General features: G+C 39.8%; 8 protein-coding genes across 15 annotated transcripts; 6 read left to right on the top strand and 2 right to left on the bottom strand.

Annotated features, from left to right (window-relative positions):
- Positions 1-10,619: 10,619 nt before the first annotated feature.
- Positions 10,620-89,324, top strand: PRTG (protogenin; the record flags this gene model as incomplete). Its single annotated transcript, XM_082769481.1, has 20 exons — positions 10,620-10,686; positions 11,473-11,775; positions 43,539-43,683; positions 44,719-44,852; positions 45,159-45,296; positions 46,419-46,577; positions 47,137-47,296; positions 47,973-48,220; positions 52,125-52,289; positions 53,333-53,638; positions 54,363-54,551; positions 77,554-77,649; positions 78,074-78,260; positions 79,730-79,857; positions 80,612-80,782; positions 84,312-84,494; positions 85,675-85,795; positions 86,733-86,898; positions 87,799-87,903; positions 88,935-89,324. The coding sequence occupies 20 exons, from the start codon at positions 10,620-10,622 to the stop codon at positions 89,322-89,324; spliced, it is 3,561 nt and encodes a 1,186-aa protein (XP_082625607.1).
- Positions 89,325-105,545: 16,221 nt separating this feature from the next.
- On the top strand, positions 105,546-115,266 carry PYGO1 (pygopus family PHD finger 1). The gene is made up of 3 exons (XM_082769404.1): positions 105,546-105,644; positions 110,128-110,213; positions 112,020-115,266. The coding sequence occupies exons 1-3, from the start codon at positions 105,596-105,598 to the stop codon at positions 113,139-113,141; spliced, it is 1,257 nt and encodes a 418-aa protein (XP_082625530.1). The 5' UTR covers positions 105,546-105,595; the 3' UTR covers positions 113,142-115,266.
- A 5,572-nt stretch (positions 115,267-120,838) lies between these two features.
- Positions 120,839-128,888, top strand: DNAAF4 (dynein axonemal assembly factor 4). 2 transcript variants are annotated; one of them, XM_082769403.1, is made up of 10 exons: positions 120,839-120,968; positions 121,227-121,374; positions 122,042-122,175; positions 123,714-123,954; positions 124,677-124,822; positions 125,385-125,494; positions 125,839-125,992; positions 126,857-126,962; positions 127,933-127,974; positions 128,433-128,553. In XM_082769403.1, exons 1-9 carry the CDS (start codon positions 120,846-120,848, stop codon positions 127,941-127,943), a joined length of 1,173 nt encoding a protein of 390 aa, XP_082625529.1. In that variant the 5' UTR covers positions 120,839-120,845; the 3' UTR covers positions 127,944-127,974; positions 128,433-128,553. The 2 variants fall into 2 exon arrangements, with proteins under 2 accessions (XP_082625529.1, XP_082625528.1); XM_082769402.1 differs by lacking the exon at positions 127,933-127,974 and having other exon boundaries at positions 128,433-128,888.
- Positions 128,889-131,197: 2,309 nt separating this feature from the next.
- On the bottom strand, positions 131,198-131,554 carry PIERCE2 (piercer of microtubule wall 2; the record flags this gene model as incomplete). The annotated part of the gene is made up of 1 exon (XM_082769144.1): positions 131,198-131,554. The coding sequence occupies one exon, from the start codon at positions 131,552-131,554 to the stop codon at positions 131,198-131,200; it is 357 nt and encodes a 118-aa protein (XP_082625270.1).
- Positions 131,555-132,265: 711 nt separating this feature from the next.
- CCPG1 (cell cycle progression 1) lies at positions 132,266-152,752 on the top strand. 3 transcript variants are annotated; one of them, XM_082768902.1, is made up of 10 exons: positions 132,266-132,350; positions 134,747-134,818; positions 138,385-138,499; positions 139,087-139,166; positions 139,356-139,563; positions 140,587-140,682; positions 143,633-143,887; positions 147,399-147,508; positions 148,571-149,976; positions 151,945-152,752. In XM_082768902.1, exons 2-10 carry the CDS (start codon positions 134,759-134,761, stop codon positions 152,123-152,125), a joined length of 2,511 nt encoding a protein of 836 aa, XP_082625028.1. In that variant the 5' UTR covers positions 132,266-132,350; positions 134,747-134,758; the 3' UTR covers positions 152,126-152,752. The 3 variants fall into 3 exon arrangements, with proteins under 3 accessions (XP_082625028.1, XP_082625030.1, XP_082625029.1); XM_082768903.1 differs by lacking the exon at positions 132,266-132,350 and adding an exon at positions 133,143-133,163; XM_082768904.1 differs by lacking the exon at positions 140,587-140,682 and having other exon boundaries at positions 132,267-132,350.
- Positions 152,753-152,886: 134 nt separating this feature from the next.
- Positions 152,887-161,802, bottom strand: PIGB (phosphatidylinositol glycan anchor biosynthesis class B). Its single transcript, XM_082768905.1, has 12 exons — positions 161,085-161,802; positions 160,854-160,988; positions 160,613-160,731; positions 160,280-160,384; positions 159,979-160,109; positions 159,261-159,401; positions 158,799-158,850; positions 158,166-158,377; positions 156,931-156,995; positions 154,659-154,869; positions 153,741-153,921; positions 152,887-153,182 (listed from the first exon to the last, which is right to left on the bottom strand). Exons 1-12 carry the CDS (start codon positions 161,407-161,409, stop codon positions 153,063-153,065), a joined length of 1,797 nt encoding a protein of 598 aa, XP_082625031.1. The 5' UTR covers positions 161,410-161,802; the 3' UTR covers positions 152,887-153,062.
- Positions 161,803-163,250: 1,448 nt separating this feature from the next.
- RAB27A (RAB27A, member RAS oncogene family) lies at positions 163,251-198,182 on the top strand. 5 transcript variants are annotated; one of them, XM_082768907.1, is made up of 9 exons: positions 164,993-165,009; positions 165,588-165,673; positions 166,119-166,247; positions 174,440-174,557; positions 187,860-188,032; positions 190,203-190,288; positions 191,065-191,168; positions 191,909-192,032; positions 195,806-198,182. In XM_082768907.1, exons 5-9 carry the CDS (start codon positions 187,880-187,882, stop codon positions 196,002-196,004), a joined length of 666 nt encoding a protein of 221 aa, XP_082625033.1. In that variant the 5' UTR covers positions 164,993-165,009; positions 165,588-165,673; positions 166,119-166,247; positions 174,440-174,557; positions 187,860-187,879; the 3' UTR covers positions 196,005-198,182. The 5 variants fall into 5 exon arrangements, with proteins under 5 accessions (XP_082625032.1, XP_082625035.1, XP_082625034.1 ...); XM_082768910.1 differs by lacking the exon at positions 174,440-174,557 and having other exon boundaries at positions 164,989-165,009; XM_082768906.1 differs by lacking the exons at positions 164,993-165,009; positions 165,588-165,673; positions 166,119-166,247 and adding an exon at positions 163,251-163,375.
- Positions 198,183-200,521: 2,339 nt separating this feature from the next.
- Positions 200,522-209,501, top strand: RSL24D1 (ribosomal L24 domain containing 1). The gene is made up of 6 exons (XM_082768812.1): positions 200,522-200,659; positions 203,788-203,901; positions 205,312-205,384; positions 206,123-206,186; positions 206,676-206,761; positions 208,141-209,501. Exons 1-6 carry the CDS (start codon positions 200,579-200,581, stop codon positions 208,212-208,214), a joined length of 492 nt encoding a protein of 163 aa, XP_082624938.1. The 5' UTR covers positions 200,522-200,578; the 3' UTR covers positions 208,215-209,501.
- The last annotated feature ends 36,631 nt before the right edge of the window (positions 209,502-246,132 follow it).

Raw genomic sequence — 246,132 nt, 5'->3', positions numbered from 1 at the left:
GTGGAAGTTTAACGGAAAATGTTTTTGTAATTGTCTGATAGCTTTTCTGATATTTTCTACAAGTTGAAATATTTCTTACTCAGATATTTTTTTTTTCAAGGGCTGCAAAGTATGACCTTTTAGAGGCTGCAAATACGCATGTCTTACTATGCACTGCTGCTTGGGAGTAAGTAAAATGCTAAAGGTTTAAATCAAATTGCCCTGAGGACTGGTTACTGACCTTTTGAATGCAAAGCTGTCAAAACCTTCAACTAGACATCAGCTAGAGAAGAACACTTAAGGCAGATCAATGCAAATAGAAAACAATGTGGTTCTGACTTTTGGTAATTCCTAGTTAGTAAGAAACAGCTACTGTGCTATAAGAGCTGTTGGAAACAAACCTGCGTTGCCTAGGAGTTGCTGGGAGTAACAAGTAACAGGGTTGTTTGTTTGTTTGTTTTCAGGGAAAGCCTTCTATAAGCTGCTTAAGAAATTAAAAGTTTTCATTAATTGCCAAATCCTGATATAGTTATCTGAGCAGGATGCTGCACTGACTTCAAAGGGATTTTTGTCTACTTAAGGAATGCAGGGTCAGGCCCTTAACTAGTGATAACTTTCTTCAGTGGGTTGTCAGATATGACAAACTATGCCACTTTAATAGAGGTTACCCTCTCCATGCCATGCCATCCCTTTGTCCTGAAAGCCTGCTTTTTTCCCTTGCTCAGGTAATTGAGTTTCTGGGTGGTTGCTATATAGAAAAGCTTGGAAGTGCCTGAAGCTGCAGTTTCTGTGAATGTATTTTCTTCATGCTGAATAGCTATCGCACATTATTTTCTGGTTATGACATACAATAAATGAAGTTGCGGAAAGTGTTTGACGGATTTATGACTCTTCCCCCCATTCTATGAATTGCTGCCCAACAATTAGTCATCCATCCTTAATAATTTCATTCCTAATTATTTTTCATTTACTATTGCTTGCTAAAATGCAAATTTTTAAATAAATGCCTTACTTTCTCTGTCAGCTTATAGAAATGGACCAAAAAAGAGGGGATGAAGAAACTGTTCATTTGTATGTAGACTCTCAGTCCAATAATTGTGGGCATCCTCCTGTGTTAACAGTATTAAGCAATCATATATATCCTATGCTGAAGATTCACAAACTAATTATTTTACAGGTTAGTAAAAAAAAAAAATTCACTATGCTTAATCAGAATCTTACAACTGCTTTTCTGTTAGTGTAATTCAAAATTAACTATTAAAAAATAAGAGGTGCTGCTTCATCCAAGACAAAAATAATATAGTTGAGCTCAGTTAACATGGAGCTAAAAATTGTGCCTTTTTTTCCCAAAGTAATTAATTTTTACTGTTCTCCAGGGTGAGAATTCAAAGTTTGTCAAGACTGTGAACGCTTCTAAAACCTAATTTTCACTTGAAAAAAATGTAGACATTTATATAAGTGAAATAAAATGAAATTACTTAAGTACATGAAAAATTTCAGAATTAGGAAAGCAAATATGTCAGTTACATTTTGTTTAATATTGAAAAAAGTCTAGTTATGTAATTGATTCGTAAGGTGCAAACAGGCTGGCTCAGCTGGTCTCTCACTGTATGAAGAAACTAATCCTAGTCGTGTTCTATCTAACATGATGACTGAATAGCTGAATCTGTTCACTGGGGGCTGCAGACTGGGCTGCAGCTCAGCAGGGGCGGGAAGAGATGGGGACGGGGAGCTGAGCCACAGGGTGTGACTCAGGGCATCCCACACTGGTGGTGCTAACAGGGATGGGGCTGTAGCTCGCTCAGGGCACCTCAGAAAGAGCATTTGTCCCTTTCCGTCTCTCCTGAAATCGGCAGGAATTTCAATACTCAGGAAGACTTGTATTGCTCTCTGCTTGGTGAGGGTTTTCTCATCTGGTTAGTCTACAGCATGATGGTTTAGCAGCTGCAACACAATGCTGACATTGAGTGGGATGCTAAGTTTTCCAGGCCATAACTTGCACTGGCCTGCTGCTCAGCTGAGCACATCAGGCCAATTTCGCTCACTTGCCTGGCAGAAAACCATTCCACACACAGTTTTCCTACTTACCTAGGGAGGATGAACATTTGGATGTGCGTAAGGTGTGTATTTTGTACATGCGTTATTTGCCTGATGCAACAAGTTCTGCCATGTGCTAACATTTGGCCACTGTGATCTTCCAGAGATACCAGAACATGAGTAACAGCAAAACGTTATTTACTATTTAGGAAACATAATCCCAGGGTAATTATTAGATCCTGGATAGCAGCACGGCTGAAACTACCAGCAGCCTTAACTGCTGGCTGTTCTCCTGGTCTCCGTGCTCTGCAGGCACATGTGTGTGTGCCACATGCTAAACTGAACCAGGGACTTAATGCCAGCAAAAAATGCTTGTAGTTTCCCCCCAGTGTTATTTCCATCAGGTTCAGTTGACTGATCCGATTCCTTGCTTGGCCACACAAGCCCTTGTGCCACCCCAGTGCAGGCACAGCATGTTGCAAGGCGCTGAACTGCATCAGATGAACCAAGGTTGCCTGTGGCTGTGCTTGCAGGAGAGCTGCACGGCAGTGCTCCTGCCTCTGATCTCCTCCTGCTGCCCCACAGGGCACTGCGATCCAGCCGTGCCTTCTGCCTTTGGCTCTTCCAGAGCCTCCAGAAAATGAGAAGTCCCCATGGGATCCCAAGTGATTCCAGCAGCCTCGCTGAGATAAAATCCCAGTGACTGTGGGTGATGGGGGTGGTAATTTCAGCATCAAAAGAACCACCCCCTGTGCTGCCCAGCTTTTGGCTCCCCTCAGCTCACCCCCCTCCCCTTGGCTCACTCCTTGCACCTGGGTGTTGCCTTTAGCGGTTCGGCCCGAATTCTTGGTGAAGGCGTGCTGCTGTAAGTCACAGCTTCATGCGGCCCTTCAAACATCTTCGTATCCATCCCCAGAGCCACGTCATGCATGGGGGCACTTGCAGGATGAGCCTGTGTGCGTGTGAGGGGGAGGAGGTGCTGGGAACATGCCTTGAAGGCTTCAAATCTGTTTATCTTCACACTCCTGAGAGGCGATCGCTCTCCCGTGACAGGGCAGCGCGCTGGAGGGAGCTGTGCTGGCAGCGAGGAGATAAACCTACGGGGCACAGGCTGCTTTGGCCAAGTGGCCTCTCCCTGACCAGCAATTCCTTATGTCTCTGTGAGATGAAATGGGACAGGAGCAGCAGGAAGCCTCCTCCAATCCTTCTTTTTAATAGTTCCTCAGGATAAATAGTAGATAAGAGGAAAGGCAGCATTGTTAGTAAGCTGAGAACGCTAAGACAAAGAAAAGAGCTGTGGTCTTTCACAGCAAAAATAAATAGGTATCTGTAGTGGGGTATATTCAGCAATATGTCCAACTGCTAGTTGGCCTCTGACTTGCTTTGTTTTTCATTTATTTTATTTCCAGTAATTGTTTCCTGATTGCAAACATATAGAGGAAAAAAGACAGAAATGATTTGTGTGTTTCCTGTTCTAACAGCAGAATGAAGGTAACTTACACAGGGATGAAAAGAGACCATATTTCATGCCTGTTGCTAAACAAATAGCTGCAGAACAGTGGGTTGTCACGATAAACAAGAAAGACACTGACAAAAAGCTGCCTCTCTCTAGAAGGTTTGAGAGATTCCTTTGTAGATTCAAACAGAAAGCGGTAACCTAGGAGATAATTTCTTTCTGTTCATTTCTTCTCAATCTGAGACTTATTTTATCAACCTGGTGTATTAATGTTTTGATTTATAGATTTTATCAGAGTACAGTTCTGCATTTTCAGGATTTTTACTTTTGTTTTGAGAGAAAAGCCTGTATTGTGCTATTTATTTATTTATTTATTTAAAATATTATGAATGCAGCATATGGGGCAGTTTTCTTCCACCTGCTGGCTGTTCCTCTTCCTCCTTGCAATTCCCACATACGCATAAAACCTTAATGAAGTTATTCCGTGTGTTTTGGTGCACAGACACCATAGCTGCTGTTCTGTGCTATTGCTGTACCTTCACCTGTATGGTGCAACCTTTGGTGGTTTTCCATTCATTTTATGCTATGATAAGCCAGGTCAGGGAGATAAACCAGGAGGAAAGAAGTCCTATCAGGGGGTGAAAAAAAAAAAAAAAAAAGATTTTTCTGGAAGGTTTGGTGTTTGGAGGAGCTGGAGGACCTTACTGCAGGCAGTGGAGCATTGGCTCTGGCACAAGTGCTGGGAAGAGAGAGCTTGGGGTTGCAGCGCACCCAAACCCTACGCTGTTAGAGCTCTGTGCTGAGCGTAAGAGAGGAGTACATCTGGGATCAGGTATGCTCTCAGGTGTGCACCTTTTCTTTATGCAGCTGTGGCTGTGTGGTTTGTTAAAAGCGCCAAGAGGAGGTCCTCTTTCTCCTGGCAAAGCTCACAGCAGAGCCCATCTTCACCCTGGTGTGGCCAGGACAGGGGTGAATTTCTGGAGGCTGCCTCCAGGGCACAGCGAAACAACGTGGCAGAGGCACACCCACTGATTCAGGCCAGCAGATTGGGATCATGGAGGGTGTCTGGAAGGAGAAAAAAAAAAAAAAGAAAACACGCTAGTGTGGCAAATAATTGTATTTCTTCCACTTTGGTGTTTGTTGGTTTATAACCGTATGAGATCTGTGTTAAAATCCCTTTGTCGAGGAGGTGTGCTTTTCCTGTACAGGAAGGCTCCCTGGAGAGAAAGTTCATTAGCATCCCAAGGACTCAGCCCAAGGTGTGTTTGCCCATCTGCTCAGGGAAGGAGTGAATCTCCTTTGAGAAGGCAACCAAGATGGTAACTGTACACGGGTTCAAAATGAAGCAAGAAACCACTAAGTGACCAAATGTGCTGAAGGTAAACATTTGTATAGTGGATCTTAATGGAGTTAGCTTAACATATTGTAAATCTGTGAATACAGTGGTAATTGGATCAGGAGTTTGGCATGAGCAGCAAGGAAGTGGCTACACATGCCTCTAGTGACACCAGATCAAAAACACTCGGAACAAGAACTAAAGAAGAAAGGGGCTTCCCTGAGCAGAAGGGTTAATGATGCTGCACCAGGAGTGCAGACGCAGCCCGTTAGCTGGATTTTCAGGGCTCTGCTGGCTAAAGGCAGAGCTGAACCAGTGCAAATCAGCGTAATTCCCCTGCAGTTAATAAGGCTCTGCCAATTACCACTGCTCTCAGCCTGCCCTGAAAAACGATTGCAGCTCCAATACAGCAGCAGCTGTGCTAAAGTGCTCGTGCTGGCTGTCCCCTGCCCTGGGTGCTTGTAGCTACACTTTCCCTTGTACCAGACAGACCCCAGCAGCTCCTGTGGGGACCTGCTGGCAGAGCCAGAGGCTGAGCTAGGAGCTGGCGCTGGGGAAGGGTTGGCTGAGCGGGGCTGGGAGCAATGGGAGCACCAGGAGTGCAGTTTGGATGATTATATACTGGCTCAGAAATAGGTTTGGGCCACGGGGCCGCACTACTGACTCTTACAGATACTATTCTCCACCCAGAGGAGCTCTTCCCTGTCTTTTTCTTTCCTGTAAACAGGGGACTGTCTCCCATGGAGCAAATCTACTTCCCCAGGTGTCTCAGAGCTTCTTGGGTCAGGCAGATGTGGTACTGCAGGTACCCAGCTCAGGCAGTTTGTGTCCAGGCCAATCATATTCTGTCACGGCCTTTCCCAGACAGCCAGGATGAGACAGCTACCACGATGCTATTCCTTCGTCTCTGGTTTCTGAGAAGGAAAAGGTAAACTGAGCTGAAATGCCGAGTACAAAACTGTCCACAGAACAACTGAACTATTTCTGGTTCAAAATGAGAGAAATGTAAGTGGTTTAAAAAAAAAAATAATAATAATAATAAAAAATATATATATATTAAACTGGAAGAAAACCACATTCTCCATCTGTGGCCTGGACCTGGGGCCCGTCGTGGCTACAGAGATCTTATAAATATGGAGTTCACCAAGGGGAAATGCAGTTGCAGGTGAATTTTCAATTTTTCCTTTTCCTGAGGCTGTCATTTGCCATCCCACTGAAGAGTCCTGCCTGTTAGTTTCTGTTCCAGAACTGTTGCCAGCACTTCAGGCAAAGTGCATAAACATCATGGTCATGAGACTTCATTCACCTTTGGAAAGTCCCTCTTTCATCTTGCTGGATCATGATGTGGCCAAAATTTTGGATTTTAGCAACCACACACACAGAAGAGAAGTAGAATCAAGACCTGAGCTAGACTGGTTAAATCAATCTGATTTTTTAAATTGTTGTTTTCAGGAAACATAAGCTGTGCTTGTTAGGGCTCGAGCTGAGAGCGAAATGCATCATGAGGTCAATCAGGTAATTCACAGACAGCAACCTGGACAGTGTGCTGGCTTTCCAGCTGCTGGTAGCACTTTAAAAGCGGTCTTGCTCAGGTCTTAAGGCATTGAAGTGGTGACTGCTGAAGTCACCACTTCACAAGTCACAAGTTATGCACACATTTCAAAGAAATAATCTCCTTTGCAGACCCCAAAATCTAAGAGAAAGCACAGAAAAAGGTTTACGTGGTCTGAAAAGAACCACAAAACTGGGAAGTTTACATAGCTTCCCACATATGCCAAAAGTACAGATTGAGGCAAGTGTAAAAATCTGTGTTGGTGGGAGAAAAATTGCTGCCCTGGAGCAAAGTAGGCATAGATTTGTTTATATTGGCTGGCAATATCTTGGACCCATCCTGAACTGTCGTGGTTTTCTCATGATAATGCTTCTGTGAGACTGTTAGCCAAGTAGATAATTGTGTTTATTGGCTCCGTGCTCACTAACACGGTGCATTTGACAGAGCTCTAGCTGGCAGTGCCGTTAAGCTGTGGCTCAATGGCTTTATCAGCTAGTGGCGAAGTATGAATTTACATATGTTATCACAAGTCTGCCCTATCTCTGATCCCATTAATTACTGGAACACGTGTTAAAATAATGACATCCAACAAATTAAGGAGGGAGAGTTTGTGCTGATCTAGTCACAGCACTGCTTTATTCTAAGGAATTTATTTGTTTTGCTCTACAGAAATATGAAAAAGGAACTACTGGTGTTGTAGATGCCTGGACGCAGGCACAAGGAGTTCTCCAAAGGGACGTGCTTTTCTTTGCTAAGCCATTTAACACTAACATCGTATTTGATCTCAGGAGTCCAGACCGCCTGCTGGCACAGCATAGTGCAGGGAGATGGTAAAGCAGCTTCACTGCCACAGCTGAGCACAGCAGCCAGCACAGACACAGTTAATGGAAACCAGCCCACATGTGGGACTATGGCTTGGTCTAAGCTCCCCTTCTGAAGGCATATTTGCCGTGTTGCCCACTAGGACCCATGCCTGCCTCAAAAAGGGCTGGTGAATGGGGAGTGGGACGGTGTCCTGTGCTGGGCAACACTGCAGCACAGCCGCCCACCCGCAGGAAGCAGTGCCCTGCCTGAGGCTGTGCGGAACAAGGGGCTGGGGGGAAGTAACCACATCTAACAAGGGACAGTTTCATCCTACCCAGCGACTAACCAGAGCACATGATGCAGAAATGTTACCGGATAACTCAGAGTTGTGTTAATTTTGCTGTGTTAGTGATACATGTTAGGTAGGTTAAAGGGGAAAATGTCGGTGCAAAGTGAGCAAAAACATCCCTTTGTAGTGTCAGAAAAAATATTATTTTGCCTCAAACTATGATGCTAAACACCCATGGCACTCCCTTTCTGTGTATTTCCTTCAAATCAGCATCCACTGGGGAGTTCCTGTATCCTGTCTGGAAAAGAAGCCTGTGGTAACATCTCTGCAACGTGCACAGTGCTGGAGCAGCGCATTTGCCACAGAGTTCTAGGTGGTTTCAGGAGTCACTTGTGAAGTGCTGCTCTGGGCAAGCGGAAACTCTGAGTTTTTTAAATAGGATTGCACTGGAGGACTTCAGTGGGTCCTTACCCTACCAAGGTAATCACAGTGTGGGCCTACAAAAAGCACCTCCAGGGTTCTGAAACAAAAGTACTGCCAGGAGCGGTGTCCCTTCTCTACCTTGCTGCTGTTGGCCATCTGGGAGGTCGCACCCAGCCCGTGTGTGAGCAGTGTCACAGGGACGCCCCAGACACAGGCAAGAAGTCTTCCAAGGGGCCCTGACTCCCACTGCATGAGGGGGCTTTGCTCTGTCACTAGTGAAGGATGTGGAGGGGAAACCCCTGGAAGCAATACGTCAAATCAGAACAGATCAGAAACGTATCTCAGATTACATCTGCAGTAATGGGAAATCCATATGGAAAATCAAGCTAACTGATAAATATTTGTTAGATACTCATTGAAAATGCCTGCACTGTTTTTGTCACAACATAAAAGTGTGGGTTTCCTGGTCTTATTTAATGGGTCGGAATTGCAGTGCTGACTGAAGGTACATATTTGATCAGATTTGCCTTGGTAAGATGCTGTGGTGAAATGTTTGGCATCTCTCCAAAGAGCTTTAACAAGTGGAAATGTTTTGTCCAAGCCTTGGAATGCATTTTGAATTGTTGTTTGTTTTGGAAATGTCAATGTATGAAGGTCTCAAAACCATTGATTTTTATCTATTTGTTTACCTTTATGCAACTTTAAATGCCTTAAATATAACCTTAATATCGACTTTTCAAATTAAGTAAGGAGAATTGCAGAAATATTAAATACAACTTTCTCATTTTATTAGCATTATTTGGAAGCATTCTGTTTAACACCCAAGTAGTTTTCCACAATTCCTTGGTACGCCTGTTCTGTGAGGTCCAATGCATTCCTGGAGCATCATGCTGTGTGTAACGGTCATTAACCACTGAGGAAAAAAACCAAATCTTTAGATGTGTCCCACACTGTTCAAAGATAATACCTAATTTAGGACATAGCTAGAAGGGGAAATCGCAGATAGAAGTGTATTGATATTTTGTTGTTGGCACTGTCTCCATGCAGCCAGTGAGAGGGTGACCATGGGACTTTACACCAGACACTTCAGGTGTATTCCCCGTTGGTGTGTTTGTCTTCTAGATGTGCTGAGATCATCTAGCAAATCTTGAATTCTGGTCACTCTGAGCAGTCAGAATTTAGTAGGAGAGAGTACAGTACTGGGATGAGCTGCAGATGGAGAGTGTGAGTTTGCCACAGGCAAGAATGAACTTTATGAATAAATTCATAACCAATTTTATTTGGATTATTTTTGAGTTCTAATAAATGATACTTTTTTCATAATTCACACTCTTATCTTTAGTGACTGGATAAAGTAAAACACTGAGTAAAGTAAACACTATTCAAAAATACCGTGCTAAGGGGAGCCTGTTGCTGTACGTACCCCTATTCAGACACCAAAATGGTGGATGTTCGGTTCTGCTCTGCAAAGTGACAGTGAAACTGTGTGGATATCTCTTGGGTAACTGTGATTTGCATGCAAAGCTAATCTTTCCTAATTACCTTCCCCGAAAACTTACGCTAAGATCATAGCAATCTGGAATCTTTTGCTCATGTATTTCTGACAAGTGAGAAAGGTGATGTAGGTCAAACTATGGCTTACGTTGCATTTTTATGGCTTTGATTTTCTCCTGAAGGCTTTTAGAGGAGTCAGTAACTGAGGCTGTAGCCAGTCCTGGTGATGATGCAGCAGAAGGGACTGAGGTTAGCTGCTGGCTCCTGGTTCTGTGAACTTTGCAGCGCTGGCAGGAACAAAAAGCAGTAAAAACTTGCCTGTCACTGAAGTCAGCAGCTATCACAATGAATGCAAACAGGGGGCAAATCTGCTGAGTAAGAAGATGCCTTCCCTAGGTCGTAACTTTAGCGCTCTGAACAGACAAAAAAAGAGCTTAGAAACCACGTTTCCACACTGGCTGCCAGGGTGGTGTAAAATCAGGGGTGAAGCTGAAAGCTTAAATTCTAACAGCAGCTTTTGCTTTGATGCCATCTCCCAAACACATCGCGTGCAGGATGCTGGTACCCTGATTCTCCAGCCCCGTGGTTGCAGTTTCGGCTCCCTTTTGGCGATCTCCCCCGCTCGTGCCCCTGCTGGCACCCAGCGCTGGGGCTGTGGGCGCCGGGCGGGCATCGCCGGGGGCTCCCGGGGCTGCCCCGCGGCACCTGCGGCGGGCACCGCACGCCTGGCGCAGAGCTGCGGGCGGACCCCCGGCCCCGTTTCCAGGTGCTCCGCTGCCCACCGCCCCTCTCTGGGCGCCGACAGGAGCGAGCTCGGGACCCTCGCCCCGCTCCCCCGACGGCGGGCCCGGCCCCAGCGGCCGAGGCTGCGCCCTCGGGGCGCGGACCCGGCCGGGGGGCGGCCGCCCTCGGGTCCCGGCGGGGCAGCTCCGGGGGTCGGCCCGGATGGCGCCGGGCGCCCCTCGCGTGCGGGGCCGGCTCCGGCTCCGGCTCCGGCTCCTGCCCCCGCCCGGCCCGGGGGCATTGTCCGCCGCGGCCCGCCCCGTCCAGCCGCGGCCCTCCCCCGGCCGGCCCCGGCCCTGCCCCTCGCCCCTCGCCTCCCCGAAGGCCAATGGAGACGGGATGCGGAGGGTAGGGCCGGGACGGGCGCGCCGGGGCCGCTCCTTGTCCGCCCCCTGTCTCCTCCCCTCGCCCGCTGACCGGGCTCTCTGGCGGCGGCCGGCGGGGCACGCGAGCCGCGTCCCGCTAAATGGCGCCGCTCCGCCGCCCGCCGCTGCTGCGGGCGCTGCTCCGGGCGCTGCTGCTGCCGCTGCCAGGTGAGTGCGGGCCGGGCCGGGCCGGGTCCGTGCCGCCGCCGCCGCACGTGGCTGCACCGAGCCGGCACCGGCGGCCGCGCGGCTCCGCGCTTTGTTCGCCCCGCGACGGGGCGGGCGGGCAGCGGGGGGGTGCGGGCAGCCCCGCCGGCAGGGGGCGGGAGCGGGCCGCTGGGCACCGGCCCCTGGGTGCCGTTAACCGGCCCGGCGCCCCCGAGGGCTGGGCGCTGTGAGGGGCGCCCGGGCAGCGGGGACAGGACGGGAGGAGCGGGGGGGTAAAGGGTAGGCTCCGCTCGCCGGAGTGAGGGGTTTCCTTAACGCTTTCTTGTAAAATTAGCCCTTTACGACGCCCCAGCTCCTGTGACAGGCTTGTAAAATTAGCGAGCGGCTCGGGCGCCCGGCGGGTGCTGGCGAAGCTCCGGCGGCGGACAGGAGTTGGCACCTGCGTGGGGGCACGGCGGGGACCCCAGCACCCCGCTGCCTGCAGCACCCCGCTGCCGAGCCGGGGCTGTGCTGGAGGCACCCGTTCCCACACTCATCCCACACCGGGATGCGTCTGGAAGCCGGGAGGCAAGAGGCTGAGCAGCCTGGACCCCGACGACTTTACTCGGCTGGAAGGCAGTGGTGCAGCTTTCCCGGAGGGGGCCGGGGTGCAGCTGGAAGGGCTGGGAGGTCTCGGAGCCTTTAATAGCAGTAACGGGTCTGCCTCGTGTGTGTGGGATTGCTCACAAGTGCTCTGGGTAACAAGCACGGCCGTACTTACAGTCAAAATCTTTTTCTCTCCCTTAGGAGTGTGGTGCTTTAGTGAACTGTTTTTTGTGAAGGAGCCTCAAGATGTTACGGTCTCAAGGAAGGATCCGGTGGTTTTAGACTGCCAGGCCCGTGGTGAAGCTCCTATAAGTATTACGTGGCTGAAAAATGGAGTCAAAGTATCTGAAAATGAAAGGATCTACACTTTATCCAATGGCTCTTTATACATCAGTGAGGTGGAAGGAAAGAAAGGAGAGCTGTCAGATGAAGGATTTTACCAGTGCTTAGCTCTGAACAAGCATGGAGCCATTCTCAGTCAAAAAAGTCACCTTACTCTAGCAAGTAAGTTCCAGCTCTTGTTTGTTAACCTGCTCCCAAGTCTGTGGCAACAGCTCCTGACCAGCACAAAACAACCTATTGTTCTGATGTTTGTGCGCATGAAAAGACAAATCACAAAAGCAAATAGCGAGGCAATTCTGCAAAACACTTGTTTCTTTTTGTATGTGTAAACATTATGAACAAATCTTGTCATGCCTCCGTTCAAGTCTGTGATGTGGCCGGAGTGGCAGAGCCACCTGTGAGCCCTCGTGATCGGTGGTGCCGTATGTGGTTCGCTCACCAGAGCAAGCTGTGCTGGTAGAGTGGTTGCAGATGATGCAGAGCCATGCTGCTACCAACCTTCTGGGTCTCATTTCACAAGTCCTGTTCTTGAAACTTTGCAAGGGTTATCTACAAATCTTTTTTTTTTTTTTTTTTTCTTGTTCAATAGTCTGATGTTGTGATGAGTAGTGTTGGGGATATCTTGGGGCAGAGTACAATAATAATAGAGATGGCTCTCTTTGGGAGAGGAGAGGGGAAAGGTTTTCAGGGCCATCATGAAGATTAAATCAGAGAATCATTTAGGTTAGAAAAGACCTCTAAGATCATCTGGTCCAACCTTTAGCCTAGTACCGCCAAGCCCACCATTAAACCATGTCCCTAAATTACCAAGTCCTTGCTGTTCTGCTGTCTACCTTCAGCCAGGCGGATGGGTACTGTCCCTTTTGGAACTGCTTCAGGGTTCTGGAACCTGCCATAAGGACCTGTTACCTGGTGCCACTGCTTTAGGGTTCTGGAACCTGCCATAAGGACCTGTTACACAGTGCCACTGGGGGAGTCACACTTGTGGGCACTCCAGGCCCTGCTGCTGCCTGAGCGGTGAGGGAAATTGTTGCGTGTAAGTGCCTTTATAGCTTTAATGGTCTGACCCCAAGCGTGTGTTGCCCTTGGTTTTCCTAGCATCTTTAAATGTATTGAGCAAGAGATGTGCGTTGGGAACTGAATGCCATGCCTTCTTCCAGGACAGTGCAGAGTTTTGCCAGTAGGCTGGGGTCATTTCAAAGAGAGTATAACACAGAGTACACAGTTTGTGTAGTCCTCTCATGTTCCCTCTCTAATAGGACTTAACTGATGAACTTAATCTAATAGGAAAAGGCTCCCTTTGACCTCTTCAACCCTGTTCTTCGTGGCAAGTTGCAGTAAACTGTGGCACTGATACCTCTGTGGAAACTAGGCTTTGGCTGTGAATTGCAAGTTTTATCAAATTCAATCTGAAATTAATTAGTTAATACAGTTAGTACATTAACAGGCATTAAAACAGTCTGAATGTTAAACTTTTTTTTTTCTTTTCTTTTTTTTTTTTCCCCCGTGTGCTTCTGAACTGAATATAAAAGCTGTCCATAAGGTATCTCAGGAAGGTGTGAAATACCTTGTTCAGTGATCTGGAGCTTCAGCAGTTGAAGACCAGCCTGGTGGAAGCAGGTGGCTCCAGGAAAGTTACGAGTTTTCACATGCTGCAAGAGGCTGTGAACTCTCAATTTCTGAAAACTGGCTATTTATTACTTTGTATCATGGCATCTTACTCACTTTAAGGATTAGAGCCTTGGTAGTTCTTGGATACTTTTGACTAAATGATGAAAAATGAAGTATTAATATTGTTGACATTTACATTCACAACGTTAGGTTTCAGAGTGTCAGCACCATTAATAAACAAACTGAAGAAAGCCTTTCTTAAGAGGATAGGAATCTCATTTGTTATAAACATAAAGCAAAGCAGTAGATGATGGATTCTGGGTATAGGACTGAGGGAAAAATTAGGGCAATATTAAATATGAGACATTGCAGGAAGAGCTCTGTGTTCCTCATGTGAGAGAACTTCTGGAATGGTATGGAGCACTGTAGTAGTAGAGCATAGTAATACATTGGTATGATCTTGTTGTTTTTTTTTTCTTCAGACAGGATTGAACTGCCGTAAATGTTTGTTTCTCACATACACGTCATTTCACCAGAAAGATGGTTTCACTTTGGTTTGTTTTTAAATAATGAAATCTTACCACCAGGGAAGACACACAAGCAAATAGATTGTGTGTTGTGAATGATACTCTTGTTTTGCAGCCTTTTTGCCTTTTTTTTTTTTTTTTTCTCCTTCCCGTAAGACTATGACAAAAGGTTTCTTTTTCTTCTTTGAATGCTTAAAAAGGTTTCTTATGGCTGTTGGAGAAAACTAGAAGAGATAGCGGATCTGTAATGGTCACAGTAGGTGATGTTGACTTAGAGATTAAGTGGTTAACTAGTGACCAGACGTGAAATTATTCCATGCAGCAGTTTATTCCTTTTTGTTGTATTCCAATCTGCTGAGTTTCAGAATGTCATATCTTTACTGTAAAGCTACAAAAAAGGCAATATTTGGTGTCATTACCACTTGTATCACTGACGTCCAGAAAACACATGCAAAATTGCTTTTCTATCTCATTTTCCAGTGGCTCTACTGGCTGTCATGACTTGCAGAGGTTTAAAGGAAATGAAATTTGAAGTTATGTTTTTTTTTTAGGCTTGTAAGTTTTGTTTAGAATCAGTTGTGGTTGCTGCAAAAGCAAATTACCTTGTGGTCAGGCTACAGAAAGAACTATACATATTAAACAGGTGGAGAATAGGCATTAAATGGGCATTCTTTCTTGGGAGGAAAAAAGCAAATGCTCTCTTAGGTCTCTGGTAGCAGCAGGGTGCAAGGATGTTCTTTTACTCTGCCTGATCAGAGATTTTGCTGGTAAGCTTATCTTTTGCTTCAGAATTGTAATGTTTAGTGTTGCATTTGGAAACCAAAAACTTTAATCTGTCCAAGAGTTTAAGATTTGAACACACAAGGAGATCAGGTCTTGGTTTCTAAAGTTAGGAACTGGAAGCTGAAGGTTGCACTCTTGGCAAGAATTCCATTATTCATGTGCAAATTAAGAATTCACAGGGTTAAAAGGTTAGAAACTGGCCAGGATGAGGTTTACCCTTGTGATAAAGAGCAGATGACCCTCATTCATTGGCCAAAGCTTTCATGTAGCTCCTCTGCAAAGTTAGTGATTGCCATGAATTGTTCTTGAGGAATGCAGAAATTCAAATGTGAGCAGGCCTTTCCTTAAGTGTCACTATGGAGCCTTATCTCCCGAGCACATCAGAGTAGGTCTGCAGGGACAGGGTTCCTCCCCAGAGGCCCCAAGGCTTTGCTTTCCTGTTGTTCATCCATGCACAAAAGAATTTGACTAATTTAGGGCTTTTTTTTTTTTTTTTTTTTGTAAGATCCCCCCACTTTTTTAAAGGAAGCTGTGGAGCTGAGGTATTGCTTAGGTAAAACTAAATATTCGTATCGGTACATGCTTATAGTTGCATCCAAAGCTGGCTAGTTGATGTAGGGGGGAGAGAGGGAGGTTCCTGTGCGGGTCTTTGTGAGGCACCATGTAGGGGTAAAATGCTAATAGAGAAGAGTAAACGACTTACACAAAATTCCCCTTGTTGCTGCCACTGCTACTAGGAGAGATCTCTCTAAACAGAATATAAAAGTCATGTACAACGTGGAGGAAGTCCAAGCACTTCTGGTACAATTTGAATAATCAGCTAAAAATAAATAAAGTGAGATTTTTGTATTTCTGCAATTTAAATGGTGAATAAAAGTTTAACCACAGTTGACTAAGACTCTGTCCATAGATACAGCTAGACTTGCAGTAAGGTAATGCTAAGAAAAAACGGAGAAAGGGCAATCCTGTTCTGAAGTTAGTAACACAGGCTTTGAGTAGTGATTGGATAGGATGCTCACTGTTTATTTCCTTTTCACAAAAAGTGGAAATTGAAGTCTTAAATGGATGGAAGGGATATATACAGCTGGTAGAAGTATCCCTAGAGAACCCTTTCTCCTCTTGTAACTTGGCTGAATGTCTTACGTGCGAATTACAAGAAACATTAAGCCCATTCTTCGTGAACAGGTTTCTGCATTACACCAGAATGAAAGGTTATTCGAGCAGAGGATTTCTTGGAACATGCTCCTTAAGGAAGCTGTTCGCTTTCGTTACAGTTTGAGAACTGCTGGGCCTAGTCCATGTGGCAGGGAACTGGTAATGTTTTTGTTTTTATATCCTACATCTTTTGCTCTACTTTCAAATATTTGATTACTTAAGAGTGCATCCAGCTGTGCATTATCCTCTGCTATGGCAATCACGCTTTCTTAGTACTAAACCATGCTTGTTCCAGCTGCTTGTTCCCACTTTTGCATTGTGCCCTACTTCCTGTGGGCATAGCTACACGTGTGGCTAACTGAACAGGGAACTGATCAGGGTTAAAATAATAGAATTAAAACAAAAGATGTTTTTTAACCCAAATGAGTTCCCTGATGAGTTCTGTTATGGAGCCCCTTGCACTGATTGTACTGGTGTAACTGAGAGGAGTGTTGTGAAGGTGAAAATCTTGGTGGAGAAATGCTACCAAAGCTTAGATTGCCACAAAAATAAATGTTCTTCAAGTGTGGCCTTTTTGGAATGTGTACAGATGCAGAAACGTTGCCCTTCTGCTATTACTTTTTTAAAAATTAATTTTAGTGCCTTGCCTTAAATGAGGAGGTCAATAGCTGTGGTCTAATGCTTTTCTTTCAGTGTGGAATCTGTCATCTCAGGTATCCTCCAAATGTTTATAGATCTCAAAGGTATGTTTAATTATGTTAAATAGTGATGAAGGGAGAAACAAGTTCTGAGATGGGGGTGGGGAGCAGAAGGGCAGAAGTGTTTTCTGACTGAGATGGAATGAAGTGGCAAATGGTTGCTGTAGACAATAGTCTTGTATTAAAAGAGATAGCAAGGTCTTAATGCTGTGGGACTAGTGTGGTTACAGACAATTTGAGGAAGCGCTTGTTTTAGGTTTTTACAAGTGCTGCCTTATTGCTATTGCTTTGATTTGAGTGCCCTGGGAAGAAAACTGCTTCCTAAGCTGAGTGAATGTGGCTGATCTGCAGTGTATTTCCATTCCAGTATTTAAGGCAGGAGGAAGATGTTTAATGTTTAGTTTTTCTTTGTTTAATGTTTTAGTTTTTCTTTTTTTTTTTTTTTTTTTTTTTTTTTTGTCCCATCAATAGGCCCAGCTGTTCAATTGGGAATGCTAGCTGATAACAGTGAAGAAGAGCTGTAGTATTTTTGTACTTTAATTCAGATACACTGAAGAAATAAAAAAAAATAAAAAAAAATAAAAGAGAGAGAAATTTAAATTTATCCTTCTTAACTCTTTCTTTTTTAGAAATTTCTTCAAGAACTCCCCCAGACATTTTTTGACCTGGGCTTCTGCAACATATTTACAGAAGAAATTGTCAAGACATAACAAATTGTTACCTTTTTTTTTTATTATTATTATTCTTTTGCACTAGGGCATTCCTTCTTCTTTCAGCAGAAACTGGTCTGCACGTGTAACAGGTCTTCCACAGGCTAAGGAAGGGGCTTTTACATACTTTCCAGGACAACAAGTATAAGAAACTCTACTTAGCACCTATGAACAGTCTTTGTTTGCGTTACCATGTCAGTAGAGAAGAGAGCTTTTCACAGGTTTCCTCAACGTCTCAGTTTCATATTTGTCAAGCATAATGTCAACCTGAGGCATTTTATGTGCTTGCTGTTCTTCCAAAATAGTGAGGCCAAAGTTATGATGGTTTTTACTGTTTTTTATCACCTTATCTTTATAACATATAAAGTTTTTACCAGCTTCTTTTTTTTAAAGGGAAGCTCAGTCTGACTGGCAGTGGGTTCTGTAGCTAATAAAACCCTCACCTGTGTGAGAAATGTCAAAGTGAAACGTGGTGCCGTGCTGCAAGTTGTTCAGAGCCACGACTAGAGGTGTTCTTACCTGATGCAAATTCTCCATGTGAAGCACGTACTAAACTGTTGAGATTTCTCTTCTTGCAGGGCAGCAAAGGATGCTGTTCTGTTCTTGCAGTGTGGTGCTTCCCCCCACCCCTGCCTTTCTTCTCCCTCCCTCTCTGCATTTCTTGGTGTAGACATTGTTGAAAGGGCATTCAGTAAGGCCCCCTTTTGTCAGCCAGCTCTGATTATCCTAAAGAAAAGGATCTCACTCTGAGCAGTTGTTTGCCTGGAGACTTGTTGTCACGTCTTCACAATTTAACAGCTGTGGCTATTGATGGTGTGCAGGACAACTTAAGACATGACAAAAGAGAGTCTTGGAGGAAGAATTTCTAAGTTACTAAGAACTTTCCTACAGATTTGTCCATCGATTGACATATTTGTGTTTCATTTTTGGGTGTTTTGCTCAACGTTTTGTATTTTTCTACATCTCATATCCAAAACTGTGTACATAATCTTTTGTTTAGTTTTTCTTTTTTTTTTTCTTTTTTTTTTTTTTTTTTTTTTTGTCCCATCAATAGGCCCAGCTGTTAAATTGGGATTGATTACTTCCAGTCTTTATAACTAGTAATCACCACCTAAGTGAAAAAGTAATCAACAACGTCAAACCTTCCCATTTTGTTGAGCAAGTGTGCGTTGTATGGTCAACATTAGTTACCAGGGTCAACCTCTACATTGCTTTTAAGCAGCAGAATTTTAAGCAACATCTACATTTTTAAGTTGATTGTCTTGGCAATTGAGTTAGAGGAGAAAAAATCAAACTAGAAGGTCTGTGCTGGGCACTAAGAAATCCATTGTGGGTAGTGTTCAAAGACCTGCATCTGTATTGAAAACATTTTTTTGTTTGTATGGATAAAATTGCTACTGGATGGAGATAAGCATCAGACATGGGAAGGAGATGGGTATGAAACCAATAGAGTGCGGAGGATTTAACTGTGACTTAAGTGATGAAATCATAACCTTCTCTTCTGTGTTGCTTTTTCTGTATGTAAAGATTTGGAGGGAGATGGCCTTCTTTATATTTTAGAGGAAAATGTAAATAAGTAGTACTAGACAGATTTTCTTTGCTGCCTTTTTTTTTTTTTTTATCTTGATGCTTCCTACATTTCAGCAGTTATTTATTTATTTACTTATTTTAATGAAATAGGATTTTATCTTCTCGAGGGAGGAAAAGTTTTGTTCTGTTGTTAACAATGTGAACATTCATGAAGGCAAAAAAAACCAACAAACCAAAGTGGCATCTGGATAATACAATTATCATCTCAAGGCCTTGCTTCTCAATTGCCTGTCTCTGTTGGGCTTCTGGAAGGAGGTTTCTGACACATCAGTGCATCTGTAACGCAGGGGAATAGCATCTAGGTATCAGTCCCCCCTACTCCCAGGTGCACGTAGGTCTGCCATATGCTTGTGAAGTTCACTTAGTTTCTTCTCCTTATCAACCCCCCCAGAATGACAATGTACAGTCTTTGTGTTGTAGAGGGTAGAAATTTCAGGGTGTCTGAGTCTTTCTGTGCCACTGTTATACTACCAGCTCTTAACATCCTGCTAGAGTCAGGGGATGCCCGAGTTTGGCTGATGGGAAAAATCAGTACGTTTTTCAGTAGTTGTTGAGGAAGTGATGTTCTCTTCTAGCTTGGATGTTTCACTGTAGCAACTGCGATAGCAACTTGTGAGGATCTTCTTGTTCACTACGTGTCAGAGCAGTAGAATGCAACATGAGAAATGAAATACTGAAAACCAACATATTATAAAAGATGCTGACAAGTTTTATAGCTAAAGCTGTTACTAGAATTTAATCATTACTTTGAGGCAAAAGTTGCAAAGTACCAGGATACTACTTCACCATCTCTGGAAGGGCTGCTAGGAATGAGTGTCTTAAGTACTGGGGGGGGAGAAAGTTGGCCAGGAGTGGAGTTTAGTCTTTTGTAGACTTGGTTCTTGGGTTTACATGTGTATAAACTAATTTATTCTGACTAATGTAACAATATACATATATTCCCATAAGTTATTTGAAAATGATCTTAAAAAGTTGTTTCTGCACATAGAAAATGCTTTGAGGAAAGACAAGACTTCTGGAATATGAAACAAGTGGAATGAGTGATGCACTGATAGAGATGTCCTAGCAAAATTGAAAACGGACAAGAATGTTCATTACAGAAATAGAAAATGAGTAGGAACCTCATTAAGTGGAGTTTCTGGCAGTCATGGGCATGGAGGCTGGTGAGGCTCGCAGAATGCGTGATGCACTCGGTCCCAGCCCCACTCCTTTTGGAAACCTGTCCTTGACTATCTAAAAACTCATGAGCGTGTACAGGAAACAACCAGGTCATGTAATTTGACCTTGTATAGCATAAATGAAGGAATTGCTTCTATACACAATGAAAAAGAAAACAAACAAACAAAAACCCCCCACACAAAGCCAAACCAATCAAACAGAACGCTGGAAAATTGAAAATCCAAAGACCAGGTGGTAGAGACGAAGGTACTCTTTTTTGAAAAAAAAAGTGCAAAAAATGATTAGTAATCTGCAAGTGTGGAAACCCTGTGTTTAGATACCTCAGGAGACACTGAGGTATGGCCATTTTTAAGGGATGTTGCTGCAGAAGAAAATACAGGTGAGCCATCTGCTCAGTCAGGTCAGTAGTAAAAAAGCAAAACCAAAAGAACTCAGCAGTCATTTCCATAGAAAGCATAGAAAGTAATGATCATCACTTTTCCTCTCAAGACCTTAAAGTTCTACTTTGACTTCTATTTTATCATTTTTTTTCAGTAGTAGAATACTACTGAGCAAATTATGTCTCCAGCCTTTGCCAAGTGACTACCATTAGAGCCCCTGTGAAGTTCTCTTGGACAGCAAGAAATAAGATTTCCATTGTTTGTGAATTATGAATGAATTCTGTTGTGAAAAGCACAAATCTAACTGGAGGAGAGGGTCTTGATATACCTTCTCATCTGTAAAATCTTCAGAAGAAAACTTTCTACCTGGAATCAATATAATGGGCCTGGTGGTAGGATGGGTTTTGTCTCAAAACCCTGCAGTTCATCAAATCAGTATTTAGACGGGGAATGTCTTTGCCAAGCCTGTGCTTAAGTAGATGTTACCTAGTCCACTAGTCTCAGAACATGATAAAATTGTGATTTTGAATTTGAAAATAGCAATGTTTTCCTTTATCCTAGAAGTATGTGTAATGGAAATTAGCTGTTGTTCCATTCTGAAGTTATTTGAATGTGAGAGTCAGTTTTGAAAGAAATTATCACCAAGTCGACCAGTGGGAAGGGACTCACAAAAGTTACTACAGGCATTAAACATGTCTTCTGGTGTTCTTTTAATACATAGCTAAGGGGCAGTTAAACTAAGTCTTTGCATCTTGTGATTTGTATCTTGGATCCACTGATGCCTGCATGTTAGAAGCTGGAGGAGATTTTGTGAACAGCAGCAACTCTTTAACTTCAGACTGATTTTTTTTTTTTTGTTGTTTAAGCATCTTTAGATATGATTCCTGTTCATATTGATTGATTACATTGTCTGTTCTCATTTCATTAGGTCAGAATTTCTTGTGCAAAACCCACCTGTCCTTATGGTATCATAAATTAATAGAATTATAGAAGAAAAAATGCTGGATTCTTAATTGATCTGTAATTTTACGACATGTGTAACAGTTAATCTGGAGATACCCTGGTAGATATCTACGGCTTACTTCTCAAGTCTTACATTACACTAAATATCTTTCTGAATTTTCTAGGTGAGGGTTTTGAGTTATTTATGTAGATATATGTATAACTCCCATTTGAGCCATGTCAGGTTAAAGAGAAAAAAACACAAGAGAATAGGACTGGAAAAAGAATCTGTTCTTTTGTATCCCCTCAACCTCTGCAGTATTAATTTCTCACGTGAAGTAGCGATGATCAGTCGCCTTTTCTTACACCAACATCACCAAGGCCATCTATCTGCCTGTCACAGACTGGCTTGTTGTTTTTTTAAGCTGTATTGTGATGCACTCACTTCTGCACACCTTAACATAAGGAGAAGCATTGAATACAAAAGCTTTTCATTTGTTTGTTGATTGTTCTAATATTCACATTTTTCTCTGCATTTGTGTCCAGTGTTCCCACCCTTTTCTAATTCTCATGTGTCATAGGCAGTTTTTGCTGCATGTATTTTTTTTTTCTTTTTTTTTTTTCTTTTTTTTTTTTTTTTTAATATGCTATGTTTTTGCTTTGGACTTGCAAAACTGCTTCTGCTAATCCCCTCCTCCTCCTTATTCCTGTCTGGTGGCTGGAAGGAGGTACTGTTTTCCAGTGGAGCTTATTTTCACAGCTGTGGCAAAGGAGGGAAGTGTCATAAGATACTTAAAGGTCAATTTTGACCCCAAATTTAGATGAGGTAAAAATGATTGGACAGAACCGTAATATCTTGTCTCAAGTGGTCTGGCTGTCATTTCAAAATCAGATAATAAGTATGATTAAGAAAAAGCTGTTTTGATAGCCTTTACAATAGACAATAACAAGGGGACAGTGTTACCTGGTATTGGTTTTTGTTCCACGTTTTGTTACAACTGGAAGTTATCAAATAAGCCATCATGTTTTCAAGGAAACTTTAAAATGAGACTCAACGTCTTTGAACACGCAGAAGAGTTCTAAATAATTTCTTGCTTTCTCTTGCTAGTACAATCTTGAACATATTAATAATTGTTTGGGTAATTTATCAGCAGATTAACTAGTGTAAATTGTTAAATTACCATGTCACTGTCTACACTGAGATTCTAGTAAACCTCTAATAACTCTAACATGTGCCTCAGGCAGAGCTGTGCATTATGTATGCTCTTTGTAACGAGAATTCATTGACTTTATGAAGCCATTGACAGACATTTATCATTTTGTTCATTAAACTTGTCTGTGACATCCGGCAAATTGATGTTAACTGGAAATATTCTCCAGGAGTTCTGGCACGACTCTGTCATTTTGCCTGAGGAAAGAGAAACTTTGCATGTGGTGTGTCCCAAATTACAAGGGTGAAACTTCCTTCCCCTTCACCGTCCCCCAAAAGTGTAAATGAGCACATGACAATCTTTTTTTTTTCCCATCTTCCTTTTAGTGCTCCTTTATGCAAACAGCCCTGTGACCCACAGTTTACAAGCAGATTTATCATTGATCTTCTGTAGAGGTTGAAACTGGATACTGCTTTTATTAGTTCAGCCAGTCCGTGCCATGAGGGCAGCTCAATTTTATCACGACTGAGCTGTATACAGCATATGTGGCATAATACAAATCTGCAGTGCTCTGTGCACTGTGGCTCATGCAACCGGTACATCTAAGTCTGTAGTCTGGTGAATCACTCTATGTGTTCTCAAAATTAATGTTTTGTTTATTTAAGAAGTGGATATGGTGCAAGGATTTTTGTTTGTTTTTCATTTTTGAAACATGATTTTTGTTGTTCCTTCCAGCTGGTAAACTTTTTTTTCTCCTTGTTTTAAGGCTGTGAACCTTATTTCTAGCAATAATTATTTTCTAGTATTTGGGATTCTTGGCTATGATAAACACTAGAAGAGGTAAGCATTGATACGGTGTGCAGTGCATGGAATTTTTGGTAATACTGATTGGAGTTTGTGACATTCCCAGCACATGGCATTTAGTACTTGTTTTTAATGGTCATCACCTTCACATGATATTGCTTATTGCTGATTCACATAAAACATATGGTAGATGACCAAATGCTTTGTTGAAAAGCTTCACAATATATGTTGTAGGGTAGTGATTCATTTGGTCTTTTGAAATTACAGTGTTTGGAATGATATCTTATTCGTTCTGCTCTTGAGCACCTGGTGTGAAAAATATGTGCTTTTAACACCTGCCTGTGTTTGATTCCTGTGGATAGCTATCTCCAGCAATGGTAGAGGTTGTTAATAGGATATCTGCCCACCTGCTAGTGTTCCTGTTGTGCTACCTGGATCCAGTTGTATCTGGGATCTTTCAGAGCAGGAATGAATGTGCTAACAATTTGTGGCATATCAGACTAAAATGCTTATTAATGGGTTAAAGACAAGGTTCAGATTGTAAAACCATCCAAAAATTGAACATCCCAAAATCTGTTAGGTAAGATGTTCATCTTTTGAGAGAAAGAGTAGAGCAGTTGGCTCTTTAAAATATATTGTGTCCCACTACATAATAGTTCACTGGATTAAATGAATTTATTGATTTCTGCTTCTTTACTGACACACATTTATGAGCAGTTTCTTTGGCACCATAGCCACATGTCAAAGGTCATAACTTTCCTTCACTGTGGAAGAATAAAAGCTTTCAGATGGTGAATCCCTGAAATCCACACAGTGCTTTATATGTTCATCCATAGCACCTGCATAGAATGATTGTGATTTCATGACTTTATGTAAAATAAATAATAAAAATATGCACGCTAAAAAAATCTGTCCTTATGTATCATAAATGAACTGCAGGAAACTATTTCTCTGCACACAAGGCAAGATACCTAATTTGCTAATAGGTATCATTATAAGATACATGGTATTATACTAGGCTTTGTTTAAGGTCATAGGTTATATTGAGAATATTTCGTTTTAAGAATATGATAAGCATTTCTCATGAAGAATTTCATTGGACTTCGGTTTAGAAACAGTGCTTCTTTACTTTTAGAGCTGAGTCAAAGACATATTATACTTTCTGCACCGGAGGTGATACTGGAGGTAGATCCTACCGAGAGAATAAAATGCATTCAAAACCTATGTTCTGTGTTAAGAAAAGCATTTGTAATGTTGATGTTTACTTTAATGTCCTTCATTAGTGGTAGCCTATGGGATTTTAGGTGGATACTGGATATGAAATTCCACTGATGACGTGATCATGAAGCTATTAAAAAAGAAACTGCAATGGAATATAAAGAAGTTCAATCTATCCAAAAGAGAAGAATCAATCATGCTTTAAACAAAAGGTGGCTGATACTAGTTTTGAAATTTTGGAAGTGTAGGGATTAGGATGCAGTAAATGCCATGTCTCTTGTTCAGTCTGTGGTGCTCATCTGATTGGTAACATGGCAGAAAAAACACCTTTTTTGGGGATATGTAAATTATTGAACTAATGTAGTTAGCTGTGATGATTTGAACTGGTGTCCTCTGGGATCCTACAAGTACTAGACCTGGCTTGGATATAAGCAAGAAGGAGTAGCTGGGATATGGGACTATCTGGGAAGGGTTGTCTCAACTTTTTGGAGCTATCAACTGGTAGAATAGCTCAGACCATCTCAAGAAACAACTGAGTAAGTCTGAGCTGCAGACTGTTTCTTGTAACTTCGTTCTGATTTGGAGTCATTGAAACGTCTGTGCTAGGTAAGGTGGAAGTTTTGGAATGTTAGCAGGGGTTGGCCCTGTATCTTTTTTTTTTTTTTTTTTCTTTCCCCTTTGGCTTTAATCCCAATAACAGGACTATTTCTGAAGGAATAGCAGAGCCTAGAGTTATGTCAATGGGAAAAACATCATTTTCTGAGAAGACAAATATCCTTCCTATCAAGTATCCCAAAACAGAGAATTGGCTGCTGAGCTTTATTTTTACATAGTACAGATGAAACCTGTGTTTTTTTTGTTTGTTTGTTTGTTTTTCAGTCAGGAATCTTGCTAAAAATACCAGCAGTCACCTTTCCTGGTCTGTTGATCTGTGCAAATGATGGTCTTATTCTGAGCAGACTGGTGGCACTGTCTGCCAGTAAACTTACCAAACAGTAATATCCCAGTAATATTGCAGTAATAATAGTAATAATAATATATAGCGCTATTGCAGGACTGCGGTTACTAAGTTTCTGACATGTTAACCTTTTGAATAGAAATTTGTCATGTCAATATCCATCTCTTTGTTATTAAATATCTGTGTCTTTTTAATAATTATTACTACTATTTCTTTTTATACAGTAGACTTCTGCAGGACTGCTTATCCCATTCACTCACAAATCTCAAGTAAAACTGCTTTTTCTGTATTTTTTTTTCCACTAGGAAAGCATGGGAATGTCTACTTAGGGAGCAGAGACATAGGATTTGTTGGGAAGTGGTCTGGGAGTAGCTTTTTCAGTTGCTATTAAGATGTTTCCAAAGTTGGTTGTCCTGCAAATTGTGAGGAAAAATCCTGAGTTTGCACGCATTCAGCACGGCCTTACTCGCCTAGAGACACCGAGGGTGTTGTTGGTGCTGAGCATGTTGTTTGGGAAGGCCAAGCTGGGCCTGCCTTCCAAGCAGCTGCAGGCAGCTGTGGACTTGCCTTTTTCTCCTGCTCTGAATTGCTGAGGAGCTGAAGTGTGATCTAACACTGCCTGGAGAAACCAGCTGGCATCGAAAGCTGAAGTCAGCGAAAACAATGGCCTAATTACCTGGGGAGGAAGTTTGGGAGAGCAAGTGGGCGAGGTGGAGGTGTGAGTGGCCTCATGTGTCTAGAGGTCAGGAAGGGGAAGAGAAACGCATTGGTGGGAAGTGACCAGAACTGGGGAAAGGTCTGCGGAGGGAGGCCTGGGGTTGGCTCCGTGTGGAGATCACCATGGGTACAGGGTGGGACTGGGAGAGCACTGGGGGGCTACCAAAGCCTGGCTCCAGAGAAATGGCAGAGAGGAGTGTGCCTGTCGGAGCAACTTGCAGTGAGGACCTGGGAGTCCCGGACTTTTCGCAGGCACTTCAGGAAGGCAAAGAATAACCTCGCAGTGAGGGGACCTGCGAAGGATGGAAATTGCATCACTGCTTCAACCAGGAGCTTCTGTGTTCTGTGCCACAACCAGGTTGGCCCTACCGGTCACAGAAAGCCTGTCATGATGTGCTGCTTTTTTCCTCTGTGCTTGATGTGAGGCTCTGTGTTTCGGTCTCTTGGAGCCGCAACAAGTTGGAGCTGTGCTTGCAGCACATGGGGTGCTGTGAAGGATCACTGTCATATCTTGGACTCCTAAAGTTAGTGATGTTTTGGGCCACCATCCGACTGTTTGTACCCAGCGGTAAAATTAAAATAATAATAGAACCTCGCCTTGAGGTGTTGTGTGAGTAAACGCGTTTCCATTTGTGAAGAACTGTAGTTCAGAGCCCTGCAGAAAAGGCCATAGGGAATTTAATAACTCTGTCTTCGCGGCAGGGCTTAGTAGAGTGCAATAAATAAGGAATGAGGCCACACACTGCACAGAGAGGGGAAAACAAAATATTGAATAGTTGCTCATTACATGAACACTATTCATTTGGTGCCATGAATAGTAGGGGAAGTGTGATTGTGCAAAGTTGGATTGTTTGCTAAGGCACGTATATAAACAAAAAATGGACTTCCATGAGCAACTTCTTCATCAGTTTCCTGACTTCTGAGCACTTGAGTTTGCAAATTTTCGTCGTGTGTGTATACACACATGTGAGAGGCAGATAAACTGAATGCTACATTAGTTGGAAAGCTTGGTGGTTAGCTTCATTTGTCTAACGTGTATGTAATGCAGCAACAAAAGAAATAAATATACCTGAAAATACAAGTTTTATGTAGGCAGGGTGTCAGGAAAAGCCTTGTGATGGCAGAGTACCTGCCTCCTGCTACAGTTCTGAGACAAGTTAAATATCAGAACTGTCTGATCCAACCAAGGCATGGACTGGTGTGTCAGCATGTACGTGTATTTAACAATAGCTTTAATTTTAGTTTAAAATATTTTGGTGAACAGTGGGTTGTTATTGCCCTGCTTTACTGACCAGTGAAGATCTGGTAGAAGTCTGTAGCAGGACTTGTAAACCTGCTGGTAGTATTGTTTATCACAAAGTAAGCTGACTTAGGAAGCCTTATAACACAGAACTAACAAACCCCACATTTGATTTATACTTTTGACTACAGTTTAAGCTTGTGTGTAGACAGGACTTGTATGAGCACTGAGCTGTATAATTCTCTAGTGTTTGTCAGGGCAACTTTTATTCTCTCTGTGATCTGGTTCGGAGGGGAAATAGTGTTTTTTTTTTTGTGTGTTTGCTTTGCTTGGTTGGTTGGTTTTCCTCCCCTGGTGTATGGGAGACAAGCTTTTTTTGTGGTGAGTGGTTTTAGGTCGGTGCCAGAGAGAACTGTGAACTGCAGTGCTGCGAAGAAATTAGCACCTGTGGGTCGCACCTCCTCCTCTATCTGGTCTGTCCATTACTTTTTAAATTTTTTCTCCCTCAAATATTTATGCGATGCTCCGGCTTATAGCCTAGAGCACCATGTACTTGCTAGGCTGTAGATCTTATCTGGAGGCACAGGGTGCCTTTCTGAAAATGTAGCTCACAGTGTTCATGACTTTCATGACTAGAGAGCAGCCCATCCTTTTATTTCCCCCCCCTCTCTTCCCAACACATTTATGCAAAGTATCTCAAAAGCAGTGAAGTAATCAGCACTTTGCACTTTTGGTGCACCTGGATCCTGTTGGGGATCTGGCTCTTTGTGTGCCTTACCTTCTTTCTCTAAGGATGTTTTTCACAGGCATGTTCAGTAGCTGGAATTATGAGGAAATGTTAAGCATTGTTTTTGCTTACTTTAATTGTTCCTTACCCTATTATTTAGTTGTTGCCGTGTTTGCCATTTTCTTGCTTTTACCTAGATAATAGTTGCCCGGCCTTTCACAAACTTGTGAAGAGGAAAGATGGTGACCACCTGAAACAATAATATCTGCAGCAGAATAGCCTGAGAACTTTAAATAACCGAAGGGGACCGTTTCCAAGGCAGCTAAGTGACCTTTGGATCCCAGAAGCGGGCTATTCATAGAGGCAAAGCCTTTGTCCTGCTTTGACCAGTGGTCAGTGAACTCTGGCAGGCCCCTCGGCTCACCATCTTGGCCCTAGACTAGCAGCTGGTGATTGATTCATTTAACTGTCCAGATTCACATTCTTCTGTCAAGGACTTGTCAAGGAAGAAAAAGGTTCTGTGGAGGGCTATTCATTTTGCTAAAAGGAAAGGGATGCATTATATGATTGAGTGGATTACTTTTGGGTCAGAAGAGTTCCTGATTCGCTCTGTTTTAATTCGGCCTTCAATCAAAGAGAGATTTAGTTTATCAGCACAGTGTGATGCTCATGAAGAAGGACAGATCATTTCAATTCCATCAGTGTGATAGGGCTTTTTTTTTTCCTCTTCCTTCCTGTGATTTCTTCCTTTCCTCTCAGGTTTTTTGCCAACAAGTAAATAGATTTTTGTGATCAGTTGATGTAACAGGGTCGAGAATAGTAATTTTTATCAACCTTTTACCTAGTTTTAATGTGTAAAATATATGAATATTGTATTTCTAACCCTTCCAATACCTCTCATATAGGTGGTGTTAAGCAATCCAGAAAAGACTAAAGCACGTAAAAGAAGATTAGTGAGTTACCTCCGTTTTAGATACAGAGAAAACTGAGAAGAGGACAAGTTGTACGGGATCTAATTAATAGATTGCTTACCTACAGACACCTCAGGCAGCTGTAAAGATAGTAGAAGATAGTATCTTCTATCTAGTACACATTTTCACCTGAAAAACAAAAGTTTGTTGTACAAACTCAGCATTCTCCAAATGGACAAGAGGGCCACCTCTCCATTTGTCTGATTCTGTTTTTAGAATCCCCGTTGTTAAACAGAGGGAGGTGTTTCGTGCTTTACAAAATTTGAGTCATGTTTTCAGTTTTGTAGTTAATGCACCCAGAAACTAACTTTTGATTTGCACTATGAAAGTATTTTGCCAGGCCCTTCTGTCCATCTTCCCTTCATCTGGGCCAGGTTTCCTTAGCGTTAAGATTTTTCTTTTCTTTTCTTTTCCTGCTGATCCTCTACATAACGTACTGAGGAAAGAGTGTTGTTGCTTAGCTCCTTCCACTGGAAATAGCAGGCATTTAAGAGCAGATCTCGCTAGTTAACCTTCTGCATCTGTTTGAATGAGCACGATGAGCTGCAGCAGATGAAATATGACCTTCAAGTTTCTTTCCCCACTCGTATAAACTATGTATTGTTTTGATTTGGCTTATTGAACGCATTATGAGGGATTTCTGATTGGCTTCAGGCCAAGGTGTTAAACTTCTGCTGATGGAAGAACAAATGCATAATGCACAAGAAAATACAGTGGGACTTCCCCTGTTTACTCTTTTCTCTTCCTCTTTTTGAGGGAAATGGGAGAATTTTGTATTTGTTGAGATAAATGAGTGGCTTACGCTATCTTAAGAGCACAAGAGATGAAGGAACTCTGAGCTAATCTAACCGTGCTTAGCTATTCTCTGTTACACTGCTCTATAGATGTGGCAGAAATCTGGGCTAAGTACAACATCTGTTGAGTAGGCCTCCTTTGCCACTTGCAGATATTATTTCATGGGGGCTTGGCGATACTCTTTTCATGTCTACACTTGCATTTCCCGAGGATCAGTCCCGTTTCTTGGAGCTTGGTTGTTTCAGGCTGGAGTATGATGTTTGGGATGGGGGTACCAGCTTCTCCGTGCTCCAGGTAACATAACCTTGGTGCCTGGGGTAGCTGTGACTCATGGCCCTGAGCTGAAGGTAAATAATGAGCCTTTGAAAATCATGGGGATAGAAAATGGCTTGTCAGTGTGTATTAGAGCACATAAGAAATCTAATAAGCAGAGGTATTACCTACTTAGTAGGACATCACTCTTGGCTTGTGCTGGGACCGAGCAAACTGGAAATCCAGCTCTTGCCTCCCACCCCAGAAGTCGACAGCCGTAGCAAGCAGCATAAAATAAGGGGTCACCTTATGAGGTGACTTCCTCTAAAGACATTTTTTTGTTTATTCTGCTTGCTTTTGATATGAGGGCTTTTATGGTAAATCCAGAATAAATTTGCAGATTATTTTCCAGACAGATAAGGGAGTGAAATAAATATACTTAGGGGGAAATACAGGCATTTCCATGGCATTGAAGGCAGTGTGATTTTCATCTGGAAGCTGTACCTCTGATTTGTTACAAGGTCCTGCCCTTCCCCACCTCCAGAAATACTGCAGATAAGCATTTAACTAGAGGAATTAAATAGTTTTCAGCAAACACACAGTACTGAAAATGCTTTTTGTTACTTTTTTGTTGATGTGTGAAGTTTTTTTTCTGTTTTTCCCTCTGCTGCTCTCAGAGCCGTTCTGAATTTTGCTGTTAGTTACTGTGCTGCACAGAAAGGCTGTTCCTGGGGAGGTCTCTGGGCTGTGTAATGCGGTAGGGGGGCATTTGGTGACAGGAATGAGCTGAAGGCGTTTGGTCCTTGAGAGCGGAGGCATCTCTCCTTCCCTTTCCCCGCGGGAATGCAGCAATGTTGACATTTGGAGAGGGGGCTGAAGGGCTTGAATTCTCAGCATCTCTCCCCAGCGTTTTGCAGTGAAATTTTATGTTTTATTCTAGAACGCTGCTTCTGAACCACTATAAGCGAGACATGCAGAGCGCTCATAACTCTCAGGGGTTGCGTTTCTGACAGCCTGAAGACTTGCAGCACCGCCATATCAGCTTACACTCATTCATATGTGGACGGTGTCAGTTTGCCACTGTAAGAAATGGAACCTCTTCCTCCGCCTCTCCCCAGATGTGAGGGAAGGCGCAGTGGTGGGCGGCAGCAGAGGAATGTGTGGGGCCCCGCTCCTGTCCTGGGATGCGCTCTGCAGTGCTGCCCGTGATTGATGAGCGGGGCAGGGTGAGGGGAAGAGTGGGTATTGCTTTCTACTTAGAGTCTTGTTTTATTTTAGCCAGGAATAGCATTTATTTATTTTTAAAGGTGTGTGACTGATAAATAGAGGTCTTACCCTCCTGCTGGCATCTGCGGTGGCATTCATTGATCAGAACAGGGCAGCTTTAGAACTTGCAGTGTCAGAGGCTTTTGTTGCATAGTGCTGAAATTGGCTTCTCTGTGTTTCACTGAGTAATTATCACATTTTCATTGATCTTTTTGGGGTCTGTTCTTTGAGGAACTTTTGAATCCTAGCAGTCAATCTTTAATTTTCTACTTCTATTCTTCTACCTGTTTTCTTTTTTTGCTGCCAAATGAGGATGGCTGTGAAGGGACATGTCTTTTGTTGCACAATCCTGCTTGTGTTCTGATCCTTCATGTTGTAAAGTGCAAAACTGTGCTGGATGTTCTCCGTGCAACAGTTGGGTTATTAAGCAGAACTAATTCTTCACAGAATGGCAACAACTCCAAAGAAAGGCATCTGTAGGATTAAGCACAGATACTGGAAGGCAATCACTTGGCAAACTGCTGAAGGAAAGCAGTCCTTGCAAGGGAGAAAGTGGTATGTTCTTTCTCCTGAATGCATGCAGCCACACAAGTTGAACGGCTTTGAAGCTGGTTAATGTGGCTTACTGTGTGCCTTTTCTGTACTATTTCCTGCGTTTCTTGTCTGAAGAAAAGCAGAGGGGAATTCCTTGATAAGTGCGTTAGCATTTATTGTGCACTTCTGTGGCCACACACTATTGCCTGGATGATAGATAAATCTGAGAAGGGAAAACCCCAGCTGGGAAGCCTTCGGAAGTGAAAAGATCAAGTCTCATGCTTGTTTACATGATTCAGTAGGGTGTATTAGTTGTACTATCAATAAACTATTGACTATACAGAACCACCTATTTCTAAACCTCAATCTTTTGTTTCTTTGAAAACGCTAGTGCTATAACTCCTGTGGTGATTTGCACGTCTGGCTTCATTCGGAAGGGCAGTAGTGCATATGTATCCTCTGCCATGTATTAAGCGATAGAGGTGGGGTAATGCACTATGTGTAGCCATGTGAATGGCTTATATATAGTTATATATATATAGCTTATATATAGTTGTGAGAGCTGGAAAGTGCTGTTGTTGCAACATCATTAACTGCTTTGACAAGGTAAAATAGAAAGACTTGTGCGAATCGTTCCTAGACCACCTTCCTTCAGGTTGGGAGTCTTGATGTTTATTGGTGTGTTGCAGTTCTCCTGGAGCACCATCTCAGCCTGGCTCTAAGAGCACCCGATGGGCAGGATAACCAACTGGAATCTGAGGTGCTCATGAGTTAGTAGGGTGTCAGGTAGGATCCACCTGTTATTTTCTGTAGCATGTTGGTGCTGCCTAGGATCCTGTTTATTGTCACAGTTATGTTAATATGTCATGAATAAAAAGCTCTCTCTGTTCGAATGGTCTGTAGAAGGAGGAAATAGTCTAATAGTCATCCTGTCAGGTTGTACTTTTCTGTTTCTGCCTTTAAAAGAGAGCTTTTAGAAGGATAATTGTCCATTTCTGAGGGGCCAAATTTCTTCACCTGGTTTGATGTTCTTCTTAATATACAACAGACATTAATTATGAGCTCCTAAGCTGAGGCTTTCCAAAATTTATGGTGAGTGTATGCCACCTATGCAGCAAAAGGAAATAGTATATTTCAAAAAGTCGCATATATCCTGAATTCAGATGGTTGCTTCCATTCTTGGAAAAATGAATTGTTATCTTAGAGATTCCTGGTCCATTGTGATGCTTGTTATAGTAATTGTGAATCCACAGGTTTTCTGTTTGTTTGTAAAAGGAGAACTTAAACAGCCAGCCACATGTTTAAATGTTGAAAGCCTGGTGTTCCATTTGATGATCTGTTCTGTGCCCAGGAAACAAATATTTACAAGACTGAATGCTTCTGAGAATAAATGGCAGCAGCAGGGCTTGCTTCTGCCTTCAGACATCCATGTAAGAGTGGGTTGCAATTTCAAAACTTCCTCACCAAAGGGTTCCAGAACCAAATGCATCTTTTTTTTTTTTTTTTTTTTTTTTTTCCTCTTGCTTTTTTTCTCTGGAGCAGCCAAAGATGATGCTGTTTTTGAGGCCGTCTCCAGACCTTCACTTCTATAGAGCTCTTACAGAAGGTTTGTTTTTAATGAGGGAAAACAAACAAATTTGAAACATCAGGAAATTGAAGGAAAAGACTGTTCTCACTTCTTTGTAGGAGGTTAAAAAAAATTTCTTTTCCTTATCTGGTCAAGTTTTTTTCTCCTTTCCTGTCAACTATCTTCTGCATGCATCCATTTGGGTCCTCCTCTTCTCTTGACTTTCTGCAGTGGGATATATCTGCAAACCAGCCCTTAACACAGTTTCCATTCTGTATGTGGAGAAGTCAGCATACTTTGCTATTTTCTGAGGGTACTGTAGGAAAGAAAGAATAAATCATGAATGCATTTCCCTAAAAACCTGTTCCAGAATAGTCCACTTGACTTCAACGCTGTCAGGAAGAGATGATATTACATGTGAAAATTGACGTAATTTGCTTCATTTTGAGAAGCTGATGGTTAAAACTGTGTTGCTGTGTGTGTGGCCAGAAACAGCTTTACAGAATCAGCCCCAGTCCGAGCGGTTGGGGAGCTTAGTTACATTCAGTGGGCATATTCAGACTTGGTTATTCCTGTACAGAGATTTTTAAAGTGATCATTTGTCAGCCACTGAGTTAGGAGCTTTAAAGAAAGGAGCAGGGAGACATGAAAGTGTTAGGGGAAACAAATGAGATCGCAGCTGACATCTCCAAGGGAACTTTTGTTCAAGAGTGCTTAGGCTGTTGACCTCTTTGCTTCTCCATTTCATTGCTTTTAGATTATAGTATTCCTCAGTACCAGAGAAATAGCGGCTAGTTTGTGACTCTGCAAATGCTACCTTTTTTTTTGGGGGGGGTGGAGGGTGACAGGGTTTCCATGGACATTGCTGTGCAAAGGTTTTAATGCACAGAGAAACCAGTTTGCTTCGTGTTTTAAAAAATGTGTTCTTTATATATGAAGTCCATCATTTATTTATTTATTTATTTATTCCCCTCTTACCAGAGGTTGGGGAATAATTCCTAGTGATCTACATCTTAGTTTGGAAATCAGTGTGTAAAATTACACTACTTAGGTACCTGCTAGCAAGTTAGCAAGAGTAAGAGGGAGGAAAGGAAAAACTAAAGCATAACATTGTTTCTATCCTTTTCTGTTCCTTTCTTTATTGCACCTCCCTCTCTTTGTTTAGTTTTGGTGGTAGAGCTAAGTGTATGGTGGCCTAGAAATAAATATTTTTACAATAAGGTGATCATAAGTTTTAGAGGAGCAGACAGTTTCCTAGATGTAATTGACTGGTGGTTTGTTGGCGGTGAAACTGCAGTAAGCTGTGCAGTGGAGCTCACCCATTAGCTTAGGAATTAGGACTTGAAGGAGATTTGACCAGAGCATGAATTGATGATAGCAGAAAGGCAGATGGCCCAAATCCTCACTCATTACCTCATCAGGGGTCTCCTTGGTATTTATCAGTGAAAGCTGTCTCTAATTATCCCTACATGTAGGACAGATTTTGGTCTCTTCAAAACTCAAAATGTGATTTTGAAAGGATCTCACAGACTAATTCATCTGAAAGATTTGCTTCTTGCCTACAACCTGCCAGTATTACTCTAGGAGTTGAAACGTGAGGAGTAAGTGGTGTGAAGGATCAGTTTTGTCTATAGAAAATGTCAGATTTCGTGACCAAACATGGCTCGTTCATTCTCTGTGCTTGGGTCTTTCACACTTTTTCTAATCTTGTTTTTCCAGTATCTGGCTTTTTTTTTTAGTTGTCTATGCTTGTGTTTTCTGATGAAGATGTGGCATACTTAATGTTCATTAAAAAAAAAAAAAAGTTAAAAAGATGACTAAAACCAGAACAACCCCCTTTGCTCTCCCTCTGATCCTAATGGAGTAATATGTTCCATAGGTCTGGATTAATACATACATCACTTAGAGAATTGATTAGAGGTACAGTATGTTCACAATAAAAGGTCTCTTACTTCTAAGACAAGGCCCTGACTCAAAGCCCATTGAAATGGTGTTGCTGTGGGGAGGAATATTTGTCAGCAGTCTTAAACATCCCCTCTTTCTGGATTTGTTAACATATCTTGCATGGATGCTAATACACTATGCCAGTAGCTCCAAAATTTGTCATCCCATTTTGATGAGATCTATTCTTTGACTTACAAAAAAAAAAAAAAAAAAAAAAGGTAGGAAGGGAAGAGGAACTCAAGTTGTAGTAAGCTAGTGGCTCCAAAGAAACCAAATGCAACTCTGGATACTTTTGCAAAGCCCCAGAATAATAGTGATCACTGTAGAATATGACTGTATTTTGTACAAGCTGTAATTCCAATCCTCCTCCTTTAAAATGCCTGCTAGGAGATTCAAAATGTCGAATTTCAAAGAAAAAACTTAGGGATAAGCAGATTAATAGGTGTTCCATACAATTACTCATAGTGTCAAATCAATGCAGCAGTTTGTATTATTTAACCTCCCTATTAATTGTACTGCTCTAAGGTAATTGCTTGAGACTGGATTCTTTTTCCAATACATTTCTGAACTGTCTCCTTCAAAACTGCTGTTATGGTGTTCATACTATTGTAATCGTAAGAATTTTTTAATATCAGTAAAGTCAAAAGGGACCATTTTCTTTTCTTCTGTTTTAATTTTAGGAAGAGAAAATTGGTGTATTAGCTTTACCCTGGAAATATGTTTAACTTGAGAAATATCTGAGAAAATACACAGTGTAATCTGTTTAACAAATAGTGTAGTGATAGGCTAAATGTTATCCTGCTTGCTGATATTTCCAGTATACACAGCAGCCTGTAGAGTTTTTGTTCTGCATGTTCCTCAACAATGAAGACAGAACTTATTAAAAAAGGGAACATTATTTGCACTTCTGTGACCACTTTTCATTTCAGTTTGGACTAGAGGAAACATGACTTGTTATCCATGATTCTAGTTTTGTCTCGAGTTCTTATTTTTCATGCTAAAGTGTTTACCTTAGGAAGAAGACAAGTTACAGAACTAAGAGTGAGTTCTTAGTGACTGGATTGATAGAATAAAGGAGAGAGAGAAATTAAAGGTGAAGTATGAAAGTGAAAAACAGAACAGAAGGGTAAAGGGAACTCTTTACAGGGATGAGCACATTTCCAGGCAATTCAAGGGAATACTGCTTTAAAGTCATGTCTGTTTGCTGTTAGTATGTCATTAAAATCCAGGGATTAATAGAAGCAGTCTCTTTGTTTCACATTAAAAAGGAATTGGTTTAATTTGGGATTAAAGGGTGCAAAGAGCCGTTCTAGCAAAACTATTCCCAAGGTATCAGTAAGGTAAAGTGGGATGGTTTGAAGACTGTGGCTTCTCTGACTGTCCCAGTCATACTATATATCTTTATAGATATTAAAGTTGTTTTAAACCCATTCAATAATCTCTTATAATATATGTTATCTTTGGAAGTGAAATGATGTGGAAAAGCTTGTTTGAAATGCTTGGAAAGGCAATCAGATTTATAAGACAATTGGATTTCTAAGGCCATACTGCCTTTCTCGTACTGGATCTGTGTATGACTTACATTAAGCCAAGTGTATTCAAATTTGTGGATGCTGTTCTGAGGGACTGAACCTGTAAACAAGGCTTTCTTGGGTATCAGATCAGGATAATGTACAAAGCCTCTGCTCTTCTACAAGTCTGCAGGGGTGTGCAGTGTGTGCAAACAGATGGAACAGGGTTGGTCATTATTCCTCCTCCCTTTTGTACTCCAGGTGTTGCTAAATATGTAAGCGAGAAAAACATCTCTAGAGCTCTATAGTATGAGTACAGTGTGGTGATTGATTAATGTATTTGAGGAGAGGCACATGATGAGTTTATGGACACTACGTGTGTTTTCGACTGAACAACTTCAAATCTTGAATTCTTACTTAAAATGTAAATAAGCAGGTTGGTGTTGGCTTCTAAAAGCCAGTAAGGCTATTCTCCTCTTTCCCATGTAATTGAGCAGCTGTTGAGACATCAAAGAGGCTACCTTCTGTAGCTATTGATTATCTTGTCACATTTTTCTCTGAAATACTTTGACTTGCTTGGCTTGAAAAGAACGTAGATGTGGAAGGATGCTAACAGAGCTGTTCCAATACATTAGCTGTTGAATAGCAAGAGTGTACAAGTTTTTGTCCAACTGCAGGCAGTCCAAGTTATGCTGAACCTGTGGCACACCTCAGCTGTCTCTTACACCTTAGGGAACCTCTGGCTGACACTTGGGTTCTACAGAAGGGTTCTTCAGACACTGACTCTTTCTTACATACCCTTTTGTTTATGTACTAGCTTCATTATCTTATCTCCACAGGTTTTATGGCCTATTGATGTAAAATGTGCTACACTGATAATGCTCTGAAGAGCAAAGAAGAGTGAAAGAGAAGGTGGGAGGAGGTAGAGGGATGGAAAATTTCAAGAGCCTCTTCATACTAGTCTGTTCCGAGTAGTCTTTTTGCCTGGGGAAAACAGCAACATGCTATTAGATTCCAGAGTTTTCTGAGAGAAAAAAAAAAAAAAAAGTGCTTTGGGAAAGGGTGTTTACTGTGAGACCCTTTGGGAAAGGGCATTTAGTGCGAGGGTACAGTAAGAGCAGTGTCACTGTCCCCTGGGTGGGTGGGTAGCAGCCCAGCCACCCCTTTTGGTAATTGTTGTATTGCCTCCCTTGCCTGCCTGCACCTCATGAATATCTTTTCCTTTATCAAACTCATCTGAACTTCCTCCACTACAGCTAAAGCCTATTTCTTCTTTTTCTGTTTTTAGTGATTAATGAGAGTCATCGTTCCCTGTCCTCTCTAATACCTCCTTTATATACTTGTAAGGCAGCTGTTTCTCTCTTTGGTTTCCTTTCCCAGGACTAATGAGGTCCTAGCTCTTTTAATCATTCCTTGTGGGTCAGGTTCCATTTTGTCATGAAATCTAACATTTTTATGCATTATAATTGTAGATCAAACAAGACTTGATCAAAATTTTAAGGGTGGATGTAAGAAATCACCGTGCTTGTGGTAGCCCATACAGAATGCTTTTCACATACAGTTACTTATAACTGTACCCACAGTGCTCCATTTGTGTGAAATTCACCTCTGAACTGTACCCACTTACAGTTTATATGCACACACACACTTAACTGTATATACCTAACTACTTCATTTAATTTCCACTGACATCTCCTGGATAATTTGGCAAAGACCCACCCATCAGATCACTTGGTGATAGCCCCAGCTTTGTGTACTCAAACTGCTGCATCAGAAATGGGGAGGACATCTGCATGTGTGTAGGTTTGCCACAGCTGGATCTGTCAGTGTTCATGTGTTATTCCTGATCCAGACTAGAGTGGCCACCTGAGTGACATATCATTTGGAAATATGTGTCCATATAGCCAGCTAACAGGAATGGCAAAACTTTCGTAATCAGTTGTAAGCCTCACTCCTGCAAGGATGGAGGAATCACACTACACTCAAGGCGAATACGTGCAAGTTGTCTACAGTACTAAAATCTAATACACTATGTATTTGTTGCATTTTTTTATCAACTGTTTCAGGGAGAGAGTACAACAAAAATTAGATCAAGAGGAGAAAAACACATTAAATTTATCACATGCTATCCTGAAACACATTGCTCAGGAAATAGACGTAGCTTTTTCTTAACATACAAGCTTATTTTTCCCAAGTGAAACCTCTTCACCTCTTCACCTGAGAATTAAAAAAGAAAAAAAAAAAAAGGTTTCATTTGCAGGTTAGGGCTATTGTTTAATTCTCAATACTATTAACACGTAAGTTCTAGAAATGGCATGATGCCATTAGGCACTTTTGTTTCCACCTGAGTAGCTCATCTATCTGAGTGGCCATTATCTCTTGAGAAACACACAAGTGTTTGATTTGAAGAGTTTCACAATATTTGCTGCAGTCTGGTTAGGTGAAACCCAATTCTCTGCTGCTGTTTCAGTTCAGGGGTTTTGTCTTCCATTCTTTCAATTTCTTTATTATACAATTACACTTCAGTCTTGGGCTAGTATCAACTGGTATGTGTGAGAAAATCAGCAAGATTTAGAAGTAATAAATACGTAGGTTGTTGGAATTTCTTTTGCCTTTCAAGAAGGCTCATTCAGAAAAAAACTTAGGGACATAAAGATCACGAGGCAGCCTTGACCTGCCCACAGCATCTGGTTTTAGTACACAGGTAGAAAGTGCAGGATGTAAGGGACCATCCAAAGTCATCTGGATTTGAGTTTGCATGAGCAATCTGCCTTCACTTAATTCCATGATTTCCTTCACTTAGGAGTGAAGGAAATGATTATTATTGTTAAAAATAATAAAGGACTGCTGTATTTTAGCACAACAAAAAAAAAAAAAAAAAAAAAGAGGGGTGAGCATTTCATTAAGTCTTTGACTTTATTGGAACATAACTGTTAAATCTATCTAAACCTGAATTTAAGTACAGTTTTCTTCTGTGTGTGCAGGATAGTTTTCAATACATGTATGTCATGGAAGACAGAAGCAGTGTTTCTGTAATATTTAATCACCGTGTATTGAAAAGTCAACATTTGTCATTTGAGCCTGAGGATATTTGCCTCAGTGGTGAATGCGGGAACTCATACCTGAATTGAACTCTGATTCCCTTCTGTGTGGATAACTATATTGGCCAGAACTGGGTGTTTTATGCCATCACAAATATTTGTACTCAAAAGTAACTATACAAACATCTGCTCCCTTTACATAAATTGCAATAATTTTAAAAATTAAATATAGTTTATAGTAATTGAGTTTATAATAATTGTTTTCTTCCTCTGTGTGCAGCATTTGGTACGCTGCAAGTTAAAAAAAAAAAAAAGGTGGGAGCACCAGCTTCTTGGAGTAACATTAATTGTTTTGTGTTTTTTTTCGGCTATAAACCTGGGAACAAAATGATTAAATAGACTGGAGAAGAGGGGGAAACCTCAAATAAAAAGGCACTTACATTTATTATGTTTTGCAGGGTTGTTTTCAGGAACAACGCAAGTCTCTTGAGACTTTGTTTCTTATCCATTTTATAGAGCTCTGGCCTCTTAACAGCACTGCTTTAATGACTTGTTCTTGGGGTTCTGAGTTGGTATCAGCGTTTGCCATGAAAACAAGTCTGTTACAAAGAGGTCAGGTTTCATGAGACAGCAATAGACTTGTAAAAACAGATTTTACTGGCACAAATAAAGTCAGAGTTAAGAAGAAACCACAGCTTTGCGTAAGGAAACAAGATACAGAAGGAGCAAGTATTGAGCTAAACTGATAAACAATTTATAAATTCTTGAGAAGCTCTCTTCTGTCTTTAATCTTTAGCTGTAATGTACAGGGTGCATTGGAATAAATAATTATATATGTTTATGTGTATATAATATATATTGTAGTATTTATTATATAGGGCACACACACACACACACACATATATAAATAAAAGCCATATATTAGATTTGTATTCTCACACTGTCTTTTTAAATAATCTCAGTGCTATAAGGAAATCTTTGGTGTGATTTTATAGTTCCTCTAGAGACAAAACTTTTAGAAGCCTGTACGAGCTTTGCTTTGCTGAGACCTCTCTGCCTTGTCAGAACGGTCCTTTCTTACCTCACGGGCTGTGTGGTACGTCTGTACTGCACTGCACAGTGGCTCCAAGACTGCTGTTATGTTGATTTGTGCTGTTCTTATTATACCTTTATTACATTCCGAGGGATTTTATTTTGAAAGTTAAGCAGACTTGCTCAGCTTGCTTCATCATGCTTTCAATAAATAGGTAATGGATGCAAAGAACTATGCTACAGGGATTAGAATGGATGAGGAAGGGAGGAAGTAAGATGAGTTTGGATGCTTTTGTTTTGCTCTTCTGTAGTGGAAAGCTACAGTAGCGTTGGACAGCATCAAATTCAGCAGAAAGCAAATCCCCCAAGTTTAGAGTCACAGAAGCAATCTGGTATACATGCAGTTTGCCTTGCACTGAATCTCAGCTCTGTGAAATTGAACTTTGGTCTGTAGAAAAGAACTCTTATGTTTTGTTTTCATTCTGATGATTTCTTAGCAACCAAAAGAAAATATCTACTTAGGGAGAAAACTGCTCCAATGTTTCCTCTCCCTGTCCCATCTCCACCCCCATCCACCTGTAAGGCTTCTCTTGCAGCTTTTAATGTATGTTGTGGTATGTTGTGGCTTTTTTGATTGTTTGTTTGTTTTTTAATTAAGTGGTTAATTAGGACTTAACTGTGAGGTTTATGAATCTCTTACTGCTCAAAAGTGAAAGGAATAACTGAATGCACAACATAGGGAACTGGGTTAAATTCTGCTGGTGAGTGAGTCTGGTTCTCTCTGTGGTGAAGGTGGGTAAGTAGCCAGCTGTGCTGGGGCTGTGGGGACCTGCTGCCAAAAGCCACAGCCAAGCATGGAGCTGATCTTAAGCACAGATACCAGAGCATCTCTGCATGTGTCCTGGTTCTCAATCACGTTTAAGGTGCCAGGCCTGGATTCCAATGGCCGTGGTGGCAAGTGCTTTCAGGTGATTTTGCTGGAAAGGGTGGTTTGGTAGTCTTGTTAGCCAGCTTTTTTGGGAGGGCTGCTCACAACACTGCAACACTTGGATTCGGCGGGTATCATTAGGACTGTTCATTCCCATAGTGCTGATGGAACTACCAAAATGCAGTGGGAAAAAAGAAAAGATTTATTCTGACCAGGGGTATGAAATAGCTATCCTAGTAATAGGAATCTTTGACTTACATGGTTAAGTCAGTGTTAGGAGTTAGTTTGTGCATGGAGGGGAAAGCAATCAAGTGATGGCATGTTTCCTTCACACTCCAAAATGTAATTTATTGATGCTGTGCAGGAGTATTAAATTGTGGGGTAGTGCTGGTGGGAGGAAGCATTCATTAAGATGCTTGGTGTGCATCAGTGCTGGACATGCACCATATACAGCAGGGCATTATTGAGAACACCTTACAGCTAATATGATATAAACCAAATTCAATTAATAAACAACGTAGAGGAATTCTTTCAACACAAAACTTGAAAGTTAAGAGATGGGTAACTTACTAATATTGTCTGCTACATTGTGTTGTTTTAGAATTTACACAAGAGTAGAAGTTTACTCTAAATCTGATTTTAGAAACAAATTAGTATCATGGAGTTTTTACAGAGATTGTGCCCTGTGCAATTACAGGGAATGTGAATGCATGTGGAATTATTCATGTTGTGAGTTATCCAAAATGAGTTGCCGCTGAATAGATGCTCTTTGTGTTAATTATGTAGTGAGCAGCAGTAAATAGAGCAATTAATTAGAGGCTTTTATATTCCTTTCCCTTCAGCTTTTATTTCCTGATCAATTTCTTAGGTGCCTGTTAGATGGCAGGTATTTATTGATCTGACATTTCAGCTGGCTCAATTTTGCTCCTTTTTGGAGCAAAAAGGAGTTGGCTCAATTTTAATAACATTTAATAAATTTTAATAACATTTTAATATATAAATAATTTATTATTATTTTTTTTTTTTGTAAAATTGAGTTGGTTCAGTTTTACTCCTGAAGTCGTAAGTGCTTGAAATTTTATAGGGAATGTGTGTTCACTTGGACCTTTGGGATGAAAGTGTTGGTTAAAATTTTGAGATTGTTGTAGGGTTTTTCTGTTTTTTTTTTCTTTTTTTTTTTTTCTTCAATCAAGCCAACTTGTCCAACTCTGCAAATGCTTTTACTGAAGTGAGTGTTATTAAATGACTGAAGTATGACTGGGATTCAAGTGTTGATCCAGAAATTTTCTATTGCAGTCAGATTTTTTTTTTTGATGAAGTGTAGCGGGACCCAAGGTTCTTGTATCAATGTGAATTTCAATAGTTTAATAACAGGTATGCTTTCTAGTTGCACACCAGTCAACTTGTTCACCTCATTCTATTTGAGAGATTCATGGTAATTTTGGTTGATATATATTTTTTTAAACCAAATTAAGTTAAAATAAAATTATTTTTAATATACCTGCAACCAATGAAAACAGGTGTTGAGAAAAGTTTATAAGGTAATTAGACCAGTCTTTCTTTCCATGTAGAAAAGAGGACTATTTGAAGTATTTTGGAGTATTCTTTCAAGTTGACCTATGATCTGGAGTTTGGTTTAGCCAATGTTTTTTCCCCACTTGACTCCTTCAACTCATATCTCCTTTTATTTTTAGCCATTTCTGCATTTGAAGTCCAGCCACTTTCAGCTGAGGTTCAGGAAGGTGGAGTAGCTCGATTTGTCTGTAAAATAACAGCAAACCCTCCTGCCGTTGTGACATGGGAAGTGAATCGAACAACTTTACCTGTAGCCATGGACAGGTAAGTAAACTTACACGTTTTAGAATGTCATTTATTCTCTGTGATAATTTTGGGCCTACTACAAGAATAAAATCTGAATACTTGCAATGACAGTACATTAAAAAGGTTCCATCTGTGTAGTATGTTCACTACTAATGAGACAGTAATAGTTGTGTGGTTAGAGTCAAGAGCACAGGCCAGTCACTTGCTGTTGTGTGTGCAATAAACACAGAATGAGAGAATGTCCATTGACCTGTGAATTGTTACTCACAAATTTTACATGCAAGTCATTCTTAGGAATGGGAATTGCTGTGGGATACAGAAAAAGAGGACTTTTTCTGTGGGGATAGTTTGAATTAGTGGGATTGTTTTCACAGGTGCAATGTAGAAGAATTGATGCTGAACCTGTGGATGTTTTTTTCTTTCCCTTTTTGTTTTTTTAAGACCCTATGAAGAACGATGTATGTAGAAAACTGAGTTAAAACACTTCATACTAGGGAAATTCTGCTCAGGGAGACTTGTATTTTGAGTTCATTAACTTGAAGCTTATAGCCCGTTCTGTGCTGGGTATTCTCCCTGGCCAGACCACGATCATTGAACCTACTCCCATCCTTCTTGGCATGTAACTTTTGTTGAACATGTTTAAGACACCTAGCATGCAAAGGAAGGTGAAAAGAGAAACATAAAAGTTGAAAGCATAGGTGGGTTTATTGGAAATTTTATGTTTATTAGGCTACAGTAGCAGAAATTGATGCCAAATAAACCCACCAACTTGAATAATATGGACATGGTAGCTGGCTAAAGAAGGCTGGGATGATTACTTTTGAGGATGAGAAAGATCTTCTGGCTAAAACAGATTCTTCTGCTCTCATGCTGGTGTTAGTCAGGGAATCGCGCCTGTAGTTGAGGAATGGAGAGAGGCGAGTCATGTATAGAGAATGTTTTTTAGTCTCCAGCCTGCTGTTCCAGGTCAGTGTAGCAATGGCTATTTATAAACCAAATACTCCTTTCACTGGTGGAACATTTATCTACATTTCTTTTTTGTTTCTTTGACAGAATAACCACTCTACCTACAGGGGTTCTTCAAATCTATGGTGTTGAACAGAAGGATGCTGGGAACTACCGATGTGTTGCCACAACAATAGGCAGTAGACGTAAGAGCACTGAGGCAACACTGAGTGTTATTCCAGGTACTCAGCATGTGAGATTTTTCCACAATATTTTAGTTGTCCTAGTACTGTAGCAAAAACACTTAATTGCATTGAAGGGCTGTAACTGCCCTCTGAACCACTCTGCAAAATCATAATTTTACTTATATCTTGTGGCCAAAATATTGTTCAATATATATATATATATATATTTTACAGTTACTGAAATTTGTATTTGATGTATATTTAACTTTAAGCATCCTTTAAAAATATATATAACTCAGCTTTTGTTTAATTGCCCTCATTTTCTTTGTTCTTTTTATTTATTATTTTTATTTTTCTCCAAAGCTTCAGATTTGAAGCCTTTTCACAAGCCAGCTATTATAGCTGGTCCTCAAAACATTACGGCATCTCTTCATCAAACTGTCATACTGGAGTGCGTAGCCACAGGGAATCCAAAGCCAATCATCTCATGGAGCCGGTTAGGTAGGTCTTAAAATTACAGCATACAACATTCAGCCTGTGGAGAGGAAGTGAAACTGGAAAGAAAGGATTTCAGCAATTATGTTACTGTTCTGAGGCTTCATGTAGTAAGCAATGATTTGTAGGTTAGGGTAGGATAAGTGAAACGCTTTGTCACGTACTTCCATACTGCTGTAGAGAACCCCTGAGGTTTCCTGAGGCTTGCCTGCTTCTGTTATCAGTCCTGAGTTGCCCCCAGTACGTTATGGACAAGGTGCCGGGTGGGGCAGTGACCTCCAGGAACCTGTGAATCGGAATAGAATCACTGGTAAATTAGGGCAGATTGGAGAGACTGCATCCTAGAAAACAATCCTGTAAATGTTTCTCCCCCTATTCTCCTTAGAAGCGGCATGTGAATGGGATTTGGACTTTGTATTAATGGGCTGTTCAGACCCTGGATTGCCTTAGAGCCCAAGTAATCTGACTGGAAGAGGAAAAGAAGAGAGGGAATGCAATAGGAGTAAGAATGTTCATCACTGGCACCTCTTTTTGCTATGCAAATTGCGTGTTTTCACGTCTCCTTTATACATACCTAAATGGGAAAGTCAAGACTATAAGTTTTCCTACCTTCTGTTTCTAGAAGTGGGAGAAATAACTGTGTTTCCTGGTTGATTCAGCAGCTCTTGTGGACAAACAAGTTTTATTAAAAAAAAAAAAAGTGTGACAGTTAGCTTAAGGACTTTTTCCTTAGAAAAATAAAATATATGGTTATCAAATATGTTTATTTTATCCCCAGCATAATTCAGATGGAGGTGGATGATCCCCATAAGTAGTGATGAACTGAATCTTAGTGCAAGACAGATGAGGAGTGTAACTGGGAAAATGGCATTAGCTTTTAGCTGTGATGGAGAATATTAGATATATCAACTTACTAAGTGGAGTAACCTAACTGTCTGAATGGTCAGATAACTAAGAGTTAAGTGCAAAGCCAATACAAAATGGCAATCTCTGAAAACTCATCTGTGATTTTCCTTTGCATTTTTTGACCTTTAAACTCAAATCCATGCCATTACTATTTAGGCAACGTTATTCAGATGGGTTATTTGAGCAACTTCCTAACCATACTTCTCCCACTGTCTCAAATAGACCATAAGTCCATTGATGTCTTCAATACTCGTGTCCTTGGAAATGGGAACCTCATGATCTCTGACGTGAAGGTGCAGCATGCAGGCGTGTATGTCTGTCGAGCCACTATTCCTGGCACACGAAACTTCACAGTAGCAATGGCAACTCTCACTGTGCTGGGTGAGCCTGCTTTGACTTCTGCTTTGTTTCAACATCATGCTTCTGGCTCGAGCTGTGCTTTGTAGGGGGTTGGATTTAGGGAGGTTGCCAAGGTGAAACGGATCACAGATCTGTGGCTGCATTCTTTTGTCTCTTGACTCACGTGAGATGCGCCAGGCACTCAACATTTGAGTTATAAACTAATAGTTCATTTGCACTTAGAGAGAGGCAGGTGCAGTGTTTCGTCTGGGAAGGCTGACTTCCAAAACAAAATCTAGTGACAAAGTAAAAATTTGTAATACACTTATGTGAGTCATTAGCAGTTTGTTGTAGACTGGAGTTTGATTTATTGTTTGTATTTATAAATGCAAAATCAAAAATGTGTAGCAGTGTTGCTTTTTTGTGGAGGGAGTATGTGTTTTTAAACATGCTTTTTTCACACAAAATGAGCTTTCTGCATGGGTATATTTATGCTTGAGTGGTCCGAGGAGAGGGGCTTGTGTGTGGGAAAGTTCTTTCTTAGTCTGACTGTCCTGGCATTTATGTGGGCTTGATTGTTTTGCTTGTTACTTACCTGTAGCTCCACCTTCATTTGTGGAATGGCCAGAAAGTTTAACAAGGCCTAGAGCTGGTACTGCTCGTTTTGCCTGTCAGGCAGAAGGAATTCCTGCCCCCAAAATTTCATGGCTGAAAAATGGAAGGAGGATACACTCCAATGGCAGAATAAAAATGTACAACAGGTAAGATATCCATTGCTGCATGAGAAGTGTGTATGAGAGATGTGCCTGTGAAGAATACAGTTCTTATGGAAGGATGAGATTCCAGTAACAAAATATAGCCAAACAAGATATAACTCATGTAAACAAAATTAAGTGTAACATTATGGACACTGCACAGACAGAAGGAATGCATGTTAGCCAATACCTAAAATCCTCAATGAAGATTTTGTGTTCGCTACATTACCAGGGAGGAAACTGAAGTGATTTCACAATGGAGTTACTCTAGATTTACAGTAGTGTAGTACAGACCAGAATCTTGGAAGTTGTTTGAGGCCTGTTTTACTCCTGTATAGTGAATAGCTCATATTAAAGAGTTGGTTAAGAAATAACAACCCTAAGGTTATGCTATTTGCAGGGAGCAAGAGATTTACAGGCTTATTTTCACTGTGCCTGGCTTTGCAGGCCTAAACATGAATACTGATATGGCAGGTTTTGAGTAACACTACAGGTTGCTAAATTTCACAACAGCACATTAATTTCTAATTGAAAAGTTTGTGAAGTACAAATCATCTAAACTCATGAAATAGAGGAAATGTAACTGTTGTTGCATTCTATAGGGCTACATTTATTCAAGATGTAAGCTTTTTTCTTTTTTTCTTTTTTCCTTTTTTTATTTTTTTCTTCCTTTTGGATTCAGTAAATTGGTGATTAACCAGATCATTCCTGAAGATGATGCCATTTATCAGTGCATGGCTGAGAACAGTCAGGGATCGGTGCTCTCCAGGGCCAGGCTTACTGTAGTTATGTCAGAAGACAGACCCAGCGCACCTTACAATGTCCATGCTGAAACGATGTCAAGCTCAGCAATCCTGCTAGCGTGGGAGAGGCCACTGTATAATTCAGACAAAGTGATTGCATACTCTGTGCATTACATGAAAGCGGAAGGTAAGCACTTTAATTTAATGTGTATCCGTATACTGTTATATACTTACATATAGTAAGAACTTGAATGTCTGTCCAAGAGGTGCCGAATTTGAATGGCTCATGACCAGGGCTTCATCAGAGCATAACAGCATAAAAATCCATATTGTAACCAACAGAAGTGCATGGGCAAAAATGCTTTAGCCAAATCATCTCGTTTGTGGGACTGATTGGCCTTCCAACTCACCTTTGTTTCATCATTCCAGTGAACAGATTTTGAAGTCAGCAATGGGCTTTAAAAGTTGGGACCTCCCTACTAATGTCTAGGTTTCCCTCAATTTGTCCTCAGGGGGAAATTCTGCCTAGCTCTCTTCCATGTGTTTGCTTGGCTAGGAAGGACAGAACATATACCAGAGTCCTGGAGGCTTACATAGTTGAAATTTTCACTAGATTCAGCTCTTCTGTCTATATCCCCCAGTTCTTGTGACTTTACAGATTTCCAAGTGTTTTGGAGGAGAATAATTGACATGTTATTGGCTTTAGCTATTATCTTTTAGAATATTGACTTAGTGAGAAAATTTGCTCTCCTTTCACCCCTTGCTCTCCTACAGTGAGAAATATACAAACTTTCAAAATATGTGGAAATAGCTGTGAACTGTTTACTGTAGCCTCTTAAATATTATATAAATTCCTATGTAACAGGGAATGGATAATTACAAGAAAAATGAATAACTAGACATTTTTAATCACTTATTGTTATGCAATTCCTTTAAGTTAAGGAAATCTTTAGGGTGATAGAAAACAGGCATTGTTCTTAAGTAAGAGAAGTGACTGCCGAAGGACCTGAAATTTTGTTTGGTGTGTGGCTTAAACTAAGCTGTAATGCAGCTCTGTTTTCTAGGAGGACTGATTTCTTTTTTCATTTCTATTCAGTAACTAGTTTATTCAAGGACAGGACTGCAGATGCTCAGCTCTGTGTGGAATACCAGTCTGCCATCTGCTAAGCAGAGGACAGGAAGGACAGCTTAATTACTCTAATACTGATGCAGGAATAGCTGCCTTTGCTTTTGCAAGTGGGATTTTTCAGGACACAAGAGAATTTTGTCTGAAGGAAGGAAGGAAAGAGTTTTAAAAGATAATGAGGACAAGGGGTGCGGGAAATTACCCCCTACACTTTCAGTCACTGAGGTATTGTGCTCACAACCCCCACTCAAAGCTAATATGAATAAAGTCACACTAGATAAGCTATCTGGGTAATTGTATGTCCGGTGCCAGTGTAGAGAGCAGAGACTGGGTAACTTCAAAGAAAACTGGGAAATTGTCCTTAGGGAAGCTTGTATTTGTGCAGGAAATACTCCTTCACAGTAGTGAAAAATCTAAAACTTGTATTCTGCAGAATTGTTCTGCAGTCGCTGCGTCCTGCGTATACAAAGGTTGTGTCTTGTGAAATAAAAACAAAACCAAACCCACCAAATGCTGTATTATTTAAACTTGCTTTCTCAAATACTCATTTTGTTAATCTTTCCAGACAGCCTTGTGAAGTTTATTTCACGTAAGGCTGTTGTGTATCCTTTCACATTAAAAACTCCCCAGTGGGGAGTGGGAGGGGCTACGTTATGCAGAATAATTTCAGTGCTGGGAGTCAAAATGTGGGTGATTTGTGTGCCTTTTTAATTGGTACCAGAAGTTCTGCATCAGGGCATTAAAACATTTTTGGCTTGTTTTGTATTGTAGAAAATATATTTGTGTTCAAAGGCTAGTGGACAGCACTCCTGTAAAAATAGTTACTTTCTAAGAGGTAAACCTTTCAGAGGATGTTGCCCACGTCAGAGGCATTATTAAAAATCTAGGAAGCATGCCTTTGCGAGGAAGTATCGCATCAGTTAGTTCTGTAATCTATTTTAGGGCAACTATATTTGAAGAAATGTAAATTAAAGGATAATCTTTTGATTCAGTGAGATGACATTCACACAATACCTGGGCTCAGAGTTGCTAAAATTCACTGACATTGCCGTGTCTGGCTTACTTTGTAAGAATTCTGGGTACTTTGTGTAAGTGGTTTGGATCAAGGTATTGCTGTCGTCATTTTCTTCAGCCTGTCTTCCCTCGGTCCACCCTCACAATTTCAGACCCTAATTAATATTAAAAAGAACCTCAGATGTCTCCAACTTAACTGGAGCATATCTGACTTGCTTAAAGCTTCTTATGTGTGTAACTTTTTTCTTTATGTATTGCTCTGTGGTTTATTTAGGAACCGTATTTGTCAGTGTGAGTGGGTAAGGTTTTATTACAAAAAATAACAAAATGCTGGCTAAGTCTCCTACTGATGCTTATGATTCCATAAGTCTGAAACATAAAGGAAACCTGGACAATACACTAATCATATGCAGTTCCTGAGAATTTTCTGTAGAGTTCACAATGTGGTAGGTGCTTTGAATACAAAAGATAGCATCACTCATCGTTTAATTTCACAACTTGAGCATTCTGCTGCTTCCCTATAAAAAGACGTTCAAGTCCTCTTCCTTATTTAAATTAAAAAAAAAAAAAAAAGGTGTTAATGAAGTTAGTTGAATAAACTAACAGGTGGTGTGGCGTTTTTTGGTTTGTCGTGTTTTTTGCTTTTTTGTTTTTTCTTTTTTTGTTTCTTTTAAGCAGAATATTTTGCATTCAAATCGGGGTCATAGTAGCGAGAAGAATAAGGGTCTGATGAGCGTGCATGTTGGAGTGTGTTAATTCCTTGTTAGGGATTCAGAAAAGGCACAAAGGGAACACTGATTGTGGTGGAAGGCAAGCCTTGTTCTCTATTATGGCTGTTTCATTAGGGCCTCTGCATGAGGCCTAGCAATCCATTCAATGAGAGAACAAGTCCTTTTAATTTGAGCTCAAGGATCTTGTTTGGCAGGTCAGAAATCGTGCCTTGCAATTCGTAATTAACAAGCCATTAACTAGTCTGTTGTGAGATGCTCGTAATCTTGTCTAATTAAAATGCTATCAAGTTAATTCATAAATGTGGGAAAACTTAATGGTGGAATTTGCCTTTCGTTTTGTTTATAAATTCAGTTGTGAAGAGGAGGAGCTGGCTCTTACAGCGTTTTGATTAAGTTGACGTGCATTTGGTGAATTGTTCGTTAGCACAGCAGCCTTCACCACACGTATTCCACTTTATAGCCTTCGTCTATAGGAATAAAGCCCCACAAAGACAAGACTGCTGCTTGCATTGCTATGCATATTTTAATGGGAATTGCTGAGATTTTTTTTTCCTGTCTCTTTTTTTCTCTCCTTTTTTTAACGACTCATTAAAGAGCAAAACACTTTTGAAGTTCATTCTAGGCTATTCCTATTGGCCTTTTTCCAAATAAAAGAAAAAAAAAATGTCAATCAAATGTACTAGAATTTGCAGGGCTAAAATAAGATCCTTTCACTGAATAATTTCTTTCTGTTTGTTTGGTTTTGTTTGGGGGGGGTGGGGCGGGGTTTTTTGTTATTTTTTTTGTTTGTTTTGTTTTGATGGAGTGAAGGCTTTGCATTCCTCCCAGTCTGCTATAGTCAAAGCTCTGTAAATAGGTTTTGAAAAAACCTCCCTGACTCTAAACAAATAGATTTGGAAGTTTGCTATGAACGATAAGGCTATTAGAGCTCGTGTGTTGTGTTACTGTACATTGGGCACAGTTTGTTGTGACTGATTCTAAAAAGGGGTTTAGAGTTGCATTCAGTGTCCCTTATTCATGAAAATCCTGAAACACCATAATCTACACCACAGCAAGGCACAGTTACTCCTGTGCATAAAAGAACTCTACTTAGTAGGTTGAAAAAATAGAGGTAGGCTGGGGAAGATCATGAAATAACTTGGTAAAATCTCAAATCCAAGTACCGTGATGTTTAGAGATTGTCAGAAATTTTTGTTTCTTTAACCCTTGTTTTATGGCAGGTTTAAACAATGAAGAGTACCAAGTGGTCATTGGAAATGATACAACCCATTACATTATTGATGATTTGGATCCAGCAAGCAACTATACCTTCTATATTGTGGCATATATGCCTCTGGGAGCCAGTCAGATGTCAGATCATGTGACTCAGCACACCCTCGAAGATGGTAAGACAAATACCACTCATTTTAAGCGAGCATTTTTATTTGCACTGAATAGAAATGTGCAATCAAGTGCTAACATCCCCTGAGGATCCAGTGACATCAGTGAGACTTCTGGATACATGCAGTCTTAGACTGAGCTAGCTAATGAAAGGAATGAGAATAAGGTAACATTCTGACAGAAGAGCATTATATATTACGTAGTGTCTTTTTTTACACTGAAAGATGTTTCATTAAATCAAGTAAGTAATTGTTCTAGATCTTTGAGAACTTCCTCAGTGCTGAGAATGTGTTGGAAGCCTAGGATTTTGAACTGCACACCCAGTGTGTCTTCTGGAAATTTTGAAGGAAAATTTGGAATAACAATTTGACATACCAAAAAAAATGATAAGGTGGTAGTTTTTGATGTGTGTGTGGGGGTGGTGTCTGTGCTTGTTAGTGGAATCTGAGTTTCATAAAAAACATACTGAGTTATTTCTGCGCAGTGGTCTAACTATCCAGAACATCATGTCAACAACAAATTGTTTAGTACATCCCATTGGAACTGATTAACAAATTCTGCCGGTGTTAAGCTTTGGCAGCGCCCACATTGCCCATTCCAGTTATCTGCCTGTCGCTGTGCCAGGAGTTACTATGCTACCCTTACACCACGGTTGGTGGAAGGGAATATGCACAGAGTCTTCAGCACTGCAGGGGATTTTCTAGATTCCTAGTTTAAGCTTCTCCATCTAACCTTGACAGTCAGTTGGGCAAAGCAGTAAGGTGCCAATTGCCATCAATTCCTGTTGGCAGCATAAGAGATGAAAATGTTGAGGGCTTTACAGAAAGGACTATACTGTATGAAGTCGACACTGTATACTAAGTCTATGCTGTATGCAGGTGAGAAGTACGAGCAGTGTCAAGCTATTCTTAAAATAAACAAGACTCTACAAAACTTTTTAGATTATTTACTCTTTTTATTACAAGTACCTCATCATAGGTTAAGGTGTTGGATGAGAATTTTACATCTTTTTCCTGCGCTCAATAGCTTTTGTCCTTTACTTTTATAGTTCCCTTGAGAGCTCCTGAAATTAGTTTGACGAGCCGGAGTCCTACAGATATTCTCATCTCTTGGTTGCCCATTCCTGCAAAATACAGGAGAGGTCAGGTGGTCCTGTACCGTCTGTCTTTCCGCCTCAGCACAGAGAGCAAAATCCAAGTTTTGGAGCTTCCAGGGTCTACAGATGAATATCTCCTAGAAGGCCTGAGACCTGACAGTGTCTACTTGGTTCGTATCACTGCTGCAACAAGGATTGGCTGGGGAGAGGCATCTTTGTGGACTTCCCACCGGACTCCAAAAGCTACAAGTGTGAAAGGTAATTGTTATGTTACTGGCACCTTGGAGGTGGGGTCAGTTGCAGGCTTCATCTGAGGGCTACACATTTTTCTGACACGTAGCACAAGAATGTGAAATAGGTTTTCCCATTACATGTTCTTATTCTAATGATCTAGAAAATAGTGCTCTATGTATGATTTTGTGCGTAGTCTGCACAAACTTCTGACTCCTAGAATAATAAATTAAACACAGTTAATAGTTTTAGGATCAAATATTGGTGAGGAGCTAATCTGTTTTGTGCTTTACATGCGACAGTAGGAAGAAAAGCTGTTATTTTTGTGTTGATCTTTGATTCTTGTCGCATGATGGTATTAACATATTTGACACAGTGGCAGGAAACTTTAAATCAAATGTTTTAGCTTGTAGCCTTGTTTCCAATGATAACACAGTTTTCTCCTGTTCTACATGAGTTTAATAAAAAATAAAAAATGAAAATCAAAAAGCATAGTTCTTCAGCATCAAACCCTTTTCTTCATTTTGGACATTACACAGTGGAGAGGCTGAATTCAAAAATGTCTTTTTCCTGATTTATCATAAATTATGCTTTTAGATTAGCTATAGGGAATCAAACATCCTAATAAAGAAGAATGAACTAGAATGAAAATCTTGAGTGAACTTAGGAGTGAGGGACGACCACATTTTTGCATAGATTTTTTTTCTCAAATACCATATTAATAATGATAAGTATATTTCTCTAAAACCAGCACCAAAGTCGCCTGAGCTGCGCTTGGAGCCAATGAACTGTACAACCATTACAGTACAGTGGCAGCAGGACTCTGAGGACACTGCAGCTATCCAAGGGTACAAGCTGTATTATAAGGAGGAGGGCCAACAGGAAAACGGACCAATTCTCTTGGATGCCAGTGATCTGGAGTATACTGTCAGTGGTTTAGGTGAGTGTATAAAATACTCCTTAACTGTTCTGGAAGACAACAAAACCAAGGGATGTCCTAGGGATCTTAAACGTTCAGGCATGTAAGGCAACAGTGTTAGGTATGGCCGTGTATTTTCCCAGCAGTAAGGTTTGCAAGCTTGAGTTATGCTGCTGGTGGAATAAGCCTATCCCTAAATATATGCTGCACAGTGCTTGGATATCGAGGTCTTGTAAATCTTGTATAAGTTGGAAGAAAAAATACCAAAGATTTTTGTCTGGTGTTCCTAGCCTATGTCTCTGTTATTTGTAGCCTTTTTCACACCTACACTGCTCTACAGGCACTGTTTGTCATTGCAGAATTGCTGTAGGACGCACTACTGTACATCCTTGAAAATTTTACTGGGATACAGCAGTAAAAATGAACTACAATTATCTTAAAATATTAATGGGATAGTAACATGCATGGTGTGGTAGTTAGTAGTCCCTCTGAATGTTATTTCTTTTATATATATTTTTTAAGTGGTACTAGTAAATATTTGCAGGACTGAACACAAAGATTAGAGTACAGAGCTTTCTGAGTCCCATTGGAGTCTTTCCATCGATCATCAGGCTCTGTTTCCTTCTGTAGCTCTTGCCAAGTGTATCAGTACAGATGTCTTGATATCACCCTTAGTTAGAAGGTGCTTCTGTTTGTATATAAAAAAAAAAAGAGACTTTTTTAATAAAATATATGATCTATAATATAATCAGGAAATGTATTATAGGACTTGACACTTAGTATTTGAAATGTGTTGAGATAGTTTATTAGGGGTAGTGTGGAGAATTAATCTTTACTAAATTATCAGAATTGACCTGCAGTCTTAACTAGGTCAAATGGCCTCTTGACCATGCTTAGATAATTCTCATCTGCTGCATACAGTCGAGATACTATTTTAGGGGAGAGCATTCTGGTCTGTTAACTGGACAACTGACCATCTGTGACCATTCCTAGCCAGAGCATCTGTCAGCAGCTGACTGTTTAACCGAGCTGTGAGACAAAAGAGCAGTGGGTTGGAAGGATGTGGTGTCTGTGTCCTAGGACATAAATACATTTTTTGGTCTTCTTGTTATGCAGTTACTAAACAATAATTTCACACAGGCAAACTCATTAACTGTGTGGCATCCTTCCCCCCCCCAAAAAAAAAAAAAAAAAAGTGAATTTTATCAGTATACTAATTTTCCTCAGATTACAATATAGTTTTAAAGAATTCTGTATGTTTTTATTGGGTTTCCCTTCTAAGCACATAGAGGAGAAAACGAAAGCAAAGTGAGTTTGGGAAACAATGACATTCGCATTGGTGATTGGTAGCATTGATGATGTAACTACTGTAAATGACTTTCAAATGGTTACAGGACTCCTGATGGAAAGATAAGGATGATAAATCAGAATCAGCAATGTCACTGAAACCTATTTTACACTGCCTGAACATAAAATACGTCAATAAGAATATTATGCCACATTTTAATCTCTTGTTGGTTCCTACCGTATGTTTTTGAAAAGTGATCACTTACTCCAATGTTATGTCTCCCCAGTTATTTCTGTGTATTTTTTAACTGGGTTATTTAGCATGATAGTCACCATGTAAATAGAATTAAATGATCTGATCAGTGTCAGGGCTGCCTTTCTCAAAATAAGTATTCACAGTTTCACGTATACATTTGTTTGTGTTAAAGGTCTTGGCATTTATTTTTCAATAGCAGGCCATTTCCCAGACAAGTGTAAAATTCCATTATCACTTGAATTTGCCACAGGAGCAGACTCCTGAGTGCATACCATGCATTTTTGCCTCTATTTTTAATTCTTCCTTTGCTTCTTCCTGCTCTAGAAAGTTCTGACTCTTTACTTAGCAGCAAGTCTTTCGTTACGAGACTTGATGAATCTGCTGTTACAGGTTCTGTTTTGATAATGTTTCAGAATGTGTGTTCAGAAGTTGAAGTGAATTTGGTTGGTGGAAGGGTTTGTTTGGGAAACTTCTTTCCGTGGCTTCAAAAGTCAAAGGGAGTGTCCAGAGAAGGTCATTTCCCACTTTTCAATGTCTTCAGATCAATTTTTCTTAAAGAATTTTAAGCATGTGCTTATATATCCCTGCCTCAGGATCACCAGTAATCACTGTTGCACTAGGTATTTATTTGCCTGCCACAGCTCACTGCACAGCCAAATATATGTCCATTAGGAGGGTAGAGCCTATACAAGACGAGCAGTGGCTCTGAAGAACCCATTTTAGGCTTATTTGGTTTATTGGAGCCAGGAACTCTTTATAACTATGTGGCACGACTGATGGGAACCTCCTTCTGCAACCTGCATCCAGAGAGATGAAAATCATGCAGCTTCTTGCTTATCAGAGTCAAGAAAATGTGATCCATGATGATGCTGCAACACAAGAACACAGTCCTTAAAGCTGCCTGGAATTAATTATAATTAAAGAAAAATAATAGTTCTTATGCTAGTAGCAGCAATAGTTTTACTAATTAAATGGATGCCTCTGGTGATGGGGGAATGCAACGTGTTCTGGTGCCATTAGTGCCTTTTACACTTGGAGTGAGGGAGGGAAGGAAGAATTCACTCTGCAAATTCATTCTTCTTTAGTTGCTCACTGAGAGCTCTACCACCTTGTGTGATGTAGTTACAGTGAGGGTTTCAGAAAGTTGCTCTTAGGTGACAAAGCCAACGCAGGGTCTCACTGAATGCATGCAGACCAGGAGGCAAGCAGGTTGTGGCAGAAATGTGTACACCCGAGGTGCTCTCTTGTTTCTGTTGCATACAAGATATCACGCAAAATAACCGTTTTCAGACAGAAACACCTTAGGGGATGGAAAAACTGGTCTGTTAGCTTTGAAAACGCCTTGAGCATGGGAGCACACATACCTGGGCCTTGCCCTGGCGCAGGGCCGTCCCCGGGAGAGCCTGTGGAGCGGAGCATCCATGCTGGGCACTGCAGCCCCCCAGGAGCTCCCCGGGCGGGGGCACTTGCAGGCTGCAGGGGCTGGCCAGGGCTTGCCAGGTGACTGGAGGACCATGAAATGGAGCCCAGCTGTTTCTTTTATATATATGTGTGGGTATGTTTTATATATACACATATACACACACACACACACACATACATACATATGTGTATGTATAAATATAATAATAATAATAATTGTTTGGTGGTTTCTGTGAGGCTTGGAGAGCCTGCAAGTCTTCTGTCCGCGAAAGCTGCTTCTATGCTGACCGGGGTTACCTGAAGGTGTGTGGCATGAGGGATGTCGCAATCCCTTGCTGCCTCTCCTGGTACTCCAGTTTTACATAATCTACTGGCGTCCTCCTACTCAGTCCAGTTCCTCTGGAAAAATACTTATGTAGTGACAGACTCATTTATGCAATATACTCTGTGTTATCAAAAAGTTGAGTAGTGATCAGCAGAACTTCCTTGCTTCCCTGAAACTCCTCTTTGTCCTACCCTTTTCTAGTTACAGAGAGGAGAGATGAGGAAAAGTGTATTTCACCCCTCACTTGGACAAAATATCTAAGTGCTTTTGTGAAGAATTTGTCAAAGTCTGTACGATGCAAAGACATGTTTTGTGACCCTGCATAACACTCTGCTCTAAACACAGGGGGCTTGTGCAGAAGAATTAACAAGTTCCCTACTACATTTACCATTCCCCCAGAGATTTGGCCTTCAGTTGTTTAATTTCCCCTGGATCTATTTATATTGCTTTATAACCATGATTGTAGCTAAGTTTTAATCAAGAGCAGCAAAAACAAGGTCAATCTACAATCTATAGAAATGGAATAAAGATATAAAAGAAGAGTCAGCACAAAGAATTACTCCAACTGAACTGTCAGATGCATGTCACCCAAGTGCCTTTTGAAGTAATTTCACAGAAGTGCTTATGAAGTTTCATAAAGCAGTTGATATAATGGTCTGATATGACATAGTGCTTTGATTTTTTTTTCTCTCCCAAACATATTGCGGGTGTATGCATGAGGAAGTGTACATCTTAAAATCTTTAGCTTTAATGCCATCTTTCTCATTAAGAGCTGCAAATGTTGTAATATGGAGAAGGAATATTCTAAGAGCATTGTCTATTTTTTCATTTCAGATCATGACTATTGGTGTGTCAAGATAGCTATTTCTGGTAGCTAGGGCTGTGTAATTTCAGTTTGATCCCAGGTTTTGTTTGTGTCAAAACGTAGCCTTGCATATTTGTATCTGAAAATTTTGGGATATCCAAAATTGCATATGTGGGAATTGATATTACTGTATGGTTATAAGTTACTGTGAAAATTTAGCTTGGGATTCACATACAAATTTCAAGCAACCAAGCATTTGAATGGTTTACTGAAATGATGTGAAAAAACCTACAACTTCAGCATTTTTTTTTTAATTCAGTTAATTATGCTCAAATTCAAATTGATAAAGTATTTTCTAGTATTGCAGGTCTTTATTTTTGCTTGAGATACTCTATGTCAAGTCAGACATTCACATTGCACAAGTTGCAGCAGTCTTTTTAAAATAAATAAAGAAAAATCAGAAATGATGTCAGTTCTTAATAAAGAACAAGTAAAAGCTCGTTTTTTGTTTTGCTTACAATAGCAGATGAGAGTCCTGTGTGCTGTGTATGCTGTAGCCATTATACCTACATGGTTGCACAGTGAAAAGTGTCTAATAGCTCAGTAGGTGACCAGGACAAATATTATCATTTATTACCACTGTTTACAGCTGGGTCAGTCCAGTGTTTACTCACACTGATTACATCCTTAAACTAAACCTCTTATCTGTCAATTCTCCTGATTGTGTGTAACAGGCTTGCTACTACAACTTATCAGCTAAAACATGAGGGATTTGCTGAGCAAGGGGAGGAGGAATTGGTTGAATTGCATAGTAATAAACCCCAAAGAAGTAGGTTGGGTGTGCTTAAAGCAGCCTTTTCCTCAGCTGTGGCCTCTTACTCTTTTGCAGACGTGGCAGTTTGTGTATTTGTATTTAACAGTCCCAAACTCTTGGGCTAGTCCTGGTATGATATGTTTCTACTACATGTCAATAAACAAGAGGCACATTCCTTGCTTCATAGTCATGAAAGGCAGACCTGTCACCACTTTAAATGAGCCTGCCTTCCAAAGGCAGACATGGCGTATCTGCATATCATTTTTTCCTTGTTTCTTTTTTCTGGATTTAGAAGGGGCAGGGGAGAAACCCTTACGATTAAAAGACGCAAAGGTGGGTGGGGGGCTTTGCTACACTGGAAGTCGTTTTCACCTGTAAAGTATCAGAGCCAGTGCTGCTTTGATTAGCTTTTGTACCTTTTATGTACAGAGCTATATTGCATTTACGGGCTGTAAGTGTAAATAGTGATTATTTATTTATTTATTTATTTATTTATTTATTTATTTATTTTTCCTGTTCTGTGGTTGGTATTTACAAACTGGTGCATTATATTTTGTTTCAAATGTCAGTCAGTGCTAGCAGTTTCTCTAGCTAGATTTGTAGCAGGGAGTTCCTTTTGATTCAGGTTTATTCTTGGATGTGTGAAAACTAGGCTGGGTGCCAGGGGCAGGCAAGGAGTGAAACCTTTGTCTTGTGCAGCATTTTTGACTAAGTAATTGTTGGTCTGTGCGCAGCGTGGTGTGTGCCAGGACAAGGCGGTTTGGGAGCAGCAGGAGGCTGTTTTAGAGCAAATTCACTGAGATGAGGTGCCCAGACAAACAGATTCACAGACTGACCCGCTTCCTTAAATTCCTGCCTCTCTTATGGAAGAAAAATAAACTGCTCTGTTCAGATGAAAAATCGATTCACTCGGGTTATAAATTGAATTTTTACCAAGCAAAACTGAAGCTCGCTTTTACTGTATGTCCCTTTGTTGGAGCTTATTGGCATGGCATCCATTACAACAACTGTGTGTCTGGCTCCACTTTATTTAAGCACTCCTAGAGATGACGGAGTGGGAATCCTGGATAAATATCAGCTTGTTTTTGAGCAGATTTGCTCAAGAGAGGCCAGTTAACTATCAGCTGCTAATGCTGCATACTTATTGTGCAGTTCAAGTGCCACATCTATAAAAATGTAGTGCCTGCCTTCCTGTGCAGTTCTGTGGTTATATTCCTCTTGCACTGCGCTCTGTCACGTTTGCCTCATAATTACATACTTTCAGCTTAATTTTTGTTCTCAGAAAAAGAGATTACTTCTGACACTACAACCTTTATTAATAAATTTGATTTATTGGCTCTTTTTTTTTTTTTTTTTTTTTTTAGATTACTTCATAAGAACATCTGCCTGCGTTGTTTTTGAAAATAAATGTTATTTCCACACAGTTGATTTGTAATGGAAAGCTTTCATTAATGTATAGTGTATTTGACAATATGAAATTACACCACCAAGTCTCTCAATAGTTTACTGATTTAGACAGCAGTCAAACTTAATGGGTGCTGAAATACTGAAATCTGTAAAATCTACATTAGCAGCATAACTGTTTAGGTGTCAATTAAAGTGTTACATACGACAAAACAGGGCAAACACTCATTAAGAGAAATCTCTGGGCTTCTATGAGTTAAATGCAGTCATGAAATAGTTTTAAAACTGATGGAGAATTATTTGTCTACGTGGTAAGATTGATTTGTGGTCAGAAAGACGTACTCTTGCTCTCTTAGATGGTTAAGATCTTTCAGAAACTGGTAGATTCTGCGTTGGAAGGATTGCCTAGCATTTTGTTTAATGTAACCTTCTCAAATGTGCTCCCTGAACTACTCTGTTTGAATCCATTTATCTGGGAAAATAGTCCTGACATCCTCATTTGAACATGCCTTGACTTTTGCAGTGATTCATTTTTAACTTCCTAAGTTAGTTGCACTTTAAAGGGGAGGGACAGGGTGAGGGAAGAAATAGCCAAGTGAAGATTGAAGAGTGAATGTACTGTACTTCAAAAAACAAAAGAGAGTGTTAAGACCAGTTAAGCCTGGCTCTCTAAAGAGATAGTGGGAGCTGTCAGGGTGAAGGAAGTTTCATTATTGCATGGGACGATGCCTTGCAACAATTTTATAGATTAAAAACATCAAGGCTTTACTAAGACAACATCAGAGATTATCTTCCATGGGCCCGCTCCAGTAGCTTGGAGGGTTATTGGCTGTATTTTGGGAAAACTCTCCCTTTATCAGCTGTCCCTGACGCTGAGTTGGGTGCAGTTGTTTTCACTCGGGACATCAGACTAATTATTTTGCACATCACACTAATTGTGTTGCAACTCTAAGAACTGGAATCAAGGGGGCTGGGCAAAGCACTGAAAATTGGAGGGGATGTGATTTGCAATCAGGCAAGAGAATGTGCCAGCTTCTAGTACAACAACTGTATGTCTTCTTCAAAGTATTTCAAAGGAAAGTTTTCTGTGGTGGTAAAGGAAAATGCTTGCAGGAAATGCTCTCTGCTGCTCTGTGCTCTTGGGCTAGAAATTCCACCATTTAAAGCTAACCCTGTGTGGGAATTCAGTTGGGAAATTGTGTCACGTTGATTGAGTAACAGTTAGGATGTATGCAAATAGTGTTTCATTGTTCATTTGCTGGAGCTGAAGGTTAAAATTTGCTTGATGAAAAGGACACGCTGATCACTATTTGAAGTAATTTACAATTTTCTTGATGTAAAGAAAAACTCCCAAATTTGCTTTTGAAATGTTTTAACTATTACAACCAATATGTAATAACATATTTTTAATAGATATATTTTTAAATGTTACCAATAAATAAAGAGTAATTTATTGGAATTGGAAAATACAGTTTTAAAGGAAAAGAGCAAGCAGGTAAAATGGCAGGCGTGATCCGATAATTGCTTATGTTTCTTAAAAAAACAAACAAACAAACAAACCACCACCAACAAAAAACCCACCCAACTATGTCCGTTATGTTATACAACCTATCTTTTTAGATCTCAACGGAACTTTAAATACGGTAGTTTTTCTTTTTCTTAAGTGGGAGGATTTGTCTCTGGGAGACAGCATTATTTAATTTGCTATTTATTGGACTTCATTAGTAAAATACTTAAGTCCTGGATTGCAAAGAAACTGCTCCTTGGAGAAGGCTTAGAGAAAACTCCTGTTATAGGAAATTAAATCAACATTGTCCATTAATCATACTGCATGTCAACCCCCAGACCTTGCTTGATTGTTCTTGGTGAATGTGAGGAACCATTAGATGTGTGAGGTCCTTAAAGGTCTGAGTAAGTCAAAGGGGAAGAGTTTAAAAAAATGCCACCATTAGCACATGAAAGAGACTTCAGAGTGGACAGAAGAAAACATTTGCTGTACAGGGCTAGTTACATTTCTTAATTTTTTTTCTCTGCGTTTTTTTTTTTTATTATTATTATTATTGTTATTTTATTCCTTTGTTTAGCAAAAATTCAGATGTTGTGCTTGAAATGTTAACTTTATTTTCTCCTGATTTTTTTTCTTTAACTTCTTTTTGGGATTATATCACTGCTTTTGATAAAGTTGTATGGGAAAGTTAACAGTGGGGTTTCTTTATGAAATCTGTGTTAGTGATAAATAAGTGCACTTCTAAAGCTGAGCTAATGTGCTTTCTGGTAACTTTCCTGCCCAGAGTAACACCTTGGTTAGAGTGTATTTGCCATGGCATTACTGCTAATAGAAGCGTTTTTCTATTTTGGGAAATGATGCAGTTGTGGAAAAGCCAATGTTTTTTCAGGCTGTCTGGAGTCACGCTTTTGTGGCAAATGAAGAGCGGGTATGTGGGAAGTGGGGGGAAAAAAGCAATCTTGTGTTGGAAGATGAAGCTTTTGCTCTGAAGCTTTTCTTCCAGACCTCTTCTCCTACATAAAAAAAAAAAAAAAAAAAGTTTAGTAGAAATAAGTTTTGCATTAGAAAGCATATTTCAGCATTTATACCCGCTTCCACAGTATTATTGCCATTCTTGTAGCTGAATGTTGTACCTTGACTCAAGCTGGTTATAATTACAAAATCAAGACATTTGCTACTGCACGTTTTTGTAGAAGCTATGACGGGAATATTTTTTTCATCCAGTTTGGTAGATCAATTGAAGACTTGGATTTTCTGTCTGTTCCGTGCAACCACTTATGCATGTAGTGGGTCTTTGTGCAACTGCCATATTATATATTCAGACAAGGGAGCAGACGTAAAATATTGTTTAGAAATACATCTCAAAAATATGGTCTGCACACAAGATACCAGAGCTTTCTAGAAAGGCGGTGGAACTGGAAATGCTGAGGAGCAGCAGGGCCGATGGTAGGAGGATGTGTAAGGGGGAAGAGAGGCAGATAGGTGAGTGTTGTGCTTCTTTGCCTCGTGCCTGTTTGCCCATCAGTTCCCACCTTATCCTTCCCATGTTTAAGACATGGGAAGAAGTGTGCTCGCACCCTGTTGCCTGGCTCTGTATCTGTGTGTCTATATTTGCAAGTTTGTGTACAAGATGCTAGGGGGAAAATGGGATATCTACTGGCTGCCTGACCTGGCTCCGTGTCTTAGTCTAGCCCAGCACTTGTTCATCAAAAATACACATCCTACTGTATCGGTCTTTTCGTATTACTTTTCATTTTCATGGTACTTGCTAATGTTGGCCTAACCTAGGCTTTGGCTTCCTTAGTGTCTTCTAGTCTTCACCTTGCTGCTCATGCCCTGCCTTTATCTAACTTTTCTCCCATCAGCCCTAGCACCTTAGTAGCAACAACCACATGCTTTGGAAAACCCATAGCTGTAGTGCTCCCTGTCAGTTATTTGTGCTGAAACACAAGGAAGAGAAAGGCTGTTTTGGTGGAGTTGGAGCAGGTACTGATGCTTTAAACTGAATGTGGCACGATATTCCTCAAAGCAGTGCCAGAACTGACCCGTACGTTTCCAGATTGCTGGCTTTGCATTCAGTCTATTGTATAACAGCTCCCCCTTGAGGGAAATGTCTTTTACTAATAAATCCATGACATAGCTGTTCCATCCATCAGGGTTTTGTGTGGATGGGTTTGGGGTTCACGCTTTCTCCGAACTGTATAAAATGAAGGAGATTCCCAGGGACCACGCTGCATCCCACCTAGCTGGCCACAGCTGGCAGTACCAAGGGGGTTCTGCCTGCTATGCCGCCTGGGCAGTCACTTCGTTCTCTGAGCTCATCAGAACGCAGTTTGGAGCCCGACAAAGTAGCAAAAACTCTTTTGGAAGAAAATACCCCGTGTTCCTCATGTACCTGTCTGTGCTGCCACCCTCTGCTTGCGCTAACATTTGCGTGGTTGCACAAGGACAGGAAGGGAAGTTGTCCCGCGTGAAAACTCAGCAAGGGGAGGTTGTGGCAGGAGTGAGTGCCCGAAGGGTGAGGGGAAGCAGGCTGGCTCCTTTCAGCAGCATGGTTGGCTAATGTTGCTTTAAAATGCTCATCAAACTGCAGGCTCAATTTAGCTTTTATAAAACTGAATTAATGATGGGAAAACCTTTTAATTGTGCAAAGGAGGATAGCTAGCTAAGAGTTAAGTAGCTTTGTGTTTATTTTACTGAAGTAATCAATCAGCCAGACTGCTTTCTATTTTCCAAGTATTGTATAAACCTCATATGCAGAGGAATTACATCAAGTTCTCCCCTTTTCAATCAAGAAAGCAATATAGCTTGGATTTAAATTTTGAACGGGTTAAGAAAGATAACAAAAGTAACCTTGTTTATGAGCAGTCTCCCAGTCTTTCATTTACAACCTTTCAGTTTGTTAATGCAGTGTTTGACATGTATTCAATACTTGTTCCTCACAAAACTAACTAATTAAAAAATATAGCAGGTATGGTGAAAGATTTAAATTACAGCTGGTTTGTGGTCAAACATTTTGACAATTACTTTGCTTCCAATGAGAAGTGATTTTGTTTGGAAAAAAAATCAAGAAAGAAAAACATTTTTAAGGCCAAATTCCTGTATATATAATTACAGAAAATACCTAAAATGTATAAAAGCATCCTTGGAAAAAGGGACACAATCTGTGGAAATTCTGTTCCAGGTCCTGTGAGGATGCAATTTACTTTTCCATGTTGTTATTGCTATTCTGAGCATCCTTTAAAGTACAGTAACACTTACCTATAGTAAGTAGTATTTACATTCAAACATTTTATAATCCATTTCCAAGTGGGAAAAATACATGTACTTTTTTTTTCCTTCACAAAACATCACAAAGTATAAAGAAATAGTAGGGCTATGTTTTCAGCCAGAAGAGCAAAAAAAAATTTCAGAAGTTGTAGGAAGCCTGAAAATTTTCAGGCTACTCTTCTTGTTCAAACATTTCTTTGCACAGACAGCAAACAACATTTTGTAGGAGGGTAGTAGTACTCAGAACACAGTTCAAAAAATTACTCTTTACTAAAGCATTTGAGCTTTTGAGAATATTAGGGTGAAATTCACAATGTGCATGAGCAGGTAGACCCTTTCTTTCTACACCACCTGCAAGGGCAGTCTGTGGTGCTCTCAGGAAGACTGATCCAGAGGTTTGGTCTTAATTAAGTAGTCTTCAAATAAACCGTTAACATCTGTTTAACTAAAAGCAGCATTAACCGGCACAACTGCTGCCACTAATATAGATTTAGTAATCCTGCTGGTGAATTATCTTACAAGTACGGAGTCCTGGCCTGGGAAGACATGAAAACAAGATGAGGATTTGTACCAAATTTATGCTCACTGAAATCATACAGGAAGCAATAGAAATGTGTAGTGTATTGGGCTTCATTGCCTGGAGATGAGCTGTCACTTACTGTATTCTTTTAATAAACTTTTCTGCAAATTCCCACTGCAAAACTGCTGATGAATAGCTCATGCCGTTGTGCCAATGAATATAACAGCAGTGCATGTTAGAGCCAAGGACATCGTAGGGTCTTGGATACTTCTCTGATCATTACAAATGGAAATTTTCTTTAGGGCATGTTTTACAAGTCCAGGATGTCGCTGTATGAAAATGTGAAAGCTAAAAATAACCCCGCTGTGCCAAACCACTAGGGAGGTTGTTCAGCATAATCTAAATGTAATTAAAATGAATACCCTTGTTAAATGTCAAAGGCATGCAACCAGTGAGACTAGAAAATGAGGCAGCTAAGAAGATAGCGAGGGGAAAGTAACAGACACGTTCATATGTGGAGAGAGATACCACAATGCATCTCGTGGCTGAGGAAGCAGAGACATGTGTCCTCGTTACTTAAGGTGAAATTACCTGCTGAGCTAAGGCACGTGAGGAGGACTCTTTACAAGTGCTATTAGCTGTCTTCCTGAAGGCAGCCTGATGCCAGCCTTTTTTTTCTTTAGCCATTCTTAATACATCTGGATATAACTTCAGCAAAGTAAATAAGAGAGCTGCTATATTAGAACCAATAAATGCATATCAGACTGTTAGTCTAGGACAAATGCATCCGTTTAGCAAATTTGCTCTAAAACTTGTTAGTCTTCAAGGTTAACTTGCCCTTCCACTTTGTATATAGCAAATGTTCAGTTCTCAAATAACTGTGCATGCCACATATCCTGTGCACAAGAAGTGGAGATGAGCTCTTCTCTGTCTTCATACTGCATCACCGTATTGGTGTGTGACAAATGCAGGGGATTGCTCTGAGAGCGGGAGCATGTGTGGCCCTCAACGCCTGCAAAAGCACAACTTCCCACTGAAGGTTGGACTCCAATTACGTATATGTGTAGCTGGTAGTGGCTGTGTAGCTAATATTTGCCGTAATAAAATGGTTTCACTTTTACATACTTTATGCTTAATCATTGCTTGTTTTCCTTTTAGGACTGACTTGCTTTCCATATAGCAATTTGCAACTGTTTTAGTGTAGTTCCTCCTTGCCCTGGTAAGGAAGAGCTCCAGGCTGATGGTTATTTGCCCTACCTGAAAATTCTGCATGCTGTAGTCATGCTTCCACAGCACAACTCCTAAAGCTTGAGATCCAAGATGAGTCACCAGAACACAGATGTTTTTGCAATGAAACTGTGCACCTCCTAGAAAGTCGCTGTGGTGCAAGTAATGATAGATAGTGTTTTCATTTTGCTGCTCAGAAGGGTCAAAATGGCATGGGGAGTCCATGACAGATCAGTAGAAAATGTTGGTTCTGTAAGAAAATTTATTTCATAGCTTCAGGGGAAAGTGTGGGTGCTGTGAATAGATTTCCTTTGTCATTGTGTAAAAATGTGTCGTTTGTAAGGTGATGCTGGATGTCAGGCAGTCAGTGCGTACATATTATAGTGCTTGGTATCTAAACAGTTGTTAAGCCAAACTTGCCAGACTGCTCACTGCACTGTGCTTAGATGCATTTTCAGGAAGCATTCCTCTTGGTGTGAAGGTCAGACACGCTGTCCACGCTTCCTTTCCTGCTGCAACACAGAAGGGCCAGTCTTCGCGGGGGGAGACCATCTTTTCAGTCTCTGTCTTATGGAAAAAAACTATTTGTAGCCCACCCCTTTCTTCAGGGTGCTTGTATCAGGATTATAATTATTATTAAATCAGCCTCTCTTGCGTCTGTCTCCAATTAACTGTTCTCTCTCGTGTACAGGTCTTACATACAGCTATACGTAAGGGTCCTGTTGTATGGGGTAGCACGTCCTATTTGCAGCAGTGTACGAATTCTCGGTGAACATATCTGGGTTAGTAACTGGGCATATTGGAGGCTCTGCTGGCTCTTTCGGACGCTCCTTCCCTCCCCCTCTCCTTCCCTTTCTTCTTCCAGCGATGGCCTCTCTACATAATTCCATTAAAGTGATTGTGCTCCGAGGGGTGGACTGAGGGGCAGTGCTCTCATCTTTCAAAGCAGGACCAATGAGCTATGTGCTTTCCACTGGGCAGTAACAAAAGAAAAGGTCTCTTAGAAGAAAAGACGAGCACAAAAGATCAAAATTAGGTGTTTGTCCAGGCCTCTGGTATTGCTTTCAAGTTAGCTTTTGAGGGCGCACTTTGAAAATGGTGAGCCAGGCTAGTTAACATAAGGATGTCTGCTAGTTTTAGAGTGTGTTGTTAGAATAATATTGGAAGAGAGCTTTTTGCTGGTGTAATTTAACAGTTCCCTAAAGCATGAGAGAAGCCCAGAGACTGATCAAAACCTGTGCAGGCACAGCAGTAATGTGACACGGCCCGTACAAAAATGGAGCCAATTTGAAGTCCTTAAGATTTGCTTAATTTCTTTTAAAAAGATTAGGGACATTTAAATCTTTCTGTCACTTCTGTGGTCTCTAAAAGGCCCAAATGCTGGATGTTGGGAATTTATCCTCTGGCCCTCCCCTCACTTCTTTGTATAACGCTGCCATTGCTGACTGTGGGCAGTAGGAGAGGTGATGTTTTTACTGCAAGGGGGTGTGAGGTGTTATTTGTCCTGGGGCCCTCGAAGGGGATAGCGCGGAGCTACAAAAGGGATACAGACCCTTTTCACATTTAGACAAATAAGCGAGAGCCATCCAAAGCCGTGGAAAGCCAGACCGTTTAGCTGAATCAATTCATATATGTCATACGTTCTGGTTTCTACCAAAATAAACCTTCACAATGTTGTAAAAAGAACAAATTGCTTAGTTTCCTCTTCAGTTATTTGGTTTGCAAAGGAAAACATCAGTATCACAGACAGGCTTTGTTTTAACTGCTTAAAGTTACCTTTAAGTTGAAGAACAAGCCATATAGATGTAAAATGTTGGCGATTTGTAACTTTTCAGAAACTACTTCAATCTGCTATTAAAAAGTTATTATTTAAAATGTGTGATCAAATTAAATTCCAACTCCTTTAAAGAAAAAAGGCATTAAATATCATTATCTGAAACTTGTAAGAATGCTTGGAAATCACATATCCAGAGCCTGGACGAGATTTTAAAAGCCATAATATAACAAGATCGCTAAATTTGTTTATTTGCTTAATCATATGTACCTGAGCAATGTAAAAAGGCATTTTTTTGAGGGGAAAAAAAAAATTAAATCCAGTCCTGAAAATCTGAGAGGGAATACCTGTTTTTTTTTTTGAGGGGAAAAGACCTGAATTTGTGTCATCCTTCTACTTCCCAGCTTTATGTTACTGTTTGGCTTGATGTGCCTTTCTCTGGCCCTTTTGTCTAGTATATTTGAAATGTATTTGCTTATTTTCTTAATAAGTTTCTGCTGTATTTACATTACTTTGCTTCAAAAGTACATTTTTAAGGATAGTATTTCTCAGTGCTCTTCCTTTCCCACCCTTCCCCCTTAATAATTCCCCTGGACCTCTGTTGCTTGGAGCAGACTTCGGCTAGCCCCAGATTCGATGTCAAAGGCCATGACCCGATGTCAGAGCAGCCCATGCTGCTGGCCTCTTCTTTGAATAATTATCTGGAGTTTATTGTGTTGAAGGGATGGGCTTGGGGGCAGTGCAGTCACCCTGGAAAGCCAGACCAATGAGCTATCCAGCCGGACCACTACCCAACAATGGACCTGTGGGTTACACAAAAAATCCAGTGGCACAAAAGATTAAATTAAAAATGGACATTTGGCCGCAGAAATTTTGTCCTTAGGACAACCGTTTTGTCAGCCTTCTTGGTACAGTACTGTTTTGATCATTTAAATTGAAAGGAAAAAGGTAGTATTTACAATTTGTACCTATGATGGACTGAAAGAGAAATACTTTGTTTATCTCCTTCCCACCTGTCAGAACCACCAGGTTAAATGCGGCTGAAAAAGTTGTTTCTATCCACTGTGCTCAACTCAGGACATGAAGACGCTCAACTCTTTTTTCCTAGAAATTCTGTGCAGTCCTAATTCTTTTAGAAACCAGAACAAAGCCCCAAATACTTTTATTTCTGTCAATATTTTGCTTTTAAAGTGCTGAGAGTGGGGATGTTCAAAACAAGTATGAAAGTATGCTCAGTATCCAGACTTAACGAGTCAACAGTAAAGGGTAGTAAAATGTCCATTTTCTTTGGGCTTCCTTATCTTTTCCTCTCCCCAGAAAGGACTTAAAAAGTCTGAAATCCAGGTTGAGGATTGCTGTCTCTTCTTATCAGGACAAATGAAAGGCTGCTAGAGGTGGACTCACTGTTCTGGAGGGTTGAAAAGGGGGTGGAGGTGGGGGGGGTTCTTTCATGGTCTGACCTCGGATTCTTTCTTAATTTTATCTAGCCCTGACCTGTTGGCTCTGCTCTGCCTCCTTTCAAGGCCTTCAGAGCTTCACAAACATGCAGCAGCTGAAGGAAACAATGACGGGGCTTTTAGGGGTTGCAATATTACACTCTCTTGTAACCTTGACTAAGTAGCCTGTAAACAGATGCTTTCTATGAAGCATTTACCAGAAAGCCAAAATTTTGGCTGTTTGTACACACCAGACACGTTTTGGGTAACTGTTCATTCAGCTGAAGCTTATATGGAATCCAAACTTGTAGTTCTAAATCAAAGGTGTTACAGAGCTGTATTTGCTGATACAATATGGTGATGGAACCTGCTGGTACATGTTTTATGGCTATCTTTAATGCCGTAGATTTACTTGGAATACAAGAATTGTGCGAAGACAAAGGATCAAAATCTCAGTGGGATAAACATTGTTTGGTCTTCTGCAGAAACTGATTTGAAGATAGTGTTAAAATGTAATCAGGACATATGCATTTCTGTTTTGTTTTGTTTTTTTGAGGAGGGAGGATGGAATTATATATTGATTAAGATTTTTGATTGGTGTCCTTCAAGCTGAGAGAGTTTTAATTATGTAACAGAACATCTCAAGAATGGATTTTTTGTTCCATCTTGAATATGGAAGTGACTTTGTTCTTAGTAACTTTTAGTAAAAGTTCAGTCTGTGCAATCTTGATAATTTAAGAATGAGATAGTTGCATTAAAAAGTACTTCACCAGCTGCTAAGCGATTAGAAGCACATTTTTTTTTCTTTTAGATGTTTAATTGCTAATACAGGCATTTCATCTTTGATGCCTCTAGTTTTTCCAGCTGCGTTCATTGGAGGTGCATGAGGACACCATCTGGCAGTAATGAGGTATAACTCTACCAGATGGAACCAAAACACATTGGTGGGAGAGAGATGTTCCTTCCTCTCTGCATGTCACCTTTGTCATTAGGGAAATGTCTTCCAAACAGAGAACCTTTTTTTCCCTTTCCTCCAAATAATGATAGCTGCTATAGCAGTCAACCCAGAAAACCTCGATTTTCAGTGGATATATTTCAGAGGCCATTAAGGGTCATCAGGAGCATCATTTATTTTGTTGTGGAACAATCCCAGCTTGTTTTATGTTTGTGTGTGTGTGTATTTGTCTAAGCTCTTCATTTCTTCTAAAATACTAAGTTTGAGACACTGACTTAATGGAATTCCATGGAATTAATACACCCACCCACACTAAAACTTTGCCTGCCACTGTCTATTTACTAGACCATTTATATTTTTCCAAGCTTTGGAAACTAGTCTCTGTGCATTTAAAACCTGCCTAACTAAGAAATATACATGTATATAACTGGAACTTTTTACAATTTTAAGTTTTGGAGATAAACTGAGAAAAAATGCATATGAGGACTTCTGAATGCTGCTTATCTGCACAATAAAAGAAATGGGAGAATTGCACAGAAGCAAAGCTGATGGCAATAGTAACTGAGCTGATGCAATAAAATATAGCAGTTCCAAAGAACAGCCGTTCTCTACATCTGTTGCTGTTGAGCAATAGAACTGGTAAGAAATTAAGTGTCAGTTCTTCATGATGTTTTTGCAGTTTCTGTCAGTATCTTGCATCCAGATAAATAAGCGGATCTGATTCTCCCTCCATCCTGAGAAATGAAATGATTTGTCATAAAATCAGGATTGGAACATCTGAGTTCACTATAGCTTTTCTTGCTGAATCTGTTTTTACAGCACTAGCCTCAGTAACTGCTCTGAGCTTTCTATCTGCCAAGAAGCTAAACATAATCTCTAAAATTACACCTTAATGATGCAGTAAGACGATAAAATAGGGAAGTGTTCTCATTTGAACTCTTACCAAGCTTCGGCCACTGAAATGTTAAATGTGTTTTCCAAGTTATAATCTATGTTTTAAATGATAGTTCAATGTATTTTTAGCTCATACTTACAGTATTTAGCTTTGCCATAGTCCTACCGTGAAGTTTCTAAACCTATTGACTTGTAAAAGAAGGAGAAGGCTCCCCCAAGTGTCTTTCTGCTGAAAGACATATCAGGGTTGAACCTGCAGGGCTCACTGCAGATTTTTATGGGAGAGTGAATTACAGTATATGGGATGCCAGAGGAGTATCACTAGGGAGCTGTGACCTACCTACAAAAACTGTCATAAGAAAATGAGGCTGATCCTACTTTTTTTTTTTTTTTTTTTTTTTTTTTTTTTTTTTTTAAAGCAAAACAGCGATGTTTGGAACAGTATTTCTGATCATTTAAAATTATTTATATTGATCATTATAAAGCATACTTAGCTTCTTCCAAAGTGTATTTTATAGGAATATTATTACTAGAGGTGATATTTATGACCCTGGTTGAACCTACTATTCATGTGTTTTAAATATTGCCAGGCTTTGGTTATATAAAATGGTTGTAAGAGGCAGATCCACTGTGCTGTGTGAAGCTGTGCCAGCTTATCACATCCAGTCTCTAATGTCTTCTAAAAGACAGTCTATATACTCCAGAGGCACTCCTGTAATAAAATCTATGTATTAGCTCTGTCGTGTCTATATTGACATCAGTGCTGGCCTCTTGCTTTGTATGAACAGTGTAGTTTTGTGTCCTTTCCACTAGCTGATTTAAGTAATGACAATAAAAATGCCCATAAAAAGGCTGTGGGTGCTGTGATGCTTAATTTTATAACAGTCTAACATAGCCAGCAGCATTAAAACAAAACGGAACAAACAAGTGAGCAAAAAAAAACAAACAAGCAAACAACACGTTCAACAGGCACAAAATAACTTTAACAAAATCAATCTGGTTGGTATATACATGTAGGCTAGAAAATTGCTCCTGTTCACCCCTTGTCTGGGAACAAACCTTCAACCACTACACAAATGCTAACAATTGGAATCGCAGGAGAATTAAATGAAATGATTACCAGGCTGTTCATGAAGATTTTGAAAATGCACAGGTGAAATCTTGATGTGAGGTGCTGTTTGTTTGTTTATTTGACTTATTTATTTATTTATTTATTTATTTATTTATTTTTTGTTTAGTGTTTGAGTGAATCACCATGCCCGTTTTGTTTCTGAATAGCAGCGATTGTCTGTGGAAAGATGTGTGTTACTTCTGGGTCTTTTATGGGTGTGAATGATGGCCTCAATGCTCACTCCCCTGATTTCTGAGCCTCTCAGCCTCCTGTTGCTGTATAATGTGCATGGATGGTGTACACTAAATTTGAGACTGGCAGCCCCTAGGTGGCCATGCCATCCACAATCTTTCATCAGTGATATATGTGTAAACTATTCAGGACACCTATGCAGGCTAAAGATGAGAAAGCTCCTGAAGTTCGTTTTCTAAGGATATGTCTGGCTTTGAATGTTTGATCCAGTTGATGAATTGCTAGATAAAAGTGTTTACGCCACATTTGTGTTGGGATTGCCATTGTGGAGTAAATCATACCGTAAGCCTGTGGACAAAACCAATAGTTGTTAATAATGCACAGAAGAGAGGTTTCTATAGACAAAAAATATTTTCCAATATTTTCCAAGCAAATTTTATATAATTTTTTATTTATTTATTTATTTATTTTAGCTGCTTAATACACTGTCCTCTTAAAATTCTTTTGTATTTTCCATTTTGGATTTCTGTAGTATTTAGACTTTTCCAGGCCAGTACATAATGCAGCCCTGCTCAGATACTGTTTCAGTTACAGATACCACCAGCAGATTCTGTTTCAGCCGTAGAAGCTGTACGGTATGACAGCTCAAAAACTGTGACACCCCATTTAGATTAAACCAGTCTTGCTGCCAACTGAACAGTGATGTCCTGTGTATGAAGTGGAAATAACCTTGGTTTTTAGATGGTAGAGGCTAGTTGAAAGGCTTTATTTTTAAACAGGTTCTTCTATATGAAGATAATTTTTTGAAACTTCTTGCAAGAATTTTTGAAACTTCTTACAAGAGTAAGATGAATGGTATTCAATGTTGTGCAGAATTAAGTAAAATACATTGGATCAAAAAAGTGCTTTCCTTAGACGTGAATTATTATTATTTTTTTCCTGTGGGAGTTAGATTTGCCTCTTCCACATCACATTCTTTTTCTCCCCAATCAAGCATTAATGAGGAATTCAAGTTTAAAAAAAAAAAAAAAAAAAAAAAAAAAAGCAATGAGGATAAACAGTCCTCACAGGCTCCTCATTCAGCTCAGCAGGGCACTAGACCTTAGCTATTCTTTATTTCACAGTGAAGATGATCAGTTCTGGGTGACCACTTTCAAAGGGCATGGAGTTTTTGAAGGTGCTCAGCAGGATGATAAATTGTCATGTTTGTCATCATGTGTCTTGTGGAAATGCAGCAGGGGCCTCTTCTGCAGGAACTTGTAAAGAAAAAGATGCAGACTGTGACACTGGGCTGGTTGGGTGCCACCTGTTTGTGTGGAATTAGGTCAAAGGTCTGCTAAATAGTACTTGAATTCAAGTTTACTTTAAGAATGGATGAGAAAATCAAGTATAACAATCTCCAAAACATACTCCTAAAGAGATCTTGAAGATCACACACACAAGATGTTTTGATGGCCTCAGTTTTTAATCTTGCCTTTGTTTTCAAAGACTGCAGTTCTGTACTAAATACACGTATTCCTACCACAGGTTAAGTAGGAAGTCTGGGGAGGTGGATCCTTTTGCTTTTCTGAGACACACATTGTAATTCACATCAGAAAGTCATCGTAACTTGATTTGGATGTGTGAAAGTCGCTTGGTACTTCTGAAGTGTAGTAGTTATCTTTTTGGTTGGGCTCAGTGTTTTGAAATGTCCCTTCCCTTCAGATGAGTTGGTTTTTTTTTTTTTTTTTTTTTTTTTTTTTTTTTGTTTGTTTGTTTGACTTCTAAGAGATTGTAATGATTTATATATATAATATCGTGCTATCCTTCTGAATTTTCCATGTTAAAGTTCCGTATTTCCACTTACGTTGTGCTTAACATTATTCTTGGTGTTTGCATCTATCTCCTTTTGTCTGATTGTGATTTTGCTGACTAGTAACAACTGACTTCATCTGTTGTTAAAGTAACATTGTAAAGTGAAAAAATGTTTAAAAACTCATTTTCCAACATTTTACAATTTATATTGTTTTCTCACGACACTGAGGTCTGCCTGGAAAACGGGAATGGGCTTTTCTTGCCTATTCTAACATTAATGCTAAATATGTCAAAGAAATAACTGAAATCCAATTTTAAGAGCTCATTTTGCTCTACACCTAGATGTAGATTTTGGTAAAATAGTCTTAAAAATAAACCTAGATGTAAACTGTATCTAGTGGTATTGCATTAAGGCTGATGTTAGTAACTAAATCACAAAATTTCAAAATAAGCATGAAAACATTTTTACAAAATGCATTTTTATGAAGCAACTGTGCCTTATCTATGGAAGAACAAAATCCAGCTTTGTTGAGTTTGTATTGCTTATGCAGAGACTGCAGAGGGCGCTAAGGATCTGATATAAGCCAAAGTCCAGTTTGTGGGTAGGAAATGTCAGGGAAATGGGTTCCTGTTTATTTCAGGAGAAAGGCCATGTCAAATCTTGGCTAAAATGAGAAAGAGGAGAGCTTATTTTGAAAAGAGATAACATGGTATTTAGTGCAAGGAAAAAATCAAGTATAACACAGCCATATGACATCGGCCTAGACCTTCTTAAAACATTAATAGAAAGTAGTAGATTTGTTAGCTGTTGCAGTGGAAGAGGAAAATTATGTGTACATCAGTGCTGCTATGTAGTTTAGCTGAGCCCGTAAGAGCTCATATATGCTACCGCTTTGCAAATCATCCATTGTATGGGTGGGATTTGTTACAAATATCAAGAGAGAAGGCTGCAGAGAAGCTTGCTTTAGCACTGCAGCCATCCTGGTGGTTTGTACTCCATGCCATCTTCATTTCTGAAATGCTTAAGGACCCCCCCCCCTTTTTTTTTTTTTTTTTTAACTTATTTCCCAGTAGTAATTTTTTCTCTTGGACCAAGGCCAGTGTATCACTAACAAAACTGAGGGAAGCAGCAAACTGCAATATGAGAACCCACAGGCATGGCCAGAGTAGCAGCAAGACATTTAGATGTAGAGCTTAGGGATATGGTTTAGTGGGGACTGCTAGCGTTAGGTCAGAGGTTGGACTCGATGATCTTGAGGTCTCTTCCAACCTAGAAATTCTGTGATTCTGTGAAACTGTAATATGAGGACCCAAAGACATGGCCAGAGAAAGGGAAGCAGGGAGACCCTTCAAGCTAGGAGCAGTGACCCTCTAAGAATGCCAGAATCAGCTTTCAGGAAAACATATGGAAGCGGTAGTTTTAAGTCAAAGGTGTTATTAACAATGACTGTTGTTTCACGGTATTATATATCCTCTAGGAAGCTTGAACCAAAACATTTCCCATTTCTGTGCTGGATCCTGTCTTTCTGCATTTGCCTTACTTGCCCTGCTTCATTCCAGCCTGTTTATCCAGAAAAAAAATGTTGATTTCTATGGATCTCATGCTGTTTTTTCAACAGATCTCTGTTACAGACTGAAAGCACTTTTACTTATGCTGAATGAAACTATTAAAAAAATCTAGCTCTATAGCTGTGAATGTGTGAGTTTTTTTCAAATAGAAATGTGATATTTATCCCACTCCCCTCCCACTGATATCTGTTCCAAAAAAAATTATTTCAGTCTACTGGAAGCAAGACTGGGAGATGTAACTGATTCCAGTGCAGCCTAGGCAAAGATTCGCAGAAGTTCATAGGACTGGAGGAGAAAAGGCAGTCTTCCAAATATCTAACCCTTTTATTGGTCTGCTGACAATAGCAGACAAGTTTTGAATTGAATTTGCAGAACACTCAAGTTATCTCGCTGCCTGTAGAAGTCTGAAAATCCTTATTTTTTTTGTCTTGATTCTAATTATTCATTTTCTCTTTGTGCAGATCCTAGAAGAAAGTACCACGTAAGGCTGCTGGCATATAACAATATGGAAGAAGGTTATCAGGCAGACCAAACAGTCAGCACTCCAGGATGTGTCTGTAAGTGTTGTAGATGTATTAAGAGTTTAGTTCCAGGATTCCAGCAGCTCTTTTTAATCTATAAATAAACACTTAATTCAATGTAAAATAGAGAACCAGAAAGGTTGTATGTGTGACAAATACTGTTCTAGTCAGAGACAGTCTCTTGTTTTAATAAGTTGCAGCTGAGGAAACAAGATAGCTACCAAACACATTTTCCTTCCCTGTTGGATTGTCTGTGTCATCTAACCAGTGACGTGTCATATATCTTATCAGTTCAATGTCTTGAACCAGATTCCTGGGTCTGAATGCCAGGTAATACTGAGTGGGAGCAGATATGAACCTAAACCTATGGGTTCAGACCTGTCTCTTAACCTTAGCAGTATCTGTGTATGCTTCATTAAATAATGTATGCTGCTGTTTTTTGTTTTTTTTTTTTTTAAAGCTGTCCGTGATCGCATGGTGCCACCACCCCCGCCCCCTCACCATCTCTATGCCAAAGCTAACACTTCATCTTCTATCTACCTTCACTGGGGAAAGCCTGCCTTCACATCTGCACAGGTCATTAATTACACCATCCGTTGCAACCCAGTGGGACTGCAGAATGCATCTCTGGTTCTCTACCTTCAAACGTAAGTGCAGTGCTCTTGCATCTTCATTTCCCATTTCTAGATCCAGTTTCCAATTTTTCTGTCCTCTTTTAATTCACTTTAAGAGGGATAAAAGTTGTTGCAGTCAAAAAGCTGTGTGTTTTATCCAGTGGCTGCTAGTTGGCTGCTTTTTCTTTGGTTGTATAAGATGTGTTTGTAGAACACCTGAGTTCTCTTCCTGACGTCCTGGTGTTTGATCTCTGGACAAGCTCTTGAATTTTTAACAGGTTTATTAGCTAAGCTGAATTTAATGTTAAACTCATTCTTTGGTTCTTCAACCAAGCAAAAACTATAAACTATTTTGTAGTTAGCTTCTCTGGTCAAAAATGGGACTTGGTACAGTGTCTGATTTTAACATTGGAGGCAAAAAATCTTGAGTTTTGAGGGGTTGAGTGTGTCCTTGTGGGAATGCCATGTTCCTATGTGGCATCCTGCCAGGAGAAAGCTAAGTAGACCTATAGCTTGCTATTCAGAGAAGCAACATGTGAGCCACAGAACAGTAGGACAGGGAAGAAATCCTGCCTGAGCTCAACGTTCAACTCTGTGCCCTGGTCATATGAAAGCAGAAGACTTTGCTCTATTGTGACTGTGTACAGTGGGGGCCATGGTGCTGTTGAGGGAATCCATATGTGTGTAGCTCTCTCAATATTTGGGCTTACTCAGGTCTTCTAAAGAGAAGAAACGCTGTGTTAAAAGATAGCTTCCATCCTGACATTGATTGTTTTCTCTTCAAAGAACACATCACCTGCTGTAGGAGTCAACACGTAGACCCAGTACAATCACCATGTACAATCCCTGGCATATATTATGGAGCATAGCAGTGAATACTGCTTTTTGTGATAAGATGAAAGTATTGCACGTATTGGTGACTGACTGCACTATGGAAAATGAAAACACTAAATGAGACTTAAGTAGGGAAGATTTGTATTCCACAGAGATCCCCTAAACGTGGGGGTGATAGAAGGCCATCAATGGAAGGAGGAATTTCATGCATAGCCTGTATATTGTGAACTGAGAACAGAACCAAGAATAACTGATGGAGCCAACAGCAAGTGCCTTTTCAGCAGTGGCTGTAGTTTGTGTTACTCCAGTTTAAAGCATAGTGTCGTATGGATGAACATGGGAAGAGCTGAGTTTGGGATACCCGCTGGCAGTCTGGGCCATGATGTTCTTGGACTTGCTTATGCATCAGCTGTCCAACTAAGCTCTGTAAAAACCTGAGCTCAAATCAACTGATATCAAACATAGTGTGCTCCAGGGAGCTCCAGGGTTAGTAGAATTACCATTTTAGGTAGACAGTGCAGATGGCTCACGTGTCTGGACTTGAACTGGTTTGTTCTGTGTTGAACTGACAGCAGCAATCTACTCACCATGGCTAAGAGATATAATTTGAGTTCTGGATCTTCAAGTCAACATCTGCTGTTATGTTTCCTTTTTCTTCATCTGTACAGGTCAGAGACTCACATGTTAGTTCAAGGTCTTGAACCAAAAACCATGTATGAATTTGCAGTTCGTTTGCATGTGGACCAGCTCTCTAGTCCCTGGAGTCCAGTTGTCTATCATACTACCCTTCCGGAAGGTAAGGGCACTAGGCGAAGACTACAGTGTTCTGAAAAAAAACTTGTAAGCCAAATAACCTGAGAAATTGCTTATTAATTTGGAGCTGTCTGCAGGAGAGATAAAGACTTTCCTCTAATGTACAGATAATGCTCTTCTCAGTGGAAGACAGAAAAACGCTCTAAAGAAGATGCGTTTTTTGGAACTGTGAAATTTTTTTTCAAAATCTACATAAAACCATCAACCATTTTAAAATAAAATGTGATACTAGCAACCACTGAAATAACTTGAATAAAAAAGAATGTTTATAGGAGAGGCACAGTTAATTCACAGGTATTATGAAAATGTATTTTAAAATCCAACAGTTTTAGAAACTGTAAGACAATTACGTATATACCTTCCTTTCTACTACCCTAGCTGCTGGTTTGTTTCTCTGTCAGCTTGGTCAGTGAAAAATCAAAAGCTTCAGTTTCACATTCTTAGCATAGCAATATTTGATGTTTGGGATGTACCTCTTCACAGGGAATCTTTATTTATTTATTTATTAAAATTTTGGCTTTGAAGGAAAAAATACAGAACTTGCTTTTACAAAATCTGAGCTATTAACCAGATCAGAGTTAACACAAGAGTTTCTGTTGAAGAGCAGTGAATATGATTTGTTTATGTTACCTGGGATGTAGCAATAGCCATTGATTCTAGACAGCAGTTTGTTTTTGAGCAGTTTAATTACATGCAAATTACGTTAGCCTAATAGTATTGTGTTACTGTTCTCACAGCACCATCTGGCCCTCCAGTAGGAGTGAAGGTGACTTTGATAGAGGATGATACTGCTTTGGTTTCCTGGAAGCCACCTGATGGTCCTGAAACAGTTGTTACACGATATACTATCCTCTATGCATCCAGGAAGTCTTGGATTGCTGGGGAATGGCAAGTGTTGCACAGAGAAGGTAAACTAAAATCATAAATGTATGAACTGGACAAACAGTGATGCTACTTGTAAGATGCTTCATTATTTTCAGCTCCCTTGAACTACAGCAAGAAAGAAATTCATATAAATGTTCACATGAAAGTCACAATTAGTTTAGAATTACTCCCATCTGATGAAAACATATTAAAAACCAATTAATACCTCAGAAGGTGAGGGGAGAGGGGTTGTCTATGTTGCTTTGGAGCTCAGAGTGTGCATGTGAACCAAAATGTCTCATAAATGCAATTACATCCATCATAGTTCTGGATAACAATGATTGTGATGGTTTTATTTTGTGAATGTGCGCTTTCAAATCTGAAGTCTCCAAGATGCCTTGCTCTTCAGAAATAAATTTACAAATGTGGCTGTGTGTTTCTATGTTTCTTTTGATCACTGCCAGTCCAGTTAGCTCAGTTTGACTTGAAGAACTTTACCCTACTCCCAGTAAATAGCTGTGCAAATTGATTTTAACTCTCTGGCTGTCTTTGACGGCTGAATCCCAGCTAGCTAATCTAACAGTATGTCAGGTATGGTAATGTGAACTGCAGTCATATCTTTGGGGTTACACGTAGACATAGTCTACGTTTTCATAGGTGCTTTCCAGAATAATACTATGATTTAAAGAGCTGCATTACGAATAGATTTATATTATAGCCAGGAAAACAAAGCAAAATACATTTATTCTTATGTTGGTATTCAAAATAGACAGAGGCAGTTCAGAATAGATAATGTTCCAATAATGTATTGTACTAAAGCAAGAACCTCAGTGTTACAGAGTAAAGTCGTGCTGAGCAGCTTAATTAAGAAGATTGCCTAGGAAGACTTATATTTCATCGTTCTGTTGTTGTTTTGTGGCTGAAAGCTTATTTGCCAGCAGAGAGTGATGCCTTAAATCTTCTCTATAGGAAAATACACAATACATAATGGCTTTAGAAGTGCACTCAAAGAGGACGATTCTTTTTTTCCAATTTCAGTGAGACAGAACTGTCTGTTAAAAATTGGTGGTTGACCCTTGTGCTGCTCCTACAGAGAAGATAAAGGACTGATAGCCACTTGGAAAGGTGGCAGTCCCACTTTGTCTTTGCTGAAGCAGAATAGTATTTTTTTTAAGGCTGACCTCTGACAGAAATTGTCAGCAGAAGAACACACAGCAGAAGAACAGCAGTGAAATGACTCTCAATCTTAAGCAAAATTTATGAAAAATTATCTGGTCTTTGAAATATCCAAGAGCTGTAACTATAGGGGATTGAGTCCTTTCCCCCACCAAAAAAAAAAGTTTCAAAGAAACAGTAATATAGAGTTGTTACAAACTGTTCAAGGAAACAGAAAAGTTTTCATATTAAAGGACCAATCCAATATTAATTTTAATTTACTAAAATGCAGCAGATTTAATTTTAAATTCACAGAGAGCTTTTATTTGAAGAATAAATGTAATTTTAGGGATAATATACTGCATATGTTATGTGCAGCAAAGCAGTTGAGTTGCTGTTCCAGGTATATCCTTCAGCTCAGCCATGACTGTGCAACTGAACAGCATCTCAGAATTTTTTTTTACCATAGCTAGTTGAAATTAGGGGATGGCAGTAACAATAAACACAGGCACGTATTCCTGTACTGGAAGTGTTGGATGGGATGAGCAAATGGAAAGCTATAAATCTGTGTTACTGTGTCCATCAATGTTAGTCACGAATTTCGTAGTTGGATAGATATATTTGTGTTTGAGGTGTGGCAGGGAATTCAGGACAATCTGTAATACTCCTACTTAAAGTACAGATGAGAAAATGTGAAAGAAAATGAGTATGTAGAAGAAAGATTGGGCAAATACTGGGCCAGTCCCTTGCCAGTCCTTTCATAGGTAATTTCAGGCAGGAGCAAGGTTAGACTTTTTTTTTTTTTAAATGCATTTATTCTGACAAGATCAGCTAACCCTGTACAATAAAGAGGATTCTTTTGTTTTGACACCAAGCTTCTACAGAAGATTTATGAAATAAACCTATAAAAGTCCTAACATTGGTTTTAGTTTATGCATGAAAACATCTGCCAACCCACCAAGTTAAAAAACAAAAACCCAACACTTTAATTTACCTGAGTTTGCATTAGCCGTGGCAGATTTAGGATGTAACTGCAGTCTGTTGCTGGTTTGTGGTGTGAGCTAGCTTCCAGCCACCTCCCCCCTCTTCTCTAGCTCCCTTCAAGTGGCTCAGAAGCTCCAGCCCTTCCACACTTGCGGTGCAGTAAATCAGTACAAAGTGCTTACTTGCTTTAGCTTTGCAACAGATTTGCAAGGGGCTGGTGGGAAAGAGCCTCTAATATCGAAACCTGACCTTCCGCCCTTGCTGGTGCTAAATATTACAGCTCCTTTGGTTACAGATACCTCACATTTTACTTCAAATGCTTTCAGCTAATGGGTGTTTTTTATGGAAGAGCTGAAATAGCTTTTGAAGTAGCTTCTCTTTTGCCAGATGTATAATCTTTTCTGTCAACAAAACAACCTTATATTTCATACGCTCCCATGATGCTATAAATTCTGACTTCTGAAACTGATTTGAAAGGCTGAAATTTAGACTTACGCCTGAGAAAGTGAATGGAATTTGTGACAGAGAGCAGGGGATAGATTTGGTCCTGTAACTGCCATTATTTTGGGAAAGGAAAGCAATGTATTTCTATGGTAGGAAGAAACGGGCATTTTAGAAAGCAATTCGAATTTTAAGCAGCAGTCTGCAGTTCCCGGACCTGCAAAACTGTCATTGATTTTGATAGGAGTTTTGCCTGTCTAAGGATGATGCAAGTGAATCCTATTTATGTTCTTAATGTATTTCTCCTGCCTTCAGGGATTTTAGGAAAAGAATCCTTAACATGTGAGAGATGCTTTATGTAATATTTTTGTAGCACAGCTTAGATGAACAGTAATCAAGGAAGCCTCCACACCTCTAAATAAGGTTTAATTTTATTTTAAAAGCATCATATAATGTACATTTCAAATCTGTCCTGTTCGTTTTACCAAATAGACCTGAAATGCGATAAGCCAAACCTGAATGATGTTGTTATGACATTTTTAATTCACATTCATGATACGGTGCCATTCCCACAGAGCGTCTAGGAGGCACGCAAATACTAGGGATGTCTCATGTTCTGCTTTCTGCAGCTGAAAGTCTGGGTAACAATTGGAGCATTGCTCACAGATAGAATCACAACGTTAACACGGTCAGGCACCGAAATGAAGCTAGTGCTAGACTGAGGATTAGTGTGCTCTGTATTGTAGCCAATACTTGACTCTTGTTTTTGAACTGTATTGGCACTTCACACTGTGCTGTGTTCAAGCAGTACGGAGAGAAAGACAGGAGTGTTCTACACCCTGTATATGCAGGCTGGAACATGTAAAAGTGATCACAGTCCTCGGACCAGACTGGGAGGTGGCACTGGAAAGAAAGCACACGTGCCAGTGTCTAAATCTCAGTCTGTTTCCAGAGACTTTGTCTAACTGCAACTGTATATTCATCTTTTCCTAGGAGCAATGACTATGGCTTTGCTGGAAAACCTCGTGGCAGGGAATGTCTACTTGGTGAAAATAGCAGCCTCCAATGAAGTGGGAGAAGGACCCTTCTCAAATGTGGTGGAACTTGCTGTACTGCCAAAGGAGACATCAGAGTCTAATCAGAGGCCTAAACGCTTGGATTCAGGAGATTCCACAAGTCAGTAGCAGTATTTTGATTAGTGCTGTCACAAGTACCAGAAAAAAAAAAAAGATCCCTATTTGTTTTAACTGGTAACTGCTTTCTGGATAAACCATATTCCACATGAGGCAGTCCTAACAGTATCGCTTCTTTTTTTTTTTATTTTTTTTTTTAGTGCAACCATTTTGGAATTTCTGTCTCAGTGCAACTCAGAACTATTTTAATTCTTTTGCTCAGAAGTTGGAAGTTTGCTTTTCAACTGGGAATACATGACTATTGTGAATTGTACTATCTTGGCAGCCCCTCTGCTAAGACGTTTCCTATTAGTCCTTTATTTGGCTTAAGATACCAGTAGCACTGGGTCAGTTAGAACCAGACATCCCAGCAGAGATGAGATGGCATCTCAAATAAATCTGTTGAAATTTGGTGGCTCCTAGAATTCCAGCAACCCAAATCAACCTGTTAGTCAGTGATATATCACCGTATGTTTTCACCAAAGAATTCAGCCCCACCTGCAGCTCTTTAGGGAAAAATACGCTTTACCTTGGGGAAACCAAGGTGACTTCAGTGTTTTTTCCATGTAAGAATGGAAGAACAAATTGTCTGTCACAGAAAGGGATTTATCTTGGTGACTTCTCACAGATTTTAAAGTCGTTTGGGGAGACCAGAGATAGTAATTATTCAGGTGTATGAACCTTTTAACCTTTCCCTGCTGCTGCACGCTGAATTGTGATTCATGCAGGGATTTATCTTGTTCAGGTTTTCTCCGCTCCTGGACTCCAGCTGTATTTCAGGCCAAATAACTGAAGTTGTGCCCTCAGAATTAGGTTAACAGGCATTTGATGTAACGAAGAAAAACTCTCCTAGGAGACAGCAGCTGGAATTCTCCAAGCCTTTTCCCTTTGTTATTTAGTAGCACCCTGTAAGGAGTGGGTTAGAGCAGGCTCCTCTGCTCTATGTTGTGTGTCACTGAAAAGGCTGTAGTGTGGGGCTGTCCCTTTTTCCCCTCCCATGCTATGGCTGCATATGGTCCTCCATTTGTGCTAGAAGTTTTATTTTCAAAAGTGTCAAAATGTATGACAGAGAAGGTCCAGAAATCTCATTAAAAGGAAGCATTTGTCTGTGTGATTGTGACTGTAACCCTATTCAGGTAACTCTTCTTATTTTCTGAGCCTTTAATTGTTCTTTTTTGCTATAGCTTATTCTGACTATTACCATCTGGACCAGAAATCAATGACTGGCATTGTTGTTGGAGTTTGCATAGCCTTGACCTGCATCCTTATCTGCATCCTGATCTTAATTTATCGCAGTAAAGCCAGGTATGTTTTTGTTCACCAAGAGTGAGATCTTTCCCAACACTGTTTCTGTATGAGCACAAGTCACCTGGGACATGTGTTCTTCTCTGATAGTGCTAAGTTCTTTGAAGTGCTTTGTCTCTTCACCTGTTTCAGCCAGAAATGGAAGCAAAGTTCCTAGTTTTGTTGGCTCTTCCTACTCTACCTGAACCCCTTCTACAATGAAAAGAGGAAAGAACCTACAGAGGGGGTCAGCAGTGCTTTGACAACTAAGCATGAGGCATGTTTCCAAACAAAAAAGCCCTTTGAGTCAGATGAACATACTGCTTTATATCATCTCTTCCTCCTGCTTAGCCCTGCAGTCTGCCCAGCCCTGGTTTACAAGGCTTTAAACCTTTGATGTTGCTGGACAAGAGGAACTCTGACATGAAGCAGTTCTATGATACAATTTCTTTGCACTAGTGCAAGCCACTGTCTGTCTTCCTTGTCATCAGCTGCTATGAGGCCCAGCCTGGCCCTAGTGACTCTGCCCATAACTTTGGGATCTGAACAAATATAAGTTACTAAAAATAAATACATTTTTAAAGCTGTCTGGAAGTATATTTTAGTAACAGGCTTTTTTAGCACACATGCAGGAGAAAATATGGATTGGGAGACAGTCTCTGTGTAGCATAGTAGAAAGGTCCTAATATCATTAGTGGTTACTTCCTTCAAGTATTATTAGTAATCATGAGGAATTCTTGCCTGCACATATGCTTGTAGCCTACTGCACATGATTAACTGGAAGCGGATGTTATTTTTATGACAAGCAATAATACACGTTTCATGAGAATTATATAATAAAATATAGATGCTAAAAATATACTAATATTACTTGATTAATAATAGCCTTGAAGTTTATACTTGATTCAATGTATTTTCTTCCTGTGGGTCAATTTTATTTCTGCTTAACATTGTGTAGAAAAACATCTGCCCCTAAACCTGTGCAGCAAAGTACTGACCAGCTGTCACATACCAGCATCTCATTAGCCAGCGCTAATGAGGCAGAGAAGAGTATTGAAGGAATCGCAGAGAATGCAGAATCCTTGTTGCCAATGATAGTGGGAAACAGCTTCATCGATGCTAAGGTACTGTGAGCTTTACTCACTCCCAAAACAGAAATCTTTCTTTAGAATTCATTGTTACAACATCTGAATCCCTATCAAAATTAAAATATGTACAATGCAAATTCACAGCAGTTTTGTTTAATGGACAAACACAAGTGTGGCAATCCAGGAACAAATTTTCAAGACTCATTTTTAAAGTTCAGCTAGAGATTTGATTTAATACACACTACTCTGTAGATTGCCAATTTTGGCAATTCTATTCTAAGAGCAGGAGATAGCCAAGAGAGTCCTTGTCAAGCACCTAGTTTAGTCAGTGCAATGCACAGTCTAGTCAAGTGTGGCACTAGAGCAAGTAATAAAGAAAATATCTTTCTTTATCTTTACTGGTAAGACAATGTTACATTTTAAAAACTCATATTTAGTCAAATTATAGACCAATCTAGATGGCAGGATGTGTCAGTAGATGCGTAGAACCTTTTAGTATGACAAAAACACATTGGACATATTTTCACAGATAGACATCCTGATTTATGGCATGTTCTGTACATACTGCAAACTTGCATTGTACTATTCCTTCAGGACATATGGAAGAGCTGGAAAAATATGGAAATGGACCTCAGTACAGGCACTATGTCACATTCCAAAGGGTGGAACAGGAGCAGTGATTGGAACTGTTTGCTCTGGGTTTGTGGTATTGCACCTGTTAGGTCTGGCCTGTGGGCTTGCCAGATTTCGTGGAAATGGTCTTGACTAGTCTCAAGCAGTAGATGAATACCTGACCATAAAAAACTAACTGAGCGCTAAACCTCATTTGTCTTTCTTTTCAGTATGGAGCCAATGGTTGGAATAGAAAAAAATATTTTCAAATATCTTGGAAATGTAGTGTGTTAAAATCTCTCTCTCTCTCTCTTTCTATTGTAGGGGGGGTCTGATCTAATTATTAACAGCTATGGGCCTGTCACAAAAGCCAACTGCAAGAAGAGGTGGCTGTTCTTCCAGGATACTAAGAAGGTGAAGGCTGAGGAGGTAATTGGCATAGTGGGCAGAGGTGCACAATCTCTGCTGTAATACCATGTTTGCAAAGGAAGATATTTAGTTTTCTATGTATGGGAAAATGTAATTAGTAGCTTAAGTTTTAATGGAATAATATCAGTTTTGTTAGGGTTGATAGTATTCTACATTGTAGCATAGTCATATGGAATTTTAATTTTCTGTCCCAAGTTGTCAAATATTTTAACTCTTTACAATTAACTGATAACTTTCTTGCCTGTGCCCTTTATCTGTGAGCAAACAGATTTCTGTGCATACCGTCTACAGTACATTTGCAGAGACATTGTGTACATATAAACACAAATTAAATATAAACATCTAAGAATCCCTTGCTACCCTGATAGCTAACACCTTATGTTTGCTGAAGAGAAACCAAAAGAGGGAAGTGAAATGATTTATCCAAAGTATTGAAGAAATTTAGAATCTGAGCTAAGACTGTCATGCTTTTGAAATTGTTGCTCTGCCTGTAATTTCTGTTTGGATTCAATCCAAAACTGAAACGTTAAACCGAATCCTGAACCCTGTAGTACAAATTCACATCTATGGGGCATCTGACTGGTGTTTATTGAACACTAACTTATATTGTGCTCTTGGTATGTTTAAGGAATAGGAAAGCTTGAGCAGCTGTTTATTTTTGATGCCTTTATGGGAAAAATACTTGCTACCACCCAAGGAGTAATGCTTAAAGAATATGCATGAAGAGATGGGAGACAGCTCTATCAAGTATATTGTTAAAATACCATTAAGGTCTCTTTAGTGAAATCATTATTGATTAGCCATGCTTGGCAAGAGGGGATTGCTTCGTCTAGTATGGAAGAGAAAAGTATGCACAAGGCTTGAGATTGATTCTTCTTAACCTGCTGTAGGAAAGCCCAGGCTGTTACTCTAAGCCAATGCTGTTGTAAGCACTCTGGCGGAATAGGAGATTGGAAGTGCAGTAAAAAATTCAAACTATAGCTCAGCTTTTCAGAGGCTGAACAACCTTTTCCTCTCTGCTTTTTATATAGCCTCAGAGAAGATTTGTCCAGGCAGTGTGTCTGTATCAGCCAAGTACCACTGTGCTGATCAGTGAGGATGACTCCCCCAGCTCTCCTGGCCAGCAGTCTAATTTCCAGGTGCCATTCAGTATTGCTGCCGACACAGAGCATTCAGCCAACAGCGAAGGAAGTCACGAGACTGGTGACTCTGGAAGATTTTCTCATGAGTCCAATGATGAGATACACCTCTCCTCCGTGGCAAGTGCCACCCCTCCTGCTACCAGTCATTTTGTAAGCAGTGACTTGGGTACGAACATGATGAGCCCTGCCATCAGCAACTGCAAAGAATCTCCTCTGCCGTTTACTACTGACCAGACTGCTACCTCACCTCTTCAGATACACTCTGCAGTGCAAAACTGACATCCTTAGGACCACACCAGACATTCTTGCAGTGTATGTCTGTTCGAAGGACAATGAACAGGAAGCCAAAGTTTTATTGTGGAAAGCCTGACAAACCCAGCAGGTGATCCCAAGTTTCTGTTGAATGTTTTATATTTGTTTATTTTAACTCACTCATTTTGAATGTTCAGTGGTCAACAAATGTGAAAGGACAGTGAAGATTTCTGACTAAAGTTAAGAATATGTCACTGGAGCAAAGGGAAGGCTTTAGGCCCTTTTGCTGACTATCTACCTCAGTTTGCCGAGAGGTGAACTCTGAATGACAACTGCTTTACCTCGTTTGTGTTCTAGTTGGTCTCAGCTATGGAACTGACGATACTTCCTAGTAGTGTTGTTTTATTTTGGGTTTCTTTTTTTTTCAGTTGTGTGTAGAATGAGTGTGTGTGTGTGTGCGTGTGCGCTCAGTGATCAGGGAGTTGTATAGGTAGATGAACAAGATTGTTTAGCTGAAGCTCTGTCTTTGAAAAGAAGGAAATCTCAGAGTATAAAGTGTAATGATTTAATGTGGTTGACCTAAAGGATGTTGAAAACTGAGAAAACTGGAGTTGGTGCTTCCACATGAAACAGCCACATGAAATCTTTTGTACCTCTTGATTTCTCATAGCCCCAGTAAGCCTAGGACAGTGCCTTTCCCCTAGAAACTTGTGTCAGCAACCGCTGACCGGATGAATGCTATATCCTTAGGGCTCTGGGGCATGTTGGGTTCCCTACAGAGACAAATACTGACCATTTATTGACAGTTGGTGCTAAAAAGCATGGCAAGATGAGGAAGTATTCAGCATTAACAAACAGTTTGATTCTGCCTGAGAGACGTGGAATAGATAATAATGCTGAGTATTCTGGTGTTGCAGTACTTCTTAGCAATGGTGCCTTGCATTATGTATAATGAAATTACTGATTTGCCTTACGCCTTTTTAGTATTCATAAAATTGCTTTGGAGTACAGAAGGATGCCTTAAATGCTTCTTGGATGTTATAAAGGAAACTGTATCATGAGTTAATTTTTTACCCAGCTTTGAGTGCTGATAAGCACTGCTTGCTTCATGGTATGTCTCAGAGCTGTTGTTGGGATGCAGCCCTGCTCCTTGCCTTTGCCTAGTATGCTGTTAGCCAGGAATTTTAGCTCAGGGAGTGACTTTACCCACAAGCCAATCTAAAACTCTCATTAGGCTACCATGAGAAATAGAAAGCCAGAGCTTTAGTTGAAGAGTCTGTTGAAGGAGGAGAGTACTGCTACTGCCTTGAACCGATACAATTCCTGTTTTATACTACCTCCTTTAAGAGTTATTCTAGTGTGTTTTTTTTGTTTGTTTGTTTGTTTTTCCTGTACTCAGGGAACAGTTTGTTACTTTTGAGCTGCCTCACAAAAATGTGGAGCAAACTGACAGGGTATCATGTTTTATTTCTTAATGGGGTAGGGGGTGTGAGGGAGAGAGAGAGGAGAGGTTGGATTCATCCAATGTTCTAAACTTGCCTATATATCCAGTCCTCTGCTCTGTTTTCCCCATTTTACTTAAAAAAAAAAAAAAAAAAAAAAAAAAAAAAAAAGGCATTTTTTTACTTTAAAAAATGTTTAAAACCTAATGTGAGAAAGCAACCATGGAAACTCCTGGCTCTATTTAAGTCTGTTGGAACTCCCTCTGAATTTAAGGTAGGCCAGGCTGGCTTTTGTATTGTTCTGTAAGTATCAAAAGGTGGTCAGAAGTCATCGACAAGCCCTACCCTTCTGTCTGTTCCATTTTGATGAATCGGCCTGTAGCTATGGTAGTTCTTTAGCTTGTAACCGTTTGCTAGTTCAGAACCAGACAGTACGTGTTCACTTTTTCATCACAGTGTTGATTTAAAGGCTTTTAAAATAATCTTGTACCAAAGACTAATCCGTAGAAGAGAAGGAAGCCGCATATTTTCCAAAAATAATTGAACTAGTTAAAAGGTACAGGTTTGAACAGCTGAATACATTTTACTGTATAAGTAGTCACTAACAAAACCAATAGGGCTTCTATTGATTGTAGTACTTGATTGCATAGACGAGTTGTATGCTTCTACAATTTTAACTACCTTGTTACAAGAGCCTTTAAAGAAAGTTATAATGATACCAGCAGATATCTCCAAAGACTTCCAAGTGTAATTTTTTTTTCTTCAGCATGTAGCTGGATCAACAGTACAGTATTAAAAATATTTTTGAACATTTTTTTCTACTTGCTGAAGAAAAAGAAAACATTTTCACCAAAGATTTATTTTTGATCTCATCAGGCAGAATGTTTAGTGTACAGCAGAGTACTGTTTCTAATTAGGTAAAGCGTGAATTAACTGAACCTAGATTAAGAATGTGTAACTGTAGCATGAAGTTTCACACTTCATCTTTCAGAGTAGCCTCTTTTCTTAGTTTCATTCAGAAAGAGCTGATATGCAGGTGGTAACTATTTGCTTCTCCAAAGACTTGTTTGCTGTGAGTACTGATAATCTGATGTCATTTTATGACCTTCTTTACAAGTAAATACTTTAAATCCTAAACTTTTTCATCCAAAGACCCACTCTGTAGTTTAACCCATGGCGAATTTGAGAGAAAAAGGCTTAATACACAATTTGTCAGTCTAGTATAGGAGTTCTAACTTCAATAGCCAAAGAGATCAAAATATTCAATTTACTAGAGAACAGTGTATCCAGAATTCTATTAATCATTTAATGCTTTTTAAATTAAGGTACTTCTTATCAGCAAATAAAGAAAACCAAAGATATTTAAGGTTACCTCAGCATATAGGCAAGCTTAGTTAGACGTTAATTATTCTGTCTTTTCCTTTATTTTTATGTTAACCAAATATAATATGTTTCTCCAGAACCCAGTCTACATTCATATGCTTCCCTTTATTGTGTCACATAGTTAATTCTAGTTCTATTTACACGTTTACTGCAGAACAAACAATACAATCTCCTCAGAAATACGTGTTTTATTATTAATATATAACCATATTTTTTGTGAGGGAATAGTTGTTTGATGATTAAAAACTCCACCAATGTAGGCAGAGGAATCTCTGGAAAAAAATCTGTAGAAATCGATGCCTTCTTTACTGAACTGAATAGCAGAATTCTTTGTGATTTTAACAGTACAAAATCAGGCTCAACATTTAAATGCTTCATATCCTTGAAGCCAAAGCTTCAAATTATAGATGTGGTATTAGAGACATCAACTTTCTTAAAAGTTCATACTCCTTACAATATAAGGAAATCAGTTTCTCATAAATGAACTTTATTCATTTCATTTGCCTAGAAAGAGCTGGAATACTGAACAGGTTACAGGTTTTCCAGTATTTATTCTTGATCTTGTCTGTAAAACTGGGTCCTGGAGAAAACACTATCAATTTTTTAATTATGAATTAAGTATGTTCTGGAAGATGAACATAAATGTGGAATTTAGTGTTACACTATGTGAATTGATTTTGTTTAAGTGTATTAAAAAGTGAAGAGCCATGGCTGGTGTAATGAATGTATATGCAACCTTTGTACTTTAAAAGCAAAACAAAAATGTTGTAGGTTGATGTGACTTGAAGAGCATCACAGATTTGCAGACAAAATCTTGACACTGGTTTACCAGGCTAACTGTTTCCAAGCAAGGACTGTGATTGCCCTCCTGCTGGAAAAGCAGTTCCTGCTCTGTGGGCCCTGAATCCAAACCCAAGTGCTCAGTCTGCCCACAGTTATGCTTGTGTACTTTCTTCATGTTTTACAAAGAACTCCTGGAAGACGAGAATACTTTCTATCTCAGAAAATTGGGAATGTGTATGCTGTGCAGAACTGTGCCTGTCAGTAGATTTCTTTTATAGCTCTGCTTTTTAAAGAGAGACTTGAAAAATCCATATATCAATATTTTCCTATATTAGCTGCGCATTTTTGGTGTAATTTATTGGATTTTAACAGAAAAGAGTTTTAAGACATTTCTCTACCTGTTTTTAATTATATTTAATACTTCATTCCCTCTTTGGTTTCATTACCTTGTTTTAGTCTACGAGCTGAATCTTGTTTGCTTTATCCACACCAGGGTCCTTATCCTGTTTCTTTTTAAGTCAATGGGAGAATTAATTTTAATTTCAGTTTTCGTGGTCTTGACAGACAAAATGAGCTGCTGCATCTTGTTGTATTTATTTTGTTTTTTTAGATCTTCACAGTATTATTACTTCTAAAGGACAGGATTCTTAGTTGGTTATAACTCCCATTGGCAATTTATTTTTTTTAGTAGGACAAAAAGTTGCCATATACCAGAGGTTCACTGTAACTCTCCATGCATGTACTCTTAGCCTGTAGTGAATACTGAGTATTTTAAGTCAATTTAACTCTTTTTCACTGTGATCTAAGTCAACTTGAACGACTTAATGTTTGCTGCAACCTGTGTATACCAGTTACCATACCATGAGTAGTTACCATAGACCACTGGGTCTTAGTAACATGTTACTCTGACATGTAAGCTGTAAGACCAGGAGTTCTCACCCATTTTATCTGTTATAGAAGGAAGTGCAGGCAGGGAAAAGTCCATCCCCTAACATGGGGAATGATGTTCAGTTCTGTAGGGCACTCCATGTCTAGCCCAAAATTGCATTCACACCTAGTGAAAAGACAGCTGCACAGGTGTAACTGGCGATATTCCAGAGAAATCAATTTACTGGAATCAATCTGTTTAAATTGGAAGCAGAATTACACCTAATAATTGTTAAAGAGGTACTTCTTAGTTTGAACAATTGTTACATGCTTCTTAGTTGCTGGAAATGCAGCTTTGCTAATATCAAGTAATTTCTAAAGCAGATAAGTTTGTCTGCAGGAATATTGAGCACCTTTCTAAGAAGTTAATAATAAATTATTTTTGTAACTGCATCTTTTGGAACCTGTGTTTACAAAAAAAAACAAAAAAAAAACCACACACACACAAAAAAAAAAAAACACAAAACAAATATTTTCTTCAAAATGAGTCTAAAACCAAGTCGTTTGCTGTTACTAGAAGCCAATCTGAAAAGAACACGCATTCAATTTGGCTCAAAGTTTCTCTCAATTCTGCTGATAAAAATGCAGAGTAAGTTTGCTTCCTTGGAATTTCTCTAGATTTACACTGAGGCTGGTCCTAAGTGACTCAAAGGGGATAAAAACACATGGTTAAAGTTCTGCCATGTTGGTCCCTCTGGAGTGCCATTGCAAGCTGAGCTCCTTGCAGAGGTTTTCAGCTGTCCACGGTTACATATACCTACATTGCATCTGCCTGCTGCATTTTCAGTGAAGACTGACTGTATATGAAAAACTTAAACAAAATGTTGCTTTTTGATTGTTTGGCTTTTTTGTTGTTATTATTTTGCTTTTTTTCCAAGTTGTGAATGAATTGCCAGTGTAGGAGCCAGGTATGTATCTCATTGTGGTGTTCTGGATCCTTTCACTCCGTGTGCCATTTTCTTCTAAGGGCGGCAATGGCTAACTGGCTAATGGAGGACGGAGCTGAATTGTATTAATTTTATACTTGTCTCAGGGGATCAGCTCTGTGAACTCCATTGCATGAGGGAAGCTAATGTTTGCCCTGATTTGAATGTAACTTTTTAATGTCTTTTTAAAAATATTTTGTTAAATAATGTGGATTTGTTTTTCTTTTTCTAGCATCCTAGTAAATGTTACCTAGTGTGTTGGTTCTTTTTTCCTCTCCAGGGTTGTTTATATACTACCCCAAGGTCATGCCAAAAATTAATAGAAGTTTAAATGCCAAATGTTTATGAAACTGCTGTCTAAATACTGATTGATTGCACAGTTTAAATAAAAAATTTCCTTAGTAAAATGCTGCTTGAAAAATATTTTGTTTTCATTGTCTCTGACTAGTGGCTCAAAACAAGGATGATATAAATACAGTTTTATTTGAGGCTGAGGATATGTGGCAATTTTGGTACTTAAAATCATGGAATGAGTTAGCAAGTAACCGGCACGTTCCTTATCACTGAAATTCATAGAAATTTCCCAAGCCTGTGCTCATATGCCATTTGTGTACCTGGAATAATTTCCTACCTAAAATCTCCATCTCTACTCCACTACTGTCAAGCAGCTGTGTGAGATCTCTGTTGTAGTTCACTTGCAGTAGATGTAGAAGATGTGGTTCTAAGCACATTCTCATAAAAGTTTGGAAAGCTACTGACAAAGCTGAACTACTGCGTTTTTGTCATCACTTCTACACCCACTGACTGATGAATCCAGTATTTCAACAAATAACAGGAATATTGAACATGCATTTGTGGTTGGTCAAAAGACAAATTACTATTTTTACAAATGATGATATTAAAGATAAGGGTCAAGTTAAGTTGGCAAGGAAATTAATCCCTATCGAACCTAGAAGTTTTCTATTGCTAGCAGGTTGGTTACTGATTGTCACATGAAAGCAACTGAAAAATTGGCCAGGTAGTTCAGTGAATTAGGTACAGCGTGGGAATTAGAGTAGTGCCCATACAAATCTTCCACTACTGGAAATGAAACCACAGTAATTACTACTGTACGCACACACCCCATAAACATAAGCTGTGCTCTGTGTGTCCTCCAGTCACAAGACATGGGCAGCCCTAAGACAGAAGGCATGCTGTGTAGCCTAAGAGACAGCAGCCACAGAATTAAGAGGGCCTCTGAGTTCTGGTCTTTTTAACATTGATTTTTCCTGTATCACGCAAACACTGTACCCACCCCAGTGTCACTGCAAATGGGATTTGTGTCCACCTGAGGATTCCAGCAGAGAGGGCTGTGGGAGGTGGTGTCAGCACCCAAGAGAGTGTCCCTAGGAACCTGATGCCTCTTAGAAGTGCCAGTGAGCAGATGTTTACTACAGAGCAGCAAGTTACCAGTGATGACTGTTTCCCAGAGGGGCAGCTGCTAACAGCTGCCTGCCGCCAGGGGCTGAGCCTTTCTGTGCTGGCAGCATCTTGTGCTGATGAGCTGGGCACCCTGGATTCTACAGTAAAGCCATGGTGTCTGTCTGTCTTTCCTTTTGACTTCTCTGATGAGAAAGGAAATCTGAAAAGCCTCATACTGCTTCTTTATGAATCACAGCTGTTCTTACCTGCAGAGTCTGCTGATAGAACCGTTCTGCCTAGTTGGGTAGCTTTTATGACATTTATCCCTGGGAGTATTAGAGCACCAGCTGTAGTGTCTATTTATAAAACAAACTCTAATCCAAAATTCATTATTCCTTATGTTTGAATGTAGAAAGACTGAAATATTGTTCTTCAATGGTAATTAGGCCCATGCTGAAAAGATAATAAAAGTTCAATAGAATATTTGTTAAAATGAATAGATGTCAATTACTAATGTAAATGTAATGTAAATATGTAACATTTAAAAACACAAGAAAGAATTTTTAACAGCTAGGGAGCAGTCGGTTCTGGACTGTCCAGTGGTATGAAAGCTCTACCAACACAGTCCATCAAAGACATAATTCTTTCTCTAAGTGAAAACAGAAACCATCTGCAGAACCTTATTAAGTTACTGCCGGTTAGTACAGGTACATTTTACAACCCAGAACCTTCATTTTTCATTACCAATAAAAAAAAATAAATAAAGCCCTCTGTTTCAAGGAGTTTGGAAAGGAAATCTTCAAAGTGAACCACTGGTCTGTGACCTGATGCAATGTCACCTGCCTGCTGTCTGCCACCAACCAGAACGTCTTGAGCTTCAGTCAGGTGAGCATGATGGGTCACTTACACTGAATTGAAATTACAACATTGCTGTTTCTTTGTGTAGCTTATCAGAGATGTCAATTCATTGGCTTTGCTTATCTGTTTGTTGGATAAAAGGACTGATACTTTAGAATACAAAACCCAACTTTCTGCCATGCTTTCCAGGTTGCTCAGCCCCCACTAAGTTGGAAAGCAGAGAGTAGGGAGGGAACGGATGTTATTTGCAGCTGTGGCAACACCCAGGATTGAGGTACCTTGCACTGCAACCGTGAACAGTTCTTTATGGATGAACTCTTCTCCCTGTCCTGCTCCTTTCAGTCAGCAGGTAAAGGCGATGTCTCTGTTAAGAAGCAGGCTCTGGCTGTATTTGGCTGCATTATGGCTGTATTTTTCCTTCTGCCTGCATGCCAGAGCCCAGGTAAACAAAGCACAGATCTGACAGAAAGCTACCGTACTGTTGCTTCCTGAAAGTGAAGGGTAATGCTTTATTTAAACCCCATGATTTGAAACCTATTTACATAGGAGTGCACCACTAAGACATCCAGAAAATGCAAATAATTAAGAACCTAGCTGTGCCTCACTAAAAGATACCATGCACAGCTGTCCCTAGTCTGTAGGACTGCTTCTGGCTGGCAATAGAAGTCCAGGGGGCTGGCAAAAGTTTGGGTGCTAATTGCTCTCTGGCAGATGTGTGTGCTCAGTGTCCTGGCAGCAACCAGTTTTGGACACTTGCTCCCGGAACAGCCTGAATCAAGCTGCCAATAGAGCATTTCAGTGGTGTGGGGTGAATTTCTGTCCGGCCAACAGGAACCAGCTGAGATGGTTTTCAGCAGCACTACGAGGTTGTCCAGGATCCTCAGGGTTTCTCTGAACAGATGGCTTGAGCATCGCTGGAAGCTGACACCAGTTCCAGGGGGGTGCAGGGGATGTTACATTTACAATTCTGAAGGATGAAAATGAATTTTTGTGGGTGACCGAGGATGCGTTTCCTATTACACTGCTCTGTGGGAAGTGTGAAATCAGTGCCCAAACACTGGATTCTCCTTTAGTTGGAAAACAAGACATAAAAGAGTGGGAACTTCGCAGAGGTCTTGCTAATAGAAGGGGTTTGAATTTCCTTTTATCTGCATAGCAATATACTTAGAGAAAAGGATTTTCATGAGTAAAGCAGCAGATTTCTGGCTAGGCTGTGAGGTCATTGCACCACATGAAAGCAGAAAAAGTGTTGCTCGCACTGCAGTTCACTACAGTCTTTAACAATTTGGATTTTGGTGTGCTGGTCTAGGAAATTAACCCCTCTGGTTTGCTGAAAGCTATCGTCGAGGGATGAGTAGCAGAGCTTAATATATGCTGGCTCCTTACTTTTGCAGTTTACAGTCATATTAGCTTAAAATAATCCCACTGGACTTCTTCCACACAGACTTCCTTATATTAGGTGATGCAATTTAAGTTGCAAGTAAGACAGGTTACAGAACAGAGTGTAAAATAAAAATAATTTCCATTACAAATTATATCATTTATGTTAGCGACCATCATGCTTTTGAATAGATCCTGGATATCTGAAAGTCAGTAACAGCTTCCTCAGTCTCTACCAAATAAAGCACAAGGCCTACAAAGTCAAGGCAGAATGAATCACTTGAGATCAAGATTTCCAACTTCAAGGGGTAAGTTAACTCTAAGCCTGAGGTTAGAATTATCTCAATTAAAATGTATCTGCACAATGTAAAGCAAGACTACCCTTCATTTGTAAGAGGAAAGAATGCTGATACCAGCTTGTACAATACTTAACAGAAAAATAGCTACATTAAAGAGGAAAGCAACTTGTTTGCTTTGTTGTTGTTGTTTGTTTGTTTTATTTGTTTGTTTGTTTTTAATACTGCATCTCAAGCTTTGTGATCTACATATGATAAAATCGGTGAGGAGGGTGTGCACATTGAAAGCCACTGCAGTACAGCCAACACCCAGGAGCCCACTTCTGGCATTGTAGAGGCTCAGAGGTTCACAAGAGCACAGCCTGCCCCTGCGATTAGCTTCTCAGCGCCGGCTGCAAATGGTACAAACACAGCGGAGTGGGGTGGTTGCATCATGTCCTGTGATTTAGAAGTCTCGGCTCAGGTGATGAGGTTGCCATTTGCAGTTGACTAGAAACAGCCTTCTAATGTGAGCACTCCAGTACTTGGTTTAACATTCAACAAGGTCTTAAGGGTTTGCCATGGTGTTTCTCTGCCATAGTGCAGCTAGGTCAAAATGTGAAGTCCAGCCCTGCAGTTGCAGATAACCAAATGACAGAATTCCTGCAGGAACTGATGTACAGCTCCCTGAAATGGCTGGCTGTAAATTTCAGATTTCAAATCACACTCAGTAGGCATAATACATGTCAAGCAGTTTAATCCAGTCTGGTGTTTGCAGACAGATAGTGCATATATTTTAAATAATTAGTTCCACATTCTTTTCTCAAAATCCTGGATTTCCTGTGAATTTTAGCCTGGGGATTAGGAAAGCTGCTCTCAGATGTAATGGGTGCGTACAGCATCTATGTAACTAGGTCACATCGTTCTTAGGCATATTTAGTTATCTTTTCTTGTGTTCATCCTTACTTTGGTGCACAATAACCAAAAGTGGTAACTAAGTTTTGTTCATGTTCTCCTCCTAAAGGGTAGCATAAATCTGAGATTTCTTGTTTGTTTGTTTTTTAACTACATTTTCGGACAATGGTATGTTTGTCATATGTTCCCTTTCACTTTGATTTTTCTTGCTTTAGCTGCATTTTCCTTTCATAGCCTACAGACCTGCAAATTCAGACACTAGCTGGTTTCTGCTTCTTCACAGCAGATCTGCAACTACTCAGACGTTGTTGCTTGTTCAAAATTGATTTCAGAGTTTTTGCTACTGTATCCCAGTAAATATTTTGCTTAAAATTTAAGACTAAATGGTAGTTGCCAATGTGAATGGCATAGCACATGCTGTCACGCAGGGCTCCTCTCGGCTGTCTTCCAGCTATCCTCCTGCTCTTAATTTCTAAGAACTATAACTGTAATTGAAAAACTCAATAATGATCTGGATGGAGGGAAAGGCAAGTGACACAATTTGTCTGAGGTGGCTGCTGTCGTCTGTAGGGTTTCAATCAGCAAGGTTTAATGAGTTGGAGCCATCTCAGAGACAGCACCAGTGAGGGGTTGTCCTGTGAACTGCACTCTCCAAAGCCATAAAAAGCAGAACAGCAAAACAAATGTGTTTCTGCGTGGAACCTTTTGTAGGAGATGTATCTTATCAAATGAATATGGCTTCATATAACAAAGCTGGTAGCGCTGTATGAGAGAAAAGAGACAGCATAGGCATGAAGATTCCCTCCAGTGCAAGCAGACAGACAAGGGCCAGGAAGCACCATGCCTCCCGGGGCTCTTGCTGCAGCCAGCTCTCAGCTAACACTGAGGCCTGGGGCTGAGCTGAGCGAATACCCACACGGCTAAGCTAAGACTGGAGAGCTTTTTCTGCAAGATGCTCTGCTAGCGCTGGAGTTAGCATTACTCCTCCTTTAGCTTTATGGCAAAAATTTCTCTTGGGCAATTCTACAATGGAAATCCCAGAGGAGTCATTGCCTAAATTTAATTACTGCAGCCAGGGATAAGGCTTTCTCATGTTTATACAGCATACAAGCTTCATAACTCCCAGCAAAGTTATTGACAGTCTGGCTCCAAGAACGGGTTCATATCCAATTAGTGCAAAGATCAGTGTGGCCTTTGCAGAAAACCAGGAGGGCTCTTGAGAGTGCTGTGTAAGTTCAGGAATTAAATGCTTGCCTTTCTTTTCATCAAATCATGATAAACAGGAAAATTCAAAGGGTTCAAGATGATAATCCAGAAAAAAAAAAAAATTGCATTTCTTTCACTTCCCCACAGAGTGTCCCCATTTCACCATTCACTGACCAAGAGGAGAACACTTTGAGTAGAGAAATAATCCATTTTGTAGAGAAACTCACAGAGGTTTGTTAAACATGTATTTATCTTTGTTTAAAATTTATTACCTTGATAACCTTAATATGGTAAACAAAATTCCATTTTACATATCCTAGAGGAAAAGGTGAAAGAAATCCTATATTCCTTGACAGCATGCAGGGCAAATAAGGTTCTATGCATATATGCATTTATATCTCCAATGAATTTATTGACAGACTTTGGTAAATTAATACAATAATGAAACCTAGGTTCCTAAATAATCAGATGTTGTTCTTTGTATTTCAGATATTTCTGTTCTGTATTTATTAACTTACATGTATGAGTTATAAAATCTTACAGTTTATAAAACTACAGAATAAATTGTAGCTTTTAATTTTTTAAGTCACATGTTGTTGGCAAGAGTATCTGAAAGCACTGGAGATTTTGTTCCTGAAATGCTTGAACATGGCTATATTCCAACTGTAAGCTGAAAAGGTAAGTGTGCACTCAAAAACAAACAAAAACTTTTAGTCCTACTGAGTTTATGAACATTCCAAGAGTTTATTTTGATTGTTAAAATTTTTGTTCCAGTATAGATGAGACAGTAGACTACCCTTTGCACATATTCGACATTTTTGTTGATCAGTCCTCTAATAAATTGTCTTGGAAAGTTTAGGAAAATGTACTTTATCAGCCAGTTGCTATGTGATGAGACAAATTCATGATCTTTCTCAGGCTTTTTACTTGACTTCAAGATACATCATGCATTGTATGGAAGAAAGCTAATGCAATGGCTCAGAGAAAAAATCTTATATTCTTTCAGTGAGTAAATCGTAAAGCAATCTTCTTTTTTCCTGACATTTTTCTATTAATTTCAGATTAAAGTTGAAACATGAACAGACAATTAATTAGATTTTGATTTGTACTTTATATTATGTGGATGAATGGTTAATACAGAAGTTTAGACATTCCTAGTTTTTGTTCATTAAAAGCAGAAATTAAAAAGAAATGGGCTTATGCGACCTGGTTTACATCACCTTAATGAATGAAGCATTCACCAGTAGGCCAGCAGTTTACACTTAAATGGCTTCAATGACTTATGATCAAACTGTTTCAGTTGCAGATGCAATCCCTGCGCCTGGCAGAGAGATGCTCTACATCTTACATACCCAGAAGGGACCCAGTTAGCACATCTTTCCAGTGCAATACCAGATGTGTATCCAGCTAGACTAAAAAAGCATGAAAAGCGCATCTTTGTATAAATATGCATGTGTTCAGTTGTACTTCCCTGAACAAGGGAGATGAGGACAAATGATTCTGGAGGATGAGGTGTAACACTAGTATAACAAAAATAGATTTTTGGGCCTGGCAGAAACTCCCTCAGCCTTGATAAATCGTCCTATTTACCACAGCAGTACTGTGAAACAAGTGTAAGAACTCCTTGCAGAACTAACACTTAAATTTGTGTAACATGGAAATGGGCATCTTAGAAAAATGAGTTATTCCCTCCCACACACCCCTGACATCATAGGTGAGGGAATCAAGTCTGCTGAAGCTGGAAGACTGTGACTAGCGCAAGTTATCCGTGTCCAAGTTTCCCTAAATGTGTTCCCCTTCTCCATATCAGCATTTTTGTCCAGGTGGAAGAGAGACTACTGTCAGTTTGCCTGATGCTTCCACATGCCAGAATCCCCACACAGTGTGCTGCTGGGTCTTGCCATGCTCATGCCAACCCCTGATGCCATCCACACAGGCTGGACGACCTGCCTGAGCCTGCCTGACTTCAGGTGCATGAGCTGATGAATTAGGGTAACTGGACAGAAAGCTCTATCTGTTTTGTTTTATAACTTGCATGAGAGGAAAAGTTTTGTATTTGACCCTTGTACTGGAAGTGGTAGAGTTTCACAATTCAGCCAGCTTCCAGCTTTTTGTTTTTCCTTCTGATATCATGCTCTTTTTTTTTTTTTTTCTTTCTAATTTTATTACTCTGGGATGAAGTCTTGGCCCCCATAAAGTCAAACAGAACGTTTCTTTCACTTTTTTTTATTTTTTTTTCATTTCCTTAAGTGTCAGTAAACTTCTCTTTGGTGTTATTTTTTTTTTTTCCATTAGCACACTTGTATACATTCATATGTTGTCAAAATGGGCTTCTACTCAACTCTATTTGTCCGGAGGTACACAGTACATACACGTGAAGGATGTAGTAAAAAGCATTTAGACATTAACCCTGTTGTGGATCCATGTCTCTCCTGATAGTGCAGTGCAGCATTCATACGACATGCCAATGATTAGCAAAAGAACATTCTTTACCTACTGGTAGTTTGTACAGAAGGACTATTTTAGTACCCTTCTTTTTGAAGTGAATTCTGAAGGAAAGGGACTTAGATGTTACCAAAATGAACTCCTCTATTTATATTCAGTAATGCTTTTAGGCTTGATGCCTCGTGATTGAAGCTACTGCTACTTCACCAAAGCTACCCTTCTCAACTGCGGGGGTGAGTTGTAAAGTATTAAATAGTATTTGTTCACACACGAGTACTCTGGCAGTAGACAAGACCTTTTTGTTTGGTTTATTATTGTTAAACAGAATAACATAAATTCAGAATAACAGAATCATTCAGGCTGGAAGGGACCTGGGGAGGTCTTGACCTTGACCCCAACCTCCTGCGCAAAGCAAAGTTAACACTGAACTCAGACCAAGCTGCTCTGGGCTTTGCCCAATTGGGTCTTGAAAACAATTCTACAAGTTATTTTGTTTTTAGTCCCTATGCCTGCTTAGCCTAATAATAGCATTTGCCCCCTTCACATCCTGTTGGAACCTCCCCTGTTTCTGTTTATTTTTTTATAAATTCAGCAGAATTGAATTTCTCATTCTGCTGTTACGCACTTCAACAGAGAACTCATCTCTCTTTTCTTGGAAACCTCTACCTGAGTATTGGAGGTTACCTATTAGGTGCCTCTGAGTTTTATTAATTAATGACAGCCTTTGGGTGGATGAAATGGTGGAGTAATTTTAAAGATAACTAATGAGCAGCAAGGCACTTAGCTGGTCAACAGTGTGTGACCAGAGTTTTCAGACTTTTGGAATGGCTGAGATGCTGGTGTAGGTCCCTGAACCTGTGAATTAATTCCTTTTCAGACACTGTCTCAGCCATTTTGCATGAAGGTTTAGAAGTGTACAGAAGTGTAAGAATCCTATTGGTCCAATAGGATTCTTACAGATTGCTCACTAAAATCCTGAGCACAAGTTAAAGCTGAATTTGGATGAACAGCAAAACAGACAATTTTTTTGCAATTAGAGCACTGGGTTAAAATCTGAATTCCCTGCTCACATTTCTGATGCAGACAATCATCCCCTAGGAACCTTTATAGACTCAGTGACATCAATCTGCGCATCCATAATTACAGTCTACATGCTATTACAAGGCAGCCTTGCACAAAAGCTCATGCAGTCCTGGGAGAATCATCCAGGCCTACAGCAAGCTCCATCACAGAAAATGCAAATCTCTTCACAGATAAGACATTTTCCTCCAAATATAGAGTAGCTCACACCCACCTTGCTAATAACAAGCCATGCTTCTCTTCAGCAAGATTACACAAAATTAACCAGAGGATCCCATGAGGACGGTGGCAATGTGCTGTACCTCAAGGTACGTGCATTCCGGGATCGCTGCAAAGCAAAGACTGTGGACAGATAAAAACGATGTCTAGGGAAGGACAGAAACTGATGTAAAAACTGAATAACTTTATTTAGTTAGAAACACAAAATGTAAGAACAGAGACATCGCAAGAGTAGCAGCACCGACACGTTATCCTTTACACAACCATCGCTCCTTCCTGCGCTCCCCAAACGTGTTCCAAATACCGTGAAGTACAAACTGCGCGTCTGACAAGAAGCTGTGTAAACGAAGAGCACTGCTAGGTGCTGCGAAGTGTCATGAATGTATTCAGGTATGTCAGCAAAACCCCTACTGACCTGCTGGTGTCCTTACCCTAATTAAGGGAAGATAAACCATCACTCAGGATTTATTTAGTGCAGTTACTCGGTAGTTTTGCTCACGGACGAGGGCTCCAGCTCCAGCAGCCCTATCCCCCTGCCATTTTGGCGGCGCGGTGGCAGAGGCAGGGCGCACACACGGTTCCCCCAGCACTCACCTGGCAGCTCGCCCTTCCCAGGGGGTCGGAGGCGCTGCTGGAGGGGCCCCGCACGGAGCGGGACGGGGGTGGCGCTGAGGGGGAGTCAGGGCAGGAGCCCCCCGCTGTGCCCCCCCCACCCCGGCCCTAACGGTCCCAACGGTCCCAACGGCCGCGCGCCGGCTTCGCCGCCCCTCCCGTTGGCGCGGAGCCCGTCCCGGCGGCGGCTGCCCGGGGGGGGGGGGGGGGTGGCCGCAGCCCCGCTGCTCGCCGCGGCGGAGCCCCCCCCGCTGCCAAACTTTGCAAAGTCCGGCGGCTCCGCCGAGCGGGCGGCGGTTACGGCAGCGCCGGGCGGGGGCGGCGGCGGCGGCGGCGGAGGAGGAGGCGGAGGCGGAGGGGGCGGGGTGCGGGCCGGCGGCGGCGGCGGAGGCAGCATCAAAGAGCCCCGATTCCTGCCGCCTGGGAGCCATGCGCCGCTGTCTGTAATGTCAGCGGAACAGGAGAAGGACCCCATCGCGCTGAAGAGATCCCGAGGTACGGCGGGGGGCGCCCAGCGGGGCCTAACTCCCGTCAGGGGGGGGGGGACCGGGATGCGCGCCCCGGCCCCGGCCCCGACCGCCCGGCCCCCAGCCCCGGGCCGCGCCGCGCCGCCCGCGGCTCCCTCACGGCGCCGGGGCCGGGGCCGGGGCTGAGGCCGGGGCCGGGCGGGAGCCGCGCTAAGTTTGCACGGCGGGGCCCGGCCCTGCCCCGCGGGCTCCCGCAGCCTCCGGGCCTGGCGAGGCGCCGGCAGCCCCGAGCAGCGCCGCGCTGCCCCGCGGCGGGAGGCGGGCGGGCTGGCGGCCGTGCGGTGCCGCTGCCCATTAGTATGCAGCCCGCGTCCCCGTGCCGCGAGGGGAGGCGGCGGCGGTGCCACACGTCCGGGCGAGAGCCCGTGAATCGCCCTCGGGTCTGCGCTCCCCTGCCCCGACCTTGCCGGCGCGGTCGGTGTTAGCCGGGGTTTTGTTTTCGGCTCGCTGGGGAGCGGAGCGAGCCCCCTCCGGGCTCTGCCCCCGTTAGCAGTCCCGCTGTGCGGCTCTCGGCGAGGTTTGAGGACGCGTTTCTTTGAAATGCGCCAGGAGAAGGGTGGAAACGCGATATCCCCTCCGAGTTGGGCTGCGCGACTGACTTCAGGGCAGCGGCACATCTCCTGGCGGAGCGGCGCTTGGATCCTGGGAGCCCTGAAAAGCAGGAATGCGGCTCGCAGTGAAATCACGGGAGGTGGTGGAGTCGCGGAGTTGGGGGAAAAGCATGGCAAAATGATTCTGGATGGCATTTCTTGCTTCTCTTTTCTTCCCCTCCTGCGTTGCCCCTGGAATTCTATTGTTCCTGGCGTTTTAGGCTTTATGCGGGTGAGTAAGTGGGGAAAGGTGGGATTCTGCTCTCCACGTTGTCGCCGATTTACAGGTCGCTTCTCTGAAACTGCCGTAGTAACAGCTGGGTTGCAACCTTGAGAATGGGAGATTGAAAATATGCAGCAGTGTTACAAAGGGGACTGGGATTCATTAGGCTCCGCTCTCAAGCCCTGATTCTGCAAATATTTAAGCCTGAACAGTTTCATGTGCCGGAGTTACCCACTGAGCTCCACGCGATTACTGCTTAATATCACAACTGTTCACGGGATCAGGGCCACAGAATAGGCTCACCAAATCTGGTTGAAATTTGACTCTTTTCAGTTTTCTGTCCATAACGGAAACTATATTCAGTCATTTTTAATACTTGGGAAAACCTTCTTACTTCGAGCGCTGTTTAAAGACTGTAGCATCTATCCTGTGAAAAGCTAGGCAGAGGCTTGTCAGTGACCGTGGAACTACTCCATAGTGTATTTGCAGTATGTTAAGTATGGCATAAATTATACATAAAAATCATAATCTCTGAAGGTGCAGACAAAACTGCAAGTTGCGGTTCTCCTGATTAACATTGAAAGCGTCTGTCTTGTGTGTGAAGTCAATGGGAATGTGGGATTTACTACTTCTGCGCTGCTCAAATGCAGATATGTTGCTGAATACATGCTGAAATACATATCATCTATAATGTAAGAGGGAAATAGTTATCAGATGTGTATTTATCTCTCTAAATCCATCCACGTATGTGGTGTCCCAGTCAAAAGGATTGTAATTTTTCCTGCAAAATTAGTCTCAGAAGGTGAAATGATTTTTCTTTCACCCTTAGTGCAAATATCACAATGTCCAAGATGCTCAGTACGCGTTTTAATGAAAAGCCTGTGTGGCAGGTACCAGAAGTGACTTTCAGCAAAGTTTATTTTGGCTGCATGAAAATGACCCTTATTCACTCTTTTTTTGGAGGTATGCTAGGACTAACATTCAGTTTCCTTTCATGGATAAATTAAATCATTATGAAATCCACAGGGAAAATGTAAAGTTGTGGGGCTAAATTAAATCATTGGCCTCACACAGCGAGAACTGAAAATGCAAAAGCTTTGTACGCTTCCAGCCGTAGGACTCAGTCCTGCAAACCTAGGCAAATGACTGGCTTTACCCATGTGAGTAACCCCCGTGGAAATTGGTGGAGCTTACTCACCAATTTCTCTTATTAGAATTCTAAGGCTTATATGCGTAAGTTGTTGAAAAACGAGGTCCCGGAGAGGGAACTTGTATGCAGTTTTATATAGTTGTAGCTTCTCTAAAACAAAGCCTCACTCTTGTATGGTCCACAGTTATCTACTTGATTGTAGACTCTAGTAATTGCTGTGCTGCTACTTGTTGAAGTTAGTTAAAAGATATCTGGATGTTTGTAACATTTTGCTATCAGCAGTTAACACTGTTTATATATTGAGAGTGTGGGACCATGAAGAGGAGTTTATCTTATGCAGTTAGGAGGAAGGGTGGCCACAGTACAGTCTCCCACTGAAATGTATGCTAAGCGTGTAAGAATGCAGGAGAAGAAGAAGCTGATGGGAAATGCAGAGACAGTTTTGAGCAAGTAGTTTATCAAGAAGATGACTTATAGGATTGGAATTTCAAGGACATTTGTCAACTTTATATAAACTTTATGCTGTGATCATTTAGTATCCACAAGTCATGCGGTTGCAGTGCTTCATTGCTTGCCAAGTGTATGCAGGATTTTATATTCTAAACCAAGGCAGTAAGGATTTTTTTTTTTTCCAGAGTAATCCCCAGTTGTTCTGATGATTGGTTGTACCAGCATGTGTTCTGCTTAAGCATGAGTGTATTTTGGGAACATGATCATGACTTCATGCCCTAGTCTCTGAAATTCAGACTTAAAATTTGCCAGTAATGATAGGCGTAGGTTTGGGATGCCCAATTTCATACCATATGAATGATGAAATGTTTTGGAAATTACATATATGAAAAAATGAGATGAAATTTCTGCAGTCACAAAGCCAAAAAGAACTTATTAGAGCCCAAGCAGGATTCAGTTTTTATTTGAGGTAGGACTGGTAGTTTCCTGAAACCTCTTAGGTCAAAAAAAGTGCTGGGGGTAGAGGGAAGGCAGGGTGTAGGAGAAAAAGAAAGGAAGTGCTCCATGTGAAAAGTTATTGCAGAGGATGGTTACAGGCCTCCTTTGACTAGAGGTATTGAAATAACTACTGGATATTTTTGTTTGTGTACAGTAGATCTAATTCTTTCCTATGTGGGAGATTTTGTGTTATGTTACTGCAGTCCTAAAGCTGGTGTAGCTGTCTGCCGGGAATACTTGCCTAATGCGGGGCTGGTGTAATGTCACACATTATGCTGCTTTGCATAATGCTATTCATAATTCGCAGTTATCTTCAGGTTGCCTTTGGTGATGAAGACAAACCCATGTGTTCAGCTATATGCCTGCATCTTGATTAAGTTTGACTTGTGTTCTGAATTTGAGTTTTAAACAAATAACAGCAGTTTTTTCATCCTGGATTGCCCCGGTCTTACTGTTCCATACTGTTGTTATCTTTTTATTTTATTTTTATTTAAGTAAACAATCCTAATGAGTCTGGGAAAAAATGAAGTAGCGTAGAGCTTCTTAATGTAAAAATATTAAAATGTGTTGCTTTTGTGTCACCTGAAAGCAATTACTATACTTTGGCTCGTGGTCACCTTTGCGTTCCCAAATGCTGGCAGATCCATTGAACCCCAGGAAGGCAAACCTACTGGGGTAATAAGGAATCTGCTAGAATCTTTTCTTTTTTGACTACAGTCTTTTTGTCTACAGTAGAGTTCTAGAAATGAAAGCCATAATTTATACAGCTTTGAGAGCTTGTCCCACTCTTGAGGCAGAGATGAGTGCCAGGTGAAGTACAGATATCTCTTTGTATTGCTCGGAGTGGAATCAGGTGATCAATGACATGAACAGTCTTTACTTCTATTTGTGCCAGAGCAGCCGTGCTCAATTATACTACAAGATTTCTGCAGAATAAGGCAGTTTCACCTAGAGCCTCTCTCGTTTTTGGCAGGTGTCTTTTTGATTAAGTCTTGCATTTAGAGAAATTCAGATCTGAAAAACTGGAGATCTGTCTAAACAATATGGCACATTTCCAGTGGCTTTCATTCACACATCTACTGCTGTTTGCTTTTTCTTTCATGGCATATTGTAAGGTACTGTTGTGTGGCGATACAGTGAGTTTGATAAATGCCGTGTCTGTGTAAGTTAAATAGGATGTGAATATTAGCATGGCTTTAAGCAGTTCTTGAAGAAGTTTTATGCTTTATGCAAACAAATACTTCTGACTGGTGAAGCAGAAATATGAAGAACCAAGGGACTGATAAATATAAAATAAATGGAAAGCTTTATTCAGACTGTAAGGAGCATGAATGGGATATTCGAGTAGTAATAGAGTCAGGTAGCTGTGTGCGAGGTATGCTAACTTTTACCTCCAGGTATTTGCTTCCTGAGGATTTACAATGTAGGGCACTGGAATTAATGCAAGTTCATGATTTGTGACAGATATCTCTTGCTATGGCAGGCAGAGGCATATGTCTAAGAAAACTAATGCAGAATTGCCCTGATTGAAATTTTGTAGGTGGTGACAGTGGATTGGATGGGTTAGGAGGACCAGGAGTACAACTCGGAAGCCCTGATAAGAAAAAGCGCAAAGCAAATACACAGGTAAATTCCCTTTGATTCTTTTGATTTGTTAATACTCAGATGTTGTTTGCTGGAACAACTGTCTTGCTCTGTTCAGAATATCAGTCTATTCCCACAAATAGCGTTCACATACAAAATATTCTAGTTGTACTGTGAAGCAGGAATCTTCATTCCTTTGCTACCTTCACGGAACTTCATCATACTGGTTACTCTCACTGAAGTTACTTTAGGTCTCTGCAGGTTTCTGAAGTCCTACAAAGGAAGGAGCGCAGTGAGACTGCAACGACTTGTGTTTTGCCATATGTATTTGATTCTGAGACAGGCTTTCTCTTAATGACTTTGTAGCCATTGGTAGAATCTGCACAGCACGAGTAGTTGTGATGAGACTAATTTTCTTCTTCCTCTTATTCCTATATATGTAGGTTTGTGGGCCAGTGTATCAGTGCAGTTTGTTAATGCTTTGACCAAACTCTTGGCATATTCCCCAAGTGGTTTTCAAGCAAAGGTTATCAGGCAGGTTTGGCTCCTTTTCAGTGAATCCTTGCAAACTGGCATTTCTATATAGTTTCTCTTACCAGAAAAGGAAGCCTGAATACAAAACATCTAAAGCAATTAGGTATCTGTAGTGCAGAATTTTTCTTTGTGTGTTTATTCAGCATGGAGTGAGAGTATCTGTTACATTTTTACTGTCCAATGAGAGTAATTGTATTTATACAGGTCAAAAAATCACTTCTTGTTTGGCCTATCCAGAATCCGTTGAGATGGGGCTTTGCTTTTCTTAATTCCTGTTTTCTTTTCAAGTAGCCATGGCTGAACCTACTCTGAGAAATATCCAGTTAATTTCAGGGTTTCAGATCTCTCTACTGTTGGAGTTTTTTCTTGTGTTCTGGAGTGGCAATAACTGCAGAGGGGGGGGGGCAGATTAGTTTCTTTTTTCTTACCAGGCTCAAAACTTGATGGACAGCAGAAATTTGGAATGGGGGAAGATCTGTTCAGTCTTAGTTTATGAGTATGAGGCTGTGCTTTCTGAAAGCAGCTAGCACAAAGAGTTGAGGTGAGGGTGAACTAGCTAGGTGTTCTCACAGGCTGGTCTAGAATGAAATTCAATATTCGATGACACTTGAGCAGCCCCTGGGCTCTATTAGATGCTTGATTTTTGCTTTGTAACCAGGAATCCTTGTATTTTTTTACTTACTGACAATACTTCAGACAGACCACAATCACTGGATGCTCTTCAGGGACTCCACTGATACACAGGAGTCTGTGTATAGGAATTTTCTATATTCTGTGTTCTCTACAGTTGTTTTGTTTATTATTTTTTTTTAGGATTATAGTAACATTGGTATTTTAGGTTTGTAGACTCTCCTAAAAGTGGGGTGTCTTAAAAGATGTGTATACAGTAAACTGTACCCAAAATGAAACTAAGAAAATACTCTAAATCTGTTCTTCAGCACTTGGAACAAGTTGTGCATGTGTTTAAATGCAACATGTCTTTCTGTATTGTTGCTTTTCTTAAGTAGAAGGTGAAGGGGGGGGGGGGGAAGTCACGCATTAAGTAGTGTTTTCAGAAGCATGGTTGTGCAACTGCACAGTTCCTGAAACAACACTGAGATTACTTTAAACCACTTTGTTATTTGGAGCCCTAAATCTTCTCTCCTCTCCCCCACTGAAATTTCAGCTAGCCTGGCAGGGTACAGTGGGTGAGCTGTACACAACAGCTGAACTGTTCTTTTAGCAGTAGTGCTGCTAATCCGGGACCTTGTGGTTGGTCTCCCTTGCAGGGACATAGTAAAACTAATTTAAATGTTGTATTTAAAATATTTTTAGGGATCATCATTTCCACCTCCATCTGAATATGCTCCACCGCCGAATCCAAGCTCTGACCACCTTGTAGCTGCAAATCCATTTGATGACAACTATAATTCTGTGTCTTATAAACCACTTCCTTCAGGAAATCCGTATTTTAGTAATCCCGGTTATCCTGGCTTTGGAGGCTATAACACTTTCAGAATGCCACCTCACATGCTGCCCAGAGTGTCCTCGCCATATGGTGGTTCTTACTCCCTCAGAAACCAACCACACCCCCTTCCTCAAAACCCTGTTGGAATGGGTTTTAGCCGACCCCACTCTTTCAGCTTTGGCCCACACGATAACCCAGGTTTTGGGAATCAACCACCGTATAGCAGTGGTCAGATAAATCAAAATGTCAGTATGCCTGGTCAGCATTTCAGACCAAATCCTGGTGAGAACTTTGGCCATTCTGGACAGATACCTCACCCTGATGTGCCATCTAACTTTGGTCCTGGAAACAATCCAAATTTCCCAAATTCTCAGCTAGAATCGAACCATTCTTTTGTTCCTCCGCCAAACACTTACAACCAGGCAAAATCGTCAGCACAAAAGCAAGACTTTAATCAAGGTGCAAGCAAAGCATCCAGCCAGAACACTGCTGCTCATCAGCATCATCACAGGACAGAGGACATTGTGAGTCAAGGTAACAGTGACCTAAAGAATGTCACACGAAACAATGTGGTAAATCAGGATAATAGCCATTCCAATAGCGCTGATAACACCAATGCTGGCCATTCAAATGGGACGCAGAGTAAGTCCCGCCAGCCTCGAGGTACCGCTGAAGGATGCAATTCTGAAAAGAGCAGCAAAACTCCCCTTCATCCCAGTCGTCATGGTCACTCGTCCTCTGAGCCCGTCTATCCATGTGGAATCTGTACACATGAAGTTAACGATGACCAGGATGCCATCCTGTGTGAAGCCTCTTGTCAAAAATGGTTTCATCGAATCTGTACAGGCATGACTGAGTCAGCGTATGGCCTTCTTACAGCAGAAGCATCAGCAGTGTGGGGCTGTGATACATGTATGGCTGACAAAGACGTCCAGCTAATGCGCACAAGAGAGACTGCAGGACCACCCGCACTGAATACGGATGGCTAACAACATAAATTGGTTGTGGTTGAAATACTTGCTCCGAAGATTTGGTTGCAAATTGGGTACTTCACTTTCTGCAGACAATCGGTTGTGTTTGATTGCTATCATCTTTTTTTCCCCCCAGTCTGTTTTTGCTCAGTTCCATCTCAGCTTTTGTACTCCTAGTTTTATGTGTGCAAATATTTTACAGGGTGGAATACTTCTTGTTTCTGATTAAACTGTAAAACATAACTGACAACTGATCAGAAGTAGAATGTGCATTGACAACTTTATTGAAGGCAAAAATGTGCCTGTATGAAGAGCCTCTCATTTGCTAGCATTAACATGTTACCGAACACTAGCATGTAATACTTGGTTTTAATGGTACAATGTGTGCAAGTACCCATTGCATTTTGTTTATTTTTTTGGTGAATGTCCATTACTGATATTCTTGCTATCTTTTCTTTGTTTATAGTGGAGATGGCATGGAGGAATGTGCAGTGCTAAAAGTTTTTAATTTTAGAATAAATACAGGGGATTTCATATGTTCTTTTTATTATTTTTGCAGTAGAGCATTAACATGATTCTAAAATCAATGATTTCATGCTTAGTAACACAGTGAAACCCACGAAGTCTTACGTGGTATTTTCTTCAAAAGGCAATGATCTCTTCTCAGCAAATACTTGCTTGCTGTAGGCTCTTACTAGGTCTTGCAGTATTGGAGATGGTTACAAACTATGATTACATTGGAACAAGTTAGATCGAGTTTACAAAGTCCAGTGCTTTAAATCTAGAGAATACCAAAACTAGGGTTGCATATGTAACCTTACTTAGTTTATCTTAAGCACATATATTAGGATATAGTCCCTGTGCAGTTGTGCACCTCTCGTTTATCCTGTCTTATTGGTAGTTCTAGTCTCCAGACTCAGTGCTGCCTGAAGATTGAGAAGGAATTTACACAGGGTAAGTTCTGCCCATCTCCTAGGGCTTTCAGATAGAGCCTGCTCGGTCACCCTGAGCTTACACAGTCCACTTGGCAAGAAGAAGGATGTGAGGCAACGGAATGTGCTTAGCACAGACTCTGAACTACAAGACAATTTCACCAGCAAAGTCATAACACTGAATTCCCACCACTGCCTCAGCCAGTCTTGCAACTTCATGAGGACAGAAAATCTAGGATGAAGACAAATACAACTCTCACGTCAGGTGAGTTTAGCTCACATCAGAAGCTAGCAAGCAGAAATTTAGCATTTTTTCTAAACTTGAGATCCTACTGATAAGTATGAATGGCACTAGAGCTTCACGATTGATTGTAAGAATTCGCTTTTTATATGGATAATTTGATCTTATTCTTGATTTCGGAAATACCCCCACTCCTTTTTTTTATTTTTTTAATGTGGGGAAACATCTAGCCTTGAACACTTGGGCCTTAGCAGGGTGCTAAAGATGCATATGCAATTGAAAATCAGTGTTTCTATAGAGAAAAATCTTATTTTAACTTAATAAAAGGTGGTACTGTAACAACAGTCTGTTTGTAATACTCACCACTGTGCTGGGAACTTAATTGGTGATTGTTTGAAAACTAGATCATAAGCCAAACATTACAGGTACTGATCAGTTTCCTTAATGTAACAGAAGGCGTTCAGATCTGTGGTGATGAATGGTGTAGGATATGTGTGGTGTAGGAGCCTATGTAGAATATAAGCAGCTATATTTAAAGGCTCTTTTTATGGTAAGTTATGCAAATGACTGAAAAATAAGGCCTGTCTGCTACTTCACCATTGTGTTGATTTTTAAATGGGCTCTGCTGCAGTACTGTCCTGGGAAGATACTCCACAGATGTGCACAACTGTCCTTTTATTTTAATACTGAAAATATTTTTATACCTTTTTACTGGAGAAGTGTAGCGTTGCTCTCCTTTTCTGTAATGCCTCTCATCAAATGCCTCTCATGTTCAAAGTGTAAATGACAGTTCATATCTTGAGGATTTCTTGTACTGTGATGTAAAGAAGGTGTAAGGCAGATCCAGAGCTCCTGTTTCCAGCACTATTTGTTTTATGTAGAACAGAGACTAAACTTCGTCTTGTGTTGTTAGAGGTGTGATGGTAAAACCAACCAAACAAGGCAAATAAAAACAACAACAGAAAAACAACCTGTGTTACAAGAGTTGTCATCTTCAGTAGATTTCCTAATGACTGACTGACTGTTCAAATTTACTTGTGGTAGCTAAAGTAGGAATTAAACCAAACTTTGTTCAGATAAATTGTTTCCTAGAGGAACAAATCAAATCTCTGCACCAGTTTATACTGTGAAGTTTGTGGAGCTAGCTCAGACTTAGAGCAATGTAAACGAAATGAAAACTTTGCTCAGTGACTGAAAGTTCAATAGAAGCTCCTGTGATGATATTGTTATCCAAGTAGGCAGTTCACAATGCCCTTCCAACTGTGAGATGTTTGGGGCAGTTATTCTCAGATGTCCAGTTAATATTTTAACATTTTGGAGCAGAGGTACTTAAAATAGCCATGTAATTCTTGAAATCTCTTCCCTCAATCCTGTTTCAAGTTAGGCAAGTGTTTTGTATATAAGTTAGCAAGACATTGTAAGAACACTGTATTTAAATTCTAAACTTCTACTGGAATATAATTTTATGATCCTTTAAATCATATATCTGTGAAACTTACTGTAACAGATTATTTCATTTTCTCTAAACTGGTGCCATGTTGGGCTTGTAACCCACTGAATTTTCGGTGTGGATTAACCTGCAAATTCAAGGCATTAGCAAACGACAGTTCAAAAACAAAGAAAAATAAATAACAAGCAACAAAATCGAACTTGTTATCATACTGATCACAGAGACAGGACTGATTAGGATCTCAGAAAGTCATCTGGCCAATATATTTACCCTATTGATATGCTCTTGGCATACCTGGACTTTTTACCTAGAGAGTTATACTTTGTTTTTCTCTGCATGTATTGACTAGTAGTAGTTTAAGTATGCACAGGGAAAACAAAAATCATGTTTTATTAGTAAAGTACTAGGAAAATGTCAGCTGGTTAGAATTAGAAATTAGTTATAGAAGGGGGGGAGGGCTGGTTAGAATAGGTGAAGTTTTTTGTAATACTCTACATGAAACAATTTGTATTGAACTATCATGTGATTCTTTCATTATTAGTGATTTAGACTACTGGTGCTGCACACCAAAATATCGCAAAGATTTTGTAAGTCTTACAAACCTTAACATTTTGTGGGGAAGGCCTGAGTCCTTTTTAAATACCTTATCACGTTCAGAAATGCAGCCTATACTGCTGGAAATGTTTTTTTTTTTTTTTTTTTCTTTTTTTCCCTAGGCTGAAATAACTAGGTGTAAATTGGCCTAAATTGCCCTTAATACTTAGTTTTTGCCATAGATCAGTTTTAAACAAGGAAAAAAAAAATAATGTTCTCTTTGAAGTACTTCATTGCTGTTAGGGTGTGTATAGGCTAGAGAGCAGGTATCATGAATCTGGTTTCTGGCTGGTTCACTGATTGCTTTGAAAACTTGAGACAAACAGGTTGGCAGTTTGTGCCTCAGTTTCTTCTGTCAGAGGACTGGACTGATGCTTATTTCTGAAGGGTGTTTAGAGGCTAATTATTATTTGAAATCTTCAGAAAAAGGAGACAAAAGTGATAAGGTTTTTCTCTGTTTAAAACAAAAATATAATGCTGGGGGCTCCTCAAAAATGAATATACTTTGTGACTTTTTTTTTTTTTGTCTAAGAACCAATTTTGTAAGTACATTTTTCAGACTTAGCTTCAAGTATGTGATGAAGTCAGTGGAACTGCATGCACGAAGTCAAGAATATTTCAGAGCTTTTGCAGTTCTGGGCCTCTGTTTATAAGCAAAATGCTTTTTATGGTTTGAGATTTTTACAAAATCAACGGTGTTCAAATGTAGCACCTCTTCAACATTTGTCTTTATTCCAACTTAATACAATAACACATCTGCATTAAATATGTCCCTTTCATTTTATATATAAACATTGCCTGCCAGTAAAAGTATTGGTGTAACATTATTAAAAGAGGAAGTCATGCTTCTTATCATGTTGTATGTGACTTAAATGACTGTTTCATATTAAAACTAATCTTTCCTTATGTACTGCTTAAATATACCTGTTTTGGGAATATCAGTTCAGTACTTTTATACAATCTTGAATGTGTTCCACATTGGTGACATGTATTTTTGCAACAACTTTTTTGTTTCAATTTTAAATTAGAGCATGTCTAAAGTAATACATGCATTAGTGCTGTGGTGTGTGGCAAAGTTAATGTATGTAATTCAAATTGGAAAAAAGTTTCCAGACTTTGTCCAACATTAACCCTGTGGCAAGGGATTAAATTACTATGTAATACAAATTATTTCATACCATGATGTGTTTTAAGCTACTCTATGAAGTATGTGATACATTATTGTTTATGGATTGGTAGCTGGCCTGGTATCTTGCATAGAATGAGGTATGATAGATGGTAGCAGTTCATGATAATTAAAACAGGCGACATTTCACAACATGCTGCACTTATGTGCGTTGTCCTCCTGTTGCTGTAACTATTAGCATGAATTCCTTGACGGTATCCACTGACAAATGGGTGAACATGTAGGTGGTAAGCTCATGGGTGTGAAAATCCTATTCTGACGCTCTTTACTTGGATTACAAAACATGATTTATTTTTTTTAATCTATTGGATGTGATTAGATATATGCAGGAAGATGTAGAACTGGATGTACTTCGAAGTTATTCTGCAATGACTTAAGTTTTGTCTGAAGCTTTCTATATTAGAATAGACTCTTCCTTAAAATTGGAAAATTAAGTGTACTTAGCAGAACTTTCAAGGCAATATAACTGTCCTACACTACGTACTGAGTTATGCACATTCACTTCTTTGTATGGAATGCCTCTGATTTCTTGTTGCTTTATATGGAAATAAAGGGTCTCTTTAGTGCCCTAGTGTTGTGTGTCATCACTTCTGAGATAATAAATTCTGAATGGTGTTCAGCCCCTTAGAGGTGCTGCCTATAGCTTAAAGTATTCAATGTTGCCCTTAGCCATTTCTGAACCAGGGAACTTACACCAAGACCATATGGAGCACCTGTTTTTGTATTGTTTACTGTACAGGATGAATTATCCTTTTCACGATCAAACTGTGTATCTCAGAATAATTTTTGATCCAGCCCAACCTTTTTCCTCAGAGGTATGCTCACTGTATTTCAGGAATTGCTGTATTGAAAACAGGTCAGGGTTGGAGGCATGAGAGGTGTTGCCTTTATACCTGGAGACTCATCATCTGCTAAAGGATGGTCTAAATCTGAATTTCCATGTAACTTGAGGAGGGCAAACTCTTAACGTATTTGTTCTTTTCTTATTTTTTTTGTCTGAAATGTGTAGTAATTGAGGGATTTTTACTTGAAAGACAGTGTATCCTCCAAGCCTTTGTATATGGCCTCTAGAGCAGATGCTGTGTTCTTTAGGGCCTTCTGACTTGGACTTTTTTGTTCATATTTTCCTTTCAGAGAGAAATTTTTTTTTCAAAAAACGAGTTTATAAAAAAAAAAACAAGTTACCTCTCTACTGCCATCCAAGCAGTGCAAAATATGAACTAATCAAGGTTGTTGACATTATTTTTTTAATAATGATGTGGTACTTGACCCATTTAGAAGAACAATTATAAAAATCTGAATCAAGTGTTCTTGGAAAATGTGTATGGTAGATTTTTGTCCAGCGCTGCATGTAACTGTGTTGCTTTCTGTTGTCTGGTTTCAGTTTCTTTTAAAATAAAGATTTTTTTTGTGTGTGTGTGTGTCTGGGGAAATTGCCTTCCGATTTACGAAGATGATGTAATGTGTAAGTTAACTCTTGAAATGTTTTGCCTGTGAGAACACATTTGGATTGGGCATAATCCTGCAAGAAACTGTAAGATCAAAAAAGGCAGCTTCTGCCTCTATTAGAGAAGTCTGCTGTTCTCTAGAGGCATTAATCTGAATTAACTTCAAAGCAGATTAGAAAAGGTCTTGCACCATGAATCCTGTTATTTCTTGAAGGAAGGCTTAGTCGTCATTTGCCTGAATAGATTTGATATTTATTTATTTATTTATTGCTTTGGGGAAGACATTATGCAAATAATTATTTATTCCAATTAATAAAATGGGGAAGAATTTTGCGGGGAGGGGGGGATTATTAAACAAATTAGGTAAGGAAATGCAGAGTACTACAAAGATACTTTTTTAAGCCTCCAAAGCCATTAAGAATAAAATAACCTCCTGGAAGATATGAATATATTAGGAACTAGAAGCTCCAGAGCAATATTAGTAAGATTTGATGGGAATAGAAGTCTCCATCCTTCAGAACACAGGAAATAGGAATTTAAAGTTTTTCCAGGGAACGTTTAATCTCTTCCTTTCTCTCACTACAAAGCTTCTTGCACTTTTGACTGATAAAGTAGTAACAGCAGAAGAAAGATCCTGAATGGACCTCTCTTCTAGTTTATTTTGCAAGTGTCACAGCAAGAGCTCAGTCATTTGTCCAAGCAAGCTAGCAATGTGGAACATCTCTGACACAGGTGCTGGTTTTGTAGATGCATATCAATACAACATGGGGAAGGGGGATTGGAGTGTTTTTTTTTTTTTTTTTTTTTTTTTTTTTAAAAAAAAAAAAAAAAAACGTACTGAAGCTATTTTGTGTAATTTAAGAAGATCAAATACTGGTAAATGTACCTGTGGCCTATATTGTAAATTGTGTATGTGTAATGTCTTACTGCTGGCAGGAATAAATAATAAGCTGCTTCATTTCAGTATATTCTCTGTGATTAAACTAAAAACAACACGTGGATGACCAAAGCAGAAGGCCAGCACTCCACAAGTGTAAGACGTATCCGTGAGTGGACTCTACAAAACTGATGAATGTGTTGGGGATCACCACAGCTGCGTTCTGGAGCAGTAGGGGATTTGGAATTGCTGTTACATTATAATTGTTCTATCCAATGTTTCAATACCATAATTTTAAAACAGTGAGTGAAGGTTTTTTTTTTTTTTTTTTTTTTTGGTTACATGTGCCAAAAAATTCCTAAAGTATTTTGACTTCCGATTAAATCTTTTTCCTCAGATACTTTTGAATACTCTGGGAATGTGGAATTTGATTCCGATTCCTGTTGATGATACCAGGTCTGAAGCCAGACCCAGATGATACTGGTCTGGGTGAAGGGAGCTGGAGACTGTCCATATTGGTCAGATCATATCGATCATATTGGTTATTGTGGCTGTCTTCCTCGGAAAGAGTCTTTAAACCTTTGATACCTATCCGTATGTTGTACTGATGAAGAACTACAGTTAGATCTTAATCCTGACTGCTACCATTTGCTCGCTCCTTTGGAATACGGCTAATAAAATATGAGAAATTAATCTTCGCTGTGACACGTCAGCAACCTTACCAGGCGCGCCTGCTTTTAAACTTGGTGCCTCACGGCCCCGCGGCCAGGGGGCATGGAGGGGGTGACGGGAGCCCTGCTGGCCCCGGGGACCACAACTCCCAGCGTGCGCCGCGCCCCGCTCCCCCCGGCGTGCCATTGGCTGAGGCTGCGGGGCGCCTGCCTGCGGCCCCCGCGGGCGGTGAGGGAGAGGCGGAAGCGCTCCCTCAGAGCCCCGGCAGCGCTCCGCCCCCTCCCCCTCCTGCTCCTCCCTAGCAACGGGCGCTGCGGGCGCCATGCCGGTGTGGCTGCGGGGGCACAGCTGGCGGCAGAGCGGCTCCGCCGTCTTCCTCTCGCTGCCCGTGCCCGGCGTGCGGGTCACCGCCGCCAACATCTTCTGCACCGAGCGCTACCTCAAGGTGGGGCTTCCCTAGACGCAGCTGTTTATGCCATCCACATAATCACGAAGTGGAGGTCTACAGGAAAACAAACTGCTTCCATCTCTTATTTGCTCTAATAGGAGCTAAAATCTTGGTATGGCACACTCGGCAAATCAGCCTTGTCGGTAGCATGTGTTTCCTGAGGTTTGCTGTATGCTTGCACCGAGTATTTTGGCTGTATGGTAATTCATTACAAATTTAAGTATTAGTACATGCTCATTAATTATGTTTCTGTAGGTAAGCGTTCCTCCCTTCTTATTTGAAGCCATCTTATACGCTCCTATTGATGACACAAACAGCACAGCGAAGATTGGAAATGGAATTGTTTTCTTCACTTTGTATAAAAAGGAAGTGGGCATGTGGGAATCCCTAACTGTAGAGAATGGTAAGCTTGTGAAAAATAAGGTGCCAGAATACTAGCTTTACTGCTCTTCCAGCTATATTATTTAGTCTAGAAAAATATTACCTTTACCTTCATGGCTTTTTGTGTGTATCAGTAATTTTCAGAAAGCCTATGAACTCTGATCTGGCACTGAAAACTACGGTGTCAGTTGGGGATGTAATTATTCTGAATTACCTCTAGCTCCTTCATAAGAAATTGCAGGTGCTCTTTGTGGTTTTACTAGTTTCACACTGACCTTCAAAACCAACTGTTGGAGTTGAAGTGCTGAAGTACTGAAAAGAGAGAAACTACTAGAAAAGGCAGTTTTGGAGAGAAAAAAAAAAAAAGTGCTCTTACTTTACAGTTCAAGCTAAATTAAATTGTATTGCTCATTGTCTGTGCTCTTCTACTTTATTTTTTTTTTTTTTTAAGGAACGTGAGAACGTTATAGTGAGCACAAAACAAAGTTTCAAATAAAGCTTACATTGAGTGTTTAAATGAATCTTAGATTTTCTTTTTAAGAGATGGACTTGATAAAGTGTGCTTTGTGGATTTTGAGAAGTTACATTTTCTTAGATAAAGTGGAAAGAGGATTTCTGTTTTTATGAATGTGGTATGTAACAGTAAAACTTTGGGCCTATATTTCTGAAATATTTTTGTTTGTTTTAAGCTAGTAAGGAGAAACTGCAATATCTGAGAGAGAATGCTGTTCTAAAAGCCCATGAAAAGGCAAAAGAGGAGACAGAAGCAAAAAAAGTTACAAAACGAGAACATAAAAAATATGCTTTGGAGGCCACAATGAAGGTAAATTTGGAAAAATCTCTATCATACATGTAAACATAATTAATTGCCAATGAATCAGGCAGCTGCTTTAAGCGTACCTTAAAAATGTAAGAAGTACTAATTTTTATTACAGCAGTAGAGAATCTTACTTTTAATTTGCACTTAAAACGTATCTACTACCACATATAAAAATGATATAGAAAAAATATAAGAAGTTCTCATTTTACATTAATATTAATCATGAAAAATATTGGTGAGGAATTCAGATTTTTATCAGTTGAAAGGAGACAATAATAATGTAGCAAAATATTAATCTTCTGTAGCCTCTGCAACAGCACAAGTGTTTGGTCATTTGTTGCTTACAAAAACGTGGATATATAAAAACTTATTTATTCATTGTTGTTCTATATCAGGTGTTCACTGCTGTTATTTTTTGTATGTAGTTGTTCTGCATTTTGTGTGTATTCTAAGACACTTTTTTTCCTTAAATGTATATAAAAACTCTGGTAACTTCATTTGTGTTTAAATGAACTTTTAAAGGTATGCAATGAACTTCTAAGATTGCATATGCAATTTCGACAAAAAATAATTTGCAATTAATAACTTTCTCAGCTGAAAGGCTATATCTATTCCCTGTATGTAATAATTCCAAAGAGAAGTAGACAGAAGAAATAATGCATTAAAATGAAGGTATATGTTCACATTTCTGTATATTCCACAGTTGAAATATAGCTAGGATATTGAAGTAAAAGTTTGGTTAACGAACAGTGAAGTGTCATCTTCTAGAATTGCTGGTAATTAGGGCCTCATCAGAAGGCACTTCCTACCTCTCTTACTAAAGTAATCATTATCATTTGCTCTGTATGGCTCATTTGGATTACCAAATAGGACAACGGGTCAGTGAAACGAAAGTGAAGATTTCACTGGAACAGGCTCCCCAGGGAAGTGGTCACTGCACCGAGCCTGTCTGAATTTAAGAAGAGATTGGACTGTGCACTTAGTCACATGGTCTGAACTTTTGGGTAGACCTGTGCGGTGTCAAGAGTTGGACTTGATGATCCTTAAGGGTCCCTTCCAACTCAGGATATTCTATGATTCTATGATTATTGAAGCAGAGGCAGGAAGAGCTTTATCATCAAGTATAATAAAACAGTCCAAGTAGATTTAAAAAATAAAATGATTTTTTCATAATAAAGAAGGTATGTGAACAGCATGCTTTTCTGTGGTGAACCAAAATGAACTCTGGAGATAACAGGAAAACCTACCAAAGGTTTATTTGTGGATTGTATTCTTCAAAATATAAATAAAACTTTATTTTTGACTGTTTTGGGACCATACACCTACATAGTGGTAGTAAAATAGTTAAAACTTGTGACTTCTTTTAAAAGCTAATTAGAAATCTTTCCTAACTATTTTTAAGTGTCTTTCATAACTCTGCTTTTGAGATCATACTAATGGTGAAGATGCACTTAGGAAGTGAAACTGGGAAAATAACGGTATCTTTTACTCAGTTCTCTTATTATTGGATGCTACATATCTCAGTTTTATATTTCAAACAGCTAGAAGAAGCAGAAAGAAAAAGAATTGAAGAGCTGAAAGAACAGGAGAAGCAGAAAGTCACTAAGGAGTTGGAGTTATGGAAAGATCAGCTGAAAGATGTTGAGAATCAAAGGAAGGTACAAAAAGAAGGGCAACTACATGAAGAAGTAGAGCAACTAAAGGAGAAGAAAAAGGAAAAAATTAACAAAACTAACATTCCTAGTGAAGAAACTTTGAAGACCAGACTCAAACCTACAAAAGGTTGTATTATTGGGATGTGTTTTATCATTCTTCAGTGTGTGGATGTAACGTTATTCCTGGATGTTTCTAGTTCATCATTTATCTTTGTGTCCACTGTACTGAGTTAATTCTTTTATTTTGCAGTTATTTTTGTGTCTTTATTTTCTTGTGATTTGTTGAGCAATACCATGTGATTTTTTAGCTCTCATTTAAGTTTTTGGAAATAAGCGGGCAAGTTTTGCAGTAGGCTTTAGGAAAGTAGAACAGGAAGTCTTTCTAATAGTGTGTTGCACAGTTTCTGAGAGTGGAGTTCATGTTACCACTAAGGTATCCAACTACTAGTTTTCATAGAAGTAGGCAGTCTGCTTTCACTCTGTCCCATGCCTTAGCCCTACAGAGAGACAATAGTGAAGTAGATCAAGAGAAAATTGTTCATTCTTGTTTTGTTTGTATTGCACTTCACTTGCCCCAACAGAGAGTCATGTAAGTGACAGAGATGGTGGTGTAAGCAGAATGTACATTCATTCATGACAGTGTAGTCAGTAACAGATTGCATGATATACAGCAAGAATAAACATTGTTTGAAACTTTTCTTCAAAAGAACAAGTCCAAACTTTTGCTGTGCTATTATTAGAGATTTATTGCTAACATGCAGAATTAATAAATTAGGAATTTGGTAGAAAAACAGGAAAAAATCACTTTTGCTTCATTTTTCACTTCCAGTACCCCAATTCTCTTTGTAGGTCGTGGTTCCTGTAGTATGTTTTCAGAAAACTTAAAGGAAGAGCAACTACCAGCTCCTCGATCTTCTGGTACAATTAAAATCAACTTCACGTCACGAGTTTTTCCTACAGCCCTACGAGAATCTCGTGTAGCAGAAGAGGAGGAGGTAGAGATTGTTCTCTTTTTAGTATGGTGCTTCTGTTATCTTCCAAGACGGTTAATTATTACTGTTTATTCTGGAAGTTGTCAAAAATGTTACCTGTACGGTATTCTCAACGGCCAAAGAATACTGTCTTATTTAAATCTTAATTTAAATAAAATATATATTAAAGATATATATTTTCGCCAAACATGTGATTGTGGTAAATAAAGTTTCATTTCTTTTTTGTTTTTAAATTTGCAATATTAATTGAATTCCATGTAGTACAAGATTTGAAATTTCTTTATACTTAATTTATGTTAAGTTCTGTCTTAAAAAGAAACTCACAGAAGCTTACAGAGTGTCTAAAAGAGCTTTATTGAATATGTATTAGTAATGTAGTAACCTTACTTATCACATAGAAATATTTGGGGAAAATAGGAAAATCCTTCCGTCTTACATTATTAACTATTTCTCTCTGTCCAAAATACATGACAAATAGTACTCTTTTGATAGGACTGAGTGAATAAACAAAAGGAAAACTTAAATTTTACTTCAGAAATAATACTTTTTCATTATATATTAAAAGTGGCTACATAAACAAGCAGAAGCTCGAAGAATAATAAGTGATGATTTGTCTGAGCTGAAAGACTTAAAAGAAGAGGAGAAGAATCCAGACTGGTTAAAGGACAAAGGAAAGTAAGTTAGGTTCCATTTGAAGGTCTATTTAAAATGAAATAAGCAATCACAATCACATACATCACTTCAAAAAGCAGTCATGTGAATGCATAGAGGAGTTCATTCACCTTTTATTGATCTTCATTGCTTTTAGGCAGTGTCTATTTTTGCAAAGTTGTGTGTTGATATGCTATATTCTGAGCATTAAGTTTGACTGAACTTCACCTATGTTGTTCCCAGAAGTTACGACTGACCAAGCTGCTAAAATTTCTATTTAAAAAAAAATTTGTGGTTAACAATAAGTAGGTATTTATTTCATGATGCATCACCTTAATTAAATTACATTTCACTTGTTTTATACTTAGCAAAATGTTTGCAACAGGAAACTATCTTGCAGCTGTGAATGCATATAACCTTGCAGTCCGGCTAAACAATAAGCTTCCACTACTGTATCTGAATCGTGCTGCTTGCCATCTTAAACTGAGGAATTTACACAAAGCCATTGAAGATTCCTCTAAGGTATAAATATATAAGTTCTCAGACTGTTTTCTTACACATGATTGTGATTATTACTGTGATGCTTCTGTTTCAAGCAGGTCTGTAAATAACTATTAGTGCAATTCAAAATTTTTAAATTCAGAATTGATATGATGATGCTGATTGATCAGCACACATTTTTTTACTGGTAAAATGTTAAAGGAATACCTGCACTTGGGGAAAAAAAAAAAAAAGACAATTTTGAGCAGGAAAGGTGCAGAATATACACAAATACCCATTGTATTATGTTGTGGTGTTCTTCGCTTGGTGGGAAGAAAGAAAGGGTGATGATAGTGAGGACGGAGACACTTTAAAAACAATACAGATATTTTTAAAGGAGGGCTGGATCACCCCTATTAGCATCTCTCTCTTTTTTTTTTTTTTTTTTCTCTTGTGCAATGAGAGGGGAGTGACCTCAAATGATAGCTGACAAAATTTGGAGAAAGTTATTCCAGAGCTACTATCTTTTGAACTAATAAGTCTTGAGACTTGAAGCCACCCCCTCCCCTTTTTTCAGAGTAACTGGTGTTGCAACATGTGGTTTGTTTGTTTGTTTGTTTGTAGCATAATAGGCAATATCATTTATGAAAATAAAATACATTGTTTGAATAAACACTTAGCATAGTATGTATGAGTTTTTAGCCATGGCAATGACACTGTATTTACCAAACTATGAGACAGCAGATAGGAATCTTAGCAATGAGATTGACAAGCCATATAATTACATTTGAATAGTTACTTAGTAAGTGAAAAGAGTATGTGTGTAAATGGAAACAAACAAACCAGAATTATGGAAAATTATGGAAAATCTACCTCTAAATATTTTTGCTATTTTCATTTGTAAAGGCACTAGAATTGCTGACACCACCTGTTCCTGATAATGAGAATGCTCGAGTAAAAGCATATGTGAGACGTGGTACAGCTTTTTGTCAGCTGGAATTATATGCTGAAGGTAAGACTTTGATTTTATGAACACACACACACGGATTAATACTGACAAGCAAGTAACTCTGTTCAGCAAAACGAGACTGCACGTCTTTATTTTTTATTTATTTTATTTTTTTTTAGGAAAGACATATTAAAGGAAGCCTATGCAATCTTTCTTTTTGTTAGGAACCTTTATACCTTAATTTTATTTTTTTAAATCTACTGGCTAATTGCAATTCTACTCTTTTTTTTCACATGTTTTAGGAAAATTGGTTTTACTCCTCATGAAAGTGATACAAATTAGCTTCTCTGTTGAGGAAAAGGCTTTAGTGAGTTGTGTATCTTCCCTTTGGTCTGCTGGTAGTCATTCTTTTTGTGCATAATGGCTGACTTGACTGTGGTAACTTGGTGGCCATGGAAGGTATTATTGTAGAGAAAATGAAAGGCATTCAAATGTGGGATGCAAACTCATGTGTAACTAGATTGCACAAGTTCTTTTGCATGTGAAGCAATGTTTTATTGGTTTTGAGTTTATAGTATTAGCAACTATAGAATGTACTGACTTAAAATAACCTGAAATATTTCTGAAACATTTGCTCGTGAACTGTGTAGTGACATATCTGTGTTGACCAGCAAGTCGTTTCATCAGGTATGTGTGATCTTTGTGACAGTACGTGTCCCTCTCAGGTTGGTTTTGTAAGGCAAAGTTACAAGTGAAAGATTATAATAAAAACTAAAGAATATTCAAAATGTCAATGTAGAGCTTTTCCCAGTTCTTATCTTTTTCTGCCCAGGAATCTCTTTGTTGTTTCCTTTCAATTTTATTTGCACTTGGAAACCTTATTAAAAAAAAAGATAACTGAGGATTTATGTAATTTATTTAATTCATTCCTCTGCTTATTTTTTTTTTGAGCTATCTTATTCACAGTTAATGCATTTTTTTTCTTGTTTTCATGCGCATTCGTTCTGTCATTCAGTTTTTCTGTCTTCTGCAGAACACTTTTGAACACTCCCCTCCTCTGTAATTCCTCTATCCGGTATGCTTATTTTTTAATTTAGACTGATTCTGATGTAGATTGGACTAAAGTGCTCATTTGTCTATTTATTAACTGAATGGCATGTTTTCAACAACTGCAAGACTGTCTGCAGGTAGGAGCTCTAAACTACAAAAAGTTTTTACACGAAAGAAAGCAGATAGTTGATGTGTGTATATGCACGTATGAATGAATGTCTCTCTTTCCATATTTTGGTATCTGAAAATATATACTAGTGATGTTTCCACTAAAATGTTTTTAAAAATAATATAAGCAAGATATAAATTTGATTTACTGACAAAAGTAAATCCTATTGTTGTTCTGATCTATCTTGCTCAACAGCAAAATTCAAGAGCAATACTTCACGCAGGTGACTGGGAACAGTTACTTCGAGTTAGTTGCTAAAGAGGAAAACACTCTTGCGTTAATGACTGACATTCTTATAAATGTGTCCATATTAGGTCTCCAGGATTATGAAGCAGCTCTCAAGATTGATCCTAAAAATAAAACTATAGAAAAAGATGCAGAGAAGATTCGACACGTAATTCAAGGAACGATGCAAAATTCATAAAAAAAAGAAAAAAAAAAATCAAAATTAAAAAGGAACTTTTTGAGAGAGGTGCCTTTGAGGGCATCAGAAGGAGTCTTAGTTCACGTTCTCTTTCATGTGTTGTTAACTAGACATTTTTTTTCACTTAGAGCACCGACAGAATTTATAGAAGATCAGATACATGAATTAATATTTTTTGCAGGTATGGTACTATAACAAATACACTTAGATATACTGTATATCCTTTTGATACGGAGTTGTCATGTTTTTGCTTTCTGTGATGTATTGGTTAGGCTGAATAATAAAACATACATTTTGTACTCGATGGCAGGTGTTTCTTCCAGTTGCTTGGCCGAGAGCCTTGAGAGAAGTGTTGAGCTCAGTCGGAAATGTTTGGGGTAGTTGCTGTGCTGTCTTTCCACAGATACCTACTGCATTGCAATGGGAGGAGGTGGATACTCCATTTATGGCAGATGAAAGGAGGGCAGTGCAGGAACTTTAGTGGCTCGGTTGATCGTAATGCTCTACTTGCCAAAATATGGCTACTGTCTCATATAATTACTGAGAGGAAGCAGGGGGGGCTAAGGAAGAGAGTCACAGAATCACAGAACTGTAGGGGTTGGAAGGGACCTCGAAAGATCATCGGGTCCAACCCCCCTGCCAAAGCAGGTTCCTCAGAGCAGGCTGCCCAGGTAGGCATCCAGACAGGCCTTGAATATCTCCGGAGAAGGAGACTCCACAACCTCCCTGGGCAGCCTGTTCCAATGCTCTGTCACCCTCACTGTGAAGTTCTTTCGCATGTCAGTGCGGAACTTCCTGTGCTCTAACTTGCAGCCATTGCCCCTTGTCCCATCCCCACAAACCACTGAGAAGAGGTTGGCTACATCCTTCTATCTCCCACCCCTCAGATGTTTATATACACTGAGGAGATCCCCTCTCAGTCTTCTCCAGGCTGAACAGACCCAGGTCTCTCAGCCTTTCCTCGTGGGGAAGATGCTCCAGGCCCCGTATCATCTTTGTGGCCCTCCGCTGGACCAGCGCTCGTGATCGTGAGACTACTAGCAGCTGCTGGTAGAAGGCCTCATCAACATCCTCCTCCTGGTCTGGAGACCTGTAGTAGACCCCCACCACCGTGTCCCCCATACCAGCCCACCCCTTAATTCTTACCCACAAGCTCTCCACTTATCCTTCACCCTCCCCCAGGTGGAGCTGGGTACACTCTAATTGCTCCCTCACATAAAGGGCAACCCCACGCCCTCGCTTCCCCAGCCTGTCTTTCCTAAAGAGGACAGAGCCCTCAATGACAGCATTCCAGTCATGCGAGCTGTCCCACCACGTCTCAGTGATCGCAATGAGATCGTGGCCCCGTGACCGAACACAGATATTGAGCTCATCCTGTTTATTTCCCATGCTCTGTGCATCCGTGTACAGGCACTTTAGGGAAGTAGCAGGAGCAGTTACCCCTGGGGGATGCAAGAAGAAGATACTGGATGGGGAATCGGGAACGCTACCTTCTCTGAGGAGCCCTCAGACAATCCTATGGGAGAGCTCAGAAGTTTTTCCCTGTCTTCAACAGTGACAGCAGTGACAACTTCCCCCAGCCCATCTCTGTCACCTTTAGCTCCCCTCCCTTCCCCCATTGAACCTAGTTTAAAGCCCTGGTAATCAGCCCTGAGAGCTTGCTCCCCAACACACTTGTGCCCCACTTGCTCAGTTGGTGTCTGTCCATAGCCCACATTCCCGGCCTCTCAAAGGATGGCCCAAGATCAAAATACCCAAATTCCTGGTCCAGACAGCACCCACTCAGCCAATCATTTACCTGTCCTGTTCTGCTCCTTCTACCTGCATCCCAGTCACCCAGCGGGAGGACAGAGGAGAACACTACCCGCACCCCCAATCCCCTCAACATCCTCCCCAGAGATGCAAAGTCCTTTTTAATATTCTTCGTTTTTCTAATAGCGGCTTCCTGGGATCCAACCTGAATGACTACAAATTGCAAGTCCCTAATTCTCTGTTTTGGTTTTGGAGTCTGTTAGAACAATTTGTGTACATCTTCATAAGATATTTGTATTGCAGTGATTTGTTACAATTACTAAAGGCTCTTTCTGAGGTAGACAGGCACGTTTTCTACTGCTGTGAAATAGACACAGTGCCCTCTCTAGAGGAAAGTTAGTGAAGCAGGTGTCTTTGGTGGTATGAGTAACACCACCTTGTCTCATTTAATTACATTGGGAGCAAATGGATGTTAAACTTGATGATTTCAACACCTGATCTGGTGATACATATACCGTATCTAAGTCATATTTGTTATGTTGATATTAGTGTCCTGAGGTGCAGGAATGTGGAGACTGACCTTAAGTTTTAAAAGCAGAAAATACTTTTAATTAAAACATAAGCCTTCAAGTGAAATGACTCTTGCACTTAACTGTTTCTACACGCTTGAGTAACACATTTATGATCCCAGTTTCAAAAGCTTTATTTTTACAGGTTTAGGTCTGATTCAGAGAAGTATATCATCAAATGTGCTACATCCTTTTTGATGCATCTTGTTCAACCCAGCAAAACCAAGTTATATCAAACATTTCAGTCATTCTGGGAATAACTGTCACTAACAGTCAGATTTCTTTTCTTAAAGCTCGGTGTCTAGGCTAAGTCTGAGAAAATTGAGAGCCATTTTTACAGAGTATGCTGCAAATTGGGGTAGTCATATACCCGACTTCTGTCAATTGCAGTATTCAAATAACCATCTTGAGATGACCCACAGGTGAGTAAGTGTTTTGTAAATGTTTGATCTGCTGGATGGTAAGTACAAGGCAACATCTGTGAAGTAGGCGGTATAGCACCGTATTCACTTGAAGTTGTTTTAAACAGTAAAACCTGAGGCTTTCTCGAAGAGCTACTGGTCATCAGCGTTCTGGGGTCCAGCATGCAGGAAAACACGGGATTGCCAGGATTTGCGCAGACAGGCACATGAGAAGATTGCTTTTTCCCAGTGTTGGGACCCAAGGGCAGCTTCTCAGCAGAAGTTGTCATCTTTCCCTGCTGAAGAAATAGATTCAACTCAGCCTTTCAAGTAACAGGGCGCAGCATTTCAGATTTGTTACATGTTTGTGGGCAGAGCAGATGTTGCTCAAGGCATGCCCTGAAGCACACGCACAGCCCAGGTCGAGGAGCGTCAGGCTGCTGGAGCGTGACCTTATTTAGCGATAACGGGGCTGCCGCAGAGCGTGCAGTAACACCGCCTGCATTTGCATCACTTTCTGTGCCGGTGCTAATCTTGAGCAACAGCAGCTATTTTTATTACCCTTGCTAATCAGCTGCCGCGCAGACCCGGCTCTGTTTGGCTTTGGGGTTTCCCGTTGGTACCGTACGGAAGGGTGGGGGCTGCAGCAGCGCCCACCCCCCCTCCCCACGCCGCCTTCCCTGGGGGCACGGCCCCACGCCCACCCCTTCTTTTCCCTCTGCTCGTTGCCAGCCCGCTCCCCGCGCCCCTCGGGGCCCGGCCCCGTCCCCGTCCCCGGCCCTCCCCGCACCGCCCGCCGAGGGCTCCGCGGCCTGGAGCCCGAGCTCGGCGGCGCCGCCGCGTTGCCATAGCAACGGCAGCCCGGGGGGCGCCGGCTGGGGGCGGGGCCGGCGGCCGGCCGCGGGGCGCTTCGGGTGCTGTAGTTCGGGGGGCGGCCGGGCGGCGGGGCCTCGGCGGGGCGGGGACTACGCTCCCCGGCGTGCCCCGGGGCGCCGCCGCCGCGCGCAGGCGCCGGCCCGGGCGGGTCGTTGTTGTTTTGTGGCGGCGTCACCGGCGGTGCGGCCGGCCCGGGCGGGCCGCGCTCAGGTAGGCGGCGGGGCCGCAGCGAGCTCCGAGGGCCCTCGGCTGCCCCCGGCTGCCCCCGGGCCGTCCCTCGGCTCGGCTGGGGCTGGGGCTGGGGCTGGGGCTGGGGCTGGCCCCGGCCCCGCAGGTGCGGGGGTGAACAGGACGCGGTGCCGGAGGGGGGGGGGTTTGTTTTGTCAGCCGGTAGCTGTGCGGGCGCTGTGTGTGTGTGTGCTGCACGGAGCTGCTGCCTCGTTTATTTTTAATACCTGATTCCAGGAGGGTAGAGCTAAGAGTGCTCAGAGTCTGTGGGCTTGGAGGAGAAACGCCTCCTGGCTGTTAGCGGCTCGTTGTCGTTTGGTGACAGATCGCAGGCTGGGGAGCAGGACCAGCCGTGGGGCGCAGGGCAGCTGCCAGGCCCTTCAGCGCACAAACAGCGTTTGAGCTCAGGTTTAGTTGTGACTACAAGGTTTTATTCATCTCTTACAGAACTAAGCTGTTCAGATGTTGATTAAATTTCAGCAGCAGTGTGCCTAATTATTCTTCTGTTCAAGCTTTTTAGCCTGTTTTGATCTTTTGGATGTAAATAATTATAAGCAATAAAATGCTTTACTTCCTGCTTGTAGGAATATAGCGACCCTAGAGCTGCCTTTCAGTCTTGCATCGTGTTGTCTGTCACCATTCTGATAAATACTGTAGCCATACTGATCAACTCCATGATTTTGAAGTTGTTATCTTTTTTATTCCGTTCTTTTCTTGCTTTTAAAACTTCTTGGAGACCGATCACCTGTATGCAGTTAACCGTGCAACATTAGTACAGCATTTTGGTTAAACACAGTAAGTACCTCAAGGGCATTTACTGAGGGCAGCAAGTAGTACAAAGTAATGATTATTTGGCTGCTTGTCCCTGTGTTTGTTTTGAATATTTTTGGATTATACAGAGAGCACGTGGCTATGTCTTGAAGCTGTGGTTTAGGGGGGGAAGACAGGTGCTAAATGGCTACATGGGAACCTGAGGCTGCAGCTGTGTGTTCAGAGGAGCTGGTTTTATGCAGTGCTCCGTTACCTGCCGGTCTGATCTGGATGGAGAGGGAGCTTATGATGGCATTTGGGTGGACTTCGCCAGGGCCCAGGGTGAAGTGCTGAGTTGGCTAGAGGAAGACAGACATGCCTGTGTCCAGCACTGACTCTGCTCTTCCAAGTGTGCCCTTTTCAGATTATAAACGCAGTTGTGTCAACAGATACATACATTTTTTTTGTCTATGAAAGGAGCTGGTATGGTTTTAATAAATAAGTAAGTAAAGCCTGACCGCCTAGCTGATATTCTAAGAGAAGTGCAGATGAGGGAAGGGAAAGGGACAATGACAACTGTATTCAAATTAGGGCTTCAGAATGGAAATTCAGTTTCTCTGGAAGTCTGATAACTCCGTTGGTTGTTAACTGATGTGTTTGCTTTGTGGTCTTACCAGAAGTTTTTATGTGTGAGAAATAAGGCAGATGGATCAAGTTGTCAGAATTCTCTGGAATACAGAAGCCTTATTGAACCGGGATCTGCTTTGTGATTTCATTACTCTGGATGCATTATGTAACACAGAAGCAATAAGCTGCCTGTACTGTTTTTAAGAAGTTTTTTTTTTTTTTTTCCCCCAATGATATAACCATAATCAATTTTATTTAACAGCTTAACTTTGAAAAAGTATTTTAAAGAACAAGAAGTGCATTACATTTCTTTTTGAAATCTTTTAAAGAACTTTGAGAAGTAATCTAAGCGTGTAACAGTAACGGGTACTCTGTATTCCTCATCCAGGAGAATAAACAGGCAGAGAGCTGCTGCCAGAAAGTTGTCCTGAAAATAATTAGTAAAGTCATCCAGTAGTGTCGTAGAAAGTAAAATGTTTAGGAATACTTGAAAAGAGTTAACAGAAGCATTATTTTGCCCAGAAGTTGAAGAAAACTAGTTTCAAAAGATCCTAAATTAGTACCTCATCCAAGAAAAGCTGTTTTTCTTGAGTAAATTATAGATCCTACGCCTGTAACAATTCAAAAATGACTTCACCTACTGAAACGTGTCTTTAAGCAATGATGCTTCAAGCAAATTTTAAACTTAATTATTGATTTACTGGCTAGTTTACCATGTGTTTTAGCTAGTCTAAGAGCTTTTTGGCTGGCTGAAATAGGTACGTAGCAAGAGAAGTTGCATTTGCTTCAAGCATAAATGACAATAGGGATATGTGCAAAATAATATATTTTTGGTCTACATCATATTTTTTCTTCTTTTTCCTCAATTTCAAAATAACGTGTGACTTAATGTGTAATGTTGTGTGATGACATGATTTTGGTTCTTCTTTTTTTTCTTATTTGTCAAGCGAGCACTGAAATTACATACCTTGCATGTTAAAAGAATCTCTGTTTCTTTGCAGTGTGCTTTGAAAATGTCTGAAAGTTCCAGTGACAGTGATTCGTCCTGTGGCTGGACTGTCATCAATCATGAGGTACCCGATCTCAAATTAATTGAGTTCTGTCAATATAAGGCTGCCCATGGAGTAAAAAATTGTTGCTGTTTTTTTGTAGACCTTACTTATCAACAGAGGATATAGGAAAAAGTTTTATAAATAATAAAATAGAAAACTGCTGTATCAAAATGTGTATGCTTTATTTTAGCTGTTATAAATTTTAATTGTTATTTAAAAGCATAATTATTGAAGTCTTACTTTGAACTAGAACTTTAGCGAGCTTTTCCTCTGTTCCATCTTTATTGAAAGCCTGGACTTTGTGTAAATTGTCTGTTGTTGTCAATGTGTCTATTAACTGTCCATCTGTGTGTCCTCCCACCAGATCATGGGCAGGTGAAGTATGTAATGCAGAAGGCAGTGATCCAGTGACTTCTCCAAGTCTTTTCTGCCACTAAGCTCTCTCATCCTGGCTTCGGCAGCTGCTGTTTAGGAACAGCTCTCTGTCCCTAGATTCCATCTTGTGGAAAAAATGGTCACAAGCATGTGCTCAGTGACTAGAGTGTTAGTAGGAGGAGTTTTCAAGGCTTGCAAGCATGCTATAGCCACTGTCCTATTCCTAGTTGCATATAACCAATTACTTTTCTTCCTGATGGAGCTTCTCCATCTTTGAGTTGAGCCTCTGAAAAGGTATGTCAGGAGTTTGGGGAGTGGCATAAAGACATGCTGGGTGTGCTGTCACACATCTGCTGTATTGCCTCACTCTGCTTGCAGAATGCTTAGCTAGTTTGGAGAAAGATGCACTTAGGCCTTTTGGGCCTTAATTGCAGGCTTTTAAGTACTTTCTTGAGAGTGGTATGCAGGTTTGTGTTGAGAAGGAAAGGTGTGGAAAATTGAGAGGATCTGGGGTCCCCAGGAGTCAACAGTGTCCAGAGGACTGGTTGGAAATCCCCTGGAAAGGGCCATGTTACAGGGGTGTGTAATTACGTATTCCATACCCCAGATGCTGAAGCTTTTCTGGATTTTCTTGCCTCACGTGGAATGTGAGGGAAGCTACAATGAGTAAGGGAATACCAGCTCTTAATTAGCTTTGCTGGGAGGTGCAGGTGACGGGAGGGCAGGGCAGCTCTCCTTCCATCTGTGCTGTTGGCCCTGTTGTTGAGGCAGGAGGTAGCAAGGCATAAAATATGCAGAAATAACCTGGATGTTGGCCCCGTGTGGAGGAGGAATTTGTGTGACAGCGCAGGATTGAGCTAGTTTCAGCAACTGAGAGGATGTTTTCTTCAATTAGGCAAACCCCTCACTGAAGAGGGGCCTTCCATGAGGCCATACACAAAAGCAATCGAATTACTGAGTAAGGAAGTTGTGATGGCAGATCGTGAGGCAGCGGATGGAAAGAGCTAACACCGTGTCTGCAAGGCAAAAAGTGGTTCTTGGTGCAAAATACTTGTTGTCTTTTAAAACCTATTCAATTAATGTGTGGAGCTATATGAGATTTTTGTATGGCTAGTTGTGTTAGGTACTGGAAGGCTGCTATAAGGTCTCTCTGGAGCTTTGTGTCTGGGCTGAACAACCCCAAGTTGCTCAGCCCCTCTTTGTAGGAGACGTGCTTCAGCCCTTTGATCGTCTCTGTGGCCCTCCTCTGGACTTGTCCTATTAGTCCTTATAGTCTGACAGGTCTGTGTCCTTCTTGTGCTGGGGCCCCGGAGCTGAACACAGCACTCCAGGTGGGGTCTCACGAGGGCAGGGCAGAGGGGGAAGAGTCACCTCCCTCGCACTGCTTTTGATGCAGTCCAGGACAGGACGGGCTTTCTGGGCTGTAAGTGCACGTTGCCAGTTAATGTCGAGCTTCTCATCAACAAACGCCCCCAGGTCCTTCTCCTCAGGGCTGCTTCCAATCCATTATCCATCCAGCCTGTGGTTGTGCTTGGGATTGCCCTGGCCCCTGTGCAGGACCTTGCACTTGGCCCTGTTGAACCTCGTGAGCCTGCCCAGGTCCCTCTGGATGCATCCCTTCCCTCTTGCGTGTCGACTGCACCACGCAGCTTGGTGTCATCAGCAAATGTGTTGAGGGTGCACCCAATTTCACTGGCTGTGTCACTGACAAAGATGTTACACAGCGTTGCCTGTGCTAGAACAAATTCAAGTACCTGAAATATCACATTCCTTGGAGGAAAATAGGAAATAATGGCAAAAGATAAGAATGATCAACTTCTTTGTTTTGGGTTGGATGACAGGTTAGGAATCCTGTCACTAACAGAAAAACAGAAAACCCACTCACTCCAGTCCTCAGGATCAGGATACAGAAGTGCGTAGACTTCTGGACTTCGAGGATTTCTAATAAAAGTAAAAGGGTTTAGAAGTTGGCTACAACAGCTGGGTTACTCAACAATGAATTAATTACATGCTCTCTTTTCATACTTGGGATGGTTATTTTACAGAGCTACTGAAAATGAAATTTGCAGTCATTTGGGATAAAAGATGTGATACTTCTGTTGTCAAAAGAAAAAGTCCAGGCTATTTGCCAAATTACTCAAGAATTTAATTTGTGAAGCCTTTTTAAAACAAAGTTAGCTTTGTATTATGATGCAACTCTTCTTGAGGTATCAAATCTTCCTGAAGTACAGCCTCTTCTTAAAAACAAAAGCATACCAACATAAACAAAAACATGTTTGCTTAAGCCATGAAATCAAGCATTTAGGGAAACTGACCTGGTAGTATTACTACTACTGTAATTTCATACCTGCTGTTGCAAAAATAACTAGCTCTGTTTACAAAAACAGTACAAGTTATTTATGGATCACAGTGACTTAGTATTTTTCAATTGGATTTTGTGTGCTTATGGTTTTCTAATAGTCTTACTTGAGTTCCACTAATTACTATAAGCAAAAATTGTGATACGAAGATTGAATGCTCAGGGTTGTCAAGTCACATTGCTGCAGTCTCTGAGTGGTGGTGTTTATCTTCAGTTCCTGTTCTGCTCTGGCAGCTGACTGATAACTGAGTCTCCTTTCTGGATTAAAGACAGCAATACAATTTAGAGACGGTATAAACATTTATTTTCGTGGTGTCAGAGATGTGCTAGTAAAGCAGCCATTTGGGTTTGCTGGTAAGAATTGAGATGGAGTAGGGCATACGTGCTTTTCCTTGTCGTAGTGCTTATCAGAGTACATGTTGGTACTCAGGAAGGCCCCTTTCTTTGTGTGTGTGTTCATTTACATACAACTCATGGACGTGTGTGCAAAAATTAGTTCCCCTATTCAAAGCTTAATTAGCAACTTGCTCTGTTTTTATACATTTTATATAATAAATGAGTCTAATAAAGCTAATAGGAAATAGATACCCATTAAAAATACTTGGTTTAGTTATTAATTGATACCTAGTTTACTTTTTTCCCCTCTAGAATTGTATTCCATGGCCCTTTTTCGATCATGGTCGTTACTTAGTGTTTCTTCTGATTTTTTTTTTGCTAAAAATCAGTTTTAATGGTGGTTTTTCTTCTCTTGTTTTTATTATTAATGTTCTGTTTTCCTGGTAACCCTTTCTTGTTAGTCTACAGTTAATGGGGTTTTGGACAGTAACTCTTATTTCAAACTCTTCAACTCCAGGGTTCTGACATAGAGACGGTGACTTCAGAAAATGGAAGCACAAATGATAACCACGAATTCATTTCAGAAGAATATGTTACTTTGCAAGAAGAAGAGCAACCAATCGATTTGCAAGGTAGGATATTAAAAGGGAAACAGTCTCATAAACAAATGCAAGTATTTGTTGTAGCATTGACACAAAATTATTATTTTTAGTAGAGTACTTTGTAGGCCTCTGTCAAAATGCTCGCTTTATCAGTGTTATGTATGTTACCACTGTGTTGTTTAATAATCAATTATCTAAGATATTTTCTTAAAATAAGTGTAAGCAGTAGAGTGTCTTTCATTTTGTTAGTGTTTTAAACGTTATGGAATAATATGCCCTAGTTTATTTTATCAGATAATTTATAGTAGTACTATCACTTAAGATGTGTTAATATATTAAATATAATACTGCTATAGATCAAATAAGAGTAATTTGGAAAGAACCAGCAATGCTTTTATACATAAAAAGTGACATTGTGCCACTCTTAGTATTTCTTGAGTTGAAACTGCAAGTCTTGTGCATATTAATATAATGCAAATCCACTTATTTTAATCACTACATGTAATAATATTGGCATGAGAACACATACAGAACTAACGTACTCTAATAGTATATGGGAATGAGGGGAATTTATAAAGCTGTGTTTTAATCCCATGGTTGTTTTTTTTCTTATGTAGCTCAGCACAGCACTGATGGAGAGGTACCAGTGGTAGATAACACACTCTCTGCTTTTGAGGAAACTCAGACAGTTCCAGAGGTAACTTATATATAATGTTATTCAGAAGCTTCTGTGAGCCTTATTTCAAAATGCGAAGCAATACTTTAAAGGTATTAAAATGAAGATACTGATTTTTCTTTTTCAAAGCATTAGGAACTCTTGCTACTTTTTCAAGTCAATCTATGTTCTATGTATTCGAATAACTTTTTACATTATCTTCTTCCTTAGGGAAGGAAAGAAAAAGTGCATGATGATGGTTCCTGTGTTGGGACTATTAGTGATGATTCTGACATTGTTACGCTTGAAGCTCCGAAAGGGGAAGAAACTCAAAGTCAGGAGGAAGCTCCAGCTGATGGCGAAGAAGCTCGCGGTTCAGAGGATTTTAACATGGGTTCCTCCTCTAGCAGTCAATATGCATTTTCCCAACCAGAAACTGGTAAGAGCAATAAATTACGAAGTAATTGTGTGCAAAAATGACACAGGAAAGAAATCTGCTTAGGAAATCTTGTTTGTCCGGAGCTGGAAAAAGTAAGTCTTGTTGAGTGCACATCCAAATGCTGGCAATACCTTGAACTCTGTTACCCGAACTCTGAAACTTCGTTCAAATATGTGTCTGCATTCTTTTTACTTGGAAGTATTATGTTAAGTGAAGCATTTGCTACTTTAAATAGAAAGTTATTTTCTAGCAATGTAGTAATAATAATATAAAATAATAGTTATTTTCTAGTGCTGATTTGCTCTTAGAATAATGTAGGCTTTCTCTTGGCTGTTCTTTTGGGTATTTGGAGAGTTGGCAATAGTTAGCTACTAGGTTAGAATGATTTTAGGGGCCATGAGGACTAGTAGCAACAGAACTATGAACACTTGCTTGTCTTTCCACTTATGTAAATTATGTACATATTAGGATACTCCTAGTATTTAACAGTACTGCATAATATCCAGAGGAAGGATATGAATATTTGAACAGTTAAAAAATAAAATAAAACAAAACAACAACAACAAAATATATATATAAACAAAACAATCACAAAACGGCAGAACCTTACTGTTGTGTTAATATTCTCATTTCCTAGTCCTTTTTAATTCTGTTTGGCTGCTTATTTGTATTCTTTTCTGTTTTATTCTCTCATAACAGCTTTGCCTTACTGATTTTTTTTTTTACCTTTCAAAGTAATTTTTTTCAAGAGGAGGATTTATCTTAAAATGTTGTTTTATCTTCTGTAGTATTAAGCATCTTCATAGCTTTGTGTATTTGTGTAATATCCATTGAATTTAGAAACTGACAGCATCTAATTGTGACCAGTGACAATGAGCAGCAAAATTATCGCCTTTAAATCTTCTAGATGACTTGATATAACTTTTAATTGAAAGCTTAGTTTGTTTTTCCTCTTTTCTTTTAGGATTGAGTTCTAAAAATGTTTTTTTTTTTTTTTTTTTTCCTGTTTTTTGTACACAAAAGTCAGTTGGCTGGAGAAGCTGAGGAAGATTCCTGATTATGTAAGGGAATGGGGCAATGAGGTGAAAGAGCATGTGTCTCGCAGTCTTCCTTTCCAAGGTGGTGTGATTAAATTTGATCAGCTTGTGTAAAGCTGATTGCTTATAGCTTGCATGGAGTGTTCTAAAAATTATCACTACCAATCTGACTTGATCTTGTAGTAGTGATATTCCAAACAGATGCTGAAAGCCAATCTTCACTGAAGTTTGGCTAGGCTGTCATTCTGTTTTATTTATTCTTTTTTTGAAAAATGACAAACTTACATGTAGACTTGGAATGGAAATCATTTAACTTTGTAATACGTATTAGTATGTATGCTTGACCAGAGAATGTTACTTGTTGAATTCCAAATCTGTGTGACTGACAAAAACAATTTCTTCCTTCTAAAGCTGATTCCAGCATGGTCTCTAGTACTCTGTGTTTAATTGACCAAGCACTATATAGAATGTCTGGAGCACTTTTGCATTCATTTTAAATGCCAAAGGTTTAGCAGTCCAAGTTTTTATGCCATTTTCTACAAATAGCAATACTTGCCGTCTACTTCTTTTTGAGTTTTCTATTGGTTTGGAAAAAGATGAGCTTTACTTTTTCCTTATGTAGATACTAAAACATCCTATGAGGATTTTATTCTACGCTTGCATTTGGAAACCATTCCTTTGTAGTTTATGCTGTCCTAACCATGCAAACAGCTTCATGAATGAAGTAAGTTAACTGAGCAAAAGCACTTATTTCAGTATGCAAGTTATGTCTATGCTTCAGATGTATCTGTACAGAAATGCCAAAGAAAATCACGTTGTTAACTGACATAGTGATTATCATCTGTTTTCAAGTGTACATCTTGTGTTTTAAAATTGTAGCAGAAGCTAGAATTTTGGATTGCTGCTGTGATCACACTTTATTTCCTATATACTCTTTCTCATCCTGTTAGTTTGGCTTTGTACTGAATTCTTTCAGCAGTTGTAAGGCAATGTCATTGACAGCTTGTCAGTATCTGCTTAGCAATGACTCTAAACTTCTTGTAGCTTTTTTCTTTGCTTTTTGATTGGCTTTTTTTTTTTTTTTTCCTGTTCTTTGCTCTCCACTGTACATACATAAATCCTACTTGGTTAAGAGCTTCTTGTTGCTTAACCACTTTTGTATTCCATATGCTTAATTTTCTTTGGTTGTTGGGGGGAAAAATGCTTAACAACACACAAAGAAGCAATAATAACACCTGTCTTACTAAGTATGTCTATATAATCCTTTATAACTTCTGACTTCTGCATTTTTATTTAAAAAACAAACGCCTCTGTCCTGACTGGGATCTGAATGTTTGTCTTTATTGCCCAGAATTGGGGAAGTATGCAACTGGTTAAATGAGTTATTCTAAAATAATGTACTTTCAGACAAGTTATATAAACTAATTTAAGAATTTGCATGTCAGGTAGCTAAGTGATTTGTCTTAATCATAATGTCTCGTTTGACTAATATGTAGTAAGAAGGAAATCATCTTCCATAATCTAACATGGTGCTTGTCCATGGAGTCAGAAATTAGACATGTATTTCAGATACTAATTGGTAATCTTCTGTGAGGTTGATGTAATCACTTCTGCTAAATTGGATTATTTTTTCCATGAAAAATCTTAATTGGTAATGGTTTTTATAGATTACTTGTGGCATTGCTTGACATTCTTGTCTGTTCAGTGATGTGTGCGTGGCTTTGCTCAAAAACTTGGTTTTCAGTAGTGAAATGTTCAAGGACAGTAACTCTGTATTAATATTTCTGAACTTGATGATCTCTGATGAGGGAATGAACAACGGTGTTTCTGGAAGGGGTATTAGCTTTGTGTAGTTGCAGGCATCAAACTGAGAACTGTCCAAGCAGGAGCGCTTTGGTACATGCTGGAGGCTTCATTAATCACATTGAGTCTTTTTCAGGCGTGTGAACTAGATACATGAGTGTAGATATTTGGAAGCTGTTCATCCTGCCGCTGCTTCCCTTCTATATTTGCCTTATGCTTGAAGCTTATGCTTTCAAAGGAGAGAGATTAAATAATCATTTTTAGTATACTGGATTATATTTATTTACAGTACTCGTAGAAAGCATTTGTACCATTAATAGCAATAAGCAGTTCTGGCTCTGTTGTTGTTTTCTCAGTTAGAATCTAAGGCTTTTGGGCTGTAGGAACACAAACATACAAACGGTATCATAAATACCATTCTACAAAAAAAGCTTGGAAGATGATTTGTGTAGTTAAAACTTGTGCTTATCTCAAACCTTGGTTGATCCGTCATTCTAAAACATCAGTCAGGTAATCAGTGTTATGGACCCAGGGTGTTAGGCAGCGACAAACACAGAGGCACCCAAGGGGCTCTTTTCCTGTGCAGGATTTGTTGAAAATGTGTTTTTTTTTTTTTTTTTTTTTTTTCCTGAAAGGTGGTTAAAAAGTTATATATACAGTTAGCATATTTACAACAGCTATGTGCATGGAACTTCAGTGGAATTTTTGTCTGCAGCTGCAGGTTGATCACAGAATGAAGTTTGAGGCACTACAATAAAACAATGGCTACATCTTTTTAGGAGGCTTTCTTGTAGAAACTGTTGTTCTTGTTATGAAATAGGTGAATCTGAGTATCTCTAAGTGAAGGAAATCTGAGTTCTTAACTTTTCTACTTTGCAAGAATTTGCAGAGGCAGTACATGTGGATATTTTAAAGAAGTAGCATTGTGTGAAAGAAATGCATGAATTAGTGGGTGAATTACAAGGTGTGGGCAAGTGTCAGACAGTTTTTCCCGGTAATGTTAATTAATGTTAAAAATGATTTTTAACTTTGGATATCAAACATTCTGTATATGATATCAGGTGCAAGCTGTCACATCAAGATTTTTTTTCTTATAAATATTCTCTGAGATGAATGCCCACTATGTTTTTGTGTGAATAAGATGAATTTTTGTACTTTTTTGTACTTTTGTACTTATTTTTATAACACCAATTAATGCATTTTAAAGACTGTTCTATGTTGTTTTCCAGTTTTTTCATCTCAGGCTAGCAATGATGAATCAAGTAGCGATGAAACTAGCAATCAGACCAGTCCCACAGTGCGAAGACGTCGGGCTAAGAAGCGGCTGATCTCTAGCTCCGAGGCTGAGAGCAGATCCCCTGCTGACCCAGAGTCCGAACCTCCCAGAGAAGAGCAGCACAAGCGCCAGTTCAGTAGCGGCCTGAATAGATGCATCATACTAGCATTGGTGATTGCCATCAGCATGGGCTTTGGACACTTCTATGGTGAGTTTATAGAAAGTAAAATACATAGAATCAAGAGTGTGCATACGTAGCAAATACCATTTTATTTTTGAATCTAATTTTTCTCATTCTATGCTAAAAATCTAAACCTGGAACCTACAACTGAGATGAATTAACAGCTAATGTGTGGAAAATAGAGAGGCCCTTCAGCAGTGCAAGTGTATTTAATGTAATTACATTAAAATTAAAGCAAATAATAATAAATTAAATATTGTTCACTCTTTCAGGTAGATCTTTCTTCATTTTCTCATACTGCAGTGTCTACGCTTAATTTTTCACATCTTTTCTTTTGAAGTAGATTTATGGTAGTGCTTATCATTCCCACTAGTGTTCAGAAAGTCATTTCAGGCTTTTGTCCTATTTGTACTCATCTGGTAAACGTCAAAGCAAAGCATATTTTTTTACAGGAGTTCACAGTATCAATATTTTTCTCTCTCCAGTGGAAGAAAATAAGCTGTATGTGTCCTTGCAATTCTAGAGTGACTTAACGAGTCCACAATAGCAGCAATTTTTCCGTGTTCAGTGCTTTGCCCAAAGTTGAACATTACAGATTGTTGCTACATTTAACAAATTAGCAGAACTCATTACTGATCTAAATCTGTGGAGTGCAATCCTGATCATGTAAGATTTGTGTGATATGATCAAAAAAAAAAAAAAAAAAAGAGGGTGTTTATTTCTTAGTAGTCATTTTTAATGAGTAGTTCTGGTTGTGTATGAAATGTGCCTTAGTAAGACTTGTGATTCAGTTTGGGACTGGGAATATGACTGTAACTGGATTTGATTTTGACTAATTGTTAGGAATCTGAATTTTGACATTTACTTTGAAAGGCTAATTTTCACTTGACGCAGTTTTTTTCCATCTTAGGTAAACCTGAAGGTAAGAGTCATGAGTGATACTGTGGGTGCTGTGCTTGCATTCAGGTTTAATAATTAAATAGTGTGCATGTATGTATGTTTACACACTCATACCTGTGTATGCATAGTGATATAAAACACGATAACTGAATCTTAGGAACTACTAGTGTATGCAGCATTGTATGCGTGACTAATGCAGTCATGTAAAATACTTCTTCTTTAGCAGTTGCAGCAAGTAATAGCAGGTATAAAACCCTACTGATAAACATTGGCATGCTAGAAGCAGAGAAGAACAGAGTGACTAGAAGGATCTCTGATAATGTTTTGCTCTGGTAACTTGAGGTTTCACTTCTGCTCATCATTTCACCAAATTTAAATTGGAGCTAATGATAAATACCATGCTTTTAAAGAATTTGCAGATGTATGAATGAGAAATATATTTTGGAAATGTACAAAGGGTGATAAATATATTAAGGAATTCAATTTAACCTGTTGAATCTTCTAAACAGAAATTGTCATCACTGATAGCTTTTCAGCAGAGAAAGCAGCTCTGTGTGCCTTTAGTTTTTAATTTGAGTGAAAGTTCTTTGGGATTATGTGATGACTCATCTTTCTGCCACTAGAAGGGAAATCAAACCCTGCTTTCTGTTTCAGGTGTGATTTGTTTTTGTTCTTTAAAACATATTTGCAAAGAGAAATCTATCTTCTAAAGGACTATACCATAGCAGTCTCTTAATGCTAGGTTAGTTGATGTGTTAGAGAATTGTAGGGTGTTGCTTTTTAAGGAATTACTTTTTTTTAATCACTACCAGGATAGTGTTTTCCTTTTTAGCTAGAGCTCCAGGGCTGCTTCTTTAAGATTCATCACATTTTACTTCTTTTTTTAAATTTTTTTTTTTAAGATTTAGAAGAAGAGTAGGATTACATTTTAATAATTGTGTTCTTATTGGTATAAAAAACTGAGTTAGCTGGCTTTGTGATGCTCTAGAAAGGAGATCTGAGAGAGGGCAAGCTTTCCAGGAACAACATATAACTGGAAAAGCTGAAGTTAGGGAACTCTAGCCAGAAGACAGTTTCCTTGTGGACATTCAGATAGTTAATTTCTTTTCTTTAAGCAGAAGCCATAAAAGGAAACATTACCCTAATGCTTGAGATTTGGGTAGATTACTTAAAGAATCTGAAGGATGTTGCGACTTAGAGTAAGCAAAATGACAAATCAGCAACATGGAAATGGTAGCAAAGACACTGGAAAAAAGCATGTGATGAGGTAACATTCCTCACTGATGGGTTTGTCTCCAGCTGGTACTGTATCTAAATCTGCCTTGACAAGGGGAGACAGTGAGTTTGATTCTCTGTCTGTAATTCAATTTCCACTTACCATGAACTCCTTACACTAAATGATGATCTTTCAGATTCTTAAAAGCCATGGACTAATTAAAACGTATCTAAAAACTTAAATAAGAAAAACAAATTTACTCTCAGTGTATTTAAATTCACTTATGCAAGGATCTTTGCTTCCTATGAATGTCCATCAGGACACTGTAAACTGAAAATCATTGCTGTAAAGAGGTTGCTTTCCCTTAGCTGTATTGAACTATTGAGGTTCAACTTGGTTTAGAGTACTTTTTTTTTTTTTTTAAAGTTCATACTTGAGAATATCTTAAACGGAAATTGAGAGCACAAAAAAAAAATACCTCAGTGTAATAGTATTTACGGAATTTCTTCTCTTTAATAATACTCATCTTAAATACAGATATAGAGGAAAAACTGCACACTCTGCATTGATTTTGAAAGAAATACCTAAACCTTACTGTTGCCATTTGCTGTAGCGTCAATTCAAGAGACACCTAAAAGTGAAGACCTGAAAACTACATCATGTTTACAGAACCTGTATAGGTAGGGAAGCACTAGTAAAGAAGTTTTAACTAAGAGAAAATATTGGTGGCTAGTGCAATAAAGGTATTTTTTTTTCAGAAATAAATAAAACCTCAGCTTTCTTCTGACAATTGAAAAGACAGGGTATTTGCTGACTCTTCAGACTTTGCTCTTATGGATAAGAATGACAAAGACAAAACCTAGAGATACTTGCTGCTTTGTGAGAAATGTTTACAAATTGTGTTTCTGCATGGAAATTTAAATACTGTGCTGATACTATCTTTTTTATGTAACTTTATTTAACAGTAAATGTTGTAGTTCTGAAACAGATAATCTGTGGACTAATGTACTCCCTTCTGTCTGTGTTGTCTTGCATGTTACTGAAAAAAACAAGAAACCTTACACACATTCATTCCTGCCTTTTTTTTTTTTTTTGCATATAGTGTTCCTAAAGTTGTTTTTTTTTTTTTTTTGTTCTTCTCGAATGGGACTAATGGAGAATTGATGGGTCTGTTTGAGAAATTGTTTATTGTTGGAAGAAACAGAATCAGTATATTACAATCTGGTTTTAGCTGTGAGAAAAGATTTTTAACTGTTTAGCTGTAACAAAATTAAGTCTTACTAGTAAGTACTGGGCAGAAATTGCAAGGTAAGAATGCTTCTGAATTTGCAGGGAATATGAAGATGATACTTAGATTTATCTGTTCATATTTTCCTTGTAACTGCTGTAAGTGAGAATATCAAAAAGTTTTTATCTTTTTAGGTACAATACAGATTCAGAAACGTCAGCAGCTGGTAACAAAGACACGTGAATTAAAAGATATGAAAGATGACCTTTACCAGTGCCAACAAGAGCAAGGAGATAAAGTGGGGGTAGGTATGAGTTTAGCTGGAAGTTGTGTGATTATTTGTCGTTATACGGGTGTAGTTTACAGAAAGTGAAATTATCACACAAATGCATTACATATTTATTTTTAATACATTCCTTTTGAGAATGTCATTTTTAGTTCCACTGCATTATTGACATATTTTGTAATTTGATGAAATTTGTTAATGATATGTGTCTAACCATAAAGTTTTTTTTATGTATGCAGTCCTAGTAGTTGTCTGGCAGTTATCTGGCTCTAGAGACCATCTTCTTCCCTGTGACATAATGCTAGGTTGTCATTTATAAAGACAGGAGAAATAGAACTGTGCTGGTAAAAAAACAAACAAACAAACAAAAAACTGTTTTGGTTGAACTTACAGTTTTACAACTTTGCTTTTTAAATTATTCATGGTTATTCATTTTTCAAATACTCAACAACCCAGATTTTTTGTTCAGCTTCAGATAATTCAGAGAGAAGACTAGGAAGTGCTTTGTGTGTGGAGTGTTTTTTTCTAATGTTGCTGACAGCAGCAGTTAATACAATACAGTTGTTTAATTCTAGTGTTTGTATGCTAAGAGACTGGGAGTATCCTCATGTGTTAGTGTATGGTTACACGAAAACATTCTTGCAGCAACGAAGTTGATTCAAGATCAATTTCTCTTGCTGAATTGCTTAATAAATTGCTTCTGCTCATGTATTTGTTTTTGTATGTAAACCCTGATTGCTAGGCATAAACAGCATGCACACTTTTTCATTTTGTTTTAAGATGTATCACTTCAAGTATACAGTTTACTATCTTTCAGCTATTTAAATCAGTAAAACACAAGGGGTGATGACCTCTGGTTGGAAGTGGGAGCCTCTCACATGGTCTGTGTTGTCAAGGAAGTGTTTGTGTGTTTATCTCAGAGATACACACACACAGAGCTCTATTTTTGTATCCTGCTGCAACATGTGTCACTTCAGCCAAAATGACAAGTGAACTCTTCTGGGTTTACCTTGGTCTTCTATTTTGCTAGCTAAAATTGTAACAATTCTAATCATACTATGTTTTGCTTGTTTGCCTTAGTTGCTTAAGGGAGATCTCTCCACGTGTTTGACTTCTACTGAGACGGAAAAGAAATCCTTTGACTTACACAAAAAAAGTCTTGCTGCAGAAAATCAACACTTAAGAGAATCCCTAGAGAAGGAAGAAAAAGCTTTGGCTTCACTTCAGGAAGAATTAAGAAAACTAAGACAACAAATCAGAAACTTGGAAGATAAAGGTACTAGTACTGAGTCTATTGTCATGGAAAACCAGAAACTAAGGGAACATTTGGAAGAGGAAAAGCAAAGAAATCATAACTTTCTTAGACAAAAGGAAACGCTCTTTGCTGAAGCACAGATGTTAAGGAGAGAATTGGACAAAGAACGTCGTGTTACAGAAGCTCTGAAAAAAGAACTAGAACAGCTAGGTTCTCGTCAAACGCCTGACAATGTTGCTGATGATGATACATTAAGAGAAAATGAAGAAATAGAAACTCTGCGAGGAAGACTAGCAGAACTAGAAAAAAAGCTAAATTTTGAGCAACAACGCTCTGACTTATGGGAGAAGCTGTGTGTTGAAGCAAAAGATCAAACTGAAAAACAAGAAATGAATGAAAAGGGACAAAAGAAAGGTGCTAAAGGGCAAAGTAAGTTGAAAAAGAAATCAAAAGAATCATTTTTTGGCTCAGTTAAAGAAACTTTTGATGCCATGAAAAATTCCACCAAAGAGTTTGTTAGACACCATAAAGAAAAGATTAAGCAGGCTAAAGAAGCAGTGAAAGAAAACCTGAAAAAATTCTCTGATTCTGTCAAGTCTACATTCAGACACTTTAAAGATACCACAAAAAACATCTTTGATGAAAAGGAGAAGAAGTCAAATGATAAAAAGTACGAGGCAAACAAGAAAGCTCGAACTTTTTACCGAGAGCATAACTCTTATGAGAATCTGAAGAACATGCATTACAGGGGACCTCACATGTCAAAAGATTTCAAAGATGGAAGAAAACATCAGTTTACGACGTTTGAAAAAGATACAGGTTCAGACAAATGTCTTAACGATCCTTTGTGTAACAGAAGACATCAGTTTGTCCTAAAAGGCTGTTCTGGTATTTTTGAATGTGCTCATCAAGAATTCACTAGTCTCTTTAACAGAGTATCAGATCCTATTAGGGTAGATGAATTTAATCGGCTAATGAAGAAGTATTTGCAACAAGTTGTACATAACTTTCATCACTGGAGAGAACTAGAAAATTTCATCAATAAGTTTTTTCATAATGGGCTTTTTATACATGACCAGATGCTGTTCACTGATTTTGTTAATGATGTCAAGGATTATCTGGAAGATATGAAGGAATATCAAAGTAAGAATGAAAACGTTTTTGATGATTTGGACAAGTACGTCTACAGATACTACTTTCAGTATGATAATTCACCCCAATATGGACCCAGGTTTGTTTCAATGTTTCCTGAACCATTAATGAAATGTAGTCTTTGTAAAAACAACTGGTGGTGGTGTTCTAATAGATTTTTTTCTAGTCACAGTTGTATATAAAGGACTCAGTGGTGGAAATACTAGAGGGTACCTCCCACACTAACATTTCCGTGCCCTTCTTCTCTCGTACCCTCCTAACCCACTTCAAAAAAAAAAAAAAATAATTTATGTATATATGAGGTACTACAGATCCACTGTACATAGCACAATCAAAATTTCCACAGAGTCTTTTAGAAAACTGTAGCTGCGGGTAGGGTTACTTTAGACTGAACACGTATGAGAGCTTTTCATTTCATCAGACAGGCAATCTCGTGAGAAGCGTTAACTAGGGCTCCCCTGTTGTCCTTCCCTGAATTAGAAGGTTTTTGGATGTGTTTGGGCAATCTTAAAGTCCTGTTCTGTCAGGGATCTTACCTGCTGGCTTGCAGGAGTTTCACTACTTCGTATAGTACTGAGCTGGTCTTAATCCCCAGATCAAGGCTGCTTGAATAGCAGACTCCAGTTGAGATCCTGGCCCAGACTAAAATTTGTTCAGACTTGCTTACAAATGTCCTTGGCAAGTACTGTTGCCTGCATTGCTTTCCTGTATCTAATGGTATTCTCAGGCTTTCTGCAGAGTAGTTGTGGTAGTTTGACTGGCCCAAAGGTGCTAGAAATGATGGACTTTTTCTACTGCATAGACTTTGGTGAAGAAAATTAAGCAAGCAGCCTTAATATATAGTGTGGAACTTGCTCTTTCTGGAATAATTAAACGTCTATATTTTCTGTGGCTTTTACTTTCATGGCTGTTACTAAATTGATTATATGGTCTTTTGTGCTAATGTTTATTCTGAGCAGGTAGGAAAAAATGCTGTATGTGAACTTCTACTGCATTACATGTATAAATTAGTCATTGTCTTTGAAGACATAATGGAACTTTTCCCTCTGGTATTCAGCACAACACATATTGAATAGTTAGATTGAGGTGCATTTCTTCAGTTGTGTTTATCTTTTGGATTTGTATTATTTACTATTTTATGTGTTTATTGCAGCAGGAGGTCTGAAATACTTAACAATTTTGGGGTTACTACATGCTATGTGAGGTTGGACCTCCTCTTAGTGAAGGTTGAACTGTCAGGATGTTTCTATCAGTTACCAAGTAGCCTTTTCAAATGTGGTGTTTTGGTTGCTACCTGACTTCAGTTGTTTTTATTTATAGTTCAAGTGCTTTTTACTAATGTATTATTAATTTTTAATTAAGCAGTTTATTTTTAAGCACTTCAGTTTGCAGAGAAGCAAAGCTTCAAATACATTTACTGATTGTGTCATAAAGTATTTTGTATGATCCTGAGGATGAAAATAGCCTTAGCTCAGTTTAGCAGAAGCCTGGACTCTAGTGACAGAATAACAGCATACGGTGTAGTGGCACTCTGTGCATCACAAATGGCAGTAGGTGAGCAGCTGTTTTTTGTCAGCACCACTCCTTCCCATATAAATGTATTTATTATACTTGCACACTGGAGAACCTCTAAAGTACATGTTTTTAGGCATTGGGGTTTATAAAGTTTTCATTACTTTTATAGAGCAGAATATAATAGAATAGCTTAAAAACAGATTGAGATCTCCACTCAAGCATCACAGTAGGGATACTCAAACAGCTATTCACCTGGCTTTATTCTACAAAGAAATTTAGGAAGCCAGCTTCAAAGCAGTTTTATTTTTAGAAAGAATTTCTTTTAAGTATACCATCTTAATGATGGTTAAAAACAAACAGAAACAGCAACAAGAATCCTGCACGTTTTTCTTGCAAGAGAAAGGACTACTTAATACTATTTTTTTCACCTCAGCATGCTAAAAGCTGTTCTTGATAATGTAATTGTATTTCAAAATGCTTTTAAAAAGTGCTTTCATACGAGTTGTAATAAGTTTTTGTTTACTCCTTGCAGTCGACCTAAAAGGCCTTCTTTTACACAAACTGAAAATACCAGACATGAAAAACAAGCTCAGAAGTACCACCATCGTAATAAAAGAGAAGGTAAATGGCATAAACATGGTCGCACTAATGGAAGACACATGGCAAATCTTGAAATAGAATTGGGGCAATTACCCTTTGATCCAAAATACTAAGTAATTTATGGAAAAAAAAAAATGAGATTCAGTTTAATAATTGACCTCCTCTCTGGAAACTAATTGTTTTTCAAGAAAGCAGCAAGATGCAAGTTTTTCTCTAAATAATTTGTTTCTTACAAATTGTTAAAAGGCACACGTCAAGCTTTCTAATATGCATATTTGGTATTGTTGCTTTAACTGTTCTATGGAAGTGATAAGAGTTTGGGTGCCAGCGGTATTGTTACAGAAACTAGGCATGCAATGACTTGTATATGAAAAATATGCTTAATTGCATTCCATTAGTATAGTTCAAGCTTGAGTCATGCATAATGTATCAATAATTAACTCCAGTGTTTGATATACTAACTTCATCTCATCCTTCAAAAAAAAAAAAAAAAGGCTTCATTATGGTAATGTACTTGTTAGTGTGTTGTAATCTTACACTTGCTTCTTGTCTTTCGGGGGGTGGTTCAAGAGCCTGTTGAATTGTGAAAAATTTGCTGTGCTGCATTCTAATCAGCTTGCTGATTTAAGCACTTGAAATATCTTGCATATCTGCATATTGTGGAAGAAAAATAAAGAGACAGTCTGGGTAAAAGAGTTTATTTATATTAAAAAAATAGCATAGCTGTACAGTTCTATAAATTGGTCCAGTCTTGTCTGATTTCTTGTTTAAAGTAGTCATATGGTAGCTTTGGTCTTCCTGATGTTCTCTAATGTTGTAAGAGGTTAACACCCCCACCCTGACATAGTGCCACTGAAGTTGCCTTCAGGAAGAGGTTTTTGTGTTTCAAAACAGTCAATAGTTGCCTCATCAAACCTTCCATTTTGACTTACTCAGTTTCAGACTCACTACTCTCTCCTTTCTGCAGTAAAAGATCTTCTAAGCATATTATTGCTATGGAAAACTGATCTCATTAGATCATTAGTCTAGAAACTTATCTTCAGGTACGACTCATTTCAGTCCTCTTCTGTAGATGTAGATATGGCTTCCAACTCGTCCTTGAGGTACGTGAGTGTGAAAGATGGTGGCTGTTTTCTCATAGCCCTTTAAAGCTAGAAATGATGATATTTCCTGTAAATGAACATACATTAGTTTCCACACTCAAAAACTGTATTTCAGTGTTTCAAAATCTTCTGGAAACCGTCAATTCATTAATCCCCTGGAAGTTTTGTCACTTATTTAAGAACTGCTACAGAGGGGCAGAGAGCTATTCTGTTTGATCTCGTCTGGAGAGTATCTTCATCAGATGCTGTTGTTTGAGTACATGGCCCTCATAAAAGAATTGAGGGGAAGAGGTATGCTGACTAATGGCATTTTTGCTTGTCATTGTTTCTTACTTAAAAGTGTATGATTCTGGGAACAGGCATTTATTTTAACATGACAGGAGGAAAATTCTTCCAGAAAACTTTACTTTATGGCATGCAGAATTCATATGGAGGGCATGTGCAAATGTTAAGGACGTATCGCCAGGATGGTATCTGTAGTATATTATGGACTAGGCAGTTCACTTTTCATTTAAGTGTTTAAAAAGACTACAGACAATACTTAAAAAATCTCAATTATAATTCTCTCAATTTCTCCTGTAACTTTACGTCAAAACTAGTTTGTTTCATCCTGCAGTTACCATACCTGTTCTAGCACGCTGAAGAAAATCAAGTGACTAGGTAATAATGTATCATTGTAAAACTCCTTATTAAGCCAGCCAAGTGGATTTAAGTAAAACACATCTGCTTCATCAATATAGCTTTCATTTCCAGTTAGGTCTGGGGGACATTGAAGGAATCTCATTTTTAGAGGACAGTGAACATGGCTAGGGAGAAAAACAAAACAAACTTCAGAATAAACTGATGAAGACATGAAATGACTAGAATACATCAGTCAAAAAAAATTGAATAATTAGGTTTCTTCCCCCTCCACAGCCAATGTTTTCTTCCCTTCTATACTTCATATGAAAGCAGAATTAGAGAAAGTAGATTCAGCTCCAAGCTGCTGTGAGTGCTTTTAAGCAGTTCACAGAAAGCAGACTTTTCTGAATACAAACATCCTCTGCAAAGCATCAGTTCCTTAAATGAAAGATAGTTTTACACATCAGCTTCATGGTTTATATCTGCTTCAATGTGTTATTTTCCAGGATATATTACAAACATTTTGGAATAGTGAATTCTATGATTGTATGTTACTAATTTTATTTCTTTACCTTCTAGCAGCAGAAGTAAAGGTAAAATTAAAATGTTTTGACTATAACAGTGAGTCTAGTTTTGTTACAAAAACTACCACAATGAAGCTATAAGAAATACTGTCTTAAGTCTGCTGCATATCCTCATACAAAGCTATTTTACAAAAACTGAATAAAACGTAGATTGTGAATCTTATTCTGTGGTGTAAGCACAGTTAGCTTATTTTCTGTATTCATTTTTTTTTTTTTAGTGGTATGAAAAACAAACTTCCTGCTTACATTTATCCAGCTCAGACAGGTTTAGGAAAAAAATATAATTTCTGCTAAAATGTCTGGATTTTAATATAATAAACTGCTAGTTACTTTATTACCTGTAAAATGGAGTGGAGTGGCATGGCATCATGATGAAGACAAAAGCTTGTGACTGGTTAGAGTCCTTACAAAGTTCCTGCACGTGACTCATAACATCAAGAGTGCCTCTCTGGTGAATCAAGCCTGTATACAGGGCTGGGAGTAAGTTTGATACAAGCAGGAAGCTTGCTGCAGACTTCTTCCATGCTTTTAGATGTTTTAAAGAAAATCCTAGAGAAACATTTAAGTAAGTTTATGATAAGCAAAAATTTAATTCTGCATAGTACTTCTGAAAACTATTAGTTGAAAACCGTACTTTGAAGTGTTTTAATATGCTGCAGTCTTTACTGTTGGAAAATGGGAATTCAAAGGTTAGTCTTTGAATCCATTACTGTTGGATTTAACAGTGTAAATGTTAAATCCATGTCTGTCCTTCGGAGTCCAGAAGTAAAACTTTGAAGCCAGTGTTTTATCTCTCTAGAGCTTAGTTTTATTTTACTTCTTTTTGTGGGGAAATAATAGTTCATCCATTACTTTGGATGAATGGTATACAGCGACTTACTGATGTGTTGTGATTCACACATCCAAGTAGAGCCAGAATAAATGATAACACATGCTCTGGTATGATTGTGGTATTCTTTATCTCCAACATGCTGAAACTATAGCATTCCCTTTATACGTTTGTTACGATCCTTACTGTTAGTTGTTCTTGAGCTACCATCCTTGGAGAAGCTTATTCCCTTCTCACTCCTTTTCTTGAAGGAGGTAATAATAGAAAGAAGACACATTTCTCCTGATGGGAGATAATGTGATTCATTCCTGTCAGTATCATGAGACAAAATGTTTTATGCAGCCTAGCTCTGTGACCACCTTTACAGAACCAAAAGAAACAAGTTAGAGTAGACCTGTTTCAGAAGCCAGTAGCATAGCACAAGTAATTTAAAGAAGACTTCAGTCAGCCCATGTTCTAACAAATTGCAGATATCTCAGATGAAAACAAAGTCTGATACTTAGTCTGCTTTAAACATGTGGAAACATTCTGTTACAGGCATTTTTAACTGCTTTTGTGAAATAGCTTTAATTTATCTTCAGGTGTACTTAGGAATTGAAAATTAACAAACTTTTTTCTGCTTTTATTTGTAATGTTTGGAGCAATTTCAAGACCTTGTTGCAATCACTGAGTTATCAAAAACTATTCTGTCATTTTTTTTCTTTACAAAAGTATCTAGATCATACTTTTCTCTTGATAAATTGAGGAAGTGACCTTATTCTATTATAGGTGTAAAAACTGAGACAGATTAACAAAAAAGTGGTCTGACTGGACATTTTCCTGCATGTAAAGTAGAACTGGTTCTTCTTAAATCTGCTATTAAACTGAGCACCGAACTAACCAAAGACATTATTTATTTGATCTTTTCTGGCAGCAAAACTACTGAACTAAGATTTACTTTTGTTAAGACTAACAAAATAGGTTAAAAAATTACAATTTTCTCTGATCTGTTTTTGAACTTCTATGTTAAAGCTATCTAGCTTCGTAAGTTCTAGAAATTTGAATCTTTCCTTTATAACTTTCCAGTAGATAAAGTTTTACATCATGATTTGACTCTTTGTACAGATATTATAGTAGTCTAGCTAATACCTTTGTTTCTGCAAAATAACTATTAGGCGCTTTGTTTTGTATAAAAAGGTTGCAGTTGTCAGATGCCAGTTCAGCAGTTCATGCAAGCTATCTTTAGTTCATTTAAAAGTTAACTGCATTAGTTTAGGGATGTTGTTTGTGGTTTAACAAACTTGCTGTACTATGCCTTAAGGAAAAAGCTATCACGTTAACTGTTCTCCAAACTGCTGTGGAAGTAGACTCCACCTAGAGTTTAGTCAAGAGCAGACAAAGGAACTATCATCATCTCTTAGTTGATGATGCTACTCCAGATTCAGGTCTAGAAAATAATTTCTGAACACATGAGTTTTTTCATACTCAAATGCAATTGCCTGCGCATACTTTAGAGAAGTGAGTGGAGAAATATTACAAAGGAAACAACAAAATTTGCTGTAAGGGTGGCACTGCATTAAAGTTAGGAGTCGCTGAAGCAATTTTTTTTTCTTGTAGGAAATACTTTTATCCATGCTAAGGTTTCTTCCTGTGTATTTCATTCATTTACTGTTCTTCATCCTTTTTTCTAGGCTACTTCTAGTAATCCTTTGTCAAATACCTACATTCGGTATTAACTGTCTGTCTTTGGGTAAACGTTATATATACAAAAGGTTGCAAGACATTTAAAACCAAATTCTTACCGCAAAAAAACATGCAAAATGGCAGTACTGGATAGATGAACCTGAATTCCTTATGGCTCAACGTGCTGTAATAAAACAGATATGGTACTATAGAGAGAAAGCTGAATACATCAGTTCTGTTAACAAAATATGTTTAGAGCATGGAGGACTATAAGAGCACATAAACATACTTAAAAGCATGTTATCAATTTAGAGTAATCTCTTTTTAAGAATGTAACAAGAGCATTCAAATTAAGATGATTTCATCAGTTTAAATCACACATTAATAAAAGTGCCTGGCTACTGTGATAGAGCAATGAAGTTGTCTGATTCTATGAATACTAAATACTTTACCCATGACTTTTCTGTAATAAAAGGCAAGAAAAAGGGTGGATGGTGAGCTAAGATGCAAGTACACATTCGTATCTCCCAAAGTAACGTTCACCTCTGCTAACACAACTTCACTCCATTCAATTTTTTTTTTTTTGGTGGTGGGATTACTGCAGGACTTGTGATGGGAACCAGACAGGTTCTTACAAGACTAAGGGAATCAAGAAAGGCCTAAAGCCAGTAGATCTACATGAAGTTTGGGGCTGGACTGAAAGACAGGACAATATTTGTGTCCTTGCTACTGTTTTGCTGTACTGTTACTACTGTAGTTTGATACTGTTTACTACTTCGTATTTACTAACTTGCTGTATCTTTTCCTGCCTGAAAGTCTCCTGCTTAATCTACAGTTAACTGAAGCTTTAGAAACAGCTTACCTTCTTTTCTAGTTCTTCAAGTTGTGTATTCATCCCTGTGATAAATGTTCTTAAAAGGTGTGTATAAACTTGTGAATGAACTAAGTTTTAGAAGTCAAAAAAACCCTTACTGGGGATGTATTAAAGAAGCAAATAATGGAGTATTTTCATTAACAGACATCTAGTGAAGGGTTTCCTAACCAGATCTGTTATTCTTTACACGATTCTTAGGTGATTCAGAGGTTTTTTCCATTTCCCACTGAATTTCATGCCAAATTATTTTAATATTTCAGGGTCTAACTAAACACACGTGTATGCTAATAATACAAATGGTAGTATTACCTTCAGTTCTAGAGACTATTGCATAATTGACTGCCTTTTCTCAAGTATTTGAATAGTTTTAAATTTTCTATCATTTAACCTGAATACCATGCTTTGTTGTAGACAGGACATGACCTTTGATGAAAAGAACACAACTAGCGAAAGATTGTAATTGTACTTAAGAGAAATTACCTGTATACTAACACTGTCCAGATCACTGTCATTAGAAAGATGCGATACCTTTTTGGTGCCAGCACACAGCCATGAATAAAGAAAGGCAGATGGGTACCCAAGATAATCGGTAGTCCCTGGGTCAAGTACCAGTGCCAAGGATGAGAACCATAAAATGTTCCTAAATTCTGCAGCACGTTGAATTTCAAGAAGTTCAACTGAACCAGGACCCACTGGGATGTTCAAGGGAGGGAGGGAAAAAAAGTTAAAAATCCAAATTGAAAAATCAACATCTAAATTGAATTATATGGTCATCATTAGCCTCAAGTGACATTTTCATTCATACTTGCATCTTTTCTACTATCTCTTATCACAGACTTCCTGTTTTGGCAGTTACAGAAGGAAGTGTATAAGGTTTACAGTATACCATTAAAAACTACTGATTTACTAAGAGCTCATTTGAAGTAACAGTTTGTCATTTAAAATAACTAAGAAGTCAGTGTTTAAGAATCTATGACTTCAGATATACTTACAGAAGATAGGCCAGACACAGTCTAGCTACAGAAATAACAGGATTTAGACAAGTCCACATCATCTGTGTTAAAATGGTTAGTATTAATCTTTGTCTTGTAAGTTGAGTTTAAAGCTACTTACCTCACCAAAAAACACACGGTCAGTTATTAAAGAGATTCCCAATGTGACCAATCTGAAAAAAAAACAAAAGTTGATTGCATTGCTATTGCTTATGTATCAGATTGTACTGTTCTCCAAATTGCTGTCAAAACTTGAAGTTACTCCTAAACTCTTGTAGGATTATCCATACTCATGGCCACTTTACAGTGGCCGTCTGCTATCACCCAGTATCCTTGGCATAATAGCAGGATAAGTTGGAATGATGTTAGTGTTTTTGTCCTTAGGAAATCTCTCTCTGTGACTCTACACAGCATACACATTCATTTCAAAGAAGCATAACTCTTCTTTAAACTTTTTTTTCCCCCCCCTGTGTTTAAACAGCTTTTTTGTATTGAGTCCTCTGTCTCTGCCGCAGCATGTGGTGTTAAAATCAATCTTAAGATATAGGTGCAAACAGTCAATTTAAATTCAGAAGGAACTTACCCAACTGGAATGCAGTTGTGCAGGATGAGGTCTGCTTTCCTCTGTTCTCGCAAAAAATGACTGAAGACCAAAGGTATCCATGGGATAGCAGCGGTGGGACGGATAACAATTGCAAGTGCTATCAGTGTTAAATATTTGCAGCTAGAATGAGGGAACAAAAATAAAAAGTAAACTTATAAGATCTGATCAATTATTTTGCAGACAGTGATGTTTCCTCGGTATAAATATTGTCATATCCCTGACCCAAAGTTCTGCATGCTCCAGATAACCGATTCTCTGAGTGCAGGTTCTTTGTTTTACTAGAAAGGTTGCCTGCTACATAACTGTCTCATTAGCAATAGAGTCACTAATTAGGAGCGCATACTTGTTTTAAAATAGCTGGTAAAGAAAGTTGTGACTACAAATTTATCTATGGCTGCACCTAAACAATTGTTATCTTTTCTCAAGTTACCACAAACTTCAACCCTCTAAAGCTTAGTTTAAGGTTTGTTGTAGAGTGACACTTCAGGTAAATAACTGGAGAATAGTCATATTGTATACCAGCTATATTACTACTTCAAAAAAAAAATCTAGAGGAAATACCACAGTTGCTGGTGCTACTTGCTATGTGAGGTATTCTGGTTGCTTTAAATCCTAAGACAGAAGTCAGCATTTTAAATGGTATCTGTTGTTATCCCAAGCCAAAGATTATCAGTACTGTTAGTAGAAAGTTTCTCACCTGCTCCCCGTCTTGGAACCTTTTATTGGGTAGTAGTAAAGGGCAAAAATGGTAAGAAGAGTTTCCATGGTGTTTGTAAGAGTTCTGGTACAGGAATACCATGTAAACCAGGAACAGAGCTGGCAGAAGTACTGAAAATAATTGTGAACAAGGGGATGCACAAGGAGATGTGTTAAAACAAGTTCTATAGCTCTAAATAGCGGTGCTAATTCTGAGGCTTGACTTAGCATCATTTTACCACTGGTCACACTGTAGCAGTGTTAATTACCATGCAAAAAAATTTTTAAAGTCTGAGACTCACCACATACTTTGCTGTTTCTGCATTTTCAAGGTGTCTCACTAATAAATAAAGCTTCACATCAGCAAAAGCTGCCAAAACTGCTTGTACCAGTCTAGGAATCCATATCTACGTAAGCAAAGACAAAACTTCACTTGCAGCAATATCTGTTATAGTCCGAGTTCAAAGAATTCCAGTTCCCTACTGTATTAGTCAACGACTTAGACACAAAAATTGTAAGAGAGTTACTGAATTTCTGTAACTCCCCGTGACTAAAATATAACTGTATGATTCTTTAGCTAGCACTTCTGCCTGAACTAAGCAGTGGCTGCGTTTGTTTGGCCGAGCGCCACTCACCAGCAGCTGCACGTCGTCCTTGCCCAGGAGCTGCAGGGCTTTGTAGATGGCGGCGAGGAGCAGCGGGTAGGCAGAGCCCCGCAGGCGCTGCGCCCACTCCCAGGTGAGGTGCCCATAGCTGCGCACGTTAAGGACGCACCGTGACGGGCCGAGGCCGCGAGCCCCCGCCTCAGCCGCGCTCCGGCCGCTCGCCCTCCCGGCCGGGGAGCAGAGCGCCGGCTTCGCCCCGCCAAAGGATATCCGAAGGCCAGGCGGTGCGCCACCTCCAGCGCCTGCCAGTACTCGTCCGGCACGAAGCTGCTCCGCACCAGGGCGCAGTTCAGCACCCGCACGCCCACCGCCAGCGCCGTCAGGGCCGGGGTCCCGCCGGCAGCGCCTGCGGAAGCACCGCCCGCCGGTGAGGGGCCCGCGCCCCGCCGGCGGCCGTCCCGCCCGCCCTCCCTCCCTCCCTCCCTCCCTCCCTCCCGCTTACCGGCGCCGGGCTGCGCGGCGGCCCCGCGGCCGGCCCCGTACAGCACCGAGCGCCGCCGCCGGAGCCGCACCGCCTGCGGCCGGCCCCGCGGCAGCAGCGGCCCCGCGGCGGCCTCCATCGGCGGGGGCGGCGCCGGGGCCGCGGCGCGGCGCTTGCGCGACCTCTGCGGCTGCGGCTGCGGCTGCGCCTCCTCCTTCCGCGCTGCTCGGCGCGGCTCCTCTCGGCCTTCAGGAGCGGGGCGGCGGCGCCGGCCCTTCCCTCCTCGTCGCTGCGTGCCCGTGCCCGTGCCCGTGCCCGCGTCGCTCCGCGTCCCCGCCGGCAACATGGGCGGTCGGCTGCCGCAGGTGGCGCTGGCCGTGGCGCTCGGCGTGGTCAGCGGGCTCTACATCTACCGGCCCCTCTTCCAGCCGCCCGGCGCTCAGCAGCCCCCCGAGCAGCCGCCGACGGACGCCGCGCCGGGGAAGAAGCCCTGAGGGAGCCGGAGGAGATGGCGCCCGGTGAGGAGACGGCGTCCCCGCCGCCAGCGGGATCCGGGACCGCGCCGGCCGCCTGCCCCCGAGCCGCGCGGGGCTCCTCCCGCTGCCCTCCTGCTGCTGCCGGCCCCAGAGGGCGCCTCCTGCTCGGCCCGGCCCCGCGGCGAGCCGCCGGCAGGAGGCGGGACCGCGCTCGGTACCGGCCTGTAGGGGCGCGGAAATACCCATAAAAATCTGAATGCTTTAAGGTACGTGTGTCCACGTGTGAATCACCATCAGGGAACTGGGAAAAGAGTCGTCGTTGTGTTTGGTGCTTTTTGTGGGTTTTCCCGAACTATAAACCCCGTTTTTGTCTGCTTGTCGCGGATGCAGACCCGAATAGCTGAGCTCTGTGGGGCACAGTTGGGCTGTTGGCTGATAAGAGATCCACGCCCAGCTTTGGCTTATGTTCCTGTGTGTTAACACCTGTACGTGCATGCTCACCACACATGCGCATGCACGTTTTTCAGTCCTCTCCCACATTTAACGAGAGGAAGGAGTGGAAAGGAGCCTCGTGGTTGCGGCATCGCCAGCAATCTGAGTGGAGCAGGTGCAGAGCTCTTCCAGATCCGGTGTTGTGCAAGGGCTCTGCCCTTGGGCTTGGTCATCAGCGGGGAGAATACTTACACAACGCTCATGACCAGAAGTGCTTCAGAGACAAAAAAAAAAAAACAAAAACAAAAAACAAGACAAGCAAGCAAACAAACAAACAAAACACACAAAAACCCAAAACATCTCCTGGGGTTGTTAGGTCAAGAGTTATTTAATCGGGAGGGTCCTGGGGGAGTTAAGGTTGCCTGGAAGTCAGGTGGTGCTTGGGGAAGTGCTTCAGCACGTAGCTCGGTAGAACAACGGTAGCCTAGGTGCACGTCATTCTGAGACTTGAGGATGCGAGGTGAGTAGCTATTTCAAGACTTTAACTCATCTAAAAAGAAACACGAACATACAGATGTGGAGGCTTTGGTCCTGACGCAGAAGCCTGTTTGGAAATCACAATGGAAGAAATTTCCCTGGCTGTGCTTTTATTTGAAGTCAGGAACAATGTGATACCGAGAGACAGTCAGTAGACTCCACAGAAGAGGGGAGTGTAAGAGGGGAGTATAGCGGTAGGAGGTGGACAAGGCAGCGCAGCGGAGGGGTGCCTGATATCTGGACGTGAGGAAAGGCCACAAGTCACTGACATCAACAAACACTGCTAAGGCGACTCCAGCAACTCCTTTCTTGACAGCCCCATTTTATTTTGAACAGCCCACCTGGAAGGGCACGGCTGTGTCTGTCCGTAAGGATGACAGGCGGCTTTCTCCGGGCCCGTCTCAGCAGAGGGGCTGCACGAAGCGGTGCGGGGGGACGGGGCTGCAGGGCAGGAGCTCCGGGGCGGGCAGGGGGCCGGCAGGGGGCAGGAGCTGCGCACCCGGCCGCGGCCGCTTCGCCTCCGCAGCCCCTCGTGCCTCTCTCTGATGGATTTTCTCCGGCGGCCGGGCCGTGCCCTCGGCAGGGTGACGGCTCGGGGGGTGCAGCCGAGGAGCCGGCCCGGCTCGTGCCAAAGGAATTTGGGCAGAGCCGGGGGGGCCGCGGGCAGCTCCCGGGCTGAGCCCCCGGGGCTGAGGCGGGGCCGGGGCGGGCCCCGCGTCCGTGAGGAGCCGCCCCCGCCCCTGCCCCGGCCCCATCCCCGGCCCCGGCCCGCACGGGAAGTGATGTTGCCCTGACGGAAAAGGCGATTTACAGCCCAAAAACACGGACGCGGCGCTGCCGGAGCCGCGGGGTGGCGGGGCCGGGCAGGTAGGCGGGGGGCGGCGAGGCGAGGCGAGGCGAGGCGAGGCTGAGGGGCCGCCCGTGGGGCACGGCGGGGCCGCAGCGGCTTCCCGCAGCCCTCGGAGGGGCTTCGGCGCCCCGTGGGGCTCCGCCGGGCGGTGCTGGCGGGCGGGCCGCGCTTCCCCTGCGGGCGCTGGGCTGCGCTGGGGCCGGGCCGGCGCTGCTGCAGCGCGGGGAAGGCGCCTCGGGCCTGGCGGGGCAGCGGCTGCGGCAGCGGCGCCTCGCCCGCAGCAGAAGGCGTGCTCGGCGCGGGGAAGGGGGGGGGGGACAGCCGACCTGAGTTAAAAATAAAATGAAAATAAGGCTTTTTTGGTGAGTTACAGAGGGAGCGGTGTGAGCGTGGATCCTCTGGCTAGTCAGGAGCTGGGGCTCGTGTCTGAGGGGCAGCACGGCTCTGACATCTGTTGCTGCTCTCCCGGACCGCCTGCCAGAAGGGCTCAGGGGGCCTCAGCCTGGTTTGCTTGGGCCAAGCCAACAGTTTGATGACCTTAGATCTAAGGATTGCTAAAGCCATCAGGAAGACTTCTTAGTTGTTCTAATTCTAATAGCAGCTACATCGCTATTTAATACCGGTTGTAGTTTTTGTGCTACTGGCGAGGTGTAAAGGACGTGCCTGGAGCTGTCAGAAACACCCAGCCTCACTTCTTGGCTCTCCTGGGAGATGCGTGAGGTGCGGTTTGAGCCTGTTGATGGTGTGACTGCTCGAACAGTTTACGTATTGGTTAGCACGTACAAGATTTTCATCGGAGTAACACGTGCTTGGAGTAGGAGTCCTCCTAGGCGCTCCTGGAAAGGTGATCTTTGTATTTACTGCTGGTACTGAAACTCTACAAAACGCCTACTGGGTCCCATACGTGAAATATGTTAGCGCCACTGATCAATTTCTAAGGTCGCTTCTGCATGCCTGTTCTTGGAAACTTGCTCCTACGTAGAATTGTCTTCTCAGTCCTTGCTTTTCTTCATAGACATGTAGCACTTTTGTGACTGTTCCAAAATTATTTTCCAGTCAGGAAAAAAGTGTCTAATTGAATATGCATTTCAAATGTGAATACGTTATTGTAGGAATAGTATTTGTGATGCTAAAGGGTTTGTCTCAAAAGTGTGTTTGAAGAGATAGAAAAAAGAACAGCACATTCCTGTGTTTCTAGTTCAGGGCTCTAATTTTACACCTGCTTAATTTGTTCCAGAAAGGAGTTCTGGGTGGGAAGCATCTGCTACGGCATACACTGTTGCATTTTTAGAGTTAATAAAATTTCTCATCTGGGACCAGATATCTAAAACCAGACTGTAAGTTTGTTTTCATCACTATCTTTAAACGTGGTAACATTATTTTATCACTTGACTACACATTTCCTTTTCATTCAAAGAGAAGATTGGTGAGATAAAAGAATTTTTAAGTAGCTCTTTGTGTTTACAGGAACAAATGTTACAAGCTGTGTTCCTTGTATGTTCTCTTTGGATTCTCAGTTAGTCTATTACTGATAGGTGTCTGCTGTGCTGGCACAGGGGCCATTGATCGATCTGCCAGTTTTCAGTATTACCCTGGATCTGCACATCAGCACTGTTAATGAGAGCAGTCTGTCATGGTCACCAGAGGGCTGGTAAGAATTTAATTTAGAAACAGGCAAAGTGGGCACTATATATGGAATATAAAAAACGGCGACTCCTTTCTCCTTGTTACTTAATGGTTCAGGGAATAATTATAGCCAGGTGCATTTAAAGTGTATTAAACTTCTGATTTAAATAGTTAACTATCAGATACTCTCTTCTGTATTAAAGACTTATTATTTTACTCCACTGCACATGTGATCTGATCCTGCAGGTGATCCTAAGTTTGTTCTTATTTCTGTGATTTCAGAGGGCTACTTACATACTTACAGCTAAGTGTTTGCTGGGCTGGGCATGTAAAGTGCTCAAGGACTTGTTTTCACGCCTGTCTTGCAGATGCCACCTATGCTGGAGATATCATTATGTTTACAGAACTGACTTCAAATGTGGCTGAAAAGTTGTTTAAGTACAGCATGGCTTAAGAAATAGTTATTTAAAAAGGAGCTCATTTTTAGAGCAAAACCTTTCTTTTTCTTCTATTTATACAAATATATTCTCAACCAGCTGTCTTCTGGGAATAGCATCTGGTTATGAGACTTCTTTTCCTAATTTTTATTTTTTGTCTTTCTAGTCTGAAAACTGCTTCCTTGTTGTACAAGTTAGTCCTGCCTGCTGACATTAAATCAGTGTGATCAGACCCTTTTATCTCCCTTGGAGGTAAAGCCACGACGAATAAGGAGTCGTAGTCCTTAATTTCTTTATTGAAATATTCTAATACTGTTTTCTTTTCATAAATGTTAGAACAATTTACTTTTGCTTATTGTAATAAGTAGTCTCAACTTTTGTGATTTATTTTCCGATACAATAAGCTTTGAAGATTACATTTGGGCATATAGATTAAAACATAGACTATAACCAGCATAATTTCTTCTGTGATGTTGCTGTGGCTTCAAGGAGTTGAAAATAGTGTGATAGATTTATGAGAGTTTTACGTGGTACCAGCTGTTGTAATCCTTTTCATGTACTGGGCAGCACTTTGAAGCTGACTTGACAAGTTCTACGGTGTTTGAACTACCAAAGGGGAAAAAAAAAAAAAAGTATTGCTTTTATGACTCTGAAGATAATATAAAAATGTAAACTAATGCAGCGCTATTTTCCCAAGTTTGGGAACCCATTTCCCATAGGTGCTCTGTTTTCCCATGGCTGATATTCGCACTGAAGAGAAAGGAGCGAGTCTAAACCATAGCAGATACAGGCACTTCAGGAAGACGCTGTGAAGACTGCTAGCGAGGTAGGAAAGGGGCAGGAAACAGCAATGAAGATACGAGCTTAGTAGGAGGAGTACAGCTTTTCTAGAAATTTGTGGTTTGCAGTGGAAAAAGGAGTTGGTAGATACATGAATAGTCTTTTTAAATTAGAAGTTGAATTTGTGGGCACTTGCAAGTGGTATTTTGAATCTCACTCTATACTTCTGCAACAACTACTTATGTAAAACAGGTATGTGAATTAAAGGGCTGTAAGGAGTGTATGTAGCTGGTATTTTTTTGTGCCCAGATAATATACTGGATGGATAAGGATAACTGCTGTACCAATCGAGAAGCTGATACTAGGTTAACTTTGGTGTTGGTGACAAACAAGGAGTTTTGCAGCTGGCCATCTTTCTGCTTGTGCCTACAGCTGTCATTTGAAGAGATGACCTGTTGGAATAAAAAGCAAAATAGTTAAGTATTACTCGAGATTAATTTTTTGTTTCCTCTGAGGTAAGATGAGGCAACACTTACTAAACTAACTTATAAATGGAAAGGGTAGATGAGATTTCAGGTTAGAATTAGAAACAGCAGAATTCAAAATAAGCTGAGAACAGTCAATATACCCTTGTTACAGTACTTCTGTTAAGCATATTAACTTGCAGGGCAGCATGTGTCATCAGCAGGTGATGAAGGTTCTCTTGCAGAAGTACTGCCATTTTAAGGGGATCTTCCCATTTCTAATTAGATGCTTCAAAATGCTTATGCTGCCGTGCTAGCTGATCTACAACCATGAAAGTGAACAGCATGTGCTCTCCAAGTGCACCAGATTTCACTCTATCTCATTATTTTCATAACTGTTGGATATTTATTTGGTTCTTTTGCCTGCTCAGTGAAAGGGTTATAACAAAAAGGTTGCTATGTGAGCTGAAAAGAAAGAAAAACAATTTTGTCCAATAACATCTTCGGGAAAGGGGAATATTTCTACTAGACTGAAGGCTACAGTCATCAATAAGAACTAGTAAAACATGTATGTTCAGTAGGAGGAAAAGAAAGTTGAATCATTTTATGATTAAAAAAACAAATTTTCATTTTTTTCTTTTGTGTCTCTGCCAGTCGTGCATATTATGAATCATATTAGTAGGTGCTGAGGAAAGATTCATTCCCGCTTTAAATCCTTGCTGACAGTCGCATGACTAACACGTAGCGTGCTGCATTTTGAAAACTTCAGAGCATCACTCAAAGCAAGCAGTTGTGGGAGTTGCATTTGAATTTGATAGCAAGCCTTTTATAATTATTTTTAGATTGGGTAAATGTAGCCCTAAGTTTGACTTGCTAAAGTAGGGTTATTGTTTATTTAGCTATGATATAGAAGAGGTGACTACGTATCTTTATTTGATAATTTTTGGAATTGTCAGTTTGGATATAGCATGTAGTGCACAGGATGGGGCCTGAGACCCTGATATTTGTTAGGAGAAGCTGAAGAGCTGACTTTGGAAGATCTACGAAAAGAGCTTGCTGCAAAAGTTGAAGTGTGCATTTTGGTAGACTTCAAAAGGGGAAAAAAAAAAAAAAAAGCTTGAATGGTTAATGCACGTAAACTCAGCCAGATTTTATTCTATTAGCTGTTTTATTTCTACTAATAGATGTGCTTACGTTTAATTTGCTTTTAAATAGAAAATGCCTTTAATTCCAAAATGGAAGGAAAGGTGTGGTAAAATTGCAGGATTCTCAATTTTCAGGTGTCAGTGTGTGGCAGCACGAGCTGTGGCTAGTCTGGGGCAATGCGTGTACAGCGTGGCCAGGCAGTGGGACGCTCTTACAACCTAAAAATGGTAACTGCCAGCTCTTCAGAGGAGGCATGCATCTGGCTCTTGCCTTGATCCAGCTGCACAAAGTGTGTAGGACTTCATCTTGCTGTGGCTTCTTGCCCTTCTGTGAAGGAGTACGGAAACTGATCAACAGGCCCAAATGCTGGGGAGAAAGGCAGAAATGACAGGGACAGAGAAACTCAATTTATGTCTAATAGGCTTTATTTCTGTAGGCTAAGAGGCATGTCCTCATTTCAGCTTTGTTTTTTGTATTGTAAATTTGGAGCTTTGCTTCAAGAAATCCTTATTGCACACGCAATTTCCAGTGTGACATGCTGAACATTACAGAATTTCTCTTCAGTCTAGCATCCTGAGTGATCTTGAGGAATGGGAGCAGTAACATTTTTACTTAATGGAAGTCACAGAAGGAGTAGAATAGAGCAAATAGAACTGAACGTCCCAATTTGGCAGTGTACACCAGAATCACTAGCTGTACAAACCCACCAATTCCTCTAGCACACTCTGGATTAACCAGTCAGGTCAGTCATACTTAACTTAGGGAGTCACTGAATAAATGTGGAAATGAAAGAGCTCTAATATTAATGACCTTCATGGTTTAAGAAATGATAGGGGAGAATAATAGCATTACGGATGTCTCGTGAGGTTTCATATGCTTTATTGAGTGAAAGGTCAAACGGTACAGGACAAATGGAATATTTTTCTGTAGTTCGGAACTTATGCATATAGAGAATATATATGCATAATGCAGAATATATATTCTATTATGCAAATATATATAATATAAAGCTATATTTATCAAACAAGTAGAGCAAAGTTACTCTGTACTCTGAAAGAATGCCAAAATGAGTTTAACAAATGCTTCTCAGCTAGTTATGTTCAGTAGATGTTATCTTGACAGGAGAAAAGGTGGTAGGTGCTAAGTTGGGCTTGCCTAACAATTTCTAGCTAGGCAGACTGATTGCAGAAGTGTGTACATCACGTAGGCAGACTTGACATTTTTGCCCAGATCAGCCTGTCTGTGGATGGAACTATTCACAGGTAGCTAACTAGTTCTACCGAGTGTGCTTCAGGTGAGTGAGCACTGCATTTATGGTGGGAGAAACAGTTCTTCAGGCAAGCATTAGCTAAGCCATTCAACTTTTCTTCCTGAGAACTAATTTAAAGTGGAAAAGACACTGTTGTCATCTTATGGGGAGAATGAAGACCACTTGTCATGTTAAATAGACTTACAAAAGATGTGAATGGGGTGTAGAGCTGGAAAGAAAACCCATTTCTTTACAAATCGGGACTCTATTGAGATCCATCTTAAAAAGCAGTGTTGTTGTCTTGGCGATGAAGAACTGGATCAGGCAGCGCAAAGAACAAATGCATATGGGTTAAGTGTCAGCATATAAAAACATCAAAGCAGCTTTCAAAATTGTATTAATATTATAAGACTGTGAAACACTGAAAATCCTTTCAAGGAAGCTGTAGTGCATGTTCATTTCCATTGGTACGACAGCTTCCTGTAAAGCTACTACATTTCTTAATTAATACACTTAGTCATCAACCCTGTTGATATGTAGATAAAGATCATTGATCTCAAATGCGATTTGTAGCTCTTCAAGCTGAACATAGAGATACCAGATTATTACTGTGCAGTTACAGCTGCATACCAAAATGCAGGGCTGCTTTTGTCTGCATATGTTACTGTCCTAGGTGCTTTTTTCATGAAATCAGGCCCTCACTTCCTAAGTATTTATGACACGAGGAACCAACATAAATCTCACTTTCAGAAGAGCGTGTGTAATATTTCTTCCATCTTTAGATTAAATATTCCTATTTTAAGCTGATGTAATTCGAACGGTGTGAATGTTGCAAAGAATATCACTTATTGCATGCAAAAGGATCAGGTTTGCTCAGTCCAAAAATAATGTTTGTTCTTGCAAATAACTATTAAATTTTATTGCTGTTTTAAATTCAGAACTTTGTATTTGCTCTTTCTTGGTGTCTTAGCACTTTGTACATAGACGCTGTGTTCTTCCTAATATTTCCGAACTTGACTGGGAAGTAAGAACGTGATTCGAGAATTAAAAAAATAATTTGGCATTTCTCTTTTCATTCAGATCTAGAGCAAGCACCTACACTCTTGGCTTTGTCTCAGGACAAGTTGTGACTATAATTATGTTAATAGAAAGTGGAGACAGTACATTTGTAGTTCAACAGAAATGACAAATTGATTAGATCCACTCGTTTGGGATAATTTTAATAGTCTCTTCTGAGATATTAATCTGTTCTTCAAATGTAAGCAGATTTGCTTTCTGGAAGTACACTTCCAGTGTTTTTCCTGTGAAAAAGATGGCAGAGCTTGGTGTGAGGTTTTCCGAAGTGCTGATGTTTGAGTGCCCAGTTGCTGGGAAAGATTCATGTCTTCAGGCAGTGAGCTGTTCCATGAAAACAAAATTGATGCCTCTATCTATTATTTTAGTGTGACATTCGCTTTATTCCTGAAGAGTATCTTGTACCCCTTGGAAGTTACTCACCCGGAATCGCATTTGGAGAATATTTTTAAGAAGCTGTTACCTGTTAAAAAAGTTACTGATCTTAAACATTGATACTTTAACTGATAGTTTATCTCTTGCAATGCCGAAAGAAGGCTCAGTCACAATCATTAGTAACTGCCTAGATTGGCTCACATGTGAACCAAAAGAACAGAAGTGTTTTACTTTGAATCGGTATTACAGAATATTTAACAGATGTGCCTTTTGGGTAGCAGAAGGGACTGCTTGACCTACTTTCATTTTAATTGCAGAAGGAGTATTTTGTGATTTGATGCTGGCAGAGTTCAGCTGCTACATTTCTGATGTGAAAGTTGATCATCTGAGTATGGTTTGCCTTTTTTTTTCTTGGTGGGTTCTTGGTGTGAGGAGAGTAGTTGCTGTTCAATATAAAGGATTTTCACCCCTCCTTTCAGGTCTGTTTAGTTCTGTCTTGGGATATTAGCATGTTGCTGCACTTACGGACTGCTGTGGCAGCAAGTGGCAAGCTGATTCGTGTGACAGATGGTCTGTTTCCCACTGCAGCTCGAGTAACTTTTTCCAGTGTCTTTTCTTGAGAAGCTGCCTTCTTCCAAGGAAACAACTGTAATTCTGCTTTACAGTTGTAGGAATCTGCCTGTACCAATAAGTATTTTTCCTATTTACCTCCTCCCCCCCCCCACCCCTTTTCATTTTGGACTATATTTGTCTCACTTGAAATAATTGCTGTTAGCACCTGATCAGTCTCTTCTTGAGGTTTGCCAGCATGTATGTCAGTCAATTCATAGGCAGTGTGTCCCAGTGGCTCTTTACCCTCCTTTTGCATTTTTTAAGTTTCCTCTTTGATTGCCAGTAGAGGTTTTGTGGCACAGATAAGATTTGTGGATGCTAATGAATAATGTTGCCCTGGGCTACCGGCTGGTTGTTTTTCATTCCACTGTCTGGCATGTGAAGACTCTGCTGTGGCTGTTGGTAAAGACAAGCTGAGATTCTTGTCTGTGCTGGAAAAAGCCATAACTGGTCATAGTGCTGAAGAACAGACCCCAGCAGAACTGGGTCATCGGAGGCTGGGGGCAGCTGACTCTGCTGTGAGGCAAGTTCATAGCTTTTGGCTTTGGAAATGGAGAATTGTCTGTAGCATTAAGTGAGGTGGCTTGTTGCTCGATCCTTTGGCCCCTATTTCTGTCTCCAGTGGCGGATGTCCAGGTTCCTGTGGGAACCTCTGTCAGACAGGTAACAACCTAGCAGTTTCTTCTTGGGGAAGTGTCTGATGTGGGATGGCTTGGGCACTTCCAGCTTTTCTTAGGAGCGTAAAATACATGAAGGCAAACTTTCTGAAGCTTGGGATGAAGAATGCTATGTGCTGTCCAAATGTGTTTGACTGTCCTTAAGCTTCCTCCTGAGTTCCTAGACTTACGTGGCATATAGATCAGTTTTACAAGAAGGCCATGAATTCCAAGCATTCAGATCGTCTTTTTCATACAGGTTGTAACCTGTTCATAAAACTTCTTCAGAAAAACCCCAACACCAAACAGCAGGAAGATTTAACAACTGAATAACTGGCCATTCGTCTTTAGAGCTCTAGCTTCAAAACTGCTTTTCATGGTTGCAGGACTTTACTGACGCAGATTTGATCCCTTACACATAGTTGTAAAAGGTCCAGTCTCATAAACCCCCGAGCTTCAGATACCAGCGAGAGGAAGGCTCACCTTGGGCTGGCTGCAGTGGTTCCTGTTCCAGCTGCTACCACGCCGTTTGCACGCTCTTCCTGCCACTGCAGAAGGGGTGGCTCAGCTGTTTGTGCAGCATTTGCTGACACCCTGCAAATGTGTTTGTTTAAAAGCAGAGGCTTTAAGTAACCAAACTTTGATGTCCTAGTTTGTAAATTAGGACAAAAACAGAGGGTGCCAACTCTGCAGTTTGAAATCAATATAACTTCACTTAGAGAAAATAATCTTAATTTCAACTATGTCTTTCTATTGAAGTCTTACTGCTGTGAATAAAAGCTTTCTGGAGGGGGAGAGTGGGAATTGGTGTTCTTCATACCAGGTTGGTAAGAAGAAAGTTAAGCAGCCTCATTCATTTCTGAACAGAAATGATGAGGTTTGGAAATTATTTATGAATTACTCTCCTCTTAGAGATGGCAAAAATGTTTCTGTGTGGAACAGCTTGAACTCCTTTAATGTTGCTGGTTGAGGCTTCCAGGCAGGCAGTTGGCGTTCAGCATGTGTAGCTGCTCCGCGGGGCTGTTTGCAACACAGCAGAGCTGTTGCTTGGTCGCTTTGTCAACACTTCTTATCCTGTTCCTCCTTCTGCCCTCCCGAGCAGTTACCAGACATTCTCAGCACTTGTGGTCTAAGTATTTCTTCACTGTAAGCTAATGTGCTGGTATTGATCAGGAAAGCAGTTAAAGACAAAAAACGTTCACTTTGCCAAAAATTGAGTGCCCACTTTGTTATTGCGTGTGGGAGCAAAAAAAGGACTTCTGTCTTCTCTTGAAGCTGAGGTGAAATTTGTTGAAGGTTGGAGTGAGCCAAGAATGGTTAGACTTTTAAAGATTGTCGCCCGTAACAAAATGTCCAAGAAATGGATTTTAGTTAAATCTGGAAAAATACTAAGGCAGGGCATGAAAAATGTTCTGCTGCAGTTAATTATTTGCCATCTCAGCATAACAAAACTTCCGTGTTCCCTGAGGAAAAGGGCAATGATCGTTGCCTTGATTTACAGGAAAGGAGGTGAGATAGTTGAGCACTGCAGCAAGTGAATTAGGAAGCTTCTGGCGTTGTCTTTGTTACTGGTGGATGAATGCATTAAGGATATGCTAAATTTTGCAGCCAGCTTTCTGTAGCACTTCTGAAGTGACAAGGCTGGAGAGTAGTCTTACAAACCCTAATTTCCTTTCTTACTTGAAACACTGTGAGAAACAAACTGAGACAAGAAGGCGTTGTGCAAGGTAACCCATCTGTTAAATCTCACTCATCACTCGCTTGGTCCACATCTTTCAGTATCTGTAACCTCAGGAGTGTTTGAGAGAGGGGACGAGACCTCGTGCTGGTGGCAGCAGCCCACAGCTCCTCTCCCATCCTGGGGACCCAGGGCAGGGAGCGCTGGCCAGGAGCGCCTTGGTGCTGGCGCCAGTGCCACGGCGTGGCCTGGGCGCGTGGATCCGGCCTGCTGGGGCCTGTGTTAACAGGCCCTGATGAATGGGCTCATTGTGGAGGAAGAGGTGGTTTACAAGTTAAATCACAAATTTTATTTCCTTGAAGTTAAGTGAGTAAAACGTCCGTGCATCTCGGAGGGTTGAGGGGGGCTCCCAGGTTTGGTTGCCACAGGGTGTGCCTGGTGCCATCACACTCCCAGGGCCCGCAGGGGTGCGCGAGGGTCCCACAGGGCCGGGGCGCTGCCGCCTGCACCCTGCTCCCTCTCGGTGTCCTGACATCGGTTTTGTTATAGGTGCCTTTTTCTGTCATCTGTAAAGGCATAAAGCCAGGCTCAAGACAAATTCTCCACAGGATTTTGCATGCTTTTAGTGCTCACTGTGTTTTATTATTAGACTGCCGCGTTTGCTGTATTTTATTTGTATCTCTAATGAAACACACTGCACCTTCCATTTCCCTATGAAGAGAAGGTCTGCAGTCTAAGGAAGGGCTCCGGGTTTGTTACTTGGTTTAGAGAAAACTTGTTAATTATGTTGCTTAGTTTTAAAGGGAGGAAAAGAGATCACTTGATCGGTCAGCAAGACCACATGACAAGCAGCTGAATGTAATTAGGTGGGCAGGGTGGTTGTGCAGGGCTGGCAGCTTGGCATGCCAGTGCAAATTTGAGAGAGATTATTCTAAACTACACTCTTTTGGTTTTATTTTCTTGCTCTGCTGATACTGATTGCAGATGAAAAACAGCTCTTTTTGCATGACTATGGTATTCAAGACATCTGGACTGCGTGAGGAAACCCTGAGCTGAGGTACCTGTGGGAAAACTACAGATCCTTTGCAGTTGTTAAGCTTAGGTATGTAAATGTTTCCTCTTCCTTATTTATTTTCTTAAGATCTATTACATTATTTTCTTTGAGCTGACAGTTGTCCTATACCAAGTGTTACTGTGTTAAGAGCTTTGAAACAATGTCAGTGTGTGAACAGCCTTAAATGTTTTGAGAGACCTGGTTCAACATTGAAGAATCCTTGTGTTCTCCAGCAATATGTAAACTTAAAATAGTGAGCTACACTAATTTATGTAAAACACGGGTGTTGGGTTTAGATATCAAACCTGCAGCTATTTAGTACATCTTTTGTCATTTCTTTTTGCTGGCTGTTTTTGGCAATTGCCAAGTGTTCTTGGCGCGTGTCATTCTCGTTGAGGTTAACTGGAAGGGTTGGGGAGTGCTAGTGGCAGAGGACCTGAACGTGGTACAGGGAGAGGAGGGCATCCCCACTGGGATGTCAAAACTTAGAAGCAAAAAAAACCCACAAATTGCAGTGTTTTAATTTTCTTGGATTCGGTCTTGGACAAATGATGTACAGTGAGGAGCTGCCTGTAGTTCATAACTGAATCAGTCTAGGTTAGCCGAGTTAGCAGGAACATGGGAAAGAAATCAGTCCAAGTTAAAGACAAACCTGGGTAAGTTTATCAATAAGATTGAAATATATATAAAAAAAAAAAAATGCAGTGACCAGTGCCAGGATTTGATAACCATAAGGTGCCGTTTCTTGTCCCAGGTTGTTACCCTGTATTTTCTACTGCGTTTGTGTCAAACTCCTTCTGTAGTCAGAGGGCAGAATTAGACCTTTGATTGTAAAGTATACTGTGCAAATAATATCTCATGATACACAACAACCTAACTCAGTATTTGTAAATATTGTACTACTTGAACTCCACCTTCCCTCTCCCATATTTATTCCTGTGATCCCATTAACATACATAGATAAACTATTATTAACAAAATGTTCCTTTTGTGTGGCATTTTTTAACTGGGTTGCACACCATTATGTTTATTCTCATGTGTAATGAATGTATTGGTGATAAAGGGAATAAAAATAGTATGTTGCATGGCTGTTATTTTTACTTAAAGAAATTGGACAGCAAGGAACTGAGATAAACTGAGAGCTCATTTGGTTCACACTCCTTGTTCAATCATACAGTAAATTATTTCAGTCTTAATTATATAAAAAGCAATATGGGGGTGGGATATTATTACTATGTTTTGTATCTCCTTTGGAAGAAATGCAAGATATTTGTGCCCATGTGATAAGGTCATTCCTTGCCACTCCAAGCATGAGCTTGTAATCAGATGTCCTTTTTAGCCTAGGTGTTTGTCAGTGTTTTTCCTGTTGTGGACCAAAATTCCAGTCTTTGCAGACTCTGAATAACCAAGGAGGAGTTGTTCAGAGAACAGAAAACAGGAGTTTCCTCCATGTCTGTGGGAAGGTCACAAGGCATTCCCAAGATTATAATTGATGTCTATCACAGAGTATCTTAAAATGATTTTTCTAGTCCTAATCATCAACCCTTGAATTATGTTTATGGGAGAAAAGTGACAAATTCATCAATTGAACTACACAAATGGGCTTCCTTGCTGTTTCATTAAGATATTTGGAGTGTATGAAAAAGCTTATATAAAATAACAGGGAGCAAAGATGTTTTGTAAACACTGATACTGGCTTACTCTTATTTCTTCCCTGAGCTGGAGGGGTTGGTTGTCATAGATGCTTTATTATAGTTTATGGTTAAATAACACTCTTCAATTATTGCATTACAAGTGTGTTTTGACTGTTTTGTCTTATAGAAACCATTTCCGGCACATCTTAGGATAGTGGTTTCTATAAGGAGTTAGTCTAATAGTGTAAGTTGTTTGAAGACTTAATTTTGATGTTAAGATTCTGTTGTATAGAGCCAAGCAATATTCTAGCACGTGATGCTTACCCCCCTTTTCCTCCCCATTCTCCCAGTGGCTTTTTCTCTGTCTGATGTTTTCCAGCATGTCCTTTAACAGCACTGTTTTAAGCAAAACAACCTGAGTAATTAGGCCTGGTAAAGACAAACTAAGAATCAAATTCAGCAGTTTTTTTTCTTTCTTTTTCTTTTTTTTTTTTTTTTTTTTAATGTAACGAAAAATGCCATCAAAGAGAAATGGTAGATTTTTTTTTTTTTTTCCCTGTACAAAAAATATGAAAAAAGAATGCCAACAGTCAAGTTCTAAAACTATGCAAAACTTAAAGAATGAATTCAAATCACCTTATAAACTGTTCATGGAATGCCTCCTGACAGAATGAGGGAAATAAACTTCAGTGAAAGGGAAGTAGAAGTAGCTTTTAAAGGAGAAAAACTTATACTAGACCAATGAAGCATTAAGTTGTTTGGCTTTGTAACTAGGAAATAATATAGTTCCTGCTTCTGAATTTTGTTTAAACACTGTGTAATAAATATAAAGGAATAGAGATATATAAATTAAAGGAATAAAAATTCTTTATAAAAACTCAGTTTCAATACATTATGCTGTGACAGTTGGCTTAAACAGAAGCAGAATGGGCATCTTTGTGAGGTGGGAGTTCGCTGGGACTGAGTGGGTTGCTCTATGTTATTGTAGCTCCATCCTAGCCAATGATGTTGATACTGATGAGTACTATTTTCTTTTTCGCTTACTGAATTTGCTTTCAGTAGAATCTCGTTATTGAATTTTTGTTTTCTTCTATAGAAAAACATGTGCAATGGTTTACATTCAAACCAAAGCTGGTGTTTTAACAGAAGATGAAACAGCAGCACCTAGTTTAGTGTTTTCAAATTAGTAACTGTTGTTGGACGGTGCATTGCATCGTTCCAGTCTCTTGTGACTTGTGGACAGAAGTGCATAGCTGAATAGGCTCTTTCATGAATCTGCTTGTCCTTTATGTCCTGTTTGTTATTTTGGAGCTTTGAAGTTCCAAATAATGTAGAAGGTAAGAAATTAGTAATCACTACATGAAATGGGAGCATCAGTTGGCTTGAGACTTTCTGATTCTTCCTAAGTACACAAAGTTTTATGCTTTCCTGACTGAACAGTAAGCACAGTCTGAATCCACTGTGGTATGAAAATAATATAGAGCTATATATTATAACTGAGTAACTGCAATGATGAGTAAGGACAAGCTGTGGCATTGGACGTGATTCTTTTTGCTTTCCTTGCAGGGCTCACGTATATCTCCATGACAAGAGTTAGTGTGAGAAATCATGTTTCGCTGTGTTGTTTCTCTGAGCAATCTCAGCTGTATGTCAAGGTTTAACTAAAATTCACACTGTAATATGGGATTCTGATCAGACTGGCAAGATAAATAGCGTTGGCAACTCAGGCTGAAAAACAACAGGCTTTTTGAATGGAAGCTTTGTGTTCTGCAGTTCAGCCCACTTAATCGGTACTTCTTTTGAATGATCCCTTCCCCGAGGCTCTAGAAAAGGAGCCTTGCTAGGATACGAACTGAAGCAAGCGTCTTGCCAAAGCAAAAGCACTGTCTGAATATTTTGGCAGGCTGCAGAGCCTCAATAGAAAGCTTGGACAATGTTAGTATGTGTTGTGGTTGGAGCTCTTCAAGGGGAAGATTTGATGTCTTGTTGCAAGAGCAAGCTTATTTTTCAATTCCTGCCAAACAAACAACCAACAACAACAAAAAACAAACCACAAACCAGCTGTATTTCTGGCTTTGCTTTTTTAGAAGAGTTTGAGTGATACCTTTGAGCCACATCCATGCTCCAAAATAACTGTGTCCTGCTGTTCACAGGTCAAGATTTCTGCTTTGCTGTCTCATGCTAGTAACTTCTTGAGGAGAACGGGTAGTGCCTGTTGAATACTGGGTCTATTTGAGGCAGAAGTGGCGTTTATTATGTAAAGGACAAGTGGAAATATTCCTGGAGTATTCTCAGCAAGTTATTTCTAAACTTCTCATAGCATTTATGAAACACAGAAGCATCATACATGCTTATTGTTTCCAGACATGTTTACTAAAAAGTCCTATGCAGTACTGAGATGAAAATATTTTTCTAAGACTGTAGCTATTACAGACTCAGAAATCAAAGGCTGAGGACCTTTTTTAGATCTGCTATGAGCAGAATATTGATCCATCTCTTTATTTCTTTGAAGTGTCATGCTGCCAGCCTGCAGTGCTCTGGCTGTCTCCCCATTGCAGAGGTTGCTAGCATGGTGTGGGGTAGACCCTGTGAGCTTAGCACCTGCTTAGCACCTCTATTTTTATTTTTAAATTTTGGAAGAGCCTCAGTTTTGTGAGTCTAATTATTTTTTTCCATCCAAGTCTGCATGCACAAGTTCTCTGTTTAGCTTCTCCGGCTGCCCCTTGTTTTCAGGTCTGGTCATATCGGATCTTAGATTAAGGGACAGAAGGAATAAGCCTTTCTAGTTACTAGACAGGGTGTTTCTCAACTGACAGTTTGCCTAATTTTTTCCTGGGTAATTAAAAGCTTACTTTGTTCCCCCCCCCTTTGCCAGATCCATTTAAGAAACCCTTCTGATTCCGTAACTCCACAAATAATTTCTTAGTATTCTTAATGTCATGGCCCAGTATTCATAGATAATACAAACATTCCAGCTCATTAGAAATGGATAATGATTAGTTCTTCAGTGAATATCTTTGAGAACCAGTAAGTTTTCTGAGGAACAGGTTGTCAGCATGAGGCGGTGTTTTCATAATTACTGTAAGTGTGATTTGACACATCAGTCTTGCTCCAGAAGATTACGATGCTGTGTGGTTAGCTGTTTTTATCTGGCACGTGTAGACAGACTCACTCAGGAACTTACAGGGCTTTGGATATTTCTGTGTCATCTAAGTAATAGGAAAACTTTTAACCTCCTGAGGAATAAACAGAAAAGAACGTAGGAAGTCCTGTGTTCTGTGTTTCCCTGTTATTTATTGTTGAACTAAATCAAGTTAACTTGCACCAAAACTCAGAAAAGTTCACATTATGGGAAAGCAGTACTGCTAAAGGTAGCAGCTGAGGGAAAAAAAAAAAAAAAAAAAAAACAACTTTTGTTGCATCTTCCAATCAAAAACCTGAGTTAGCAAGGAAGAGTTAATCTTGTAAGAAAACCAAGAGAGGCAGGTAAGGTATTTCTCAATTTGAAGGATGAGAAAGGTGGATTAAATCCTGCAGTGAGCTTTTTTCCTGCCCCACCCCTCTTGTATGCTGCCCACATCTTGTCAGGAGCATGATGCAGTTTTATAGTCATATTTATATCATATTTGATTTTTTCCTTTATTTAACAGTCTAATAGGTATCTTAAGGTTATTTGTTGCCTAACCTTCTCCATATGCTCTTAATTGACCTGGTCACGATCAATTATCTTTGCCAGATTGTTTTTCTCTAATGCAGCATGTATCTTGTGTTCTTCATGAGCTTGGCAGTTTGAGCTTTTGAGGAAACATTGTCTGTATTCCAGGTGTCTATCCTCCAAAACAAGGTGGGAGACAGCTGAGAACTTTCCTGCCCTGGAGGAAAAAACCAATATATGTATTTTAAAAGAAGCTGCAAGTATTTTCCTCTGGCTGTTGACAGAGCATGTACTTAAACAAAAAACCTAGCCTGACTAATGTGGATGATTCAGGAGGCTGTGATACACGTTGGCTGAGCATAAAATCTAATACTTTCTTTAGCACGAGTACGTGCACATCTTATTCCTGAGATGCCACTCCATTCATATTCTAACTGTTCACATTAAATTGCTTTCTTTTCAATTGTTAGATTTTTACCTATTGTCCCTTTTCCTCTGCTTTTTCCTGTTGTACGTGTATTCTAGCTATCTGCAGAAGATTTTTATCTCCGGTAGAACCCAACCATTCCTTAAAGAAATGCTGAATTCCTATAATTCTTTGTGATCCTTATAATTTTCTCCTTTGTCTTTCATCCTCTGTTTCTGAGGGCAGAAATAGGAGTACAGTCTTTCCTTACTTGCCTGGAACTTGAAGTGTTGTTCGGTGGGTGGGTGGGTGGGCAAAGTTACTCTTTCTGTGAGTATGAGCAGCTTCGTGGGTGAAATCCTGGTGGCTCCTGTGTTTCTGGCTCATGTACAGCCTGCCCTGTCCGTGGAGAGGGAGCTCACCAGCAGGAGACTTGCTCAGGGTTTTGGGCTGATGTGCTGTAATGAAATTTAATGAAATTGGGCTTAGAGAAATTAATGTATTCTGCAAAACCTAGCTCAGTCTGTTTGAAGGTCAGAAACAGTATCTTTGGCCACAACAAAACTGGAAAGCTTAGACCAAGAATCTTAGTTCCATGTCACTCTAAGCCTTCTGTCCTTGCTGCTCTGTGAGCGTGTTTATATTAACTGCATTTCTGGTCATGTTGCTGTGAGAGACTTTTGCCACCTCTTAGCTGGACCTGCCAATTGAAAGTGTTGCAAACTGTGTGTAAATAAATGTATGTACGACTGGCATTCCTGATTCCCTGATACTCTCAAGAGCTGATACAGTGTACTGATGGGTTATAAATGCTAAGGTTAGGCTGTGGATAAGCCATGAGCTGGGTCCCAAAGCAGACAGAATTGTCACATCAAGGAAGGATGAAGGGCATCGCTTCACGTTTCCTGTTCATAAGTTAGTGAAGAAGTCTGGTACATCACCTTGTGAGGCATTATGGCATAAAGTATTTATTAGAGGAACAGTTGAATGGTTGAGGAAAGAGTAAGTAGTATGGAACTGTTTGAAAAATAAATCAATGAAATATTTGCTTTATTTTTTTACTCTGATTCCTCAAATTGTACAGACCTTTGCTTCACTGCTGGAAATTTAAGGCAACTGCTAATGAGAGTTCAAAGAGGTAACTTGGGTGTCAGAAGCTCTTTTTCCCAGAAGGGACATGGATCCACAAAATTCTGCAGTTCTAGCTATGCTGGCAGCTGGCAAAGTGCCCTGAGCATCTTCAGCTGAGATCAACATTTTGGAACTAAAATTTTGCAGCTCTTTTTTTTTTTTTTTCACATATTTGCAGACTTATATATATCCTAGGTATCCTTAAAATGACTTAGATCTTTCCAAGAAAGAGGCAATACATTGAGCCTCCGATTCCTTAAATTTCTGTAAAGATAACGCTAAGGAAAATGTCAAGTTAAGCAATTGAGAGTGACGAAAAGATAAGTGCTCAGAGCGACTGCATCTTCTCTCCTAGCTTACGAGAGGAAGGGGTCACTTCCTTTCTGTTGTTTATGTTGCACAGAATTTCCAAAAAGTGTTACTTGGGCCAAATTAAAGCAAGTCAGGTGATGTATGTTTCAAAGGAAAAAAGTGGAGTCAGAATACTTCAGTAGTGTCAAGTGCATATTTATTAACTCTCTTGCCTCAGCACAGCAGTTGCTTGAGCATATACAAATTGTTGTTATAATTTGTTTATATTACATTTGTGCATAGTAGGAATGTTGACTAACTCCTCGTCCCTTTTTTTTAAGGCAGATCTGACAAGTGCCTGACGGTGACCAGTTCTGACAGCACTGAGGTGCCACTGAAGCCTTAGAGCAGGGTGCGGCCGATCGCCACGCTTCACTTCTGCTAGGCAGGGTTGTGGTTATTGCTTTGCTGCAGTGTGACCGCAGTGCTGGTACGACGGGGATAGTGCATGTCTTCCCTTGAGGTCCAGATCCCTTTCCTAGTGCTTCTGCTGTAACGTGTCATGCGACATATAAAAAAAAAGCAGCTATTGAAGTTAGTTTATGTCTGCATAGTGCCCAGGTGAGAAACTTCGTTTTTTTCCCAGTACAAGTTGACTTGCACTTGCAGAAACCTGTACAACTACATTATTGCCCTGTGCTTTTATTTACACATTGTTAGCTGAGAGCCCTGTGGTACTTTCCTCTTCTGTGTGGGATTCTTCCACACTCTTCTTCCAACTTTTTTGTGGTAAGCATGAAGCCTCAACTGCTTTTTAAGAATAAAGCCGTATTTAGGAAAACCTTCAATTGCAAAGCATTTCTGAACTCTAAATTGCGTTAACATTTGCACAGTATATTTACAAATATGGGTTCATTGGTTATAAATACTGGGAAGCCCTCTAAAGCAGACAGACTTTTGTGCCTGTTGCACTCTATGCCTGCTGTGATTCATCCCCAGGCTGTAAGCCCGTGGATATACTCCCTCCTCCCACGGACAGCTAGATCTCCATCTCAGGGAGAACTTGCAGACTTTGCTGCAGCCTGGCTTCTACCTCTATGATACAGCCTAGTGAAGTGCTCACTGTTCCAGTATGGGCTGTATCCTCCTAAACAAAGAAGGCAAGGCCAAGACATGACTTGTCTTTGTCTTTAATGTCTACCTGAAAGCTAAGAGTGGCTTGCAGAAGTTGGTCACTGTTAGAAGTTAAGTGTAACCCTTGCAAGTCTGCTGCACATACCCCAAAGGGTAAAGTGATGAGTTCCTGTGGTATGTGAAAACATGAATTAGTTATAGGTCTTATCTACATTTTCTTTTTGTTCAATCCTAATTAGTTTGTTTATAAGTATGTGGTATGTCCTATCGTGTTCGTCATTAGCTTTATGGCTGGCTGGACTGCAGATCTGGGATACTGGGGTGACATCTGAGTTGTGTAGTTATTTCACTTGCTATGTGAAGGAAGAGAAGTTACAGTTAAGTAAATAGATTTTATTTGAGTAGTTTAATACAGAAGTGTTCTTGCTCGTGGGGGTGCTGACTGGGCCTTGCAGTGTAGAGAAGAACCTTTCCATTGTTTCCTGGTTTCTACCTTTTGTCTCAACTGGCCTTATTTACATGTGCATCGCTTCTCTGTGGAATGAGGTGGTGTTGTGGGTGTGGTCTGGAGTCGTATCAGGCATAATACCTTATGTTTTTGCCAAAATCTTTGCCAAAGAATAGTTTTTCTCTTGTTTAGAAACCTACGGTAAAGCCAACTTTCCCCATGGAACCTGAGGGGCGATGTGCTTGGGTCTGTGTACGGGAGTGAAAGAAGCAAAGCAGCAGTTGGCATTAGAGACTGCCACCCGCTTTCACCGAGAGAGAAGGATGTAAAGCTGGGAGCTTGACAGAAACTGAACAGTTATGATCCATACACTCTCTCCTTAATGCATCTTTGTACGAAAAGACTTGTTAGTCACAATGTATTAATGTGTGTGGGTGATTTAGCAGATATTTTGTGTCTGCTCCCAAGTAGGTCGTGCACAAATCTCTTCTGAAATGTTATGTGCCTTTAGAAATAAATGGGACATGTGAATTGTGTAATTGCTTCCCAGCCACGCTTCGACATGGAGAGGTGGCACACCTCTTTATCTCTGAGCACCCATCAACATGAATGCAAACAGGTGACACGTAAACTTCTTGGCTGTGTGCTAAAGAGGTGGTGCTAGAAAAATACTCCTGGTAGGAGTACTGTCTGAAGTGTGCCCTTACTCTTCCTTTAGCAGAGTTTGGGGTAAGTGGTATACTTTACTTTAAATTGATATGCCTTATATGTCTAAATAAGAGCATTTTCAGATTTCTTGAATTTTATGCTGTGTGTGTACGCATTTTTACTTGCAGCTCAGTGCTTTTTTCTTCTTTTTGCTTCTGTTCTCTTATCACTTCCTGCCTTCTTCCTCCTTCCCTCCATCAGCTGTGTAGCAGTGCAAGAGCTGTGTGTTTTGAGTGATGCCTGCTTGTTCAAAAAGCACATTTCCTGTCCCTGTAGTGCAAAGGAGAAATCCTGCACCAAGCCAATTTCTGTAAGTTTTCAGGAACAATGCTGCCATAGTCCTAAGTGTTTTATCACACAATAGGATTATATTATTTGTAACCCAGAGGCAAAAATACGAGCCACTAGCCTTGGTGCCTGTTAATGTGAAACTACTTTGGACTAGGAACTTTCCTGAATGAGAGCAGCACCTGCTTTGTGGAGCATCCCTTGGCAAAGCACCATCTGGACGTGTGTGTTACGGGCAGGCTCCAGAGCAGCAGCCGTACAGGCACAGGTTAAGAGATGGCTGGGAGGGTCCTGTCAGCCCCTGGAGTTTTCCCAGAACTGTTTGTAACCCGTCTGTCTGCGTGCCAGGCTAAGTGCAAAGCCAGAGCTGCACTTCAAGGAGGTGCGCTGGTGTTCAAGGAGGGCTTTACCAAAGAAGCAGCCCTTCTTGCTGTGGAGTCTAAGCTATCTCCTCCAGTGATTCCTACCCCCAGACAAGGACTTACTTTTAAAAGTGGGTTTGGGGAAGGGTTATTTTACAACAATTTCAGGTGCTGCTTTTTTTTTTTTTTTCCTTTCTTTTGGAGACCTGATAAATTCTGATTGTGTCATCAATTTTCTCTTATTCTTCCATTCCTACCTCCCACCCTCTTGATATAAGAGGTGTAGAAATGTGGAAGAAAAAACGAAAGTGTGACGCTATAAAGCCTAATACAAAGCACAGCAGAAGCGGAAGAAAGAAATGGGACAGCTTCATAGTAACAGGTCCAGGATTTTTAGAAATGCGCCGGCAGTTTTTTTCTATGCATATACTTTTCTGTGAATATATTCTTATTTCTGTAGTATGGAGCTGGATGTGTCTGGACTCTAGGACTGCAGGCCTTGGAAGCAGAGGGTGGAGATTGCTTTTTAAATATTTGTACAGGGAGGAGGACAAAGTTTGAAACTGCCCTGAAAGTAACTCCGCATGTCTCCAAGGATAGGTTAACTGTGCAGGGTTTCACAAGAACCACTCCCTGGAGATAGTTGAATAACAGATTGGCATTATGGGGTGCAGTGAAAGGTGTGTGCATTTCAAAAGCCTAAAGAGAAAATTTTCTTCTGAAGCAACCCCTTTAGAAAGCATTTTTATGCCCTTCCTGTGAAGGGCTCCTCGCTTTCTACCAATCATTTACAAATTATATTTGTTATCAGCCATATGGAGAGCCATACTGAGTTTTAAGTGGTCTGTTTGGTGTGGCCTGTTTGCCCAAACAGATGTTCCACAAATCTGATATAACAGCGGGGATACCTTAAGTTTTTTTTTTTTCCCCAGGGTCTAAGGCTTTCTCCTAGCTCTGGCCAGTGGAAGGGTTCAGCTGTTTAGCTGTAACTCGTAGCAGAACTAAACCTTAACAGCTTCTTACTGTTCCAAGTGATGCTGCTGCAGTGCCTGTAAGATCTTGCACAGGATGAAATAAAATTTAGGTTGTGAGGAAGTTAATTTAACAGTGACTAGCTGGCATTATTGTTTGTATCTGCTGCTAAAAATATGCTCTACAGGCCTATGGCTAGCTAACAAAATACCAACAAGACAAGGCAAATACTTCTCTATGAGTGCAGAAGCATAGTAGAAGATGTGAAGCGAGCTTCTCTTTGTATAATATACTGGCTGTAAGACTTGCATTTAAGCCTCTTTTAGGCAACAGTAAATTTAGGGGTATTGAAGCTGAAAGAACGTATACTTGAGTAGAGGGGATATTTACACAGCTCTTTGCCCTTGGCAGAACATCTGAGAGCAAAAGAAACACTGTATAAGAGAAGGAAGTCTAAATAAAATCTAATCTTCAGTAAAAACCTCCGTGTTTGCTTTTTAAAGCATTTTCCCTTCCTTCTAATGCATTTGAATGAAAAGAGGCTTTGTAGAGCCACAAAGTAAATGATCTGTTTTTTTCTTTTTCCCCAAGATGGGGAAGGATTTAAAAACAAGCAAACAAACATGCACACACGCAAGCTTTTGCTTGTGTTTGTGATTGTGTTTGTTGGCTCAGGCTTCTCACTTCTGCTAAAAAAGTTCTCATGTCAGTGCGTGGCTGCCTGTTCCACTTGCTCACTGGGCTGTATCACTGTCAGACCTGCGTGGTGGATGCAGGCCTGCAGCTGTGGTATATTTACGTAAAAATAACTATTATTGTTTTTTTTGTTTGTTTGTTTCAACCTCTTAATCTGTTGGAAAATGTGTTAAAACCCAGCAGTGGAAAGTGAATGGGTTGGCTCTCGCGTGTTAGTGCCCAAGTGTTAACTCTGGTAGCTTATCATAGTTAAATTCCAATCCTGCAAGGTCTTGCTGTTATTGCTGGTGTAATGTAAAGTAAGCGTTGGCTGGGGATGGGGACATTTCAGGACAAGAAAAAGTAAAAAGTTGTCTAATGCTTTCCACTGACTCTTCCGTCAGAGGTATCTCAGAATAAATCTGATTCTCTGCATTTGGTCACGGCAAGCCCAGTCACGGCTAAACTGATTGATCGGGGCTCTGTCTTGTATCCAAGAGCAGTACTGATGTAAAGCTGAAACTTCAGACAGAGTTACAGTTTTAGTTTAATGGTGGTGATTGACGCCTACTTACCAGGAGTATGGGTTTGTTCCAGTCCTCCAGCTGTGAGTTGATATTCACGAAATGAATTGGTTTGTATCTTGGTATCCGTTTCCCTCCTTGATAAGAGGCGACTGTATGCCAGTTTTCTGTTGCTTTTAGAAAGGTTATTTTAGGCTTATCTTTTCATGTTCATTTCTCTGAAAACAACATAAGGCAGCTCTCTGTTTGTTTAGGGGGAAGAGACGCTCAGTAGCTACTCAACAGGAAAGTACTAGTGCACCTGCACTAGTCTTTCTAGTATGCATTACATTTTCCAGAGCTTTTTGTTATATGTTCCAGCTGGTTTTGCACTTTGATCAGAATATATCCAACACGGTATAGCTTAAAACTAGCATCCTAATAAAAACTTTTGAAAATTGCCCTCTAAACTTTATTAAAAATGCTATTTTTATTCTGTTATGAAAATACTTGTTTGAGACTGAAAAATAGCTATTAATAGAGAAATGGTTGTCATATGAAAGAAGACAGAAATATGGTCAACTACTCTGAGAGCCTGTTAGAGAGCGTTTGCAAAAGTAGAATAAATATGTAATATTTGAAGTGTTGTGGTGCCTTTTTATTTAAATGTAGTGGGCAGTCTGAGGGGGGGAAAAAGGATTTTGTGTGTTAATAATGTCACAATGAATGTGAGATCAGAATTGCATTGCTAATGCATTTAAGCAGCTTTTGCCAGCTTTCACATAGGTTAAAAACAGTTATGCAGTTCATTTTCCAGGCACCTTGAATGCTTTCCTTTGATCTTGATTTTCAGTCTTTCCTGAAGAAGCTAAAATTGTGTTACATCCACTTTGTAGTAAAAGGTGCATAATAGAAATGAATTATGTTTTTTTTTTTTTTTTTTCCTCTCCTGTCACAGCTAAATTTCTGTTTGATACTTGGCATAATTGAGAGTTTAAGGTGAAAGCAGTGTAAAAGAACACAGAACTGGGCCTGCTGCTGGATGCTTTGTAGTTCAAGTGGTGACTTGTATTTTAAACATCTGTCAAAAGAAGCCTTGGTGGAGTTGTTGCCTAACTAACGCTTTTTGCTTTGCTTTTTAAGGTGTCTCCTGAATTCTCACTATGTCTGATGGGGACTATGATTACCTCATAAAATTTCTAGCACTCGGTGACTCTGGAGTAGGAAAGACCAGCCTTCTTTACCAATATACAGATGGCAAATTTAATTCCAAGTTTATCACAACCGTGGGCATCGACTTCCGGGAAAAGAGAGTGGTGAGTTTTCACAAGCAGTGTGCTACTTTAAAATGATAGCTGTTTGGTAGCTGGTGGCTAACATCTGTGTTTTGTTTTTTTTTTTTTTTTTTTTTTTTCCCAAATCTATTCTGCTAATCTTTATGTGTAGGCATGCCATCCATAGTTACTATATATTTAATTTTGTGACAAGGGAATTATCTTATTTGGCCTGTTTTTATTTTTTTTTGTGTGTCCATTTTCCCCAAAGTTAAAATAACGAGGCGATTCTAAGCAACCATTTCATACTGCTCAGGAGGGGTAGATGAGTGTATCTGCTCAGTGGGTTGTGCTCACAGAAGCTCATGTTGAACTCTACGTGAGGAAGGCTTGAGCTGTCACAAAAAATGTTTTTGTTGTTTGTGAACTGAAATGGCTTTAAAACCATTTAAATATATGTGAAAGAAATCAGGTAATGTGATGTATAGAGCTGATCAGGCTTCCTGAGCAGTTACCGCTATGAGAGAAGAATTATGGAAGACAAAGTAGAAAGGCTTTTTTAACCCCCAAGTTGTCGTTCAAGTAGGAAAATATGCTTTTGATGGGATGCTGCGGGGCACTGCATCATGATAACTGGCTGGGTGCTGGTCCTGCCTGCACTAAGAAATTGAGTTAGCACAGCTTTTTCTTTCATTCTCATGTGGAAGTACTAAATGTCTTTCAGTGTAGCCTGTTAAAATTTTGAGTGCCCCTTGAATATTGTGTTCAGTTTTGGGACCTTTTTCTACAGTAACTGAGTTGCTTGAGCATGTACAATTGAAGGGACTAGAAAACAAGACGTGTGAGGGGAGCAGCTGAGGGATCTGGGGCTGTTTAGTCTGGAGAAGAGCAGGCAGAGGCCTCATCGCTCCGTACAACTACCTGAAGGAAGGTTGCAGTAAAGGTGTCAGTTCTCTTCTCAGGTGACAAGTGACAGGGAATGGCTTCAAGCTGAGACAGGGAAGGTTTAGATTGGAAGTTAGGAAGAATTTCGTCATGGAGGGGGGCTGGTTAAGCATTGGAATGGGCTGCCCAGGGAAGTGTCACTGTCCGTGGAGGCACTTGAGAGATCTGGAGATGGTACTAAGGAACGTGGCTCAGTGATGGGACTTTGGACGTCAGGTTGACGGTTGGACTTGACGATCTTGAAAGTCTTTTCCAACCTAGATGGTTCTATGATTACCCAAGTGTCTAGAAGTCTGGGTGCTGTAAGATTAGGACATTGTATAGACTGGCTTTTGGTGGATGACATGCACCACAGCAGTGGAAGGAGTAAATGTCTTCCCGTGATGTGAAACTAGTCTCTTGAATAACTTAGTATTCCTTTTGTGGGATGGTATGCATGATGGATTTTCTTGGTTGGCATGTCTGATAATTGAGTTTAAGTTTCACAGCCTGATTCATCTAATCCACAAATTCAGTAAGCTTATGTGTCTTTAAAGATAACGTTTGTAACTCCAGTAATCTTAGGTACAAAAACAATTGAAGGAAAAGACAATCCAATGTGAAGTGTTCTAAACAACAAGTGAACCTATTTTTATCTGATCTTTCCAAAGCTAACAGATGTCCTTGTTTATATTTTCACGCTGAGTAAACTCTTCAGCTTTCATTATTAGCATCCAATTTCTGCTTTTATAAACTATGATATGACAAGATCTACCCTAATCTCTTTCAATAATTTTTTGATAACTAAAAAGATACATCATTAGCTTGGAGTATGTTCTGTTTGCTAATGATGTTCTGTTACTGGTACAAATTTATTGCCAGGTTGCATGTTGTGATCGTTGCTGTCTTATAATTACATTTTCGTGTGAACAGGATAGAACATAATAGTAAAAAGTAGAAAATTGAAATACAAAAAATAAGCTTGCCTAGTGAAACTCAGTGGCCACTCTAAATATTTACTTGGAACATGTAGTCTATTGGAAATGTTTTTTTGTTTTTTTTTTTTTTAGTTCCAACTTATCCTTATTTTTAAATATTCAATTAAATACAAAATTAAAATGCAACTCGTATTACTTTTGTCATAAAGTAAAGGGATTGACTTGTAGTTGGGTATCCTTGCATTGGCAATGCTAGTTTTGCTGCATTTAAGAACTTGAAATGTCAGTTATTTTGTGTTTCGTAGAGGTTGGCCTGCTAACACTCAGTCTTGCAAATTTACCTTTTGAAGGTGTATAGACCAAATGGTCCAGATGGCGTTGGTGGCAGAGGACAGCGGATACATCTTCAGCTCTGGGATACTGCAGGGCAGGAGAGGTATGTTTCCGTCCCTGCCCCTCCAATCTAGAAAGTGAAGCAGGTGCTATCAAGTTAGATGCAAATGGAACCAAGTACATGAATTCTCCTTATTGATTGTTACATTTTATTGGTATGACTCACGATGGGTAAATGTATTTACTATGGTGTTGGACAGTGATGACACTTTCTCATGAGTACCCATTAAATCACAACTGTATTACATTAGAATCTTAAAACTGTAATTGTTGCTTTTTGTTTTCTGGAAACTTTCAGTTAATTTTTTCATGGCCAACACATATAGCTGTTTTTAAGGTTTTTCTTTTTTTATTTTTTTAAACCTCTGTGAATATGCCAAGGTGATGGAAAAGTCGGACTGGTGAAATCACATCAGACGGTTCTTTCCTATTTGTCCATTAAAAGACAAACATCCTAACGGTTGATTGTCTGAAAATCAAGAACCGATGTTGTGTGTTGTAACAAGTTTTAGTTCAAAGTTTGTTTTTTGTTCTCATTTTAATTTCTGAATCTTGATGAAGGCATGCTGTATAACGCTAGACTTTATTTAAAACTCTCAGGCTTGAGTGAAATATCTCCTTGACTTCCTTAGGCCTGGGTTAGGCCATAGTAACGTTAGCAATTCCTGTTATCCATTCCTTACATCAGGAAAATAATTATTATGAACATTTCATTCTAGTTAATCCAGTCTTTAGATACCTCGGTTTCATGACTATATGTAATTATATTTTCAAAGTAACTTATCAGATGTGCTGAATAATTTCACTTTGCTGCTCTAGGTTTCGTAGCTTGACAACAGCTTTCTTCAGAGATGCCATGGGGTTTCTTCTACTCTTTGATCTGACAAATGAGCAAAGCTTCCTCAATGTCAGGAACTGGATAAGTACGGCATTCTTTCTTCTTTCTTTTCCCTCTTTGTATTTCTGCAGCAGTGGGTGGGGGCTGGTTTTGCAAATGTCTCACTGAGAAATAGAACTGAAAATACTGTTTTTTGTAGATTTCTCAGGAAGAAGAAAGTAAAGGTTGCATTTGTAATTGTGATAGCTGTTGGTGGCTTCTAGTGTTCACCTGAAATTCAGCTTTGCCTACTTAATGTTGAATTCTAACCTATATAAAAGCAAGCTCAGAGAGCATCATATCCCTGACTCAGGTGATATTCAGTAATTTAAGCCTGTGGAAAGCCTATTTGACTCACCTGAAGCTTTGTCAGCAAAGCTTAACGGAAGGCAAAAGTTACTAGGCTGGTGTGTCTAGGGGAAGCCTTGCTCAAACCTGTTGCATCATCCATCAGGAGAAGGAAGTAGTTGTACTTTTTTTTCTGCCAGCTCAGTGAAGATGCTTGTTGAGCATAATCCTTTAAGCTACAAATACACAGCTGCTCTGCCAGCCTTCACAGGCTTCTGCTCCCTCAGCTTGTTCACTGAGTGTGTGAGAGTGGCATCTACCTGTTCCCTGCCTCCTCAGTACAACTGCAAAAGTCTTGAGAGAGAACAGATAACACAATTGTTTCTCTTTCAGAAAGTCATTTAACCTGAAAGTCATTGTGTCTCCTGAAACAGTAATATTCTTGAAGAGCTGTATGTGACAGTAAGTCATGACTCCTATTCATATTATTTCTGTTAGGTCAGCTACAAATGCATGCGTATTGTGAAAACCCTGACATTGTATTATGTGGAAACAAGAGTGATCTGGAAGACCAAAGAATGGTGAAAGAAGAAGAGGCTAAGGAACTTGCAGAAAAATATGGGTAAGTAACTTCCTTCCAGTTATTGCTGTGTTTAAAGCAAAGTGAAATGCTTTCCATAATGCCTTTTCTGAATAATGGAAGGTTATTGTGTGAAGTATTTTTAGAATGCTGAACTGACCTATACAATACCCCCCCACACCTTTTTTTTTTTTTTTTTCCTGTCAGAGATTAATGTTTTCTGCATCGTCTAAAAAATTGCACTTAATCTTCCACTGGAGATTAGTTGATCTTCTTTCCTTGGTAGCAAGCAAAGTAAAAAGAAAGTAAACGGTTTCACAAACATTTTGGAGAACACGTAGATTTTAGCTGTAAAAGCAGGTGAATTACAGTGCTCTAATTACTTGCTCTTGCCTGTGCTGAAGCTTTCTATAAGGCACAGAAAACCTGGGTCTCTTGTGAAGCAAAATCTAAAAGCATTTGGTGAAGTGATGACCATCGCATGAGATTTTAGGGGGGAGGAAGTAATGCCAAGCAATGACATCCTAATTTACAAGTTGAGTTTTGTTACACCGGTTTGTTGTAGAGCAGCTCTTGCCACTGGCATGGCAGCTGAAACCTGCTGCCTCAGTTTCTTTGAGAGCCTCGGGACTCATTCACAGGCATTTGGAGAGTAATTACAGAGTACTGGGTTCCCACAGAAGAAAGCAATGGTCTGGATCATTGTTCCCCTGTTGTCTGTCCCCCTGCCCGTACTGCCAGCTTGTTCAGTCTTTCCTCAGTTGTTCAAGCAATTTTGTGCTTAACTGAGTTCTAGGTCACTTAGCCTCAAAAGGTTCAGCTGTGTCTTCTGGCAGGCACCTGCACTCTCACAGACTCCGAGAGAGCCTGAAAACCAAACATCAAACAGATCAGCAGAAAGACAGGGCAGCCTTCTATTTCTCCATCCCTACAGGCAAGGGTCATGTGTCCCTAAAGGAACGATGGCAAAGTTTTTCTTCCTATCATACGCTGATTAATCCCGTAGCACTCTTATAACTCATGAAACTATTCCAATGGCTTTCATCTCCACACTACCTTTGTGTTTCAGTGTGGATCAAAGTGTGTTTTTTGAAGCAAATCTTCTGACCTGTTAGATCCACATAGTGGAGCAGCCTTCTAGCATGTGAACTGGATTCCTTCTCCCTTAAAAACTAAACCAGATAATGTGCTCCAACCAGTAATCTGTATCCAGAATAGTGGGAGGGATTCTGGGGGACTAGACATGATTTTGGACCAGCTCTAAACCACAAGACACATGTAGTGTGAACACCGAGTCCTAAATGGTAACTGTTGTGTTCTGTAGGTTTGGTCTTGTGCTGTGCTGTTTTCTATCACAGATGTAGACACAAACTAGCTTTTCTTGACCTTGAAGACCAATAAAAAGCAAATTGTCTGTTAGAAATAAATGCGTTTAGTGCACTGTGGCACTGAGACAGAATAGGTGCTAGGATTTGCATACTTTCCCAAATGCTTGTGAGAAGAAGCAAACTAAATCCTAATGTAGCAAACAGTTGTCTGTTGATGGAAGTATGAGATACTCAGTGTCCTCTTTCTGTGGAAAGACCTTGTACTGGTAAGTGATATGTTTTGAAAATGGTTACAGGAGACCTAGACGTTTAGATTAGTCATTGGATCTTTCAAATTAAATAAAAAAAAATTAAAATTATGAAGTGTTTAATTTCAGTCAATAGGGTGTTAACACTAATGGCGCTGCTCTGGCACCACCCTGTGGAGAACAGTGAGCACTGAAGGTGAAAGCCTACAGTCTCACCAGTGAAACATCCTCAGCAATAATGGAAAGTAGCAGTATGTGTTCAATACCCAGGTGTCCAGAAACTTTTTCTAGCAAAGACGTAGGGGGTTATGAGTGTGCTGAAATGAACCTTTTACCAAAAAATAAACAAACAAGCAAACATAAAAACTGCTGCCTAAACTTTGTCAAGATATCTCAGAAGTCCACTAGAAAAAGGAGTGGTGGTCAGGAGAATTAGAAAGCCACCTACTTGTAGTAGTTCCAAAATATAGAGGGACTGGATGGGTAAAAGTACATGTGCAATTGCTTGAAAATTCACCTGGTGGGTCTGACACAAGACTGGCCAAAGCTTACTCTTTAATGAGGTCTGAATGTTGTGAGTCTTGAATATCTTACCCTTACCAATTTTTACAGACAGTAAGAGTCATATGCTAGTTTAGGGTGCAGTCTAAAGTACTACAGCAAGAAGGGGCCCTTTCACAATTATGACACTGAATTTTCTTCAGGTAGAAGTTGGAATTAAATTTGGTTAACCTAGCAGTTTCTCTCAGGACAGACATTTTACATTAATTGACTGTTTATTACTGCTTGCAGTTCTATTTTTACATCTGTAGCCATTTTCCAATGATAAGCTTTGAATTGGGTGAACATCAATGTCCACTACTTCTTTTAACTGCATAATTGTCCACTGGAAATAATTATCTCTATCTTCCTATTCCAGTGTCCTACTTTTTCTTTGCTGCTTTTTTTTTTTTCATGTGAGTTGTCTTTTTAGTCATCTATACTATTATCATTTTCATTTTACTCAGACTTCCTTTTCCTTGAGCATCTTTTGCTTTGCTTTCTTTATTTCCAGCTTTGTTCCTTTTATTATCTTGCTAGTGCCTTCATTCTACTGTACTTGCTCTTTCTGCTATATCCGTTTACCCTGACACACATGATATGAACTCCTATCTTTTGTCCAATCCCCTATTTCTATTTTGTGTTCTCCTTTATCTCTTTAGCCAGCTGTATCTGCTGCTTTCCGGTCTTGCTAGGCATAGGGTGTTCAGGGCAATAAGGAGAGAGGAGAAAATACCCTACGTACACTCTCCATTGTGACACGGATGCACTTCTTCCCTCAAAATCTGGATCCCCAAGCAGTGCATGTACATGTCTTTATATTTGTCTACAGTTATTTGCTTTGGGTAGGGATGTATACTGAGCTAGACTGCTCAATAAAGGAGCAGTGGCTGCTGAGTTTAGTACGAGGAAGAATATTTTCTCTCTGACTTTTCTCTGTTGGAGACAGGTTTCCTCAGGAAGTTGTTCCCCTGCCAGGGCTGCTGACATAAACTGTAAAACAAGTTATTGCTCCAGTTCAGTGACACCTTTTGTAGTGATGATAATAGCACCTCAGTAGAAGTCTTTGCTGCCCTGCCTGTGTGGGAACTGCATGTTGGCACTCCCTCTCTTGTGATGACACCCTAGCTTACGTAGATAGAAATCAGTAAAGAACACATTGGCAGGCAAGGCTATATAAAATAATTGCATCTGTTACAGGTGAACAGATCTGAAAAACAGACCTCAGGAATGTGACTCCGGGAATTTGTACTGACCGCTGTCAAATAAATATAAAATAATTTAACTTAATGCTTATGTAAATAAGCATTACTTATAATGCTTATAAGTATATTATAAGTATATTATATTACTTATAATGCTTATAAGCATTATAAGTAATAATAAGTAATTATAAGCATTATAATGCTTATAAGCATTATAATGCTTATAAGCATTAATAGCTTATTATGTAAATAAGCATAACTTAATGCTCTGTAAAATAATTTAACTTAATGCTTATCCTGTTGTTCTACCAACAAAGTGAGACACTTTGTTTCTTTTGCATTTTAGGCCACTGACCACACTGTCTCTCAGTTGTGGAGTAACAATAACAGCGTTAGTGTGACTTTTAAGTATAAGGCAGTATTCATGTATTGGTTTTGCTCCTCTCCTGTGATTATGAACTGTGATTTAAGTTTCTGTTTTTTGCCTTCTGCAGAATACCGTATTTTGAAACCAGTGCAGCTAATGGGAATAACGTAAGCAAAGCCATTGATACTCTGCTTGACCTTATCATGAAGCGCATGGAGCGGTGTGTGGATAAGTCCTGGATCCCAGAAGGGGTAGTGCGTTCCAATGGGCACAGCTCTACAGAACAACTGAATGAGGAGCAAGAAAAAGGCAGATGTGGCTGTTAGCTCAGTTACAATTAAATTTAATGTATATGCTAAAGTATAGTACAGTTGTAGCTTAACTGTTTAACTTACAGATAAATAACATTGAGTAGTTATTTAACGAGCTATATTAACTCTTGATACTAATTTTGGGGTTTTGCTCTCAAACAACATAGACCTTTGCTTGCAAGCTATGCAGCTTATTAGTCATGGGACAGAAATTCATCAGTTTGGTGTAGCACTGCATATTTCCCAAATTCTTTGCTTTGGAGGGAAGGAGAGAATAGTTTTCATTAACAAAGGTAGAAGCATCTCTCGGTATGGGCAGTGAGAGAAGGTAGGTTTCTGAATTGAAGGGTAGGCATGTAATTAGGTACTGTGACAACTCTTAGTTTCTGCAAACAGCAAGAAATACGTTCTTGATTTTTGGTAGAACAGTTCTTGATTCTATTTTAACAGAAACATTTAATCATTTCATGAATCAATGACAATCATAAAGAGCAAATCCTGTATTCAGCAAAACCCTGCAAGTAGCTTTTCACTGTTTTTCAAACCTTTGGTATTTAGTGACGATGGCCAAAAGAAAGCTATTTTACATGGAGTGTAAAACTTTATGGAGAAGCATGGGGGTGCATACGTAGAGCACTTTAGGTATGTCATGAAACTGAACATTTAAACTACAACTGTACTATGTAAAATATAGCCAACACAGCCTATGAGACCTCCTGACATCATTTGAATTTCTAGAACATGCATATACATATAAATATATGTGTAAATGGCATACGTGTACGTCTGTTATGTTTCTTTTATTATTACCAGTCATGTTTTAACAGGAATGTAGGGTAACCTAGATGTCAGCAAAATTTCATCAGAACTAATGCTTTGTACTGAGTTTGTTTTACCAAACACAGATTTGTAATATTTCTTCACATTTGGATTGAAAAATGAATAACAATTCTCCTATGGTGAAATGCAGCGAAGATACCAGTTCTGTCTAAATCAGTATTTCTATAAATTTGTGATGCTTATTTTCTGCTGCCAACTTTTGTGTCATGTACATCTTGGTTATCATATATTCATTTATGACTTGTTTGTTTCCTTTAGGTTGTGTTTAAAGTTACTAAGTTACTTTCCCTCCCTGCCCCCGGTAGATCAACTGAATGTCAATTTTGGTTTTGGTGGATCATGTTACTTGTTGATCATTTTTATTTATTCTTGAAGCAACCTAAGGAACAATCAGTATTTTAGGTCTTTTTTCTTCTTCTCCAGACTGATTCATAAGATGTGCCTACCAAGCTGTTTTTCTACCCTGGCAGAGGTTGTATAACTCTAAAGTATTGCCAATTAAAGACATAACATACCAAATTGAGTCTTTTTACAGACTTTCCACAGCAGCTTGTTTACAAACTCCAATGCTATTACTGCTTTAGAAATTACATATTTATTTATTTAAATATTCTGTCTGTTTGGCTACTGCAGTTTCAGGCAAATGTTTAAATCGGTTGTGAACATGAATTGCAATGTAACACATCTTTTGAAGGACCAAAAATGTTTCTAGAACAGGAGGTAATCAAAAGATTATATACGCGGTGTGGCCTCTGGCTATATTAAGAATGCAAGAGTAAGTGTTATAATTTGGTTCTTAAAATATTTTTACAAAATAATGTATTCTTTAGCAAACACAACATGTAAATATTAAATTTTTATCACAACGTACACAGAATATTTTGAAAGTGCAATATAATTTGACTGCTCTGAGGCGAAGACAGAGATTAAAGCAATTTATATTGAATAAATGCATTTTTTTCTACTGCATCACAATATCAAGGTTCTGAAATGCTTGTGGACCGGAGTTACTGTAGTTTAATTCAGAGTGCCTTCTAAAGTTACTTACCATCATGTTTCTGACCAGTAAAGTATCAAACTCTACTGTAGCACACAATATGTTTCAATGTACTTTGGTGTCTAAGTTTATTTTAATGTAACTCTTTGCTTTTCAGAGGGTTGCAGTGGAGCTTTGTCAGGCACTGACTTTAATGGAAGTTCTTGTGTTTATAGCTCCATCCAGTTCCTGAAAACAATAAAGAATATTGCAACCAACTACTGAGCTAAGTGACTACTGAAATGGTGTAAAAAAATATTTCCTTTTGGATACTTATGTTTAGATTGGATATTAAATATTAAATGCTGAAACTGTCATATTTTTGTCATTCATATTATATGTAACTACTGTATAAAGAGTCTACATAAAATTGCTTTGATGTAAGCCTTAAATCTTATGGCACTTTTCAGTCTGTTTTAATTATTTGGTGATGAAACTTTTTGTTGCCTTTTTAGCTCTCATGAGAAATTATGGTAAATGTTTCTTGACAGTAAATTGCAGTGTTTTTACTAGTCTACTGCTAGTTTAAAAACAAAACACAAAAGTAACTTTCATGCAATGAGAAACTGGTATTTCAAGATAAGTGCTTTTTTTTTCCCCCCTCCCGTGTCAAATGAAAATGTTGAGATCTGTAATGGAATGGAAAGTTTTGGAAAGCATTTCCATTAAGATGTTTTGTCTCAGGATTTCTTACCGAGTAATTAAACATTCCTGATCTCAACTTTGTCAGCATTTGTTGAACTGAATCGTAACATTACCCATTGTCTCAGTTCAACAACAGTCTGTGTCCTTCTTCACTGTCCCTATGCCTTATAGCTTTTTTAGTTCAAATGCATGTAAATTCCCTGCTCTAGTTTCAGTGTCACCATTCTTGTTCTCCTCTGGCATTGACTGAACCAGTCAGACGTGATGGGTGTTGCAACCTAGGTGATGCCAGAAGGAACCCAAACCCATAGAATAAAATAGAGGCGACACTTCTGTATGTATAAGACATTCAGAAACTTGCTGATGTGAGCACATAGCCACAAGAAATCAGAAGTTGGAACGGGTTCCCTGAGAAGTTATCAAGTCACCATCCTTGAAGATAATGAAAATTCAACTGGATTGGGCCCTGAGCTACTTGTTGAAAGCAGGAGAAATTACACCGGGAGTTTAGATTACCTCTAGCAGTCTCAGCTAACCAGATTATACTTTCTATGAGCCCAATCCTCCAGGCACATGTGCCTGTATGTGGTTGTTCTTATTTCCGTTATGATACTTGGACAAGCATGTAAGTTTAGCAGTACATACTCTTTTCTCATAATCCAGCTGGTTTCTGGCTCCAGCAGCCCTCAATCTGTGTTGCATTTTTAGATCAGAAATAAGCAGTCTGTATCCACCATGTAATAATATGCATTTGAAGAGGAGGTTAGCACATTGATATGAAAAAGGCAGTGAGATGAAGAAAAATCCTTGTAAATGCTTGTAGTATCACTGGTCTCATATCCCATCTGTCTGTTGGGGGTGTTGGTGATGGTCTGCAATTCACCGTGCTGCAATCATAGAAGCCACTAAAAACATCACACTGTATAGTACTCTGCCTGGAGTGAGCTTTCTTCAGTGAAATAAATACAACTGGGGCAGGGTTAGGGCAGTCACAGGGGCAGGAAACTCAAACTAATCATACTGAAAACAAATGACTGCATTTGCATAGCAGCCCTAGGCTGAGGAAATCTTGATTACTGCTTTTTGGTTTTGCCTCTAGCTGTGAACTTGATGTCTTCATAGCTTCCCTCATACAACTGCTTTGAGTATGTGTCTCTAGCTTTTCTTCCTATCACCTGGGTTGCCGTCTTCTGTCACAGCCACCAAGCCTTCCCTCGGGCAGACCGTGCGGCTGGCTGCTGTCTTATACAGCCCTGGCCTGCTCCCTGTCTGAGAGGCCGTGCTGAGCTGCTGGTCCTGAGGGCTGGACGTTCAGTACCAGCCACAAGTCATGCTCTAGCAAGTCATCCTCCTGCCATAGGATGTGGCTGAGGCCCTTCAGAAAGATTGGAGCGAAGTTCCGTGCTGATAAGGTTAGTGTCGCTACTGCTCTGAATCCATTTTTATTCCTTCTATCTTTTTAATACAACCCCAGGCTGGCTGACTTTTTTGTTGCCCTACAAGCATGTGCCCTACAGGCATGTGCGATTCAACACATGAACTTTTCACCAAATGTTCAGGTAGTTTTAAAGGGAGAAGCAGGAATTGAGGTGTTGGAGCTTTACATAATGAAGAGATTTCAGATGCTGAGTGGGGACAGCACCCTAGGGCTGAAGATGAGAGAGGAGACCCGTTCTGGGTTTCACGGGCACAGGAATGGACAGGACCAAGCTTCTCCGTGGGCCGGTACCCGCACAGGAGGGATGGAAGGGGCGAGGGGTTATTTCTGTTCTGAAGGGGGACTGCGTGCCTCAGGAAGGGGGAGTCCCCTGGGAAAGCGCGAAGAGCGCTGATTTTAAAAGCCGAAGTACAGCGAAGTGCTAACAGTGCTTATTAAACAGCTCATTTGTTGATGGTTTTGTTCGCGCCCGTCGCTGCGGCCGCTCTGAAGCGGAGGCCGGGGCCTGGCTGCGGGCGCTGCGCCCCCGCCTGCCCACCGGGGGGCGCCGCCGTCCCCTCACGGCGCGGCGGCCGCGGCCTTCCGGGGAGCCGGGCGCCATCTTCCGCCGGGGCGGGCGGGGCGGCGGCCATGCGCATCGAGAAGTGCTACTTCTGCTCCGGGCCCATCTACCCGGGGCACGGCGTCGTCTTCGTGCGCAACGACTGCAAGGTACGGGGCGGCCTGGCCCGGGCCTCGGGACGGGGCCTGCTGCCTGCCGGCACGGCCGGGCCCGGCGCGGGGCGAGGCTCGCACGCGGCGCCTGCTGCCGGGGCCCGGCCCCTGCCGGCCCAGTCACGGCTCCTGGGGGCTGGATGTAAAAAAAAAAGGGGTAAAAAAAAGTCATGGGAGGCGATTGCTGAAGGTTATATGTGTGCTGTTTTCTTTAGAAGCGATTACCGGAGGGGAATGAGTTTAAGCTTGCAAAAAGGTGGGGTTTTCACGAGCTCCTGGGTAACGGGTGTGATTTTCCGTGCGTTTAAGTGAAGGTTGAGCCCCGGTCTGGGTGGCAGGGAGCCCAGGGTACCTCGGGGGTGGGCAGCTTCGTGGGCACTGAGGGACTCTAGATGGTGATGGGGTTGTTTTTTTCTTTCCCTTTCTTGCCTCGTTGTCATCTTGCTACTTACTTTTTTTGACTGGAAAATGGCAGCTGGATGTGGGAGTACTTCCAGTGGGTTGGGTCTGGGTTGTGCATAGCTCAACAGTTTACCACGTAATTTCAGTACTAGTTTAAGTGAAATTTCAAGTGTCAGTAGAAAAGTTTCTTTTATGCATCTTTGACAGGCCTGAAAACGCCACCTGGATGAACATAAGTGGTTTCCATGGCTAGTTGGGGCAGGTGCCTCAAACGAGTCTAGCAGAATGTAGCTATAAAATTAAATGCAACCTTTTGTTCCATAGCTACCTTCAGAGAGCTGGGGGTGGCCGTGGGATCCAGATATAAACCACGGATTGAACTAAGTGATAGTGAAATATATATAAACAACTCAATGAAAAAATGTTTTGTTCCAGATTGGTTCTTGTGACCCTATGATGGCCATAGCCATTGGTAATTGGTAAAGACTCCATAACAACTTCAGAATTAAATAAGTTATGCCTGGCCACGTAAAGAGGAGACCTAGTACATGACAGCGAGTACTTCATGACCAGAATAAAAGTGATATTTTCTCAGTGGCAACTTCTGTGTGTACTTTATTTCATGATGTAATCGTGCAGTTCGTTAAATGGCATTGGGAACCCACTTGGTAAGCAGCTGTCTGGTTATTCTTTGCTTCTCTGTCATTTACAGAGGATGAGATTGATGCTACCAGCTTGCACCAAATATGTAATGTTGTCCTTTTTCTTACAAGCCTTGATTTAAAGTATTCCAAATGAACTATGTAGGGTATTTAAATAAAATACAGCAGCAATTTTGAAAATATCGGTCATTTGCAATTTAAGATCACTGTGTGGAATGAATGATTTTTAAGATTTTTCATTAAATATGAATCAATTAATAGTATTTAAACTCTGGAAACTTAAAGGTCTTTCCAATGGGACTTTAATATTAAAGACTAGTCTCTTAATGTTTTACTTTGAATATTCAACCATTTTTTCTGGTTGTTTTTCAGTCCAGTACCTAGCGGGAAACTAGGGTTAAGCTATTATGCATCATTAACTAGAAGAACACAGTGTAATTTGAACGAACTTTAGCAATTCTTGATGTGTTGGATTTTGCAGATTATATTTGGAGTAGTAGAGCAAAAACCCAAAGCATTCTCAATTATTTTTGTAGATGAGTGGAGTAATTGTACATTACAACATGTAGAAATCTGTAGAATATATGGAAAAAAAGGAGCAAGGAAAAAAAAAGGAAAAATGGTCGGTTGGAATATTTTGGTTTGTGCTTTAATTGCCTTCAGTAAATTCAGTCCAAGGCATTATGATATGCTCAGCACTCCTCTTGAGTGGTGATCTTTAAAGTTTAAAACTGTGATCCAAAAGACAGGTATTTCTGTGCGTGTACTACATTGAAAAATATTATATGAGAGGTATGAGGATTTCTTCTTGTCAGGATGGCACTGTATCTAAAAAGCGTTGACAGGTATAGAAAATTACTTATTCACAGTACATGTTTGGTTTTATAGCTATTTTGGCAGATGATAAATAAAACCCAGCCAAGTTGTGAGGATTTTAATCAGCTTAACTGTACGTTGTATATGTCACTGACAGCTGTGAAAATGACTTTATAAAGAAGAAACAAGAACAGTGCTTGAAATTGTTTGTTTTATAAGCAAAAACTTTATGAAAGAAACAAAACTAGTCGTGTAATTATGGGAGATTACTTTTATATATCCTCGCTGTGCTATTCTCTTCTCTTTCTAAATTTAAGTGGTTTCCAACTTTTTTTTGTAGTCAGTTGTCACTTAGGATGACTTCAGACATTGGGGGGATCTAGCATCTTCCTTACATCTTGCTTCTGCCCCCATTGCTTTTTCACTATGTCGTGATGCAAGAAGCATCATTATGCCTTATTATTTGGGAGCTGCTGATGAGGATACCAATCTGGTTCTTAGACGCCAAATTGTACTGAGTGTCTTAGGTTGCCGAACTTAATTGCAGCAGTCCTTTGTGTAATGAAACTTGCTGTAGCTGAATGTTGCACTGAGAGTGAAACAAATTAATAAATATATATGATAAAGCAAGTGTGTTTAGTTTTCCTGTACAGGGTTCTGCTGAAATGTAACACAAATACTAACTTTTGAAAGAGTGTTCTTTTTGTGTGCTCTAGCAAGGTTTGTGCATGTTTATTTCATTAAGACTCTGAGTTTAGTCTGGTTGGGTTCCAGAGACCCCGTAGGTAGTGTATGCATGCCTTAGTGTATAGTAACAGCAATGTGAACTCTGGAAGAATGCATCATGTCTGAAATTTAACTACTCCACCAAAAGCTTAGTGTGGTAGGGTTAAGCACTACGTGTATTAGCAATTGCTGCTCGCCCAGCTGCAGTCCCTCACCTTTTTTCCTGTTTCTGCATCACAATTATTACAGACAAAAATCTGCAAAATAGAGGTAATACTTGCCTGTAAGCTGGTAATTTGCTAAAATATACTATCACTGAGAATGATTAAAAAAACAGCCCCCAAAACAGTCACCATCCCTTATAGTTGCTTAATAGTGACATTTGAAATAAGAAGACTGAAATTTAAAAGATCTGTGTCATTTTCGATGAGCTATATTGTTAAGAGAAATGCCACTGTTTGATACCCTGTTTGCAATTGGGCGGGAATAACATGTTTGACTTTTTTCTTTTTTTCCAAGATATTTAGATTCTGCAAATCAAAATGTCACAAAAACTTCAAGAAGAAGCGGAATCCAAGAAAGATCAGATGGACCAAAGCGTTCCGGAAAGCAGCTGGCAAAGAATTGACAGTGGTAAGGAGATGAACTTCTTATTCTACACTTTACACTAATTCATCAAAACTGCAGTAAGCTAGCCTTTTCCACTTCTGAACGCATTAGGTTAACTAGTAGCATGTTTTATTGTTTAGTTAGATGAGCACCAGGGATGGAGTTACTGTAGAAAAGAGGATTTCCTTGAGGGTGAGCTATTCACTTGGTTTGTCTATAACGTTGAACTTCATGTTTCAGCTGTGTGAAAGCTGGTTGCATATATCCCCAATGCATGCAAAATCCAAGGCATGCTTTTTCCATCTGTAAATCTGCTCTGTGAATATAGACCTTTGGTAATTGTATTTCTGCACAATCAGATAATCTGGTTTACAGTAAGAAGTCTCTCTATATAAACACCAATGTTACCTTTGGAAATATCCTTAATGCCTACAGTATATAGGGAAAGTCTTTGCATAGATAGGAATGTTTCAAAAAGAGTGTATGAGAACTTAAGATGGTTAAAAAGAAAAGACAAATTTACTTCAGTGTTAAAAATACTAAGTATTCATATTTTACAGGACTGTCCTTAAGTAATAAATGTCGCCAGGTGGTTGTTCACAAAGTATTTCTGAAGGACTGGCTTATTCTTCCCCTTAGAGTGACTGAGGACACTGATGTTATGTCCTGTCACACTTGGAATTTAGAAGATTTTTTTGGCCAGTGTTTGTTTTTTTTTTTTTTTTTTTTGTACATTTTGATGCTATGCCATGGTGAAGGCTAGTATTTGTTTCATAATGGAGCAAAGTTTGTGAGTCTGTGTGCCATTTCTTGCTACTACATATTGTAGCTCTCATTGAAACTGTCTTTACATGAAGTGAAGATTAAAACTCTGCTTTACAGTTACAAAAGAAAAAAAAAAAAGAGCCTGTGGGTAAGGAAAAATATTCAGATAAAACTGGTGCAAAAATAATTATGTCTAGCAGAAAAAAAAACACCGCTCATCAGCCCACCCCAAACCCTACAGTGTCATCAATTGAAATATTTCACCGTTTCAAATGATTTTCTATTGTTATGATATTCTTACAATGAAATAACATTTCTTGAACTTTTTCAGAATTCTGGGCTGTTGAATAATGACTACACATTTTGCCTTCTACCTGTCTAGTCTACTCTGTAGTTCCTACTTCACTTTAGAACTTTTCTGTTCCCTTTGTCTTATTAAAAAGAAAATAGTCAAAGGAGATGGTTTGGTAAATAGTTCTTTTCAGGCAAATCACTGTGGCATGTGAGACTTTGAGGTCAAACGCTAATATATGCCCTCATAGTCTAGTAATCTCTAAATGTATTTAAAATACAGGAATCGAGAATATTAATAGTTGAGTGCTACAATAAGAATGTATTGATCTAAATATGCTTCTGTATATAATCTGTATTTACTTTTTCTTAATACAGGATAATTCATTTGAATTTGAAAAACGTAGAAATGAGCCAGTGAAATACCAGAGAGAGTTGTGGAACAAGACTGGTGAGTCATGGTAGAAAAAGAACTAAAGAGTAACTGTGAGGAGTGAACTTTTACTTTACATGAACATGTTTTCAGGAGGCTATGTAGAATAGTTGCTCTCTCTAATGATTGTTCTTGGAAATTACTGGAGTTATGACCAAATTCTTAGGTGTGGGGCTGTTATGAATGGGTATGGGGTTTTGCTTGATTTTATTCTATTTATTTATTTATTTTCAGAAACTGTTCAGAAAACCAGGTGTAGCATTACTGTATTTTGAACTGTTATCTTTGAAAAAGCCTTGGTTGCTCTCCAGAATTTTAAGAGGCTCCCAGTGTAAGCCTCTTTATACTAATACCATTGTTTGTTCCCATTCATTCTGCTTTAGTTTGTTTCATAAATAATATAAATGATATAAAATGGAAGAGTTACTTTGTAAGTTAGGGGTGAATGCCAGAAAGGGGAAGATGGTAACTTGCATCTGATTTCAAATAGAGTAAGAGGCTTTTCTTGTGATGCTTAACTGTAAAAAATGTATGTAGGCATAGAAGTGAAACCATTAATAAGTTTTAAAATATAATTCATTATTATACAAAAAAATCTGTTCTCTTTGAAGAAGGAAGAACTTCTATGCAATATGAGTTCTCTCTGTTGTAGAGGTTTCATATTATGGAATACTGGTAGTGTTGCTCTGTAAAATAACATGTATTTTCAACTGTATCTATGTAAGCACTTTTACAGCAACTTCTGCTTTGTTTCAGTTGATGCAATGAAGAGAGTGGAGGAAATCAAGCAAAAACGCCAAGCTAGGTTTATTATGAACAGGTGAGGAGAAACATTTGTATTACAGGAGCTCTTGCAGATCTGTACTAGACAGTCGGTCTTTCCAGAAAAATAACAATTAGGAGTTTTAAATGTTTATTTGCTTTGTTACATATACATGTATGGTAGTCGAAGTGATGAGGTAAAATAGTTTGAGTGGAGTCTGCTGTGCTACCTAACTACTATGCTATATAGGCTGTCAAAGAAAATGTAGCTTTTACACATGCAATTGTAATAGTGGTATTTCATTATTTTTAGCTTGGATTTCCAGATTTAAACACATTTCTGATAAGAGCTGATAGTGCTGGCTTTCTGATTTTGAATCCATTATGTAGTTAAATAGGTTTTCAAATAGTTTTTATATTTATTTTCTTACAGTCAGAGTTACTTAACACTTATATACCTTTAGCTAAATACTTGTGTCATGGATTAAACAGAAAACATCCACCACCTCTTAAAAGGTAATTTAATTTAATGTCCCCTATCCTCCAGATTAAAGAAGAACAAAGAATTGCAGAAGGCAGAAGATATCAAAGAAGTCAAACAGAATATCCACCTTCTTCGTGCTCCACATGCAGGTAAGAACTTGATTTACCTGGTTTGTGTATACTCTTAGAGTATACAATTTCATGATGAATATTGATCTTTTTTTAGTACGACTTACCCTACTCACCAATAATCTTATGTTTTTTTTTGTTTTTTTTTTTTTTTTAAACAATTAAATTGACTATTGAATGTGAAGTATAGCTCTTGTCATGAAATGTGAGCAATATCTTTGTTCTGAATCAAACATACCTTTTTGCTTATTTGGTCTTGCATTTATCCCTTCTTACTGCAGTGTTTTCATTTTATTGCACGTAATACCTGGTACTTTCAGAACTGCAGATCTCTTAATCAGTGTATTTATATAAGTCTTCCCTTTGAATTGAATCATTTGAACTCAACAGCCAGCCGCATTAATTAATATAAAATACATGAGATTTTTTTTTTGTTGTTATCTAATTGTGGAAATGTAGCTTTTTTATGTAGTTCACTGTGTGAACTTATGTAAGAATACTGTTTCCGGAATATAATCCTAACTTTTTGTGATATAATGGTAATTCTGCTAATTTGGACTAAAAACTGTCTAGTACAGATAAAATATTGTATATTCTTTGTCAGTGAACTGATTTTTAAGTTAGCTTTGAGTTGCAGATACCTATTCCTCCTAAATTTTCTGTTTTCCAAACAGCTTATTGAAAGTGCTATTTTGTGTTAGATCATGTTGAGAAAAACAGATTATAAAGTACAGCTAATGGAACACAGAGAGAATTTAAAAAAAAAAACGAACCAACACTTATATCCATTAGTTCGTGTTCTATAAAAATTACTAATGACCTTGTCTCAGTTGGAGGTAGGTTACTGTATTAGATGTTAACTAGAAATCTGTAAGGTTTTTTGCATTTCTGTTTGTGTTATGTACAAATCTTAAGACTGTAGCTATGTGAAACAGGCTTTTGTTAGGATATATTTATGCTTAATTTTTTGTTTGTTTTTTAGCTTTGCTTATGCTAAGGGAATGATGCACACTAACGTGCAATTGTTTCTCAGACAACAACAGTTTCCTTTTCAGTGTATTGCATTAAAGAGCAGAAACAAATGTCAGTCCTGTATTTTATTTTCAATTTGGTAGCATTATTAAGAGGTAACATTATTGCCATCCAACACACCATTCAGGACAGCTTAAATCTTTTTGCTAGCTACATAAGTGGAAAAATACGTTGACTGCATTTTAGACTTTTGCATAAAAACTTTATCAGCTGTTCTATTGCAGCAATTCTATAATTTTTAGGTGATGATGGAGGTTAACAATAAACAATATTCAGCTTGGTGGGTTTACTGTTAAACAACTGCTTAATATATTCAGGTTGTTTTGCCTGTTGAGACATCTTGAATTTAATATTTCTTTGTTTTGAAGGCAAACCAAAACAGCTGGAAGAGAAAATGGTGCAGAAGCTACAAGAGGATGTGGATATGGAAGAAGCCTCTTAAAATGCTTGTATCTTATTGTCATCTCTTCAGCAGTTAACAATTGCTTACTGGTTCACCTGGCATCGTTCAGAGCTATGCTTACAGTTGAAGAAAAATACATTTTAATAAACAGTGGCTGTTACAGTTTGGATGATTTTTGTTGTTATAAAAAAAAATAATATGAATAATGGTTTGGGCAGTACTTTGGTTATCTAAGTGGAGAAAACCTTGTCAGCAGGATGAAAAATAAAGCATCTTATTTGAGATAGTGTGTTCTTTCTTACCCAGAAAGAAAGTGTACTTTTCCTTTTCCCTAATAACTCAAGGAGTAAAAGATGTTGGCACTAGACTTATTTTGCATATTCTTCTGTAGCAGTGAAAGCAGATAAAAATGTATTTTAATGGTTATGCGGTGGGGCAGGGTGTATTATTTTTATTCAGTGCAATGCAGAAATTTGTTTTCACCCTGGTCATTGGGAACGTTTTTCGGTTTGTTATGAATGCAAATTATTTTTGTTTCATCTCCTCTTTAAGTCAACTTCACCCAAATTACAGTGCAATTGACATTAAACCTGGCAAAACTAACATTGATGTAGCACTGGCTGCTATTTGGAAAATAATAATGGTGGTAGCATCTGGTCTGAAGTTTGAACCACCATTCTTCTTAGCTACTGAAATTCAAATCTGACATGTAATCAAGCTGATTAAGATGCTGAATAAATCATGCTTCTGACTGTTTTTACTTAATACTCAGGATTATTTTGACAGAAAGGAACCTTATGTTAAACGTAGGTATTTTGCATATTGTGATGGTATTTATTCAGTGTATCATCAGTAGAGATAAGTTCACTGCTTTTTTAAAACTGCATACAGTTTATCTACAACACTGTGATAAGAGAAGCTTTCTGAAAACATTTAAAATAGCATTTACTTCTCTGTCAGTGATGATTTCCCCGAAAAATAATTATTAGTACATATTGAAATCTGGAATAAACTATATCAACTCATAAACTTCCTCATATCTATTGTGTACTTTTTTCTTTTTTATGATGTGGTCTGTTTTACCAAAATATTTGATGTCATTAATCTTTGAAGTGGGATACTAAAATCTCATTACAGATTTTTTTTTAAACTGAATTTAAAGAGTTAAAGTTCAGTGTGTGTTAAGTTTTAATTTTCTGCAAAAATAGTAATTAAATTCGTGCTAAGCAGAGAAATCAGATGGGATTCACCACCTGTTTTGCACTATGTATGAAAAAAAATCTATTTGTAGGAGGGCTTTTTTTAAATTAAAAGACTTATGCTACATAGTGTCTGCATTTTTTCTGTCCACTTATCTGTAAATGAACTGCACTACGTAGGACACCTGTTTGTTCACCTGTGGGATTGATTGTTAACTCTTTTCTATGAATGTCCGTCAGTGAAGTGGTCATTGTACAGTAGCTGATAAAACCTTTTGGGGAGCACACTACAACGTAGATCCTAAGCATCCTGCCAGTTGTATGAGTTTAATCTGTGTGCCTCTTTCTATCCAACTGTGTGAATTGGAAGCAAGGGTTAGCTGAAAGGCAATACTGGAGCTGTCCGTCGTTGTGCAGGTATGCCATTTCCCTCAGGAGTGGACACTGGAAGCCTGCTGCGAACACCATGTGACTATGTGGTATATAAGTGAATAGTTAGAAAATAAAATTGTCTTGGGTAACGCTTTTCTACTTCAACTGTTTAGCTTGGATGCTGGCTTGTGGAGGTGTGCAGTCATGTGGAGTCTGGGAGCTCTCACCTGACTCCTCCCTGTGGGGTTCAGAGAGCCCTGGGACTAGATATAGCACTGTCTTAGGTGCAGAGATACCTTTATAGATCTGTTAGCAAATTTTACTCTTTTTTTTTTTTACGTGTGTGGCTATTGTCTGAAGCCTTGCTGGTCAGCACTTTGTGGGGCGCCGTTTCTGCCACGCCTGGTAAGCCCGTGGCCTTCACTAAGTGACACCTTGCTAGAAATAATAACCTCAGTTTTTGTGGAATGCTAAATTAGTGGGAGATGGGTACAAGTGTTCATTTCAGTGTGTTAGGCTGTTTATCACATGTGGGTCTGCTGCCAAAGATGGAGGAACAGTGCTGCGGCACCTGTGCCAGGCAGGTGGGACAGCTCCTGAGGTAACTGCCCCGAAATGGCCGCCATGTGCCTGCAGAGGGTGTGGGCCTGCTCCTCTGAGCTGCGTTTTGCCAGAGGGCATCTCAATGTTTTTGCAAGAAGTAAGATCTGGAGATGCTTCTTTTTACTCGTGGTCTTTGGTTTGGTGATTCATTGATTCTTCAGTTGTGTGTGGAATCTCTTGGGTTTTGGTGAAATTTTGATTCCAAGCCAGAGAACTACAAAATATGTAAGTGGTGGGTAGTGGGGGAGGTTTCTTCTTTGCTTGTTCTGCTTGCTTTTATTTTCAAGTCTCCCTGTTAGTCTTTCCTTTGCAAGTACTGACTAAAAGTGTTAAAAACAAAACAAAACAAAAAACAAACAAAACCCAGTTTTCTCTATAATCAAATTGTGCTGACCATGTCTTTCCATGTTTTTGGAAAATCTTACTTTTTAGTACTTAATAAGGGAAAAATTTGTGGCTAACAGCACAAACAGCACTTTTGTAAACTAGTTGAGAAACAAAAGGTGTTAGATATAGTAAACATGTTGAAAATACAACTTTTTTCCTGTAAGTGTACACAAAAGCTTACAGCCTATAGGCCTTGTTCAACTTTTTTTTTTTTTTTTTTTTTTTAAGCCTCCTAAATATTAGATTTGTTTGGATGTCTTTTAAATATTGAGAAGTAGTTCCTGAGAGAAGCTTGATGGTGTTTGGAAACTTTAATTTTGGAATAAAACGTGGGTGTGTATATATTGTAATCTATGTAGCTAACTGACTTTTGATGTTTCCAGTAATAGTGATGGAACCCCAAACACAAATAAGGTCTGTCCTTTTGCAACACAAAGAAACATAAATCATTTCAATATGTTGACATGGTCATATGTGTCGATGGCTGGAACAGCAATACAGACAGCTGCTAATAGGTCCAAAGACTTATATCCCAAGAGAAGATATTTCAGCCTCCAGGCTGTTCAATTCCTCATTTACTGCTGTGGTCTCAAAAATTCAATCTCCTTCACCAGCCTAACTTATTTATGGGTTTCACTGAACTGCGACCAGAGAGAGCAGAAAGCAGAAATAAATCAACCGCTGATGAAATTGTCTGCTTGTTATCTGTTTTTAGATCTAAATTTTAAAAGGCCTTATGCAAAGAAATACAGAAGGTATTTTAAAATTGTTATCAGTAATAGTCCAAATTCCAAGATCAGTTATTTTGATATTATTTCAAGGTGCCTAGACAAAAAACATTGAACACTTTGGTTTTATTTGCTAAATACTAGCAGGTTTTTTGTGTGTGACCTGATGACATGATTATAGCCATGATGTTTAGAACAAGCAGCATTACTCACGAACAGGTAGGAGCAGAGTGGGTTTGTGGAGATAGCTGAGTTTGAAGATGTTATTTGGTGGTGGTGGTTCTTTTCCTCTCACTTAGATCTTCCATTTTCTGTTCTGTTAGGTAAAGTCACTCTAGTTCATTAAAATGTTCTCTAAGTAATTTTTCAAGGTGAAGCAACAGCAGTTTATCTTAGATATATATGGCAGAGACGGTATGTTACTGAATAAAGGAGGATATTGGCTCTAGCTCTACAAGCAGAATTATTTACTAGTGAAATTGTTTTGGTACAGGAAACAGTCCTGAACAGAAATAGATGTGTTATTTATAAGGCATTAATACTGTGCTTCCATGACTTATCACCTGGAATTGAGGTGGGGGTCTCTGCATAATTGAGAGGAACTTCTTGTTTACTGTTTCTATAAGCTGTTTTCTGTAAAGCTCTGCTCCATGCTAAACTTGCTGATTAAGAGAATTGCTTCTGTAATCCACTTTGACTGAAGTGATTCTTGAGTTGAGAATTTGAGAGCTTTCTCTGTTCTTGTCAAAATAAAAAGCTGTCAAAAATTCCCTCTGTGTTGAGGCTAGCAACGGTTACAGTATTGCTGTTTTATTCAAGATGTTGCCAAGTGTAAAGCTTCCGGCTTTTAAGCCTCACTACTGAAATTCACCCTAAAAAGCAGCACCTGGTAAGGTGAGTGGTGGAAAGATCCAATGTTTTTCTCTCTCGCAATGACCATTGCCCATTATTTACAGCACTCAACAAGCTTAGATTGCACTTCAAATCCTCATGTATTCAGATTCAGGTTTTATGTACTCCCTGATGCAAAACCTGGGGACAGAGTAGTACATGCCATACAGGTTTAGCTCTCTTCATAAAGGGGCCAAACTTGCACTCAGTAGTCTCGGAACTTAGCCATGAAGACAACTTTTTCTTCTAACAAGCCTAACAAACTGATGCTTCATTTGAAATTCGGAAAGAGCCAACCAGACTGGCACCTGGGCTGCTCCTGACTTCTCTGTTTGTTTTGTTGTGTCTGGGTACATATGCGAAGACATTTGGGATTAATTTGATTGGGCCTGCTGGGGATGAGAATAGTCTCGGGATAAATTTATTTATTTTTTTTTAAATAGAAGATACAGATATCATAATGTGATGCTAGTTCATGTGTGATATTTACAAAGAAGTAGCAGTTACCCTTGAGCAAGGGATAAATTCAGAATGATCTATTCATGAAGCACATTTATCCAGGGTTCCTTAGGGCTTGGCCTTGCTGCTGCTTGTGTTGTCTCATATAGAAGATCCCCCAGGGTATCTGTGATGCTGCTTTTAAAATACTTGGACTTTATCTCCATGGATGCTTACCTCTGTGTCTGGTGTTAACCTGGGAGGTGATGTTGTCACTGGCACTGACAGAAAGCTGTGATATAAAGGTGACAGGAAGCATTCTTCACTTTCCACAGCTGGTGTAGATTAATTCCTTTCCAAAGAGAAGGAGATGGCTGTTTGAGAATTGCTTTTAACTGTCTGTTGAAGGCTTTCTGCAGCAGACCTGGAGAATTCAGGTTCTGCTAAAAAAAAAAATATATACAGCTGTGAACACATGAGTTGTTCTTAGGTCCAACTGCTTGAGCAGGGCAAAAACCTGTCTCATAACAAATTTAACCACATTATCTGTTGGTAGGAAAACAGTGTCTGCAGGTAGCAATATTGCAAGTGAGCATTTCCAGTGGTCATAAGGTTCTGCACTTCCCTCAGTTCAGTTGGTTTTGTTATTGTACCATAATGATCTACATTAACTTGGTCATACAAGGAACATCTAATCCATACTGTCTCCACTTTCTAAAGATGTGCTAAATTTTGCTGAACTATCTACTACTACAATTTCTTTGAACAGTCATTTGAATCTGCCCTAAGTTCATGAGATTCATTTATTTGACCAAATCTTGCTAATAGTTTTTCATTTTCCATGGTGATTGAGTTTAATTCTGGAAACCTTTAAAGTTTTTAGGCTGACAATGCAGGAATTTTCATGATGGTTCATACCCAAAGTCCCTTTAACCTAGTACTAATGATGGTGGCCAGTATGTCAGATCTTTTCAGAGAAGTACAACAAAGCATGCATCATCTGAGTGATCTTTTTTTGTGTGTGTTATCATCCCAAATTCAAGCAGTCAGTAATTTAGGGATTTCTTTGGAAATTGCTGGTGAACCATTTTGAAACTCATTATACTTTTATCTCTCAAATATAATGTGGTAATGAATAGTACTCTTTAATTGCTTATTGAGGGAAATATTTTATTTGTGTTTCAGATTTGATACTATCACATTTTCTGTAGTTCTGGTATTATGAGAAGCTGAATAATCATGCTCTTATCACCTTTTCTGCAGCATTTGTTGGGTTGTGGACCTCCAGTTACCTATTTTCCAAACCAAAGGGTCCTAATTTATTACACTGTTCTGCAGAAGGCCATACTCTGAGCATTGTTGCTCTTTTCTACATATAAAGTGCTTTTCTGGTTTATAGGATGGAATGATAAGACATTCTTACAATGTGCAAGATATGGAGATGCCCTGGATGCCTGCACTGTTTTCTTTTATTATTTTTTTTTCTTGTGTATCTAACTGTCTTTTTGACCAATACCTGCTAGCTTTTTCCTGCATATGTTGCAGAAAGAAGATGAGTTTACCTTTGTTCACATTTCTTTTGATTTAAAACTTGCCAGGTCATTCAATGTTTTCGCTTTCTAAATATCTTTAGTGAACAGGCAAGTCTACGAAAACCTGCGTGCATCAGACATCATGTTTAGGATTTTGCTTTTAAGAGAAGTGAAATATGCAATGTTATAAAAAATTAAACAGACACACAAAGAAGAACCGCAAAGGGATTAAATTCTGTCAAAACAGATCTCGACAGATGGACGTGTACTGCTCTTAACAAGCCAAGAATATCACCTTGAATGCTCTTTGCTCATGAGAACTGTGACTTGGAAGTGAGCAATACAGCTGTGTTAAATGCTTGAGCAAGTACATGGTTGTAGGTGCAGGGGAGTGCTCACTAGCATGAAGTTTTATGAATCATTTACCTTTTTAAAAGTAATTTCTGCCATCCTAAGTGCAATATGCTATTTCCCTTCCCACGTGTTTCTTGTAATAGCTGGGAGGTGAGTAGACAGCTTCAGGTCAACAGAACTGAATTTTATTCCTGGTTCTGCTTCCCTCAGTAATCCTATTCATGTTGCTTAGCATTTCCTAGTACTTTCTAAAATGGTCCACCTGATCCCAAGGAGTACATTCCGTCTCTTTCATCTGCAAGTGGGACTTTCCCAGCAATTAATCTTAATTTTATCATAGAAGCCTACAGGACATCTTTGTGTCATTTCAATCTTTCTTACTTTACCAGCTCTGAAAGTGGTTAAGTTTTCATTCATCCTTTCAATTTTTTTGATAGATTTGGGTCACCAGCTGGGGATTTTAGGGACAGTTTTACTGGTTACGGTGGAAGTCAGATGGGACTGTTAACGTGCTCATGTGATACAAGTCCATATAACACGCCAGATGCAGTGCCGTTCAGTAATGACTCCATTGATCTGACCCCACACACCTGACTGGGAATAAAGACGCTCCCATGAGAACAGGAAGTTGGCTGCTGTTTTGCTATGCCTAGGGTGTGCAACATCTAACTTATTTCTGCTCGAGTTAAACAGAAATTCCAGTAGTTCTTAGATTTTTGTAACATTTTGTGTTCTATATGATTTTCTTTTAAGCCATGTTTCAGAAGCACTTTCTGCTTATGCAATTTAGAAATCCTAATAGACCAGCATAAGTCTAGTAGCAATCAAATGTAGCACTGAAATCTGTATTTATTATCACTAGGGAGACAGAGCAAAAGAGCTGAAATATTTCCGAAGTATTCACTCAAGATATAGTCATATGTGTTTTGTGGTTCCAAGGTTGCAGACTTTGATTTATAGCCTGAAATGTAATCCAGCATTTTAAAATATAATTTTAAACCTTTTTTTCCTTAGCCTTCAAGCTTATGAAGAATGAATCTCAGCCAAGTGTGAATACCTTGAAGAAGTGATGTCTTGCTCTGCAGATAAGCAAAATGGTGAGACACATTTGCACTATACTAAATCCAGTTTTAGTTCTGACTTGTGTTAATCAAAATTAAAACTATTGACTCTTCAGTTTTTCTCAATACAGCAACACTTGATTTAATCTCACAGTCCCAAAAATCTCTCTTACTACCTGACAGTCCTGAAGGTTTTTGAGCTGAGATTGTTATTGATGATAAAAATCTTTCTGGTTTACTCAGAGGAAAGGTAAATTCAAATCCAAATAAACAGTATGTGGCTTGCTATTCTAAATGTATTGTGTGTTTTCATAGATAATTCTTAAATATCTTTATTTTCTCTTTGAAACAAAGAAAAGATGACCCAGGTAATTGGTGCTGGAAAATCATGGATAAAAATTATGAGGGAGAATAAAGCCCTTGGCTAACATCAGTTTTGCATGACCTATGTTTTAGAAACTTGATCTGATTGAGCCATTGTAGCCTGAAGGAAATGAGTATCTTTTTTGAAAACTTCATGATGGGATCCCAGATAATCAGTAACCTAGGGCATACTTCTAGGGATGCAAAAAATGCAGTCAGGAAAGGTTTCCTTTCTTGGAATAAAAAAAAAGTCTTGGAATGAGTCTTAACATCCAGTCATTAACGTTAGAAACTAATCAATCCCTGAAATGTCTTTTGCTCTTCTTTCCTCAACATTCTATTTATCAGATGGTAAGAACTTGATACAGAACCCAGCCGAATGAGGTATTCAGTGTGTTGTGATTCAGCTGCTTGGCAAAAGACCCTGCTTTGGCAGTTCCCAAACTGATCTTTTGAAGTACTCCTGAGGGAAGGAGACTTCTTTCCAGATCTGTCCTCCTTTGGTGTGGCCATCTGTCTCTACACAGTCATTTGGGCAAAATATAAACTACAAACAGGAAATTGCCCAGTTGCCAGATTAGCTGCAGAATATGCACTAACACTCTACTCATTCATGAGGATTTAGTGCCAGGGTTCTTTGCTAGGGATAAAACACAATATCATATTTTCCCTTCCTGTCAGTGTTGGATTATAAACTAAATCCTGCTCGTTTTACTTTCAGAAGTAGTCCCAAAGGATTTTGGTGGGATTAATTGCATATGAAAAAGCAAGCAGGATTTGGCATTCTGTGTACTTTGAAAATGAAATAGAGGTAAACATTATCAAAAGCTTGAGCTTACTGATGCTATTTCAGCTTGCCTTGTGATCTGAATCTTTTCTGTTGAACAATTCTTTAAAGATGATCATGTAACTTTAGAAAAAAATGCTTAGAGTTCTGAAAAGGAAAGAAAGCCATGTGCTTTTTTGGACTATATGAGTTAACAAAGAATTTGATTCCTTCTTTTATTCCTTTTTTTTTTTTTTTTTTTTCTTCCCTCACATGTGTGTATATTTTTTGCTCTTTTTTCCCCCCTTGTAATATTCTAAAGCTTATGCTGGGGAGAGTATGCAAAACATCTACACGATACAATGGGAAATAATATTCTTGAAAAGCTTTCTCCTTTATGGGTTTACAGTTTGTGGAACAAATTGTAATTCTGGAGAAGCATAGATGAATTTAGGGATGAAAACCTCCAAAAAGTAAAAGTTGGTACTTGATGAACTTGAGGCAGTTGTAGCATCGGCTGTCCTAGATTTTATATGAGGAGGGAGTAGAGGAAGCTCTGTCAGAACAGACCTAGACCATTTTTTTACCCTTCTAATCTTTTGTAATCCATTTTTATGGCTTTTCAGGAGGTAAGGATATTTCACCTACCTTGGTCTTTGGCCTTTTTGAGGTTGCCAATTTATAATTAAAAATTGATTTGGAATGCTGTGTAAAATCTGTTTCAATTACTTGTTCTCCTGCAGACTCAAACTGTGAGTTTATTGTACTCTGGAAGGAGCCCTGGGGGAAGGTTGGCTTTCCTGGGGAGGGAACGGAGGGGTCTTGGGTACCCAAACACTCTGGGAGCATGGAGTGTGTGGGCAAGGAGGTCAAAAAAAGCCAATGTTTAACTTATCCAAGTTCTTCAGATATGGAGGATTGACCTAAGGTGAGAGCCAGAGTTGGCTGGTTAATCCCATCACCCCAGGAGCACAATTGGTTTTTGAAAACTAATTTCAAGATCCTGAAAATCAGTAATAATCTCAGGTAGAGTTAGTGGGCCTGTGTGAAGGCTGAGCCATGGAGAAGGGAGGAAGGGTTGCCTGATGCCTTGAGCACCAGAGCTGCAGGGTTTCTTTGCAACATGGTTTCCTTGCTGCTCTGTTACTTCTCCGTCTGTAAAAGTAAGGCTAAGTGTTTTGCAAAGATAACACCCAGTCTGCCTTGGCTATGTTGTGCCTTGAGGTAGAAAGCAGTAAGCTGTGTCCGAGGCCATCCCGTGTTCTAGGGAGACTGACCCCACAGCAGCTGTTGTGCAGACAGTGCAGAGCAACAGCTTTTCATAAATGAGAAATTTCCCTTGTACTTTCTCACAGCCCAGCAGCTGTTTGCTCCAGTCATCATCATTATCCTCCACAGCATCCCCCAGAGCTCCCTCCGTACCTGTCCTCTGGTCCTCTGCCTCCTCGCATGGCAGCATCTAGTCCTTTGTTAGTGCAGAGGTCCTGCTCTGATAAACGTATCTTGGGCAGCAGTGATACACAAAAATGCAGCTGCATTTTGAAAGCGCCGTATAAAATATTTTTATATGAAGCCTAAGTCCATGATTCCTGTCCTGAAGTTTTTGTTCTGAGGAAGCATGTTAACTACTTCAGTGAACAAAAAAGACCTAAAATAGCATGATGTGGCCTTCCCTGAGGGCAAGGACGCAGCGCTCCACTTGTCTGAATCTCTACATCTGCCGTCTTATTTACTTACCTCATGTATCAGCAGCCCAGCTTTCTTTATGGGGGTGTAGCTAATAAATCGTACATGATAGTTTTCTTACTGTTGCTGCGTGATCTGGGTGATAATATGGTGACAGACAGCAGCAGAATACACCAGGATCTAAGTGCTCTTTTTCCTCTAATTCCAAATAGGAAGGAAAATTGATGCATAATTTATGTGTTGAGATGTGTAATGCAGTTTTAGTGTTTCTATGGGAATCATTCCATTGTTTTTAGGTACTCATCCATCTTATTGAAAAATTGTTGTTTATCCAAAAGTACAAGAACCAAAGACATAATTTCATGTAGGTTGTTATTAGGAAAGCACAGGAAATTCTTGACATTGTTTTTCACATACTTTTCTGAGCATTTCTTTTCAGTTATCCTGATTTGATCTCAGAAATTTCCTACTCTATTTTCGACTCTTCTCTAAATGTGAACAGTGATAAGTGAAAACAGAAGATGCCATTATTTAATCTTTTTACCCATGCTTTCACATCTAGCAAAGCAGCAAGGTGCAAACTAGGGCATGCTTAAGATGCTTTCAGTCCTCAATTTTGGCTGTCGTACGCTTCCTCTATAAGCAGCAGCTGACAGCATGTACAGGATAACTACTTGAGTGGAATATGTACCACATCTTTTAATTCTCAGTGCCTGGGTGTTTAATGTGAAATGTTATTTTATTGGTTAATATTGCTTTGCAGCAGCATTAGTAGGAAAATAGGAAAAATACAAAGAGGCTCCACAGATACTGCAGCACACCATAGAAGCAAGATTGTCATTTTTATCCTTCAACAAATTACACCCACTCCCTACTGTATGAGCGATGCATTTAATTTATTTTCATCTATGTCTTATTGATCCCACAGTCATGCGTTTAATTTCATTTGTTATCAAATCTGCAACAGTCTGATCTTGTGGCATCATATTTAGATTTTTGAATTGCGTCATTGTCTTGCCATCTGTTAAAGCCCTGTGTCTGCTGAGCACTATTGTGAGAGGGCCTCCAATTGCTAGCCAAGTCAGAGAGGTAACAGATTTTTAATTATACACACAGGATGGGAGTGGTGGGGGACTGAACAGTGAGCGATTATTGCTCGAACAGTGGTTGTCTCTCTCAAACAGCCTGCTAACAGCGTGCAGTCTACTAGAAGTAGCTAATGTTATGCGTGTGTAAATGCTCTTGGGAGATAAGCTGAGGGAAGTGGACTTCCTGTGGGGGGTCTGTAATTGCTGGGCGCCCAGCTGTGTGAGAAAAGTGGGTACAGAATTAATCACATTTGGTAGCTGGAAGAAGCTGAAAGCTCCCTGTGACCCACCTTCTGACCTAGTGCATGCTGAACCTATAGCTTCTTGCTTTGATAAATGGGAAGGCCCATATACATAATTGCTTCCTCTGTTTTCTGTTGATTAGAATTCAGAGTAGGCCACTTTGGAACTGAAAATGAAGAGACAAAGCGTACAAAGCCTTTGTCTGCTGGATGCATATCATCTTCAGACCATTTTTCACCAGCAGGTTACTAGGTGTTTGCTCATCCTGTCTCCATGTGGCTCTCAATTTCATCCAAAAAAATGGTAGGGAAGGAGCCCCAGCAGCTCAAAGCAGTTCTGCTCCTTTGTTGCGACAGAAATCCCCTAAGACTTATCAGGAACTTGTTCTGTTTTATTCTCCTTTTTGTGCCTTTACAAGTGTATTTGGAAAGTAAAAGATGCCAAGAACATCTATGGCAGCAATAAACTGAAGATCAAAGAGCAAAACCTGTCTGCAGGGGTTTAGGCTGTGTAATTAAAGGCTTGTCTGGAGGTGGATTAGGGGGGAAGTTATAGTTCCCTCAGAATTGCTGTGGGTAAATTGGATGTAGAATTAATTCATTCAGGCTATAAGAAAGAGGGGATGCTAGAAAGAGGTGCTCTCTGGGTGCCTGGAGGGTGCCGCTCACTAGGGGCCAACCCCAAGGAGGTTTCCCAAATGCTGAAATAGCTTTTGGAGTTGTGGAGATACGGCTGTCCCAAAGCATCATCAATGAATGCCCTGTGTGCGTCACTGCTACTGTAAAGGGCTTGTATGCTGCACACGTTAATGCTCTGGCGTGGGGCTTTCTGCTCAACAGCAGTCCCTGCTTCTATGCCCAATGCAAAATACTTCCTGCTGGAGGCTTTTACCAAGAATGATTAATCAAATTAATGGTTAAAGCGAGGGATGTGTAAAATACGCTGATGACTTGGTTTTCCCCTCTGCTGTGCACTTTGTTAAACCACACTAATTGGTGTTATGGCTTCTGAGATTTTCTCCTCTGTTGATGTAAATACAGCAATGGAACCCTAACCGTATGGAATATAAGTTGATTAGTCATCAGATCTCAAACCCTGCTTGAAGACAGCCCGATTGTCAGAGCCAGGTTTCACATGCTCCAAATTGTCAGGTTGTTACTGAGTTGTTTAGTGTGTAGGTAAGTGCATCTCAGTACAGTGACAGACACAAATTTGCTTACTAATTCTCAGTGAGAGCTTCTCATCATTCTTGGATGATCCAGGGGTGAGCTAAGTTGGAGAAATTTCAATAAAATTGGGGGTAGGTTGATTGTTTTGGATTTTTTGTTTTATTTTTATTTTTTAATGCAGGAAGTACGTGTATATTTTCAACATGGTACCAATCAGAAAAGCAAAGTGAACACAAGCTTCTGAGTCAGCAAAGTGCCATCCAGGGTGGGAATTAGAATAAATGATACGAGCTGTTTTGACAAAAACAAATGAATCTCTAAATGTGCCTGTTTCAGCTAATAAATCTTTTAATTAGTATTAGTGCTGTGTGCTGGTATGATGCTCGCAAATACCTTTGTAGATGAAGAAAAAATACAGCAGAATTTGTGTAGCTGCTAGGGATGCACAGTATAAAGAATTTAGGTTAAATGGAGGCGGGGGAAGAGACTTTAAGAGTATCTTGAAATAATTTGTCATTCTGATGAATTGTGGCTTGCAACCAGAACAAGTGGTGCACTTCTGGAGGTGGGGAAGTATAAATTTTGTGGGATGATGTACTATGTATCATTGACACACTTTTCCGTACTCCCATGTGTGTTGCTGATGCAAGTTTCAAATGAGCTGTCTTCAAGAGGTTTCACTGCTTTAGAGTTATACGGTGCCCTCTACAAGATACTAAGGCATCTGTGTCTTCATAACTAATTAGAACTTGCTCAGTGTGGGCCCTGGTGGACAATAAATTCAATTATCTCCTAAATTCCCCAGGCCAATGCTGAGAGAAGGCTGTGTGCAAAATGGAAAATGGTGCTTGTTAGCATTGGCTGGTTAAAGCCTGTTATAGATGTGGCATGATTATTTTAATGTATGACTACTATGCTCCCCTTTATACGAGAGGCCAATGTGGAGATTTTTTTATTTTTATTTTTATTTTTGCCAAAAAATCTGATTTAAAAGTAGAAGAAAAATATTAAACCCAACCCAAATATATCCACAATTAATATTACTGGCGCACTATACTCACCCAAGTTATGCGCGTATTCCTGCTATGCCTTTATAGATCACTAAAACCTGCCCAAGTTTATGATTGTGCTCCCTAAGAACCTCACTGATTCTTCCTACGTAGTCTGGAGATTTGTAACCCAAGCTTCGAGAAGACATGCTGCATTACAGCTTCCAGGTTGTGTTGGTACACCATTGCTAATGAATTACTACAAAAGCACATCATCCACTTGTGTGATCAGGTGCCTCTGTTAATTAGTGTGTGTGTGTGTGTGTGTGTCCAGAGCAGCGGTCAGCCACAGAGGGGTGCCCTGGGCAGCTGTTTTACCTGCCCTCCTGCCGTGGTGTCTGGTAGGTGGGCTCACCGCTGAGCTCTTCAGAGTCACCTTCAGCCATGAAAATGCTGAAGTGCAAAGTTTACCAAAGGGCCAGGCAAACAAAGCAAGTGTGGCAGAGAGGGCGTGATGGATGATGCTTGTGGATGGGGAGAAGTGATGCATTTCTTTTGGCTGATGCAGCAAGGACAACTTGAATGGAAGTCATGGTCGCAGAAAGTAATGAGGTGGGTTTTGTTTTTGTTCGGGGATCCTCTATGTCCTCATGACAATGACAGGAACAAGATCAGAAAATCTTTCACAAATAAAAGGAGGAAAAAAAAATATTCTATGTAGAATTTTAATTATAATTAGTCAAGGGGAATAGCAACATTTACAAAAAAAAAAAAAAAAGCTTGATTTGAACACATTTCTAGATCTAAGCAATGATTCATCCTTTTTTTTTTTTTTTTTTTTTTTTTTTTTTAAACATCTCTTAAATTTGTTCAACAGCCAGAAGCTATTTTGGAGCAAATCCAAGGAAATAAACCTTGTACAATAAATAAGACAGAGGTTATAAGGCATCGGCATTACAGTGACTATATAAATATCATTAGTATATGAATCACTTGACAGTCTAATAAGGGAAAACATTTTTCTTTAAATTGTTTCTGTATATATACTCTCTTCAGTGCTTATAATCTGAATATTAAAGTTGAAATTTTTAATACATAATCGTAGACACAATGACTATGCTTGTTCTCATTAAGGACCTTATTTGGAAAAGTAAGAGTGGATAAGTGTAAGGAGTTATCTAGACAGCAAGGTCAGTAGTAAGAATAGCCATCTGGTGATGACTGGGAGCTATACTTACAGAAAGAGAAATTAAACTGAGAAGCAATGGCTTCTAATTACACAGCTAAAAAAAGCCCTGTCTGGTTGTTTACAACACACTGCTGAAAGAATATTGCAGCTAGGGCATGAGAAGAGAGAGAACTAGGCCACTGACAAATGGCAACTGGGAATGTGCAAGGGAGAAATTCCACTCATTGGTATTTTGTCTTCAGTGGTGGCTGGTTTCACATTCCCAGGGCCAATGGCAGACTTTACAGGAAATTCTGTCCATGTAAGGAGTAATCTTGTCTGCCAGGGAGCTGCAGAAGAAAGCAATTTCTCCTGTGTCTTGAGAGAAAACACTGAAAAATGATGGTAAATATGGAAAAAAATGAATAATCTTTGGAAGCTTGATCTGCTGGCTAAAAGCATCCAGTGTAACACCTTGTGACTCTCTTTGTGGGATATTTGCCTACATAAAGGTGAGGCTTAGCAAAGCTTCTTTAGTTTTAATACTACTACAGATGGAAGTCCGGCCTAAAAATCTTGATGTAGCTTATCTGAGTTTTGAGAGGGGAAAAATAATATTTTAATTTTTCACATCACATTTCTAAGGAATAGCTGGTATGATTAATATTCCGCATAGGTACTGTCTTGTGTCAAGCTGTTAATTACAGCCATATCAGCCAAAATCAGCTGCGGGGAAAACCTTGATAAAAATGATAGAGTTTTATCAAAGAAAAGTGCAATTTCATTAGAAACACACATTAGTTGGAGTGGTGATTTTGATTAAAAAAGATAGTGTAATTGCTGGTGGACCTTCTTGAGGACAGAGCAATCCTTTTCATTTATCTTGCTTAGAAAAGGATGCTGATAATGTCATTGGAAGGAAAAGTAAAATTAGAAGAACAACCAGAAGAATATAAAGGGAGAGGAATTGATGTTTTCATGGAGGTGGGCTTGAAAGCTATAGAAACTGCAGTTCTGTTGGCAGTTTCAGGTAAAAACTCTTTTGTTTTTATTTTCTTGCATAGCTGAAATACAGTTTTGAAGTGACTTTGATTTTGATGTGGAACTTAGTGCTAGGATATGTTTAGGAGGATGTTAGCATCTCTGAAGCAGCAATGTAGCTCTGCTAAAGCAAATGCATATTGCATCGCATGCTTCCGTTTTTCCCCAGGTTAAGGTTAAGACACGTTACAGTAGAATTTCTTCACTGACTTGCAAATCTCATTAGAGCAAGACGATAGATGTCAGTGGTAGGAAAAATTGAAAGATTGACCTCAATACCAAGAGAAAACCTCTTGTCTGTATTCAACTTGGTTGAGAAAGTAAAGGTCAGGCAGCTAAAATCTCCAGTGAGGTACCTACGTCTCACTTCCCAGATCAATTCCCAGGTATTCCCCCTCAGGGCTCACACTCTAGCCCTGTGCAGACACCAGCAAAAGTGGAACAAAATGCACTACATTTAATTCCCCTGTCTACAGACTGCCTACAGACTCGTACCATTCCACATTTCTCACATAGATTTGTACAAGACGAATGGTTCACATATTTCCCTGTTTTTCATGTTCTCAGCAGTTTTTAGAACAAACATGTGGCTCTCATTGACTTGTTGTGCCTGGCAGCAGCCTTTTGGTGCATCATATGCCTGGTGTTACTGTTAGCATGTTTTGTGGTGTCACTGGCGAAAGAGTCAACTGGCGTAAACTGTGTTTGAAACAAAGGGAGCTGTGTTAATCAAGTCCAGAAAGGATGTGTCCCATTAGAGACACATCCTTTCTGGACTAGGTTTGTAACGGTTTTGTTTTAGTTTCCTAGCTGATGGAAACAGTATTTTAGAGAAAACTTTTTCTGTTAATTGGCTCATATCATACACTATTAGCAGAAGGTGGTTTAAAAAAAATAACACTCCTTGTGGGTAAAACTGGCAACCTCCATTCTGAAACTGACTTTTAGCATTTCCCATGTTATCCACCTCACTGGGAACCATTCTTTTATAGCACCTTGTTAGTACACCTTAATCCTATGTTATACTTTTGCTGTTTCAGCTGTATGTCTTTTGTCTCAGCTGACATCAGCAAATACTTCTCAGCCAGCACCAGGAGGCCCTGATCTGCAGTAACTTGTGCCCAAACTTGTGCATTGCTCTTGCAGGGTGTGTAGCTCTTACTCCTCGGTGGGGCGGCTCCTGCCATGGTTGAACACTCGGTACTTCTGGTTTGTTCACACTTTCTTCTTTTTCTTCAGTCTCCTCACCACCTTCTTGGTTTCCTACTCCAACAAAATGAAAAACCGCTCTGGTCTGTGCACTTGGCCATTGGATTTTTTCATTGCCAGATTTTTCCTTCTTCTGTTTGAAAGCTTGATGCACTTGTAACCTATCGGTTTAATTTGTTTTAAGATATTCCTCTAGAAGTCATGATTAGAGGCTGAAAGTCTTAATCTTGATTCAGTCTTTGCAAAGCTCATAGTGTCCACATGGCAAAATGAGGCTCAGTGAATTACAGGGTCAAAGAGGATTCATTGGCAGAACTAGAAACTGGGTCCTGTTTTAGCCATGAGGCCATTTTGCTTGATGCATCAAGGACAAAATCTTAAGTTTAATAGTTATATGTATACTTATATCTAATTCCCTTCAATGATTTGTGGTTTTGAACTGAGTTCAGAGATGTGTCCGTTTCTTTTGATAGCACTGAGGAGTTTGAAGGTAGGTTTGCTCTCTGGGTGTGTTTCACAGTGGGACTCCCACAAACTGCTCTCCCAGAACAGGAGATGGAGCCAGGGTAGGTTGAGCAGTGGAATGGAAATGGTGATGGGAGCTGCTTACGTTGGAACTGCCACTGAAAGGAACATAATCGTATTCAGCATCTACACAACAACAGGATCTTCCCTTTTGGTTATTTCTAAATGGTAACCAAGCTCTCAAAGTTTTTGCAAAAGGAGCTTTTACTTTCTGAATTTTGAGACCTCTTAAAATACATCCATCTTGCAGGATGTTTTCTTGTTTTCTTGTTTTCTTGCCTTGTTCTCCAGATGTTGTAAGGTATCTTTCCCACTGCACACAGGAATGAGGGAAATCAGTATGCACGTAGCTCTGTGGAATGAAGGAATCTGTTCTCAGTTTACAATTCTCCCTCAGCTTGTTTAAGAGCATGCAAGGTTTCCTGCTCTCTTTGCCACCTGTTAGACCTGCAATCTCAAGCTACACAGCTGCCAAAACCAGTCCAGCTTTGTAATTGCTTATTCTGCAAATGAAAACAGGAATCTTTTCTGACTCATCCTCTTTGCTTATAAAGTTGCTTTCATTTTTTCCTTTTCTTTTCACTATTCTTCTTTTCTTCCATGTTCTTTTCTTTGCTACACTTCTATTGCTTTCCTCATTCTCGTTCATTTTCCCTGTTGCTGTTTGTAGACCCAGTTCTCCTATTTCATTTCTGCATTCTTCCCCGATTTATTGTCTATCCTCAATCACTGGGATGCTATCTCCTTCCTTTATCCGGGATCCCTTCTATTGATCCATCCCCGCAGAGTGGCAGGCTCATTTGTGACTTTTGTTACAGCAGAGAGCTATGTGCAGCGTGTAGCTAGTCTCAGCTTCCTCCTCTGTCTCTGCTTTTGCCTCTGATAGCTTAGATGCCGCAGCATATAGGTTTTTACTGAACACGATATGACAGAGAGAAAAGCTTTTCTCCTAGGCTGAGTGATGTAGCAAGGCAAATGTCGCACCAGATGGCTTTTGCCAGAGGGACATATAGGTACACACCACTCTTTGAACACCCCGGTGCATTATGGCGTTGTTGTCAATTGAAACAGCTGCTAAAGGATTCCAGAATCTGGCACTTAGACTGCAGCTTGTACGATGCATCGCCTGTACTTGGGGAAGCACAAATGGCAAACAGCAGTGGTTACAGTGTAAGCACTAGGCAGAGCTAGTGGGGTCCCAGGTGGGGGCTACTCGCCTGTTTGTGCTGCCCACGCACCCTGCAGGCTGGTGTGGCACTGCTGCTGCTTCTCCTCTTACCCTGCATGAGGGCAAGCGACTCTGAGGGACAAAGCTCAAGGCCCTGGTGAGCCCTTGCCAGTGTGGGTCTGTACAGCCCTTCTGCTGCAGGCTGGGGCAGGCGCAGAAGGAATTACAAGGTCCTCAGGAACAGAGCATATATATTGTTAGGAAGCTTTGGATGGTTCAGGAGAGTGGATGCATTACACTATAAATATGCCTAAAGAACAAACACCAGAGAAAGAGTTTTGCAAGCTAAACGTTGGCAGAAGTAATGGGCATAAACTGGTAGTGAATAAATTTGGATTGGAAGTGAAGTTCCAAACTGTCAGAAGAGTAAAGCCCTTGTACAACACATCTATAGCAGAAGCAAAATGGGGGATGATAAAGTGGTAAACTACTATTTCTTATTTTTATTTTTTAATTTTTTAAGAAGCATTATCTGGGCATGGTAGCAGGTGGTGGAGTTGATGACTCAGGAAGCTCCTTAGTCCTGTGTACTTATTTCCAAACTATTCAAGGTCCTATAAGCCAGCTCAGACTGGGGATAAATTTGATACTAGAAAGAGAAGAAAGCAAAAAGCTATGAAAAAACAACTTTAAGTGTTAGTGTAAAGATTTTTCTTTCTGATGTAATGAATTTATATTAAAAAAAAAAAATCCAGGGTTAATAATGAAACATGTTTTTATAGATGGACTTAAGAATTAGAATTTTTATCACTTTTTTTTTTTTTTTTTTTTCCTGATGTTTATTACAGTGCTCTCTGAATACCAGAGATCAAGCTACCTACCCACAGCCTGGTATTCAGACATTCAAGCTTCCTTTAACTACTACATGTGGAGTTGCTCAAGTGACAGGAAAAAAAAATAGGAGCTAAACTTATTTTCCACTGAAAGCTGAATAAAACATTCAAGAGTCCCATCAGATCCTCTCTGCTGTCACCACAAGAGACACCATTATGATGCAAGACAGTCTTTTCAAGATTTAAGCTCTCTTATTTCATGAAATGTAAATTTTGAAGTTGTTATCATGGTATGGAAGCTATTAGCAATTAGCAGTTGATATACCTCTACCCTTTCTTGCTAGTTAGTACATCAGAAATCTGCAAAGGAAATTACTTGCTTGATTAAAATATCTTTTAAAATTATTTTTTATCTTTTTTTTTTTTTTTTTTTTTGGTGAGCAATTTCCATTAGCACTTTTCCCTGACTGGTGAGATGCCTACTTTTTAATCTGTTGGAAAACCCTGAAGATTAGTTACGACATTTAAAATTAAAAGAAAAAAAAAACACATCCTTTTTAGATGGCTGTAAGGTTTTGCTGTAGATGTAGGTATTTTCATCTATGAGGTGTTGAATTTGTGTCTGCCTCTTCATTCCCAGGGACAGGAATACGCATACTGGCCCCGATTTTGTTGTTTTTCTCTTTGGTGTTGCAGCAGAGTTTTGTCCGTGATAATACCCTAAAGTGTTATTTGTTTAAATTCTAAGTGCTGTTCTCATTAAATCAGGAGACTGTGTTAATTAGTACATATTACATTGAAAACCAAGGGTTTATGAAACAACTTTTTGCTAGCAAAATATAAATTGTGTTCAACTGCCTGGGGAAAACAGGCAGTGGCATTTCTGTGTGCCAGTGATCTTAGCCTTAAAATAGATCTACTTTCAACTTTGGTTTCATTTTTAATTACAGCTGCAGAAGGAAATCTGATTTTTTTTTTTTTTTTTTTAGATTTTAGATCTGATTTTTTTATTTTTATTTATTTTTATTTTTTTTTAATTTTTTTTCTTTAGATGAAATGATGTTTTGTATGTGAGAGAATGTTTTCTCACATTGGACATGTTTTTGTGTTTTTCTGGAAAAAAAAAATTAAGCTTCTCATCTGTTACTGCACTGACCTTCAGGGTTTAGGTAGGATAAAGAACATTTGAGTATAAATCATTCACACTCCTTTAAAGCACCTTTAAAAATATGGTTACTGTGAAATTGCTACATTTGCTTAAATAGTTGGGACATGTTTTCACCCTAAGAATGTCCCTTTGTAGGCCTTACCTGTGTGTAAAGTTGTTTTGGTTTACTTCCTTTGGTTGAAACCAAAGTTTAATTAAAAATTAAATTTCCTTAAAGTCAGTTTAATACCAGCATACTCATAACAGACTTTTAAAATCAAAATGCCTCTGTCTTAACCTCAACTCTTTTTAATCTCCTATACTGACATAGTCAAGTTCATTAAAAATTATATATATATATTTACAGTTTCTTTAGGATAGTGTGACTCACTTTGCGGCTCAGAGGGAGTTACTGTTAACAATACCCACAAAACAGTACGCTGTGCAAGGGCAAAACAGATTTTCATCAACAACTACAAAAAGAGATGCCTCTTGAAAGGGCATTTGAATTTGCTTTCCTGTCAGTAGATGCTGTCAGTGTCCAACAGCAAAGCTGAGCTTGAAAATATGGTGTTTGGTGTATCCGAGGGGAAGGCATAAAAATAGACTCCAAAGAAGAGCCCACCAGTTCTGGCTGAAAACTGCAGCAGTTGTTTTATGCTGACATTTGTGGGATTCCTCTATTTCAAGTACTAAGTGCCTAGAGACATTCAGCTTTTGGCTCCTTGAGGCATGGAACTGCTATGAATAACGGTGGTGTATGAGAGGCCAGAGCAGCTGGACAGGGATCTGGGCACCAGTTATCTATTCTCTGTCTCCTTGGAGCTGTAGACGCACACAAGCTGTTTTTTATTTCGTCTTGCCCTTCTGATTCATGGTGACTTGCTTTTTGTATTTGCATATCAGCCGCCCTCTGACTGCCTGTTGCATCCTGACATGAAGGCAGAACTTTGATTCAACTTACTGAGTAAAAGTGTAGTTTCAGAGATCAGCTATTCGTGGTTGTCTCCATCCACATTCAGATTCAGCAGGTACATGTGAGACAGCAACTCTGCATATACACAAAAAATTACAGAAGTCCAATTTTGAGTCTGGATTGTGTTTAGCTTCAGAGAACGTAGAAACAAAATCAAGCTCTTCCTTAGCTGGGAGCAGTGTAGGTGTTAGGATTATTCCTGCCAATATTTGGGCTAAAGTCACGTCCATATTCAGTAGTGAATAAGATGCAATTCACATCCATTGCTGCTGCAAGGCATGCTGGCCATTTGTTCGTTGGATTTTAATAGCCATGGTGTCCCTGTTGTACTCCTTGGTCAGGCTGCTGATCAAAGCTTGCTGTGCTAAGTGTATGGCAAGAAGCTTTTCTTTCTCCCTACGCTTCTCCAATCTCCAGATCAGTCACCAACAGTTTCCTTTGTTCTTCTTGATTTCATCTTTCTTGTATTAGCTACCCTGCTCTTTCCAGTCTGGGCATCTCCCCTTCTATTTAGCCAACTTTATCATATTCGTTCCCTTTCAGGATGATACCATATTCACCTGTTAGCTGGCTCACTACTGGCGTATTTCGTTGGTTGATTTAGGGAGATAACAGAGGAAAGCGAGCTCATTTGAGCAGATGGGAATGTCATATGAGTACTATTGTTTAGACAAAAATAAACTCTTAAACTGTGGCTTGTAATTATTTCAGTTGCATTTGTTGTATTTCTGTATTATATGTGTATATACACTTATATAAGTTTGAATTTATTTATTTATTTGATTTATTTCCCCCCTGAGTAAAAATGTGCTTAAAGCTCTGAAGACTGCAGACTGTCCACTGTATCAGACTTGCTGTTATGATTAGGTAAGGGTCACAGCTTCATTCTTGTGGGGGACATTTGTGCAACCTTCTGTGCTCCTGTAGGGTCCTGGTCACAGATCTGAGACCCCACATGTTCAGAGGAGAGCTAATGGATCAGGATGTAGATCTTTTTAAATAAGCTACAAAATGCCAATTCTTTTTTAACTTAAAAAGTTTTACTGTTGGCCATTATGGTGGGGGAAAGGATCTCAGAAAATAACTAAATATGTAAGTATATATGACCATGTAAAGGAAAAAACCAAAATTATATAAAATACTTGTGATTGCACAAAACTGCAAGGTAAAAGCTAGGGGAAATATATATATTTTTCCTTTTAGTCTTTCAGATATTTCTTAAGATACAGCAAAGTTGGAGTTAAAAACTAACGCTTGGATATGTGAATTAGATGTGTGTATCTCATTAGCATCAAGACTAAATGCTTGGCTTCTCAAGTCCTATTTAGCATGTTAATTAAACTTATCTAGTACTTGGTAACAGTAACTTCTGCATGATGCACAACTCAATTCCGTGAGTGTCCCTGCAATGTTACAGAACAGTGCCCTAAATAAAAACACTTCCAGCAATTGCCTGCTATGTAATTGGGTTAAATTATGAAGCCACTAAGGAGAGTACAAGCAGCTGTAACTTGAGCCTTTTTAAATCTCAATTATTAAATATTTTTATGGGGTGCATCTACAAACAAATAGATCCGTGGGGAGGCTTTGGATGAAATTGTATAGTTGTGTGTAATGCCCAAATGTAATTCTTGGCAAGGCCATTTGTCACTGTGTGCACTGGGACCTCTTTCTGGCACGCTGCCCTGCTCTGGGTGCTCAGTGCTGGTGGAAAGTCATCTCCCGTGTCCCTGCTGGGAAACACGGTCCACGTGCAAAGCATGGGCCAGGGGAAGCAGAAACAGCTCTGTTGTATACTTAGCAGCTGCACTGAAGTTGTGCATCTCTGTGCTCATCCCGTAACAATGGAGAGATCACCAAAGAAGCATATAAAAAATAAATCTGCAGTTCCATTAGAATACTAGATATTCCACTGCTTATTGGGAAGGAAAGTATTAATTTCATTTACAAATGGGTTTGTGTCTCTTTTCTAACACATGGCTTAATCCTGATGAACTTCTCTACTTGGAACCCAGCTAACAGTAATTTGGAGGCTGCTGCCTGATGACCCGTTTTGGAACACCTCTTGTGACCAGGGACTTGGCTGGCAATATTAATCGGCTGCAGTGGAGAAATTGACTTTGAGCGGTTCACTTGGTAAATTACAGGCTCTGCTCCTAATTACGGACACACGCTTCTGGGAACATAATCATACAATTCCTGAAGGTATATCTGGGTTGTTGTGCCCAGATTTTAAAAGCTAGAGGGTAAGATATTGGGTTTTCTTTAACATTAACGTATAAAGTGAAAGCCTGGGGCCACATGGCTCAATACACGCTGTGCTAACAAAATAATGAAAGCCTGCTCTAAAGTAAAGCAGAAAAATCTGCCTTTCCTATAAACATCAACCTGAGCATCAGAGCAGTTGTTTAATTCTTGAACCTTACTCCTGTCACACAGCAAGAGCCCCTGGAGGATATCTCCCCTGCAGCAGACAGTAATCACTGAAGACAGCTACTCCCCTGAAATAACCTGGTGAAGGCTCCCATTGCCAAGAAGCAGGAATGAAACGCGGACAGGAGACTGAACTCTCTCAGTGCCTCATTCGTGTAATGGACAATCTCCCGCTTAATGAATATTTCAGATCAAAACATGCCATTTTCTATAGTAGGTTTTGGGAGAAATATCATTCACTTTTCCAGTGTAATGCAGTGAGCAAGCCGGCTCTGCACCAGCAGCACTGCAGCCATGTCACTGTAACCTGGCTTTATTTTGCCTTTGGAGCTGAATCCTCTTAGAGTTGCAATCAGGGAGGCAGTCTGTGCTTCAGCCCCCTCTCCAGAGGACACGTCACGTCACTGCTGTGTCCTCACACATGAGCTAACAATTTGCTTCTCATTCCTCTCTTCCTGACATAATTTCATACAGTGGAACAGTGAGGACCATTCTGTATTTTCTCAGTGTATTCAGTGTATGTGAGCTGGCTTTATGCAGCAGAGTGTTATTTCCCCTCTGATTTAATCTAAGGAGAGAAGCCCTCACTGGACATGGCTTCTATTTGTGCTGCCAGTGGCTGTGTGAGGACAGCCAGCCACACCAGGAACGGTGTTGCTGGTCTCATAACCCACTCTTACATGGTTGTATGTCCGCTCAAAAGACAATGACTAGTCAGATTGCAGATTCTCTGCCAGAGGTCAGCGATACCCTAGTGTATATGTGGCATGGGCATTTTTAGATGTCTATGCTCAGAGCAGTTTGCAGGACCCAGCTGGCGATGAGATCTGCTGGGACAATCCATTCTCTCGCCTTTAAGATATTTTTGTTTGTTCTCCCTATCATATCAGTAGTAGCAGTGGAGAGAACCCAATGGATTTCCAGAGACCCAGGGTTGCAGGGGGTATGTAGCATTCTGTATAAAAGTAGAAAAATCGAAGTTTTTGCTCTCGAGAGAAAATGCCATTGGATATTAGGAAAAAAAAAATGGCTAAAATACCAGTAGAATATTGCTTCTGTTGGTGTTGAAAGCCTGTGTGTCGATAACCACAGCATTTCTTTTAAGCTTGCCTGCAAAGCCAGAGTCTGCAGGTATTCTTGTGAGGTTAGAAACAGATTCACTGCTCTTGGAGCACCGCCGCTTGGATTGCTGTCTCCATTTTGCTGTGTGGCTTGTCGAGGTGTCTTCGTTTACTTTGTGCATACACCTGATGAGCTAGCAGATGCTTGCTGTGCTCTTCCTGAGTCATGAAATTCTAGTGAAATGCTTTGGTTGTGTTTCTAGAACTTTCCTTTATTGTAGCTTATTGTAGCATGACCATCCCATGTTTGTTGATTACACACGTAGACACCTGCATAAATCTACATACCCATTTGCTGTGCTTCTGACACAGGGCATGGCTAGCACAATAAACCAGATTTTGTAGCCTTAAAGCTAACTGCTGTTGTGATGTTTCCCCTTGTTCAGCAGTATACTTTAAAAGGGTTTTCATGCCTCTGGATCATACGGTACAAAGAAAGGAAAATGACAACGTTATTCATATTTTTCTTTTTTTTTCTTCTTTTTTTTTTTTTTCTTTTGTTAATCCCCCCCCTTTATTTATTTATTTATTTTATTTTATTTTATTTTATTTTATTTTATTTTATTTTTTTAGGTTTTACACATTCAGAAGCAAAGTAACTCCTATCACAGTCATCAAGTCATCAACCCATTTTTCTGGCAAAATTTACTGTGATATATCACTGCAGTGGAGCTCAATTCAATATAAGGACTGAAGTTCAGTAAGCTTTACTTTTGAACTGTATAGAATTTGATGTACTGCTTGTAAATCCCTTAAAATATATTGAATTAACTTCTCATTAATATATATATATAATTATTGTAATGGACCTAATGGAAAATTATTCACACCTGTGTTTTCATTATGTGGAAAAGTAAGCCAAGGTGTAAGTTTTGTCATACTATATCTGAATTACTCCATGCATTACCACCTCCAAGTTTATGGCAGGGCTTTTATGGCCAAAGTGGCTGCAGCTTTCAACGTTTAACATGCAAGCATCTGGGTGCCAGGGAAGGAAAAAGCTTTGCATGATTTGGTGTGGTGGGGTTTAATCTTTCTGACTTTCTGACAAGTGCAAATTGACTTTGTAATGGTATTTCTTGTTGCTGAAAGTAATAACAATTAAATCAATTGTGGAATTCCTGTAAAAACTGCTGGCAGACTTTTCTTGAGAATACGATATGTATTTTCTATCTTCATTCAATTTCATCACCTAAGTAGCAAATCATTTAAAACTGCATATTATCATTCCAAGTTTGACTCCATTGTTTTTATTTTTAAAGGATACTATTTCTATCTAACTTATTTCTTATTTCATCTTACAGGACTTACAGTGTTACCTCAAAGATTAGGAGACAATTTTACTTTAAAAGTCGAGTTTGTTTATACATTAAGCTACTTCAATCTACTTTCTGGAGATGTAATATGAGAGGAAAACCTGCAGAGGGCACTATATTGTCTTAGATGAATTTGAAAGATTTCAGAACCAATGTGGATGTAGGCTTTCCTAGATTTCTGTAGCTTGGTAAAATTATAATCAGAAAATGTGTTCATATAGCTAGCTTTCTGGTAGCGATAAGTGGAGTTACTGATTGGTCATCAAGACGAATATCTCTATTTCTTATGTCTTTGAGGTGAAGGGATACAAAATGGAGATGACAATTCTTGTCCTCTGCTTGCTTGCTTCACCAATAATTGTCTGAACATTTCAGCTGTTTAAATGATTGGGAAATTAATGTAGCTTAATAAGGTAGAATCTGAAAATGCCAAGTGTCAGTACAGGAGATCTGAAAAACACTGTTACAAAGTGTGCAAAATTAATTCTCATCAATTAAAGGGAAGGCTCATATTTCAGATATGAGCTCTCCCTCCCCATCAGGAGAATGGTACAGTACAGTTATTCTGGCTGAAATGATTCGTGAATGGAAATTTCTGTTGATTGTGTTATTCCAGAGATTAATAGTTGCTCAACTCTATTTATACGGCAAAACAATTTTGGTGGATATTGGAAAGTGATAAAAATGTTGTGTCCCACTGTGTGCTTGCAAAGTGGATTTAACTTAAAATTCAGTGGATTTAAAATATGTACAGCAAGTTACGGCATACCTTTTCCAGTTGTCTTGATATTTTTGTTTAGAGTGAGGGTTTCTGTTAGCCAGCTGGTGCCTCGGCATTGCCACAGTCTGCCTTGTTTTTCTTCTGCAGAATTTTAATAGCATTTGCTTTCTAGTTTCATTTCTACTCGTGCTTTGATTTGTCTGAAACAGTCACGTCTTTTAGCTGCTATTACATAGTGAAACTGGTTTTAGTCACTTCAGAACCACTATTTACAAAAGTGCTTGTTGCTTTTTTTTTTTTTTTTTTTTTTTTTTCTTTTTTAAATTCAGAGAGCTGAAACAGACCTCAAGATCAGCTCTGGTTGCAAGGTGATGCTTTATAGAGAATGGTGAACAATAACAAACTCAAACAGCTTGCAAAGTGCTTGGCTAAAAAAAATATGGGTAGCAATTGCCTGGATTTTTTACCTTGGGTCTCCTAGCTTTTCCTATTTTGAATGTTCTTCTAGCTCTGTAATTGAGGGATTTTGTGAGATTGTGAGTGGTGTTGAGATAGGCATTCGAGAGGCCACTGAGGATTTCCACTGCAGTTTAGCAGTTTTTTCTACCTGGAAAATCCAGCAGGTGCTGTAGAGGAAGGAGGGAGGGTGGGGGAAAACAGACAGACTGAGAAGAGCTGAGTAATCTTGACTCTGATCTTGCTTTAAAGGGGTTGCAAATGATCTTTACCCTTCAGGCTTTTGGCCAAACTTTCATCATTCACTTCCAAGCCCCAGCCTGAGCAACCCTCCTGGTGTGCAGGAGAGAAGCTGATACTACCCGTGTGATCAGACCCCCCTGCAACTCAGCACTGAAAAAATACTCCTGTCCTTCTGCACTTCTGTCAAGGGGACTTGAGACAGGCCAACAGATTCCTGTTTCTTAATAAAGTCAAATTATTCAGACATCAAGGGAAAATATTTGGCAGAGGGATAGCTTCTGTTCAAGTCCTGTAAGGTTCACTGGGCTGGCAACTTGCTGGGCAAGGGGGAGTGTGTTTTTCTGACAGGACCCGCAAGCTACCATCTGTAAATTACCTCTTAAAAATGTTAATCATTGTATGGCAGAGATATGGAAGCTCCTTCTAGTGGGAGATTTTCACAGAGGAACAGGATAACTTGATGCCATTTCTGTGGTTCTGTTCTCTGCTTCCTTGTCACTGGAAGTTGTATTGGGACTTTTGTGGTTTCCCTGCTACTGCATGGCTAGACCTTTCAGATCATGGGGCAGCTGTCATAAAAAGAAAATTTGAAAAATTGGAAAATGTGATGGAAAATGATCTGTTCATCTTGATCTGTAGATTTAAACTAGAGGAAGGTGAGCTGCAAAGCCATGGAAAAAGCAAGAAGCCCTTTTTTGCATTGTGGCAAGAAAGAGCATGCAAAAAATCCTGCATTTGTTTGTTACTGCCAGCGAAGCCGGTTTCCTTGATGCTTATCTCATGTCCTGGAGTTCCTGCTAGGCATTGTGAGGGGGAAGTTAGCAACAGCTCTGCAGAATGGCCTCTAAGTTAAACTCTGCACAGCTTTGTATTTCTGCTACAAAAGAGCACATTTAATTCACATCCTGTGGAACGCAACAAAATACTGAAGAACTTGGAGAAGATAGATTTGTTCAGATTGTTGAGAAGATGACTCAGGACTTTTAATAGCCCTTTCCTGAAAGCACCTACTGACTATTGCCTGAAAGTAATTATTCCTTGCGAGATGAATGGCAATATCGTGTATTTGCTTCTGCCTTGTGTTACATCTGACAAGCACAACACCCTGATACAAGGGTGAGTTGGGAGCTGAAAAAAATCTATCAGATAGCTGCTCTGGTTTGCTATCCTAGCTGATGGAGGCAACACAGATATTAAAGGTTAAATTAACGGGATGATCTGTACCACCCTTAGCACTTTCACGTCAAGGTTCAGATGTGGTCCTATTTTTGAACATTCTTTCCCTAGAACTAGGATTTCTGGTTGCGCACTACGGTTAAAGTGGAGCTACATGGACAAAGGTTAAGATCATCAAATTCACTCAAAAAAAAAAAGTACTTGCATTTCTTCTAAAACTGCTCCTGCAAAATTTCTAAATAAACTTTCCAACACTGAAAGAACAGGGATATAGGTAGCCTGTGCCAGTGCCCCAGATCTGTCAGCACTTGTGGACTCCAGTAAAGCTCAGCACAAGCCTCTGCCTGCACGCCTCTTCCCTGGGCTTGTACTCCAGGTCGATGGCTGTCAGTGGCTGCACGGCGTGCAGTACTCTTAGCACAACGTAGATACAGGGAAGGACAGAGCTATTTGCCATAGCTTTTTCTATAAAGAAGTGATATATAAAAATACTATAACTTGCTAATGAGCAGCAGCCTCTGGCATGCACCACGGTGGCATATAAATGAAGTCCACAATGCTGTGGATTGGATTACAGTAGAGCAGGAACTCTGCGACCAAATGAAACCGTCCAGAAAGACCACATGTAGTGTATATAATCCCTTTGATCAGAACTAGGGCATGTCACCATCAAAACCACTTCTTAACTGTAATAAAACATGCACAGGGTCTGTAATAATTACAGATACTGGATTGCTGATCTTGTCTGAAACACCAAAGTCCATTAAGCCAGAACACTCCCATCTGTTTCCGTGGTGTTTCTGTTTGGCACCTAATACCTGATATGGAAATGGTATGGGAATTAGGAAGCAAGACTATTTCCCCTTCCTTTATTACTATTATTATTATCATTATTATTATTATTATTATTTATTTTTAACCTCTAAAAAACAACTTTGAAACTTTTAAAGCTTTATTGTATCTTGAAGACCATTTCTGTTACACATTTATAAACCTCTGTAAATAGGACTCTCTAATGAACTAGCTGGCAGAGCCATAATCGTATTACTGCAAACAGAACCTGCTAATAAGTAGGAGCAGAGCTACTCTGCATCTATCTTTATGTAGACATTGAGGTGAAAAACAGTTGTCGTCCGTTTGGGTGTATTGATTTATGTAGCTGACTACAGGGCAATTTAAAGAAGATTAGAGAGAGGCAAACGTGTTTGTCTCTCTTCTGTGCTGATTCATGTGGGAAACTGCCTCAGCAAACAGTAATTATTGTTTCATTGAAAAAGCTTTTAATATAGTAAATTTCACCTAGTGACAAAGTAATGTGACTATTTGAAATAGCAAACGGTACAGAAACCTGCTGGGAATATCGATAGCATAGCACCAAATTAGAAGTGTATGCAGTAGTCTGTCAGCTTCTGTTCTGCTAACTGACGTATAGAGAAATGCAGAGAAGCCAAGTGTGCATATTCTTTAAGATTAGTTTTCTGAATTCTGTTTTTATCTTCTTCTGGTTGCCTTTAATCCAGCTAAATGTGTAAACGAGAATCCCATTTTCTTCTAGGAACAGGAAAAAAATACTTCCCTTTTTAGAATGTTGTATTAAATATAAAAATATACATATATGTATGTATATGTACTTATATTTGTCCCTGAGATGTGGATCATTCAGTCTTGTCTGAGGCCCTAATTACAAATTTAAAATCTTTAACTTGAAGTGTGTACTTCTGACTAACTCCTTGTGTGTTTGCTTGTTCTGTCTGATGACTGATAAGCACATCTACAGAGCGTATAAAGAACCTGTATTTATTCAATATGTTTTGATAGTTCAGTCAGGACTGATTCAACAGAAACATTAACAATGTATTTTAGTGAATATTTTCAAATCAATACCATGACAGCTTCCAATCCTTCCATGGATTCTGTGACTTGGAAAGTACTTTATAAAACACCATGTGGAGGCTGGAGATGGTCCTGGGCACCCTGTTCGAGGGGCTCTGCTGGAGCAGGGGCGTTGGACCAGGTGACCTTCAGAGGTCCCTTCCAGTTTAACAATTCTGTGGTGTGCTGTCCCAAATCCTATGCTAGGGAGATGCCAGCTCTTTTGAGAAGGCTAATGTCTGATACTTTATTCAGTATAACTCTCTATTAATTAGCTAATTAGTAATTTGCTCCGTACTTTAGCACTAAAGGAATGCATTCAGGGTTGTAGTTTGCTTTAACACTTCTGTTGTGCATCAAAGAAGTGAAAATAAATGAAAGCTTTTTGGTTAGTATGTGTTGCCTGCTGGTATTAGTAAGAAATCTTTCTGCTGTAGAGTGAGCGTGACTTCATGTGGTGGAGGATTGACACTCACTCATATAAAAACCACACAAAATGTTAGACTCTTTGCTTACCTTTCTTCTCCCTCTCCTTTCTGTGGCTGCATTTTAAGATTGAAGTTGGTTTTGAGGTCTGTGTATTCATCAGTTGGATTTCTACACTGAACCCAGCATTATTCAAGACTGACAGCTTTCATTTGTGTCTCTGGTAGCCCTGTTCCTTTCTTTCCTGGAAAGATTAAGGACACAGCAGACATTCAGATTCAGTTGGAAAGTTTTCTGAAACCATACAGGTTTGATCTGAAGAGAATGAAGCTTGTACCACTATGTTACTGAAGAAAAAATAAAGGAGGTGGGAAATTTTCATGGAGAAAGAGTAGGGCAAATATTAAAACCTGGAGTTTTGTGTACGGTAAGATCATCTGACTAAATAACCTTCTGAGATTTTTTTCTTAGTGTTTCTACTACGGCATTAGAAGGAAGTTCAGGGACTTCACTACACATTCTTTGAAGTTCCTGACATTTTCTCAGGTGTGCCTCTATTTTGGCAACTCAATGCTTAGAAAAATCAATAAATACTTTTTCTTTTTCTTTTTTTTCTTTTTTTTTTCTTTTTTTTTTCCCCTCTAGTATTTGCTTATCTGCTTCTTAGTTCATCTTGTTTCCAGAATAGGGAAGATAACACCATGCAATCAATCATTTCTCAGCAGACATCAGCAATTTCTCTACAGCCTAGCACTTCTCTAACCCAGTGCTTAGGATGCTCAGTTTTGCTTTGCTTTAAGTGTGCATTTAAGAAAAGATCCATATAAAACATAATATAAACACAGAAAGTAGGCATACCAAACACCTAAATAAGCCTTTATTTTTGTTCACTGACTGGTAAGCTACAATTTCTCCCCATGTAACATTTTTCAGGGACAGTTTTTGGCTCAGCTGAAGTTTTCTCTCATTTTTATGTCATAGCGTTACTTCTAACCTTTGGTTACCTCTAAATAATGTCTTCATTCCCCTGTAACTGGAATGGATTGAAGTAATGAGTCATGGCAGAAGGGACTCCAAACTGGTGCTGGAATTCATTTGGCTTGTGAAAAATGGGGATTTGGCCAGTGGGGCAGTAATTATAACATCTCCTTGTGTTTTCAATAGCTGTGGACAGACATTTTTTATACTGCCTGGAAGGCAGTCAGTCAGCGAATTGGTCTTCTCAGAAAAATGACAGAGCATTGCAACTAAATATTGACTAATAAGTCATTTTTGTTAGGTGCTTTGTTTCCAGCTGGCCATTGTATGCATGGAAGTGAGATAGTTTGGTTGGCTAACCAACCTCAGTGACAAAGTGTTTTGCACTGACTTTGCTAATAACAGTTTGTTAGAGCCTGCTTATGCTATGGCAGTCCAACAATTTTACTAAAGGGCAACGATGGAGACAAACCAGTTTATGAAATTTTTCATCTGGTCTTTTATCATTTCAGCATGTTGTAATGTGTTTGTTAGCATTTTATTATATATTGAAGTCTTAAACCTTGATCTCTTTCTAGATCTCTCTCTCCATCCTTCTCTCCTTTCCAATGTTTATGTTGTAAAGGCAAGGAAATATTTATAATTTCCCTCCAAAACATTTTTTGGAAGTTGTCCTTTATTCTGTAGCTATTTTGAGTTCCAGTGAAAATAAATCTTCTACTCTGAAAAGGAATCGTATCACAAATACTCTTAGTTCACACTCCAGGGAGTTCCTAATGCTCAGTGACAATACAAATGGCACCCATTAGTTTGCAGTTTTGCCAAATTACTTCAGTTACAAATAATGAGACTTTAAGGAATCCTGTGGGATTCGGTAACCCAAGCAACTGCAACCAGATAGGAATTGAAAATTATTTTTCTGGTGAGGCAAAAGATAAAAAGTACATGGAATCAAAGAGTGTGATATATGTTTTGGTTTTGGATTAATTGAGTGATAGATGAAAGACCTTTTATTTCATCCCAAACACTCCAAATTTAAGTTCGGAAACAATAGTATACAGTATTTTTCAAGCTTATGACTGTCTCTAGTAGGGCTAAAATGTAGCTAGTGACAGTTATAAATAATGCAGGCTGTATTAATGCCATGTGCTGTGGTATGATTTGTGTTTTAAGACAACCAAACTCAGCTTTGTCAGGGGAGTGATTTTGAGTGAAAGGTTCCAGCAAGCCATAACCTCTTAATATTAATTTTCTGACATTATTCTTGTCTGAACATAAAGATCCAGCTCTGACAATTGTAAGCTGATATAAAAACTCACTTGGGGAAAAGTCTGTGTTTGTGACAGGTCCCTGGTCAATATTTTAGTGCCTTTTTTTTTTTTTTTTTTCTGGATGCTCACAGCAGCTGCTGTGGCTGCAGTTCAGAGCCCTAGTTTTCTACTCCCAAAGAGCAGTAATAGGAGACAGGGTGGGTGCTCACAGCAAGTGCCAACTAGCAGAGTGGCTCCAGGCCAGAGTAGCCTTAACAAATCCAATACTTTACTGTGACCTGCTGCAGCACTGAGTTCTCCTTCAGTAATTTTCATTGCTTTCTGACTTCCATCAATACCACCTTTCAGCTGCAAGGCCAATTCCTTTATGTATACCCTATTGGTCTGACTGACATCTTCCATCTAACGTGTTTTCTGTCTGCAAACAGTTTTTACCAGTTTGTAACTGACACGCTGAAAGGGCTATATTATGGGGAGTGAGAGGCTCAGGAAGAAAGGGCTTTGTGAGGACCAAATAATAATAAGCAGCCATAGCAGTGATGCACTTTTTCCTTTCCTACATTTACTTACAAATACATGTTCAATTGATAATTCCCTGATGTAAGTTTTGGTCTGATGGGGCTCCAGGACAGACAGATCTTTGAAGGGGACGTGCCCAAACAGGCTCCTAACTGAGATGCCCAGAATGCCCCCAAAAGCTTTTACACATTTTTTTTGTCACTTCTAAAATATTTTATTAGAATGAAACTCAAAGATTTAATGTTTAAAACAAAAAATCCCAAATGCACAGAGAAGGAGGAACAAGAATTAGAGAATTTGCACATGATTCTCCTGGGATGATTTTTTTTTTCCTTTTTAAGAGGTTACAGAGGGTAAAAATCCGGAGAGGACTACATGGTTGTATGGCTTGCAGAACTTACTTTTTCTGAGTCTCAACATCTCTAAAGATTTTTTAAAAAGATTTTTACATATGTGTATGCTTATCTTCTGATGTACACTCTATGTTGTACATTTGTAGTTGTCCCTGTTTGTATGACATATTAGCTCTTCATCTTCCACTGAAGCTCTGCTATACTACTGAAATGATGTAACCATAAAGAACTGCAACAGACCAAAGCTTAAAAAGTGTTGGAACACTTCTGGAGGTTTCTTCCATTTCTGATAAGGAATGAATTGAATGTTTGGACTGCAGAGCTTGTATGTAGCTGTCTCTTTTTACTGTAAATTCTTGATTGATTTTTATCTGAGAGAAGTTGAAAAATAAAACTCTTGAATATGGATGATATGAAGATAAAGAGCTTGAATTCAGATTCTGATATAAAGTACAGAGAAAATATTTCAATTTTATTTTCCTTAATTTTTTTCATAATTCAGTAGCTTTTAAAATCAGAATTTAAATGATATTTAATTAGGCTTCTCTCTCCTATAGTACTAACAAAACAGGAGAAAAGCCTACTTTTATGTTGAAGCAAAAGTGCTTGCAAATAAACTGGTGTTTAATCAAGTGATCTGGGTTAGACCTCAGTCCTCTCTCTTTGTTGGTACTTCTGATGTTGTGGATGAATTTGTAGCACGTATTTCTGAGATGATAATGAGACTCAACTCATAGAAGCATTGGGAAAATACCGAGCTTTGTAAACTGATTTCTCATCATCAGATGAAAAACTAACTAAGCGAAAATTTATGCCACAAAACTTCAAGTGGCTGCATTAAGAGAATGTTTAAAATGTATCTGCAATTAAGCTAGGAGATGTTTTCATGAAACTGCTATTAGGTAATTGATGGCTCTTTCAAGAGAGGTGAGATGACAGCACAGCTGCTCTATAAATCATGAAAATTAATGTTTGTCCTGCACTTTTCTAATAGCACTGTTCTTGATTAAATCTTCTGTTCTCTGCTCTTGCTCCTAGAGAAATCTTGGTGCTGATGTCAGTGAGACTGTCAGCATCTCATTCACAGAACAAACAACCTGGCTGCTCTCAAAGGATTTGCAGTTCTTACAATGAAAATAGCCCTTTCAACATAAATCAATATCCCAAAGTCATAGAAAGTCTGTAGCCAGGCAAATAAATAGTTGCATTAGAATATTCTTAGGCTCACTTTATACATTTTGTGCAATCACCGATGTGCTAAAAACATTGACTAGGTCAGAAATAAATGAGATACTAAGTGGATCAATCAAAGCAGTTATCTAATTAGGTTGGGTATAAAAACATGTTTTACAACTTCTTACCTACTGGAGTACGAACGGTTGATAAGCCAGGGAGAGTTTTGCTCAGGAGGAGTACTGGTGCAAGGCCCTCCTTCCGTGGATAAACCTTCCTTGGAAAGAGACTGCTCACTGTTGTGTGGCTGATAAACAAACCTGATACACAAAGGGCAGGCTGTGCAAACTGGGATCGTTTCATTTCATCAGATATGGGTGTTTGTGTAGGAACAGAGGACCTTTAGGTATCTTTGGTTTGTTTGTTTTCCCCATTTCTGAAATTTGATGATATTTTACCCTTGTTATACATGTCAGTATGATTTAACGTAAGTTCGTGTCTCATAAAAAAGCATGCGTTAATGTTAACTGTGCTTTGGGAAAGAAAGTGAACTAGGTCTACAGAGCTTCTTTCCAAACTGAATTTTTCTGTAACAAAAAACCATAGATGTCCAAAGGGTTTTCCAGCTGGAATTTAACAGGAACTGAATATTATTATGGCCTGCATTTTGCAGGGGTTGTTCAAATATTTTTCAGTTCTGATTTCCCACAAGATGTGCAGGAAGCCTGAGTATCAGTGGTGAGTGTTGACAAGCAGTACAGCAAGGCTTACACTGAACCTGGAGAACATGGCAAAAACAAGTGTCTGTGTTTGTCATGAACAGGACAACAACAAAAAACAGTGAAATGGGGGGTGGGGGAGGGTGTGGGGGGTCATTGTCAAATGTACACTTTATCTAATTGTAAATGAATTTGGAAATCTTTTTGTTATACATTTTAGATGCTCTTTTTTTTTACTCAGACAGCCCGCCCCCAAGATGATGATTAGCTCTGTGAGGTGCAGCAGCCTTTCTGAATACTCTCTTCTGAATGCATTGCATCCTGATTCACAGGGAGCTTCTTAATTTTTTATAGCTTTTCAAAATCTACTGTCACAAGACAGTAATGAAAATAATGAAACATCCTTATGGGGAAAAAGTGCTATTTTCTTTCTGATTTTTTCCCCTGCTCACTTTCTCTACTTTCCTCTCCCTTTCTCTCCTCTCAGTTGTTTCTCCCTGACATCTTACTGGGAAAGATTCTCTTTTCCATGATAGGAAATATTTGGAAGGCATTATACAAAACATCAGCACTTCCAGTTTTCTCTGGTTGCATTTGACAGTGGTTAATGAAGTCCTGACAGAAGCTAATTAAGTTGTAAACAGTCTTCTAGCTGTAAATACATCTAGTGGGGAAATGAGCAGTATTATTGATAGGACTCCTTCCCTTGATTGCTTATATTGGAGCTTTGGGCTTTAATGTTATGCAAAGCAATGGGAGATACAGGCATTATTAAAGACACCTGCATGTTCAGCATGCTATTCATTGCCTCTTTTGAATTTATGTTTCAATTAAAATAAATAAATAAAAAAAAGGTGGATCCCTGCTGCCTGCTCTTGTTGCAGCTTCCAGGGGACCCCTGGGGAAGCTCTGCTCAGGGTGGCACTCGCAGGCTGCCGCTTGTTGGGGACAGCAGGGAGGCAGGGCAGCGGGCAGGGAGCCAGCAAAGTTCAGTCAGGAAGAGCTGACTCACCTGACTTGTCCTTGCAAAATTTTGCTCATTTGGCATTTCTCTCATGGAAAATTTCTGTCTGTTGAGGAACAGCGCCACATCTGAACTGGCTGGATTTGTCACCTCCCTTTCCATGCTCCTTGAGGAGGGCTTGCAGGTCTGGAGCAGGGGTTGCAGAGCCAGAGCAAGCTGCTTCAGCAGAGCAATGCAGTGGGCTTGGACACAGACTGCTCAGCACAGGGCACCTGGTACC

This window comes from Aythya marila (genome assembly GCF_965140915.1).
Source record: "Aythya marila genome assembly, chromosome: 11".
NCBI classification, from domain to species: domain Eukaryota; kingdom Metazoa; phylum Chordata; class Aves; order Anseriformes; family Anatidae; genus Aythya; species Aythya marila.
This window is presented reverse-complemented; position numbering and strand designations above follow the sequence as displayed.

Coding starts and splice junctions, on each gene's coding strand:
- PYGO1 (XM_082769404.1), top strand. CDS start 105,596: ATGTCAGCGGAACAGGAGAAGGACCCCATCGCGCTGAAGAGATCCCGA. Junction 105,645..110,127: donor CGCGCTGAAGAGATCCCGAG/GTACGGCGGGGG, acceptor GAAATTTTGTAG/GTGGTGACAGTGGATTGGAT. Junction 110,214..112,019: donor AGCGCAAAGCAAATACACAG/GTAAATTCCCTT, acceptor AAATATTTTTAG/GGATCATCATTTCCACCTCC.
- DNAAF4 (XM_082769402.1), top strand. CDS start 120,846: ATGCCGGTGTGGCTGCGGGGGCACAGCTGGCGGCAGAGCGGCTCCGCC. Junction 124,823..125,384: donor GTGTAGCAGAAGAGGAGGAG/GTAGAGATTGTT, acceptor ATATATTAAAAG/TGGCTACATAAACAAGCAGA. Junction 125,495..125,838: donor TGGTTAAAGGACAAAGGAAA/GTAAGTTAGGTT, acceptor TTTTATACTTAG/CAAAATGTTTGCAACAGGAA.
- CCPG1 (XM_082768902.1), top strand. CDS start 134,759: ATGTCTGAAAGTTCCAGTGACAGTGATTCGTCCTGTGGCTGGACTGTC. Junction 138,500..139,086: donor GCAACCAATCGATTTGCAAG/GTAGGATATTAA, acceptor TTTCTTATGTAG/CTCAGCACAGCACTGATGGA. Junction 147,509..148,570: donor AGCAAGGAGATAAAGTGGGG/GTAGGTATGAGT, acceptor TGTTTGCCTTAG/TTGCTTAAGGGAGATCTCTC.
- PIGB (XM_082768905.1), bottom strand. CDS start 161,409: ATGTTGCCGGCGGGGACGCGGAGCGACGCGGGCACGGGCACGGGCACG. Junction 159,402..159,978: donor GGTTCCAAGACGGGGAGCAG/GTGAGAAACTTT, acceptor CCCTCATTCTAG/CTGCAAATATTTAACACTGA. Junction 154,870..156,930: donor ATTTTGCATGTTTTTTTGCG/GTAAGAATTTGG, acceptor ATGTTTCTCTAG/GATTTTCTTTAAAACATCTA.
- RAB27A (XM_082768906.1), top strand. CDS start 187,880: ATGTCTGATGGGGACTATGATTACCTCATAAAATTTCTAGCACTCGGT. Junction 188,033..190,202: donor ACTTCCGGGAAAAGAGAGTG/GTGAGTTTTCAC, acceptor TACCTTTTGAAG/GTGTATAGACCAAATGGTCC. Junction 192,033..195,805: donor GAACTTGCAGAAAAATATGG/GTAAGTAACTTC, acceptor TGCCTTCTGCAG/AATACCGTATTTTGAAACCA.
- RSL24D1 (XM_082768812.1), top strand. CDS start 200,579: ATGCGCATCGAGAAGTGCTACTTCTGCTCCGGGCCCATCTACCCGGGG. Junction 205,385..206,122: donor AGAGTTGTGGAACAAGACTG/GTGAGTCATGGT, acceptor GCTTTGTTTCAG/TTGATGCAATGAAGAGAGTG. Junction 206,762..208,140: donor TCTTCGTGCTCCACATGCAG/GTAAGAACTTGA, acceptor TTTGTTTTGAAG/GCAAACCAAAACAGCTGGAA.